At 43.5% G+C, this 272055-nt stretch overlaps 2 protein-coding genes and 1 non-coding gene across 5 annotated transcripts; 1 reads left to right on the forward strand and 2 right to left on the reverse strand.

Annotated features, from left to right (window-relative positions):
- Positions 1-19601: 19601 nt before the first annotated feature.
- Positions 19602-19673, reverse strand: TRNAG-UCC (transfer RNA glycine (anticodon UCC)). The gene has a single exon. It is a non-coding gene; the product is annotated as a tRNA-Gly (tRNA).
- Positions 19674-31492: 11819 nt separating this feature from the next.
- GPC1 (glypican 1) lies at positions 31493-155193 on the forward strand. The gene is made up of 9 exons (XM_077488357.1): positions 31493-32367; positions 123921-124079; positions 130257-130651; positions 138830-138995; positions 140172-140302; positions 140661-140780; positions 145530-145663; positions 146894-147069; positions 151986-155193. The coding sequence occupies exons 1-9, from the start codon at positions 32202-32204 to the stop codon at positions 152195-152197; spliced, it is 1659 nt and encodes a 552-aa protein (XP_077344483.1). The 5' UTR covers positions 31493-32201; the 3' UTR covers positions 152198-155193.
- Positions 155194-161110: 5917 nt separating this feature from the next.
- ANKMY1 (ankyrin repeat and MYND domain containing 1) lies at positions 161111-220574 on the reverse strand. 3 transcript variants are annotated; one of them, XM_077488355.1, is made up of 18 exons: positions 220506-220574; positions 219981-220140; positions 215297-215685; positions 213203-213349; positions 212481-212947; positions 208589-208802; positions 202027-202191; positions 199537-199712; positions 196449-196620; positions 191416-191556; positions 186142-186297; positions 185422-185529; positions 177246-177377; positions 172638-172751; positions 172313-172469; positions 169654-169735; positions 169416-169570; positions 161111-162853 (listed from the first exon to the last, which is right to left on the reverse strand). In XM_077488355.1, exons 3-18 carry the CDS (start codon positions 215663-215665, stop codon positions 162699-162701), a joined length of 2910 nt encoding a protein of 969 aa, XP_077344481.1. In that variant the 5' UTR covers positions 215666-215685; positions 219981-220140; positions 220506-220574; the 3' UTR covers positions 161111-162698. The 3 variants fall into 3 exon arrangements, with proteins under 3 accessions (XP_077344481.1, XP_077344480.1, XP_077344482.1); XM_077488354.1 differs by having other exon boundaries at positions 220487-220548; XM_077488356.1 differs by having other exon boundaries at positions 220388-220506.
- Between the last annotated feature and the right edge of the window lie 51481 nt (positions 220575-272055).

The following is a 272055-nucleotide window of genomic DNA, read 5'->3' on the forward strand; positions in this document are numbered from 1 at the left end:
GTGGACAAGTGCACTCTGTGATCGGTTACAAAGCCTCCAGTAGCACTGAATGTGCGTTCAGAAAGAACACTGGATGCAGGACAGGCCAGTAGCTCAATTGCATATTGTGCAAGCTCTGGCCAGTGATCCATCCTCAAGACCCAGTAACCCAGTAGATTTTCACTTGGAAAGGTCTCCAAGTCTGATCTTGCCCCTAGGTATTCCTGTACCATGTAAATCAGACACTGGCGATGGTTGCTGGAACCGATCACACCTTGGGGCTGCAGACTAAAGAATTGTCTGAACGCATCAGTCAGACGGCCACTTTCTCCACCGCTCCTTCTGTGACTGACTGAAGCCTCAGCAACACGTTGTCCAGGAGGACCAGGAATTTGTAACCTCTCAGGCTCTGGGAACGCATTGCACAAACCTTTCTGCAAAGCCTCCCAAAGATGTTTCATCCTCTGCTCCCTCTGCGAAGGCTGGATAAGTTCAGCAACCTTACCCTTGTAACGTAGATCAAGAAGGGTTCCAGTAATAATCCCTCTCCTTGATATCACAAATCCAAGGGTTCTTTCGCAGCATTGCAGGATCAGGGAGGCCATGCAGTGAAGGTTTGCTGAGGCATTCGATCCAGAGTCCTCTGGGTCACTAAGGGTGACATGATCCACAGCCACCTCCTCCCAGCCACGTATAAGTCCATGGGTTTCTGGGGACTGAAAACAATACCTTGAAGACAGCTGCTGATGCTGAGTGCCAGGCTCCACCTCCATGCTGACACAATCCTCATCCTCCTCCTCTTCCTGTGTGATTGACGGAATACTGTCAGGATAAAGGAGTCCTTGAGAGTTAAGGAAGTCCTCCTTTTCCTCCCTCTGTTCTGCCTCAAGTGCCCTGTCCATTATTCCACGAATCATGTGCTCCAACAGGAGGGACAGTATCACTGATGCATGCACTGTCACTTCTCACCATCCTCTTGGCCTCCTCAAATGGTGACAGGACAGTGCATGCATCCTCGATCAGCAGCCACTGGCGTGGCGAAAAAAAGCCAAGCTCCCCTGAACCTGTCCTGGTGCCACCATACTCACACAGGTACTCATTGATGGCCCTCTGCTGCGTGTGCAGCCTCTGCAGCATTGCCAACGTTGAGTTCCACCTGGTGGACATGTCACAAATGAGGCGGTTCTTGGGCAGGTTGCATTCCTTTTGAAGATCAGCCAGCCGAGCACTGGCATTATATGACCAGCAAGAAATGCCCACAGACTTTCCTGGCCTGCTTCAGGAAATCCTGTAAGCCTGGGTACCTGCACAAGAACCGCTGCACCACCAAATTAAGGACGTGGGCCAAACAGGGAACATGGGTCAAGTGTCCCTGTCGGAGGGCAGAGAGGAGGTTGGTGCCATTATCGCAAACCACCATTCCTGGCTGAGGCTGGCATGGCATCAACCAACTCTGAGTCTTCCCCTGCAGAGCTGACAGAATCTCTGCCCCAGTGTGGCTTCTGTCCCCTAAGCAGACCAACTCAAACATGCAAGGCATCTTTTTGCCTGAGTGCTTGCATAGCCTCTTGAACGCCTACGGAGCACCGCTGGTTCAGAGGAGAAATCTGCAGAGGAAGAGGCCATAAAGGAAGAAGAAGAGGAGGGGGTGGAGGAGAGAGGTGTGGCAGAATCACCACTATTAGCATTTTGGAGGCATAGTGGCGGAACAAGCTCCAACATAACTGTACCCTGTCTTGCATCCTTCCCAGCTGCCAGCAGACTTACCCAGTGCACCGCGAAAGAAAGGTAACGTCCCTGTCCATGCCTGCTGGACCATGGGTCAGCGGTAATATGCACCTTACCCCTGACCGCCCTGTCCAGTGAAGCCACAACATTGCCTTCCACATACCGGTAGAGAGCCGGAATGGCCTTCCGTGAAAAGAAATGGCATTTGGGAACCTGCCACATTCCACAAATTCCCGAAAGGGTGCAGAATCTACCAGCTGAAAAGGCAGCAATTGGAGTGCTAGCAATTTAGCCAAGCTAGCATTCAGCCACTGAGCATGTGGATGGCTGGGACCAAATTTCTTTTGATGGTTTAGAAACTGGGGTAGGGAAATTTGCCTGCTACAATCGGATGTTGGTGTAGTGATAGCAGATTGCTCTCAGAGCAGGTTTCTGAGAGGACTGAAGGTATAGTGAGGTTGGAGATCTCAGCTGATGAGGAGCAAGGAGAGGTCCACCTTGTTCTTTGGTGTGGGTCTTTTAAGTACTGTTGTCAATGGACTGCATTGGAGGTCATCATATGTCTGGTCAAGCATGTGGTGCCCAAGTGACTGTTGTTTTGGCAACGCTTGATACACTTCAGACATATGTTGCAAACAGAAACGGTGCGATCTGCTGCACATGTATCAAAAAAGGCCCACACCAAAGAACTTTTCAAAATATGCGGTGAGTCAGCAGCGCCCTGCACATGTGGAGCTCTGCAGTGTGATGCAGTCAGGTGGCTGCGCTTAAGCTGGCCCCTGGAGGGCATCCTGCCTCGTTGGAGATGTGCCTCCTCCTTATCTCTTCTATCAGGCACCCACATAGAGTCAGTGATCTCATCATCCCCTCCCTCCTCATCACTGGAGCAAATCTTGCAGTATGCTGCAGCTGGGGGAACATGACTGCCAGTTTCTTGTCCTTCTTGGGCACCCCCTCTCTCTGGGCTCACGTTACTGCCTTCCTCAACCTGAGTACCATCATCGGAGCCTTCAAAACGCTGCGGATCCTCCTGCAGCATATACCTAACACTGTGGTCGAACAGTTCGGGGGACTCCTCTGTGCATGATGGTGGGGCTAGGGAAGGAGTGACTGATGACATTGAGCCAATGGAATAGGCTGCTTTGGCAACTGCATTGGCAGGCAAACTGCTCTGAGCCTTGGTGAAAGAGGATGAGGAGGATGAGGACGGCTTTGTTATCCACTCTACCAACTCTTCTGCATGTTGTGGATCAACATGGCCAGCTGCTGGAAAAAAAAGGACAAGCATGCCTCATGGTCACGTGCTGAGGATGCACTGTGCCTACGACCAGCACTATTGGCTGTAGACACAGAGCCTGCTTGCCCTCTTTTAGTGGCCTGTGAGTGTCTGCCTCTCCTTCGTGGCCTTCCAGACATGCTGTAAAATTTTATTAAAACACCGCCTGAAGTTTATTAGAAAAAGTACACCAGGAACTACCTGCAGTCAGATATAGGCTTGGCTAGACTAGAATGCAGTGGATATATATATATATATATATATATATATGTAGGAGACTGTATATATATTTTATGCACTGCAGATCACTGAATCACCTGCCTGCCTGAAAGTGTATTTGGAAATGTACACCAGGAATGACCTGCTGTCAGATATAGGCTTGGCTAGACTAGAATGCAGTGGATATATATATGTAGGAGACTGTATATATATTTTATGCACTGCAGATCACTGAATCACCTGCCTACCTGAAAGTGTATTTGAAAACATACACCCGGAATGACCTGGAGTCAGATATAGGCTTGGCTAGACTAGAAAGCAGTGGATATATATATTGTTATTGTATTGTTACTAGACTGACTGTATATATATATGAAATACACTGCAGCTAACTGAATCTCCAGTTGGGGACCTGGAGCCCGGAGATTCCATAGCGTTATGGGTGGGACAGAATTTCCAATCCTGGGACCGGGTTTTAGGAACAATCAGGAGTCTGGCTGGTTGATTGAGCAGGTGGGTTCTGGGCGTATAGCAGAGTCAGGATTACGGTTCTGGGCTCTACCCAGAGAGACAGGAGGTCTCCAGGAGTCCAGAGGGTGCAGGTGTGCACTAATGAAAGCCAGAGACCCAAGTCTGAGGATCAGAGCAGTGAGGGGCTGCTTTCTAGATAGATGCTGTGTGCATCTAAGGAGACAGATGAGAGCCTGAAGTGGAAGGCCTGAGCAGCAAGGAAGCTGAAAAGAGGTACAGTAGTTGTATGGGAACCCTGTTATATGGCCAAGAGGGCTGAAGTGTAAAGCCTAAGTGGCAGCACAAGAGAGCCATGTGGCTCTGCATTTTTCATTTATTGTTTTTGGGAGAAAACCCCTGTGTGGGTAACCAAGTGCATATATGAACTTTGTTTTGTTCCTCTTAATAAAAGTGGGCTACCATACCCTTAAACTAAAGTTCCTATTCGCTGTGAACATACTGAAAAGGCATCTACACTGAGTTAAACATCCCCAATGTCACAATATATATATAGATATATATACCAGACTGGCTGTATATATATATATATATGAAATACACTGCAGCTAACTGAATCACCTGCCTGCTAGAAGTATAGTAGAAATAGTACACCACCAGGAACAGACGACAGTGATGTCTAGCCAAACTGTATGCAGTGGAGATATATATATATATATTTATATATTAGACTGACTGTATAAATATAGGAAATACACTGCAGCTAACTGAATAATCTGCCTGCCTGCTCAATCTAAATGACACTTTCTCTCCGTTCACGGCAGAAACGACACACTACACGAGGCCGACGTGCAGTCAGCCTTATATAGTGTGGGCGTGGATTAGTCCCCCTGAGCCATGATTGGCAAAAGGCACCCTTTGGCCAATTATGGCTCTCTTAGCTGAGGGCGATGTGACTGGGCAAAGCATACAGGTCATGGTACATGCTCTGGCCAATCATCATACAGCATTGCACTGTTCTCCCGGAGTGCATTATGGCCCATTACGCGCAGCTCAAATTTGGCGCGAACAGTCCATAATGTTTGGTTTTCGTCAAACGGGCGAACAGCCAATGTTCGAGTCGAACTTATGTTCGCCCCAAACAGAAAGATCATCCATAATATATATATATATATATATATATATATATATATATATATATATATATATATATATATATATATTCCCCCTTTTATTTTGACATTTCTAGTATTTCCACCGGCCCCATTGTGCTCCTCCTGCAATCAATTGACGCCACTGGTGTTGGCACCTCTTCTTACATCAGTTTTGGACCCTTTATTAGTGTGCATTAGCTTGATTACATTCTATATACATGGTGAGTTTTATGTTCATGTTGTGTGCCCCTCTGTATAGTAGGGGTGCACATCTTCACTGGCCTCACGATTCGATTCGATTGCGATTATCTAGTCAACGATTCGATTCGATCACGATGCATCGCGATTACCGACGAGCTCCCACTTCTGCTTGGGCCGCCTAGTCTTTTTATTAAAAGTCAGAAGTTACACTTTTTTTGTAGCTGCTGACTTTTAATAAATAAAAAATTGACTGGAACTCCGCTTTGAATTAAAAATAACCTCACTCCCTTAAAGTGCACTACAACGTACAGACATTTACACATGGCTGCTGGGAGGTCAGGAGGGATAACAATCCACAGCTTACAAACAGCCCTGTGAAGTTCCCTGTACTATCTCTGTGCTGACCAGTGGCGGCTGGTGCTCAAAATTTTTGGGAGGGTGCAAACAAACTGAAAAATACTAAACCTCCCCCATCAAACGCAGCCACTTGTGCCCATCAAACGCAACCACTTGTGCCTGTTAAACGCTTGTGCCCATTAAACGCAGCTACCTGTGCCCGTCAAACACAGCCACCTGCGCCCATCAAATGCAGCCACCTGTGCCCTTCAAACGCAGTCACCTGTGCCCATCAAACACAGCCACCTGTTCCCATTAAATGTAGCCACCTTTGCCCATTAAATGCAGCCACCTGTGCCCATTAAATGCAGCCACCTGTGCCCATCAAATGCAGCCAGCGTGAGGTGTAAGTAGAGTACAAACCCATTTGTATTCTACTTACTGTTACTTTCTTTAATAAATACAGCGGGGCTCATCAGTCAATGTATGTGCTTTTTTAAAAATGTGTCACTTCATACCGCATTTCACAGTAAATACATCCCGATCATATGCCGTGCTGTGCCGTGTAGAGCCCGGCCTGTCTCTCGCCTCCCGCCTCTCTCCTCTCACGTCTCTCGAGTCCTGACGTCAGCGGGGAATTCCCTGCTGACATCAGGACTCGAGAGACGTGAGAGGAGAGAGGAGAGAGGCGGGAGGCGGGAGGCGAGAGGCGGGCTGGGCTCGGCACGGCACATGATCGGAATGTATTTACTGTGAAATTCGGTATGAAGTGACACGTTTTTTTTAAAAAGCACATACATCGGGGCACATCATTCAATGTAACTCAGCATTTATTAAAAAAAAGTAATTTTAAAAATATGCTCGGAGTGCTTTCCTAGGAGGGGCGGGGCAAGTTGTTATGACGTCACCCGCAATCGATTTTCCGGTCCGTATGCATTGATGGACACCCGAATCCCGATGCATTGATGCAACGATTAATTTCAGCACCCCTACTGTATAGTGCTCAGACCCTCATGGATATTCATTGAACATATTATTTATGTTGTTATACTTTTTTGATACACATTTACTTTCATAATAATGTTTATTTACAGTCATGCATACTTGCTAATAATTCTTTATGCAAATTTTTGGAATTATTATTATTGTTTGTTTTTTATTTTGATTGTATTTGTCCATTGGATGGTTTGACAGTTTGGTTGCGAGCACAACCAATGTGACAGCATTCGTGGCATACCAGAAATAGAAATATTTTTTGAAACTGTTAACTCAATGGGTTTACTTCTGCTTTAATACCGGTAGAAATCGTTTATTTTTAAATAATAAACAAGCACTAGGTTATGCAGCTTTTTATCTGACAGAGAGGATGATATAAAGATCAGATTGTGGCTTAAAGTGGAGGTCCGCCAAATTTTTTTTAAAGTCAGCAGCTACAAATACTGCAGCTGCTGACTTTTAAAATAGGGACACTTACCTGTCCAGGGCGCCCGCGATGTCAGCACCCGAGGCCGAACCGTCCCCCGGTCCTCAGCTGCTGCTGCCACCATCTTTGGTAAGGGAATCAGGAAGCCTTGCGGCTTCACTTCCTGGTTCCCTACCGAGCATGCACGAGTCACGCTGCGCAATCTGAATGGTCCCTGCTGTCTCTGGGACCCGTTTGTCTCCCAGCAGACAGCAGGGGGTGGGAAGTGGCGGTGATCTATGCCTGGAAGTGGGTGCAAATACCTGAATTATACAGGTATCTGCACCCCTCTGAAAGGTGCCAAATGTGACACTGGAGGGGGGGAGGGTTCTGAAAAGCGGAAGTTCCATTTTCGTGTGGACCTCCACTTTAACAACCACTTTAATATCCCCTTCGGTTCTAAAATTCTTTGAAAACAATAATTTTGGGATGACGGTGCATTGATCCATGAGTGTAGGTGACTTATCCAGAGTACTTTTTGTATTTATCACTACCATAATACATACCAATCTCGGTGTCTGTATCCTGGTGATGTCCATTGGTTTTACAGCTGGAACCGAAACATCCAACAACGGCTCTGAAACAGCCGCGCATAAACACCCAGGTCTTCTTCATTTTGGGGGGCTTTTTGATTGGGGTATCTGCAGACTGGTCAATGATACCTCCTACAATAGCTGCCCTTCCTTTGGTGGGTTTCTCGTCTGTGTTTTTCAGGTAAAGAAGCTGATTATATTTAAATCGGTTCATTATTAAGAATAAAGAAAAACGCTTGAAATGTGCTATAAACAAAAAAAAGCGACAATTTTGAAAAATACGCATTATTTTTTACATTTTGCTATAATAAATATCCCCAAAAATATATTAAAAAAAAAAATTTTCCTCAGTTTAGGCTGATACGTATTCTTCTACATATTTTTGGTAAAAAAATCGCAATAAGCGTTAATTGATTGGTTTGCGCAAAAGTTATAGCGTTTACAAAATAGGGGATAGTTTTATGGCATTTTTATTAATAATTTTTTTTTTTACTAGTAATGGCAGCGATTAGTGATTTTTATCGTGACTGCGACATTATGGCTGACACATCGGACATTTTTGACACATGTTTGGGACCATTATCATTTATACAGCAATCAGTGAACAGGGATCATAGATCAGTGACACTGTCACTAGGCAGAATGGGGAGATGCTTGTTTACATTAGCATCTCCCCGTTCTTCCTCCCAGTGAGACGATGGCGGGTATCTGCGCAGCAATCGAGTCCGCGGGACCTGTGACCCGACTGACGGAGGACCCGGCCGGCGCACGCAATGGCACGGCGGCAAATTTAAAGGGACATACAGGTACGCCCATTTGCCCAGCCATGCCATTCAGCCGATGTACATCGGCGTGCGCCGGTCGGCAACTGGTTAAAGGAGCCACGTCCTTATTTGTGAACTTTGTGAATTCAGTCTAAATGATCGGTATACGGATCTAATAGGGATACAGCTCCTGGAAAAACATGTTATTGTGAATGAGATTTAACCCTTTCACTACCAAATTATATTGTTCGTTTATATTAACCCTTTCACTGCCAAATAATTTTTTCCCCATTTCTCCCCCATATGTTAAATTATACTGCCAAATCATATTTTTTCCCATTTTTAATAAATGTTTTTCCTTTCATTTATGAACCATTTCACTGCCAAATCATATTTTTTGAATTTTTTTAACCTTTCTTTGAAAAACAAAGAGTTTTTTTAAGTTTTTGTTTTTTTAAACACTTTTAGCGCCAAACCAAATTCTTTTCTTTTTTTTAACCCTCCCCCTCCCTGTTTTTAACCCTTTCACTACCAAACCAATCGTTTTTTTCCCCATTTCTCCCCCATATGTTAAAGTATAACTAAAAGAAATCCTGTTAATTTTTAGTGTTGGATGGAGTGGAGAGGGATTAGAACCCCTGTCAGGTTTTTATTGCTGTCTGAACCCCCTTTAGAGACCCTTTACACTGAAAGCGCCCGGGCATCATTTTAGTGGCGCTATTCGGCCACTAGCAGGGCGTTTTAAAAAGGGTTAAATTTGCCTGGAAATTGCTGCTGCAGCGACGCTTTGCAGTGATGCTCAGTGATTTCAATGGGCAGGAGCTGTGTATTCCCCTCTCCTCCACCGCTGCAAAGAAGCTGCTGGCAGGACTTTTTGTGACGCCCTGCCAGCGCACCGCCCCAGTGTGAAAGTTTTTGGGCTTTCACACTGGGTTTGCAGCTGAGGCTTTTTTTCAGGTACTATGCCAGCGCTATTTTTAGCAATGTAGCTCCTGAAAAACGCCTCCAGTGTGAAAGTGGTCTCAGGGAGATTAATTCTCTTCAACTGCCAAATCATTTTTTTTGTTTCCGTTTTTAACCCTTTCACTACCAAACTATTTCACTACCCCTTTCACTACCAATCTATTCATCCATTTCTCCCTCATATGTTAAATTATAAATAAAGGAAAATATTTTTATTGTGTGTGTTGGATAGAGTGGAGAGGGATTAGAACCCCTGTCAGGTTTTTATGGCTGTCTGCGCCCCCTTTAGGGAGATTCATTCTCTCTATTTACCATTACCAACAAAAGTGCAAGAAAATCACAGATTTTGGGTTGTCACGGAACAGGAATTCGAGGGGAAATCTTCCAGTGCGGACACTAGTTCTGGTGACACCCAGGGATGATGTCACTTTGGGAGGATTTCTCTCACTTCTTTTTGTCTATGGAAAAGGAAGTAAAGGGAAATCCCCCAATGGGGACACAGATGGCAAATAAAACCTGACAGGGATTATAGTCCCCCTTTACTCTATTGTAAATGAAAAAAAAAGTTTGTCTTTATTTCTATTTTATCTTTTATCTGGTATGCGGGGGAGGGTGGGGACTCAGTATAAAAGAGGGTGCAGCACATTGCACATGGGGATGGGGGAGAGGTGAGCGCTCAGATAGTCATTATTTGAACCCTTTCAGTGTTGGGGATTTTTGCTGATTTCTGCTCTCCCAGCATTCCATATTTGGTGAAATGATAAAGGTCCCAGTCACACCTCTGACATACACCTGGATGGCAAACACCCAACAAGCATAGCGCCCCCCCCCCCCCCCCCATTGATTTCAGTGTGTTGCCCTAGGCCCCACAAGCATGGCAAAGTAGCTCATGGCGCGTTCCACTTTGTTTTATTTCCCACGCATTTTGCCACACTTGTTGTGGCATTTCCCCTTGATTACCAGGCTATTTTTTGTGATACGGCACTGCGTTACTTTAACTGACAATTGCGCGGTTGTATGATTTTGTACCCAAATAAAACTGGTGTCCTTTTTTTCCCACATATAGAACTTTCTTTTGGTGGTATTTGATCACCTATACACAAAAACAAAAAAAAGTGAAAAATAAATAACTATTTTTCACTTTTTGCTATAAAACATCCAATTAAGAAATTGTAAAAAATAAAATTTCTTCGTCAATTTAGGTTAACCACTACAATACAGGGCACTTTCGTCCCCTTCCTTCCCAGCCCAATTTTCTGCTTTCATCGATCTCGCAATTTCAATGACAATTGCGCGGTCATGCTACACTGTACCCAGATTACATTGTTATCATTTTGTTTGCACAAATAGAGCTTTATTTTGGTGTTATTTATTCACGACTCCGTTTTTTATTTTTTGTGATATAAGCGAAAAAAGCGGAAATTTGGAAAAAAAACAATATTTTCCTCTTTCTATTTTAAAAGAAATCCAATAAAATCGAATTTTGTCATAAATTTAAGCCAAAATGTATTCTGCTACATGTCTTTGGTAAAAAAAAATTGGTTAAGTGTATAATAATTGGTTTGTGTGATCACGGACATATGTACGCAAATGATCATGTACATATGTGTGCAGGTGATCACGGACATATGTGTACAGATAATCATTGGGACATGTGATTTTAGTGGGACATATGTGAGGGACATGTTTTTATTATTAGGGACATGTGTTTTTATTTTTTGGGGACATGTATGTTTTGGGGACATATGTGGGGACATTGTGTTTATACTGTGTGGTGTGTTGTGTGTTTTCACTAGACTGGTGATCAGTGAGTAAAAAGCTGTAAAAACAGCTCATACTCACTGATCATCAGCCGGCTACAGCGATCTGCTCTCCTCAGCGATGACTTCTGTGTGAGGAGAGGAGGAGCCAATTGCCTAGCAACCGGCTGTTTGTTTACATCACATGACGGCTGTGATTGGACACGGCCGTCACGTGATCAGGAGGGCCAATCACAGAGCCATCCTGCCGATCCAAGATGCGCCGTGTCCGGGTGACACGGGCGCATCGGGATCGTGCCGCTGCGCGGGCACGCGCGCGTTCAGGAACGTCCACTCAGAAGTAGAGAGCTCCCACCCGGCCAATGTACATATAAGTAGTTAATATGTATTCTGCTACATATTTTTGGTAAAAAAATCCCAATAAGTGTATATTGATTTTTGTTCACAAAAGTTATAGCGTCTACAAATATGGGATATTTTTATTTATTTATTTAATTTTTTTGCTAGTAATGGTGCTGATCTGCGTGACAGCGACATTGCGGCAGACAAATCAGACACTAATGCGGTGTACACACGACCAAACTTTCCGGCAGACTAGTTCCGACGGTCTTCCCGACTGACTTTTTAGCGGAGTTCTGACGGACTTTCTGAATGAACGGACTTGGCCACACACAAACACAGTCCGATGGATTTGACCAGACTAGAATAAGGAAGTTCATAGCCAGTAGCCAATACCCACCCTAGTGTCGGTTTTCGTCCATCGGACTAGCATACAGACAAAGGGATTTTTCCATCGGACTCGAGTCCTTCGGAAAGATTTGAAACATGTTCTAAATCTAAAGTCCGCCTGATTTTTCAACAGCAAATGTCCGATGAAGCCCACACATGGTTGAATTGTCCGATGGATTCGTTCTGTCGAACCTTTGTTGTCAAAAAGTCCGGCCGTGTGCACATGGCATAAGTGACACTTTTTGGGGACCAGTGACACCAATACAGTGATCAGTACTAAAAATATACACTGTCACTGTACTAATTACACTGGCAGGGAAGGGGTTCACATCAGGGCAATCAAAGGGTTACCTGTGTGCCTAGCTGGTGTTTTCTTACCATGCGGGAGGTGCTACTAGGGGAAGGCATAGATCCATATCATAACATTTTGTTATGTTACAGCCTTATTCCAAAGTGGACTAAATTCATTATTTTCCTCAAAATTCTGCAAAAAATCCCCTATAATGACAACGTGAGAGAAGTTTGCTTGAAATCTTTTCAAATTTATTAACTACATACGGACCAGCCGCAATCGTTTTACATCGTTACTTTGACGTTAAATACCGTTACAGCTAGATGCCATAACCCTGGGTTATGTTTAAAAGTGGCGGACTGTCCTCTTTTAGAAAAATGTGGTCTCAGCAGGATATTCGCCACAAGGTCACTTTTATCGGTGGCGGAAGAAGCCCCCCCCGCCGCGCTCCGGTCGTCTCCGCCGCTAATCTTTGCTGTCAGTGGTGGCGGAATGGATCGGTTCCTGTCCCCTCACTGCCTGGATGCCGAGTGAGGGGAAGATAACTCCCGTTCAGCTCCTTTGTAGCATTGTAGGGCATTGTAGGGTGGTAGGCGATGTCAAGCGTCACTTTTTTTTTCTAATGACATTTCATTTTTTTTTTTATTAAATAAAACTGACCCAAAACATTTTTTTTTTTAAATGACAGTGTCAAATAAAAAAAAAAGTAAAATAAATAAGAAAAATAAAAATGATCAATTTAAAGCACCCCGTCCTGCCGAGTTTGCACGCAGAAGCAAAGGCATACTTGAATCGAGCTGGCATATGAAAACAGTGTTCAAACCACACATGTGAGGTATCACAGTGGTCGTTAGAGCAATAACTCTAGCCCTAGACCTCCTCTGTAACTTAAAACTGGTAACCTATAGACATTTTTAAACATCGCCTATGGAGATTTGTCGCCATTCCATGAGCGGGCGCAATTTTGAAGCGTGACAGGTTGGGTATCAATTTACTCGGCGTAACATTATCTTTCACAATATAAAAAAAAATTGGGCTAACTTTAATGTTGTGTTACTTTTTAGTTCAAAAAAGTGTATTTTTTCCAAGAAAGCGTGCTTGTAAGACCGCTGCGCAAATATGATGTGCCAGAAAGTATTGCAACGATTACAACGTGTTAGAAAAAATATATTTATAATGTTTGGGGATTCTAAGTAATTTTCGAGCAAAAAAAAAAAAATTGTAACTTGTAAATAACTACATATAATAATATAATATATATTATAATAAGTCTGAAAAATAGGCCCGGTCATTAAGTGGTTACAAATAAAAAAGGAAAAAAATCCCATGTACATAAGTATCACAGACTTCTCCGATATACACAAGTATCACAGTATCACAGACTCCTCCCGTGTACATAAGTATCATAGACTCCTCCCATGTAAATAAGTATCACAGCCTTTGCTCAATACATTGGTGAAGCTGCTTTGGCGCTAATTACAGCCTCAAGTCTTTCTGAATATGATGCTACAAGCTTGGCACACCTATTTTTGGACAGTTTCTCCCATTCTTTTTTGCAGGACCTCTCAAGTTCCATCAGGTTGGATGGGGAGCGTCAGTGTACAGCTATTTTCAGATCTCTCCAGAGATGTTTAATCGGGTTCAAGTCTGGGCTCTGGCTGGGCCACTCAAGGACATTCACAGAGTTGTCCCATAGCCACTCCTTTGTTATCTTGGCTGTGTGCTTAGGGTCATTGTCTTGTTGGAAGATGAACCTTCGCCCCCAGTCTGAGGTCCAGAGCGCTCTGGAGCAGGTTTTCATCAAGGATGTCTCTGTACATTGCTGCATTCATCTTTCCCTCCATCCTGACTAGTCTCCCAGTTCCTGCCACTGAAAAACATCACGACAGCATGATGCTGCCATCACCATGCTTCACTGTAGGGATGGTATTGGTCAGGTGATGAGCAGTGCCTGGTTTCCTCCAGACATGACGCTTGCCATTCAGGCCAAAGAGTTCAATCTTTGTTTCATCAGACCAGAGAATTTTGTTTCTCATGGTCTGAAAGTCCTTCAGGTGCCTTTTGGCAAACTCCAGGCGGGTTGTCTTTTACCGGAGGAGCAGCTTCCGTCTGGCCACTGTACCATACAGGACTGCAGTGGCAGCGGGTGCTCAAATTTTTTTTGGGGGGGGCACAAACAAACTGAAAAATTCAAAAAAATACTTTAAAAAAAAAACATCAATTGCAGCCTCACCATGCCTATCAAATTCAGCCACTGTGCCCATCAATTGCAGCCACTGTGCCCTTCAAATACAGCCACTGTGCCCATCAAATACAGCCACTGTGCCTATTAAATGCAGCCACTAGGGATGAGCTTCGTGTTCGAGTCGAACGTACGTTCGACTCGAACATTGGCTGTTCGGCCGTTCGGCGAATTCCGAACGTTTGGGCCGTTTGCGTCAAAATTCGAGTGACGCACGCGCGGACCACAATGCACTGCGTTGGCGCAGTGCATTGCTGCCCCATGATTGGCCAAGCATGCACTGTGACCCCGCATGCTTGGCCAATCGCAGCGCCGGCAGCGGGGAGAGCCATGATTGGCCACAGGCATCCTGCCTGTGGCCAATCATAGCTCAGGCTGTGTAGTGCACACCCCACACTATATAAGGCCGCCTTTGAGGCGGCCTCGTGTAGTGTGTTACTTAGCATCTGAAGCAGTGGGTGTTCTGTGTACCTTCAACACAGTACACACCAATCGTTTTTGGCTGATTTCCTATCTTGCTGCTGTGTAGTGGTTGTTGTCTGTGCCCTGACTGCAGTATACACCACTATATTCACCTCACCTATATAGCTAGTGATCTAGCTTTAACCACTTAACAACTGCCCATTGCCGATTAACGGCTTCAGAGCGGTTGTTTAACTCTGAGAGGCCGTTAATTAACGGCCTCCCAGAATTCTGCTCTCGCGTGCCCCGAGGTGTGCGCACTCGAGAGCATCCGTGACTGCCGGGTCGCATCACGGATCACGGTAAACGGCCGCTCATAGCGGCCGTTTACCACGTGATTGCTCCGTCAAATGACGGAGTGATCACTTGGAAACAAACCGGCGTCATGTTATGACGCCTGTTCCTCCCTCCCCTCTCTGTACCGATCGGTACAGCGGAGGGGAAAGAGATTGGTGTCAGCAACGATGTGGGCTGCATCTGCAGTGCCCACATCGCTGCTCACCGAATTTAACCCCTCAATTCCCTGCCAATACTCTGCAATACCAGTGCATACTCTGCAGTACCCTGCCATTACTCTGCAGTACCCCGCCATTACTCTGCAGTGCAGTACCCTGCCATTACTCTGCAGTGCAGTACCCTGCCATTACTCTGCAGTACCCCCCATTACTCTGCAGTAACCCCCATTACTCTGCAGTACCCCCCAATACTCTGCAGTACCCGCCATTACTCTGCAGTACCCGCCATTACTCTGCAGTACCCCCAATACTCTGCAGTACCCTGCCATTACTCTGCAGTGCAGTACCCTGCCATTACTCTGCAGTACCCCCCATTACTCTGCAGTAACCCCCATTACTCTGCAGTACCCCCCAATACTCTGCAGTACCCGCCATTACTCTGCAGTACCCCCAATACTCTGCAGTACCCTGCCATTACTCTGCAGTGCAGTACCCTGCCATTACTCTGTAGTACCCCCCAATACTCTGCAGTACCCTGCTATTACTCTGTAGTACCCCGCCAATACCCCGCCAATACTCTGTAATACCCTGCCATAAATTGCCATACCCAGCCATACTCAGAGATACCCAGCCATACTCGGTGATACCCTGAAATACCCAGCCATAGACGCCCCCCACCCCTCACCGCCCTCCGGTGCTTCTACCAACTCGCCAGTACGATCAAAGCCAGAATCTTTTTTTTATTTTTTATTTCAGGCTTCCCAGCCTAGAGGTGAGATGTGGGGTCATATTGACCCCCCAGATTTCACTGTAAAGAGGACCTGTCACCCCATATTCCTATTACAAGGGATGTTTACATTTCTTGTAATAGGAATAAAAGTGATCAAAAATATATTTTTGGGGAAAAAAATGTCAAACTAAAATAAATAAAGTAAAATGAACAATAAAAAAATAAAATAAAAATTAAAGCGCCCATGTCCCCATGTGCTCGCATGTGCCACACATGTGAGGTATCGCCGAGAATGTTAGAGCGAGAGCAATAATTCTAGTCCTAGACCTCCTCTGCAACTCAAAACATGTAACCAGTAAAAAAAAATTAAAGTGTCGCCTATGGGGATTTTTTAAGTAGCGACGTTTGGCGCCATTCCACGGGCATGTGCAATTTTGAAGAGTGACATGTTTGATATCTATTTACTCAGCATAACTTCATCTTTCACTTTATGCAAACATTGGGCTAACAAGTGGTTAATAATAGAGCTTGCAGTCAGTAGTGTTAGGAGATAGTGCGTGCTGTCTGCGTGCTCTGTACCCAGTACATACCGCTATAATATAGGGCAGGCCCCTACTTTCAAACATCCAACTTACAAACATCTCCTACTTGCAAACGCAAGGAGACAGCAGCAAGTGAGATGAAAAAAGATGGACGACAAAACAAATTATACAGGGGTGATAACCCTTCCCTATGTTTTCCAAAAAGCTTAAAGATAGTTTTTTTGACTGGAGCTACACTTTAAAAATGTACCGGTTGAAAATGACAAACAGATTCAACTTAACACAACAAACCTACACAGTCTCTGTCTTGTTTGCACCGCCTGTATACTGCTGTTCTGAGTATATAGGGCCTGGGGGCCACACGCATTTCCTTTTTTTAATATGGGTACGGGGTTCCCCTTAATATGCGTACAAGACCCAAATAGGCTGGTAATGGGCAGGGAGGGCTACCCATGCCATTTTTCTCAATGATTTTCAACCATATTGCAGGAACCAGATATAACATTAAAACCGCAAGCAGTTTTAAATGGTGTTATTTCCGTTTAATGTCATATTGTGCAGGGACTGTTCTAAACACGGGAAACACGTAGCACTTCACAGGCATACTACAGACACCCCCCAGGCACCATATTTAAAGGAATATTTCACTTTTTTTTTTTCACTTTAATCGTCATTAAAATCAGTGCTCCCGCCAAAACGGCAGTTTTTAAAACTTTTTTTTGCAGTGACCCATGTCCCCTGAGGCAGGAGGCAGGTCCCCAAACCCTTTTTAGGACACTATCTTGCATATTAGCCGTTAAAATTAGCACTTTCCAATTCGAACGTTCGAGTCCCATAGACTTCAATGGGGTTCTAACGTTCGTAGCGAACGCGGGGGTCGTTCGCAAGTTCTGGTGCGAACCGAACCGGGGGGTGTTCGGCTCATCCCTAGCAGCCACTATGCCCATTAAATACAGCCACTGTGCCCAGCAAATGCAACCACTGTGCCATCAAATACAGCCACTGTGCCCATCAAGTACAGCCACTGTGCCCATCAAATACAGCCACTGTGCCCATTAAATACAGCCACTGTGCCCAGCAAATGCAGCCACTGTGCCATCAAATGCAGCCACTGTGCCCATCATATGGAGCCACTGTGCCCACCAAATACAGTCACCGTGCCCATCATATGCAGCCACTGTGTCCTCCGACCCCCCGCCCCCACTAGCGGGTCCCGCGGCTCTGGCAGCACCCCCAAACCCCCCCCCATGCGTGGCTCTGACAGACCCCCTGGCACTTACCACAGCAACTCCTCTCCAAGTGCACCAGAGGTTGAAGGGATGGGGGCCTGGGGGGTTAGCCTGTCAGTGTTCAGACCATATGCCACACACTGCATCAAATTGGTCTGCGTGGCTGTCGTCCTAGAAGGAAGCATCTTCTAAAAATTATGCACAAAAAAGCCTGCAAACAGTTTGCTGAAGACAAGTAGTTACTGAACCATGTCCTGTGGTCTGATTAGACCAAGATAAACTTATTTGGTTCAGATGGTGTCAAGCGTGTGTGGCGGCAACCAGGTGTGCAGTACAAAGACAAGTGTGTCTTGTCTACAGTCAGGCATGGTGGTGGGAGTGTCATGGTCTGGGGCTGCATGAGTGCTGCTGGTACTGGGGAGCTACAGTTCATTGAGGGAACCATGAATGCCAACATGTTCTGTGAATACTGAAGCAGAGCATGATCCCCTTCCTTTGGAGACCGGGTCACAGGGCAGTATTCAAACATAACTACCCCAAACACACCTCCAAGAAGAACACTGCCTTACTAAAGAAGCTGAGGGTAAAGGTGATGGACTGGCCAAGCATGTGTCCAGACCTAAACCCTATTGAGCATCTGTGGGGCATCTTCAAATGGAAGGTGGAGGAGCGCAAGGTCTCTAACATACACCAGCTCCGTGATGTCGTCATGGAGGAGTGGAAGAGGACTCCAGTGGTAACCTATGAAGCTCTGGTGAACTCTATGGAGTATAATAAAAAGCCCCCTCCCCTCATAGTGTGACATTATAGATACGACCCCCAGACAGGAACAAGTCTAACCTTTTCCTGTCGATGGGGTGACGGGAAAACATGTGAGAGGAGAACATGACACCATTCAACTCGGCAAACCGCAGGCCGCCCTCGAGGGCCCATCCCCCTCGCCCCAAGAGCCTGTCCCCCTCACCCCAAACACCTTGAGGGCCCATCCCCCTCACCCCAAACACCTCTACAACCCTATCCCCTTTCACTGCCTGTAAAAGCAATCATACAACTAAACAGACGCTATGACAGCTTTTACATTGCAAGGAATCACCGGCTGAAAACAAAGATACAGTATGTGGATGATGATTGCAGCTGCACCCGTCACCCCGATATCTGCACTAAAAGTCCAGGGCATCATATTACAGTGACCCAGGGGAAGTGATTAATAATAATAATAATATTTTTAATTATTATTATTTATTTAATTTTTATTTGCAGGAGCCAATCAGAGGCGTTGTGTGCCAATATGATGACAACGAGCATGCTGATAGAAGGAGAAAGCAGAGTGATGCGGGCTATGAAATGTTCCCAGATACATGCAGCAGGATTCCTGTTATCAGCACACATTCGGTTGGTAAAGATCCCCATCAGTGTCAGGATGGTGGGGGGTCGGTGCAATATTCCTGCTGGGGGGAGTATGGGAATAAAATTCTTGCTGGGGGAGTATTGGTGTAATATTCCTGCTGGGGGGACGTCTGTGCAGGAAGTTCTTGTCATACGATGGACACGGCGAGGCTCTGTTCACACCTAGGTGTTCCGGACTCCCAAATCGCTGCAAAACACAGGACGTGCTTACAATCCGTTTACTTTCAACATCACCCCAATTGAGGTGTGATTTTGCCATGATTATTGCCTGACAAATCACAGGACTTCTTTTAAGAAGTTGGCGTCCCACGATTTTGTTTGCGTGATTTGTCAGGTGACAATATTGTCCTGTGATTAGGGTGCCATTGAAAGTAACAGCATCACAAGAGTGTACCGTGTTTTCCGGCAATTCGCGAATTGCAGTAATTCCACCCACGATCTGGAAGGCCTAGGTGTGAACACAACCTAAATGGATCTGGAAGGCCTAAGTGTGAGCACAGCCTAAGCCTCTTCTATCACTTGGTGGGTTCACCGTCTATAGATTCTGGGGGGACATTTTCTTCCTCAAACATACCACACATTGGCTTCATTCTTTATTCCACTGCTAATATATACTCAGCATTGACCTTGTATAGCGCTTTTCTCTCTGAGGACTCCAACTATTGGAGATGGCATTGGCCAGGTATCGAACCTGGGTCAACTGCTGGGAAGGCAGCTATGCTCACCACTGCACCACCAACACAAGGTAGCATGTTTTTGTAGTGTGGGAGGAAACCGGAGTAACCGGAGGAAACCCATGCAAGCACAGGGAGAACATGCAAACTCCATGCAGATAGTGTCCTGGTCAGAATCTGAAACAGGGACCCCAGTGCTGCAAGCTTAACCCCTAAGCCTCTGTGCTGCCCATATGCGGCCTATGTTATCTAAGGCCCAACTCTGAGCGGAGTAAATCAGTTCTGTCCACTTAAAGCTCCTCCAGAAGAAATCCAACCTTATCCTAAATTACAATCTATCTATCTATATATATATATAAAAACACTCCAAACCACTCCCAAAGAATAATGCACACCTCCACAACATATACAAACTTAATCTAATCTACTATAACACTCCTACAATAAAACACACCCAAATAACAATAAAGAGGGGTACAGTAGTCCTCAAATTAGCAACACAATGGAGCTAAATATTCCATTCACCCTTAGGCTTCATTCACATGGGGGGGGGGGGGAGTATGAATCCGTACTCCATGGAAGGGCCATGTTTACCATAATGGGGATGCACAGTTTTTCCCAGCATCCCGTGTAGGCTGTCAACTGGGTTGCAGTTGCTGTACCAAATGTGACATCTGTGTGGGTGGCGGCTCACAGCCCCGAACGCACCCAGGGTGCATCCTTGCAACTGCTCCCGCATAGATCTCCTTTTTGGGATTAACTCTGCCCCCACACAGGGTACGGATTCATACACCCTGTGTGAGTAAGGCCTTGGCCTTCTCCATGAAAGACCTCACTGGTGGGAAGAGTTCTCATTTCTTCAGCAGAGAAAGCCTAAAGAAAGCTAGAAAAACTCCTCCCGCCTTTGAAGACAAAAATAATTCCAACTTCCCCTCATAGCCAGTCCAACACATGCCTCAAAAACATACCAGCCTTCAACCTCCCCTCATAGCCGGTCCAACACTCTCCTCAGAAACATACAAGCCTCTAACCTCCTCTTATAGCCTGTCTAACACACACCTCAAAAGCCTAAAAACTTGACAACATAATCAATTACTTAATGTAGACTGACAATACATCAATCAAACATAATCACCTGTAAAAAAGTGCCTGAGATGTTGGTGGTAAACAGCCTGATAGGCCCCTGGGGAACCGAACCAAGTAGTCCAAAAGCTGCCTCATATCCAAGAGTTGCCACATGTAGACATTAAGCTTTAAGGTTAATCAAAAATATCACATTCTAAAGGGAAAGGTAGTACAAGGGTTAGGGGGGTATGGAAGAGGGAGAGAGGGAGGAAAGGAGAGTGGGAAGGGAGGTTGGAGGAAAGAAGGGTGATGAGGGTTGGGGGGAACCCCCACACGCCTTCCTTTCCCCCAACCCCCCTCTCCCTCTTCCATACTCCCCCTCCCCTTGTTCTACCTTAATTGATTAACCTGAAAGCTTCTACAGGAGCTGCAGAAAGGGAATTAGAGGGCTGATGGGAAGTCCCTCCAGTTACTGGAGTGGCAGCTGCCACCAGTGTAGGAACCTGTGTTGGTGCAGCTGTACCTGGTCCCTGGGAGGGTTCCTCTGACTTTTTTTTGAGTCTTCTTCTAGGAACAGCTCATTTTCCTGCCTGTCCAACTATATTGATAGTTATTCAGAAGCTGCAGAAAGGAAAATCAAGTGCTGATGGGAAGTCCCTCCAGTTACTGGAGTGGCAACCACCACCAGTGTAGGGACCTGTGTTGGTACAGCTGTACCTGGTCCCTGGGAGGGTTCCTCAGACTTTTTTTGAGTCTTCTTCTAGGAACCACCAATTGCCTTGTTTGTCTAACTACATTGATAGTTGGTGATTCAGAAACTCCAAAAGCGAAAATGGAGGGCTCATGGAAGGACCCTTCGGTTACTGGAGTGGCAGCCCCCACCAGTGTAGGAACCTATGTTGGTACAACTGTACCTGGTCCCTGGGAGGGTTCCTCAGACGTTTTGTTGAGTCTTCTAGGAACAGCCAATTGTCTTGTTTGTCCAGCTACATGGATAGTTGGTCATTTTGAAGCTCCAAAAACAAAAATGGAGGGCTGATGGGAGGACCCTCCGGTTACTGGAGTGGCAGCCACCACCAGTGTAGGAAACTATGTTGGTACAGCCGTACCTGGTCCCTGGGAGGTTTCCTCAGACATTTTATCGAGTCTTCTCCTAGGAACAGCCAATTGTCTTGTTTGTCCAGCTACATTGATAGTTGGTGATTTTGAAGCTCCAAAAACAAAAATGGAGGGCTGATGAGAGGACCCTCCGGTTACTGGAGTATTAGCTGCCACCAGTGTAGGAACCTATGTTGGTACAGCCGTACCTGGTCCCTGGGAGTGTTCCTCAGACTTTTTGTTGAGTCTTTTTCTTGGAACAGCCAATTGAAGAGGATCCAGCATGGTGTGTATATTAGACATGGGCGCCGTCAATAAATTTGTTTCGTTCTGTTCCGTTTCGATTCGTAATAAAATTAATTCGTACTTCGTATTTCGTGTCCGAAATTCCGTTCTGTTTCGTACGAAATACGAATTGTCGTTAACGTGTACGAACGTTCTTTACGATGAATTTAAAGGCAAAAACATTGCTCATTATGCTTATTATGACTTGCAGAAGACTTCTGTGATAGAAGTCAATGTAAATTGCCTTAAGACATTAGTGAAGGATTTTCATCCTCTCTGGGCAGGCTGCCAAGAAAAGAACAAAATTATACAATGTTTCTTCTTCAATGGGCTGAACTCCGGGTGTAGAAGTTCTCAGTTTAATCATTTAAAGACTAAATCTTTTCTGACACTTGTTGCTTACAAGTAAAAATTCAGTATTTTCTGCTAGAAAATCACTCAGAAGCCCCAAAAATTATATATATATATATATATTTTTAGCAGAGACCATAGGGAATAAAAAAGCGGTTGTTGCAATATTTTATGTGACGCGGTATTTGCGCAGAGGTCTTTCAAACGCAAGTTAGCCCTTTTTTTTTCGGTGGACCTCTAGGGAGCAGTGACATTAGCAGCGTGACATACAGCAATGACACCTGCACCGTGATAGAGAGCACTGACATAAGCAGCGTGACATACAGCAATGACACCAGCACCGTGATAAAGGGCTAACTTGCGTTTGAAAGACCTCTGCGCAAATACCGCGTCACATACAATATTGCAACAACCGCTATTTTATTCCCTAGGGTCTCTGCTAAAAAAAAAATAATAATTTTTGGGGCTTCTGAGTGATTTTCTAGCAGAAAATACTAGATTTTTACTTGTAAGCAACAAGTGTCAGAAAAGATTTAGTCTTTAACCACTTTCAGACCGGACCATTTTGCTGGTAAATGACCAGAGGTCTTTTTACACTTTGGCACTGCGCTGCTTTAACTGGTAATTGCGCGGTCATGCAATGTTGTACCCAAACAAAATTTGCGTCCTTTTCTTCCCACAAATAGAGCTTTCTTTTGATGGTATTTGATTGCCTCTGCGATTTTTATTTTTTGCGATATAAACGTAAAAAGACCGCAAATTTTGAAAAAAAATGATATTTTCTACTTTTTGTTATTAGAAAAATCCAATAAACTCAATTTTAGTCATACATTTAGGCCAAAATGTATTCAGCCACATGTCTTTGGTAAAAAAAAAGTCAATAATTGTATATTTATTGGTTTGCGCAAAAGTTGTCACATCTACAAACTAAGGTACGTTTTCTGGAATTTACACAGCTTTTAGTTTACGACTGCCTATCTCATTTCTTGAGGTGCTAAATTGGCAGGGCAGTACAAAACCCCCCCAAATGACCCCATTTTGGAAAGTAGACCCCCTAAGGAAATTGATAAGAGGCATGTTGAGCCCATTGAATATTTTATTTTTTTGCCTCAAGCGATTGAATAATGACAAAAAAAAAATTTTTTTTTTTTTTTTACACAAAGTTGTCACTAAATGATATATTGCTCACACATGCTATGGGCATATGTGAAATGACACCCCAAAATAAATTCTGCTGCTTCTCCTGAGTACGGGGATACCACATATGTGGGACTTTTTGGGAGCCTAGCCGCGTACGGGGCCCCGAAAACCAAGCACCGCCTTCAGGCTTTCTAAGGGCGTAAATTTTTGAGTTCACTTCTCACTACCTATTACAGTTTTGAAGGCCATAAAATGCCAAGATGGCACAAAACCCCCACAAATGACCCCATTTTAGAAAGTAGACACCCCAAGCTATTTGCTGAGAGGCATGTTGAGTCCATGGAATATTTTATATTTTGCCACAAGTTGCGGGAAAATTACAAACTTTTTTTTTTTTTTTTTCACAAAGTTGTCACTAAATGATATATTGCTCACGCATGCCATGGGCATATGTGAAATGACACCCCAAAATAAATTCTGCTGCTTCTCCTGAGTACGGGGATACCACATATGTGGGACTTTTTGGGAGCCTAGCCGCGTACGGGGCCCCGAAAACCAAGCACCGCCTTCAGGCTTTCTAAGGGCGTAAATTTTTGAGTTCACTTCTCACTACCTATTACAGTTTTGAAGGCCATAAAATGCCAAGATGGCACAAAACCCCCACAAATGACCCCATTTTAGAAAGTAGACACCCCAAGCTATTTGCTGAGAGGCATGTTGAGTCCATGGAATATTTTATATTTTGCCACAAGTTGCGGGAAAATTACAAACTTTTATTTTTTTATTTTTTTTTCACAAAGTTGTCACTAAATGATATATTGCTCACGCATGCCATGGGCATATGTGAAATGACACCCCAAAATAAATTCTGCTGCTTCTCCTGAGTACGGGGATACCACATATGTGGGACTTTTTGGGAGCCTAGCCGCGTACGGGGCCCCGAAAACCAAGCACCGCCTTCAGGCTTTCTAAGGGCGTTACAGTTTTGAAGGCCATAAAATGCCAAGATGGCACAAACCCCCCCCCAAATGACCCCATTTTGGAAAGTAGACACCCCTAAATTTAGGGGTACACTAGTGAGACTAGGTAATAAATGGCGGGTGCCCTGAAACTATAAAAAAATAACTAACCAACCAGCGTCACCTGTAACAGTTATATGGTGATCACTGGTGAAAGGGTTAACTAGGGGGCAATCAGGGGGCTTTATGCGGTAGTATATGGGAGTCCCTGGCGCTATAAAAAGCTGCGGCGAACCTAAATACCTACCTGCCTAACTAGCGTCACCTGTGACACTAATACAGCGATCAGAAAAACGATCGCTTATTAGGCTGGGTTCACACTGGAGCGATGCGGGAACGCCACTAATGCGCGGCGGGTTCCCGCATCGCATGCCTCCCGGCGGCAGTTCACACTGCCCTATGCGAACTGCTGGGAGTGTCAGTGAAATGTTAATGACACCCCCAGATCAGTTCGCATATCGCAGTGCGATCTGCAAACTTGGATCGCATGGTGTGAACACCCATGCGATCCGATTCTGCTGCGGACCAAAAAAAGGGTCCCGTGCGAGTTTGCGGTGGGTGCGGCGGGTGCGACACGAATTCAGCCATACTATCTGTATAGCTGAACTCGAATCGCACAGAGATCGGATGTGATTTGCACTGCAGTGCGGTGCGAATCACATCCGTTCTCATAAACTGCTGCAATGTGAACCCAGCCTTAGTGACACTGGCGACGGGGGGTGATCACGGGGTTAAACCTTTATTGGGGGGGTTAGGGGGGTACCTTAGAACTAAAGGGGGCTAACCCTAACTGCCCTAACAGTTATTAGTCACAAATGACACCCGCCGGGTGATCAGGGGGTTAAACCTTTATTAGGTAATAAATGGCGGGTGCCCTGAAACTATAAAAAAATAACTAACCAACCAGCGTCACCTGTAACAGTTATATGGTGATCACTGGTGAAAGGGTTAACTAGGGGGCAATCAGGGGGCTTTATGCGGTAGTATATGGGGGTCCCTGGCGCTATAAAAAGCTGCGGCGAACCTAAATACCTACCTGCCTAACTAGCGTCACCTGTGACACTAATACGGCGATCAGAAAAATGATCGCTTATTAGGCTGGGTTCACACTGGAGCGATGCGGAAACGCCGCGAATCCGCGGCGGGTTCCCGCATCGCATGCCTCCCGGCGGCAGTTCACACTGCCCTATGCGGACTGCTGGGAGTGTCAGTGAAATGTTACTGACACCCCCAGATCAGTTCGCATATCGCAGTGCGATCTGCAAACTCGGATCGCATGGTGTGAACACCCATGCGATCCGATTCTGCTGCGGGCCAAAAAAAGGGTCCCGTGCGAATTTGCGGCGGGTGCGGCGGGTGTGGCGGGTGCGGCGAATGGCTGAACTCGAATCGCACAGAGATCGGATGTGATTTGCACTGCAGTGCGGTGCGAATCACATTCGTTCTCATAAACCGCTGCAATGTGAACCCAGCCTTAGTGACACTGGCGACGGGGGGTGATCACGGGGTTAAACCTTTATTGGGGGGGTTAGGGGGGTACATTAGAACTAAAGGGGGCTAACCCTAACTGCCCTAACAGTTATTACAGTCACAAATGACACCAATGCAAAAAAAAAAAAAAATGACATTGGTGTCACTGTGACTGGGGGGCAGGGGTAATTGGGGGGGGTGATCGGGGGGGTGTGAGTGTGCCTGGCATGTTCTACTGTGTGTGTAGAGTTTGGTGCAACTCACCGATCCGCTCTCCTCCGTGTCGGAACGAAAAATACCGACACGGAGCAGAGAATACATCACTTCCTCTCCTGTGTTTACATTACAGGAGAGGAAGTGATGTCACGGGGGATTCCTATTCGTCGGGAGCGATCGCGTGGGGGTGGCCATGAATGAATGGCTGCCCCCTCGTCCCGGATCGCTCCCGGACGAAAACCGACCGCCGCAGGCACCGGGCGGGGGCCCGATCGGGCCCCCGACCCGCGGGAGGCAAGGGACGTACATGTACGCCAATATGCCTGCCCGTGCCATGCTGTCGACGTACATCGTCGTGCGGCGGTCGGCAACTGGTTAAATGGTTAAACTGAGAACTTCTATACCCAGAGTTCAGCCCATTGAAGAAGAAACATTGTATCATTTTGTTCTTTTCTTGGCAGCCTGCCCAGAGAGGATGAAAGTCCTTCACTGATGTCTTCAGGCAATTTACATTGACTTCTATCACAGAAGTCTTCTGCAAGTCATAATAAGCATAATGACTGAGATCCGGAATTCGTAAACAAAAGTTCGTATTCCGTACAGAATTCGGACGCACGGCGATTCGTATTTCGGATCCTCCCGAACGTACGAATTTTGAGAAATTCGTACGAATTTGAGATTCGTACGAAACAAATCGCACATGTCTAGTGTATATATGTAGTAGATCTAGTGTAGCCTGTCAGTGTATATACTGTATAAAGGGATCCAGCATGGTGTGTATATATGTAGTAGATCTAGTGTAGCCTGTCAGTGTATATACTGTATAAAGGCATCCAGCATGGTGTGTATATATGTAGTAAATCTAGTGTAGCCTGTCAGTGTATATACTGTATAAAGGGGAATCAGCATGGTGTGGATATATGTAGTAGATCTAGTGTAGCCTGTCAGTGTATATACTGTATAAAGTGGATTTAGCATGGTGTGTATATATGTAGTAGATCTAGTGTAGCCTGTCAGTGTATATGCTGTTTAAAGGGGATCCAGCATGGTGTGTATATATGTAGTAGATCTAGTGTAGCCTGTCAGTGTATATACTGTATAAATGGGATCCAGCATGGTGTGTATATATGCATTAGATCTAGTGTAGCCTGTCAGTGTACAGTGGTGTGAAAAAGTGTTTGCCCCCTTCCTCATTTCCTGTTCCTTTGCATGTTTGTCACACTTAAGTGTTTCGGAACATCAAACCAATTTAAACAATAGTCAAGGACAACACAAGTAAACACAAAATGCAATTTGTAAATGAAGGTGTTTATTATTAAAGGTGAAAAAAAATCCAAACCATCATGGCCCTGTGTGAAAAAGTGATTGCCCCCCTTGTTAAAACATACTATAACTGTGTTTGTCCACACCTGAGTTCAATTTCTCTAGCCACACCCAGGCCTGATTATTGCCACACCTGTTCACAATCAAGGCATCACTTAAATAGGAGCTGCTTGACACAGTAAGGTCATCCAGAAGATCCTTAAAAGCTACACATCATGCCGAGACCCAAAGAAATTCAGGAACAATTGAGAAAGAAAGTAATTGAGATCTATCAGTCTGGAAAGGGTTATAAAGCCATTTCCAAAGCTTTGGGAATCCAGCGAACCACAGTGAGAGCCATTATCCACAAATGGCGAAAACATGGAACAGTGGTGAACCTTCCCAGGAGTGGCCGGCCGCCCAAAATTACCCCAAGAGCGCAGCGACGACTCATCCAAGAGGTCACAAAAGACCCCACAACAACGTCCAAGGAACTGCAGGCCTCACTTGCCTCAGTTAAGGTCAGCGTTCATGCCTCCACCATCAGGAAAAGACTGGGCAAAAATGGCCTGCATGGCAGAGTTCCAAGGAGAAAACCACTGCTGAGCAAAAAGAACATCAAAGCTCGTCTCAATTTCTCCACAACACATCTTGATGATCCCCAAGACTTTTGGGACAACATTCTGTGGACCGATGAGACAAAAGTGGAACTCTTTGGAAGGTGTGTGTCCAAGTATATCTGGCGTAGAAGGAACACTGCATTTCATAAAAAGAACATTATACCAACAGTAAAATATGGTGGTGGTAGTGTGATGGTCTGGGGCTGTTTTGCTGCTTCAGGACCTGGAAGACTTGCCGTGATAAAAGGAACTATGAATTCTGCTGTCTACCAAGAGATCCTGAAGGAGAATGTCCGGCCATCTGTTTGTGTACTCAAGCTGAAACGAACTTGGGTTCTGCAGCAGGACAATGATCCTAAACACACCAGCAAGTCCACCACCGAATGGCTGAAGAAAAACAAAATGAAGACTTTGGAGTGGCCTAGCCAAAGTCCTGACCTGAATCCTATTGAGATGTTGTGGTATGACCTTAAAAAGGCAGTTCATGCTCGAAAACCCTCAAATGTAACTGAATTAGGACAATTCTGCAAAGATGAGTGGGCCAAAATTCCTCCAGGACGCTGTAAAAGCCTCATTGCACGTTATCGCAAACGCTTGGTTGCAGTTGTTGCTGCTAAGGTTGGCCCAACCAGTTATTAGGTTTAGGGGGCAATCACTTTTTCACACAGGGCCATGATGGTTTGGATTTTTTTTCACCTTTAATAATAAACACCTTCATTTACAAATTGCATTTTGTGTTTACTTGTGTTGTCCTTGACTATTGTTTAAATTGGTTTGATGTTCCAAAACACTTAAGTGTGACAAACATGCAAAGGAACAGGAAATAAGGAAGGGGGCAAACACTTTTTCACACCACTGTATATACTGTATAAAGGGGATTCAGCATTGTGTGTATATATAGTAGATCTAGTGTAGCCTGTCAGTGTATATACTGTATAAAGGGATCCAGCATTGTGGGTATATATGTAGTAGATCTAGTGTAGCCTGTCAGTGTATATACTGTATAAAGGGATCCAGCATGGTGTGTATATATGTAGTAGATCTAGTGTAGCCTGTCAGTGTATATACTGTATAAAGGGATCCAGCATGGTGTGTATATATGTAGTAGATCTAGTGTAGCCTGTCAGTGTATATACTGTATAAAGGGATTCAGCATTGTGGGTATATATGTAGTAGATCTAGTGTAGTCTGTCAGTGTATATACTGTATAAAGGGATCCAGCATGGTGTGTATTTATGTAGTAGATCTAGAGTAGCCTGTCAGTGTATATACTATATAAAGGGATTCAGCATTGTGGGTATATATGTAGTAGATTTAGTGTAGCCTGTCAGTGTATATACTGTATAAAGGGATCCAGCATGGTGTGTATTTATGTAGTAGATCTAGAGTAGCCTGTCAGTGTATATACTGTATAAAGGGGAATCCAGCATGGTGTGTATATATGTAGTAGATCTAGTGTAGCCTGTCAGTGTATATACTGTATAAAGTGACCCAGCATGGTGTGTATATATGTAGTAGATCTAGTGTAGCCTGTCAGTGTATATACTGTATAAAGGGGATCTAGCATGGTGTGTGCATATATGTAGTAGATCTAGTGTAGCCTGTCAGTGTATATACTGTATAAAGGGGATCTAGCATGGTGTGTGTATATATGTATTAGATCTAGTGTAGCCTGTCAGTGTATATACTGTATAAAGGGGATTCAGCATGGGTAGTATATATGCAGTAGATCTAGTGTAGCCTGTCAGTGTATATACTGTATAAAGGGGATTCAGCATTGTGTGTATATATAGTAGATCTAGTGTAGTCTGTCAGTGTATATACTGTATAAAGGGATCCAGCGTGGTGTGTATTTATGTAGTAGATCTAGAGTAGCCTGTCAGTGTATATACTGTATAAAGGGATTCAGCATTGTGGGTATATATGTAGTAGATCTAGTGTAGCCTGTCAGTGTATATACTGTATAAAGGGATCCAGCATGGTGTGTATTTATGTAGTAGATCTAGAGTAGCCTGTCAGTGTATATACTGTATAAAGGGGAATCCAGCATGGTGTGTATATATGTAGTAGATCTAGTGTAGCCTGTCAGTGTATATACTGTATAAAGTGACCCAGCATGGTGTGTATATATGTAGTAGATCTAGTGTAGCCTGTCAGTGTATATACTGTATAAAGGGGATCTAGCATGGTGTGTGCATATATGTAGTAGATCTAGTGTAGCCTGTCAGTGTATATACTGTATAAAGGGGATCTAGCATGGTGTGTGTATATATGTAGTAGATCTAGTGTAGCCTGTCAGTGTATATACTGTATAAAGGGGATTCAGCATGGGTAGTATATATGTAGTAGATCTAGTGTAGCCTGTCAGTGTATATACTGTATAAAGGGGATTCAGCATTGTGTGTATATAGTAGATCTAGTGTAGTCTGTCAGTGTATATACTGTATAAAGGGATCCAGCGTGGTGTGTATTTATGTAGTAGATCTAGAGTAGGCTGTCAGTGTATATACTGTATAAAGGGATTCAGCATTGTGGGTATATATGTAGTAGATCTAGTGTAGCCTGTCAGTGTATATACTGTATAAAGGGATCCAGCATGGTGTGTATTTATGTAGTAGATCTAGAGTAGCCTGTCAGTGTATATACTGTATAAAGGGGAATCCAGCATGGTGTGTATATATGTAGTAGATCTAGTGTAGCCTGTCAGTGTATATACTGTATAAAGTGACCCAGCATGGTGTGTATATATGTAGTAGATCTAGTGTAGCCTGTCAGTGTATATACTGTATAAAGGGGATCCAGCATGGTGTGTATATATGTAGTAGATCTAGTGTAGCCTGTCAGTGTATATACTGTATAAAGGGGATCCAGCATGGTGTGTATATATGTAGTAGATCTAGTGTAGCCTGTCAGTGTATATACTGTATAAAGGGGATCCAGCATGGTGTGTATATATGTAGTAGATCTAGTGTAGCCTGTCAGTGTATATACTGTATAAAGGGGATCCAGCATGGTGTGTATATATGTAGTAGATCTAGTGTAGCTTGTCAGTGTATATACTGTATAAAGGGGATCCAGCATGGTGTGTATATATGTAGTAGATCTAGTGTAGCCTGTCAGTGTAGATGGAGATAGTTGTGTAGTAGACATCAATGCTCTCTCTCTCTCTCGCTTTCTCACACACACCCAGCAGATAGCTCTCCACCTCTTGCCTGCCTGACCCTGACACCCAATCCGGATGCTAATTGTATTCTATTAGAGCGGGGCTGTGCCGGGGGCTGTGATTGGCTGGCGGCTGTCAATGTGCAGTGTGCGGCTGGAGTTGAAGCTTCATTCTACACGGGAGGTGCGGGGACGGCAGGCAGCATCAGTCAGCGAGCGCACAGCAGCAGCCGCATCCCTATCCTCCTCATAGACCGGGGGGAGAAGGGGCATCACATTTTCCTGGATTAGAGGGACCCCCTCCCCATCATACACAGCGGCAGAATGGAGGAGGACACCGCACACTGACCCCCGGAGCAGCAGGCAAGCAGGGAGAATCATGTAGACATACATTGCACAAAGGAGACCAAGTGATTGCAATGAGCGCTGCCACCTCTATAGAGAAATAGGTCATTGGATGTGATTGTTGGAATCCAGTGCTAATTCAAGGACTACACCCCTTCATCACAAGTGTCCCCCCTGCCTGGCTCCAGCTTCATTCCATTGCAGTGTCCCAGCACTCTGCATTTCTGGCCTTCGGCTGTGCCCACTCTGTGCCACATCCTGGACATGCCCTTGTTCACCCATTGTGTCTTCTATGGATCCTGGGGCTGCTGTGTGCCCCTGATATCAGCACTCAGCACCCACAACATTTGCTAGCTGCTGTCAGTGTGATCTCCATATACAAGTCCTGTAGGAGCAGATCTGAGGGCTTCCTGGCATTGCCAGCTGGGCTGTGCATGCTTGCTTCCTTTGCCTCTGTGCTCCAGCTTCCCAACTCTTCCAGTGACATTTCTTGCCTGGTACATATAGCCCACTAGCAGAGGACATGGAGAGGATGTGTGGATACTCATGGTGGCCTCTCGGACTGGTCTTCTTGGTACATTGGGCAGCAGGAGATACAGGGAGCAAAGCCAAGAGCTGTGACTCGGTGAGACAGGTGTACAGTGCCAAGGGCTTTAACCTCAATGGGGTACCCCAGTCAGAGATCTCAGGTGAGTGCTACTCTTATACTCTGATTCTTTAACACAGGCAATGGCGAAAGGTGGATATTAATGAAAGAGATATTCTATATATATATTTTTTAATGTTATTCACATGCTTGGAACTAAATTGCAATCTTTCACTGCATAAAATGTCACAGAATTCTGTTTGAGTTCTCCTAGTAAGTAAGACAGACGGGTCAAGATCTTTTTGTTGTAGTTCTGAAACAGTTCTTATGGCTTCAAGTTGCTGTAACATGCTTTTATTTCCTAGACCAGCCCTTACCAATTGAACCCAATGGTTGTTAGTGGTTCCTTGAGTAGGGAGCAATCGCCACTGACTTTTGTAGATACCTGAAAGTGGATCATTCTTCTCATTGACCACTAATGTAGGAAGCATTCTTCCACTGACATTTGTAGATACCTGAAAGTGGATCATTCTTCTCATTGACCACTAATGTAGGAAGCATTCTTCCACTGACATTTGTAGATACCTGAAAGTGGATCATTCTTCTCATTGACCACTAATGTAGGAAGCATTCTTCCACTGATCTTTGTAGATACCTGAAAGTGGATAATTCGTCTCGTTGACCACTAATGTAGGAAACATTCTTCCACTGATCTTTGTAGATACCTGAAAGTGGATCATTCTTCTCATTGACCACTAATGTAGGAAGCATTCTCCCACTGACCTTTGTAGATACCTGAAAGTGGATCATTCTTCTCATTGACCACTAATGTAGGAAGCATTCTCCCACTGACCTTTGTAGATACCTGAAAGTGGATCATTCTTCTCATTGACCACTAATGTAGGAAGCATTCTTCCACTGATCTTTGTAGATACCTGAAAGTGGATCATTCTTCTCATTGACCACTAATGTAGGAAGCATTCTTCCACTGACATTTGTAGATACCTGAAAGTGGATCATTCTTCTCATTGACCACTATTGTAGGAAGCATTCTTCCACTGACATTTGTAGATACCTGAAAGTGGATCATTCTTCTCATTGACCACTAATGTAGGAAGCATTCTTCCACTGATCTTTGTAGATACCTGAAAGTGGATCATTCTTCTCATTGACCACTAATGTAGGAAGCATTCTTCCACTGATCTTTGTAGATACCTGAAAGTGGATCATTCTTCTCATTGACCACTAATGTAGGAAGCATTCTTCCACTGATCTTTTGTAGATACCTGTAGGTGGTACATTCTTTTTATTGACCACTAATGTAGGAAGCATTCTTCCACTGACTTTTGTAGGTATCTGTAAGTGGGATATTCTTCTCATTGACCACCAGTGTAGGAAACATTCTTCCATTGACCACCACCATCATGTGGAGTTCGTATTTATTTGCAGGGGTTCCCTGAGACCTGAAAGTTATTTTAAAAGGTTCTTCCATGATAATAAGAGAAAGGCCAAACCAGACAGTATCAATACTGTCAGTCCGATCTGTAGACTCAGGATATTTTAGGACTAATTCAAAAATGGGCAATAACCTGCAACCACCAACCAGAAATGAGCTTTTAATTAGTGTACCCCTTTTCTGTTTTGTTGTCAGTAGATGAATGCATCCAGAGCTGGAGAATAAATGTTGGAAGTCTCCTAATTTCAGAATGTCTTAATTAGGCTAGAACTGTCTATCTTCTAGAAGAGCTGGACTCTGAGCTCTGCTAGTCCTACCTTGAGTAGATAGATACCCGATAACACAAATTAAATGTGTTTTTTACTTTAGTGTATTTATGATAATCATTCGTTACACAGGCAATAGTTCTTTGCAATGAATATAACAGAAAACCGTCTGTAAAATTCTTATTCTTTAGAATTAACAAACGTTCATATGTCCATTTAATGTGATCTGTCAGCTTACCTTTGCTAAACAGAGCCTATGATAGTGGTATGTATTGTGGCTTTTCATAGAATGGGGTGCAAATAATTGTGAGTAATGCAAAAAAATCATAAATATTCTTCTACTATTCTAGCTAGTATACTAGCTATACAGCTATAGTATAGTATTCAGCTAGTGGTTAACACTTATGCCTTGCAGCACTAGGGTCTTCAGTTCAAATCCCTTAGAGGACATGGAGCTTGCATGTATTCCCAATGCTTGTATGGCTTTCCTCTAGGTACTCCGGTTTCCTCCCACACTCCATATACATGTTGGGAGGTTAGTTGGCTCCTTTATAAACTGACCCTAGTATGTGTGTATATGCATGTGAGATAGGGACCTTAGGTTTTGTAAGTTGCTTGGGGGCAGGGACTGATGTAAATGTATAATATGTAAAGTACCAGCGCTATATAAATACCTGTAATTAATTAATACTTACACTATGTCTTGACTAACCCATGTTCGATAAGGTGGAAAAAATGTTGACGCTCGGTTCACATATATGCAGGTGGCTGTGGGTGTGGGAATTGCAGCGATTCCTGCAACAGCAAATGCCTCCAGTGAAAATGTGCTGCTGCAAGAAAACGTGCAGCACCCCATGCATGTAAAAACGCAGCACATATGCGGGTGCAGGAACCGCAGGCAAATCACATAGTCAAAATCACCATGCAACTCTCTGCGGGCCACGTTTAAAAAAAAAGAAAGAAAAAAAGGCGCATGCACCTTTCTCTGAGGGACGCGCAGGCATGGTAGCCCATTCGGATGAATGTGCTGCGGTGCCCAAACAAACGCACACACACAGCGAGCCTTAGGACCTGCCTGTTTACAAATAAAAAATAATAAAATCCTTGTTTATATCTACCCTGGCATGGCATCCAATTTTCCAGTACCAGTTCAGTCCTATCCTCAAGTGTAATTGCCTCGTATTAAGATTTCAGCCACACACTGGTAGTGACAGCTTGGTGAGTTCCCAGCCTAAAGGTGTTTACCAGTGAGTGTCTTCTGAGTTGAGACCTGTTGGGACATGCCACCATATAGTTGCTTTAGTCTGGCTTCTTAGGCCAGTGACACATCAGAAAGCATTGCTGTAGTCATGTGAAAATGAGTGTGTTTGTGTGTGTATATATGTATATATATATATATATATATATATATATATATATATATATATATATATATATAAAATCTTTTGGATGACTGGGGGAAAACAGGTAAGACATTCCTCCAATGGCCAGAGTCCCTTAGGCCTCATGCACACCAACAATGACAGACTACAAGTATGCTGGGTGTACAGTTACAGATATTTTCCCATGCCTGCGGAGTCACAGGTGTCACATAAAGCCTGCAGTACACATGAATAGCGGTACGTGGTCATACTCTAGTAAATACTAATGCTGCTTCTTTGCATTGGCGTTTACCCGCGCATGCGTGTGCAAAGTATTTCCTGAATTTGGACTTTTCGAAAATGGCCAAAATTTTATGCCCAACATATTTTCAGCTTCTCACCGTCTGTGGTCAAGAGCTCAGACCGTGGAACAGTTAAACCTAGAGCAAACGGAATCTTCATGAATAAAGCAAAAGTTAGCAATCATTATTGCTTAGCCAGTAATGTGTTTATTATGGTCCATTCTTCCTCCTTTATTTGTGTTAGTAAACACTGCTTAATGACTGCTTCAGCTCGAAAGTCACTGTTATATGGCATGTTTTTGTTTAACTACACTGATTTATGGCAATGCTTGTAAGGTTTGATGCTGGGGACGCAGAAACTATTAGTAAAAATAAATATAAGTGGATAGATTGATAGATACAGTAGGTAGATACAATAGATTGATACAGTAAATTGATAGAGTAGATACAGTAATTCGAAATACAGAGACAGTAGATACAGTAGATTGATATAATTGATAGCTATAGTAGGTAGATACAATTGGTTGATACAGTAAATACAGTTGGTAGATACAATTGAGTAGATAGATACCGATAGATATATAGCTTGATAGAGTAGATAGATACAGTAATATGATAGATACAGTATAGAGTAGATTCATATAGTGAATAGATACAATAGATGGATACAGTATAGAGTATATTCATATAGAGAATAGATACAATAGATGCATACAGTATAGAGTAGATTCATATAGGTACAATAGATGGATACAGTATAGAGTAGATTCATATAGTGAATAGATACAATAGATGGATACAGTATAGAGTAGATTCATATAGTGAATAGATACAATAGATGGATACAGTATAGAGTAGATTCATATAGTGAATAGATACAATAGATGGATACAGTATAGAGTAGATTCATATAGTGAATAGATACAATAGATGGATACAGTATAGAGTATATTCATATAGAGAATAGATACAATAGATGCATACAGTATAGAGTAGATTCATATAGGTACAATAGATGGATACAGTATAGAGCAGATTCATATAGTGAATAGATACAATAGATGGATACAGTATAGAGTAGATTCATATAGTGAATAGATACAATAGATGGATACAGTATAGAGTAGATTCATATAGTGAATAGATACAATAGATGGATACAGTATAGAGTATATTCATATAGAGAATAGATATAATAGATGGATACAGTATAGAGTAGATTCATATAGGTACAATAGATGGATACAGTATAGAGCAGATTCATATAGTGAATAGATACAATAGATGGATACAGTATAGAGTAGATTCATATAGTGAATAGATAAAATAGATGGATACAGTAGATAGATAGAGTAGATACAGTAAATCGATAGAGACAGTAGAGTAGATTGATATAGTAGATAGATATAGTGAATAGATTAATACAATGAATACAGAAGGTAGATACAATAGATACAGTGAATAGATTAATACAATAGCTACAGTAGATACAGCAGATTGATACAGTAGATCGATAGATACAGTAAGTAGATACAATAGAGAGAGATGGATAGATACAATTGATACAGTAGATACAACAGATTGATACGATAGATACAATTGATACAATAGTTTGATACAATAGATACAATTGATACAGTAGATACAATAGACTGGTACAGTATATTAATATAGAATATAGATAGATACAATAGACTGATACAGTATATAGATAGATACAATAGACTGATACAGTATATAGATAGATACAATAGACTGATACAGTAGATTAATACAGTAGATAGATGGATACTCTATTTTGAGCCTCACCAGTAGAATTTAGCCCCATACACACTATCAGATTTTCTGCTTAGTTTTTCCTTCAGGTTTACCAAAACCAAGTAGCAGAAAGACCTGCCTGGTTGCATACACATTGAAACTTCTAAGGTTTGATCTCATATTATATGGTTTTGGTAAATCTGAAGGAAAAACTCAGAAGAAAATCTGATAGTGTGTATGGGGCTTTAGTGTTGATCTCATCATTCCTGCACCAACCTTAGGGTAGCTGCTATTAATACTCCAGTCTAATTGTCCAACCTCCTTTGAATTAACCAAAACATTGTAATATGAAGACTAACCTAAATAAGCCAATTTCTATCCAATCGGCCCAACCCTTTGATTACACAGTTGCTGGTAGAGCTTACACAGTCAGGTTGTATAGTGTATGACACACGTGTTTAGTCTAATTTCACAATCTAGATCTACCAACAAGAATGAAATCAATTACCTTCTGATTGGATACAAATTGAATTGTTTAGGTAGGTTTTCATATTGCATAGTTTGGTAGTTCCAAGGTTGGTTGCACAGAGTTTTTACTGTCAGATTGTAGCATGTATGGTAAAGCTAAGAGAGATAGATCTACAGATACATAGATATTTCTCACCTCGTGTAATTATTGTTGAACTCATCACTTTCAGCCACATAATGGCAACACCATTTATTTGGATAGAAAAGTTAGGGGTTAGAAATTCTGGCAGGCTTTTACTACGTTTTTACCTCCCCTCCACCTACCTACAAGGCAACATTGCGGCTGCTCAGGTTCTGACACATTTTAACCCTTTCATTCTCTATTTAAAAAAAAATTATATTTTTTAGGTATACTTTAATCTCTATTTATCTATAGCATTGTCATTTCTGTTGTAGCTCCATTGCTCTGATAGTCACTAATGACTGCAAGCCATGCTCGGAGGTTCCGAGCTCATTAGACATAACAGTAGAAAATATAAAGGGGCTGAGACTCAGTAGAGCAAATCAAATAGGAGCCATTAACTGTGTCCTTGCAAATGTCAATAGTGGATGAGAACCCCTAGACATAAATTCATGGTTGTCTTTTAGGAAGGTGTGATATGCTGATTTGCTCTTCAAAGACTGAACTACAACCACCAGCAATTAGGCTGCATTCACATTTGCACTGAGCCGTTTGGAACATTTCTACAGCCGTTTACATGTTGTTTTTGTAGATGTCTGAGGCTTTTTGATGGGCTAAAAAACATGGGCATCTTTGTAAATTTTTTGCATGTTTTGTACTTGATTCCCCCATCCACACATTAGAGGTAGATAGGGAAATCCTCCCACTAAGCAGTTGTATTCTGACAATAAGGAGACTTCCCCGCCATCAGAATACACTGATCAGTACTGCCGGCTATGGCACCTTCAGCTGGCACAGCAGGCCATACATGATTCATTTTCTTCAACCAGCGGGTCGAACTAAAGAAAATGAATCAATTCCCCGCCCCATCCACACATTCGAGATGGATGGGGGGGGGGGGGTCCCTCCCATGCAGCTTTTGTATTCTGACAGTGGGGAGGCTTCCTTGATCAGCACTGTCGGCTATAGCTCGTAGCACTGATCGAGTGGAAATTTTCCAACAGGGCAGTTGTATAGAAGTTGGTCGGTAGATTGACCTCTGTATAATCACCCTGCCCATACATTGATTGAAATGTGTCCGGTCCCTGCTGGCTTAAGCCTGCACAGGAAAATAGTGTCTGGCAGTACTGGGACAGGGTTGTCCAACGCCCAGGGCAAGGATCCAGAATTGCACCTCCCTCCCCCACTATTCATAGAATGGGTGTACTACCCTGCATACATTTTTTTGCCTCTTTGCTTTACTGTGCCCAGGGCAACTGTCCCACCTGCCCACTCCTTGTCCCAGACCTGGTGGCTGGTGTCTGCTCTGTGTGTGTGTGTGGGGGGGGGGGGTCTTGTGCGTTCACAACACAACACTGTTTATCTTTATGAAATGACCATTTTTATAAAATGACTGTTTTCATTTCTATGCACCACAGCTCAGCAGACAGACAGAGAGCTTGGGTGTGGAAAAATACTTTGTTGTAGTGTGAACAGGGCACATAGAAAACAGTGGCTTTCTGTGTCCCTTGCAGAGACCTGCGATTTATAAGTGCAGAAAAGTGTGAACGAGCCCAAGGTGTTGAAATAATAAGATCAGCATGACAGGCAGGCAGTCAGCAATGGCAACCTCCGACCCCTTTCACACTGGAGCGCTTTTGCCATGCATTTCCAGGGTGACAAAAGCACATGAAAACTATTCCCCATTAAGCCTCCGTTCACACCAGTGTGACTTTGACATTTTAAAATCACATAAGTCACATCCTATTTGTGCCTATGGAACTGTTCAAATCAGCGCGACTCCAACTTGCACCAATTGAAAAAGGCTTCTGCGCTATTTTTGGTGAATTTCATGTGCGACTTGCATAGACATCTGTGTTTGAAGTCGTACATATGTCAGCAAGCCACACATGAAATCGCACTGACCGGCAGCTTTGAAGTTGCGCTGAAGTAGCCATATTTAATGTGAATACAGTGTAAATCCTATGTAACTGTTCACACTGCAGATGCGCTGTGCTTTGAAAAGTCCCCAAATAAGCGCTTTCCATTGTAAGTCAATGGAACGCATCAAATGCATGTCAGTGTGAGGGGGCATTTCTCAGTCTCATGACAGGTGCCCTTTAACAAAAAAAGCATTTGAAGTCAGATTAATTTCTACAGTTGGTAAATAAAGGGCAGGAGGGCCTCCAGGCTTCATGGCTCAGGAACCGTCAGACTTAGCAGGAAACTATTTTAATGAAAACGTACCACAGATATAGATAGATACCATATAAACAGATGTATACAGTAAATGTTATTTGAGATATTTTTTGGTTAATGTCGTTAAAAATAACCCTTCAATCTGCAGCTGATATTTCCTGATCAGTCAAAGATTCAGATGATGCTGAAATTCAGGGGGGCATTCTTTCCAGTGTGTTTGTATTGTACTGAGCTCCCCAATAAATGTAATTTCCTGATGACATGATTTCCTCTTAATACAAGATGGGACTAGTCATAGGATTAGAGCAGACAGACCCTCCCACACAGCAACAACAACCAAATGACTGGAATGCATGGGTCACTATGTACTGAGCAGTGTCAGTTAAGAGTGGAACTAAACCCATCGACCCATCGACGGATTATATATACCATATATTGTGAAGTGACTGGAAAAAGGTAATACACAAAAATGAAACAGATCCTCCTATATAAGTTGTACCTGTTTATCCACAACACTCTCTTCTCTACAGCCATTCAAAGACCAGAATTTATACAGCTTATCTGAGCTTTCAGAAAGCAGAGGACGGGGAGCTGTAGTTACACACTGCAGAGCTCAGTGGAAGCTGATTGGAGGGAAGGGACACCGCCCCCTCTTCAAACAGCACATAGGAACAGAGCTGAGGCTGGCCGTCATAGGCTGTGTGCTGGAGCTCCCTCCACGTCACCTTTTTCTTTCCTGGGTGTTTGTTAGAAGTGACTCATGCAGATAGTAGAGGATTGAAGCAGCAGACAGAAATTACACTTAGTGCTCTGGATTGAGACAAGCACACGCTATAGAGGGATATTTGTTCATATTTCATGTCTGAGGTTTACAACCATTTTAACTGTTTCACCAAATAAATCTTATATTATAAATGTTCCATAACTGTTTTAAAATCCTTAATCACACGTACAAGTATTGCTTTCTGCATGTTAGCACTTTCACAATGAATTCTACACTCAAGGCATAGCTCTAATAAAATCTGTCACAGTTGCCAGTGTACTTATGTCAGCTCTCTAATGACCATTCAGGGTTTAAGGTGGCTGGAGTCCTGACTGGTCACATGTACATTATATCATGACAACTGCAGATACAAATAGAGGCTGAGATGACTCAGTAGATAGGATAACAATCCCTCTAAAGCAGGCCATACATGGGTCAATTTCTGAAAAAATTTCCCTATGACAATTGTAACTAAGGACGGCCATATATGGGTCGAATTCTGAAAGAATTTTCCTATGAAAATTGAGAAAATTGAGTACTGTCCGTGATACTTTTTTTATTTGCACTAACATACAATTTTTCAGGACAAGCTTTCGGGGTATGTCCCCTTCTTCAAGGTCCAAGCAGTACTGATTTGAAATTGTGAAAATTTTAACTAAGGCTGGCCATACATGGGTCGAATTCTGAACAAATTTCCCTATGAAAATTGTAACTAAGGCCGGTCATACATGGGTCGAATTCTGAACAAATTTCCCTATGAAAATTGTAACTAAGGCCGGTCATACATGGGTCGAATTCTGAACAAATTTCCCTATGAAAATTGTAACTAAGGCCGGTCCTACATGGGTCGAATTCTGAACAAATTTCCCTATGACAATTGTAACTAAGGGCGGCCATATATGGGTCGAATTCTGAAAGAATTTCCCTATGAAAATTGTAACTAAGGCCGGCCATACATGGGTCGAATTCTGAACAAATTTCCCTATGAAAATTGTAACTAAGGCCGGTCATACATGGGTCGAATTCTGAACAAATTTCCCTATGAAAATTGTAACTAAGGCCGGTCATACATGGGTCGAATTCTGAACAAATTTCCCTATGAAAATTGTAACTAAGGCCGGTCATACATGGGTCGAATTCTGAACAAATTTCCCTATGAAAATTGTAACTAAGGCCGGTCCTACATGGGTCGAATTCTGAACAAATTTCCCTATGACAATTGTAACTAAGGGCGGCCATATATGGGTCGAATTCTGAAAGAATTTCCCTATGAAAATTGTAACTAAGGCCGGCCATACATGGGTCGAATTCTGAACAAATTTCCCTATGAAAATTGTAACTAAGGCCGGTCATACATGGGTCGAATTCTGAACAAATTTCCCTATGAAAATTGTAACTAAGGCCGGACATACATGGGTCGAATTCTGAACAAATTACCCTATGAACATTGTAACTAAGGCCGGCCATACATGGGTCAAATTCTGAAAGAATTTCCCTATGACAGTTGTAACTAAGTCCGGCCACATACATGGGTCAAATTCTGAAAGAATTTCCCTATGACAGTTGTAACTAAGTCCGGCCATACATGGGTCGAATTCTGAAAGAATTTCCCTATGACAGTTGTAACTAAGTCCGGCATACATAGGTCAAATTCTGAAAGAATTTCCATATGACATTTGTAACTAAGGCTGGCCATATATGGTTTGAATTCTGAAAGAATTTTCTTTCAAAAATGCTATCTTATGAGGCATACACACAACCGGACTTTCCGGCAGACTAGGTCCAATGGTCTTCCTGACGGACTTTCGGCTGAGTTCCGATGGACTTTCCGAACGAACGGACTTGGCCACATACAAACTGACTAAGTCCGTGCGTATTAAACGTGATGACGTAAGACGGGACTAAACAAGGAAGTTCAATAGCCAGTAGCCAATAGCTTCCCTTGTGTCGTATTTGGTCCGTCGGACCAGCACACAGTTGAACGGTTTACCTGATTTTAGTTCGTCGGAATTGAGTCCGTCAGATAGATTTGAAACATGTTCTATTTCTAGGTCCATCTGATTTTTTTTTTTTTAAACGATCGTACTAGCCCACAGACGATCGGACTGTCCGACGGACTAATCCCTTCGGACCTAGTCTGCCGGAAAGTCCGGTCGTCTGGCTTTCAAATATAAATTGGGCATGTTGGAATTTATTTTTAAAATGTACAATTTTCTAATCAATGATGGGAGAATCATGTGAGAAATGTAATCGAAAAATAAATGTGCATGAGCGCAAGAAAAGAAAATTCCCAGGAAAAAAAGATTCCCGGCCACAAACATTCTTTTCTGTAGCAGCATGAGGTGAAATTGAAGGCCTGGTTGGTCGAACTTCGAAATCAACTTTGAAATCAATGGTGGCACCATCGGATCACAAAATGCACAATACTTCTGAATTTTTTTTTTAAAGAAAATTTGTTCAGAGTTCAACCCATGTATGGCCTGCATTAGAAGTTTTTTTTTCAAATTGAGCACTATTAGTGGACTGCGGCAACTGACAATTTTAGTACGACCATTGAATTTGAGGGATCGAAAATTTTTGTATAAACTAATTTCCAATTAATGATGTGAGAATCATGGCAGAAAAATAATTGAAAAAGAAATGCACATGAGCTGTGACCTGGAAAGAAAAGAGTATTCGCCAATCCGGAAAAAAATTCTGTAGCATCATGAGGAGAAATTGAAGGCTTGGTTGGTTCAAAATTAATGGTAGCACCATTGGATCACAAAATGCACAAATTTTCCGATTTTCAAAACAAAATTTGTCCAGAATTCAACCCGTATATGGCTTGCATAAGCGTATATAAATTACCTTGCGGGACATAATATGTGATTGTATTATTGGTGTGGTATTGGGTTTTAAGTGGCCCATGAGATCTTCATTTATATGTGGGATCTGATGCTGGCAACAGACGTTAGAACCAGTTAGATCTGTGGACACAATCTCTCCATCCCATGACCATTTCTTATAAAGGAGAGGTGTAGGAACAACACAGCACTGTTATATTGCCCATCTCACATGCTCATGAGCTATGCTTAAGCCAGCTATAGACGGATCAAATCAATCTATGGACAGGCTGGATGTATTAAAGTAGATCCATCAATGAACTTCAGTACAACCATCTTGTCGGATTTTTTGCATGCAGTCACTGCGGGATGACAGCCAATAGAACACGATAGTGTTGCGGGAGGGATATCCCCATCAACAGTAACTGCGTTGGTGGGGGAATCGAGCCATTTTCTTTTTTTTTGGGGGGGGGGGATAGCTTGGAGAGGTACAGTGGTGTGAAAAAGTGTTTGCCCCCTTCCTCATTTCCTGTTCCTTTGCATGTTTGTCACACTTAAGTGTTTCGGAACATCAAACCAATTTAAACAATAGTCAAGGACAACACAAGTAAACACAAAATGCAATTTGTAAATGAAGGTGTTTATTATTAAAGGTGAAAAAAAATCCAAACCATCATGGCCCTGTGTGAAAAAGTGATTGCCCCCTAAACCTAATAACTGGTTGGGCCACCCTTAGCAGCAACAACTGCAACCAAGCGTTTGCGATAACGCGCAATGAGGCTTTTACAGCGTCCTGGAGGAATTTTGGCCCACTCATCTTTGCAGAATTGTCCTAATTCAGTTACATTAGAGGGTTTTCGAGCATGAACGGCCTTTTTAAGGTCATACCACAACATCTCAATAGGATTCAGGTCCAAAGTCTTCATTTTGTTTTTCTTCAGCCATTCGGTGGTGGACTTGCTGGTGTGTTTAGGATCATTGTCCTGCTGCAGAACCCAAGTTCGTTTCAGCTTGAGTAAACGAACAGATGGTCGGACATTCTCCTTCAGGATCTCTTGGTAGACAGCAGAATTCATAGTTCCTTTTATCACGGCAAGTCTTCCAGGTCCTGAAGCAGCAAAACAGCCCCAGACCATCACACTACCACCACCATATTTTACTGTTGGTATAATGTTCTTTTTATGAAATGCAGTGTTCCTTCTACGCCAGAAATGCAAAGGAACAGGAAATGAGGAAGGGGGCAAACACTTTTTCACACCACTGTATTAAACATCTGTCAGGTTATTACTGTGGGTGGCCCCATTAGGAGGATTCATCCTCTTTATTTTTCGTGTTTACAGTTACTAGTGAAAGAAAATTTTGGGTTGTACACAGAACAGTAATAAAGGGGAACTGTCCAATGGGGACACTAGTTCTGGTGACATCTGGGATTCCCTCCCTCACAGCGATTTTCTCTCACTTCCTGCTTTGGCTATGGGACAGGAAGTGAAGTCAAGTGAAGTGAAGGGAAATCTCCCCAATGGGACATGAAGGGCAAAAAGAAAAAATCCTTAGCAGGGGTTCTAACCCTCCCTTATTCTATTCAAAATAAAATAAAAATTCTAGTTTAAGCTGGCCATACACGAATCAAAATTCTGCCAAATTTTAATAAGTGGGGTTTATTTACTAAAGCTGGAGAGTGCAAATTCTAGTGCAGCTGTGCATGGTAGCCAATCAGCTTTTAAATCCGGCCATACATTTGTCAAATTCTTTAGAAAATCTGAAATTTTGTATGTTGTGATCCGATGGTGCCACCTTTTGATTTCAAAATTCAACCAATTTTCAAGCCTTCAATTTCATCTTGTTGCTACAGATAATAATTTTCGTGGCTGGGTATTTTCTTTTCTTCCCAGGTCACAGCTCATGCACATTTATTTTTCTATTATATTTCTTGCACGTTTCACCCATCATTGATTAGAAATTAGTTTGTTTTTCCAACATGTCCGATAACTCAAATTTGATAGCCACATGAAAATTGCCCATTGTCGCAGCCCACTAATGGTGCAAAATTTGAAAGAGAATTCTTAGTTACGATTTCCGTAAGAAAAAACTTTCAGGATTCGACCCATGTATCTTTACATTCTTAACTTCCGCTTGTTTAATTAAAGTTATTTGTAAAGTCTTGTTTAAAAAAATAGGATTAAAAATAACAAACATGTTATACTTGCCCGCCCTGTGCAGTGGATTTGCAAAGAACAGCCCCGCGCCCCCTCTTTGCTGCTCCTGGCCCCTCCCTCCTGTCGAGTGCTTGCTATGGGGGCACCCAAGCCGTGTTGCAGCTCCCTGTATCCATGCAGACACGGAGCTGTGGTTCGGCCCCGTCCCTCTCTCTTCTGATTGACTACCAGAATTTGACAGCAGCGGGAGCCAATGGTGCTGCTGCTGTGTCTCAGCCAATCAGGAGGGAGAGTCCCGGATGGCTGAGTCATGGACATCGCTGGATAGAGAGGGAGCTCAGGTAAGTATTGGGGGGGGGGGATCTGCTGCACACAGAAGGCTTTTATCTGCATAGAATGCATTAGGATAAAAAAAAAACTTCTGCCTTTACAACCCCTTTAAGCTTTAACAAAATAACAAAAAGTGGAATCTGATTGGTTTCTATGCAGAGCTGCACCAGATTTTACACACTCCAGTTTTAGTATATAACCCCCCAGAGTGTGGCCTTCCCAACTGAACATAGGTCAATTATTTCATCATCCCATAATCAAGGAACATGTGGAAAATCTTTTGGCTGATCAGCAGCTGCAACCAATCAGCTGCAGCCACTGATCAGTGTATTTTGACAGCAGTGGATTCTGCTGTCAGAATACAATGGCCCAGCATGGGGGGTTCGTGTATGGCCAACCTTACTGAATAAGACAGAATAATTGTTGATAATTTGCTTGAAAGAGAAATGATAACCTTATGTCGTATGCTCCTATTGAATCCTTTGGATTGTCAGCATAAGCAAAGTTGTCTGATAAAAACTGCAATTACTGTATGTATCAAATGAAATAGTAACTGAGTTCAATAAGGCAAAAACCCTTTGCGGTGTCATCCTGGATGAGAGAACCATTGCAAATAGATGGCATGCAATAGTATCACACATAAGTGGTACTCAGGACTGATTTGTGTGCATGGATTAATGAAGAAAAATAGCTTAAGGGGGGAGAACACAGTTGAAACAAGATAAATCTGTAATCAAGGAAGTCATCAATGCTATGAGGTTTCCCCCTGAGGTTATCAGAGGAGTGAGAGAGGGTAGAGGAATGTGTGACTCCCTGATCTGTTCTGTGCCTGGAGGAGAAGAGCTGGATGGTTGGACAATGGAGAATGACGAGTCAAAGTTCACAATGACAGGAGGGTGTCAATGGTCAGATGAAGGTAGAGCTACATAGGTGACTTTTGATTACATGGCTAAAGCTGGCCATAAATAGTATTTTTTTTTTTTCACTTAGCCAGTACGCTAAACAAAAAACAAACAACACAAAACAATAAAAAAATGTTTTCTCCATCCATGTAAGTGAGGTGGATGGAGGAATCCTTCATGTTGGGGCACTGTGTTTTGACCGCTGTCAAAATACACAGATTAGTGGCTACAGCTGCTGATCAACAAAAAGTTTTCCAACATGAAGTGCACTGTGTGTCTAACAATCGACTTCTGAGGAACAGAGGCAGCTATGCACAGCCTGTCCATGCTGAACCGGACAAATTTCAGTCCATCTATTTGGATCTTTAGGAGCCCTTCATGCTATGTTCTGTTTTAAAGGATACGTTCACCTTTCTTGAACAAATAAAAAATGGACACATTTTTGCAGGAAAAAAATGTGGATTTATTATTTTTTCCTACAGGATCCTGCAGACCATTTCCCCCATGATCAGTGGATCGGGGTGCAATTTCAGGTTTCTATAGACTCTTCCTCCTAGCTTTCTTGCCTGTACCTCTGTATGGGCTTTCTGTTTGAAAGCTGGAGGAAGTGTCAGTAGACTACGAGGGCAATCTTTAGCTCCCTTGTAATCTATTGAGTACCACAAACTGTCTGCTGCATTGGAAGACGAGACTTGTAGATTCTTCATTCGTCAACTCCATCATAATAAATTTATAGATTAACTTCTACAAAATCTGATATTTCAATCGGGTGGATCTTCGTAGGTTGAATCACCCACAGTTTTTTTTTTATACTTCCTAAGGCCACTAATATTTGGAATTTTAGTATTTGGAATAGTACCATTAGCCTTTAAGAGGAGACCTTCTCATTGTGGCACAAGTATTTGTCTGGATGGCGATACCAATGTCTGAGTGGGTAGGTCATGGCTTTGGGATCTCACTTTTCTGAGTGCGACGCAGGGTTTTGGTCCATCTCCTTTGCTAGAGATCTTGCTTGTAATCTATTGTTCAAATATTTTAAAGCTTTCTCAGATGACCGTTATGAACCCATCCAAAAACATATACAATAATTTACCAATATGGTTGATTTAGTATTCTCTGAGTACAGCCCTGTATCACTGTACTATATGAATGGTTGAAGTGCAATGATGTGGGTGGAAGTCCCTGAAACAAGAGATTTCTATGGATATGGAGGATGCCCATGGGCAAAAAATTGATACCACATTATATGAAATTATTCTTTTTTTATTCCATATTTAGGTTAAATGCAAGGTGAAAAATACATATAACCGTGAAATTAAAAGATAAAAACATTGGTGTATTTTCCACATAAAGACACAGTTATCACAACAAACGAGTAGGCACATACTGATATTATTCTCTTCACTTCATAAAGCAATGTTCACCGATGTGTTTAGTGAAGCACTATGAATTTCTGTTATGCCAATGGTTCCTTGTCTATATTGGTCAGTCAAAGCCCTTTTTCACATGAGCTGCCAACGGTGGTAAAAATAGGCAGTTGAGTTTCACTGCCCACCTGTACAAACGTGGCGGCTCTGATGCTTTGTAAATTCCGACTGTCAAACTCGCCCCACTGAGATCAATAAGGCTACACCACAAAAGCCTATCTTGTAGTATCTATCTAAATTCCTGTTTGACTGGAAAAAAAAAAAACTTTTAAGTCATTTTGCTTTAATCAATTCTCAGCGTTTCGCAATATAAAAAAATATATACATTTTCAAAAAGTTGTACTTTTTATAGCTAAAAAGTAGTCCCTGAGTAGCAGCCAAGTAACTGCCTAGTCTGGAATGACATCATCAGTCTGCTGCAGGCAGGAGGAAGCATTTCCTCAGTCTTCCTGGTGGCTTGACACGTGTGTTGAATCCTGGGGTATTTGGGCACCTGGGGGGCACATAGTATAGTGTCCAGCCCTGCTGCCAGCAGCCCCGCCAAAATCTATGACATGCTAGAATGCGCAGCGGCTGAAACCTGTAACAAATGGTACTCTCAGTTAGGGCTATGCGTTCTGGGACATACTGTATGCCCACCATGCAGAATTCCATGGTAGATGCCAACCTTGGTTAATGGCTGGACAATGATGGTTCTATCTCACTGGAAAATACAGCAGATAAAGACACTGTCAGGAGGAGTAATGTGACCTCTGTGAAATAGACTTGAGTAATGTAGGTGTATACGTTCACATTTCTCAGCATGTACTTAGCATGAAGAATCATAGCCAATGCTAGGTCCACTTTAAGGGCTCATCCACTATGTGCAGACACTTGTGTTTTTCTGCATTTGATGCAAGCCTCTGAAAGGGCAGATAGAAAACAATTGTTTTCAGTGTGCCCCGTTCACACCATGATGGACTGGAGCGGCACGTAAGAAGTGCTGCATGTCTCTTACCCTTTACACACCACAGCAGAACTGTGGTGCAAAGAAATTAATAAAATGTCACCTAAAGACATTTAAAAAAAAAAAAAAAGTAAACAGTGCATTGCAACACAAGACACTGCCCATACAGAAAGGACATCAGTCCTGTGCACAGATCATTTTGTTGTATTGTAGCAAAAGTGTACAGATGATACATGGTAATAGCAACAACTACAGCTGCCACCGTACATTTTATAGTATTATACGGTATATTACAGATGTATTGTGTGTATGTACTGTATATAAAAAGGAAATAACCATGGTCCAACATTATTTACAAGCTCCTGTCTGTTGTTTTGTGGCACTATGATTACAATCTTTGTTTTATTGGAGGTACAGTAAGGGTTGCAGTTTTGTCTTTCTGCAGACACACAAATATGCTGTATAGGCAGTGCGCTAACAGAGGGCTTGGATGTCTTAAAATAGGTGTTTCTATAATAAGCACATAACTGGAAGCTTTATAATAAATATTAAAGCTGATGATGGAGAGAATAGCAAGGGCTGCTTCCCTGTAATGTGCTGCACAATGTGTTGTTTACCATCCACCCACCTATGTAAACCCAATCACTAAAATCTGGTCATATCATTCCAAAAATCATTTATTCAAATAATACATTGTTATCCTGCTGTAAATGGCCTTGTATGGGGACTTCCTATTACAGGGTGACAACATTCTGTTCCTGTCTCCCAGTTATGTATTGTCACAAGGGCTTCTAAAGGAGACTAAAGCCAGCCATTGATGGATCGAATCTCAGTCGGGTTCAGCAGGGATGGATTGAATCTCAGTCGGGTTCAGCAGGGATGGATTGAATCTCATTTGGGTTCAGCAGGGATGGATCAAATCTCATTTGGGTTCAGCAGGGATGGATCGAATCTCGTTTGGGTTCAGTAGGGATGGATCGAATGTCAATCGGGTTCAGCGGGGATGGATCGAATCTCAGTTGGGTTCAGCAGGGATGGATCGAATCTCATTTGGATCAGCAGGAATGGATTGAATCTCAGTCGGGTTCAGCAGGAATGGATCGAATCTCAGTTGGGTTCAGCAGGGATGGATCGAATCTCAGTCGGATCAGCAGGGATGGATCGAATCTCAGTCGGGTTCAGCAGGGATGGATTGAATCTCAGACGGGTTCAGCAGAGATGGATTGAATCTCAGTCGGGTTCAGCAGGGATGGATCGAATCTCAGTCGGTTCAGCAGGGAAGGATCGAATCTCAGATGGGTTCAGCAGGGATGGATTGAATCTCAGTCGGGTTCAGCAGGGATGGATTGAATCTCAGTCGGTTCAGCAGGGATGGATTGAATCTCAGTCGGGTTCAGCAGGGATGGATTGAATCTCAGACGGGTTCAGCAGGGATGGATTGAATCTCAGTCGGGTTCAGCAGGGATGGATCGAATCTCAGTCGGTTCAGCAGGGAAGGATCGAATCTCAGACGGGTTCAGCAGGGATGGATTGAATCTCAGTCGGGTTCAGCAGGGATGGATTGAATCTCAGTCGGGTTCAGCAGGGATGGATTGAATCTCAGTCGGTTCAGCAGGGATGGATTGAATCTCAGTCGGGTTCAGCAGGGATGGATTGAATCTGTCGGGTTCAGCAGGGATGGATTGAATCTCAGTTGGGTTCAGCAGGGATGGATTGAATCTCAGTCGGGTTCAGCAGGGATGGATCGAATCTCAGTCGGTTCAGCAGGGACTGGTCAAGATTCGATCCATTCATGGGCAGGCAGGTTGCACTGCAGTTGACCCATCAATCGACTCCAGTACAACCAGCCCGTGGGGTCCCCTGCATGAGATTACTGCCAGCGGCTATAGCTGGCAGCAGTAGTCATTGTGTCCTGCCAGCAGAACAGAGTAGCACTACAGGAGGGATTCCCCTATCAACTGACTGTGTTGATGGGGGAATCAAGCAATTTGCAGGAAAGAAAATTGCATCATCTATGGCTTGCTTTTAAGCGGCTGTTTTAACTCGCATTACATTTTAATAAAGTTTAAAATAGATTAAAAAAGCTAAACAGTGCCTTGCATTGTAAAAATGCAAAGCACCCCCCCCCCCCCCCCCCCCACAGCCAGCATAGACCCCTGAAATGGATTTTTTCAGCATAGAGCTACAGCATAGAGCTAGTGTGAATGAGCCTTAAGCCCCGTACACACGAGAGGACTTATGTCCGACAGACCTCCAAAGGAGTTCCGCCGGAATTCCGACGGAGTTCTGGCGGACTTTTCGACCGAACGGACTTGGACACACACCATCACACCAAACTCCGACGGAGTCGAACGTGATGACGTACGACTGGATTCGAATAAGGAAGTTCATAGCCAGTAGCCAATAGCTGCCCTAGCGTCGGTTTTAGTCCGTCGGAGTAGCATACACACGAGCGGATTTTTCGACGGGGACCGGGTCCGGCGGAGTTCCGTCGGGAAAATTTGAAGCATGCTTCATTTCTAAAGTCCGTCAGACTTTGGCGAATCAAAAGTCCGTTGCAGCCCACACACGATCGGATAGTCTGACGGACTCAGTCCGTCGGAGTTTGGATGTCGAAAAGTCCGCTCGTGTGTACGGGGCTTTAGAGGGTTTACAGATCCTGTCTGAGCATCCTATTGAAGACTTTTTTTTTCATTGTAAAGGACAGAAATGAAATATTTAGTGCAGAATTCCTTAGGGCTCTAAAGCTGGGTACACATGAATAGAATCTCGTTAGAACGTTCATAAAGAAATCGTTCGTCAAAACATTCTTTCTTGCCTTCATTGAGTGAACTCATTTTCTCTTGAAAGCCCTTAAAGTTCCATACAGTCCTGTTCTTGGAATGGAATCCCAGACCTATTAGAAGGGTTCTATTCAGTATGTACGATTTTTCCAAACCAAAACCACATTTATAGTTAGAATTTTGTCCATTCGAGAAAACGTTTCCAGCCTGCTCCTTTTGATCGATTTTACCCCACCAACCATTAGAAAATTGAACGAATGTTGTGAAATCAATCATTTTCAAATGAAATTCTACTTGTGTATACTTATCAAGGGTTTTAGTCTGGGTTCACACTGGTGCGATCGCAGACATCGCATGTGGTTCGCACTGCATTGATGTGCACATCACATGCGATGTCTGTGCTGTGCAAATTCAGCCATATGAACTGTATGTCTGAAATCGCATCGCATTCGCACCAGAATGGTGAAGGAACCCTTTTTTTGGTTTGCACTGGAATCGGATCGAATGGGTGTTCACACCTATGTGATCTGATTCCTGTACCATTAGACAGTTTGCACTGAGACCTAGGAACCGATCTGGGAGTGTCATTAACTTTACATTGAAAATCGCAGCGGTTGGCAGATGTCAGTGTTAGTCGCCTGCGATTCAAGTGCGATGCGGGAACCTACACAGGAATCGCAGTGAGCCTGAATGGGTTTTAGATATTCAATTTAAAAATATATTTGTTTATGTTAATAATGTTACCATTAGCCAGGAACCATGTGATCTTTGCCTAGGGTTTAGGTAATGGAAACTCAGCAAAAAGGGTTTTCTAATCATAGCAATAAATAGGTAGATTTTTTTCTGTCAGTCTAAATATAAGCATGACTTGTTAAAAGAGAGGAAAAGTTTTTTTTTTTGGAATCATACTTGCCTCGGTGGATGCTGCATCTGCCCCTAGGTACCTCTGCGCTGAGAACCGATTGAACACCGCCGATCGCTCGGTTTTCAGAGCTCCCTGAGCAGAGAGCTGCAGACTGTCAGTCACATTGGAGCGCTGAGCTGTGGAGGGGTGGGTCACTGAGAGTCTGAGATGGGCATCAGTCCAGGCACCTGGTGGATCCAGACTCCCATTGTCGGGATGACGTGGTGCTTGGACTGATCATGGTGATGTCAGCAGAAAGCGGACTTCAGCCCACTCTCTGCTGAAAACTGGTCACAGGAGTGCAAAACGAACTCCTGCGATCCATAGAAGTACAGCCAAATCAGCACAAATTTATGCAGCACTATAGTCAATAGTATTCAATTTGAATTTACTTTTTAGATGTAAGCAGCTGAATTGGATCTGGTATCAGCCTCTTGCAGCCCCTGTATAGTAGGGCTGAAGTGAAAGAGGAAAAAGCAGCACAAGGAGCCAATCAACGCATGTGCCTGCAAGAAGCATTTTGAGGAGAAAGCAGAGTGACAGAGATCACTGTCCATCACTGTCCATCACTGATCATCACTGTCCATCACTGCCCATCACTGATCATCACTGATCATCACTGTTCATCACTGTTCATCACTGTCCATTACTGTCCATCACTGTCCATCACTGTCCATTACTGATCATCACTGTCCATCACTGATCATCACTGATCATCACTGTCCATCACTGTCCATTACTGATCATCACTGTCCATCACTGATCATCACTGTCCATCACTGATCATCACTGTCCATCACTGATCATCACTGTCCATCACCGTCAATCACTGTCCATTACTGATCATCACTGTCCATCACTGTCCATCACTGATCATCACTCTCCATCACTGATCATCACTCTTCATCACTGATCATCACTCTCCATCACTGATCATCACTCTCCATCACTGATCATCACTGTCCATCACTGATCATCACTGATCATCACTGATCATCACTGTCCATCACTGCCCATTACTGATCACCACTGTCCATCACTGATCATCACTGATCATCACTGTCCATCACTGCCCATCACTGCCCATTACTGATCACCACTGTCCATCACTGATCATCACTGATCATCACTGTCCATCACTGTTCATCACTGTCCATCACTGATCATCACTGATCATCACTGTCCATCACTGTTCATCACTGTCCATCACTGTCCATCACTGATCATCACTGTCCATCACTGTTCATCACTGATCATCACTGTCCATCACTGCCCATTACTGATCATCACTGTCCATCACTGATCATCACTGTCCATCACTGTTCATCACTGTCCATCACTGATCGTCACTGATCATCCCTGTCCATCACTGTCCATTACTGATCATCACTGTCCATCACTGTCCATCACTGATCATCACTGTCCATCACTGATCGTCACTGTCCATCACTGATCGTCACTGTCCATCACTGATCGTCACTGTCCATCACTGATCGTCACTGATCATCACTGTCCATCACTGATCATCACTGTCCATCACTGATCATTACTGTCCATCATTGATCATCACTGTCCATCACTGACCATTACTGTTCATCACTGTCCAGGTCCAGGACAACCTGGGCTCAGAGCACGTGGTATCTAGCGACAGAAAATAGGTAATATGGGGGAGAGCTCTGGATTGAAAAAGAATATTTTAACAAAGGTTGCTTTTTATTGTATCTTTTAATGGGATATTCATTTTATCTTTCTTTAATGCTGTCATTGCCATACTAATTCATGTGCAGTGTGAATTTTAATGAGAGGTCCATTATAAGTTAAAACAAGCACTAAAACAAAAAAATGAAAGGAACGTACATAAACTATAACAAGCGCATTAGTGTTCAAAGCTCTTACCTTTCATGACCCTAATCTCAAACCTTACACTGTACATCCCCCGGGGTAATAGTCTCCTTTGAAATAATTACTGGTGCAGTTTTGGAGGCCCACGCTCACAGGTGTTGTTTTTAGTTACCTTTTGAAAGATGGTCTCCTTCCATGATTTTAGTTTCAATGTTTGAGGCCACCGTCACACTGAAAGTGGGTTTGAAATCCTGCTGAACTCACACGATTTCAAACCCGAGTTCAGGGGCGATTTAAAAACATCTGTGCGGGTTCATGCACAGATGTCCATTGAAATCGCCCTCAAAGTTGCCAAAAGTAGTGCAGAAACTACTTTTGGAAATCGGTGCCGCAAAGTCGGTGGCGCACCGATTGGTACAGTGCCACCGATTGGGACAATGCCATTGCCGGCAATAGGCTGTGATTTGACATGCGATTTGACGTGTCAAATCGCATGCTAAATTGCGCTGATGTGAACGCGGGCTTAATGATGTATGGGAAGACTGTCCCATGCTGGCCTAGTGGTTAAGATTTGACAGCTTGCTCCCAAATCCAAGATGCCAGCATAGGAAAAAAATAAAAGAAGCGCTATGAAGCTGTAGATGTGAAGAAAACAGTGCAGGTAGGTGTGTTTTATAAAAGCCAGCAGCTACAGTACTAGTAGTTAATGACTTTTACTTTTTCAGAGCCAGGTGAAGTTCCTCTTTATCATATGAAGTTGCCAAATTTGTTATTTTTCTTTTAGTATAAATTTTAAGGACGTCATGATTAGGCACCAATAAATTTGTGATATAGTAATAAAAGTGATTTTTTGTGGTTCTCATATATTTGCAACTAACACATAAGCCTGATCAACATGGGCTTTATGTGCAAGGATGCGAGATGAATGTAGCTGTGCCAGTGTTCGGATGTAATTGCAGATGGAGCAATTTCCCACAGTTATGGACAGATAATCACCCTGGACACGCTCCATTAACTGTGCCTGCTGTCAGCCAGGTAACATGGTCTTTTAAACCTCAAAGTATCTACTAAATGGATCCTCGCATTAGCCTAACTCCAGCTTTAAAACAGAATTCCAGCCGAAATCTACGTAGTCTTAAAAATATCCTAACCTGTGTAAAAAAAGATCTATATACTTACCTATTTTCAGCCCACTCCAGTCTATGTCTCCCCTGTGGCAGCCAGCGGCTGCAGGGGAGAGGTGGGAGCCCAGACAGCGGCTCAGTCATGGGAGCCTATGGGTGACTTTACCGCTTCCAGGCATTCCCAGCCATTGTTAAGTGCTCTCTTTTCTCCCCTGCAGCTGCCAGACTATAATGGGCTGAGAATAAGTAAGTATATACAGTAGAACTTTTTTACACAGGTTAGTCAACATCCAGTGGATATAAAAAGTCTACACACCCCTGTTAAAATGTCAGGTTTCTGTGATGTAAAAAAATGAGACAAAGATAAATAATTTCAGAACTTTTTCCACCTTTAAAGCGGAGTTCTGCTGAAAAAAATAATAATGAAATGTCAGCAGCTACAAATACTGCAGCTGCTGACTTTTCATATTAGGACACTTACCTGTCCAGGTCACAATGTCCCCACCTGAAGCCGATCAGTCCCTCGGCACCCAGGTGCAGGCGTTGGCATCTTCATTGAGGGAATCAGGAAGTGAAGTCTTGTGGCTTCACAGCCTGGTTCCCTACTGCGCATGCGTGAGTAGCGCTGCGGGTCTTCACTGGTCTCTGCTGTCTTCTAGGACCTGTATGTCTCCCAGAAGACAGCGGGGGGGGGGGGGGGGGCGGACATGGTATTGATCAGCACAGATTCTGCACAATCTATCAACGGAAGTGGGAGAAAATACCTGTATTAGACAGGTATCTACTCCCCCTGACCCCCCTCCTAAAAGGTGCCAAATGTGACACCGGAGGGGGGGAGGAATCCGATCAGCGGAAATTCAATTTTTGGGTGGAACTCTGCTTTAATGTGACCTATAAACTGTACAACTCAGTTGAACAACAAACTGAAATCTTTTAGAGGGGGGCTAATATAAAAAAAAACTAAAATAATGTGGTTGCATAAGTGTGCACACCCTCTTATAACTGGGGATGTAGCTGTGTTAATAATTAAGCAATCACATTCAAACTCATGTTAAATAGGAGTCAGTAGTACACACCTGCCTCTGAAGTGCCTCTGATTAACCCCAAATGAAGTTCAGCTATTCTAGTGGGTCTTTTCAGTGTTTTAAATATATTGTTTTTTTGATTACCTTGATGACAATTTAAATTATACATATATATATATATATATATATATATATATATATAATGAATGTATATATTGTGTGTGTGTGTGTGTGTGTGTATATGTGTGTATATATATATATATATATATATATATGAATATATATGTGTGTGTGTGTATATATATATATATATATATATATATATATATATATATATATATATATATATATATATATAAAAACCCATGCTAGATTGTGTATAACAGAAGCAAGAACCATTTTCAGTATATAGTCCCTGACAACCTTTTCTCTTCAATGGGAATAAGAAATGTTATGTCTTTTCTAATCAATTCTTAAAGGGGCAGTCTTTTCTGCCATTGGCTGCTCTTTTTCTGTTGCCAATACGTCCTTCTATACATCCTTTTGAGTTTCCACCCTACATTGTGTGCTTGCTTGTCGACACAATGGCTGACAGGCCCCTTTGTTTTCCCGTGGATCCGTGTAATTAATCTTATATTCTGCTTAGGGGTGAATAGACCAGTTAGTCTATGCAATGCTTAAACCAGAGACTAAATGTCTGAGACAGAGTCTGCATATGATATGTGTAATCCACAATAAGATGTCTCCTTGTAGTTCCGTTCTCCTGAGGCAGCACTGACAATGGGCAGCGAATACGCTTAGGTACACAATATTATTTGTAATGATGCCCAGCCAAAGCTTTGCTGCAAGTCAGGGTAAAGTATTCTCCCATATTGATAGTATTTCTGTAATGAGCAGTACAGCTGACACTAGGTCTGTTTATGTCAGTAATGGATCCAAACAGGGATTCGGGCTTAACACAGTGCTTCAATAATATATTATTAAAACCTACAAGCTCTGCACCCTCGTATTTGTGACATAGAAGACATGATGGCAGCACTATAGGAAACCATATTCTGTAAGTGTCCATGCAGCATGCAATAAAGACCATGGTCACATAAGAGTTGCTGAGGGAGGCATTGATGATATGGTCTCTGCTAAAGGGAAGGACTGCTTTTTAAGCAGTGGAGGTGAAGGACCAGCCCCACCCAAAAAAATCCAATGTCCCAAAACTGCAGCGCTGGCATTGGTGATATGACTGGATGCAGGGAAATAATGGATTTCGGTTGTTAAGCATTAGAAGTAGGTAAGTGTTCCAAGACATTTAGGCTTGATCTATGTGTGCTGCGTGGAGGGCAGCCAATTCATTTCACTGGGCTGCCATAACTGCAAGAAATGCGTTGAAAGAAGTCCCTGACCCTTTTGTAAAATTGTGATGCAGCGAACCGCATGGTGCTGATGCATGGGGTTCCATTAAGAATACTTAAGTTTACTAAAGAGAGGCTTCTGTGTGTGTGTTGGGATGATTTTGCAAGTGTTCCTGACATGCACAGATCTAAAACCAAGCCTTAAACTGACCATACATGGATCTAAATTCAGTCGGTCGGCAGGGACCAACCCAAATTTCGATCCATATGTGGCCACTGTGGTTGAACAAAAGTCAATCGACCGGCAATAGACTGCAGTGCTGATCTGTGTATACTGATCCCGCTGTCAGAATACAATGACACCACAAGGAGGATTCCCACATCCACATCAAATGTGTGGATGGGGAATCAGGTCCTTTTTTTTTTTTTTTCAACCTGCGCATGCGCACGGGAGCCGCCACTTGCGGCATCTTCGTCATTGACGATGCCGCTCTCAGTGTGCCTGTGCGCTGCTGTCTACGGTGCATGCGCCGTAGACAGCGGTGCCTGTTTTCGGGCAAATATCTCCTAAACCGTATAGGTTTAGGAGATGTTTCTTGGACCTACAGGTAAGCCTTAATCTAGGCTTACCTGTAGGTCAAAGTGGTTTGTAAGGGTTTACAATCACTTTAACCACTTTCAGACCGGACCATTTTGCTGGTAAATGACCAGAGGTCTTTTTACACTTTGGCACTGCGCTGCTTTAACTGGTAATTGCGCGGTCATGCAATGTTGTACCCAAACAAAATTTGCGTCCTTTTCTTCCCACAAATAGAGCTTTCTTTTGATGGTATTTGATTGCCTCTGCGATTTTTATTTTTTGCGATATAAACGTAAAAAGACCGCAAATTTTGAAAAAAAATGATATTTTCTACTTTTTGTTATTAGAAAAATCCAATAAACTCAATTTTAGTCATACATTTAGGACAAAATGTATTCAGCCACATGTCTTTGGTAAAAAAAAAGTCAATAATTGTATATTTATTGGTTTGCGCAAAAGTTGTCACATCTACAAACTAAGGTACGTTTTCTGGAATTTACGCAGCTTTTAGTTTACGACTGCCTATCTCATTTCTTGAGGTGCTAAAATGACAGGGCAGTACAAAACCCCCCCAAATGACCCCATTTTGGAAAGTAGACCCCCTAAGGAAATTGATAAGAGGCATGTTGAGCCCATTGAATATTTTATTTTTTTGCCTCAAGCGATTGAATAATGACAAAAAAAAAATTTTTTTTTTTTTTTTACACAAAGTTGTCACTAAATGATATATTGCTCACACATGCTATGGGCGTATGTGAAATGACACCCCAAAATAAATTCTGCTGCTTCTCCTGAGTACGGGGATACCACATATGTGGGACTTTTTGGGAGCCTAGCCGCGTACAGGGCCCCGAAAACCAAGCACCGCCTTCAGGCTTTCTAAGGGCGTCAATTTTTGATTTCACGCCTCACTACCTATTACAGTTTTGAAGGCCATAAAATGCCAAGATGGCACAAAACCCCCACAAATGACCCCATTTTAGAAAGTAGACACCCCAAGCTATTTGCTGAGAGGCATGTTGAGTCCATGGAATATTTTATATTTTGCCACAAGTTGCGGGAAAATTACAAACTTTTTTTTTTTTTTTTTTTTTTTCACAAAGTTGTCACTAAATGATATATTGCTCATGCATGCCATGGGCATATGTGAAATGACACCCCAAAATAAATTCTGCTGCTTCTCCTGAGTACGGGGATACCACATATGTGGGACTTTTTGGGAGCCTAGCCGCGTACGGGGCCCCGAAAACCAAGCACCGCCTTCAGGCTTTCTAAGGGCGTAATTTTTTGAGTTCACTTCTCACTACCTATTACAGTTTTGAAGGCCATAAAATGCCAAGATGGCACAAAACCCCCACAAATGACCCCATTTTAGAAAGTAGACACCCCAAGCTATTTGCTGAGAGGCATGTTGAGTCCATGGAATATTTTATATTTTGCCACAAGTTGCGGGAAAATTACAAACTTTTTTTTTTTTTCACAAAGTTGTCACTAAATGATATATTGCTCACGCATGCCATGGGCATATGTGAAATGACACCCCAAAATAAATTCTGCTGCTTCTCCTGAGTACGGGGATACCACATATGTGGGACTTTTTGGGAGCCTAGCCGCGTACGGGGCCCCAAAAACCAAGCACCGCCTTCAGGCTTTCTAAGGGCGTTACAGTTTTGAAGGCCATAAAATGCCAAGATGGCACAAACCCCCCCCCCCCAAATGACCCCATTTTAGAAAGTAGACACCCCTAAATTTAGGGGTACACTAGTGAGACTAGGTAATAAATGGCGGGTGCCCTGAAACTATAAAAAAATAACTAACCAACCAGCGTCACCTGTAACAGTTATATGGTGATCACTGGTGAAAGGGTTAACTAGGGGGCAATCAGGGGGCTTTATGCGGTAGTATATGGGGGTCCCTGGCGCTATAAAAAGCTGCGGCGAACCTAAATACCTACCTGCCTAACTAGCGTCACCTGTGACACTAATACAGCGATCAGAAAAACGATCGCTTATTAGGCTGGGTTCACACTGGAGCGATGCGGGAACGCCACGAATGCGCGGCGGGTTCCCGCATCGCATGCCTCCCGGCGGCAGTTCACACTGCCCTATGCGAACTGCTGGGAGTGTCAGTGAAATGTTAATGACACCCCCAGATCAGTTCGCATATCGCAGTGCGATCTGCAAACTTGGATCGCATGGTGTGAACACCCATGCGATCCGATTCTGCTGCGGGCCAAAAAAAGGGTCCCGTGCGAATTTGCGGCGGGTGCGGCGGGTGTGGCGGGTGCGGCGGGTGCGGCGAATGGCTGAACTCGAATCGCACAGAGATCGGATGTGATTTGCACTGCAGTGCGGTGCGAATCACATTCGTTCTCATAAACCGCTGCAATGTGAACCCAGCCTTAGTGACACTGGCGACGGGGGGTGATCACGGGGTTAAACCTTTATTGGGGGGGTTAGGGGGGTACATTAGAACTAAAGGGGGCTAACCCTAACTGCCCTAACAGTTATTACAGTCACAAATGACACCAATGCAAAAAAAAAAAAAAAAAAAAAAAAAATGACATTGGTGTCACTGTGACTGGGGGGCAGGGGTAATTGGGGGGGTGATCGGGGGGTAAAGGGGGGGTGTGAGTGTGCCTGGCATGTTCTACTGTGTGTGGGATGTGTTGGTGCAACTCACTGATCCGCTCTCCTCCGTGTCGGAACGAAAAATACCGACACGGAGGAGAGAATACATCACTTCCTCTCCTGTGTTTACATTACAGGAGAGGAAGTGATGTCACCGGGGATTTCCATTCGTCGGGAGCGATCGCGAGGGGGTGGCCATGAATGAATGGCCGTCCCCTCGTCCGGGATCGCTCCCGAACGAAAACCGACCGCCGCAGGCACCGGGCGGGGGCCCGATCGGGCCCCCGACCCGCGGGAGGCAAAGGACGTACATATATGTGCTTATGCCTGCCCGTGCCATTCTGATGACGTAGATCGGCGTGAGGCGGTCGGCAAGTGGTTAATAGTCAACCTATAGATAAGTCAAACAAGAAACCACAAACTTGTAATGCACTAGATAGATAAGTGATTGTTTTACTTGAGATTTATTCTGTAGTCTATTTTTCTATATTATTCTCTATTATGCTAAATAAACACATAAACACACACGCAAAGCCAACGGCATGGTATTGAAGAGAGAAGTATATTCGAAAATTAGGGTTGCACCGATACCACTTTTTTAAGACCGAGTACAAGTACCGATACTTTTTTCAAGTACTCACCGATACCGATACCTTTTTTTTAATGTCATGTGACAGTAGCACTGATGGGCACTCATAGGTGGCACTGATATGCTGGCACTGATGGCTGGCACTGACTGATGGGCACTGATATGCTGGCTCTGATGGGTGGCATTTATGGACACTGATAGCTGGCACTTATGGGCAATGGCAGTGGCAATGAAATGATGAGAGAGACAATCAATAACAGTCAAAGTTCAAACTTCTCGAGTATACAAGTGCTGTGATGCCCATCTTGGTACGCCCAAGGCAGCAGCGGACATCTTGTTACACCCAGCCCATATAGTTAGTGAAGTATATGAGCTGGGTGCAACAAGCTGTCCGCTGCCACCTTGTGACTGCTGGCTTACTGAGTAGGGTTGCCACCTCATCCCTTTAAACCCAAACACATATTAATTACACAGGTTCTGTGGCTGATTAAGGTTCTAATTAAACTTACTTGGTGCTTTATCTGCATTAAATTAGCTTTAGAATCATATATGTTCAGGTTTAAAGGGAAGAGGTGGCAACTCTATTACTGAGGCCGAGTGCAGGGTATACCAAAATGGGCGTTGCTTCCGTTAACAAATGTGACGGCCCGAGTCACCGATTCTGATGACTGCGAGTGTGACCCACACACCTGCCCCCAGACAGCTTACCTTCTGGTGCTGCCAGCCCAGGACTCATTCTCCGCTCCACCCACTGACTTCCGGGAGCCGCCTCTTCATACAAAAAGTATCGGGTCAGGTATCAGGAGAATTTGTCCGAGTACACATACTCGGGCAAATACTCGGTATCGGTGCAGCCCTACCGAAAATGGAGATCTATGGCCTCTATGTCTGTATTGACAACCTTGCAGGAGGGTATGGGTAGTCTCTTAATTAGCTCTTCAGATCAGCACCCCAACCTACTGCATATAGGGCTCTATAGGAACATGCTTTACTGTGGAAAAGAGCCAAGCACAATCATAGTTGAGGGCCATTGCTCATATTGTTGGTTAAACTTTATAAGCAATAGGTGCCGGAGCTCCTCTAGCTAGAAATATGAAATGGCCTGAAGAACCTCACTTATTCAGACAACATACTCAAAGGAAAGTCAGTCAATGTTCTAATGGTTAATAGGGTAAAATTGATGTTCGTTTTCGATCTTAGTGACAAGAAAATTCAAGGGAAAGCAAAGTAATTGTTGAAGTACTTCCGAACGATATCAAATGTATGCTAACATTGGTTTGTGGCTAGCTTTAGCTATACCATGTTATATGTTTTTCAATTCACCGTAGTCAGATCAGGAGTACATTTATGATTATTGTGGATTTGGGCACTCTATAAATGATCAATGCTCTTTGCACTGCCCTATTGAACAAACTGATCTGTGTATTTTCTCATCTTTTTCTTCACAGCCATTGTAGCATTTCTTTGACATTATAATTGCTGCTCATGTTGTGGTGAACAAGTCAAATCTTGCTGTGCAGATGTGCCAAATATCTGTCAGATTCCTGGGCACACAGCACTGAAGGTCTTAGGTGTGGCCTCAGTCTGTTGAAATGAGTTTAAACTATCCGTCAACCCAGTCTGATGCACTGTGACAGGAACAATAATTTACTTTATATTATGTGAGGGTCTTATACGTTCTGTAAAACCGCAATATCCTTGTTGAAATGTCCAGCCTAATGTGGTGTTTAGGATTTAAAAATATACATAGTCTTTAATTGTCAACCTTGTCTGTAAAGTGTAACATTAGGTTTATGTTGTGTAAGGTGGAGAGGCTCAACTAGTAGGGGTAATGGTAAACCATTCATGTGCCATGGACACCCAGGAGCAGTCCATCTGCTAGTCTGGGCCACCAGCTAAAATGTTGTCTGTTTCTGACTGAAGTTAGCCATACACATTTAGATTTTTTTCATTAAGCCTTAAGATTAAGATTCATCCTTCCAAACTAAACAGTGTGGATTGACAAATCTCTTACTGCAGCATCTAATCGGATACAGGCACTGTTCAGGTAACAATTTCTATTTGACCTCATTGATTGTTCAATTGAAGGCTGTCAGGCGGAGAATTTAGGCCCGTTTATTAGGAAGTGGCCGAAATTCGCTTAGTCTATGGCTAGCTTAAAATGGAGTTCCACCCAAAAGTGTAACTTCTGCTTTAAGGCCTCCTCACCGACTCCTGTTTGTGAATCTGAGCTTTTGAGGGGAGCAGGTACCCGATTTTGACTGGTACCTGCCCCCGCTTTCTTTCTGGTCACCTGGTCAAGCTGTCACAGCTGGGTGCCCATAGTAGAGATGCCCCAGCGCCGCTGAGGGAGGACATGGGGAGAACACAGCTGCGGTGAGTGCACCGCTGGATCTTGGGACAAGTGAGTGTGTGTTTATTAAAAGTCAGCAGCTACAGTTTTTGTAGCTGCTGACTTTTAATAAATATATGACTGGAACTCCGCTTTAAAGGAGAAGTATAGCCAAAGCTATTTTGGATATACTTCTCCTGGGGATCACAGGAGTGTAGCTCGTTCTGCATTTCTGTGACCCGTTTTCAGCCGACAGTCTGCTGTTGGCTGATTTCGCCCAGCCGAGCAAAGATCCCCACTTTACAGTCAGGATCCACCCACATGCCTGGACGGGCAGTTTGCTCAGGCCTTCAGCGAGCTGCTGAGAGCCTGAACCAGCCGCTCCCGCCTCCACCACAGCTCAGCGTTCCAGTGAGCACTGCAGAGACAGAGCAGAGAGCTGATGACTTGTAGTCACAGGCTGTCCGCCCACTGAAGACTAAGAACTGAGCGGTCTTTGATTTTAGTTTTTCTTTTCACAAGCCCATACTTCTCTTTTAACAATGTGCTTGCTAATTGGTTCCCAAAGAAACATACAGTTTATGTACCTTTTTAGTCTCCTGTCAGCATTCGGCCTTTTCTCCCAGGAGCAGGCTCCTATAGTAGTGAAAGTGAGAGAATGAGCCTCTTTGAAAGTCACTTCAGATATAAAATGGTCTGTGCACAGTTGAGACTAATAATCAGATCTGGCTACTAGGTAAGACCTAGGGATAGAGGCTTTAACCCACCCAAAGCTTTACATAGTCTCCTTGCTCCAGGGCCCAGATCGGAACCTCTTAACTTCTAAGAAAACACAAAATTAGTTTTCTCCATAACTGATACACATCGTGGAGCCCCTCACCATGTGTAGATGAGAAACTTAGGTAACACATATACAACACCCCCCAACCCTGCCACCAGTTCCTCACAGGTGCTTGATGCTTTCTATACTATATATAATGCATTTCCTGTTAAAGTGGAATTCCTGGCTATTGCTAACTATGCTTAAACCTACTCCCACCCCCTTCTGACACCTATACAAAACTACCATGTGAAAGGAAGAAGCTTATACTTACCTATTCTCAAGGAGCTCCGGTTGGTCACATGATCCTCTCCCAGCAGTGGCTTCAGGGGAGAGGAGGGATGGCCAATGACAGATGACCCATAGTTAGCCTGTAGGTGATGTGACCACCCAGCCATTTCAGCCATTGTCCGCAATCTCTCTGCTTTCCTGAAGCCAGCCGCTGGAGAGATCATGTGTTCATACCGGAGCTCCCTCAGAAAAGGCGCATATAAGCATTGTCCTTTCACAGGGTAGTTAAAGTGATATTAAAGTCTTACGTTTATTATTGTTTTTTTGTATATAACAAGCATGTCATAATTACCTGCTCTGTGCAGTGGTTGTGCACAGAGCAGCCCGATCCCCCTCTTCTTCCCCCCCCCCCCTTGCTTAGTGACCTCATAGCAAGCTGCTTGCTATGGGGGCACTCGTGCGTGCATGCTTAGTCCCGAGCCACCTCTGTCCATAAGACACACAGAGCATTGCTCAGCCCCGCCCCCTGCTCCCTCCTCATTGGCTGTGATTGCCAATGAGGAAAGAGGGACCTGGGACAGTTGCTGCTGTCGTGCACATCATTGGATTGAGATGGGGCTCAGGTAAGTGAACCGAAATCAGAAGGTTTTTAGCTTCATGCGTAGAATGCGAATTCCACTTTGAGTGAACAATCGGGGGCACTATGGCAGGAGAAAGCATCCTCATTTCCTTTTTGACTGGGTGGGGACTTGTTAGAATAACTGAGACAATAATCAGCAAGTCATAACTCAATGTAATGTTGTGCTATCAGATCCTCCTCTCAATAATATGCATACCTCTGAGACATGTGTTTGGACAGACACCTAGATTTTATCTAGGGAATGTCGACAGGCATTGCCCAACACATGTATAGATAACATATAATCACCTCAAGCTACTTTGTGGGTTAATGGTGAGATGTTCAGGTGTGCAGCATGGCTTTGTAAGCGTGATGTAACTTGGAACAAACAATGCATCACTGTACCACAGAAGAGGTGGATAAAAATACTACCTACCAAAGGAATAAGTGCCTTCAAAATAGGTCATGTTTATTTAATTAGAAAAGTGTGTGCGACATACAACACGTCCATGTACAAATACACACATCTGTAATCTGCATTTCTTTATTTTAGAAGCAACCTGATCCATGCTTTGCATTATTTATTGTTGTCACTGAATGCAATATTTCCCCTTAGGGACATCTGCTCTTCAGAACAATAACTCTCAAATTTAAAGACAACATACCTATTTTTGTTGTGTATTGTGTAGCATATGTACCCAGTCACTCAAACCCGAGAGTCAATGTATGGCACATCTGAGATATTTAGCATAATGCTGGAATAAAGACGGGAATCACTTGGCCGGTCTTTGCTAAGCCCTTTGCTGTTATAAGGTTTATGTGCTGTTTATGAACTAACATGGTCGAGTTCTTTATTGAGGGCTAAATGCACAATGGGAGAGTTTTATTAATTCTGTCTCACAGCAAGGCAGTGCAAAACAGCAGCAGTGATATGGATTCTGAGACAATTACTATACATTTGCAGCTTAATGAGGAACTTCAACCCCCGTTATTTTCTTAACCCTGGTTCCATAGGTTATTCTCAAGACACATCCAGTGTATCAAGCATAGTCCTTCTGCAATCCGCCAAATGGCATCATACACCTGGTCTTTTTTTCACCATCTTCCTTGCTTTTGTCCTCGGGGGCTGGCTCCAAGCAATCGAAAGAGAAAAATAGCCCCTAACAATGTAAGCAGAAAAGAGCACCAGACCAGACATGCAGCGGCCTTCAGCAGATTACAGTAGTAAAGCACCGATAACAAAGCTCATACGTGCTGTCCGTATCCTGGTAGTCAGCGAAAAGGTGGAGGAGACATTGCTCTCACCTAGCCTAGGTTCCTGTTTTTTTTTCTTTTTAAATAACAAACATGTCATACCTACCTGCTCTGTGTAATGATATTGTACAGAGCAGCTCCGATCCTCTTCTTCTCGGGTCCCCAGCCAGTGCTCCTGGCTCCTCCCCCTTGACCAGTGCCCCTAATAGCAATCTGCTTGCTATAGGGGTACTGGTATGTACCTGCTTCTAAGCATCTCAGACCTTCATCCCTCCTCAATGACTCACTGGCTGAGAGAAATCCGGGACAGCACATGGCTGGATCGAGAGGGGGCTCAGATGAGTAAAAGGGAGGGGCTGTGGAGAGACTGCAACCTCCAGTGAGCCTGACCTCAAGCAAAAAGATGTTGTCACTAGAGTCTCTGAGAAATACAAGAAGCTGAAGTATGAGTCAGCATGGCAACATCCATCAAAAACCCAAGATATTTATTTGAGGTGTAGAACCCTTTAATGAGACTCTGCCGCTAGATTACAGCGTTTTTAACATGGATTGCTGTAATGAAAACACTTGTCCCACCAATTTTGTTATATGACGCTATAATATAAGCAAGTACCTGCACAATCATGGGTAGGTGGACAACTCCTGATTCAGATATTTGCATCCAAAGTTGTAAGCTGTATACACAGGTGTCTTTACGCAAGTACACATGCGTATAGCCCTGTACAACCATTGACTTCAGTAGGCGGCTGTAAGCCCCTGTGGACTCCCTGGTGGAGAAATATGTTTGAATTTACACAATACGACCATGTGCATGAGCCCTATAACAAGCTTCAAGTAGTATGAGCAGGATGCCAGCACTTACAGAGCACCTGTAGTCCATCAGGAACTAGGAGTGCACCGAATGTTTTTTTTTGGTGCCGAAACCGATACCAAAAATGAAAAATACACTAGGCCGAAAACTGAAAACTATAACGAAAATGACCGACACCGAAAATGACTGTTTTTAAAAAATATTTTCATACAGGAGATGGTCAGAGACTGCAGACATAGTACAGGAGATGATCAGAGACTGCAGACATAATACAAGAGATCAGTGGCGTAACTAGAACCTTCAGGGCCCCGATGCAAGAAACCATGGAGGGCCCCCCCCACCTCCGTACAGGGCTCTTTTCTCCGAGCCCGATGGTGGAACACCAGGGCCCGGTCCCAAGTGGGTGGCTGCCCTATAAAGGAACCGATTTCTCCATTTCCCCCTGCTTCTCCTCCTCTCCTACCCACAGGCATTCAGCGGCTGCAGGAGGAAAATTCACATATGCACACACATATAAACCAGTGGCAGCTGGTGCTCAAAATTTTTAGGGGGGCGCAAGCAAACTGAAAAATTCAGAAAAAAACATAAATTACAGCCACTGTACCATCAAACGCCACCACTGTGGCATCAAATGTCATCACTGTGCCCATCAAACTCTGCCGCTGTGCCATCAAATGCCACCAGTGTGCCAATCAAATGCCACCAGTGTGCCCATCAAATGCTGCCACTGTGCCCATCAAGCTCTGCCACTGTGCCTATCAAGCTCTGCCACTGTGGCCATAAAATGGCGCCACTGAGCACATCAAATGCTGTTGGTTTGTCCATCAAATTCTGCCACTGTGAATCCCCACCGCCCGCTCGCTGTCTGCCTGCCTGCCACTTACCCTGTCTTGGTGGGGCAGCGGGTAACGGCCATGAGCGGGGTCCTCCATGCATCTCCTGCCATCCTCATCTCCCGTCCTCTCCTCCTGATTGGCTGAAATGATAGGCGTAGCTATTGGACGCCTATCAGGTGACAGGTAACAGACCCGCACACCTGATTGGTGGAGAGGCAGTTCAGTGTTAGGAAAGTGAATATTAATTCACTTTTCTAACACACCTGGGTGGACTGTGAGCATCAAGCATGGCGCTCGCAGTTCACCTATTTTGAAGCCTATATTAGAGCCTATGGCTCTAATCAGGTGCTGCAAAAACACCCCCCGCTGCTGTAATTCAGGCGTCCGGCACCCCAAAAGGGACCAGACACCTAAATATGGGGGTGGCAGTGGTGGCCATGGATAGATTCATGCTATGCTATGCATGAATTTATCCATTGGTCATGGAGGGGGTGGCTGGAGAGAGGGGGCGGTACCTGTGCGCCCTTTTGAATGCTCCGCCACTGATAAACACATGCACATTCACATACATACATACATGCACACATACATATATGAACACACATACACACACACACACACACACATACATACAAGCATGCTCACACACACACACATACAAGCATGCACACACACGCACACATACATGCATGCACACACACGCACACATACATGCATGCTCACACACACACATACATGCATGCTCACACACACACACACACACACACACACATATAAGCATACACACATACAAGCATGCACACACACACATACATACAAGCATGCTCACACACACACATACAAGCATGCACACACACGCACACATACATGCATGCTCACTGCTCACACACACAAATACAAGCATGCTCACACACACACACACACATACATGCATGCTCACACATACATGCATGCTCACACACATACAAGCATGCTCACACACATACAAGCATGCTCACACACACACACATACAAGCATGCTCACACACACACACATACAAGCATGCACACACACACACACACATACATGCATGCTCACACGCACACATACATGCATGCTCACACACATACAAGCATGCTCACACACACACACACATACAAGCATGCTCACAGATACAAGCATGCTCACACACACACACACGCATGCTCACACACACATACATGCATGCTCACACACACACACATACAAGCATGCTCACACACACACACATACAAGCATGCTCACACACACACATACAAGCATGCTCACACGCACACATACATGCATGCTCACACACACACATACATGCATGCTCACGCACACACACACATACATGCATGCTCACAAACACACACACACATACAAGCATGCTCACACACACACATACAAGCATGCTCACACACACACACACACACACGCACACACACACATGCATGCTCACACACACACATACATGCATGCTCACACGCACACATACATGCATGCTCACACGCACACATACAAGCATGCTCACACACACACACACAGATACAAGCATGCTCACACACACACACATATAAAGACAAATACAGTAGATAGAATTATAAAAAAAAAAAAAAAAAAGGCCAACATTTACCTTTGCTTTTCCGGCCGGGTACTGCACTCTAGGGGGAGACAAAGAGCACACACTGTGCTTTTACTTAGGCTAATGTGAGGACGGAGCTCCCTGCACAGTGCCGATTTCAGTTCGGCTGATGATTAGGGAGCTCCTGTCAGCCTCCCCTCCTATCGAAGAGTACAGGGGGCCCTCAAAGGCCCCCTGCAGCAAGGGGCCCGGTCGCCATGGCGATCTTGGCGACCCCTATAATTCCGCCACTGCAAGAGATGTTCAGAGACTGCAGACATAGTACAGGGGATGGTCAGAGACTGCAGACATAGTACAGGAGATGATCAGAGACTGCAGACATAATACAAGAGATGTTCAGAGACTGCAGACTTAATACAAGAGATGTTCAGAGACTGCAGACATAGTACAGGAGATGGTCAGAGACTGCAGACATAGTACAGGAGATGATCAGAGACTGCAGACATAGTACAGGAGATGATCAGAGACTGCAGACATAATACAAGAGATGTTCAGAGACTGCAGACATAGTACAGGAGATGGTCAGAGACTGCAGACATAGTACAGGAGATGGTCAGAGACTGCAGACATAGTACAGGAGATGGTCAGAGACTGCAGACATAGTACAGGAGATGATCAGAGACTGCAGACATAGTACAGGAGATGATCAGAGACTGCAGACATAATACAAGAGCTGTTCAGAGACTGCAGACATAGTACAGGAGATGGTCAGAGACTGCAGACATAGTACAGGGGATGATCAGAGACTGCAGACATAGTACAGGAGATGATCAGAGACTGCAGACATAATACAAGAAATGTTCAGAGACTGCAGACATAGTACAGGAGATGATCAGAGACTGCAGACATAGCACAAGAGATGATCAGAGACTGCAGACATAATACAGGAGATGTTCAGAGACTGCAGACATAGTACAGGAGATGGTCAGAGACTGCAGACATAATACAGGAGATGATCAGAGACTGCAGACATAATACAAGAGCTGTTCAGAGACTGCAGACATAGTACAGGAGATGGTCAGAGACTGCAGACATAGTACAGGGGATGATCAGAGACTGCAGACATAGTACAGGAGATGATCAGAGACTGCAGACATAATACAAGAAATGTTCAGAGACTGCAGACATAGTACAGGAGATGATCAGCGACTGCAGACATAGCACAAGAGATGATCAGAGACTGCAGACATAATACAGGAGATGTTCAGAGACTGCAGACATAGTACAGGAGATGGTCAGAGACTGCAGACATAATACAGGAGATGATCAGAGACTGCAGACATAATACAAGAGCTGTTCAGAGACTGCAGACATAGTACAGGAGATGGTCAGAGACTGCAGACATAGTACAGGAGATGATCAGAGACTGCAGACATAGTACAGGAGATGATCAGAGACTGCAGACATAGTACAGGAGATGATCAGAGACTGCAGACATAATACAAGAAATGTTCAGAGACTGCAGACATAGTACAGGAGATGATCAGAGACTGCAGACATAGCACAAGAGATGATCAGAGACTGCAGACATAATACAGGAGATGTTCAGAGACTGCAGACATAGTACAGGAGATGGTCAGAGACTGCAGACATAATACAGGAGATGATTAGAGACTGCAGACATAGTACAGGAGATGATCAGAGACTGCAGACATAGTACAGGAGATGATCAGAGACTGCAGACATAGTACAGGAGATGGTCAGAGACTGCAGACATAATACAGGAGATGTTCAGAGACTGCAGACATAATATAGGAGATGATCAGAGACTGCAGACATAATACAGGAGATGGTCAGAGACTGCAGACATAATACAGGAGATGGTCAGAGACTGCAGACATAATACAGGAGATGATCAGAGACTGCAGACATAGTACAGGAGATGGTCAGAGACTGCAGACATAATACAGGAGATGTTCAGAGACTGCAGACATAATATAGGAGATGATCAGAGACTGCAGACATAGTACAGGAGATGGTCAGAGACTGCAGACATAATACAGGAGATGGTCAGAGACTGCAGACATAATACAGGAGATGATCAGAGACTGCAGACATAGTACAGGAGATGATCAGAGACTGCAGACATAGTACAGGAGAGGGTCAGAGACTGCAGACATAGTGCAGGAGATGGTCAGAGACTGCAGACATGGTACAGGAGATGGTCAGAGACTGCAAACATGGTACAGAAGATCAATGTTCCCATCAGATGCAGCCTGCCTGATAAAAAAAAATACATGCACAGTGTTTTCCATGTATTCCAATGGCTCTAGTCCAGCTCTTTCCAGTGCGGAAACTGACTGCATGGTGTGAACTAGAGCCATTGGAATACATGGAAAACACTGTGCATGTATTTTTTTTTATCAGGCATCATTTTGTGCAAAAAAAAAAAAAAAAAAAGCACACGGAACTGCATCTGGTGTGAACTGGCCCCAAGCAAGCTACCTGGTTCAGTTTGAACAGACTTCTATTGGGAATGATCATATGGTTACCTCTACAATGGGCAGCACCAGGGGGCGGAGGCCCGCCCAGGCCCCGCCCTCATTTTCGGCCCGCTCTCATTTTAGGCCCCATTATCGGCAAGATTTTCCTTTCGGCAGTGTGCCGATAACACAATTTTCGGCCGATATGTTTCGCCGGCCGAAATTTCGGTGCATCCCTATCAGGAACCCTTGACCATTGTGATATTATCAAAATCAAGGTATAAACTGTGAGTGAAGTTGTGTGAACTCCTTCTCATAACTCTGAATAAGACTCTCTGCCAAGCAGGTTGGAAAATAAAAGGTAACATCTGAATAGTTGTTGCTAGCATGAACACCCCCAATATTTATCATCGAGAACGGATATTGATATTTTAGCAGGTATTATCAGCTTGGGAAGTCATGTATTACACTGAGGACTCTTTATGCACAATCTGTCCGCAGTCAGCTGGGTTAGATGACTGAGGAGTGGACATATTGTACATCTCCTCTCACATACATAAATGACTGAGGAGTGGACATATTGTACATCTCCTCTCACATACATAGATGACTGAGGAGTGGACATATTGTACATCTCCTCTCACATACATAGATGACTGAGGAGTGGACATATTGTACATCTCCTCTCACATACATAAATCACTGAGGAGTGGACATATTGTACATCTCCTCTCACATACATAGATGACTGAGGAGTGGACATATTGTACATCTCCTCTCACATACATAGATGACTGAGGAGTGGATATATTGTACATCTCCTCTCACATACATAAATGACTGAGGAGTGGACATATTGTACATCTCCTCTCACATACATAGATGACTGAGGAGTGGATATATTGTACATCTCCTCTCACATACATAAATGACTGAGGAGTGGACATATTGTACATCTCCTCTCACATACATAGATGACTGAGGAGTGGACATATTGTACATCTCCTCTCACATACATAGATGACTGAGGAGTGGACATATTGTACATCTCCTCTCACATACATAGATGACTGAGGAGTGGCCATATTGTACATCTCCTCTCACATACATAAATGACTGAGGAGTGGACATATTGTACATCTCCTCTCACATACATAGATGACTGAGGAGTGGACATATTGTACATCTCCTCTCACATACATAGATGACTGAGGAGTGGACATATTGTACATCTCCTCTCACATACATAGATGACTGAGGAGTGGCCATATTGTACATCTCCTCTCACATACATAAATGACTGAGGAGTGGACATATTGTACATCTCCTCTCACATACATAGATGACTGAGGAGTGGACATATTGTACATCTCCTCTCACATACATAAATGACTGAGGAGTGGACATATTGTACATCTCCTCTCACATACATAAATGACTGAGGAGTGGACATATTGTACATCTCCTCTCACATACATAAATGACTGAGGAGTGGACATATTGTACATCTCCTCTCACATACATAAATGACTGAGGAGTGGATATATTGTACATCTCCTCTCACATACATAGATGACTGAGGAGTGGCCATATTGTACATCTCCTCTCACATACATAGATGACTGAGGAGTGGCCATATTGTACATCTCCTCTCACATACATAAATGACTGAGGAGTGGACATATTGTACATCTCCTCTCACATACATAGATGACTGAGGAGTGGCCATATTGTACATCTCCTCTCACATACATAAATGACTGAGGAGTGGACATATTGTACATCTCCTCTCACATACATAAATGACTGAGGAGTGGACATATTGTACATCTCCTCTCACATACACCTGGGTGTGTTGCTCTAGCTAGTCTTGACACTTTCATGTCACTGGTGGTTCATGTGTAAGTTGCCTGCAGGCTACGGAGCTTCCTTCCTTTCACTCCGATTTCAAACACTTTTATGACAATTATTCTGTATTTTGAGAACCAGCTGGGAGGTTTTCCTTAAAGAATGAAGCGATGAAAAGCTAGCAGAATGGCTTTTGAAGTCTTCCAATGTGAGCTAATGGTGTCTGCATGGCAGGGAGCTGCAGACTGCTGGATGAGGTCATGGAAATCAATTTGAAATGCAATTTGTGATATAATAGAAGAGCCGAGGGCTGAGTTATGGGTCATATTTATGGATCTCAGGAGCAGCTAATTATTAGTGGTTCTAGAATTCCAAGGTGCTCTGTGTAATGAAATGGAAGACTAAGTGTTCGATCCAGAACTATGAGGGACAAGAGAGCAGAAAGTTGGCACACCAAGGAGGGCACAGCAAGGAATTCCCTGATGGGGAGCTCTTTACATTTAGCGGCCTGTCATCCCGGGTCAAGCTGCAGAGAAACCTTCAGGTTCAAAGTCTTCAATACGGCACTTAAAAATTCTATAAGATCTTTACTTTACAATGCATTTGATCATTTCAACAGCCCTCTTATGCCCGGGCAAATCACTGCTGTTCAGATGAGAATGAGCTAGTGTATGGAAGTATTTAAAATGACTGTCAGTAGAATAAAAACATAGAAAAAAAATGTCTGCCTGTTAAGAGTTGATATTTGTTCTTCTGTTCACGATTCTAATCTTTTCTCTCTTGAAGACGTACAGTGTCTGGAGTGCTTAGCATCCGATACATTTCTGGGAGGGTTGGATGCCTGGTGTCCTCCTAAGTGCTGTGGGTACATCTGCCATGTCACTTCTGTATCCTGTAGTGATATAGGGACAAGCTGATACAACCAGAGAGCACAAGGGGACCAGGCTCTCCCTAAACTATGTTGGATACTGAGGACTCTTTAGCCACAGTTAATTCTTTGGTAGAGTGAAAATTTGGGGCACAAGTTGGTGTTAACTTTTCTTTACAGCGATCCTAATTTAACCACTTGCCTACCAGGCACTTATACCCCCTTCCTGCCCAGGCCATTTTTCAGCTTTTAGCGCTGTCGCACTTTGAATGACAATTGTGCGGTCGTGCTACACTGTGCCCACACAATTTTTTTTTCATAATTTTCTTCACACAAATAGAGCTTTCTTTTGGTGGTATTTAATCACTGCTGTGTTTTTTTATAATAATAAGACCAAACATTTTGAAAAAAAAAAAACATTTTTCTTTTTTTTCTGTCAGTAAATTTTGTAACTAAGTAATTTTTCGCCTTCACTAATCTGCGCTGATGAAGCAACACTGATGGGCACTGATAGGCTGAACTGGTGGGCATTGATGAGGTGGCACTTATGGGCACTGATAGTTGGCACTGATGAGCACTGATAGGTGGCATTGGTGGGCACTGATAAGCGGCACGGATAGGCGGTACTGATGGGCACTGATAAGCGGCATGGATAGGCGGTACTGATGGGCATTGATGAGTGGCACTGATGGGACGACACTGGGCATTGATTGACAGCAGTGATAGGCATTGATGGGCAGCACTGATAGGTGGCACTGATTGCCAGCACTGACTGGCATCGCTAATAGGCACTAATTGGTGGCACTTGTGGGCAGTGGTGGTCACTGATTGTTGCCACTGGTGGGCACTGATAGCTGACATTGGTGGGCAATGTTGGGTACTGATTGGTGACAGTGTATTGCACTATTGTAATCAGGGCACTGATCATCAGAAATACGCTGTCATAAATATTATATTCCTACATGTCCCCCTGTGAGGAGATGCCGCTGATCAACTCTCCTCTCCTCGCACTCTGTCATTGTGAGGCGGGGAGAGACGATTACCAGCACTTCCTTGTTTACATGTGGCTGGCTGTGATTGGACAAAGCTGATAACATGGTTAAAGAGCTGCAGACGCGGCTCTTTACAGAGATCGGGGTCGCACCGTGTCCTACCAACAGAGCGGCCCTCAGGATTATGCTGGGACGCCGTCATATGATGGCGTTCCAGAACGAGAGCTGCACATGGGCGAGCAGCAAGCAGTTAAAACAGAACCTTACTCATGACAACTTAATAAAAAATAATATTCTTTAGCAAGAATACATTCCACATAATAATTATGCTACGAAAATTCGTGTATGCTGTAAATTGCCTCCGGCATTGCTTTTGTTTCTTCTTGCCGGAGGCTGCCATTTTGCTGAAGCCTAGAACCCCAGCAGTAAATCATAAAGTTGAACTAAACCCGTCAATTTAACAATTTCAAAAACAGTTACATTCCTGGAATGCAGGGATTGCCAACTGTCACATTTGCTTGTGTCCTCAACTAAACTGTCAAACCATCAAATGGCTGATGTCATAACTGATCACATGTGCAGCACCATGGCAGTTGCAGATCAAACAGAAGCATTTTCCTTGGCTATAGGTTGGGAGGGTTTAATTCATATCGGCCTCTACAAACTCAGCAGTACCTAAAATGGAAAGCAACTGAGCATGTGTAGAGCAGGATGAAACAATGTATTACTGGATATTAAACAGTATAGACACTTATTTTTTTTTGTTTTACATCGATATATCTACAAAAGGGGCCAGCCTGAAGCAAGAGTTGTACCAGCTTCATAAAGAGGAGCATAAAGTATATGTTTCTGTGCTGGGTATATGTGTAAATGATTTATCTGTTGCATAGCGTGCTGGGATAACTGAAGAACAAAATAGAATCTCTTGTTAGGATTATGCTTATGTCCCTGTTGGTCCAATCCAATATTCTGTATGGAACAGGTTGACGCAGGGATTTATCTGACCGCTGTTAGGGATCAGGAAGGAATTTTTCCTGAAAATACAAATTGGAGGAAACCTTAGAAGGATTATTGGCTTTCCTTTATATCAACAGGGGTTTTTAAGATGTAAAGTTGTTTTAAAGATTGAAGTGAATAAACAGGTCCAATTATCACTGTGTGTGTGTGTGTGTGTGTGTGTGTGTGTGTGTGTGTGTCTGTGTAATCATACACCTTCTTAAAAGCCGTAGTGTGGCAATATGTACTAAGCTAACATGTTTGAAGGATAGAAAGCCCCAGAAGATCGTATCTTTGTTTTTCTTTTTTACAGTCAGTGCTTTTATGGCTCCTCCTGCAATTCCTAAGGAAATGCCTACTTTTATGCAGCGTACACACGACCAGACTTTTGGATGGACTAGGTCTGACAGAACAAATCCGCCGGACAATTAGATCGTGTGTGGGCTTCATCGGACCTTTGCTGTCCAAAAATCAGATGGACTTTAGATTTAAAATATGTTTCAAATCTTTCTGACTCGAGTCCGTTCGAAAAATCAGTTAGTCTGTATGCTAGTCCGACAGACAAAAACCCACGCTAGGGCAGCTATTGGCTACTGGCTATGAACTTCCTTATTCTAGTCCGGTCATACGTCATCACGTTCGAATCTGTGGGACTTTGGTGTGCTTGTGTGTGGCCAAGTCCGTTCATTCGGAAAGTCCGTCGGACGTCCGCCGAAAGTCTGTCGGACCTAGTCCATTAAAGTCCGATCGTGTACACAGCATTAGAAGTTAAACTGTAACTCCACTTTTGTTGAGAAAAAAAATCCCCCTGGGTGATCTATGTACATTACAGGGATTTTAATAAACTTTGCTGCAGATTCCTACCTTTAGTTATTCTGAAGGGGGGGTTTTTACTAAAGGAAAATCCACTTTGCACTGCAAGTGCACTTGGAAGTGCGGTTGTTGTAGATCCGAGGGGGAGATGCAAGGAAAATAAAAAAAAACAGCATTTTAGCTTGCACATGATTGGATGATAAAATCAGCAGAGCTTCCCCTCATTTCAGATCTACCCCTTAGATTTAGAGCGACTGCACTTCCAAGTGCACTTGCAGTGCAAAGTGGATTTTCCTTTCGTAAATAACCCCCATTGTGTGTTTGTCTGTCTGTGTCGACGGGCACAGTGAATCGAATGGGAGTGGTTTCAAAACTATCAACCAGCTGCTGCACCTGTAGGGCTGTAATGAGGAAAATTGCAGGATCTGCATGCCTTTTAGACACAATTTCCTATTGGAGGTATCTCACCAAAAACTTAATTTTGTTCCTGGGGATGCCTAAAATCTGACTTGTATCTTAGTGCAGACTTCTGGTAAAATCAGTGAGCCAATCACACAAGCAGGAAATTCTGTTTCTTTGGGGGGTTCTGTACACATTCTTTGTACAGAACACCTCCAGGTAGCCATTTTGCATTGGACAGAAAATTGCAGAGCTGCAGTTTGAAAAGGAAAGGTAATTTTTTAATAACATTCAATCATATTAGGACTTGTGTCGCAATTGTATACGCTATTTAATTATCATTATTTATTTTTTTTGCAATTTTTTTCCTACGAAAGTGGAATTACCCTTTATGCTTAACCCTAACATCAGCAGTGCCCAAGCCTGGCCATTGAGAGCGCAGGTCAATCTTTGTGGAAAGGACAGACATGAACCTCTCTGCCCACCTTGGGGGTATCAGGGTAGATGGGGCCACTGTCAGTGATGTACACCATTCCAGGCTGCCCTCCGAAGGTCAGCTATGAACACTCACAGCGAGCCAAGCTGGCCCATGTAAAAAATATTCCTGGAGTTTGGCTTTATTGCCTCAGTACTGGAGATGTTGCGTTCTTTTTACAGAGTATCCCTTTTATTTCCTTTTTTTTCTTGTCGTTTTGTTCTGAAATACACTTCTTATCTCTGACTTGTGTGTAAATTTCCAATTGGCATTGTGTTGTGTTGTAGCATCCATCGGTCCTGGTAAGTAAGCCGTGTACAATTAAATGTGGCATTTCTTTGTGTGCTGGATGGGAAGCTTTCTCTTTTCCCTGACGTGGATCTGAGAGGAGCGGGGAGGACATTCCATCTGTGCAAAACACGTTGCTGCTCGTTCTAACACAAATAGCTTGAAATAAAAGAGCATTACCCAGATTTCTCAAAGCTGTCAGGATGGATAGCAGTTCCCTTTACATTCACATCAATCTTTCCCATACACGGCTTAACCCTTCAGCTTCTCACAACACTGGAGCAGTATCAGGATTCTATACATGTACAAGCATTTGTTATTGCCCCAAGAAGTGACAATATCTGCGCTTAACAGTGCATCAAAAGTTGCTTTGAAGTGCTCTTTGTTCTTAGCGTTACATTGAATTTAACGGGAAGCCACATACTTTTCATGTATAGCATATATGAGAAGGTATGTAAATCCACAATCTATTTTCAGTGTGTTTGACATCACACCTACTTGTATACAGCTTTCTTAACCACTTGAGTACCAATCTCTACATACAGTACCCTTTCTATACCAGAACAATTTTCAGTGCTATAATAGTTTGACTGACATTTACTTTGTCCTGTAACATTGTATTCAAAATATTTTTTTATATCAGATATAACTTTCTTTTGGTGGTTTATATTAATCACAGCTTTTAGCAGGAAAGTAATTAAAGTGGTTGTAACCCTAAAAAAAACATTGATCCCGTACTGTGCATGAATAACAGCACAGTGCTTGTGCTGTGTAATTTGGCCCTTTCTATCACCTAAAATACCTGGCTGGTCCTGCCTGGTGCTGCCCTCTCCTCTGTAAGCTGACCACGTTTATCATGGCTGTGAGCCTCTGATACCATGGTCAGTTTATGTGCCTCTGTCATCCTCTGTCTCTTCTTGCTCTTTCTCTTCCCCTCCCTCCCTGCCTGTCAGCTCCGATCTGCTCCTCCATCCTCCCCTTCTTCTGCTATAAGTAATATTGCTACAATCCACTGTCTTACATTAAATGATGTGCTCGGTGTATGTGTTTTTGTAACCAATATGCCCCTGTATAGCTTATTTCAGAACGCTGCTCGGCACTCACATGACCGCCTAGCCCCTCCCACTGTAGTTGTCAGACTGGGAGAGGAGAGTAGCTAGCAGTCACTTGAGCACAGAGCGCTGCTCTGAAATAAATTATACAGCGGCATATTTTTTAAAAAAATGCATACAATGGGCACATCATTTAATGTAAGACAGTGGACTGTAGCAATATCACACAGTGACTTTACAACCACTTTAAAGTGATTGTAAAGGCTGAAATATTTTACCTATTTAAAAGTGATTGTTAACCCACTGATATAAAATGCTCCCATCCCCTCTGTATTATTAAAATAAGTTCCCCTGTGCCTGTGTTAAATAATAAATATGCTTATCTGTACCGATAACACATTGGCTCCCAGCACTCAGGTGCCTCCTCTCTCCTTTCCTTTGTCCGGCTGACAGTTCCAGTGGGTGGGACCGAGCACTGCCTCTGACGTCGGGGAGGAGAGAGACAACCAGGGAGCCATGTGATGGCCCGGAGTCAATGTGTTAGCGGTACAGATAAGCATATTTATTATTTAATACAGACACAGGGGCACTTATTGAAATATTACAGCGGGGATATGAGCATGTTATACTTAATATGACAGCATTAGGAGATGGGGGGCGGGCACTGACACAAGCAGACAGGCAGGGAGGGGAGGGAGGAGGAGGACACAGGAGTAGAGAGGAGACAGGGCAGGGCTGCAGATGATGGAGGCACGTAAACAGTTACAATTTGGTACAAGAAGAATAAGAGGGCCCTGCTTACATTTTTGTACATTACTAGTTTTTAGATCAGTATGCAGAGCTTCATGCACCTGGGCCTTTAGGTCCGGGGGTAAAGGTCCTCTTTAAAACCTCCAAATAAACAATCCCACAATCAGTGGTGATAGTGGACAGACTAGAGAATAGTCAGGTTAATTCAGCTCAGCAGCCAAACAAGCGATTAGAAGTATATTACATATATAGTATATTATAGTTCTTTTACACAAAGCAGGGTATCTGTTAAGAAGTTGCAGCCACTCCCGGGGCTGATGCTTAAAGTGTTTGTAACCCTAAAAAATAATAATCTAAGATACTATTCCATTAAGGCATGGATAACAGCACAGTGCTTGTGCTGTGCAATTCTTCTCTTCCTAACTTGTAATAAACCTGGTTGATCCTGCCTGAGTCCCCCTGCCTCTGCTGACCACGACAATCATGGCTGCTGTGCCCTGATTACCATGGTTAGGTTACGTGCCTCGTCATCCGCAACTCTCCTCTCTCCTCTGACAGTCTCTTCTCCCTCACTCCCTGTCAGTATGAGAGTGTTTCCTCCCCACCCCTCCAGCCCCTATTCGACTGCACAATTCAGCATATATAAGTGTATCCAAAGCAGATAAGCAGCCATTAACCATAGTGTAAGTGTTTGTTAGAAATGAAAAAGCGAAATACAGTTTCTGACACCGCAGCTGTGCGGTCATTTGATCCCTCTGTGCTGGGGGCCACAATCTATGGAGAGAAGCAGGGGGAGCAGAGATTCCCCTTTGACGTTAGCCGGCCAGCAGAGGGGAATCTCGGCCTCTCCTGCTTCTCTCCATAGATCAAGGCTGGCCAGCACAAGGGGATCACGTGACTGCGCAGCTGCATTGTCAGAAATGATATTTAGTCTTTTCATTGCTAACAAACACTTACACTATTGTTAATGGCTGCATATCTGCAAGGCATACATGTAAAGTATAATGATACGTACACACAACCAGACTTTTTGACAGCAAAGGTCCGACGGAACGAGTCCGTTGGACAATTTGATCGTGTGTGGGCTCCATCGGACCTTTGCTTGCCAAAAATCCGGCGGACTTTAGAAATAGAACATGTTTCCGGACCGAGAAATCCGTGTGTTTGCTAGTCCAACGGACAAAAACCGACGCTAGGGCAGCTATTGGCTACTGGCTATGAACTTCCTTATTCTAGTCCAGTCATAGGTCATCACGTTCAAATCCATTAGACTTTGGTGTGATTGTGTGTGGCCAAGTCCGTTCATTCGGAAACTCCGCCGAAAGTCCGTCGGAAAGACCGTCGTACCTAGTCCCTCGAAGTCCGGTCGTGTGTATGCGGCAACATAGTGACTTTACAAACACGTCAAATAACCCACTTGGTCCTAGAACATGCCCATTGTCATTTCAGGGAGCTCTGGAAGTCCTGGAAAGGATTCTTTGAGAACCATCGGAAGTACTGGCAAAGATTCTGCAAATACCATTGGAAGTACTGACAGGGGATCTGGAAACCTTGGCCGGGATTCTGTGAGCAGTTTTGGAAGGCATGGCAGGGGTTCCAAAATAAGTTCTGGAAATCTTGGTGGACCTGGAGGTGCCTTAACATTTATTGTCAGCATTGAGAAGGTTGGAGGAGGAAAGGTAACAGACAGGAGTCTGTAAGGGTCAGAATTGATGGGTTTTTGGCAGCAATTGCGGTGTGCTTTCGATATCAGTTTGAAATACTACTGAGATTAATAATATATTGCAGGGGCATTTTACCTGCAATTTCTACTTGCAACTTATATTCAACCTGCTTCACGCTGCTTTTTCATTTCCATTGACTTGTATTGGTAGAAAAGAAGTTCTGATGTGAACAGAAGCCCGCTGACACTGGCCCTAAAGCCTCTTCAGAGTGGTCATCTGCCTGGCCTTCAGCATGGCAGAATTGTGTCATTTACAAGAGTGGCTGAACAGCATTATAAATCCTTCAGCAGTTAAACCGTTCATATATGTGTAATCCAACTTTGTATTTAGCTGTTAGCCTTAGGTGTTTGCTTTGAGTATCTGTACATAGTTCTTTCTTCTGTCAAAACTCAATTATCTGAAATTCATTTTCTCGAGATATTCTCCATTGTGAGATAGATCTTTAAGTGCAGTGAGTCATAAATAAATACCTATCAACTCTGGTGAAGAAATTACTTTGTGGCTCATACTGAGAGGTTTGTCGGGCACCTCTGACCTAATATTATACAATACAATTGTGGCCGAGTCCTGTGAAGAGACTGAAAATTATACAGTCTCCTAGATCCCATGAGGATCATCACAATGAGAGTCTTGAATACTATATTTTCCAGGTAATTGCTGAATATTTATACTTTTCCTTTCCACTGGACATGTCGCCATCAAGCCTACTAGAAAGGGAAATGTGTTTGGCTTATTCATTGAATTAGATGAGTGAAATATACTTAAGAGGAGATTAGTGACAAAGGGAGGTCAACATGCAAGTTCACACTGAATGCCAGTGAAAACGGATAGAAATTACAATAATCACATATTTTAGCAGGAAATTCCTTAAAGTGATTTGTAAAGGCTGAAATATTTGTTATTCAAAAAAAAGGGAGACTCAAAGAGCCCCCCACAAGGGAGTATGAAAAAACCAACAGTGGCAAAAAGTAGGAAAATTGAAAAAATCTTTATTGATTATACATAAAATCTGCTAATAATACAGTTGCCAGCGCTTGGCAGGCCAACCTCCAGACCACCACAGTTAAAATTCAAGACAACTTTGTCACGCCTCTAAAACCTATGTACTCAGTTGAGCTCCAGTCCAAGCGTACACACCGACCACACTCCAAACACACAGCTCTCTCAAAAGGCACTTCAGGCACTTCCAATCAAACTGTGAATCACAGCAAGGCCCCAGGACATCAGTCCATTAACTTCTCAAGGGTAAATCCCAAGATGCTGTATAGGCACCGTACTGCTATTTTGAGAGACAATGTCCCTATTGGTACCATAGAACAATCAAAAAAAGAACCGTATTGGAAGGTGATATTACTAATTGAGGTGTGTATTGGATTGAGTAGAGCAGGAAGGGTCTTTGGCACACTTCCAGTGTCACCAGATAGAAGCCACTGCAGTACATCGACCTCCTAAGGACCCTTCAGTAATAACTTTGATACTGTCCAATTTAATATTGGATACCGAAACAGGGTAGTCAAAGCGCAATCACTGTGCTGATTAGACTACTTTTCCATGTATGTGTAAGGCCGCGTACACACGAGAGGATTGTCCGCCCAACTTAGTCCGCTGAACCGTGTTTCAGCGGACAATCCGCTCGTGTGTGGGCTTCAGCGGACTTTTTCAGCGGACTGTCTGACGAACAAAGTCTTATGGAATTTCCGTAATTTTGTCCGTCCAAACTTGGTTTTGTCCGTCCAAACTTGGTTTCAGCGGACAGTCCGCTCGTGTGTAGGCAAGTTGGACGGACTAAGTATGGCGCATGCTCAGAAAGGATTTACACGGCCGAAGGTTGCATTGCAGTGTATAGGACGTCGTTTTTCTAGTCCCGTCGTACGTGCTGTACACGTCATCGCGCAAGCTTTCAGCGGACTGTCTGTTCATCGTGTGTGGTCAAGTCCGTTCATTCAAATGTTGGACGGACTGTCTGTCGGATTGTCTGACGAACTTAGTTGGGCAGACAATCCGCCCGTGTGTACGCGGCCTTATGAACAAGGCTTATCGACGAAACTAGTCTGCTGCTGACTGTACTCTTGGTGTTATGGAGTTGCCGGCTGCTTCTTTTATTTGATGACTGTTCCGTGTATGGTCTATCACAGCCCTTGGATGGCTGCGGTAGCGGAGCAGCTAGTGTCCTTTAGGAGGCAGATATGGTTTCCCTTTCCAAGGTCCCCCTGACATCTGCATATGCTCAACAATTGATTGAAACATGGACACCTGGATAACAGTTCTCTGTCAGTGTTGAGGCACTGGAGCACATTCATAGGAGCGGGATGGGGAGATGTTCCCGCAGTGCTTTCAGCCACCAGATATAGATGTTCTCCCAGTGCTATGGGGATGTCTTTCGTTTAGCGTGTACCCAAAGTCACATAAAGCTGCTCGTAGGCTCTCACCCTTCCTGTGTGCTTTCGTCTGCCTCCAACTAATTTACCAATGGTGTTTCAAGTGATGTTGCAGTTTAGTTTGGAGATCCTGGGACTGTTAGTAGTCTTCTCCTACGTGCCTCATACAGGGGTCATGATGAGACCTGCTCCGCCTCCATACTGCTGATAGTGCTGTGTGTAGTCTTTTATGTCCTACGTGGACTTTAACAAGACTTCGTGTGTCACCACTCTTTTGGGCTGTGTCGCCAGACTAGTCCAGACTCAGTGGTGCAATATTTTTTACCTTAATGCTTTCTAGTAAGAATGCACCGATACCAATCCCGGTATCCATGCCGATACATAGTATTTTCACAAGTACGACTACTCATGAAAATGTTCCTGATACCAAATGCCAGTGAAAACAGATAGAAATCACAATTACTTCTGGATAGTCATGCTGTTCACGCCAAATGTTGGTGTAACTGTAGTTTTTATTGATACTTGTTCAGCTAAACTATTTTCAGGTCTTACAGCCCATACTTTCATCATACAGAGCCAAGGACATGTCACCCTGTGCAAAACTGTATATTGGTCATGCCACCAACACCACTCCCTTGGTTGCTTTTGGTGTACAGAGTAGAACAAATGCATCTCAAATGAAATCTATTTTTTTCCTGAAAGCATGCCACAGTTAATGTGCGCCTGTATTCGAAGGTCGTCTTTACTCTATAACTGCATGCATTAAAGGGAAATTTCTAAAAATGGGGGCTGATCTTGGCTTCTCTAACTAGCCAGTCACTCAGTCGCTACAAGCATGAAACATCCTGAATATGTTTGACATCCAGGATTAGCATGATGCACATGCAGACTACACCTTTAGAAGGAACCACAGCATGTGGCAGGGGACCAGGCATGCAACACTCCTGGAAAAGTTGAGTTGGGAAGATTCTGCTAGATGTTGCAGTTCTTCTTGAGAGAAGAACCAAGGCCTTATCTACCAGAGGTAATTTTTTTAAGAATCTTCCTTTGCATAAGCACTAGCATCCTAGTTGCATTAAAGTTAGTGTTTCATTAGGCCGCGTACACACGCGGGGACTGTTCGCCCAACTTTGTCCGTCAAACAGTTTCAGTGGACAGTCCGCTCAAAATTAGCATGGACGGACTTGCCCACACACGACGAACGAACAGTCCGCTGAAACCGTGCGCGATGACGTGAACGGAACGTACGACGGGACTAGAAAACGACGTCCTATACACTGCAATGCAAACTTCGGCGTGTAAATCCTTTCTGAGCATGCGCGGAACTTAGTTTGACGAACAAGCCTACACACGAGGGGACTGTTCGCTGAAACAAAGTTTCAGCGGACAGTTTTTCGGAATTTCCGAAAAACTTTGTTCAGCAGACTGTCCGCTGAAACTGTCCGCTGAAAGCCCACACACGAGCAGACTGTCCGCCGAAACACTGTTCAGCGGACAAAGTTGAGCGAACAGTCCCCGCGTGTGTACGCGGCCTTACAGTCCCATGTATAAAATGAATTTATACCCTTAAGACATCTTATAGCGTAGACCACTGTCTCCATAGATGTCATCATTTCCTGTTTGTGTCATGGAGCTGCCATATTGAACTGATGTAATGCCATGTTTCGTGTCCTCTTTAAAACTGCAATGATCTAATCTGGCTCTGGCTCTAACTGACAGAAAGACATACAGACACAGACATCCCACGTTTTGTGGGGAGTTTTTTTATGTTGCGTTAATTTGTTACGATCTGTTCATATTATTGTTGTTTTTTTGCTCCTTGCAAAATAAATGCAAATCAGCTGCTCCAGAAAAAAAAAAGAGAAAAGACTTCTGGGTATTATCTGTTATTGACAAAACTCTTCTCACGGATGAGACATGTAGTTATAGAGCAAGTCTAAAGGGAAAACTCAATTTGAAAGCACCACATCCCTCTTAAAGTAGAAAAACACAGAAAAGAATTTTTGGGACTTTTTAAGCGCATACAAAAGGAGAAATATATATAGAAAAATAAAAATGTTATTCAATTAAAAATTCCATAAACAAGGATAAATTGATGAGTAACAGATACCACTGTGTAAATTGTTATCTCTACATCAGGGGTGGTCACCCAGTGGCCCGCGGAGCCCTCTGATGTGGCCCGCGGAGCCCTCTGATGTGGCCCGCGACCTCCTGCTCTGAAATGGCGGGTTAGCAAGCCCAGATCAAAGGTTACCGACCCGTCATACCACAGCATCAGTGTTGTGAATGAAGCTGGTGGTAGAGGAAGAAAGCGGCTGCAGAGCAGAGCCACATGAGCCGATGATTCCTGTACAGTGCCGGCTTTTGCCACAGGCAGAGTCTATGGCAGAGTTCAGTTAACCCACAGGATAGACACAGGTGCACTACGCTGCACCTGCAGTGTGGGTAAACCGCAGCACATCAGTGTGAAAGCAGTTTAGGCCCTTTTCACATGATCAACCCTACTCAATCGGACCCTCAATTCACCTCTACAGAGCGGCAGATGTAAACAGACTTTTGTCCATTTACTCCCGCCTGCCTCCAATCCAATCCTGAAAATCCGATAAAAAAAATAGAAGGGAATTTGTCCCCTTCCATCTGGGTGGATCCGATTGGAGGACCTATAGAGGAGCCGTGATCTGTCATCCACCCGCTCTGCTGATTGTGGCCTGCGACTTGTTACCAAGTTGCTTAAGTGGCCCTCGCTCTTAAAAAGGTTGGGCACCCCTGCTCTATATGTTTTGCCTTTTAAGGCTTCCTCAGGAGATTCTTTTGCAATGAACACTGTAGGTGTGGACTGATCACTACAATAAAAAAGATGTATATCAAAACAAACAATTATACAAAGTAAATACATGTAAAAAACAACAAAAAAACGAATTGAATACATAATTTAATATAGGACTGTGTGCTAACAAACAAAATGCATGCTCTGATCTGGTACCAACCTTAAAAAGATCAATGATCATTCATGTTCAATAAGATCAAAAAACAAAAAATCTCAACTATTTTCTTATTGAAAATTCTTTAAAGTGGAGGGCCAGCCTGAAAAACAAAAATACATAAAAATTTTGCAAAAAATCAGAAAAAAAAAAATGAAAACATTTTTTTTTTAAACTTACCAGAAATGTCTGTTGCTAGGCATATCGTCCTAATCTGCCTTTTCCTCCTCCGCGGTGATCTTCGGTCTTCTCTCCTCCGTGTGGCGTCTTCTGGGTAATGGGGCACTGTGTGTTCTGGGAACTGTGTGTCCCAGAACACAGCACGCCCCATTCACAAAGCGCTACGTGACTCGCGCATGCGCAGTAGGAAACGGGCCGTGAAGACGCAAGGCTCCACTGCCTGTTTCCCTTAGTTGAAATGGCGGCGCCGGGACCCGAGAGCCGAGGGACGGGTCAGCCTTGGGCGGCCGACAGAGCGTGCGCCCTGGACAGGTAAGTCTGCTTATTAGAAGTCAGCAGCTACAGTGTTTGCAGCTGCTGACTTTTAAAAACTATTTTTTAAAGCTGGCTCTCCTCTTTAAGGTCGGCTTCTTTATAGTTGAGATTTTTTGTTTTTTGATCTTATTGAACATTTATTGATTTTATATACATATACCTTCTGACCTAGATGGATTATTAGATCTTCCCAAACATGCTATCCCTTTCTGTGATGCTGTCAAATGGTCCTGCCTTTCTTTTCCACAGTTTTGACTGATCATTGATCTTTTTAAGGTTGGTACCAGATGAGAGCATGCGTTTTCTTTTCTGTGTTTTTCTGCTCACTGATATTTGCAAGCTGGCATTGTTGATTTAAAATATTAGTTGTCCCTGGCTTCAATATTTTATGAAGCACTGACCTAGAACAAGCATGCAGCAAGTGAAGTCAGAACTTTTGATCTGCATACAGTGAAGACCCTGGATCAGCATGATAAGAAACCAGTAATTTCTGAAAGCCAATAATAGTAGCCTACCAATTTCTTGTATCAAGTAGGGAACTTGTCAATCCGCTTGTGAAAGCAATAAAGGAAAACTAAAAATTAACATTTAATACAATAAATAAAAACTTTTAAAATATTTTAAAAGCCTCCTGTCCCCACATACATGCAAATGCAAGGGTGAGTTGTGCATATGTACGTAAATGATGATAGCACAACACATATTAAGCATCCGTGCATAAAATAAGCCATTATTTTCAACTCCCCCCCCCCCCCACAAATAATGAGCTGTAAAAATTGGAACTGTTTCGAACTCGCTGACTAAATCCCGCCAGGATGTAATGCGTACGGGGGAGGAGTCACATATGACATCACCCGTGGCCATCTCTTCGGTTGCGCTGCACTGTCTTTGTTATATTTTTTTAGGCTTTTTTGGATTATCCTTGCAGTGTTCAACTGGCAATCATTGTTCCCGTTCTATCTTTACCTGCGCTAAATATTTGTTATTTATAACTGTTTCAATACGTTTCTACGACAAATTCAGGTGGTTCCCAAGTGCACTACTTTAAGAATGTGTTGCTATGGCTATGATAGATTAAAACAAAATTACCATCAGTCGCAGATTAGGAAACTGGGGGTAATTAAGACCAATTAAGAGACTCCAGTGCTCAGAGTGGGGCATGTATGTACTGGGAAGCCTTCATGAATGTGTCAGTTTTCCGCTCGTGGGTTGTTAGGATGCCAGCGGGCCTTGTTTCTCCATGCATGTTCAGCCCCAGGCCGACAGTATCCTAGCAACAAGGCAAATTCACCTGCCAGCTGTGAGATTCCCTGGCCACCAGCTGAATGTAAACAAAGAGGCTGGGCATGCTGACTGACGTCATTACTCAAATATGCCAATAGTCATGTATGGTCAATGACAAGAATCTCCTAACCAGAAGTTGAATGTGGGCCGGGGATGCATTATTGGTTGTTATAGCATTGTAGGAAGCACAGCTGACAGTATCATAGCAGTCAATGATGCCGTGCACCTGACAGCATCAAAGCAACCAAGGACACTGCATCTCAAGGGCTGAACATGCACTGATTATGGAGTATAGAGTACGGGCCATCTGGCCTCAGTGCTGCCCCCCTAACTTGCCTCTATGCGATAAGTTCATATACCTGTTTCTGATAGGTACATTCATTTGTTAAAGGCATCAACACTGCTCCAGGGGTTATGTTTTGAGGTTTTAAGTGCATTTTTATGTAAAAAAAAATAGCATTTTAGCATGTGTAATGCCGCGTACACACGAGCGGACTTTTCAACATCCAAAGTCCGACGGACTGAGTCCGTCAGACTATTCGATCGTGTGTGGGCTGCAACGGACTTTTGACTCGCCAAAGTCCGAAGGACTTTAGAATATGGAACATGCTTCAAATTTTTCCAAAGGAACTCCGCCGGACCCGGTCCCTTCGAAAAATTCGCTCGTCTGTATGCTACTCCGACGGACTAAAACCGACGCTAGGGCAGCTATTGGCTACTGGCTATGAACTTCCTTATTCGAATCCAGTCGTACGTCATCACGTTCGAATCCGTCGGAGTTTAGTGTGATCGTGTGTGGCCAAGTCCGCTCAGCCGAAAAGTCTGTCAGAACTCCGTCGGAATTCCAGCAGAACTCCGACGGAACTCCTTCGGAAGTCTGTCGGACATAAGTCCTCTCGTGTGTACGGGGCTTAAGAAAAAGGCAGTGAAAAGATGCTAATATTTTGGCCCAGTGGGGTTCATCAGCATTTACCCAGGAGTCCTTGTGGACCTCTTTGACATATTGGTGAGTAAGCAGCTTGAGTGCAGTGCTCCAGTATCTAGGTGTCCTTAATTTAAAACATCACTGACAGTTGTGAGACAGACAGATATGCAGACAGATCACTTTCCATGACACGTGCAGAAGTAGTTACACAGCCTGGTGTGTTTTGCCAGGGACAGTATTTCAGGGTGTCAGTAAAAAAAGAAAAAAAAACGTATTTTCTTTGAATTCCTCCATGGTTAACAACTGTTTCATTAATTAGAGTATAAAATAAAACATTATTGGAGAAAGTGGTACAGTGGTCTGCACCACCCTGTTCCCATGTCAATCAGCCTCACTTATGGCTGATCCAATTTGTTACTCCTTCTCCAAATGAGCAATAAACACAGTCCAATTTAGGGATTTCATACGTGTCATGCACACTCCCAAGAACGGATACTATACCAAGCATGGCATGAAGCCCAGTCATAGGATTGTCCTTGTGTAGAGGTCTTGCTGCTTTTTCCAAGACAAATTTAATTAGCCTGTTGCTCTCCAGATGTTGACAGACTGCAGCTTCTGGAGAACGGACAAGAGCACCATTGCGGAGTGGCAGATCTGAACTCAGCAGTGCAAAGAACAGTAATGATGTATACATTGTAATAAACCATAGTTATCTGGTCATTTAATTGATGGCTGCAATAAGATAAGTTCTAAGTGTTATGGGTTACTGCACCAACACACCATCATTACTGAGGAAAGCAAAGGGATGGGACTTTACATGAAGTACGTGATTGCAAAAGAGGTATAATTGGTGAGCAAATGGGAAAATTTATTGGTTCATACATGGTATAAGCATACATAAAACCATGATATCAATTACAAACAATGAGAAGATAGTAACAATAAACAAGGTAATAACAAGAATATTTGATAATATGAACACAAGTCCCACCCCTTTTGCTCTCCTGCATGCATCCATCAAAGGACAATCTCCCTGTAAGTGAATTTGGCCTTTAAATGTTTCATGTCCCCCAATGAGTGGCCCCCTAAATATCGACTTTCGGCCCCACTCCTGAATCCTTCATATTTCTGGCCTGCGCAGCACCCAATAGTCATTGATCAAAGAAATCCTGGCCATGTCCAGCTTCTACTGGACTGGACTAAACTTGGCCTATTCATTCTTTTGGCTACTGCTCCAAATGGCTGGGAGCCGCCATAAATACAGATGAGGAATAATTGATCCAAGCAGTAGGATGGGTGGAGAGTGGAGAACTCAGACACAGGGTTAAAGGTAAGTATTTTAGTAGGTGGGTGGCATGTTTCGGGGTGGGAGGAACTTTTTAAGGACAACTTCCCTAAAAGTTTGTTTTTTAGGGCAAAGGTCTAATTTTCCCAGGATGTTGTGCGAATTATGTGTATGTAGAAATCATATGAGCAGTCTGAATTACCAGACCATGAGAAGGTGATGGTGGCGGGGGGGTTATTTAGTTTTGTTTTAGTTTGGCTATGGCTAATATATAGCTGTATTTGGGCAATTTGGGATAAGGATTAGGTAGTCTGGGGAAAAACCACAAACCACATCACCCTCATTTAGATGAAGACATATATGGGTTGATGTACTAAAACTGGAAAATGCTAAATCTGATGCAGCGCTGTATAGAAACCAATCAGCTTCCAGGTTTTTTTCTTCAAAGCTTAATTGAACAATTTTAAGTTAGAAGCCAATTGGCTACCATCCAGATTTTGCACTCTCCAGTTTTAGTAAATCAACCCCATATTGTATATTAAGTGAGACTACCCATGTGACTCTCCAGGTACCCACACTCGCACATGAAATGCTGTTCAATATGGATAATCCCAAGTTTTCAGCAAACATCTCATGTATGTGTGTGCAAAGCTAAAATTAGAACATGATAAATAGGCAATTGTTAAAGTAGGCTGGGTGAACGAGAGAGGAGAACTGAAGTCATTTGTTAACATATTGCTGTCAGTATGTGTGACTGACAGCAAAAACGTTTTTTAATATGGAAATAAATCATCAAAGTCTAACCACCATCTGATTATAATTCAAAAAATCATCGCTCTCATGTATTGATGCAAATACAGACATTCGTGCATTGTGTGTACCTAGCAGGAGTTGTATGCATAACTATAACTTGGTAGCCTGCAGCCATTTCCTGGGACTTGAGGTACGGTAGATGAGGCAACCCTAGTAAAGCAGTGAAGTGTTCTTATATTGACATCATGTTGCATACCAGGATGAGGTCATTGGACAGAAACATACATATCATATTTGAATGGTATATCTTAGCATGGTGTAAGAGGAGCCTAAGCTGATGGACGTGAAAAGCATTGACCTTACTCCTATGCCACTAAAGGATTAATATCTCCTCTTTAGGAATACCCATTGAAACTGTATTTGTTTCAGGCTGGGTTAACACCTCTGAATGCGACTCGCAGCAGAGGTCTGGCGTGGCCCTGTTCTCTGTTTCAGAGGTGAATCAGGGTAGAATTTTTGCCTGAATTTGGCCCTGAAACTGAGCCAAAGACACACAGCGTTCCTGTGCAAGCCTCTCCACAGCCGCAATGGAGATATGTAAACCGGCTACATAGAGAGCCGGTGTCCTGCCGAAAAAGGTCCCCCGGCGGATAAATCCCCCCTGCACTGCGCAGGTGCAGCGCTTGCGCAGTACGAACCACAATGGAGCTGCTGAAAATAGCCGAACATAAACAGCTGTGAGTCAGCTGTACACATTGTGCTGTGCACATTGAACACGACATTGTTCTAGGCCAGTGATGGCGAACCTTGGCACCCCAGATGTTTTGGAACTACATTTCCCATGATGCTCAACTACACTGCAGAGTGCATGAGCATTGTGGGAAATGTAGTTCCAAAACATCTGGGGTGCCAGGGTTCGCCATCACTGTTCTAGGCGATACCACACGCTCCCGATGCTCATGCTACTCTGCAAGGGGTGGGTGTATTACTGTTATCTGCAACAAATCATCAAAATCCACACCGATACTGTGATAAATTCATTGTGATAGTTACTTAAATAGATCGTGCAAACCCACCCATCAACATTGCAACACCCGCCCTTCATTTCTATAAACACACAAACAGCTCTGCCCATTCATTTAAAATTCACCCTCTTCTGTAGCCAGCCGCCCCTTACACGATATAACACTAATACACCCGCCCCTTGCAGAGTAGCATGAGCATCGGGAGCATGCAGCAGCATCTGGCACAATGTGGTCATTGCCCAAGCGCCATGTACAATTCACTCACAGCTGATCAGCTTTGGCTATTTTCGGCAGCTCCGTTGTGGTTCGTACTGTGCAAGCGCTGCGTCTGTGCAGTACAGGAGGGTCATTATCCGTCAGGGAGACCTTTCTCAGCAGAACACCGGTCACAATCTCCTGTCATGTAAATTGGATGCAGGGAATCCCACATCCAATTCATATAGGTGTGAACCCAGCCTTAGCTTTGCCATAGAAAAAATGTTTACTTCATCGCTTAAACTTAAACTTAGCTCAAATTTGTTTATTTTTTTATTTTTTTTTATAGATTAGGGAGGGGACAGAGTATCTGTCAAGTTTTATTGCCATCTATGTTTTTTTGAAGAGATTTCGTTCAAGACAGGAAGTGAAAGAAAATCTAACCAATTGGGGAACAGTGTCCTCTATTCTAAGGATCACGATTCTCGACATAACATCATCTTTTACATTATACAAAAAAATTGGGCTAACTTTACTGTTTAGTTTTTTTTTTTAAATTCATTGGTGTATTTTTCTTCCCAACAAAATGCACAAAATGCACTGCTGCGCAAATACAGTGTGACATAAAATATTGCAACAACCACAATTATATTCTCTGGGGTCTCTGCTAAAAAAATGTATATATATATATATATATATATATATATATATATAATGTTTAGGAGTTCTAAGTAATTTTCTAGCTAAAAATACTGATTTTAACTTGTAAGCAACAAGTGTCAGAAAAAGGCTTGGTCTTTAAGCGGAGTTCCACCCAAAAGTGGAACTTCCGCTGATTTGCCTCCTCTCACCCTTCCGGTGCCACATTTAACACCTTTTGTAGGGGAAGGGGAAGCAGATACCTGTCTTTGACAGGTATCCTGTCCCTACTTCCAGGAGTCTGGGCCATGGCGCATTACATCAGCAGCTTAGCTCCCTCTTCCTCCTTCCCCCGCCGCCAGGCCAGTAGGAGAGCGCAGCGGTATCTCACGTGTGCGCAGTTGGCACCCGGTGTGAAGCTGTAATGATACACTTCCGGGTTCCCTTACCCGCAACGGCGGCGGCAGCACCCAACAGCTGGACTCCAGGACAGGTAAGTGGTAATGAGACTACAGGACCCCTGACCCTCTGTCTGGACAGTGCCGATCACATGCACCCTCCCAAGAAAAAAAAAAAATATTGTTCTATAAGGAGATGGGTTGGGGATAGTAGGGGCGGATCAGAGAAGACAGGATCAAATAGATTTTTTTACACATCGAGTATACCAAGCATGCTTTACTGCATATACACACAGATTTTACTGTTGTACTAAACACACACTGTTTAATTTACATTGTCTCTTCTATTTCTGTATGTGGATGATGGCACTGTAATTATTTGAACCGCTTCAGCCCCGGAAGATTTTACCCTCAGCACTTTTTACAATTTGGCACTGCGTCGCTTTAACTGACAATTGCATGTAATGCAATACTGTACACAAACGACATTTGTGTCTTTTTATTCCCATAAATAGAGCTTCCTTTTGGTGGTATTTGATCACCTCTGCCGTCTTTTATTTTTTGCGCTATAAACAAAAAAAGAGCGGCAATTAAAAAAAAAAAAAAATAGTTTTTACCTTTTGCTTTAATATCCCCAAAAATGTTTTTAAAAAACACATTTCTTCATTAGTTTAAGCCAATATATATTCTTCTGGTAAAACAATTGCAATAAGCATACATTGATTGGTTTGAGCAAAAGTTATAGCGTCTGCAAACTATGGGAAAAATGTATGGCATTTTTATTTATTTTTTACTAGTAATGGCGGTGAGCTGTGTTTTTTAGTGGTACTGCGACATTACGGCAGACAGATCGGACACTTTTGACACATTTTTGGCACCATTGACACTTGTACAGCAATCAGTGTTATAAAAATGCACTGATTACTGTGTAAATGTCACTGGCAGGGAAGTGGTTAACACTCTGGGACAATCAAGGGGTTAACTGTATTCCCTAGTTAGTTTTTCTAACTGTATGGGGATAGGACTGACTGGGGGAGGAGACATATTGTTGTTCCTACTTAGTAGGAACAAACAATATGTCTCCTCTCTTCTGACAGAACAGGGATTTGTGCGTTTACACACACAAATCCCCGTGCTGGCGCTTGTGCCCTCAATTGCTGGCAACCAGCAGTGATTGCGCCCGCCGGCCACAAGCATTGGGTCTCCCTAACGGCTCTTAAGGGGTACACCCAGCAGAGCCATTCTGCTGACCTATATTTGCGTGAGCCGGTTGCAATTGGTTAATATAAAAAGATACCCTTTTCCTAATCAATATCCAGCTGCCACTTGACCCAGCTTTCTCCTAGCCTGTCTGCAGGGAAACATAAGCAAGAGAGACTTCTAGTCCTCTGCTGGCTACATGTTCAAATAAAAAAATAAAACAGCCTTTGGAATACAGAGTAAAAATAAATAAATAATATTAATGAACTGTTTTCAATTGGCATATATATATATATATATATATATATATATATATATATATATATATATATATATATATATATGCTGTGTAGAATGTTGGCGCTATATAAATCCTGTATAATGTATTTGATATGAAACCTTTATTATTTTGTGGACATAACATGAAGTGGGGCTGATTTCTGGCAGTCAAAGCTGTGTCATGCCCCTCCAGCCTGTTACTGAGAATAAGGGGGAGGTGAAGCCACCATCAATCTACATGTAATATTCTGCCCCCATTGTGTATAGCTGGTTAGTGAGCATGGAGGAGGAGGGAGGGAGTGGGCTGTCATTTACCACTGTGTATACACCCACATGTGTGACTCTATAGTCACATGGGCTGCTCAGATGTGATAGGCAGGACAGTACTTAGCATAAAAACTCTGAAAGCTGAGCATGTGCAGAGTTGCCACCACAGCTTCAAAATCCCTAGCTGAATTGGGGACTTGAACAGAAGGTGGAGCAACAGGATCAACCAGTTTTTTATACAGAATACTGAGTGAGTATGATCAGGATGTAATACACCATTTATTGATAGTTTTTTACCATGTGGGTTTAGTGACATTTTAAATCTTGATGTCCTTCATGTTTATTTTCATGTGAGGCAATCTAGTATGAAACAGCCCCTAAACTTTGCTTTTCTGTTGGATTTTCTTATATTTAATACTGGTCACTGCAGCTCTGCCTGCTTTTGCAGGGTGACCGGTCTTGTACCCGCCCCTATCATTTTCTTCATGTAGCCTGTAGTGAGTGGAGCTGTTGGGTCCCACCCACAGTCATGATGTCACTGCTACTAATAGGTAGCTAGATCTAGGTTTGCATAGACAATTGGTGCCCTCCAAGTGGATTTATATCCTTTGCAATTGTTGAATATATTTGATTGAATAGTTATGTGCTCAAAATTCTGCTTTCTTCCCCGCTCTAAAACGAAAAACTGAAATCGGGCTTTAATATTCATACACGGTTAGTTACGTTAGTTATAAGTGGATATAACAATGCAGTGTTTTATTGCTCTTGCATTTTGTAAATAGACATTTTATCCTGGTGTATAAATATTCACTTGTAATGGATCTGTTTCTGTGATTGCACTTGGCTCAGTTAATTACAGATACCAGGGTGTTCTTAATTGATTGATGAGCTATTAAAAGCGCTTCTGTTTTCTGTTTATGTTGATAGACTCAAAACAATTGTCTCTGCTCTGTTCGCTGCCCCTTAGGGATTCTGCCTTATTAACGGTTTGTGCAGCACCTTTGGAAACATGCCCAGCCAGGTAACTGTCACGCGGTTTTGCGTTTTGTGTATTATGTACAGAATTAATTATATATGAATGTGTAGATCTTGTGCCAAGGTGAAAAAAGTGAGCTTGTTGTCCTAGAAAGCCAGGTTAAAGAGTCAGCTCTTCCGTGTAGACTAGAAGATCAGGGAATGGATGCAGTTGTCTATGTCAGAAGCTACACACTACTTTCTCCCCCAAGTTCGAAGACTTTAAGATGTTTCCTCAATGCTGGCTAATATATGTAAAAAAAAAAAAAAAAAAAAAATGGGATGTAAGTCGCTGTTTCGATTCAAAACAGGGTAAAACGGTTTGACTATGTAAAAATCTCAAAAAGTGCTATTAGACTTTAGATAACAACCTTCTGGTTAGAGCTGCACAATTAATCGTTAAAAAATCGTGATCTCGATTCAACCCCTCTGATGATCTCTATTCCAAAGTTTGTGGATTCTTTCAGAGAGATAAGGAGAGCCAAGGTTTAAAAATGAAACATTGTAACTAACTTCCTTCTTAGATCAAAGGGAAACTTCTGTGTGTAAAGAAAAAAAAAGGCAGTCTGCCAAGTTTTTAAACAATGTGTAAATGCAGGAAGTTTAACCACTTAAAGTCTAAACCTTTTTCTGGCACTTGTTTCTTAAGTTAAAATGAATATTTTTTGCTAGAAAATGACTTGGAACCCCCAAACATTATATATATTTTAGCAGAGACCCTAGGGAATAAAATGTAAATTGTTGCAATATTTAATGTCACACGGTATTTGCCCAGCGGTCTTTCAAACACAATTTTTCTGGGAAAAAAATACACTTCAATTAATAAAAATAAAAAAAATAAAAACAGTAAAGTTAGCCCAATTTTTTTTGTTCTAATGTGAAAGATGTTATACCACGAGAATCGTGATCTATCTTCTAAGCAAAAAAATTGTGATTCTCATTTTAGCCAGAATCGTGCAGCTCTACTTCTGGTTTGGCTTTTTTAGTTGCATTGGGCAGTGTACAACAGCGTCAAACAAATGTTCTCGAGGAACAAAGTGATTGGGTAGGCTGAAAAACCTTATATGATTACTGATTGCTTGGTGCCAGAACTTATTTTGTGTTTGGCTCACCCGTCCTCTTCTATTGTCCTGACAGGAGGACCCATGTGACTAGATTGGTTTTATTTAAGAGGCTAACAGGCCCAAGAGACATCATGAAATGAGGTCAATCACGTTTGCTAATCTTGAAGGCTGGTTAAAATGGACCTAGACTTGGGCAGCCTCGTCTTTGACATAATGTGAGTCAATTATGAATGATACAGAACTCATCATAGGCATTCTTCAACTGCCCAGATCCCATTTTGTATCCATCACCCAGTTTCTAAGTAGAACCATTTGGCCATTTCCTAGACCTTGTCCCCCAATGACACCATCAATATAATGCTTTATAGTAGAGAAAGGAGCGGGCAGATCATGCCTCTCAAACTCCTAAGCATCATTTATACTCTAAAGGTACATTTTATTAATAATTGCTGTGTTAAATTAAACTTTGCTAATGAATCCCTATTGGTAAAGTTTTACATTTTGAGTATATATTAAAAGTTATTCTCTGACGTCTTTCTACAATCATATGGTTCTCCTATATTGTTGGTTGGACCTCACCGTGACCTTACTGAAAATCTTTTATTTTTTTCCATGCATAGTTTTTATAAACAATATTGTAGAATCCACCTTGTGCATCTTTTGCCATCTTTAGATGTTCTTCCTCATGTTCATTCCAATGGCATATTAGAAATATTACACTTAGACTATGTCCTCATAGAATCCACATTGTCCTTTTTTTGCCATCTTCAGATGTTCTACCTATTGTTCATTCTAGTGAGATAATAGAAATGTTACACAGATCATGTCCTCGTAACATCTACCTTGTCCATATTTTGTCATCTTTAGATATTCTACCTCTTGTTTTTTCTAGTGAGATATTAGAAATATTACACTTAGACCATATCATTGAGACTGAGTTTGAAATTATTTGGGTGTTTTCTGCCACCCGGGTAAGGGAAATCCCTACATCTTTTTTAACTGAACATATTAGATAACATACTGGCTTATCTAAATTCATTTTACTTTCCTTAGCTTTTAAGGGTTTTTAATAATGTATTATACAACAACTGTTATAAAAGACTACTAATTTTAGGCTCTCTCTCTCTTAAAAACTTTAAAAAAAACACCCCTCAGGACTGCACATTCTCTCCTTCATTATTTAAAATCACGTTTGAAACATCATTTATCACCCTGAAAACACGCAAACCATTTAAAGTGGATTGTTCATGAAAATTACAATTTTTTTTTAAAATCAGATTTTTTTTTAAATCAGATTTTTTTTTTAAATCAGATTTTTTTTAAATCAGATTTTATTTATGAAAGTTTTTTTTTTATATAAACAAGTACCAACCATAGAAAGAAAAAGAACATATTGCCTCCCAAGGCACCAGGTATATATAATAACTCCAGCCAGTACATTCCAGAACCAGCATGAGTTACACAGAACACACATGATTCAGGTAAATTGCACCCCAACAATGTCACACTACTATTTTAATTTAAAAAGTATCTTTCTTTAAAGTACATTTGATCTAAAGGCTCTTATAGGACAATCTAGACATGTACCAAGTTCAGTTACTATGTGATGCACAAGACTTTTAAAGTTTCCTTTATCTTCCATGAATAAACCAACTCTTCCTTTATTTATCATCTCAACTCCCCGCCTCCCAGACACTGCAGATCACCGTGGAAGGGTTTTAGCAACAGTTGGCAGGACTAGGTGTGGCCAGGTACGGATTGGCCAGCCACAGGCTTGCGAATCAGCAGTGTTGATGCTGATAGCCACACCCCATGCATCCTTTTTTCATATCACTATAGGGCAAGCAGGCATGGTCTACACGAGAGGGGCAACTCTGCTCTGAATTCAGGGGCACTACAGCATCATCGAACAAGTGTTGCAGCACATCTTCATCTTTTTTTTTTTTTTTTTTTTTTTTTTAATGAGAGTCCATAGTTCTAATTTACTAAGATTAAGAATTGGCCTTATTTTACTTTAAATATTGCAACACTATCTGCAGTAAGAAATAGATGGCACTGGCAATAGAGGGCTACCAAAGCCTGAAGTTGGCAATGTTCATGTGAAGCCTGATTGCTTTCATTTTTATCAGTGTAGTCTCAGCCTATGTATGATCACTATGTCAGAGCTAAAATGGGGATCACAATTGTGAACCTTGCTGATTGGTTCCTTATCAGTGGGAACTTAACACTTGTCATGTGGCCTTCACACCCAGTTTTGTAGCCAGAACATTGAACAATTCTATTCCGGCACCCTTGGCTCTGGCCCTCCCACTGCCCGCTGTCACTTGTAAACACAGAAGCCTTCTCTGTTTACAAGGAACAGCTTTGCTCTCAGCACCTTCCAGATAAAGATGTCTGCATGCACTCATGGTGGGGCACAGCCGGGACAGCTCTTCAGAGGAACAGAGAATGGTCTCCCTGCAAGAAGAGGCAAAGTCGCCTAGCCAGATAGGAGAGCGTAGAGATGCGAGGAAGCATGGGGAAGGGGGATGGAGTTGTGGTAGCATACTGTGCACTGTAAATAGCACACTCCTGAACCCTGCACTCTGTACATAGCACACCCCTAAACTCTGCACTCTGTACATCCCAGATTCAACCTTTAACCACTTGAGATCCGCGCTATAGCCAAATGACAGCTACAGCGCGGATCTCCTTTTCCGGGACTACGTCTATTGACGTAGTCCCGTGTATGAGCGGCCTGCGCGCCCCCTGAGGGGAGCGCTCTGTGATCGGCGAGTCCATGAGACTCGCCTGATCACCGATCCGTGCAAGGGGTCGATCCCGACCCTTATCACGTGATCAGCTGTCAGCCAATGACAGCTGATCAGGTGATATAACGGAGCCGGTAATCGGCTAGTATTGAAAAAAAAAAAAGCCGATCACCGGCGGCCGTGATCGGGACATCAGTCCCGATCACGGCCAGCAATGCAAGCACCCACCTGCCCCCTGCCAGTGCCCACCTGCCCCCTGCAGTGCCACCCTAATAAAAAGTAAGTGCCCCCTTCAGTGCCACCCAGCAGTGCCCATAGTGCCACCCAACGGTGCCCACAGTGCCACCCAGCAGTGCCCACAGTGCCACCCAGCAGTGCCACCCACAGTGCCACCCACAGTGCCCACAATCTGCCTCAAAGGTGCTGCACCCCAGTGCCGCCCATCAGTGCCCAGCAGTGCCGCCCATCAGTGCCCAGCAGTGCCGCCCATCAGTGCCCAGCAGTGCCACCTATCAGAGCCACCTATCAGTGCCCATCAGTCCCATCTATCAGTGGTACCTATCAGTGCCCATCCGTGCCACCCATCCGTGCCACCCATCCGTGCCATCTTATCTGTGCCCATCTTTGCCCATCAGTGCCGCCTTATCTGTGCCCATCGGTGCCGCCTTATCTGTGCCTATTAGTGCCGACTTAACTATGCCTATCAGTGCCCACCAGTGCAGCCTATCAGTGCCCACCAATGCAGCCTATAAGTGCCCACCAATGCAGCCCATCAGTGCCCACCAATGCAGCCTATCAGTGCCGTCTAATCAGCGCACTTCAATGAAGGAGAAAAATGACCCGTTTGCAAAATTTTATAACAAACTATTAAAACATGATTTTTTTTTTTTTTTTGCATCTTTTTTTGTTTGTTTAGCAAAAAATAAAACTCCGAGCTGTAACTAAATACCACCAAAAGAAAGCTCTATTTGTGGGAAAAAAATGATAAAAATTTCATTTGGGTACAGTGTTGTATGCCCGCGCAATTGTCATTCAAAGTGCATCAGTGCTGAAAGCTGAAAATTGGTCTGGGCAGGAGGGGGGTTTAAGAGCCCAGTAAGCAAGTGGTTAAGGGCAACCATATTGCTGATGCAGTCTGCAATGAAATTGCTTTTGATGCCTCTGTTGTACATTATCTTGCCTAAAAATATAGTACTGCAAGGTTTACAAACCGAACCTTCAGTGATCTCTGGTATTCTGTACCTTTACTTTGTACCTTATCGCACCCTATGATATTAGAATATATTGCATTTAAAACATACCAGCAAGAAAAGGTACACATCATTTGAAAAAAAAACACTTATTTAGCATCCTAAAATATAAAGTAGTTCAGATTATTTTTCCAATTTAAACCTCTATAGGTCCCGTCTATTCTAAAGGAATGACCACTATTAATACTAAATCTAAAAGCTTTCAAAGGCAAAACTGCTATCCTTGTGTTAAACCTGTGCATTTAAAGCTGCCTCCAAGAGATGGGGCAAACTATCATTTGGTTAAGATGTCTACTCTGACTAGTTCACTTGTATGTATAAATTTCAGCTTGAGCTTATAAATTCTGTAGACAGATATTTTTTTCAGTTGGCTTTATAGACTCTTCAACATGTCAAAAGGAGCCTAGAGCGCTACCTACTGACTAAACAAAATAAAGTGATCAAATAGAAGAAAATATGAAATACATCATTATTTACATAATCGATTAGTTGGCCTATTTATTGTTTCGATTAATTGGATAAAATTGTTAAAAAAAAAGTAATATGCAATTTTTTCGTTTATTTAAGTAATAATGAAAATGATGGAGCACTATTCCTCCTGGGAACACTAATGATAGGGTACTATTCCACACAGGAGCAATAATGATGGGGCACTAATTCCCCTCCTCCCCCTCCCAGGAACACCAATGGGACACTATTCCCCCCCAGGAAAACCAATGGGGCATTACCCCCCCAGGAACACCAATGGGGCACTACCCCCCCCGAACACCAAATAGGCACTATTCCCCCCTCCCTCTCCCAGGAACACCAATGGGGCACTATTCCCCCCACCCCCTCCCAGGAAAACCAATATGGGCACTATCCCCCCCCCCCAGGAACACCAATGGGGCACTATTCCCCCCCCCCCCCCCAAGAACACCAAATGGGCACTATTCCCCCCCCCCCCCATGAAAACCAATGATGCGACACTCGCTGCCTTTGCTGCACTCTTATAAGTTACGTTGTTGTGATGACTACAAGACCCCACCCCTCTATGTCTTACTGGCAGAATCACTGGGTGAAAATAAAGGAAAAAGTCCAAAAAAAAAAGAAAGAAAATAAATGCAGCCACCACCTTGCAGTATTGGTAAGCTGCAGTATGTTACATTTTTGTTTTTTGAGTTTGAATGCCCTTTAATTCTATTGCAGCTGCAATGTGTGTACAGGAGAAGGTGCATTTCTTGAATGAATGATGTGGGATCTCCTATTCTTGCACAATTCTAACAGGCTTTGGGAAAAAAATCCTTGGCCTTACTTAATACAAACTACTTTTTGATAATCACTTTAAATTGCTCTCTGTTCCTTTGGAGTTATGGATTTTCTGTTTATGGTGGGAAAATCTATATTAAAAATTCAATGATCCGCTTGCTTGAAAATAACTTCTAGAAGAAAGGATTTACAGACACAAGATTCCCTAAGCTAAGAATATATTTTTTTGCAACGGCTATAGTCATTTACAGCAATAAAAAGCAAGTAGTAGTTGAAAACAATAGTTGCTTATGGTATATATAAAAAAAACAAAAAAAAAAACAGGACTGGTCACAGTATTTTGTGAAACAGAAAATCTTTGTAACATACGTTGTTGTTTTTTTTTTTTTTTCTTTTTTGTGTGAAGGTATCTGTCCCCATTAGGGAGATTTACCCTTACTTCCTGTTAAATTAAGGCTAGGCTCACATTTTTGCATTGTGGTAATGTGGGCAAAACCATGTAAAAAAAAAAAGCTGCTTCTGCAAGCCTGTGGTGGTGTCATTAATTCCTAATGGTACCCCAATGCACAATGCTGAACACACGCACTTCCGTGAGCCCCAGAATGCTTGGTAACAAAGTACAATGTGTTTTGCTGCAGCACAATAAAAAAAAATGGCATGTACTTGTTTGTGTGTTTTTTGTACTAAGGGCAGCCCATTAAAATGAATGGGCTGCACTAAACGCAACACAAAAGATCACGCAAAAACACACACTCTGTTGCCCCTGCATAGGTGTATATGGTGCCTGATGAATGTTGGAGCACAAGGTATACACCCGCCACAATTACAAACAATGGGACTGTGCATGTTGAGCATAGTCAGGTGCAGGGAAACTGACTACAAAATGCTTAGGTGTGAAAGCGGGCTTAGCCAAATCGGAGCCTATTGCCGGCAAAGGCACCATCCGAATCGGCGCGATGCTGACTTTGCGGCGCTGCACCGATTCCCAAAAGTAGTTCCTACACTACTTTTGGCAGCCTTTAGGGGCAATTTCAATAGACATCTGTGCATGAACCCGCACAGATGTCTTTCAAATCGCCCCTGAACTCGCACTGAAATGCGGATTTGAAATTGTGCGCGTTAAGCTGAATTTGCACGATTTCAAACATGCCCTCAGTGTGAACGAGGGCTAAATCCCAGGCAGAATAAAACCTCAGTCGGACAAAAAGAGTATTTTAAACCCAAAAGAGGTTCTAACCTAGAAGGTATTTGGGTAGATTTGATCTTCATCCTGTAAAGAAAAATTTCAAAAACACGCATTTACCTGTACCAGGATCCAGCATGTCCTCACCCGACCCTACCTGTTGCCAGGATGTTAACTGTTGGCAGACGGCTGTGACTTTTTGCAGGTTCACAACCAGCTGTCGACTGTGCATGCGCACCCCTGTGAATGGTCCCGCAGTCTCTTAGGAACATTCATATGTCCCAAGAAGGCTGCGGGGCGAACTTTCACTCTGATCACTTAGGTGGTCAGAGCAGAAGTGGGGACAGGTGCCTGTTAGAATCAGGTGCCTTCTCCCCCCCAAAAAAGACATTCCAAATATGGGGGAGCGAAACTTCCACTTTTGGGTGAAGTTACGCTTGAAATCCACTCTGTGGCGATTTTATTTAAAAAAGAAAAAAATGCTTTACCTGTTTGGCACCCTGTAAGGCCCCTTTCACACTGGGATGGGAGCGGTGTCAGACATTAAAACCAGTGTAATGGTGCAGTAAAGGAAGTAACTTTTTTTTATTTTTTTCTGTAGAGCTCTTGTTCTAGATTATTATTATTGATTATATATATTGTTTATGCAGCGCTTTACAACATTAGGGCAGACATTACAATACAATACAATTCAAGACAGGGGGAATCAGAGAACCCTGCTCATTAGAGCTTACAATCTAGGAAGGAGGGTCAAGTTATACAAAAGGGTAGTAGCTGTGGGAGATGAGCTCATGGAGAAAATAGTGCAGTTGTTAGATGGAGGCAGGATAGGCTTCTCTGAAGAGGAAATTTTTCAGGGATTGCCTAAAAGTGAATAAATTTGGAGACATTCTGACAGATTGGGGTTCCAGAGGATGGGCGAGGCTCAGAAGTCCTGGAGGCGGATATGGGAGGAGGTGATGAGGGAGCTAGAGAGGTCTTGGGAGGAACGAAGTGGGCGATTAGGTTGGTATTTTGAGACTAGGCTAGTGATGTAGCTGGGGGCAGAGTTGTGGATGGCTTTGTAAGTGTTAGTATTTTGAATTTAATTAATTCAGAGTCCAGGATAACACCTAGCACCCTGACATGTGAGGATGGGTTGATGGTTGTGCCATTGCTCTTGACAGATAAGTCAGGGGAAGAGGCACATGGGGGAGGAAATATTATAAGTTCGGTTTTGGACAAGTTGAGTTTAAGGAAGTGTTGTGACATCCATACAGATATGTCTGTTAGTAAGTTGGTGATGTGTGAGGAGACTGATGGAGTGAGTTGAGGGGTGGAGAGATAGATTTGTGTGTCGTCAGCGTAGAAATGATATTGAAAGCCGTGAGTGGCTGACCCAGGGAAGAGGTGTAGATTGAAAATAAGAGTTCCAAGAACAGAACCTTGGGGGACTCCGACGGAGAAGGGAAAAGGAGTGGAGGAAGTAGAATTGTTAGTGACACCGAAGGTGCGTTGGGATAGGTAGAATAAGAGTCACTGAAGAGCACAGTCACGGAGACCAAGGGAGTAAAGTTTTTTGAGGAGGAGAGGGTGATCAGCCGTGTCAAAGGCAGCTGAAAGGTCCAGAATTGGGAGTACAGAATAGTGTCCGTTGGTTTTTTGCAGTTAGTAGGTCATTTGTGAGTTTTAAAAGAGCAGTTTCTGTTGAGTGTTGAGGGCGAAATCCAGATTGAAGGGGATAAAGAAGGTCAATTTTAATGAGGTAGTCACTCAGTTGGTTGTAAACCAGGCGTTCAAGGAGTTTAGAGGAAAAGGGGAGCAAGGAGATAGGGCGTAGGTTGTTAGGATTGGTAGGGTCCAAGGATGGCTTTTTAAGTATGGGGGTGACCAGTGCATGTTTTAGAGCATTGGGGAAGATGCCAGAGGTGAGGGAGAGATTGAAGATGTGAGTTAGAGTGTGTAGGATAGAGTCAGATGGCGACCGTAGTGTTTGAGAGGGAATAGGATCCAAAGGGCAGGTGGTTAGGTGGGCGTTAGAAAGGAGTTCAGCAACTTCGTCTGTAGTAGCAGTTTTGAATAAGCGGAGTGCTAGAACCAAAACAACACAGTATATTCCATCTTCAACTTATTCAGTTAAGCTTACTTTAGGTACTAAACCGCATTAAAAAAATAAATAAAAAATCCGGCCCAGGTCAGGTTAATGCATTGCATACTAGCAAATTATGACAGACTTACCTCAAAACAAAGCCCTTCAGTGGGGTGCTGGAAAGATAAAAGGAAAAATTTAATATTTCCTGAAAAGGAACGCTAGAACCTGAATGGTTGCCATGCGTATCTTCTCCAGTCGTGGTAAATCCTCCTCATTGTTTAGAGACTGAAAAGGTCTGGGTCACTGTGGCCATAAATAAATGATACCGTTGCCATAAGAAATAACCTCATTGACATTGTGAAAAATAATAAAACCATTTGTGTAAAAAAGATATAACATTTTGTTTTTGTGTGTAGCCTCTCCACTTGACACGGCTGAGCAGACCTGAATCAAGAAAAGGAGTTCCCATTAAGCAACACATTCTCTGTCAGATTTGGTGCTGAGCATGCTGCAATTAGAGGGGGGGGGGGGGTGGATGTAAACATAGACTTCTTGTGGCTGGAAGAAATGTGGACTAAACTTTTACTGCTCTCACATTTTAAGGGAGGGGGGTAAATGTTAATTTGTTATATTTTCTGATTTCAACTGTTTCCCATATAGAAAAATGATCAATGTTTTGCTTATATGGCTGTTCTTTATTCGCTTGCCGACCAGCCACCGTCATTATACAGGTTGGCATGGCATGGCTGTGCAAATCACCGCAGGTGTACGTTGGGCCTCAGAGAGCCAGGACTGGTATTAGCCAATGTAAAGACAGATCCCCATGCTGACAGGGAAGTAGAGAGAAATTTGCTGTTCTTAGTGATTAGGAACAGCAATCGCTCCCCTCCTTCAGTCAGTACACTCCCCCTACAGTTAGAAACCCCTACCTAGGGAACACTTAACCCCTTATCTCCCGCTAGTGTTAACCCCAATCCCTACCAGTGACATTTATACAGTAATCAGTGGCTATTTTTAGCTCTGATCGCTGTATAAATGTCACCGTTCCCAAAAAAGTGACAAAAGTGTCCAATCTGTCCACCACAATGTCACAGTCCTGCTAAAAATCTCAGATCTAAAATAAATAAAATAAATCTATCCCCTATTTTATAGATGCTATAACTTTTGCCCAAACCAATAAACGTTTATTGCAATTTTTTATTTTTTTTACCTAAAATATGGAGAATACATATAGGCCTAAACGGATGAAGAAATTCATTTTTTTTTTACATTTTTGGGGGATATTTTTTATAGTAAATTTTTTTTTTCTAAATTGTCGTTTCTTTTTTTGTTTATAGTACAAAAAATAAAAACCGCAGAGGTGGTCAAAATCCACCAAAAGAATGCTCTATTTGTTGGAAAAAAAGGGCATACATTTTGTTTGGGTACAACGTCACATGCCTGGGCAATTGTCAGTTAAAGTGACGCAGTATTGCATCACAAAAAATGGCCTGCTCGTTAAGGGGGCAAATCCTTCCGGTTCTTAAGTGGTTAACTAAAAACAACACTTGCCTTACCTTTACCCCCTTTAAGAAGAACTGCAGTCTGCTCACATAATTTGTAAAAAAAAAACATCTTTGCCATTCTGAAGCTTCTGTCCAACCACTTTGCATATTATTTTATATATACTGAGATTCTGTACTTGCCAAATTTGCTGCAGAAATCTCGCTCTACTAAGTCTGCATCCATTTTAACTGTGGGCAGCTGAAGCTGCTGCCTGTTCACTTTCTGGATTTACACGGAGGCACGTCTCCAGCTCTGCAGCCTCGCAGCACTCATTGGCTCTCTTATTACTCACCCCCCCACCCCCACCCCCCCCCCTTCCTGGCATACTCTCATGAGAGTGAGAGAGAGAGAGATCTGTCCATGATGTCATAAGCCATAGATGGAAAGTTGAAAAAAAATTATGAAGGTCCGCTTTAACATGTTCAGGAATTTCAATTAAAGTGCATCTTTGCTCTCTCAATCAACATTGTTTATTTTAAATCCCATGTTGCTAGCATTAGTAAATGTGTTGGAAATTATATCATATTTACTTTCTTTTAAATTATTAATTAATTTACACTTCTTCAGTTGCTTCCTGGTTTCGTGCCTAGGCAAATGATGTCATACATCCCAGGAGTCTTTAGGAGAGTCAACAACTGGGTTACTTTTTAGGTATCCCAGGAGTCTTCAGAAGGAGAGGAGAGGAGGGGTTTTCTCTGCTAAGCACAGTCTCCTGCATGTATGCTTGAGCTAAGAGCAGAGAGATTACAGGTAGTAAATGCTACATCAATCATTTGCCAAGATGGCCACAGCCAGAAATGCTAGGGGGTTGTTTTTCAAATCGATTTCTCAAACAAACATGGAGACATGGATGGGGGAGTTTGCTTTAAATATTAAAAATGTAGTGTTTTTGGTGTGTGGTGTTCAGATGCAGGGAAGATCTGGTAAGTTTAAAATGATAATCTTTCATCTGCTCCTTTCTTCTGATCTAATGTGATTTTGTATATTTCAGTACGTTAAAATCACATGTCCCTTTCTGATAGTCAGAATAACAGTTAAAGTAAATATAGCATCCATTTAGATGTGTATGGTCCATGACCATGCATATCTAAAGGGATCCTGATAATGCCTTGCTGATGTTTTACTGAAAACATGTTGTATCGAAAAGACCCAGACTGCTGGTTTGATCAATCATGTATATAGAACAACGTATTTACTCCTTATTAATATTCATGAAACTTTTCTCAAGGGGCAAGTATTTGATAGATTGCACGGGCTTTGAGGACAAGCTTTAACCTCATTTTCCCATCACCTCACTGGGGAGTTTTATGTTGATGCTACAAATGATAAGTAGATTTGCATTCTAAAATAGATTTTGTAGTCATACTTTGAAAGCATTTATCATTTATAAGCAGTAATGAGACTAATTGCAGGTACAATGGAGATGATATGAGATGATAGACTACAATGCTCCTCAAACATCTTAATTTGCAGTGCATTAATGATTGCTCATGTAATTTAGGTTAAAACTCTAAGCACAGGTCACATGAGATACTTAATAGCACCAAAGTTGCTTGTTATTACAGGTAAAGTTGTTCATCAAGAGTATCTTTAAGTAGCTTCTTCTAAGTTTGTATTAATGATTACAAGCTCAGTCTTAGACCCCTTTCACTCTGCCGCTCCCATAGCATTGGTGGTAAAACGCCTACCAATACCTTCGGATTCGCAGCACATTTTGGCCGCTATCAGGGTGCTTTTACCCCCCCGCTAGTGGCCAAGAAAGGGTTAAAACCGCCCGCAATAGTGGCGTTTTTCCAGCGGTAATACAGCGCTGCCCCATTGATTTCAATGGGGAGCAGCGGTGGAGGAGCGGTAAACACACTTTCCAAAGAAGCTGCTGGCAGGACTTTTCCTGACGTTCTGCCAGTGCACCGCTCTGGTGTGAAAGCCTTCGGGCTTTCACACTGGAGACAAAGGAGCAGCAGTTTGAGGGCGGATTGCAGACGCTATTTCTAATGCTATTGCGCCTGCAAAACACCCTCGGTGTGAAAGGGGTCTAAAAGCGGAAGCAAACCCTTCGATTTAACAGTTTGAAAAAAAAGTTACATTCCCGAAACATGTCTGGAATATAACTGTCACATTGGCTATGCTCTCAGTCAAACCATCAAATGGCTGGTGTCATAACTGATCACATGAGCAGCATCATAGCAGGTGAAGAACAAACAGAGGCCAAGATGGCAGCTTTCTTGACTGAAAAATATAGGAGGGTTTAATTCCCCCTTAATGTCTTTGAAGTTCTGTTGCTTCACATCTGATATGCTGTAGCTTTTTGGATCAGTTGAGTTATTCTCTGACTTAGTAGATAGCACCTTCCTTTTACCTTCATTCTGGCATTGCTTTAAAGCAAATCATTTATTATGAACTGGCTTAAAGGCTAAGTTCACCTTTTCCAAAAATAGTCTATGCAGTCAACATGCCCCAAGTAGTTACCGTATATACTCGAGTATAGGCCGACCCGAATATAAGCCGAGGCCCCCAATTTACCCCCAAAAAAACTGGCAAACTTATTGACTCGTGTATAAGCCGAGGGTGAGACATGCCTGTCCATCCCTGTGTGTGTGTCCGTCCATCCCTGTGTGTCCGTCCATCCCTGTGTGTCCGTCCATCCCTGTGTGTCCGTCCATCCCTGTGTGTCCGTCCATCCATCCCTGTGTGTGTGTGTGTCCATCCATCCATCCATCCCTGTGTGTGTGTGTCTCCATCCATCCATCCATCCATCCCTGTGTGTGTGTGTCTCCATCCATCCATCCATCCATCCCTGTGTGTGTGTGTCTCCATCCATCCATCCATCCATCCCTGTGTGTGTCTCCATCCATGTGTGTGTGTGTGTGTGTGTGTGTGTGTGTGTGTGTGTGTGTCCAGCCTACCTTTGTCCCGAGCCTCCGTCCCGTGCCTTGCCTCCTTGCCTCCGTCCCGTGCCGTGCCTTGCCTCCTTGCATCCGTCCCGTGTCGTGCCTTGCCTTGCCCCCGTCCCGTCCCGTCCCGTGCCGTGCCGTCCCGTGCCCTCTTCGTCGGCGGCCATTGTAAAGTTCAAAAGCTGCGCCGCCGCCTTCGCCTGTGATAGGCGGAACACTGAATTTCCCAGCAGCCTGTGTTCCGCCTATCACAGACGTCGTATCATCCTCGTCCGTAGTACGAGGATGATACGATGTCCGTGATAGGCGGAACACAGGCTGCTGGGAAATTCAGTGTTCCGCCTATCACAGGCGAAGGCGGAGCCGGAGGCGCGGCTTTTGAATAGAATGGCCGCTGTCTGTCTGCTCGACACGCTGATCGAGCGGGCAGACAGCGATGACTCGAGTATAAGCCGAGGGGGGCACTTTCAGCCTCAAAAAAGAGGCTGAAAATCTCGGCTTATACTCGAGTATATACGGTATTAAAAATCTTTGCAGCTTTGTAAAATGATCATTCATTTTATTGTTTTTCCTGTAGGCCATTTTGGTCAGAAACATGGCCTAAAAAATTCTAGTTAGCAATCCTCATGTCCTGTCTTGTTGCTAGGATGTGAAAACGAATGGTTTTATGTTGGCAATTCTGGGAGTGAGCATCCAACGCTTTTCACATCCTAACTAGGAATTATTTTACCCAGGCTTCTGATGGGACCCACATGGTTGGGATAAAAAAAAACAAATCGTGATCATCTTCTTTTTGCTTGGGTTAGATGGGTGGATGGGATGATCTTCAGGCCTCTTGCACACTAGACTTTTTTTTTTCTGCCTTCAAACTCCCCTACATGATAGCCTACTGTATGTGCCCATGCACACATAGACTTTTAGCAGTGTTAAGTGGCATGGGCTTTTGGAGGCAGAAAAAAAAATACTGATGCTTGTTCACACCTGTTAATGCGCGTTATCGCGTGTTAAAGCTAGGCACGTTTAGCGCTTTAGCGTTAAGTTATTTCAATGGCCAGAATAAATCCCAAACACGTGACACCTATATACGCGCCTTTGCACGTTACAAACTTTTACAAGCGTCAATCGCTTTTCCTGCCAAAGGCTGCTGTCAGTAGGAAAGGCGTTTAGGAGAGTTTCCAAAACAACCCATGTATATGAGGCCTTATATTCCTGATTGACTGTTTATCAAGGGGCAGTGAAATGTCTTTCCCATAGGACAATATAGGCTAATCAAATATTTACAGATACCTCCTTACAGGGCCGGGACAAGGGGTGGGCAGGAAGGACGGCTGCCCTGAGCACTGTGGTTTTAGATGAGGTGGGCAGGGTTTGCAAGGAGATTGAGGGCAAGGGTATTTGTGTTGGGAGGGGCAATTTGGGGGACAGCAGGGGGTAAGAAATGCTAGGAGTGGTATTTAAGGGGATGGGGTGTTATCATACTAGATATGGTGAAGAGGGTGGGGAATTGTGCTGGGAGGGGAACTTGGAGTGGGAAGGGGGTAGAAGATGTGTGCTCAGAGGGGAAATTTGAGGGGTAGAGGATTTGACCCTGACTTTTTTGGGGGGAGGGGCATTTGTATTGAAGAGATTGGGGGGTAAAATTTGTGCTGGGAGGGGAGATTTGTACTGTTTTTGGGGGGGATTTTTTGATGACACATAATGCTCATACATCTTGGGGGGGGGGGGGCAGAGTATCGCATGTCCATCCTGGGCTCTAGATGACCTTGTCCGAGCATTGTCTCCTTGAGAATTAGTATGGTAAATGTTTGCCTGTTCCGGAACGACTCTCGTCAGTACTGGGACTCATCATAATCCATGGCCAACGTTGATGATATTATTATAATTATACAGGATTTGTATAGTGCTGACAGTTTGTGCAGTGCTTTGCAACAGTAGGGCAGACAGTACAATTACAATACAGGAAGAATCAGAGGGCCCTGCTAGTTAGAGCTTACAATCTGGGAGGGAGGGTCAAGTGATACAAAAGGGTAATAACTGTAGGGGATGAGCTGATGAAGAAAATAAAAGAACAGTTGTTAGGTGGAGGCAGGGTAGGCTTCTCCGAAGAGAAAAGTTTTCAGGGATCACCTAAAAGTAGATAGATTCGGAGATAGTCTGACAGATTGGGGTAGAATATTCAAGAGGATGGGAGAGGCTAGGGAGAAGTCCTGGAGGCAAAAATGGGAGGAGGTGATGAGGGAGCAGAAGAGCAGGAGGTCTTGGGATGAACGAAGTGGAAGATTATGTTGGTATTTTGAGACTAGGCTTGTGATGTAGCTGGGGGCAGAGTTGTGGATGGCTTTGTAATTTATTATTAGTATTTTGAATTTAATTTGTTGGCTGAGTGGTAGCCAATGGAGGGATTGGCAGAAAGGGGTAGCAGATGCTGAGCGGTTTATAAGGTGGATGAGTCTGGCAGCAGTATTCATGAAGGACTTTAAAGGTAAGCCAATGAGGAGGAAGTTGCAGTAGTCTAGGCGAGAGATAACCAGGGAGTGAATCAGGAGCTTTGTAGTTTCATTGGTTAGGAAGGGACATAGTTTTGAGATGTTGCGGAGGCTGAGGCGGTAAGCTTTGGAAAGGGATTGGATGTGGGGCTGAAAGAGTTCAGGATAACACCTAGCACCCTGGCATGTGGGGATGGGTGGATGGTTGTGCCATTGCTCTTGACAGAGAAGTTGAGGGGGGGGAGGCATGTGGGGGAGGAAATGTTATGTGCTTGGTTTTGGACAAGTTGATTTTGAGGAAGTGATGAGACATTCAGACAGATATGTCTGTTAGTAAGTTAGAGACGTGTGAGGAGACTTATGGAGTGAGTTGAGGGCTGGAGAGATAGATTTGGGTGTTGTCAGGGTAGAAATTATATTGAAAGCTGTGTGAGGTAATCAGCTGACCAGGGAGGAGGTGTAGATTGAAAATTAGAGAGGTCCAAGAACAAAACCTTGGGGGACCCCAACAGAGAAGGGAAGAGGAGAGGAGGAAGTAGAATTGTTAGTGACACTGAAGGTGCGTAGGGATAGGTAGGATGAGAGCCACCAAAGAGCGCAGTCACGGAGACCAAGGGAGTTACGTTTTCTGAGGAGGAGAGGGTGATCAGCCTTGTCAAAGGCAGCTGAAAAGGTCCAGAAGTAGGAGTACAGAATAGGGTCCGTTGGTTTTTGCGTTTTAGTAAGTAATTTGTGAGTTTTTGAAGAGCAGTTTCTGTGGAGTGTTGAGGGAGAAATCCAGACTTATATGCAGTACCTTTATGTAGGATTGCTCCTACATACCACCAGGTTAGAAAATCTCATTGGGTGGTAGCAAAAGCCTTCACTGCATTATCAGAATTAACTGCCTATGTCATAAACAGAACTAACCGTAAACTGTAGAGTCTCACAGTAAATCACAAAGAATCTGCATAGTACAAAGTGATGGTTTACTTCACTTAAAGAGTCTTGTGAGTCAACTCTACAAACCTCATCTCTCTCCACCTTCAATTTGGCTGTTTGATTTACCTGTTGTTAAGTAGACAGGATACAAATAAAGCCAAATTAAGCCAAAAGCCAAATTGTCAATTTTGTGCTTTGATTCTGCCCCTCTTATGCTATGCCCCTATGGCCCATGAGTCGTAATTTAGAAACGTTGAGCTATTCCTTCCAAGAGAAACTGTGATCATCATAGATAAAAAGGAATCAGAACTTCCACAGACAGTGATACGCATACATATCTGTAAAGCTAGGGCAAGAATCAAAGAGGCTTTCAGATTTAATCGTAGGTACGTAAATGTCAAACAAGTGGGTCATCCAGCTCTTGTCTAGAGAAAGGTTCTGCACTTCAAGAAACCAGTTTCCTTGAAACTCTGACCTCACATTTCATTAGGATTTAATAAACTTCTAGTGTAATAATATTGTGCTGAGTTACCGTACAGCAGCTGACGGAAGACATGATATTCTGTTAGATCAAAGAGCACAATGAACTGTCTCAAAGATAATTGTCCTTGATAAATTTTTAGAGGCTGCAGTAAATCTGATTCTATTAATGGACAAAGAAATATTGTAATGTCAGAGAAAAACACAGTGTCTGGTGATGAAAAACTGTCTAAAGGGAAATTAAAATCAACACATCTCTGTGGGTGGATTTAATTAAACAGAGAGCGAGTGTGTGTTCTTCTAATAACCAGCATGTTAACACTTACCTGCCAGGGAATCCTTGTTCCAGATGACAGGGGATGGCAATCTTTTAGCCAATAGAACAAATAATGCAATTCTTCTCAACTTACGAGTTGGGCTTAACTGTAAGCCCTTGTACACTGTCGGATTTTGTCCGAAACTGGTGTTGCATACACACGGTTGGACAAAGTTGTCAGAAAATCCGATCGTTCGTAACGTGATGACGTTATTTCGTTACGACGGTGATAAGATATGCAAAGAAGTAGCCAATAGGTTTGGTCTAGGAATTTGATCTGAGCATGCGTGGCACTTTGTCCAATTGGAATTCTCTACAAATGATAGGACAAAGTCCGATCGGATCATGTTGTCGGAAAGTTTTATAGCCCAGCTCTAAAACGTTGTCGGTCGGATATTCCGATGGAGCCCACACACCGCCGGATTATCCGACAACACGGTCCGATCAGACATTTTCTGTCGGAATGTCCGACCGTGTGTATAAAGGCTAAGGTCTTCTGTCCAAGCTAATGTGGATTCTGAAGCCATCGGGTGATTTTGTTTTTACCAATTCAGATTGTAGTTGTGTGCCGTGTTTTAAAGTTTGGTGTAAAACCACCCGATCATTTATTGCAGGTAGAATATGACATTTCTTGCACATTCTGTACTGACTTTTATAAAGGTTTCCTGCCTCGAGCCAGTGAATCTTTGCATTTGAATATACAATAAATATGTAAAGTACTGCGTAAATTCACAACGTTATATACCGTAAGTGCCTGCAATAAATAAAAAATCTATTTTGTAGTGAACATTTAGTAATTGCCAGTGGGGGTACAGAAAAATCACAATTTTAGCACTTCATATTTTTGATAATTGTTACAAATTTTTAAAAATAAACATTAAAAAAGCCTTGCTTCCCTCCCAATGATGAGGAGGCAGTGAGCGAGTGACCTTCCTCTATACCAGTCTGCCTGCTTCTCAGTATTGAGATGTACTGGCTAAGGGGTACACAAAAAGGGAGATACCGCTCCAAATCACTGGACTCATTGGAGACATTGTGGGGTCTTCAGCACCTCCAGTGCACCAAGAGAGGGTAGGACAGCTTAGGGCTTATATATTCGCTATCTGCAGCCCATGAAGGTAAAGTAGCTGACCACCTACACGCTGGTGATTTGGTGATAAGGGTCCTTTAATCCCTTAACCAGTTCATCATGTATGTATTTAGGAAAAGAGTTTAAAAACACATTTACTTTTGCTAAAAAAAAAGATTCTCCTCTTCCACTTCCTCTTAACAGGAATCCAAAAACACCCTCTTTTGCCCTGTACACATGATAGGATTTTCCGATGGAAAATGTGTGATAGGACCTTGTTGGAAATTCTGACCGTGTGTAGGCTCCATCACACATTTTCCATAGGAATTTCTGTCACACAAAATTGCATATCTGGTTCTCAAATTTTCCGACAACAAAATCCGTTGTCGGAAATTCCGATCAAGTGTACACAATTCCGACGCACAAAGTGGCACGCATGCTCGGAATCAAGCAGAAGAGCAGCACTGGCTATTGAACTTCATTTTCTCGGCTCCTCGTATGTGTTGTACGTCACCGCGTTCTTGACGTTCGGAATTTCCGACCAACTTTGTGTGACCGTGTGTTTGCAAGACAAGTTTGAGCCAACATCCGTCGGAAAAAATCCCATGGAATTTGTTGTTGGAAATTTCTATCTCTATCGTGTTTACAGGGCATTTCACTTGTTTAGCAAGTGAAGGTGATAACCATTAGGTGAGATGTGTTAAATACTTGAGGAATGCTAGGAAGGCATCTACCCTTAAGCTGGGTACGCACTGTCAATTTTATTTTAATTCAGCCAGCGGGGACATTGTATTCTGACAGCAGGGACTCTCTACTGTCAGAATACACTGAGCAGTGCTGCATCCGATTGGCTGCAAGTCGCTGATCGAACAAGGTTTTCCAGCAGTCCCATTCAACAGATGCTAATTTTACGATCGGCTTCTGTTGAACCAGAAAGTCTACACAGATCAAAATTTGTCCGGTCCCTACTGAATCAACTGTGTGTACCCAACCTTATTCCAAATAATGTGATAATGAAGAACTCCAGGAAGATACCTCCTCATAGTTTCCTATGTTTAAAACCATTGGGCCATTGGGGGCTAAGCAAAGGGATCCCAGTGAGGGGAAGTAAAAAAAAAAGAGACCTGATAAAAAACAAAAACAAAAAAACATCTGAGATACCACTTGGCAGCTTAACATGAAAGGGATATTCACATTCTTGATACCTACAGAAATTAATTGGAGGCATCAAAGAACTAGGGTCCATCAGCATTGGGTTTAGTGCTACGGAAGAGGTACCTCTTTTGTGAAAACTCTCCTCAAAGCTCTTCTCAGCAAATTGCTGATAGGCAATATCATTATAGCGGGGGGGGGGGGGGGTACATGCCTACTCTCCCTTTGCTATAGTGATACCAGCTTGGCTTATGTGCAGTGAGGGAATGGGAATTCATCTTTATTTTAAAAACATATTTTAACAAAAACAAGTTTAAAGTAGACTTTTGGGATCAGCTTAACTAAGCTTAAAACTGCCCCCCCTCTTTTCTAAAACCTACAGTATACGAACTACACTGCAGATTAAAGATGCATATACTTCCCTATTCTCAGGCCACTCTATAGTCACATGATCTCCCCAGCACTGGCTACAGGGGAGAGGAGAAAGCACTCAGTAACAACTAGAATGCCTGCGGTGACATCACCCCTAGGCTTACTATGGGGCATCCATTTTCTATGCGTTTTCCTCTCCTCTGAAGCTGCAGCTAGCAGACAGACCGCCTCACGTACATTTACTGCAGCAGGGTGGCCCTTATGTGTAAAATCATGTACCTGTACATTTTTGTTGTTGTCAGCTCTGTGGCGCCTCCGGAGCTGTGCAGTGATTGGACACAGTGGGAGCCAATCAACTGGTCCGGCAGCCATGATGGCCACTGGGTGCCACCGATTGTTCAGAGGAGAAAAAGAACAGCAGTCTGCCTATGTAAACAAGGCAGACCGCTGTTCTGTGAGGGAGGAAAATGGAGATCTTGTGTACACGGCTCTCTGTTTTCCTCCGGTGTCAGCACTCCCCCCCCCTCCACAGCTAACAATCACTCCCTAGGAGCACACTTAAACCCTTGATTGCCCCTAGATATTAATCCCTTCTCTGCCAGTGTCATTAGTACAGTGACAGTGTTTTTTTTTATTTTTTTTAGCAGTGATTACTGTATTGGTGTCACCGGTCCCCAAAAAAGTGTCATTTAGTGTCAGATTTGTCCACTGCGATGTTGCAGTCCCGCTTAAAATTGCTGATCGCCACTATTACTAGTAAAAACAATAAAAAAATAAAAAGTTCATAAATCTATTCTATAGTTTGTAGAAGCGATAACTTTTGCGCAAACCAATGTGCACTTATTGGGATTTTTTCACCAACAATATGTAGCAGAATAAATATTGGCCTAAATTGATGAATAGATTTGATTTTTTTACATTTTTTTTTATTGGATATGTTTTATAGCAGAAAGTAAAAAATAGTGGGTGGGGGTTTCAAAATTGTTGCTCTTTTTTTGTTTCTAGCTTAAAAGATAAAAAACTGTAAAGATCATGAAATACCACCAAAAGAAAGCTCTATTTGTGGGAAAAAAGGACATCAATTTTATTTGAGTACAGCACCACATGACCGCGCAATTGTAAGTTAAAGCAACGCAGTGCCGTATCGCAAAAAAATGGCCTGGTCATTAAGGGGGTAAAACCTTCCGGGGCTGAAGTGGTAAAAGCTTATCAATGATCAAAATGTAAAATCATATATCTATTTCTACATTATATTTCAATTATTTCTACCTTCTATTAATCTGAATAATTTGAAGTTTTTAACTTACTTTGTAAAGATCCCCACACATTTACGTTACTCTTGAATTTTGTGACATGTAATTACTATGCAGTGATATTAGACATTGTGTCACACATTTCACAGAGCCTGCCTTCTGAACTACAGAGGTGCTGAGAGGAGGGGTTTCAGAAGGCAATACAGGAATCACAGCTTCCAAGCAGCAAGGTACCATGGGATGTGTAGTCGTTAGGAATTGAAAGTAAACAGCAGAGGTAGTTACTAAAAAACCATACAGGGAATGAAGGAAGTTGTGGAAATAGATCACCAGCAGAGAGGCAGCAATCACAACATGAAAGGACATTTTTGAACTAGGCTTATATTGGATTGTCAAAAAATAGCTATTGTTTGTATTATTACCATTCTGATTTTATGAAATAAAAAAGTGTATAAGAAAAAAAAAAGTTTTAAAATGTAACCCTTCAAATGCTGAGAGTTATCTCCATATTGGCGTATTCATAAAATCTATAGCATTTAACAGTGCCAATAATGTGAACTCAAACCTGCAAACACAATGGTTTGGAATATCTTTTAGAATGATTGCTCTTTTTTTTTTTTTTTTTTTTTTTTTTTTTTTACTATTATGTAAAATCCTATGATGTTTGTCATCAATGTTTTAGTAACCTCAGTAGAACTAAATGCTTGACATACAGGACACGGAACTTGTACTGTACAGTATATAAACTGATTGGTTGAGCATCCACTGGAATATTATAGCAATCCACGTATACTCTCAGACACACCTTTTAGTGAAAAATACCAGTCCAGACTTCAAAGATAAAACTGGAAATCATGTAGAGAAGCACACAATTATTATGTCAAATATATCAAATAAAGACTTGTACCATCCTTATCACTGTAAAGAGAACCTGTCCTCATTTCTTTGGCTCAGGTCCATGGCCAACAGTCTTGAGCTCCTCTTCTCCCTACAGCACAATATGCTGGCTCCAGAGACTGCCTGGCAGCTTCTTTGTAAAAGTTGATTTCAGCGTAAACTTTGTAAATTCAATTCATTGCCAGGATTTTACAGATTCTTTTCAAAAGAAAACTAGGATTATAATAGGATTGATGTGTAACCAGTTTGGCACACTGACAAAGTAATTGCAATGCTAGGGCCCAGTTAAGATCATTACTGTTTTGTTACTGTATATGAATTATTTTGCTGCCAACATCCTACTAGTTTTTCTAGTTAAACAAAATGAACGTGTGGATGGCAGTTTTAACATTCAATTAAGGCAAACCTTAGGTGAACTTGGGTCATTTACTGCAGATTCTTTAGAACTGTGGAAGAAGCATTTAAAGTATTGCTAAACCCTGAAAATAAAAAATGCTGCTAAGTAGGAGTTCAGCACTTACTTACCAAGCTTGCTGTCCATGATTTACTTGCAAAGTGCTTTGCATTCCATCTGATAAAAAGGACTCTCTAAAAGTTTCTGCTTTAGGCTAGGTTCAAACTGATGTGGTGCGAATTCCATCTGTTTCTTGATGCAAGTGTCATGTGAATTCGCAGTGTGATTTTCTGTTTGACAGGTGCAATTTGAATATGAATTTTAAGAAATCACAGCTGTGCCCAATTCCCTGAAATCACAATAACAACCAGTGAATACCTACTTGTTGGGGAACAGGGGCCTCCACGTCCTTAACGATTGATAACTCATCAGCTGTCAGCAGGATTCTCCACTGACAGCTGCATGTAAACAAAAAAAAAATGTAGGCATTAAAAAAGAATGGATGGATTTTGGGGAATCCCATGCTAAAATTAACAAACCAATGTGGGGTCCCCCCAAAATCCATACGGGATGTCCTGTATGGACTTTAAGGGGAACCCTATGCTAAAAAAAAAAAACAGCGTGGCCCCCCAAATTTCTAATCTGAGCATGCAGCCCAGCAGGCCAGAAAAGCACTGCCCCCCCCCCCCATGTTGAGGGCATGTGGTCTGGTATGGTTCGGAGGGTGCTTGCTTAACCCCCCCTTTTCTGGCCTGCCGGGCTGCATGCTCGGATAGGGGGCTGGTATGGATTTTGGGGGGGGGGGCCTCACACCATTTTCTTTTTTTAATACTTTGGCACGGGGTTCCTCTCAAAGTCCTTACTGGTGGAGCAGGAAATATGTAAAATCTAGAGAACAAAGACAGCTGGATTTGCACTGCCTTTCGTCAGAGAAAGATTTTTAAGTTTCTGTGCAAATCTCAGCCAAAGAAGTTGAAATTTGGGAAGTCAGGTACTAATGTTGGACAAGAACTGGCTTGTATTGATAACTTTGAATTCATTCAAGTGAAATAGAAGTTCACTCAAGTTCCTCCACACAAAACTCATACATCCATAAAGCAGAACCTAACTCTCAATAAGGAATAAGTTACATTTTACTCCCCCTCACTTCCCAAGCAGAATGGCTGGAAATGTAAAAAAAAAAAAAAAAAAATTTCTATTCTATTCTTTTATTTTTGGCCCTGCCCCCTCCACCCTTCCATCCTAGAACAGAATGATGTGCACCCAATTCTGCAGCCTCTTGGGGTACTTACATCACCTCTCCCAGGAGGCTACAGGATCAGCAGAGCTGCTGGAAGACAGGCACATCATCAGAGCTTGCTGCTTGCACCCAGAAAGAGCCAACCATATGAAGATGACCAAGATGGTGGATCGCAGCAAGACATCGCTGGATTCATTGTGTGGGTGAGCATGTGTTTTGAAGGGCTGGAGGGAGTTGAGTACTGCTTTAATATACTTGGGTTTGTGCATCCAAACGTAATACTTTGGAGGGGTGTTCACATATTTTTGCAATATAATGTATTGAACTACATGCTGGCTAATTGAAATAGTTTACATATTATGTGTGATGATGACATTACAGGAATCAATATACGATCAAAAAAAAAAAAAAAGTGGATGTGCAGTTGTACATAGGCTCAAGTAAAGTAGAACATTCTGACAAATCTATTAGAACATCTACTAATGAATTTCAGGTTTAATGGGGAGAATGACAATGTGGGTCTTTGTAGATGGGTGCGGTATGTGGAAACTGCGCTGTGCTCTAGGGCTTCTCTGCTAATTGATAGATTTATCATGCTTTGGTAGACATGTTGTCATGTTCATGTCATGTCTTGCAGGTGAGCATCTGAGGATCTGTCCACAAGGCTACACCTGCTGCACCTCGGAGATGGAGGAAAACTTTGCCAATATCAGCAAATTAGAGTTCGACAACTCACTGCGAGACTCCAGCCTGTCAGTGCAAAGCCTGCTTATCTCACAGAACAAGAACTTTGACAGTAAGAGCTTTCACCTTCTATCAGAATGTATACATGTATATAATACTGTAAATGATGTGGTCAAATCCAGGTTTAACTAATATTCAACATAGGGCACCAACATCCCCTAAATATAGATAAAAAAAAAAAGAGTTGGGAGATGTGGGACTTTATAGGTGCATTTGATACAAATCCATATAACATGGATTATATAAAGAATATTCATCTTTATTCAATCACACAGAAAAAGATAAAAACATTTTATACAATATATCCGCATCCATTAAGAGCCCGTTCACACTGAGGCAGCACGACTTGCAGCGCGACTGCCTCAGGCGACCGGGATCCGACTTTAGCGGCGGCTTGTGAAATGACTTCTGTATAGAAGTCAATGCAAGTCGCCCCAAAAGTCGTACAGGAACCTTTTTCTAAGTCGGAGCAACTTGAGTCGCTCGGATTAGAACGGTTCCATTGCATAGAGCAGGACGCGACTTGTCAGGCGGCTAAGTCGCCGGACGGGTCGCCCCTGTGTGAACCGAGCTATATGAAGAAAGGACACAACTTTAAATGTTATATTGCTGTTTCCACGCTTTTACTTCAACACGTTTCACCGTGAGGCTTCTAAATAAATGAACAAACATATCCAAAAAATATCATAAACATAATTGCAGTACACTTATACAAACCCTATGTATATTCTAGATGAACAAAATATATAAATGCATCCTCTAAGCCGGGCAAGGGTCCCCAAAATGTTGTTTCCTACCTCAAAGTGTTGAGGAATTGAAGCCAGTATATGTCAGTCAATTCTGATGGCCTTGTACGTCAAACCAACGTTGATTGTCCACATATGCCGGATCTCCCACAGGACAGGGTATAGTCTCATAAGATCTATACGGAAAATAGAAGGATAAAACCTATAATTCAATGGAACACAACGTACTCATCCAGGCATGCACCTTCACATTTATTAATGAACAAATGTTTGTAATTTTATTTATTTTTTATATGTTCTTTATGGAAACCTTTTCCATTTTTAAACATACATTTATAAAACAATCCACTCTACCATCCCACCCTCCCCCCCAAAAAAATATAGTTCTATGGATAGACTTTTACTCAACCCTCATATCTCATTCATTCACAGAAGCAGCAGCATAACATTGAAAGTCGTGTCCTTTCCTCATAAATGGATGCGGATGTATTGTATGAAATGTTTTTATCTTTTTCTATGTAATTGAATAAAAGTATATATACTTTTTATATCATCCGTGTTATATGGAATCGTATAAAGTCCCACGCCTCCCAATTTTTTTTTTTATGTACATAATATTGTATACACCGGCTGGCACAATAAAATAAATAATGTATATTGAGGAATAGATCCACAGTAATAGTTCACATGCTCATGGGATTGTTCTTGTGCTTTAAATGATTAATAACTTATGGTAACTGGACACCAGTGGTGTGTAAAATAGCAGAGATCAGATGAAGGTCCTACATACATATGGGCACATGACAAATACTCCACGCTCAATGGTATTCAGTGGAGAGAAAGCGTATTTAGCCAAATACAAAAACGCTTTCAACAATGTGTCTACATCTTATTGCTTCACTATGTCCAGTTCATTTTATGTCATCTTTTGTCTGTCATAGCCCACCATGGTTATTAGTTGACTAATGTTCATCTAACTGAATCATTATAACAATAAGCCCCCTATTCTTCATATTGCTGGTGCCTAGGTTTAATGGGTGACATTTATTTCAGGGCATTTTTATTCTTCATATTGCTGGTGCCTAGGTTAAATGGGTGACATTTATTTCAGGGCATTTTTTATGGCTTATTAGCAGGCAGTATCACAACGATGGTGCCCACAATCTCAAATCGTGAGATGTAAACTGGCCTTAAAAGATTGCACATTGATACATTTATGCCGCGTACTTTCCGGCAGACTAGGTCCGACGGTCATCCCGACGGACTTTCGGCAGAGTTCCAACAGACTTTCCAAACGAACGGACATGGCCACACACGAATAGACTAAGTCTGTTCGAAAGTCCATTTGTTTTGAACGTGATGACGTAAGTCGGGACTAAAAAAAGGAAGTTCAATAGCCAGTAGCCAATAGTTGCCCTTGCATCGTATTTGGTGCGTTGGACCAGCATACAGATGCATACATTACTAATTCCGATAGGGATTGAGTCAGACAGATTTGAAACATGTTCTGTTTGTAGGTCCATCGAAAAACAATCGGATTAGCCCATACACGATTGGATTGTCTGACGGACTGATTCCGTTTGACCTAGTCTGCCGCAAAGTCCAGTCGTGTGTACGCGGCATTACCGTTTACCCAAGGAATTAGTAGCAGCAGAGGGTTGCGCCATGCTGATCATGAATGAAAAAAAAAATGTAATGTTTAAATGCACTAAAAAAACTTTTCCTTGCTTTCTTTCTCTCCTGAACTTGTGAATATATATTATATAGACTGCAGACAATGATATCCCCTCGCAGAGATCTCTATATGGCCAGTGCTTACATTGGCAATTGACCCATCTACCAGCATTTTCACCCATGCATGTGTCAGCCATTACGGCTTTGAATTAGGAACAGACATTGTTTTCTATTGCTGCAATATGCATGTGCACAAGTAGTTGGCATATGGATACTGAAAATGTGTTTTAATATGTAATAATATCAGTTAAAATAAAGTTGTGTATTTCAGCATAACCAAATTATGCTATTATTTTGAGTAAATTGAACCTCCATCTTGCCATGAAAAAAATAAAATAAACTATACCCAAACTTTTACTCATGTAACCTAAAACCTAGGCAAAGATCACCTGGTATATGTATATCAGGAGAATTGTGAGTCATTTATAATATGAGAACAGAGAATGTAGAAATTCTTGTTTTCAATCAGATAGATCCTGTCTGGAGGACAAGGCACAAGCATTTTGCAGCATTGGGGAAAAAAGGCATGTAGATCTACTGAGAAAAGATGGCAGCCCATGTTACAATTATTTACACCATATACATAGAAACCAGGGTTTTAATTTATTGCAGGTACTTATATATCACAGTATGCAACACTTTACACATGTATATTAGACATTCACATCAATCCCTGCCCTCAAGGAGCTTACAATCCATAACTTTCACAAATACTAGGGCTACTTTAGACAGGAGCTAATTAAATTACTAACTTGTATTTGGCATATGGGAGGAAATTGGAGTTTCCAGAGGAAACTCACACAGTTAGAACATGCAAACTCCAGGCAAGTAGTACTGTGGTTGGGATTTGAACCAACGTCCCTGGTGCTGCTAGGTGGAAGGGATAACCACTTAGCCATGTTTAATCTTTACTGACAACTGATAAGACTATTTCACTAGGCTGAACTCTTTCACAAGTAGAGCTATAAAACATTATAAACGTTTCATAGTTCCTCTGATAATATAATTACACCGAAATCAACATTCACTGTACCCAGATCATGAAATAAAAAAATCTGACAGTGGCATTTTAATATACATATATCACTTCTTTTGTCTTCATGGAGTTAGCTGACACCGCCTTCCTATGTGAATTAGGCTAGCATTGAACATTTCATTACAGAAAATGGTGGCAGATGCTTAAACAGGTTCAAACTAGATAGGGAGGTACACACTGGGTAATCCTTGAAGTTTTAAATGCAAAATTCTCCAGTGCTCATCCCCATTATCCTGCAAAGGGTATCTATTATAGAGTTTTATCATATGCAGTAAAAACATTAACATAAAAATATAAATTTTTCAACATACAAAAACTTAAAGGAAAAGTGCAGTATATTTTTAGTGGGTACATATATTGAGCTATTATTGGATTGTAACTAATAGTAATTGATTTCCTTTAATTGTAAGCTCTCACAAGAAAGACCCTCTTAAAGAGGAAGTAAACCCAGGTGGGTTTTCCTTCCTTCCTTTCCTGCAAAGTAAATTGAGTAAAATGTGGCACTTGCCTGCAAACAAAGCCCACACCGCCCCCGTTGCAGGCCGCATCCATCTTCACTTGTTTTCCTTACGGGGCCACGGACTCTGGCCCGTGACTGCCGGAGCCACGTAATGTCATTCCTGCGCAGGCACCCGGGAGCCACTGGTGACGGGCAGCCATTCCTTAAGAATGCATGTGCCGATGACATCATTGACACAGTAAATATCTCCTATATGTTTAGGAGATATTTACAGTACCTATAGGTAAGCCTTATTATAGGCTTACCTATAGGTACAATTTGCAGAGGGAGGTTTAGGACCCCTTTAACCCTCCTGAATTGAATTGTATAGTGTTTGTAGCGTCTCCCCTGTTTTGTAAAGTGCTGCACAAACTGTTGGAGCTATTTAAATAATGTAAATAATTTATTAAGATTTTGCAAGTATTTCTGTTAATGTTGTCGTAAAATAATTTCTAGTAGTGTGGAAGTTTGGCGATTGTCAAAGTAGCATTGCACATTGTCTCAATCTGCAATCCTTAAAGTTCTTCCATGTTGGACAGGCAGAAGTAGACTCTGGTGCTGAAATACAGCTGCTTCTAGTGTAACAGTAAAGGTGGCTGTTTTCATCTGGTGTCCAAATTCTTAAAGAAGGATCTCTGCAACTCTAAGCAAGTGTGAGCCCCTGCTTAGTGAAAAAAACAGGGATTTAGAGAATGGACATGCTGGAGAAATCTGTGGCGGGTAGGATGCAGTTATAAATAGTTTGGATAAGTGGTACACTAGTAGTTAGGGCCTAGGATGACCTGTTTGCCCAACCCACACGCAGACTACCACCAGGGCCCCTTACTTGCTCTCAAGCATCACATGTAGTTTACTATAGTATATTTGTTACTTGACATTTCTAATGAAGTACAGTAAATCTATTGTTAGAGGTCATTTAGGATTTTTTCAGACTATAATAACAATGGTTGATTTTATAAATTGTACTTACCGTATATACTCGAGTATAGGCCGACCCGAATATAAGCCGAGGCCCCCAATTTACCACAAAAAAACTGGGAAACGTATTGACTTGTGTATAAGCCGAGGGTGAGACATCCCTGTGTCCATCCCTGTGTCCATTTCTGTGTCCCGTCCGTCCCTGTGTCCATCCCTGTGTCCCGTCCGTCCCTGTGTCCCGTCCGTCCCTGTGTCCCGTCCGTCCCTGTGTCCCGTCCGTCCCTGTGTCCCGTCCGTCGCTGTGTCCCGTCCATCCCTGCCTACCTGTGCCAATCTGCAGCCTCTGTGTGCCATGCTCTCCTCGTCTGACAGACGGCGGCCATTCCTCTGTTCAAAAGCCGCGCCATCCTGTCTGTGATAGGCGGAACACTCAATTTCCCAGCAGTCAGTGTTCCGCCTATCACGGACATCCTCTCATCCTCGTCCGTAGTATGAGAATGAGCGGATGTCCGTGATAGGCGGAACACTGACTGCTGGGAAATTGAGTGTTCCGCCTATCACAGACAGGGAGGCGCGGCTTTTGAATAGTAGAATGGCCGCCGCCTGTCTGCTCGACGCGCTGATCGGGCAGGCAGACGGCGATGACTCGAGTATAAGCCGAGGGGGGCACTTTCAGCCTCAAAAAAGAGGCTGAAAATCTCGGCTTATACTCGAGTATATACGGTAGTAAGACATAAGTAACTGTATACACATCATTAATTCCTAGGTCACAGGAAGTACTTGTAAAATAGAATGGAGTGATACATATATTAAAGGGTATTTTTCTGTAGGATCTGAGACATCTGTTAGTGAGAATGCCTCTTCCTGACTATCTGTCTTAAGGACTTGCACACACTATTACTCAAAAGCAGGGCAATGTAAAGTGCTTCCAATGGCCCATGTTTCTGTCTTCCTGCTACGGGGGTAGTCAGGGGAACCTATTGGATAGGACAGATGCTACCTCCTTGGCATGCTACTATACCAAGCGAGAACTTGTCCGTTGCCTAGGCATCAGACAGCACTCAGGTGCCAGGGTTGTGTACTAAGCACCCCATTTTAATATCGATATGTTGTATACCTAAGTGTTATAACTGAAGGGAAACCATAGCTTGATGGGTTATCACTGTAAGCAATAAATGGCTATTTTCTTCAGCAGGCCCCAGAATAGTAAGTTTTAATTGGACAATATTGTAATCTCATAAACAATTTAGGTAATTTCTTATAATATATTGTAAAACCCCTTATGTCTCATTTCAGGATACTTCCAGGACTTGTTGAATAAGTCGGAGCAGACGCTCCTGGAGACTTTCCCTAATCGTTATGGGGAGCTGTACAGCCAGAACGATGGGAAGATTTTCAAAGACTTGTATTCCGAGCTGCGTCAGTATTACCGTGGCTCTGGAGTTAACTTAGAGGAGGCATTAACAGAGTTCTGGAGCCACCTGCTGGAGCGTGTCTTCAAGTCACAGAATCCCCAGGTCACTTTTTCCTACGAGTATTTGGACTGTTTAGCGAAGCAGTATGACCAGCTTAAGCCATTTGGGGACATTCCACGGGAAATGAAACTAAAAGCCACCAGGGCATTTATTGCTGCCCGTTCATTTGTCCAAGGACTAGCAGCTGCTGCAGACATAGTCAAGAAAGTCACCCAGGTATGTAACCACAATCTCTTGCAATCCCATCACATCTTATGTTGATTCACAAACCAATTGAACATCTACTTCATACAATCAAACATGTTTTTAAGTTTTCCAGTTAACACCTACTGTAATAGAAACAAAAGCTGCCTGGAAAAGAAGTCTTTTATACGTGTCCTGCTGCACACACCACTGTTCTCTGTAATAATGATATACAGTGCATCCGGAGAGTATTCACAGTGCTTCACTTTTTCCACATTTTGTTATGTTGCAGCCTTTTTCCAAAATGGATTAAATTCATTATTCTCCTCAAAATTCTACAAACAATCCCCCATGATGACACAGTGAAAGAAGTTTGTTTGAAATCTTTGCAAATTTATTAAAAATAAAAAACAAAGAAAATCACATGTACATAAGTATTCACAGTCTTTGCTCAATACTTTGTTGAAGCACCTTTGGCACCAATTACAGCCTCAAGACTTTTTGAACATGATGCTACAAGCTTGGCACACCTATTTTTGGGCAGTTTGTCCCTTTCTTTTTTGGAGGACCACTCAAGCTCCATCAGGTTGGACGGGGAGCGTCGGTACACAGCCATTTTCAGATCTCTCCAGAGATGTTCAAGTCTGGGCTGTGGCTAGGTCACTCAAGGACAATCACAGAGTTGTCCCGTAGCCACTCCTTTGTTATCTTGGCTATGTTCTTAGGATCGTTGTCCTGTTGGAAGATGAACCTTCATCCCAGTCTGAGGTCCAGAGCTCTCTGGAGCAGGTTTTCATCAAGGATGTCCCTGCACACTGCTGCATTGATCTTTCCCTCGATCCTGACTAGTCTCCCAGTTCCCGTAGCTGAAAAACATCCCCACAGCATGATGCTGCCACCACCATGCTTCACTGTAGGGATGTATTGGCCAGGTGATGAGAGGTGCCTGGTTTCCTCCAGACATGACGCTTGCCATTTAGACCAAAGAGTTCAATCTTTGTCTCATCAGATCAGATAATTTTGTCTCTCATGGTCAGAGTTCTTCGGGTGCCTTTTGGCAAACTCCAAGCTGGCTGTCATGTGCCTTTTACCGAGGAGTGGCTTCCGTCTGCCCACTCTACCATACAGGTCTGAATGGTGGAGTGCTGCAGAGATGATTGTTCTGGAAGGTTCTCCTCTCTTCACAGAGAAATGCTGGAGCTCTGCCAGAGTGACCATCAGGTTCTTGGTCACCACCTTGACTAAGGTCCTTCTCCCCCGATCTCTCAGTTTGGCCAGGCAACCCGCTCTAGGAAGAGTCCTGGTGGTTCCAAACCTGTTCTATTTATGTATGATGGAGGCCACTGTGCTCATTGGGACCTTCAATGCTAAAGAAATGTTTCTGTACCCTTCCTCAGATCTGTGCCTCAAAACAATCTTGTCTCAGAGGTCTACAGACAATTCCTTGGACTTCATGGCTTGGTTTGTGCTCTGATAAGCACTGTTAACTGTGGAACCTATAGATAGGTGTGTGCCTTTCCCAATCATGTCCAATCAACTGAATTTACCACAGGTGGACTCCAATCAAGTTGTAGAAACATCTTAAGGACGATCAGTGGAAACAGGATGCACCTGAGCTCAATTTTGAGTGTCGTGGCAAAGGCTGTGAATACTTATGTACATGTGATTTTGTTTTCATTTTTTATTTTTAATACATTTGCAAAGATTTCAAACCAACTTCTTTCATGTTGTTATTATGGGGTATTGTTTGTAAAACTTTGAGGAAAATAATTAAATCCATTTTGGAATAAGGCTGCAACATAACAAAATGTGGAAAAAGTGAAGCGGTGTGAATACTTTCCGGAACCACTGTACCTTTGCCTGAAGAATCTTCAGCGTGAGGTACACTTGTGCCCAATGCTTGGTTCACCTCTGCATTTTTGTGGTTTCTTCTGGCTGCCCCTATGTTATAGATTGGTCAAATTAAATAACAGTGTCTAGTCAGTTCAGGGGTGGAGCGCTAAAGTCCTGATATTTTAACCACTTTAAGACTGGGGCTCTTTTTTAGATGTGGTGTTTACAAGTTAAAAACATTTTTTTTTTTTTTTGCTAGAAATTTACTTAGAACCCCCAAACATTATAAATTTTTTTCTAACACCCTAGAGAATAAAATGGCGGTCGTTGGAATACTTTCTGTCACACCGTATTTGCGCAGCAGTCTTACAGGCGCACTTTTTTTTTAAAAAATACACTTTTTTGAATTGAAAAATAAGACATCAGTAAAGTTAGCCCAATTTTTTTTTATATTGTGAAAGATAATGTTACGCTGAGTAAAATTGATATCCAACATGTCACGCTTCAATATTGCGCCCACTCATGGAATGGCGACAAACCTCTACCCTTAAAAATTTCCATAGGCGACATTCAGCCCAGGGGACATTCAGCCCAGGGGACAGATGCGATTGCCTCCACCGCTGCCGACGGCTCTGGTAAGTGGCGGAGGGCACCGGATCGCGGCAGGAGGGGGGGGCCTCTCCCGCCATAGATAAAAGTGATCTTGTGGCTAATCCGCCACAGAGACCACATTTATCTTGTACCGGTCCACTGGCAGACCATGGGGATACCGGGGTTATGGCAGCTAGCTACTGCCATAACAATGATATCTGTCCTCAAAGTAGGGACGTACATCTGCGTGCGGTGGTCTGAAAGTGGTTAATATAAACAGTGGAAAAGTATATATAACATTATTTTTAGTTTTGCCAAGAAAATGGGTTACATAGATGTTAAAATCTCTTACAAATCGTAGTGCTATTAAACTCAAAACACCCACAAAAAAAATAACACACGATCCATTTTTTAGGTTTTTTTTCCCTTTATTTTCACTGGGTGATCTGGCCAGCAACACACTTCCTGTCTTTGGGTCCCTCCATTCTATAGGGGAGCAACAGAATCACCTTTGGACAGCAGCATTGTCAATATTTTTCCTTTTGGGATAAAGTTTCAAACAAATGAATAAAAACTGACCATTGTAATGGTTTGTTTGAACACTTTAACAGCCATTTTTGCCAGACATCTTGGTCTGTTAGGCCTCATTTACATATGCAGTTCCTTCTGAAGAGCAATTTCCGAGGCTATTGAGAGGCAGTGTTAAATCACCATCTGTTTTAACCCTTTAAACCCCTATCAGACCACCGCAACCATGTGCATTGTGCGTGATTGCGGGACTGCTGCAGGGTGTCCCAATTCATAAATACCTAGTAATATGTACTTTGTAGAGATACTGCCTTTAAAGTAGTAGTAAACATTGCTTGGACACTTGTACCTACAGGTAAGCCTATAATAAGGCTTACCTGTAGGTACAGGGAATATCTCCTAAACTTGTCAGAGATGACAACCCAATCTCCTGATTGCCTCATAGACGTCTATAGGGATCTACTGTGTAGGCACAGTCAGGGAAAGGGTGATTTTGGTCTGGAGGCAGTAACAGATTAGCCTAGCCAATACTAGAGCGGTTGAATTGCTCAGTCTTCCTTTTCCTCTTGAGGAGTCGTGGAAAGATTCTTGGGTCCCTATACTTGCTACAATCGTTACTATAGGATATTATTTTCCTTGCTTTATTTTCCATTTAGAATACAGAGATGCAGCAGGGACAATGAGAATCATACAGGTACAGAATTAAAAATGCGACTAGTTATTGTGAGCCAGGTTCCCCTGGCAGGGAAATTTTAGTGCTGGAGTCCCCTAGAATTATGACTGGCTGGAGATGTGTTTGAATTCACAATCATCTACAAAAAAACGAGATCTGTTTTGGTTGGATGTTTAGAATATCCATGTTCCCTCTTTGCACTTTCATCTATCTATCTATCTATCTATCTATCTATCTATCTATCTATCTATCTATCTATCTATCTATCTATCTATCTATCTAGCTATATATCTCTCTATCTATCTCTCTATCTATCTCTCTATCTATTATACAGGTTTTATATAGCGCCAGTTACTCATCTTAGACATAATTTACTGAGCTTCATTATTAGTAATGACATTGAATCAGTGGGGTTTATTAGGAGATATAAGGAATAACTAGCTCAGGGAACACAGCTGAAAATGGAACTTTGCATAGTTATGCCTTGAGGGTAATGACTTTATATTTTTTTTTTATCTGGGTGGGAATACATGTTAAATCAGTAATTCATTAGTCATACTGGTTATTTTAGTGATCAGACACAGTGAAGATACATAGAGTGCTGCCCACTGTTTGGATACTGGTTAGGGCACGCAATATTACATTGATGTTGTAGAATTAAGGCTATAAATAAAATCTAATCAGAATATTAAAGCCTGGTATATTGCTCATATTCCCAGTAATGACACCATTGTAATGGCATCACCAGCCCTGGCTGTGGATCAGTTCCAGGATATTTGTCAGGTCGTCACCAAATTATATGTTATTTGAGCCTTGTGTGTTATGATGTTCTGACAGTGTGACAGGTAACGAGAACCACTCCGAGGAGTTAACAAGGCTTCTTGACAAAATGCAGCATCTTCTGCACTGCAAGGCAGTCTAATCTAATATGGCACTTCTGGCTTGTATTAGGTTAGACCAAGTCGATAGTAATCTGCTTTTTGTCCATTAAAAAAACAGCTTTTTGCAGCCACCTGCAGGCTTAAAAATTGCATTTCTTTTAATTGGTAAATGTGTGTTAGTGATGGAAGCTAAATAGGGGAATATAATGCCTTGGTCTCCCCCACCTCTCCTCTTATTCTTCCAATCTCTTGCTTGTCCCTTTATTTGCTGCCAACTGGATATATAATACATTTCAAGTGTAGCACTACCCCCTAAGGATCTGCTGGTTAGATTTGGGCATACCGTTACCTTCTGTTCTCCTCGTTTCACGTTTAGGGGTGTCCCGTGGTAGATGGCCCAGTAACTCGAGAGACTGACAACAGATCCACTTGAATGGATTTTATTTGCAAAACATAGACAATGAACAGTCTCTTAAATTGGGATCAGAGGGTTGGAAAGGAAATTCAGGTACTCTTAGTGTCAAAGTCAAAATTTTGAAGAACTTGCTTACTTTGACTGCATCCAGAGAATAGCCATTCGCAACTGGATGTTCACTCAAGTTGGACAGTCCTTCTCTCACAAGGCCTAGCAGCCAACAAGGTGCTTACTCAGGAACAAGTCTCTGCCACAGACGTTGTTGTAGAACGTACAAGATAATGTCTCTGCCACAGACGTTGTTGTAGAACACGTAGGAAAACTAAACTTGAAGAACACTCGTAGGATACCTGGATCTTTCAGCCAGCTTGGCGATATCCACGAGACCAGATTCTCTTGGGTACTTCAGCCCTTCCAGGCTCTTACTAAGAAACCAACCCGTACGTGGTCTTCTTCTGAAGAGTCCTCTGGATTGCTTGAAGTCACAGGGTCTCTCCCAAACCGGAGACTGCACCCAACCACCTGAGAATACTCCTTTAGTTTCCTTGCCTCATGCTAGCCAGCCCCGAGACATCAAAATCGGGTGGATCCGCACCCCAGGCCATAGCCTTCCTGGGGGCTGGTCAGGAGGACCAGGACTATGAAGTCAGTACATCATTCTGAAGAGTCCTCCACTGGAATGATTGAAGTCACTGGGTCTCTCCCAAACCGGAGACGGCACCCAACCACCTCAGAATCCTCCTTTAGTTTCCTTGCCTAGGGCTAGCCAGCCACGAGACATCAAAATCAGGTGGATCCGTACCCCAGGCCATAGCCTTCCTGAGGGCTGGTCAGGAGGACTAGGACCATGAAGTTAGTACATCATTCTGGACCGGAACCCCGAACAACGTGATGTCCGCATCTGAAATACCCTCTCCCAGAAAGCACAGTGAGAGCGCCACTCCCACTGGGCAGGCTCCGAGAGAGAGTAACTTAAGCACCTAACCAGACCATAGCTCCATGCCTGCCAGAAGAGACAGTGCCCCCTGTGGCCAGGCTGAACATCTCACAGTCCAGTCAAACTGATGCCAAAGTCTAATTTAGACAATTGTACCCAAACCAAACCAGTTCAGGCATAACTTTAACTTTGAAAAACGCATAGCGCGTGCTCTTCAGGAGCCGCCGCTACACAACTTTATAATGTCAGCCTACAAAGCTCTGTCAAACCTTGCCCCTCCAGTCCTAGTCTCACCCATTTCAAGACATTTCCCCACTTTCTAATCACACTTTGGTCTTCGAGACTTCTCGTGTGCTTCTGTCATTACGGGATCTTATTTCTGCTTTCCATTTGTCGCTTTCCGAGCCAAAAATCCACCCATAAAGTGTAAGTTTAGGAAAAACTTTTTTTGTTTAGTTTTTGATGGGGGGGGGGGGTTCTGTTGGGGCCTTGCTTATTCTAATGGCGAAAACTGTTTCTCTAGACAGGAAGTGAGGGGAAAACCTCCAACAGCAGCACAGACAAAATACAAATATTTTCTTTTAGTAGAGTACAGAAAGGCTACAACCCTGCTAGCTTATCATTGTTGCAGATTTTCCTTACTCATTGTCTATTAAAACCACCGCAATTGTGACAGAAAGTTAGTTAAATCTTAAGGAGCCCAGATAGCAGTAAAAACTCAACAAAGGTTCTGACCATTCCCCACGCTATCCATTATGGTTAAGGAGATTTAAAACTGCATTGTTGCGCTCGCAAAAACACACGTGATACTTTTTTTATTTACACTATGTTAGATTTTTGAGACATGCTTTTAGGGCGTTTACCCTTTTTTCTAAGGCACTGTACTGCTTAGACCTTAAAAAAAGAGGGTAGACACTCCAAAAGTTTTACATTAAAAATGTACCTTTCTGAATTGTAAAGAAGAGTCAATTCTTAGACCTTGGGGTTACACTCTACCTCAAGGTAATTGGAAACTGGCAAATAGCAAAGTTTGACTCTTACCTGCATAACCGCTTCCATTCCCAGCATTGAACAATATATCAAGTATTATGTGTAAATAATAAAAACTTTGTGATAAAAATCAATCTCAAATATAATGAATATAAAACAGAACATGTATATAATGAGTAGACACACAGGTGAGAAAGTCCCAAAGGTGAAACAATCCTATGGTAAACATATATGGAGTCCACCATGAAAGGTTGTTGCTCAGAACTGGGGTACAAAGGCCTCAGTGGGCATGTAGAGCATCAGGGATAGCGTGCCCTCCACCTGAGATAAGGGGTATACACTCTTACTGGAAATAGTGAACTCGAATGTCAGCGACAATGAGTCAATCAAGCGAGGATAGTCCAATCAGCAGATTTCCAAAATGATCCAGGGAATCCAAAGAGCTCCAAGAACGAATCTAGGGAATCACGCAGGTAACCGTGAGGCTGGAACTCAGATGTTAAGCACCCATACTGGAAAGACAAAAACGGATTACAAGATCGCATTGTTGAGTCATCAAAAAGTTTACATTCTTCACTTCTCTCAAAAGTGGTAGCGCCTAGTTTCTACCCAGTAGAAGGACCCTGGTGATGTCAGCAGAGACTGTTTTCTACTTTAAAACACAATATAAAGGTTTAAAACTGTGTTTGACTGCTAAGACTCAGTGCTCCAGAGCAGCTGCAGTTATCCTCCTCAAGGGCAAGCTTGTCCTCAGAACTCCCTTCTCCCTAAGGTGGTCTCAGCATTTCATTTAAACCAGAACATATTGTTGCCTTCCTTTTGTCCAGCTCCTAAACATGTAAGTAGGGCTGTATGAGTCTATTCACAGCCTCAATTTGTCATTCTGATGCTCTGTTTGTGTTACCTGAGGGTTCCCAAAAGGGACAGACTGCCTCTAGACCCACAATTGCTGTCTGAATTTGCTAAATCATTACTCAGGCAGACAACCTGAAGGGGAAGTTTCTCCCTTTCCTGTGAAGGCTCACTCAACCCGAAGTTTTGGTGCTCTGTGGGCTTTTCAGCTTCCAGTCTCTGCTTCCCAGGTCTGTAAGGCTGCTACTTGGTCTTAGGCATATACATTTGCCAAATTTTACGATGTGAATGCTCAGTCCTTGGCAGACAATGACCCTGGTAGGAAGGTCCTCCAAGCAGGATTGTGAGAGCTTTCTCTGTTTGCTCCTCTTTTTCTATTGGTAAGAAGTTGGTTGTTGGTGGGCCTGTTAACCTCTGTTTGCTGATTTAAATCAATAGTACTATTATTAATAATAATCCAACAAAATTCATGTGGATTGAAAATGTTTGTTAAAATGTCTCCTACCTACAGGTTCCTATGAGCAGAGAATGCACACGCGAAGTCATGAAACTGTTGTACTGTCCATTGTGCCGGGGTCATGCTAATACAAAGCTGTGCGATAACTACTGCTGGAATGTCATGCAGGGATGTCTGGCTAATCAGGCAGATTTGGACTCTGAATGGAGAAATCTGATTGGTGAGTAGAGGAAAAGATTTTTCATTCACAAATGGAGTTAAGCTCTTACCATTGGGCATCAATGCTTTCTGACTCTCGGACCCAAAGTGTAATGAGGAATCCTGACATTTCTCTGACTTTTGTTTGCTCTAGTTATGTGACTCAAAAAGTGTTGAAGCCGGATACATCCAGGCAATTAGTATGTTCAGTAGGCGCAAAATGGCAGCACTTTATACTGTATATTTCTCATGGTAGGAATACTCTAATAAAACACTCCAAGGCAAATACAACCATTTTATTTTGGGTGGTAGGGTGTCCAGAATTTTGGAAAGACTCTTATAAAGTACAGGGATGCCAATTATGTTGCTAAACATATCGATAGGTGTGCCTTCTAGTGGCTACATATCTGTATATGGAATATTAGTAATGAAAATGTTTCCAGAAGGAATGTCAAGATTCAACATTAGGCCGTTGTGGACATTTGGCATGCCACATTTGTAAAAAAAAAAAAAATACTGTGTCCTTCTGCCATACTTCCACTACTATTGCATATGATGTCTGGTAAAAAAAAAATTATATATAATCCCTAATTAACACCTTATTTTACTTATCCTTTTAGCTTTTTTTGTCCTGCTGATTTGTTCTTGTCTATTTCTTCTTTTTTTTTCTTGTTTTCTTGTTTTCTTGTCTTGTTTTTCTGATTGTTTAAACATTTGTTTTTGTTTTTTGTATCACTAATTAGAAAAAAGCATTTAGTTAATCTGTAATGAAAATAAAATGTTATTACAAACTTTGCAATGTTTTGTACCGGTAACATCATTTTAGTATAACAAGACACATTTTAGAATAACATGTATACTTTTTATCTACAGTAACACTGATCAAAGTACAAAAGGGATTTAATTTGGTTTTATGTTTTTATCTATGGATTGCATAAAAAAAATAGAAAAATGTTTGCAAGACAATATTACCAAAAAGTCTTGTTTTTTCTTAAAACCTGATATATGTATTACTTTATTATAACGGTAAAGTAATTGCCAAAAAACTGCAGGGGTGAGAGCACAACTCCAACCAAAACCAGAGCTTTGGACAACAAAATTTAGATCTGATGACATTAACATTAGCCTCAGCTCATATGACATGTATTGTATACATACAAGCCATAAAATGATTGTTATCTCTTCTTGTGGTTTTCAGAGTCTTTATTGCTAGTTGCGGGCAAGTTTAATGGAGCTGCTGGAGTGGAGTACATTGTAGGAACCATCCATATAAAGATTTCTGATGCTATAACCTACATGCAGGAGAACAAGGATTTAATAACCAACAAGGTATTTCCAGGCAATATATTGAGATTGCATTAGACATCATATTTAAAAAAAAAATCGCTGGAGATACAGTACAAGATATGCAAGTTTAGTGGCCAGGAAAATGAAAACCCTTGAAACGCATGATATCATGAGCAGTGCCTCACCACTATCCATCTAGCTGATCATTCTACTCATTGGTAGATTATCCGGTGACGTCAGCTGTTACATTTTTAATCTATTCCATAGCGCAGAATTGATTCTCACATTATAAAACCATAGAATCCATCAGCCATGTTAATACATGTATATTGCTTTAGTGGATAAAACGTTTGCTACATACTCTGTGACTTAACAGTAAGAGTCTCTTTCATTTCCGCAGTTGTTTAAAAGTTGTGGAAACCCCAAAAAGGGTGGCAAGGCTCCCAAAACAGAGGAGAGACGGAGAAAGGGAAAGGCTGCCCAGGAAGATAAATCTACAGTGCCCAGCATGGAGAACCTGGTGAGTGATGAAGGCAGGAATGCCAGACATATTCACAATACATTCTTATGTCTTAACCACTTTCAGACCGGACCATTTTGCTGGTAAATGACCAGAGGTCTTTTTACACTTTGGCACTGCGCTGCTTTAACTGGTAATTGCGCGGTCATGCAATGTTGTACCCAAACAAAATTTGCGTCCTTTTCTTCCCACAAATAGAGCTTTCTTTTGATGGTATTTGATTGCCTCTGCGATTTTTATTTTTTGCGATATAAACGTAAAAAGACCGCAAATTTTGAAAAAAAATGATATTTTCTACTTTTTGTTATTAGAAAAATCCAATAAACTCAATTTTAGTCATACATTTAGGCCAAAATGTATTCAGCCACATGTCTTTGGTAAAAAAAAAGTCAATAATTGTATATTTATTGGTTTGCGCAAAAGTTGTCACATCTACAAACTAAGGTACGTTTTCTGGAATTTACGCAGCTTTTAGTTTACGACTGCCTATCTCATTTCTTGAGGTGCTAAAATGGCAGGGCAGTACAAAACCCCCCCAAATGACCCCATTTTGGAAAGTAGACCCCCTAAGGAAATTGATAAGAGGCATGTTGAGCCCATTGAATATTTTATTTTTTTGCCTCAAGCGATTGAATAATGACAAAAAAAAAATTTTTTTTTTTTTTTTACACAAAGTTGTCACTAAATGATATATTGCTCACACATGCTATGGGCGTATGTGAAATGACACCCCAAAATAAATTCTGCTGCTTCTCCTGAGTACGGGGATACCACATATGTGGGACTTTTTGGGAGCCTAGCCGCGTACGGGGCCCCGAAAACCAAGCACCGCCTTCAGGCTTTCTAAGGGCGTACATTTTTGAGTTCACTTCTCACTACCTATTACAGTTTTGAAGGCCATAAAATGCCAAGATGGCACAAAACCCCCACAAATGACCCCATTTTAGAAAGTAGACACCCCAAGCTATTTGCTGAGAGGCATGTTGAGTTCATGGAATATTTTATATTTTGCCACAAGTTGCGGGAAAATTACAAACTTTTTTTTTTTTTTTTTTTTTTTCACAAAGTTGTCACTAAATGATATATTGCTCACACATGCCATGGGCATATGTGAAATGACACCCCAAAATAAATTCTGCTGCTTCTCCTGAGTACGGGGATACCACATATGTGGGACTTTTTGGGAGCCTAGCCGCGTACGGGGCCCCGAAAACCAAGCACCGCCTTCAGGCTTTCTAAGGGCGTAAATTTTTGAGTTCACTTCTCACTACCTATTACAGTTTTGAAGGCCATAAAATGCCAAGATGGCACAAAACCCCCACAAATGACCCCATTTTAGAAAGTAGACACCCCAAGCTATTTGCTGAGAGGCATGTTGAGTCCATGGAATATTTTATATTTTGCCACAAGTTGCGGGAAAATTACAAACTTTTTTTTTTTTTTTTTTTTTTTCACAAAGTTGTCACTAAATGATATATTGCTCACGCATGCCATGGGCATATGTGAAATGACACCCCAAAATAAATTCTGCTGCTTCTCCTGAGTACGGGGATACCACATATGTGGGACTTTTTGGGAGCCTAGCCGCGTACGGGGCCCCGAAAACCAAGCACCGCCTTCAGGCTTTCTAAGGGCAATACAGTTTTGAAGGCCATAAAATGCCAAGATGGCACAAACCCCCCCCAAATGACCCCATTTTGGAAAGTAGACACCCCTAAATTTAGGGGTACACTAGTGAGACTAGGTAATAAATGGCGGGTGCCCTGAAACTATAAAAAAAATAACTAACCAATCAGCGTCACCTGTAACAGTTATATGGTGATCACTGGTGAAAGGGTTAACTAGGGGGCAATCAGGGGGCTTTATGCGGTAGTATATGGGGGTCCCTGGCGCTATAAAAAGCTGCGGCGAACCTAAATACCTACCTGCCTAACTAGCGTCACCTGTGACACTAATACAGCGATCAGAAAAACGATCGCTTATTAGGCTGGGTTCACACTGGAGCGATGCGGGAACGCCACGAATGCGCGGCGGGTTCCCGCATCGCATGCCTCCCGGCGGCAGTTCACACTGCCCTATGCGAACTGCTGGGAGTGTCAGTGAAATGTTACTGACACCCCCAGATCAGTTCGCATATCGCAGTGCGATCTGCAAACTCGGATCGCATGGTGTGAACACCCATGCGATCCGATTCTGCTGCGGGCCAAAAAAAGGGTCCCGTGCGAATTTGCGGCGGGTGCGGCGGGTGTGGCGGGTGCGGCGAATGGCTGAACTCGAATCGCACAGAGATCGGATGTGATTTGCACTGCAGTGCGGTGCGAATCACATCCGTTCTCAAACCGCTGCAATGTGAACCCAGCCTTAGTGACACTGGCGACGGGGGGTGATCACGGGGTTAAACCTTTATTGGGGGGGTTAGGGGGGTACCTTAGAACTAAAGGGGGCTAACCCTAACTGCCCTAACAGTTATTAGTCACAAATGACACCCGCCGGGTGATCAGGGGGTTAAACCTTTATTAGGTAATAAATGGCGGGTGCCCTGAAACTATAAAAAAATAACTAACCAACCAGCGTCACCTGTAACAGTTATATGGTGATCACAGGTGAAAGGGTTAACTAGGGGGCAATCAGGGGGCTTTATGCGGTAGTATATGGGGGTCCCTGGCGCTATAAAAAGCTGCGGCGAACCTAAATACCTACCTGCCTAACTAGCGTCACCTGTGACACTAATACGGCGATCAGAAAAATGATCGCTTATTAGGCTGGGTTCACACTGGAGCGATGCGGAAACGCCACGAATGCGCGGCGGGTTCCCGCATCGCATGCCTCCCGGCGGCAGTTCACACTGCCCTATGCGAACTGCTGGGAGTGTCAGTGAAATGTTACTGACACCCCCAGATCAGTTCGCATATCGCAGTGCGATCTGCAAACTCGGATCGCATGGTGTGAACACCCATGCGATCCGATTCTGCTGCGGGCCAAAAAAAGGGTCCCGTGCGAATTTGCGGCGGGTGCGGCGGGTGTGGCGAGTGCGGCGGGTGCGGCGAATGGCTGAACTCGAATCGCACAGAGATCGGATGTGATTTGCACTGCAGTGCGGTGCGAATCACATTCGTTCTCATAAACCGCTGCAATGTGAACCCAGCCTTAGTGACACTGGCGACGGGGGGTGATCACGGGGTTAAACCTTTATTGGGGGGGTTAGGGGGGTACATTAGAACTAAAGGGGGCTAACTCTAACTGCCCTAACAGTTATTACAGTCACAAATGACACCAATGCAAAAAAAAAAAAAAAAAATGACATTGGTGTCACTGTGACTGGGGGGCAGGGGTAATTGGGGGGGTGATCGGGGGGTAAAGGGGGGGTGTGAGTGTGCCTGGCATGTTCTACTGTGTGTGTAGAGTGTTGGTGCAACTTACTGATCCGCTCTCCTCCGTGTCGGAACGAAAAATACCGACACGGAGGAGAGAATACATCACTTCCTCTCCTGTGTTTACATTACAGGAGAGGAAGTGATGTCACCGGGGATTTCTATTCGTCGGGAGCGATCGCGAGGGGGTGGCCATGAATGAATGGCCGTCCCCTCGTCCGGGATCGCTCCCGTACGAATACCGACCGCCGCAGGCACCGGGCGGGGGCCCGATCGGGCCCCCGACCCGCGGGAGGCAAGGGACGTACATGTATGTCCTTATGCCTGCCCGTGCCATTGTACCGACGTACATCGGCGTGCGGCGGTCGGCAACTGGTTAAAATGACCCAGGGTCAGGCCTGGACTGGCCATAGGGCACACTGGGAATTTCGCCTGGTGTGCTGGGGCTGCAGATCTGACTAATGCAGGGGTCCCCAACCCCCTGGCTAAGAACTGGTACAGGTCCATGGCCTGTTGATGAACGGGCTGCACAGTCTTCACTCCTGGCTCTCTACCCCCCACCCCCCGCCACTCCTCTGGCAGAGCTTTATTGGAATTCTTTTGGTAGACTGTATCCTAGTGGGTTTATGGTCATTTTAAAGAGGACCTGAACTGTTAAGACTTTGCTCGGAAAAGGCAAGCAATGTACAAAGAGCTGATAACCAGTCTTGCCCATAGGCTCCTTGCAGCTGATCATCTCCCCAATGTTGACTTGCAAAGCATTGTTCCACTCTATGTCATATGTCGGGATGGCCATTTTGGAAAAGGAGTAGGGCTTTGCTTCTTCATGTCAGAGCTGATGCCTTGGTGACTGGTGCTCTGATGACTGTTGAGGCTATTGATCAGGAACAACAGAAAGCACAGATCCACAGAATGAATGACTCCAATACAGCTTCCTCTCCAGCAGCCCCCAAAAGAACAGTGAGCAGTGCAGTAGTGACTTCACTAAATATCACCCCAAGAGTCAGTTGACCAGTAGTCAGAGTCAGCAGTGACTAAGATGATCTCAAATTGCAGATTCACACTTATGAGGCTGTAGGCACAGTGGTGCCCAGGCTCCCTCACATACCAGGAAATAAAATGCTATTTTTTAGAAGAAATTCCAGACAAAGATAAATTATTCAGGGTAATGCTTGGACACAGTCAACATTGGTAGGTGTTTCCTATCCCCATTTTTTTGTTCAGGTCTGGTTAAAGTGGGATTAGATGTTCAAATTACTTTCCATATGGAACATGTTAAATCTTCTATTTATATACTGTACTGTCATTAGATCAATGATTTTGTATTATTCTACCATGCTCCTTTACCCTATAAATCTAATCCTATTTATTTTTGTAGGTATTAGATGTAAAAGCGACACTCAGTGACATTCAGGATTACTGGATATCATTACCAAATTTATTCTGCAATGAAAAGACTATTGCTGGTCAAGGCAATGAAGACAAGTGCTGGAATGGAATGGCCCGAGCTAGGTAATTCATTCTGTCTAGCAGCTCTAAAACATCATCTTGGCATGACATGTTCAGGAAACCTAAATAACGTGACTGAGGGTCCATCCACATAGAGCAATATACATTTATAGCATTATGCAGTGTTCCACCACAACCAAATGTTTCAATGCTTCAGCTGTGGGGCTGTAAAGTCATTGGTGGCCCACATACACACCAATTATTAAATTATATCTAAACTGAAAGGGTTAAAGTATAACCGAAGGCTCCTGTACGACAGCCTAAAATGTGATGTACAAGCCTCCTAAAGTCAACAAAACCAGACTGAGCCAAATTCTCCTTTATTTGTATCTCACATGCCTCCCCACCCAGATGATGCAGCTAACAGTGAAATGATTTTAGCAACAGATGCAGTGCTGTCATTCAAGAACAGTGGTTGCCAACCTTTCAGACCACTAACATAAATTTTACATGCCTTATACACACAATGCTTTGGGTTTCTGCCCCTCTTCCTCACCCCTGCACTCTTCACCACACTGCTGCCTTGCACAGACTCAGCATTGGAGCTCACCTCCGTATCCATCCATGTGCTCAAGCCCTTGCTTCCTCCCACAGTCTATGATCAGCGCTGCCATTGGAAGTCCACTCTATCTTCACCACCCCCTCTCTGCACTACTCCCAGCGACTCCCTCTGAGTTCACAGGAGCTGGAACTACAGAGGAGGTATCCGGGTATCAATGCGCACTGGCAGTATTGACTGTCAGTGCGCAATGAGAACAACACTGCAAACATTGGTTGGTATGCATCAGCCACATTGTTGACTTGCGGCAGAACCCCTGAGGACCACCAAAATTTTCTCATGGTCCATGGACCACTGGTTGGCGACCGCTGCTCTGTAAAAGTGGGCAGAACTAGGTATGGCTAGGTGCTGAATGACAGGTTGTGCATCAGCAATATTTTTTCATCCCACTGTAGTGCAAGCAGGCACATGAGAATGACAACATTGCTCTTAATTCAGGAGCAGTGCAACAGTGTTGTCACTCCATCACAGGGAGCTGCATGAGGAGGAATTCATTGGCAGGTTCAATAAGTATTTGTGATACTTTGCAGGGTGGCTAAGAGAAAACTGGAAGTGCAGAAGCACGTACACTTAAGTCTGTAGCAATTAATGGATCAAACATCAAAAATGCTGTGTATTGGTTAGATTGTTTGGTATTACTGACATTTATAGTGATAAGTTGTGTTTTGCTTTAGGTACATGCCAGAACGGATGGGCAGTGGCCTTGCCAACCAAATAAATAACCCTGAGATTGACGTAGATATTACCAAGCCTGATATGACCATCCGTCAGCAGATCATGCAGCTGAAAATCATGACAAATCGTCTCCGCAATGCCTACAATGGAAATGATGTGGACTTTCAGGACACAAGTAAGTAGAAATTCTCAAATGACGGTCCATATTTGTAGGTGGTAGTTAGTATTTCTAGTTTAAAATGTGCTTTAGATTTCTCAGTACTGACGGTTAAACCTAAACATCAGTTACTGTTAGCTGTTCAGTGTCTGCAATTGTCTGTGCCTGGTGCTTGCACTAAGAAGCTGATGTTGGTTTGAGGCTTTTAGAGTAGTTGTAGGTTGTAAGTGAACCTAATTTGGCCTAAACTGTCAGTAACTACAGTGCTGAATTGCAGATACCTTTTGGTCCTTGCAAGTATCTGTGTTTGTCTTTTAAATCAATCACCGGGTTTATTTACTAAAACCAAATAGACTGTGCACTCTGCAAGTTCAGTTGCACTCATATTTACACAACTTGGTGAATGTAGAGAAGCTCTGCTGATTTCTATCATCCAATCATGTGCATGGAAAATGTCACCCAGACATTTAACAAATCTTAGTGGCAGCATCTCAGAGCTGCAGAAAATTAAGGAGCAGACGACAATTTTACTTTGACTGCCAGAACTTCGGTGGGCAATAGAGGCTTTGGTCTCCAATGAATGAATATCAGGGTCTGGCATTGAGTGAAACATACTCATAGGAGAAGAGAGCAGAATGAACAGAGGGATAAACTTATCCAGGGCTGGGACAAGGAAAGAAGGGGCGCTGTGTTGAGGGCAGGTGCACTCTGGTGATCTGGCTGCTTATCCCACTTCTTAGTGACAGGAGTGACTGCAGCGTCACTCCTGTCAGAAGGAGCAGTGGTAGATAGCTGCTGCTGCTGCTGCTGCTGCTGCTGCTGCTGGAGAGAGGTTTTGATTTCTCCTCCCTCCACCCTAATCACCCTGTGTAGTGCAGATTCCCCATGTATAGACCCCTGATATATCACCAAAGCCCCCTAACAGGGCTCCTAAAAAAAACTATACAAAAATAATAAAAATAAAAATGATACTGTATATACACATGCACACGCTCGCAAATATTTTTGAGCTTTGGGGTGAACGCCCTAATGCAATAGGCTGTGCACACCTATGATGCACCCCTCAGAGTTCACCTGCCCTTCTCTCCTTCATCTCAATGACAATCCTCCTCAGACTGATGCCAGTGATGCCACAGCTTTCCCCACTGACACAGCATTTTTTCCTTCCAGTAACACCACCCATACAGGAGCATTTTTTCCTTCCAGTGACACCATCGACACAGGGACAATTTTTGTTTTCTTCCCCACTGTTATCCCCATATTTGTGCATTGATTTTAACTCTTCCGTTTTTTTTTCTGCTGCAGTGTATCATAACTATTGATATTATTTCAGCACATATATGGAAACGCTACTTATTATGAAAAAAATGATGTACCTTCGTCCTATTACTAATTAGAAATTTGAACATTTGTGGAGGCAACATGGACTCTCGTGGTATGGTATAAACTTACATCAACTTACAAAAATATATACATTATACACAATTACACACATCATAAAAAGCCTTAAATGGTAGACAAATAACATTAGATGCTGCTAATCATGGAGCATCCACTTGTCTGACACCAATTGGAAGAACTTAGATAATGTAATAACAAACCCACACTATTACACACAGAGATTTGTTCTTCCAGTTACACGCTCTACATGTTTCGGGGGTTACCCCCTTCAGGAGTATATTAAGTCAGAAAATGATCTACAAGAAAGCATATAAATCAAATATACAGTATTAGAATCAAAAACACATAACTAATAACCAACTTTCATGGTATACTGTCATGCATCTTAAATCAATAAACATAGAGTCTAATATGCCCCTCAGTATATCCCTCAATATTTGTGAAATGGTTGATTTTGGAGCAAAAAATAAATTTTGGGCATCACAAAGCGTCCCAAGGGCAAAAATTGGCAATCTCCTGGGCGAGTGTGGGAATCAGGAAAAGTGAAGTCACATAGAGAGACTGTTGCATAAAAAAGAAAATACTTTAAAAATAAAAGACTGATCTTTTATATATTTTTTTTCCATAGGGTAGAGAAATCTATCTTACAACCATCATAATTCAGATAATTAAATAAAAAAATGCAATCAAAGCATCAATTTCAATTGGTGATACACACCTATGAAGTCTTCACTAAACAGTGCATGTAATTTGGGCGGGGAGAGAGTGTGTTATCCAAATGGATATTAAAGTCAGTTGTAGATGGAAATAGTCAAAGGAACCATCCAAAGCCACATACAGGTTCTATGCAGTATATAAAAAGCATTAAAAAGGCTTGTTGTTAAAATGGTTGAAACATCTTAGTACAGATCAAATCCTAATGAGAGTAATCAAAAGAAACACCAACCTATCAGAGTTCTCAAGGTCTAATGTCAGGATCACATCAAGCGCATTGGATATACTCAATATTGATCCAAGCTTCAAGGAATGTTCACAATGAGATATTAAACTGGATCTCGGACAAACACCAGATCCACCAGAATCTGTGGACAACTATAGTCATTAGAAGTGGTTCATACAGAGACACAACATAAGGATCATACCAGCACATATAACAAGACACATACCAGTCCATCAACTCCACAGACTGTCTCTCCATCGCCATGTAAACTGCCACAAGGAACATCTGAAAAATCAGTTCCCCTTAAATACCGTAAGATACACCTGATTCCCATCCATTAAGACGTCATTAGCGTGCGCCGAGGTGCCGCAATATGACATCAACGGATACAACTCTAGACTGTGCAGTACTGCACAACGATTTGTAACTGTGACACACAAAAAACAAAAACGTTGGCCCATCCACAAGTCTGATGTCTGTGTGCACTATCTAGTGGATCCACTAGATGGTGCACACAGATATCAGACTTGTGGATGGGCTGACATTTTTGTTTTTTGTGCATCACAGTTACAAATCGTTGTGCAGTACTGCGCATGTCCACATGCATAGGCTGGTGTCGGATCCGTTCATGCCATATTGTGGCGCCTTGGCACACACTAATGACGTCTTAACGGATAGGAATCAGGTGTATCTTATGGTATTTAAGGGGAACTGATTTTTCAGATGTTCCTTGTGGCAGTTTGCATGGCGATGGAGAGACAGTCTGTGGAGTTGATGGACTGGTATGATCCTTATTGTTTGTGTCCCTGTATGAACCACTTCTAATGAATTGGTTGTCCACAGATTCTGGTGGATCTGATGTTTGTCTGAGATACTGTTTAATATCTCATTGTTAACATTCCTTGATCCCTATTGAGTATATCCAATCCGCTTAATGTGATCCTGACATTAGACCTTGAGATCTCTGATAGGTTGGTGTTTCTTATAACTCTCATTAGGATTTGATCTGTACTAAGATGTTTCAACCATTTTAACAAGCCTTTTTAATGCTTTTTATATATTGCATAGAACTTATATGTGGCTTTGGATGGTTCCTTTGACTATTTCCATCTACACCTGACTTTAATATCCATTTGGATAACACACTCTCTCCCCGCCCAAATTACATGCACTGTTTAGTGAAGACTTCATAGGTGTGTATCACCAATTGAAATGCTATGATTGTATCTTTTGAATTTAATTATCTGAATTATGATGGTTGTGAGATAGATTTCTCCACCCTATGGAAAAAAAATATATTTTTTAAATATCAGTCTTTTATTTTTAAAGTATTTTCTTTTTTTATGCATCAGTCTCTCTCTATGTGACTTCACCTTTCCTGGGTCCCGCACTCACCCGGGAGATTGCTAATCTTTGGCTTTGTGATGCCCAAATTTATGGTGTCAATGTGGGTGAGCTTCTTTTTTTTTTTCTCCAAAATCAACCACTTCACATGGGCTTAATCGATAATATTGAGGGATACACTGAGGGGCATAGTAGACTCTATGTTTATTGATTTTAGATGCATGACAGTACAGGCATACCCCACTTTTCAGTACACAATGGGATTTATTTACTAAAGCTGGAAAGTGCAAAATCAGGCTCACTTCTGCATAGAAACCAATGAGCTTCTAAGCGTTTGTAATAAAACCTGGAAGCTCATTGGTTTCTATGCAGAAGTCAGCCTGATGTTGCACTTTCCAACTTTAGTAAATAAACCCCATGTGTACTTAAAAGTGGGGTATGCCTGTATACCATGAAGGTTGGTTATTAGTTATGTGTTTTTGATTCTAATACTGTATATGTGATTTATATGCTTTCTTGTAGATCATTTTCTGACCTAATATACTCCTGAAAAAGGGGGTAACCCCGAAACAACATGTAGAGTGTGTAACTGGAACAACAAATCTCTGTGTGTAACAGCGCGGGATCTTTATTATATTATTTACGTTCTTCCAATTGGTGTCAGACAAGTGGATGCTCCATGATTAGCAGCATCTAATGTTATTTGTCTACTATTGAAGGCTTTTTATGATGTGTGCAATTGTGTATAATAAATGTATATATTTTTGTATTTTTGTAAATTGACTGTTGTAAGTTTATACCGTACCACGAGAGTCCATGTTGCCTCCACAAATGTCCAAATTTCTATTTCAGCACATGCCACAAACATTGCATACATTTTGCTTCACATGCTTATATTAGCCCGGGGGGCGGCAGTTTGCCATCTTTGCCCTAGATGCCAGATGACCTTCTCATGGCACTGATCTTATCAGTCTGCTGCTGTTTTTTTGCGGGGTTTTTTGTGTCTAATCAGCAGGCTTGGGTAGTAAAGAGGACATTGCATTTCTTAACCGTGCGTGGAGAGATCCACCTGCTGTGTAGTGTAAAAGAGCTGTGTAAATCTCTGGAATGGATGGACAGAATTACAAATCCATTGGCTGGTAAAACGGCTCTCATACTGTGTATGTTTCATCCATGTATTTGCCTGTAATTGTATTGGTCCAAGTTGTATTGTATGTCTGTATCCGCTAACAATCACTGTTGTATTTAGGTGATGACATCAGCGGATCAGGAAGTGGAGACGGCTGCACTGACGGCGTCTGCGTCAAAACATCAGGAGATGCTTCCGTAGTGCACACACAGACACATATCACTCACAATTCCAAATCATCAGAAGGGACAGGGAACAGTGCTTACCTTCACTCATGGAGTCGCCTTCTGCTTGCCGTGGCTTTGCTTGTGGCATTTTCTGCCCGATGGTAACATCTGTGAATTTTCGTATAAAAGGGAATGCTGTTTACTTCACCCTGTCCAAATAAACTCGACCTTCTCAGTTTGGATGTAGATGACAATGGAAAGGGAGCGAGTGCTGGAGATTAGGCCTCTATAACACTGTGTTCTTCTACAGGCTCACAATGTCTCCATACCTGTACATTTTTTGTAATTGTGTGTATTTTATTTTCAGATGCAGATAAACATTATTGGGCTGTTTTTTTTATTCTTTGATTGATAGCACAATATTGTTATAAGTGGCATAAAGCCTCACTAATACCGTGTCTCTTTTCTAAGATTACAAAATAAAATACGTGGAAAAATGTAAAATATTTATTAGTGCAACTACACACATTTCGCTGCCTATAGAACTGACAGATTCAGAGAAGCATTGTATGCAGTTTTCTTTATGTTTCTATATAAAGAAGGTTTCTCTTTATTTCTGTCACCAGGCATGATTTTGTGGAGAGGCATCTTGTCACCACAGATTTTGTTTAGTCTATTTAAGCAGTTGTCCTAGTACAAGAGGTTAATAGACTGTACATAGGAACTTTGAGGAAACGGAAAAGAGTGCTTGCTTACTTATTCAGTATTGAAGTCATCTGCATCACAAAACTGTAAACACAGACTGAGAGCTGGTTCCTTGGGAAGAGAGCTCTGCCCTGCTTCTCACTTGCAATTGACTAGTGCTTAATAGGCCTCAGCCAATGATCTGCTGACTGCTCCCCCCCCTCCCTACGCTGCAGCCAATCATCTTCAGACTCAACCCCTCCCTCCACTACAACGAGTGACCTGAAGACTCCTCCCCTCCCTCTGCTGCAGCCAGTGATTTGCAAACTTCTCCATTCCCTATACTGCAGAGAGTGACCTGAAGACTCCTCCCCTCCCTCCACTGCAGCCAATGATCTGTAGACTTCTTCCCTCCTGCTGCAGCCAATGATTTGCACACTTCTCCTCACTCTCTGCTGTAGCTAATAATCGTCAGACTCCTCTCCTCCCTCTGCTGCAGCCAATGATCTGCTCATTTCTCCCCTCTCTCTGCTGTAGCCAGTAATCTGCAGACTCATTTTTCCCCCTAATGTAGCCAATGATCTTCAGACTCCTCCCCTTCCGATGCTACAGCCAACAATCTGTAGGCTTATCACCTTGCTCTGCTGCAGCCAATCCTCTTCAGACTCATGCCCTCCCTCTGCTGCAGCCAACAGTTTACAGACTTCCTTATTTCCTCCACTGCAGCCAATGATCTGCAGAGTTCTCCTCTCCCTCTGCTGTAGCCAATGATTTGCTGACTTCTCCTCTCCTCCTGCTGCAACCAATGATCTGCAGACTTTTCCCCTCCCTCTACTGTAGCCAATAAACTACAGACTCTTCCCCTCCCTTCGCTACAGAAAATTATTTGCAGACTTACTCTCTCTCCGCTGCAGCTAATTATCTGCAGAACCCTCCCCTCCTTCATCTGCTGTGTTAGTTTGTATCATTCTTAGAGACAGGACTGAGAAGAGATTGACAAGGGCAACTCAGGGGAGGCAATGTAAAACTTATTTTGCTACTACTACTGAGAAATCACACAGCTTTACTTACAATATTAACTAATTCATAGAGTGACTGTACAAACCTTTATTCATTTTATGGTTCAAGTAGAACTATGGGCAAAAAATAAAAATAAAATAAAAAATACATATACTTTGTCAATAGCATTATCACAGCAGTTTTTGGTTTTTCTGAGTCCCCCTGAAGAGCGATCCTTGTGTGGGTCCCTCTTAAGAGGGCATTTGGCAGTGAGGAGGCGTTATATGGTTTCCTCTCCGCCTGATTTAACCCTGTAATGCTGCTATTGCATGCATTGCATGTGGTCGCAGCGCAGCCCCAATGAACTCAATGGGTGAGTGTGTCATGGCATGTGTACAGCTCTGCCTGGCTGTACAGGGCAGCTCAGCCATCCATTTTTTACTGCCCTGCAGTGGCTGTCTGAAGGAGCCCAAACATAGATTAATTCCCTGTCGAACTTGCCAGAAGATCCAATATTTTTCTACTTTCTGTAACAGGCCAAGTTGTCCAGTGGCAGTTACAGTGTTGGGGGAAATCATATTACACTGGCAGGGGTGTTTACAACAGTCAGCTTTTATTCTTATGGTTTAAACCTTTTTTCCAAAAGTAGAATCCCCCTGAGGAAGCCATGTGCCCTGTGATGAAACATGTAGCAGGAAGGACTTAGATGATGTCACAGTGCTCGATTTTACATGGCAACTGTTGCTGTAACTGCTTAAAAAGTTTTATCTAGAATTTCTTTTATTTGTCTTTTACTTTAAGTCCATTGAAAACAACACGTACTAACGCCCCATACACACTATCAGTTTTTCTGCTGAGTTTTTCCTTCAGGATTACCAAAAAAACGTAGTGCAAAGGCCTGCCTGATTGCATACAAATTGAAACTCCTAAGGTTTGACCTCATATTATACGGTTTTGGTAAATCTGAAAGAAAAACTGATAGTGTGTATGGGGCTTAAGACCATCCCGTCCATAAGGTGACAACACTGCTGTGTAATTTTACTGCAGTGCAAACAGTGTTGTCAACCCATGTCAGGAAGTGGAACAAAAATTGACTGAACCAACACGTAGAAAAACAGGGGAGACTGCTTCATTTTGCCCATAGTTCTGCTTGAAGTACATTAGTAAAATTGACTTTTCTGGGTACAAGACATAAGCAGCTAACAATATGCACACTTTTTGCTATTTGGTGACATGGGGGTTGCCAATATTTGCTGCATTCTGTTGCTAAACTGGGTTCATTTGGAAAGTTTTGTATTAACAGATCTGGAGAAATGTAGGGATTTCTCTGGTCTAGGACCAACGTGTAAATTTGCTTGTTGACATAAATTTATTTTGTGATTTGTTTCTAATTTAACCAAACATATCACTGAGTCAAACTATCGAAATAAAAATGTAATATAATCTTAATAAACAGGCATTTTTATGCTTTACAAATAGCTAGTATACCTGTCTTCACGTTTGTCATTGACCTTTCTTTGGGAAAAGCAGCTTGCAGGCAGAAGTTTTGACACATTCTACTGGAATTTGCTGGCCAACTATTGTACCCACACTTCTAGTGGGACCCCAGACAAAACATAGGGGGCCAAAAAAACAAAACTGCAAGCCGTACTTCATTAATGCGACAGATTAACAGTGGTTCATAAGGCATGTACTTGTGGAATGTGACATGTGCTGCAGAACAATGAAATCCCTATTTTTAACATTTTGCAGAAATATCGCAATGTGTACGACGTACATTTGGGGCACATAGAATAAGCACTTTAGTAGGTGATGCAGGATTCCTTATAAACTATGGTGCTAGCAACAATATATAATTTGTCAACTTGTTTTTGCAGCAGTTTCACGCATCATTTTATGATCGCAGTTTCCCACTCTGCACCGCAAATAGTTTATGAGGCATAGGTTCTACGGTTTGGATAAAACAATTGTTTCACTGTACATGCGTATATAGAAGTATGATTTCTTGGTTATTTGTATGAAATAATGCCTGACAAAATGAGTCAAAATCTTGAATCCCCAAAATAGATTCAGCTAGCCAGCAAAAGGTATTGCCTACATTTTTACTTTCCCAATTAACACTTAGGGGTGTTCTAGAGAGTCTGGTGCAGCTGTGCTTAGTGACCAATCGGCTTCTAACTTCAGCTTGTTCCATTAAAGGATAAGTTCACCTTTTAATAAAAATAAATAAATGCACATCTTTTTGCAGGTAAAAAAAATGTGCATTTATTTATTTTTTATAAGAAGCCTGCAAAGCATTGCATCCGTGATCTAAAATCTGAGGCTCCTGCTGACCTCGTACGGACAGGCAGTTACTAAAAGACAGGAAGGATCAATAAACTACCAAGAGCTCTCATCCACGCCCTGGTAGTTCACTGAGAACTAAAGCCGTCAGCCACAATGGCTGACAACAGTTGTAGTTCTTCCATTAACAGAACTCTGTAAAATAATGTGGGTGGAGCAACGCACGGCTGTGTTTTTTCAAAATTGTGACAACAGGCAAAGGGAGACGATCCCCAGCCCACTGTCGCAACAGGGATTCGCCGAGGGTAGGGGCCAATCACAGCAGCCCTTTAACATGTGATCAGCTGTATCCAATCACAGCTGATCACATGTAAACAAACTTGCCGTTTATCAGCAGTCATTTCCTCATGTGTTGTTGCAGCGTGAGGAGAGGAGAGCTGGTAACCGGCAATTCTAACAGGGCACATTTACACCGATAATCAGGCCACTGATCATCAATGTCCTGAAGATCAGTGCAGCCCCATCAATGCTGCCTATCAGTGGTAGTCTATCAAGTGCAGATTAAGATTTTTTCATAATAGTTGTGTATTTGACTTCACAGTTTTTTTGTTTTATATTTATATTTGTTAGGCCACATTCACATTTAGTGGCCAAGTGCTGCACTTTATTTCTTTTGTTTTTTTAGTCTATCAAGTGCAGGCTTTCAGTGCCCATCAGTGCAGCCTCATCAACGCACATCAGTGAAGGAGAAAAATTAGACCGCTTTTCATATCATTTGGCGCTCCATTGACTACACAGGTTACCGCACTCGTATAGATACTGCAGAGCTAACACTTTAGGAATGACTTGTAAACACTGAGAGGTGTGGATAACATGATCATCTTTCCGTTTTAAATGGTCTCCTTAGTGCTGGATAAAACAAATAATGTTCTACAAAATGTTGGACTTGTTGCTAGAAATGTATCTGATCATGTCCTGCTTATCTGCATTCTAGACAACATAGTATCTATTACACACAGTGCAGCGAGTCAGTTACCTATGCTTTTCCTATGATTGGACTGGAGGGATGTGTAACACTCAATGTGGAACTGTAGCAGCTCACACGAAAAGAAGAAGTAATAAATGTGTATATCTTGGCTTTATGTAGGTTTACTGGTGATTTATATATGATGGATTACGCCTTTAAATGGTGATTATGGTAGCTTGCATCCAGTTAGGTCATTGTACAGTATTGGTGTAAACGGGTGTGTTTGTAAAGGGTTGGGGATCATGTGTTAGTCCCCCACTGCCTGATTGACATTTGCTATATGTTATATTATTTTAGTAGACCAGTTTGTATTTCCCTTTGGTCCCCTTGCCATGCTTACTGGTTCCCAAGCCTTGCTGTTAAAACCCATGTTTTACTATTTTTTTTTCTCTAATCAGAGCTAGCAATCCTCATACAGCCTCATGTCAGCTGAAATAAATGTCTGCATAATGTTAGCCTGTGTTAGTGCTATAAAGCAGCATTTCTAATTGCAACTTTGCCCACCACACCTTAAAGTGATACTAAACATTCAGGGGACGATTTACTAAAACTGGAGTGCAAATTCTGGTGCAGCTGAGCATGGTAGCCAATCAGCTTCTAACTTCAACTTGTTCAGTTAAGCCTTGACAAAAGAAAAAAAAACTGAACGCTAATTGGTTTCTATGCAGAGCTTCTCTTTAGTAAATCAACTTATTATATTATAAATCAAATTGTCATCATCCCAGCAGCAGGGACACAGCAGGATTTCTGCAGTCTACAGAAAACAAATGCTCTGCTTGAATGAGTGAGTATGAACACAAGGGGTTGATTTACTAAAACTGGAAAGTGCAAAATCTGGTGCAGCTGTGCATGGTAGCCAATCAGCTTCTAACTTCAGCATGTTCAGTTAGGCCCCTTTCACACATGCGGACAGTATGTCCGTATTTCATCCATCCGTTTGCGGATGAAATACGGACATACATGCATTCCTATGGGATAGCGGGTGTCTGCGGATGAACATCAGACACCCGATATCATCCGCCTCCGCAATTGTCTGATTCTGTAGACGGAGGAAAATCCTATTTTTCAATCCATCTGCAGAGCGGATCGGATGAACATGGACAGACGGTCCGTGCTCATCCGATCCCCCATAGAGGAGAGCGGAGAGCTGACAGGGCGGTCCCGGCACAATGTGCCGGGACCGCCCTGTTATCCGCCGGCTCAGCAGGGACAACGGAGCGATCCCCGCTGAGCAAGCGGATCATCACAGGGCGGATCATTACTGATCCGTCCCGTGTGAAAGGGGCCTTAAGCTTTGACAGAAAAAAAATAAAAATAAATGGAAGCTGATTGGTTTCTATGCACAGCTGCACTGGATTTTGCACTTTCCAGTTTTAGAAAATGAACCTCAATGGGGCTTATTTACTAAAAATGTAGCGTGCAAAATCTGGTGCAACTCTACATAGAAACCAATTAGCTTCCAGGTTGTATTTCCAAAGCTTGACTGAACAAGCTGAAGTTAGAAGCTGATTGGCTATCGTGCACAGCTGCACCAGATTTAGTAAATATTGCCCAATGTAATATAGTATGTATCAACAGTTTTTGATGATATGGGTTTAATGACACTTTAGTAAAGGCATAATCCTTTTGTTTGGATTTGTGATGGCCTATAAATAGCTTTTGCTTCAAGAACACAATGTTGTAAATGTAACCTAATGTATACACTCAGTTTATGGAACATATGCAGATAAGATTTGATAAAATGTGAAGGGCTTGTTTATTGCAGGGGCTACCACAGGTAACCCATTAAATGGGAAAGCGATTGGTGCAAAGGCGTGTGATTGTATTTTGCATTTACCACCGTATTCTTGTAGGTGTCCTGAAGGCTCAGGGTGCAAAAACGATCAGCCTCATCTGAACGGAATGTTTTCTTCAGAAGATCATTGGCGAATTATAACGAATGAGCTTGTCACACCTGGCTGGTGATCTGGAAAATAAGCTTTACTGCTTAATTCTGCTACTCAGCATTTCAAGTGTAGAAACAAACAAACGTCTCAGAGGGATCAATAGCTCTATTTCTGCTGTGTATGCTCATGCTCTCTCCCTCCCCAGGAAGCAATGGTGTGCACAAACTGCAAGACACAGGAGCATGGCTCTTTGCACAGAAGAGATCAGGTTATAGTTATTTGAGAATACCTGATCACTGGGAAACTGGTATATGGTAGAATGGGTTATCTCTGACTTGGCTGGCTCTGCTGTCCTCTGGTACACCTGTATTTAGGTATAGGAGACCACTAAATTACAGTACCAGAAGCCATGGATGTAACTAACTTTACCTCCCCCCCCCAACATCTCCATCTCTATAAACTTCTAGTGCTATGGAAGCCACAAGGCCCTGCTGCGAAATGCAAACATTGGCTCCTTATGTATTTTACAAGTAGTTTAAACTGCTGTGAGACTATCTTGAGGGTATTAAAGTATAACTAAAAGGTACATTTTTTTTTGTTTTGGATAGAGAAGAGGTATTAGAACTCCTGTGAGAACTATGCAATAGAACAGGTCTCCTCAAACTATGGCCCTCCAGTTGCAAAACTACACATCCCATGAGGCATTGTAAAACTCTGACATGACTAGGCATGATGGGAATTGTAGTTCCTGAACAACTGGAGGGCTATAGTTTGAAGACCCATGCAATAGAAGGACCCATACACCTATCAATCCATTCATACTGTATCCAATCAGGCATTCTCTTGCACTACATCGGGGTGTCCAACCACACACATGGTTCCAGGCAGTATACCATGCAAACATAGCAACTGTGGCAGTCTACGTTGACAAGCCAGGCAAATGCATGTCTGGAGGGATGCTGGGAATGTCATGCCAACATAGTTGATGGATGAAGGGAGTGTGCACTAATGAGGTCAGCTGGTAAACTCCTTCCTGTGTCTTACTGGTTTCTCTATCCCAAGTCTACATACCAGAAAGTGATGAAGCTTTCTAAAGAAATAAAACAAGGGCTTAGGTAAGGTCTTGTTCTAAAAATCAAAGAAAGTTTTCCTTTTTCTGCAACCGAGATACAGTAATGGTATATTGGTAAATACGGGAGCTGGAATTTGGAAGAAAATAAAAAGGTGAATGTATTCTTTAAGCCTCCCAAAGGTTTAAGCATAGATGGTAGATCAGAAGAAAAAAATGGGAAAGGCAAGGGTTCCTCTACAAAATGACATAATTAGGAGAAGCACATGTAAATGGTTAGGCATCCTTACATCATGGAACAAAGAGCAGTTTATACCATAATTTGGGTAATAAAAGTGCTGCAAACCTTGACATTCTGGTTCTGCTCAGTTATAATATATATACAGTGCCTTGAAAAAGTATTCATATCCTGTGAAATTTTCAACATTTTGTCATGTTACAACCAAAAATGTAAATGCATTTTATTGGGACTTTGTGTGATAGACCAACACAAAGTGGCACATAATTGTGAAGTGAAACAACGTCAGGCATCTAAAATTCCTTTGTAAGCCCCATGTGCATGAACGCTCAGAATTTTCCGCATGAACGCTTATGCCACGTACACAGGATCGCACATTCCGACAACAAAATCCGTGGCATATTTTCCGATGGATGTTGGCTCAAACTTGTCTTGCATACACACAGTCACACAATGTTGTGAACGTGAATGTTGTGAAATTGTGAACGTCAAGAACGCAGTGACGTACACACGTACAACGAGCCGAGACAATTTTATTTCAATAGTCAGTCACTCTTCTACTTGATTCCGAGCATGCGTGGAACTTTGTGCATTGGAATTGTGTACACACGATCGGAATGTCCGACAATGGATTTTGTTGTTGGAAAATTTGAGATCCAGATCTCAAATTTTGTGTCTCAGAAATTCCGATGGAAAATGTCCGATGAAGTCTACACACGGTCGTAATTTCCGACAACAAGCTCCCACCGAACATTTTCCGTCTGAAAATCGGGCCGTGTGTGCACAGCATAAGAGTGTTTCAGTAACAAATGCACATAAAATGTTGCATTATATATGCCATGGTTTTGTAAAAGAGGTTGAAACAATTAACGTATGTATGAAAACATGCAAATCATGATTGTAATGGTTTTCTTTATTAACACTGACATATTCATGAGGTCAAAATGAACTGAAAAGCAGGAACATTTGTGTAATAAAACGGCCAATTCTAAAATAAAATCTACTGCCTGGAGGAATTAGAGAGGAACTGCATCTGCTCACATAGTTTGTAATAAAAACATCTTTGCCGTTCTGAAGCTTTCCTCCAACCACTTTGCATATTATTTTATATATACTGTGATTCTGTACTTTGCCAAATATGTTGCAGAAATCTCCCTCTACTAAGTCTGCATCCATTTTAACTGTGGGCAGCTGAAGCTGCTGCCTGTTCACTTCCTGGATTTACAAAGAGGCACACCTCCAGCTCTCATTAGCCCTCTTATGACTCATCCCCCCTCTCTTCCTGGCAAACTTTCACAAGAGCGAGAGCGGGCTGTGCATGATGTCATAAGCCTAGGCTTTTTTACCAGACAAGAAGTGGGCTGTATAAGATATTTACTGGCAGAAAAGTAAAAAATGTTTTACTATCCAAAGTTAAAAACAAGGGCAGAAGATTTAATAGATGGAAAGATGAAAAAATGACTGAAGGTCCACTTTAAAGGATTATGCCAGTTTGGCAAGATCATTGACAATAAAAACAGAAAAAAATATTTATTAATTGGTGGAATTCACTGAATTATTTACATTTTTAATATATGGAAAAAGTGAGCAGAGAAATCACCCAGAGCAGCTTTCCAAAGAGACAAGGCTGCACAGAGAAGCTAGAAATCAGGACATAAGCTTTAGTGCATAGCAGACCTGCAGATATACTGTACATGCACAAAATAAGATCAGGATCTCAGCTATTTTATGAATAACATTACTGATTAAAAAAAAATTAGGGAAAAAAAGAAAAGAAAAATGTATTAGTAAACCTGACATGAAAGCAATATTCAGGCCTCTTCTAATAATTCTGTTTGCCTGGCTGTCGTAGTAATCCTCGATAGTCAATCATTTTTATCCTAATCGCATTACTTTATTCTGAGCAGTGATTCAGAAAGTATTGATGCCAGAGGTCAGTATAACAACCAGGTAACTACATTTTTCAGCAGAAAATGATCAATGGGAGCCCCTATATCTCTCACAGCAGGTTTACTTTAAAGCCCACTTGAACTTTCAGTTTAAATAAATTGCAAGTGTATCAAAAGAAGAGGTGTGCATAGACTTACAGTTTAGAAAATAGCCACACAGTAGAAAAGCCGGTCACCTGCCGGCATGCTGTAAATAGGGACTCTTTCTCTCCATGTGGAAGCAGTGGTCTCTCTGCAGAGGTCTGACATGCCCCCCGTTGTGTCTGACCTATAGCTCTACAATCACCAAAGCACATGGTTCTAGCTTCGACGTGGCAGGGGGCATGTTGAATCGCTACATCACACTGGCAGGGGCAGGCTTTTCTACTTAGGATGTGGCTGCTAAAGAAAACCAAGCGTGTCTTTTGTTTTGATACACCCAGAGTATTTCTTATGGATTTAAATTGAACATGGTATTTGGGTTTAATGAAGAGAAATCTCTACACAAGAAAGTAAGCCAATGCTGTTACAATATTGTTCACTTCATTTCTGTTAGTTAAAGCTATAATTCTCAGTGGTGGCAGCTACACTGTGCCCACCAGTATGAGGCCTTGGACCATGACTCGAGGATTCCCTGTCAGCGTGCGGGCTCTTTGTAGGACTGATCCAATCACCCCTGGCTGGAGTCATCTTACTGCTGAGCTTTCCTAAAAAAAAAATAAAAAAAAAGGAGAGAAATAAGAGTTAATTTTCTATTGTAGGAATACGGCTCATCTTGTCAGTTTCCCACCCATATGCCATATCTCCGGCCCACCATCCTGATTTGATGCTTTCCAATATTAAAGAATATGTGGTAATCCCCCTTCTGTTTCATAATGCAGTGCTCAGGACCTCAAGAAGTCAATTGCCAGGCCCAATGCTGCTGCATGGTACCAACATTACTGGCTATTGTCCTTATTTCCTAGCGGTGGGGATCAGGGCAGCAATAATCAGGTAAGGTATTGGAGGGCGCCTAGCACAGAGTATGGGAATTTGGGTTCATTTAATTACTGGCTTACTTTGAAGAGCAAAGCTGCTGGCTGTAATGATGGTATCTAATCCTCTCATTACCATTTTAAAACCCTTACTGGTGAAGCCTCTAAAAATAGAAATCCATGAGCCAAAGTTTATATTTTACCAGTGGGCAACCACTGCTTCTATACTGAAGCAATAAAACAAATCAGCTCCCGTGATGCTATGCAGGCTTTCAGTGCTTCCCTAAGTGTAAGCTGTGCTGTCAATTAGCATGATATAGTGCAGGGGAAGGAACAAACTCCATTTTCCAGGATGTCAGCTACTGAACTACATTATAAGGTGCCCTGCCATTTTAAGGAATGTAGGTGAAAGTGTTAGTTTGTGGTATTTTAAGATTTCAGCAGCTTTACATTTTATACCAATATTCAGCTTGAGCCCGGGTTCCTTGTGCGAACACAGACATCGTATGTGATTCGCACCCGCACTGCGTTGCCAATCGTATGTGATGTCTGTGCAATGCGAGTTTAGTCATACAGTTGTATGGCTGAACTCGCACTGGATTGAGAGGAAAATAGTGCAGGGACCTTTTTCCCTGCACTGGAATCGAATTGCATGGGTGTTCTCACCCATGCGATCTGATTCCTGTGCAAGTTGACAGTCCGCACTACGATCTGTAAACCGATCTGGGGGTGTCATTCAGGGATGTGCGGTAAGGTCAGTAGCTGGTGAGGCACTGGCTAGTATCAGAGCCAGATACACACAGGTTACATACGCCACGATCGTTATAGTGAGAACAATAATTCTAGCACTAGACCTCCTCTGTAACTCTAAACATGTAATCTGTAAAAAAAAAAAAATTAAAGCGTCGCCTATTTTCATAAAGTATACTCAAGCAGGTGGCTTAACGGACAAATTACTGAAGTTTGAAGTTATAACGTCAAACCAGTCATTTTACAGTAGATAGATAAATAATACATTGTTATGTTATAGCACATTATGTTATAGCACAAACGTTTTTTTTTTTTAAGTCAGCAGCTACAAATACTGCAGCTGCTGACTTTTAAAATACGGACACTTACCTGTCCCAGGGTCCAGCGATGTCGGCACCTGAGGCCGAACTGTCCCTCGGTCCTCGGATGCTGCCGCCACCATCTTCAGTAAGGGAATCAGGGAATCAGGGATTGAAGCCTTGCGGCTTCACTTCCCGGTTCCCTACTGCGCATGAGCATGTCGTGCAGCGCAATCTGAATGGTCCCCGCTGTCTCTGGGACCCGTGTGTGTTCCAGCAGAGAGCACGGTGGGACAGGAAGAGGCATAGACTCCCATGGGAGTCTATACCTGAAAGTGGGTGCAAATACCTGTCTTACACAGGTATCTGCACCCCCCTCCCCCCTGAAAGGTGCCAAATGTGATACCAGAGGCGGGGGAGGGTTCAGAAAAGCAGAGGTTCAATTTCTGTGTGAACCTCCGCTTTAAGGTGTCCATTTCAAGCCAGGAAGATAATAGTCCAAAATTGGCAGTCAGTGAGGCCCCCGATACTTGAAGATTGGGTTAAGGGGCTGGACGCAACAGAAAGGGGTTGTATATATGGAGGAATAGTTGATAGTTTATTTCCATGGCTTATGGATCAATGGGAAAAAAAAATAAAAAATGGTGCTAAGATATGTCAAGGTGCTATTCACTTGGGTTGTCAATAATGTATGATATTGTAAATTTGTTTATATCACAGCTATTAGCCTTTTTTTTAATGTGCATGTAAAGTTAAATTTGAGTTTAAAGAAAAAAAACAAAACAAAACACGAACTGCCCTGACTGCACGTCCCCGGTGTCATTAACATTGTATTGACACCCGCAGTGGTTTGCAGAGGGCAGTGTGAACTGCCTGTGGGAGAGATGTGATGTGGCATCCAGCACTGGAATCACGCTGGTTTCTGAATCACATATGTGTGAACTTAGGCTTACAGTGGTGTTTTTATATGGAATGTAACATGCTTTTAACAGGAACATCATCATTGGTTTCAGCACAATAAAATATATATCTTTAAGATTTTTCATAAAAGAATATGCAAGAAAACTGCAATCAACTCCTCTTCCAAAATTGACTATTTTGACTCCTTTCTATATCATCAATGAGTTTATAATCAGTACTTTACACATAGCTCACAACTGATTTTGAGGGACTGTGCCTGATTTGGAACAAAGTCCCCCATCCCTCTTTCCTCCTCATTTGTCCCTCTTTTTGATCTGATATATATAGTTGTATATAAATATTTTTTTTGTTTAATTCTCCTTTAAGGGGGTGTGACAGGGGGTGTGTCCTAGGCCTACATACTTTTGCTAAAAGGTGTCCGATGTTCCCATCTCAAAAAGTTGGGAGGTATGTTTACAGACTACATAGAACTATTCAAATCAATCCCTGAACCCAACGGAATTTACAGTTTACATCAACTTGACTTTGTCTAGATACTTTACAGTATACTTTATTCATGGAAACATGAACATATTACACTGTTGTTACTTGACTTCTTGTTTATTTCCTTAACGACAATAATGGTCATTAAGCTCCCATTGGAGCACTCCTATACAGTATCTCACAAAAGTGAGTACATCCCTTACATTTTTGTAAATATTTTATTATATCTTTTCATGTGACAACACTGAAGAAATGACACTTTGCTACAATGTAAATTAGTGAGTGTACAGCTTGTATAACAGTGTAAACTTGCTGTCCCCTCAAAATAGCTATACGCAAAGCCACTAATGTCTAAAACCGTTGGAAACAAAAGTGAGTACACTCCTAAGTGAAAATGGCTAATTAGGCCCAATTTGGACATTTTCCCTCCCCAATGCCATGTGAATCGTTAGTGTTACAAGATCTCAGGTGTGAATGGGGATCAGGTGTGTTAAATTTTGTATTATCGCTCTCACTCTCTCATACTGGTCACTGAAAGTTCAACATGGAACCTCATGGCAAAGAACCCTCTGAGGATCTGAAAAAAAATAATTGTTGCTCTACATAAAAATGGCCTAGGCCAGTGATGGCGAACCTTGGCACCCCAGATGTTTTGAAACTACATTTCCCATGATGCTCAACTACACTGCAGAGTACATGAGCATCATGGGAAATGTAGTTCCAAAACATCTGGGGTGCCAAGGTTCACCATCACTGGCCTAGGCTATAAGAAGATTGCCAAGACCCTGAAACTGAGCTGCAGCATGGTGGCCAAGACCATACAGTGGTTTAACAGGCTGGGTTCCACTCAGAACAGACCTCGCCAAGGTCGACTAAAGAATATGAGTGCACGTGCTCAGTGTTATATTCAGAGGTTGTCCTTAGGAAATAGATGTACGAGTGCTGCCAGCATTGCTGTAGAGGTTGGAGGGGTGGGGGTTCAGCCTGTCAGTGCTCAGACTGAACGCCGCACACTGCATCAAATTGGTCTGCATGGCTCTCTTCCCAGAAGGAAACCTCTTCTAAAGATGATGCACAAGAAAGCCTGCAAACAGTTTTCTGAAGACAAGCAGACTAAGGACATGGATTACTGAAACCATGTCCTGTGGTCTGATGAGACCAAGATAAACTTATTTGGTTCAGATGGTGTCAGGCATGTGTGGCGGCAATCAGATGAGGAGTACAAAGACAAGTGTGTCTTGCCTACAGTCAAGCATGATGATGGGAGTGTCATAGTCTGGGGCTGCATGAGTGCTGCCAGCATTGGGGAGCTACAGTTCACTGAGGGAACCATAAATGCCAACATGTACTGTGAAATACTGAAGCAGAGCATGATCCCCTCCCTTCAGAGACTGGGCTGCAGGGCAGTATTCCAACATGATAACGACCCCAAACACACCTCCGCTGCCTTACTAAAAAATCTGAGGGTAAAGGCGATGGACTGGCCAAGCATGTCTCCAGACCTAAACCCTATTGAGCATCTGTGGGGCATCCTCAAATGGAAGATGGAGGAGTGCAAGGTCTCTAACACCCACCAGCTCCGTCATGGAGGAGTGGAAGAGGACTCCAGTGGCAACCTGTGAAGCTCTGGTACCCAAGTTCACCAGAGGCAGTTCTGGAAAATAATGGTGGCCACACAAAATATTGACAATTTGGACATTTTCACTTAGGGGTGTACTCACTTTTGTTGCCAGCGGTTTAGACATTAATGGCTGTGTTGAATTATTTTGATGGACAGCAAATGTACACTGTTATACAAGCTGTACACTCACTACTTTACATTGTAGCAAAGTGTCATTTCTTCAGTGTTGTCACATGAAAAGATATAATAAAATATATACAAAAAATAATAACAACCTATTTGATTTGCCATGTTATTGTTCGCCTTGTTTTGTAACCTATGGGGGACCCCACACCTCCTTCTGTTCATTGTCCTGCTACCACTGTTATGAATCTGCTTTGGCTCTTCACACATGTGAAATCCCAATAAAATACTTGAAAGAGAAAGAAATTTACAGTTTAATGTGAAATTCTGGCTATACATCTAACTAGCCTTAAAACCTTCTCCCCACTTCTAACACCTATGCTAACTAACCTGTGTAAGAAAGATTTATATACTTGACTATCTTTAGGCTGCTCCAGTCTGGTTACATGACCCCCCGTGTCAGCCAGTGGTGGCTGCAGGGGGAAGAGCGTACTGGAAAAATGGATTGGCAATCGAAGCCTATGGGTGAAGTCACAGCTCCAGGCTTTACTAGCAATTGTTGGAGAGATCTTTCCTCTGCCTACTGGCCAATGAGGAGATCAATCATGTGACTGGAACAGAGTGGCCTTAATATATATAAGTATATACACCTTCCTCACACAGGTTAGTTAGCAAAGGTGTTAGGAGGGCAGAGGGGACAGTTTTAAGGCTAGTTAGGTGTATAACCTGAATTCCACTTTAAAGTATATGTAAATCCAATAATTTTTTTAACCGCTTCCCGACCGCCCTCACACAGATATACTGAGGCAGAAGGGCACGTACAGGCAGATTAACATACCTGTACATTGCCCTTTAAGAGGAGGCTTGCGGGCACTCACGTGCCGGTGGGGGCACGTGCGCGTGCCCACCGGGAGCTCCGTGATTGTGATCCCGGGTCCCGTGGACTCGATGTCCACAGGCATACCCGCGATCATCTCACAGTGAGGAAGGTCGGGGAGATGCTACTGTAAACAAGCATCTCCCCGTTCTGCCTAGTGACACTGTAATCGGGAGTGGTGATAAGTGACATGTCATACACACAGCCCCTCCCCCCCACAGTTAGAATCACTCCCTAGGACACACGTAATCCCTACAGCGCCACCTAGTGGTTAACCCCTTCACTACCAGTGCCATTTTTACAGTAATCAATGCAATTTTGTAGCATTGATCACCGTATTGATGCCAATGGTCCCAAAAATATGTCAAAATTGTCTGATGTGTCCGCCACAATGTCGCAGTCACGATAAAAATCGCTGATCTCCGCCATTACTAGTAAAAAAAAAAATGTATCAATAAAAATGCCATAAAAGTATCCCCTATTTTGTAGACACTACAACTTTTGTGCAAATCAATCAATAAGCGCTTGTTGCGATTTTTATTTTTTTTTACCAAAAATATGTAGAAGAATACGTATCCGCCTAAACTGAGGGGAAAAAATTACTTTTTATATATTTTTGGGGGATATTTATTATAACAAAAAGTAAAAAATAATGCGTTTTTTTTTTTTCAAAACTGTTGCTATTTTTTTGTTTATAGCACAAAAAAATAAAAAGCGCAGCGGTAATCAAATACCACCAAAAGAAAGCTCTATTTGTGGGGAAAAAAGGACATCATTTTTGTTTGGGAGCCACGTCGCACGACCGCGCAATTGTCAGTTAAAGCGATGCAGTGCCAAATCGCAAAAAGTGTTCTGGTCAGGAAGGGGTTAAACTCTTCCGGGGCTGAAGTGGTTAATAGTATCCCCATTGATCCACTGCTTCTAATATGCTTATTAACAATGGGAAACTAGAGATACTTAAACATCCCTCCACCCAAAAAACTCTCATTCATTTACAGTAGCAAACAGCCAAGGGGTCCGCTGAACTAAATTAACATCAATACAACCAGGAACTTGAAGCACCCCCTACTGTCGGATTTCAGTATTTAGGAGTAGAGAATCGGGGAGTGAAATGGGTCACATCTGCACTTTTGTCCTAAAATGGGACATATGCCTAGAAATAAAGCAAAGTTTATATTGTTTTTTTTTTGTTTTTTTAGCACATCAACGTTGCCTGTTTACCTGAAAGCTGGAGACATTCATCTTTATGACGTTCAGTCCATGATTTGTGCTTGCATTGTTTGCTGCATGTGTATACTGAGTAACAGCGCAAACATGGGGTCAGCTTGACTCCAACAGAACGGCCACACTGATAACAGTGTTTGAAAAATGTTTTTCTGAAAAAAAATATATAAAAAGTGTCAAAACCTCAGAAGTAATGGTGTACCCAAGAAAAATAACAGAAAAACAGATTACTCACTTGGGTCCATACATGTGCTCTTCTCCTAATGCTTCATGTGTGGTCACTTTTCTCTCTGGATCTCTGTGTGTAGAAGAGCTACCTGCAATAAATGTCATCAATAAACACAATACCAATATCACCTCCAACAAGACCTGTTCACTGCACATTATATCAACACAACCATTGCAAATGAGTACACCGTCAATGCAGGCTGACCACTACATATATCCATAACACAGTTCTGTCACATGTAAAATAGAACTATAGGCAAAACTTTTTATTTTATTTTAGAGTAAGGGAGGGTTATAACCCGTCTTTTTTTTTTTTTGCCATTTGTGTCCCATTGCAGAGATTTATCTTCACATCTTGTCCCATAGCCAAACAGGAAGCGAGAGGAAATCCATGCAAATTACGGAAGTCCATTGGGGTCAGCAGAATTAGTGTCCCCATTGGAAGATTTCCCCTCTATTAGTTTTCTGAGAACCCAAAATTTGGGATTTTATTTTCAGTGACAAATGGAGAGTGTGAATCTCCTTAACCACTTAAGGACCGCCTCACGCCGATGTACGTCAGCAGAATGGCACGGCTGGGCACAAGCACGTACCTTTACCTTGCTCTTTAAGTGCCCAGCCGTGGGTAGGGAGCGTTCCGGTCCTGAGCTCCGTGACCGTGGCCGCGGGACGTCACATGCCAGGCCATGCCCCTCCTACAATAAAAAAAAAACACACAACGCCATACATAACCCCTACACTGACCCCTAGTGGTTAACTCCTTCACTGCCAGTGTCATTTACACAGGAATCAGTGCATTTAAATAGCATGGATTGCTGTATAAATGACAATGGTGCCAAAAAATGTGTCAAAAATATCCGATGTGTCCGTCATAATGTCACATTCACAATAAAAATCGCTGATCGCCACCATTACTAGTAAAAAAAAAAATATTAATAAAAATGCTATAAAACTATCCCCTATTTTGTAAACGCTATATCTTTTGCGCAAAACAATCAATCGCTAATTGAGATTTTTTTTTACCAAAAATATGTAGAAGAATACGTATCGGCCTAAACTGAGGAAATTTTTTTTTTATATATATATTTTTGGGGGATATTTATTATAGCAAAAAGTAAAAAATATTGCATTTTTTTCAAAATTGTCGCTCTATTTTTGTTTATAGTGCAAAAAATAAAACACGCAGAGGTGATCAAATACCACAAAAAGAAAGCTCTATTTGTGGGAAAAAAAGGACGCCAATTTTGTTTGGGAGCCACGTCGCGTGACTGCGCAATTGTCAGCTAAAGCGACGCAGTGCCGAATCACAAAAGGGGCGTGGTCCTTTGGCTGCAAATTGGTCCGGTCTTAAGTGGTTAAAGGGGGCATGGACAGCAATAAAAACTGACAAGCGCTCAAATCCCTCTCCACTCTACTCAAAATTAAACAAAAAGCTTTTCCTTTCGTTATATTTTAACACATACCCAACAGTACACAACTGTGTTGGTTAGTTTTGATAGAAGGGGGAAGTCTCAGAACTTTTACCATGTTTTTCTTGCCATCACAATTTGGGACATTTTGCCTTAATTGCTGTCGGATGACCGATGCTCTGAGCCATTGGCTTTCCAGCATGCTCCTCCGACCAGGGGCAGATCCAGAGTTTAGTCATGGGAGGGGCACTGCCAGAAAATAAGGTGTTGCTTACAGAATTGTATTTAACGTATCATAAAGTCCTAACCTTCTTTAAATTTCAAAACAATGAGAATATGCAAAAAATATGCTAATAATACATATGTTTTATTTCATCCGTGATCCGCCTCGCCCTCACATCACTCAGGCAGGTGCAGTGAGCAGGTTGACAGGAAGCTCTTCAGACATGCTCAGCTCTAATCCTGGCAGGCTCACTGGCACAGTTCCCTTCCCCCACGCTCCGCTGGAGAAGATGGAGGGAGGAGGTGGGTGGAGCCAACATTCACTAGGCACAGAAGAGGAAAAAGTAAAATCTTCCTCCACCCTGAATGCTGGGGCCTCGCTCTCCACCTTGAACGTGATGTCATGGACGGCGAGGCGGCAGGCGATAGTAACCAGTGTGGCGGGCAGTAGAGGCCACGCCAGCGGCGGTGCAACAAGAGGGTCCCAGCGCCGCTGCTGCTGATTCTGAATGTGAAACTCAGAGTCTGTAATATTTTCTTGTGGAGGGGGGGGCCCCACTTCCTGGATCCGCCCCTGTGTCCGCCAGAAGCCAAGCAGCTGACATACGCACAGGCGGAATGTCGGAGAGGTTTTATTGTACCAGCCAATGTCTCTTGACATTCAGCCCGTGTGTACTAGGCATAACACCCCATTGCCAATTCCACACAATTTCATAGACAGTTTGCCAGAATCAAAGGGATTCAGCCAGTGGAAATCAAGGTCATGCTCTACTGGAGACGGTGTAGATAAGACATCAACATCTATTCAACTACTTGTAGAGCTTAGGGCAATTTCAAGGATGTGTGTATCAGTTGCATTATACTGCAAATTGGCCAAAAACTGAAGTGGACCTGTTATCCTGGAGTCCATTCTATCCACTATCTTTTAGAAAGAATACCAGGACTAGTATTTTTAGTAAGAAATCTTCAGAATCTGGGACTGTCTTTGAAAGCAAAATAATTGAAGAATTGATTTGCACACAGTTATGTACTTACGGATTATACGATCATTTGCCCACTCCTTTTTTTCTTTTGTTTTAACAGCCTCTCGAGTAAGTTCTCCCAAGTGCTCCAAGAGTTGTTTTCGCGCATTAAAAATGTCCCTTTCCTCTGGGGACAAGGCATGGTATGGTGTGTGTGCTATCTTCTTATCCTGTAATATACAACCGATCTTGTAGAATATATACTACTCAATCACAAGAAGTTTATATTCAGGCATAAATACTATCATAAGACTATACCTACTTTACTGCTTGTACACAATTGATGTTTTCTCATCCTGCAGTATGATCACCACCTTAGAAATTCAGATATACTCTACCTGGAAGTATTTGTAGTAGGCATAGTCTGTAGCTGTACCGAGTGCAGTCCTCTTTCCTTCTCCTATAAGGATCGGCATTAATATATTGGCTCCAGATTTTATAAGTCTGTCCACCTATGAAGGACAACTAAGTGTCATAAAGGAAAAGCAGAGGAAGCCCTTCATGTTGGATCACTTAAAGAATATGGTACTCCAACAGTACATATTCCTGATATGTGCATGTTCTACCATGTACTTGTGTTAAAAGGTATCCTATTTTCTTTGTATTGTTTACTTTGTGTAAAAATAATTGTTGTACCTGCCAGTAGTCCCCCTGCTTTCTTTGCACATCCTTCCTAGCCTATTCAGTTTTCTGGCTGTGCTGGGAGAACAGCCTGCCTGTCCTCCAATGGCCAAGACTTGTGCTGACACCCCCCCCCCCCCCCCGCACAGCACAGCCAGTCACTGGGAAGATCAGTGTACTGCTGATTATGTAATCACTTAAAACATTATTATTTTTTGTGAAATTCTATACACACGCACATTTACAAATGTTTTGCATTTCATTTCTATTTTAAACTGAATAGGTTGTTTTACAATGTAAGGGTTCACATGTACTTCAAGAAAATGATTAGGGCCTTTATCTCTAACCAACAAAGCATGGAATTGTAAAGCAAGGTAATGAGAGAAGTGGGCAACATTATGGTGTGGAAAGTGGCTCTTGTCTATGTGGAAAAGATAGGGAACCTTTTTGACTCAGCAGAGAAGGACACGCAGACAGGCCCTTTATTTAGCTGAATAATTGGAAATTTGCTAATGATTTGCATGTAATTAGACTTTAGATTCCCTTTGGTATACAAACATGCTGTGATAATCTAGGTGTGTCTTTGAGAAGCCTATGTGAAAAATTTGTCAGATTACCTATCTAGACCCAAGCTGAAAACCCTGCAGGCTGATACCCCAGATGTGGGACTGCAATACATTTCTGGGGGTTCCCAGGTTGTAAGAAAACTGGATTTTTGAGTTACCTGTAAGATCTTTTTTTGGATACGGGACACAGAAGAGATCATTTTGAGATCATTGGGTTATACTCCACCTTCAAGTAATAGGCAACAATACTATTGACTGAGAAACTACTTTAGCATGACTTATGCCGCGTACACACGATCAAACAAGCAGGTGGAAAAGTCCGGAAAACTGAAGTCTGCCAAACAATCCCCCCGTGTGGAGCCTCCGGCATACTTTTTTGACCCGAAAGTACGGCGGACTTAGAAAGTAGTTTTACACTCCAATCTTCCCGCCGGACTCGCACTTCGGCGGACAATCCGGCCGTGTGTATGCCAGTCCGCCGTACTTTTGAAATGAGCGGACTTTTCCCGCCCGGAGAAAAGTCCGCTCATTTTGAACGGGTCTCCAGGTAGGCGGGGCCCGTGAAGGAGACGTCGCTGGCCCCGCCGCCTGGTATGGACTTAAAGGGGAACCCCAACGCCGAAAAAAAAATCGGCGTGGGGGTCCCCCCAGGTCCACATCAGACCCTTGTCCGAGCACGCTACCCGGCCGGCCAGGAAAGGGGGGACGAGCGAGCGCCCTTCCCTCCTGAGCCGTACCAGGCCACATGCCCTCAACATGGGGGGTGCCTTGGGGAAGGGGGGGCCGCGCGGCCCCCCCACCCCAAAGCACCTTGTCCCCATGTTGATGAGGACAAGGGCCTCTTCCCGACAACCCTGGCCGTTGGTTGTCGGGGTCTGCGGACGGGGGGCTTATCGGAATCCGGGAGCCCCCTTTAATAAGGGGCTCCGGATACCGGCCCCCCACCCTATGTGAATGAGTATGGGGTACAATGTACAAACACAACACACAAGATAAAATAGTTTATTGCACAGCTCCGGGGGTCTTCCGTCTTCGGGGGTCTTCTCGCCGGACTCCTCCGCTATCTTCTTGTAGCTCTTTTACTAGTGGAGGAGCCCGGCTTTCTTCCTCGCCGCCGGCCTCTTCTTCCGACCTCGGGGGTCTTGTCCCCCTCTTCGGTTCTTCTGCCGGGCTACCGCGCCTTCTTCTAGCTCGGCGAGGCAACATCTGAAGGAGAAGAAGAGAAGAACGGAAGGCGGCGGGCCACCGCCTGCAAAAGAGCTAGAAGAAGGCGCGGTGGCCCGGCAGAAGAACCAAAGAGGGGGACAAGACCCCCGAAGTCGGAAGAAGAGGCCGGCGGCGAGGAAGAAAGCCGGGCTCCTCCGCTAGTAAAAGAGCTACAAGAAGATAGCGGAGGAGTCCGGCGAGAAGACCCCCGAAGACGGAAGACCCCCGGAGCTGTGCAATAAACTATTTTATCTTGTGTGTTGTGTTTTTTTTGTACTTTATTTTACAGGTGAATGGGTAGGGGTACATTGTACCCCATACTCATTCACATAGGGTGGGGGGCTGGTATCCGGGGCCCCCTTATTAAAGGAGGCTCCCGGATTCCGATAAGCCCCCCGCCCGCAGACCCCGACAACCAACGGCCAGAGTTGTCGGGAAGAGGCCCTTGTCCTCATCAACATGGGGACAAGGTTCTTTGGGGTGGGGGGGCCGTGTGGCCCCCCCTTCCCCAAGGCACCCCCCATGTTGAGGGCACACAGCCTGGTACGGCTCAGGAGGGGGGGCCGCTCGCTCGTCCCCCCTTTCCTGGCCGGCCGGGTAGCGTGCTCAGACAAGGGTCTGATGTGGACCTGGGGGGACCCCCACGCCGATTTTTTTTCGGCGTTGGGGTTCCCCTTTAAGTCCATACGAGGCGGCGGGGCCAGCGACGTCTCCTTCGCGGGCCCCGCCTACCTGGAGACACGCTCGAAATGAGCGGACTTTCCTCCGCGTGTGTGGGCGAGTCCATTCATTTCAAAAGTAGGGCGGATAGTACGGCGGACTTAGTACGCCGTATTAGTCCGCTGAAAAAGTGCCGTGTGTGGGCAAGTAGCCCGTTCGGAAAGTCCGACGTACAGTCTGGCGGGAAGTCCGCCAGACTAAGTACGTCGGACAGACGGCTACGTGTGTACGCGGCATTAAGCACATTTTAGCATGCAGTTTGATGAATCATGGTAAATTACCTATATGTGAAGCTCTAGAGAGCAAATGTCTTTTGTTTGGGTTTATATTTGATAAATATGTTGGCACTGTTATGCACACACTGATAAGTGATCCACTGACTTGTTTGCATACTTTCCTTTGCCTTAGGCCTCATTCAGATGAATGAATGAATGAAATACTTGTATAGCGCACAATGCGAACTGAATGGCCTCTAGGTGCTGTGGCGAGCTTTCTGCTAAAAGAGGAAGGTCTTGAGTTTTTTCCTAAAAGACAGGTGATTTTCTTCCAGGCGGATGTTGATTTGTAGAGCATTCCATAGCCGAGGACCTTGGACAGCGAATCTCCGATCCCCCTTGGATTTATACCAGGCTTTGGGCACGAGGAGGAGGTTTTTGTTTGCTGATCGAAGACTGCGGTTTAGTGTGTCAGATGGGGTGGATCCACTTGCACAGAGTCCGCCAGCTCAGCGGGAGATCTCTCCGTTGATGTCCGCTGAGCCGACAGTTGACAGGTCCCTCTCTGCTCACTGAGTGGGGAGGGGCTTGTCGAGTGCCGCTGGATTCTATGGAGAGATCGGATGAAAACGGACAGCATGTCCGTTTTCATCAGATCTCACCCGATCCGATCCGCCAGTGACGGATCCGGACGTAGGGCCATCTGTCTGCTTTTGGCAGATCGGGCCGGGTCGGATGTCAGCACACATGTCACCACTGACATCCGTCGCTCCATAGACTAGCATCGAGTGCCCGTTCAGGTCAGCCCTCAAAACTGACAGGCGGACCTGAACGGTCCGACAGTGTGAAAGGGGCCTTATGTTACTGGTGCTGTGGAATCATTTACATTCATAGGCAATTCTAATATATTATAATAATAATATTTTAAAAGATCTAACCAACGAGGAAGTATATTATACAGCTACAAGGTCAGAAAATGTTTGTTATCATGTCTGCAAGTATGCCATTTTCAGAAAAGGAGATCATTTTCCTTTTTATTTAGTATGTCAGCATTTACCAGTCAATTTATGATTAAGATCTCCTACAGATGCGATATAATTCCAGTGATTGAGCATATGCATAGTACCTTTTAATTGTCTCACACAGAATGTATTAAATACATTCCTGTCTCAGCACTAGTGAACTAATTACTGACTAGCTCAATTACATTAACTGACCTTGGGAATATTCTTTAATGAAAACTATAAATCAAGACATGCGCTAGACATTCAGAAACAAGGAAACTGGAAGGCTGACAAATCAAGGTAAATGGAGGAACATGGAAAAAAATGTATATGTGAAAAACTACTGAATTGTGGATGGGGTTAGTAATGATGCTAACAGTCTATACCTATACAGCATTTCATGTATTTAGACTATAATAATACTCATAAGTAAATGATGTTGAGTTATGCTAAATGCATAAAAAATGGTGATCATAAAAAGAAAAAATTGAGGGTTGTTAGCTGAAATTTGTCAGATGGAAACGCCATTACTATCCTTTCTGTTTTAAGTTAGAGTGGATATTTTATAACAAAAAGTCATGAAATAATTTTGCAAAGTAAAATTCTTGTCGTACCAGAGCAATTCTTGCAGCCAGAGTCCTGTGTTTTTCATATGCAGTATTCACAGCTGCACACAGAGCACTGCCCACTCCTCTGCTCAGAGGCAGGTTGGGATCTGCACCATTTGCCAATAGCTCTTTCACAGCCTAGGAAAAAAAATCACACGCCACATAGTCAACAATCTACAGTAAGCATCTTTCTTAGACTGATAAAGTTACATCAAAGAAAGGTTAATGTGCTAGAGGACTGCACAAGGAAGCCACAGAGCAGTGACAAATGCCAAAATGTGTAAGATGACCTCAAGTGGATGTGATATACTTAGCACAAACGGAACATGGATATAAGAAATATTTCGAATGCGATGTACTAAAGTGAAACTTTAATCATGAAAAACAGTAATCATAAAAAATTTATTTTCATAACAATCAAAAGAGCACCTCAGCCTGACTAATTGACACCAATTTGTTTTCCTTTTCTTAGAAATCTCTTTCTTGCTGTGAATGAAAGGACTTATGCCACATGCACACGACCGAATAAACTCTGACGGTTTTTCTGATGGAATTCCAACAGAGTTCCACTGAAACAGACTTGCCTACACACGATCACACCAAAGTCCACACCAAAGTCCGATCGTTTCGAACGCGGTGACGTACAACCCGTATGACGGGACTTGAAACAGGAAGTTCAATAGCCAGTAGCCAATAGCTGCCCTTGTGTAGTTTTTGGTCTGTTGGAATAGCATACAGACGAACGGTTTTCCCAATAGAAATTGATTCCGTCAGAAAGATTTAAAACATGTTCTATTTCTAGGTCCGTCAGAATTTTCGATAAACAGTCCGCTGAAGCCCACACACAATCAGAATATACAATGAAATGATTCCGTCTGACTTTTTCTGCCAGAAGGTCCTATCGTGTGTACACAGAACATTGTCTCTAGCCTTAAAGTATAACTAAAGGCAAAACTTTTTTTTTTAGTTATGGATAGAATGGAGAGGGTTTAGAAATCCAGTTAGGTTTTTGTTGCTCTCTGTGCCTCCATTACAGATATTCCCCCTTATTATTTGTTTTGTTTACCGTAGAAGAAAATCTCAAAATGTTGGGTCTACCTAAGAACAGTAATAGAGGGGAAATCTTCCAATGGGGACTTTAGTACCAAGTGACAACCAGGGATTCTTTCACTTTGGAGGGTCTTCCTCTATCTTCCTGTTTTTGCTATGGAATGGTGAAGGCAGGTCTCCCCAATAGGACACATATAGCAAAAAAAAAAAAAACAGGGTTATAACCCCCCTTACTCTATTTAAAATGTAAAAAGTACCAGTTACTTACCGGTAACTGTCTTTCTGGGAAATCTTCCAGGACGGCACACCTGAGATGAGAGGCTCCTCCCTACAGGAAACACAATCAATCGACAGCTGTTTTAAGTCCCCACCCTTCCCCTTGATCCTCAGTTTGTAGAGAAGTAACTCCTGAACCAGGTTCACAAGGGAAATCATTCCTCATAGGTACTCACCTTCTAGTGTTCTAGAATTTTCCCTCCTCCAACGGGCGGGAAGTAGGCCTGCCGTCCTGGAAGATTTCCCAGAAAGACAGTTACCGGTAAGTAACTGGTACTTTTCTCAAGTCATCTTCCAGGACGGCACACCTGAGAGGATAAACAAGTACCTCAGGCCTACCTTAGGGTGGGGCCACTGCAAAACCCTCTTGGCGAACCTTGGCTCTGCAGTGAGCTTTACCTCCACTCCATACGCTCATATGCTTGATGAAGGCATGTTAGCTGGATCATGCGGCTGATCTGCAGGTCTGCTCCACAGATGTTCCTGCCTTTTCCGCTTCAGATGCAGTATCTAGGTGAAATGGGCTCTTAAAAATTGAATCAGAAAACATGTTAAACTTGTAGGTTAGCAATGTTGCCTATCTCACACATCTAACAACCATGGCCTATTATGCCTGTAGGTGCTACTTAGAACCACTAAAAAGATAAATAAGAGACCTGTGTAAGACAAGGACACTACATTAATCAATAAGAGGGCCTGTCTTAACACTATCCTGTTGAGGGAAATAAAACTGCTTCCTTTTTATCTTTATGTCAGCAAGAGACTAAAGGGAAGCCTACTTAAGGGAAATAGATTAACAGAAGCTTGAACCCTGGGTTTAAGGCACGCCCAATCTATGTCCTTACTTACGCCTGAGAGCCTTCTTCAGGAGATTAAAGTCCCTAGCAGGAGTAGACTACCCATATTGCTATGTCTAGTTTTGCTAAAAGGGCAAAATGAAGGCCATGCACCGAGCCGAAACCTATTCGATCGGGTATACATCTTTATACTTCATCCTCAGGCCCTAATACTCCTCTGAACAGAACTCTCCAAGTTCTTACTAAACAGGGCGATTCATTATCCCCTTCCTCCAGTGTCCCATAACCTTACAGGGCTTCAACCCTAGGAAATGGTTCTGGCATCCCTGAATGCAAGTGGTCAAGGTTTTCTGACATGTGGCAGCTGCAGCCCGAACTCCTGGCCCCTCCATGGAAAAGAAGGCTGAAATACAAAAAGGTGATACATGCATTAATAATATCACAAATAAAATGATCATAGATTGTGGGCACGGCACAATAGATTTAGACAGAAAGGACACAAGCATAGACAACAATGTTGTGTGCCTGAGTGTGACTAGCTAAACCAATATATCAAATATGGGAAGAGACCCAAATCTGAACCTCAACGTAGACAAACAGTCCTCATAGTCTGGTTTTCTGATGTGCTGCCAAGACGTAAAAACATTAAGACTCAAGCAAACCCTAAATGCTGCGTATTTCTTTAGTGCAGCTAGCTAGGTCATAACTGATATATAAATACGGAAAGGACAGGAACCCCCTTTACTGTTGTGCTTTACCTATGTACAGCAAAACAAGGCTATAAAGACAGAAAGACCCAAACTTCTATGTTGTGTATTTCTGACAAACCACCACAGTTATAAGATTAATATGAACACCAACTCCCGTGTTGTGCATTTCTGCTATGCCACAGGGAAAAATATGGAACACAAGACAATCCTTTCTGTCATGCACTTCTGTAGTGTAGTTCAGATAGAACCAACACTGAGAAAGGACACAAGCAACCTGCAGCATTGTGTTTTTCTGAAACAGAAAGCACCAACAAGCTTCAATCTTGAGTATTTCTGCTGTGCAACAACATAAAAGCAGACACTGAGGAAAAAGACAGACAGCCTTTACAGCTGCAATCTTTCTGGTCTGCTGCAAAATAAAACAATAACGCCATGATGAGTATTCCTGCTGTGTAGCAAAACCTCAATCAGAAGGGACAGATAAGTTTAGGGTTCCCACACCCGTGCGACCCAACCTGCGACTTGGGACTGCAAGACGCATGAGAAGTCATATACTATGGCTTCCAATGGGTACCATTTGTGTCTGTGCGACACCAGCAGTCCCTGATTCCTGGATCCACAGACCTCAAGATTACACAGGTCGCAGGGAAAAAAACAAATAGCAATTTTCAGGTCGAACAAGTAAGGGGTCCCCAATGCTGTGACTCCCTGGAGGATTGCAGCCAACAAACCCCTGCTGTGTATCCCTAAGATGCAGAAAGGTAGATCCATGAGAAACACTGCTTAGCCTGATATACAAACGATAAGGCAGTAAATATAGGACATACAGGACACAAACATTCAATCTTTGTGTATGTCTGATGTGTAGTAATATACCAATACTGAGCAGAGAGGCCACCATCCTCAATGTGTCTCTCAGCTGAGCAGCAAAAACAAAATCAGAAAAAGACAAGCAACCTTCACTGCTGTGTCCTTTCTGATATGCAGCCAATAAGGCAGTATATGCAAGACATAAAAGGACAGACAACCTTCAATCTTGTATATGTCTGATGTGCAACAATATAACAATTCTGAATAGAGATAGCACATCCATATTGAAGCAATTTGGCCTTGCGACTCAACATGTCAAATCGCATGGCTAAAATCAGCACAACACCACTTTGTGGTGCTACATGGATTACCAAAGGCAGTATATGTACTACACCTGGCAGGGGTTCAATTTGTATTTCTACTATGTAGCCCAACAAATTCGAACCATCAATTTTCACTGCTGCCTTTCTGATAAGGCAGTAATACAGGACACAAAACCTCACAGACCTTAATGCTGTACAAATCTGACGTGCAACAATAAAACACTATGAATAGAGATAGCACATCCATATTGAAATGATTTGTCATGCGACTCAACATATCAAATCGCATGTTTAAACTCGGCAGCCATTGCTGTTAATAGCACTGTCTGAATCAGCACAGCGCCACGCAGATCAGGACCATCAGACTTCACTGCTGCCTTTCTAAAAAGTAACCAACAAGGCAGTAAAACAGGACACAAAGCCCCACAGACAGACCTCAATCTTGTGTATGTCTGATGTGCAGCAATATAACCATTATGAGCAGAGATGTCACCAGACACAATGATGTGCATTTCTGCTGTGCAACACAAAACCAGAAAGTACAGACCACCTTCACTGTTGTATTTTTCTGATCTGTAGCCAAACAAAGCAGTACCTTTAGTATATAAAGGACAGCAAACAAGCTTCAGTGCAGTGCATTTCTGATGTACAGCAATATAGCCCTTATAAGCAGAGATGTCACAAATCTCAATGTGTATTTCTGCTGTGCCACAAAATCATCCCAGCAAGGACAAACCTTCACTACTGAGGTCTACTGGTGTGCAGCCAATGAGGAGTCATGGTCTATCCCTTTATGAAATAACCAACAGGCAATTTATTTCATAGGCATAGCCTGGGCTGTAGATACTAAACCTTCACCACCAGAGAAGGAACAGATCCTAAAATGGTTGGACACCCTACTATTAGTAGTAGTTGTTGTCCTACCTTACCTCCATAGACTGAGCAAATGCTAGCCAGCACATATCCAGGTGGTGCTGATTAGCAACTAAAGTCTCAATGAGCCCAGCCCTAGAGACCAATTTAAGACCTCTCTAGAAGAGGTGGTTACCAGTTTACCCTGGGAGGTAAATAGCTATTTGCAGGCTTCAAACAATTAATTATGTAGCTCTTGCATAGGTTTGCACAGAAAATCCTCAATTAAAAGGATGTAGGGAGCGATCTATGGTGAATCGCCTTTAGATCTGCCACTGCGTGGATTGTAGCCCAAACCAATAAAAAAAGTTTCTTCTTACCTCCTACACTATAATATAAACACAGTGTAAAGGTGGAGTGGGAGGTTGGAGCTTATGAAAGTTAACTATAGCAGGCAATCCCTAAAAGGAGGATCTGTGTCGTCTTCCTCTTTTTGCCACAGCCAGCGGGCTTGCTTTTCCATCCTTATGGTCCACACGCAAGGAGGATAGCCGCCAAAGTGCTCCCCCCCCCCCCCAACTGCTGTCCCCATAGGGAGGTGCCAGGTTAGGCTGTGTCCTGCACTGTACCAGTCAGTCTATATACATGGGGGGGGGGGGGGGGGGCAATGCCTTCCATTCCTCATTCCCATCTTCATATCTGAGGTGGTTAAGGCAGACATCCACCGTAGTAAACTGGTGCCTCCTCGCTCTAGAGAAAGGAGGATGTGGGCGCCTGCTCCTACTGACTCTCAGCCTTCCCTCCTGGGTAAGAACGCCGCTGCCATTTTCCCGAAGTTTGAAAATGACGCGGGTGCTTGTTGCCACGCCCTCTCCGGCAGCCCACGCGAGCTACCGGGGACCCAGGAGTCGGGGACAAGCCCCCTGGAAAGAACCGATGGCCAGCACCCCCGTCTGAACAGCCACCTGTACAGATAAGGAGGGGGAGACAGGATAATGGCCCCTGAAGTTCTGGGTACACCACTGTACCCAGGGTCCTTCAGCTCTCAGGGGGGCTCTTCCAATTTCTGCTGCCCGCCCTGAGGAAAAGATAGGGGAACCCCCCAGGAAGGACAAGAATATCCTACCAGACCCAGAGGCTTCCCAGGCTTGTGGTCCGGCTCCCAGGGGGAGACCACCAGCCCCAGGCTTCGGGTCATTTGGAAAAAAACAAACAGTTTCGCTGTGTAGGGAGAAACACAATCAAAAACTGAGGATCAAGGGGAAGGGTGGGGACTTAAAACAGCTGTCGATTGATTGTGTTTCCTGTAGGGAGGAGCCTCTCATCTCAGGTGTGCCGTCCTGGAAGATGACTTGAGAAAAAAAAGGTTTTGCCTATAGTTCGGCTTTAAGGAGCATTATGTCATTAAGAACCACTGAAAGCCAGCAAGTGGAGTTCTTGGCTTCTTTTCTCATTTTCTAGGATTTTCTTAGTTTACCTGTTGTAAAAGGGCCTGTTATTTTCAGTAGCTCAAGCTTAAACACAAAAGAAAATTAGTCGGAGCTGTGACCTATCCCCCTCTTATCCCAATGTTGTCTACAGACGGCTCTGTGCAAAGATTCAGTTCGAGAAAGACTCTGAAATAGCAAAGCTTCTGTTGTGCCCTCTTTCATAAACCCATAATTATTTGTCTATTTTATTATATAAAAAAGTTTAAAATACAACTGACTCACAACGGAAAATGTCTCATCAAATACTTACCTTAATTTTACTTTCCTGATGAACTCCATGGTAGGCATACATATGGGTTAACACCGCCTCCACTCCTCCCCTATAGGAACCAACTCCCATAAGTCTTTGCTCTGAGCCAGAGGCCACATTCCTTAACTAGCCTACTCAAGACACTGAGGGGGGGGGGGGGATGTTTGGGGAACGACTCTTGCTGCCATGGAGTCAGGAAAAGCAAAATCACACTAAGAATTTTGATAGGAAATTTTCAGTTTTCCTCATCGACTCCATGGAAGCATATGTATGGGAACTAACTCGCCATACACCCAATAGGTGGGCAATGCTAACCCAAAGGCTTTATATTGTACCATCAACAGACAGGACCTTCAACCCAAAATAAACAGAGGATAGGAAAGCAGACTACACAATAATGGGCCATAAACGTATTGATTGAGCACCACAAGGTGGTCCTACATACTACTTTGAGAACCACATGCTGCGAAGCTGCCCAAGGTGTAGACCCACTCCTGGTCGAGTGAGCAAACACTACCTCCAAAAGGAGCCACGTCCTTGGCTCTGTAAGCCTGTTGGATGGCCTAGGAAATCGATGCCAAAATTATCCTAGAAAAGGCACGTCCCTTTGTCTTTTCTGGCAAAAGAATGAACAGCCGTTCTGAAGCCTGAAGGAAGTTGTAGCTTTGTAGATATAACTTTACAACATCTGAGGGATTCCTAGAACTGAAGGAAGGCACTGCTAGGAGCCAACTCAAGACTCCTTGTTTACTAGACATGTGCTTTAACCAACTAAGCCACAGTGTGTCCTCTCCCACATCTGAAGGATGCAAGTTAGAACCCTAAGGTTGGCAGAACAATTTATTGGCTCCTGTGAAAGACTCATGCACCCTTGGGAATTGAGTCACGCATAGGTAACAGCACTGCTCGAACTAGAAAGAATGTAAGAAAAGTTCTCCATGACCAGTGAATCAATCTCTGAGGCTTTTAATACCGACATGATAGCCAGGAAAAAGGCGAACTTGAAAGAGAGGCCTTTAACAGAGACACCCCTAGAACACTCCGCTCCAATTCCTGAGAAGCATAGACTGGAAGACACTAGAGCCAGGGAAGAAACAGAAAAAACACACAAACTGCTGCAATGGAATATGTAATATAAAAGTATACATCATCGCACACGGCATGAACACAGATCTGCAATTCAATCCTGCTTTCACGATCAAACCAGGCCAGGTAGGCTGATCACGCCGGACTTGGGGCAGATAGGGTCACCCGCTAATAGCTGGGCTATCTGGCCATTGCGCCACTTGCCTGCCAATGGCCAGGCTTAATTTCTTCCAGAAACTGTTCTGTTTACCCACTCCATACCCTGCTAATAGCTAAGGTTTATCAGAGTATCGTGACCTGTCTTCCCAGTGGTTGCCATTGGCTGGTCTTGATCGCAAAGAGGAAAAATTTCAGGTAGTCGAATAACCAAACCGGTCCTTAGGAGAACAAAAAGGAATGTGGCCTCTGGCTTAGAGCAAAGATTTATGGGAGAGGGTCCTATAGGGGAGGAGTGGAGGCGGGGTTAACCCCTTTTAAAAGGCTGTAAATTCTCTTTAAGTACTTGACACTGATATACCCAAATATAAAGCCATCTCACCATATCATTTCCACTGGCGATGGCCAAGGACAGAGGAGAGTGCCCACTCCACAGGGTATTGACCTTGGCATTGTGAGCCAGAAGTAAAGAAATTGTATCCTTGGCAAGCTGCATGAAAAATAAAGACAGTTCAATGACTAAATAAAGGCTGATTTACTGTAATTAGAGCTAGATTTTGATCTTATTTTGTTGCTGTTTACATCTCCTGAATCAGTTCCACATGTATTGTGACGGTTGCAGATCCACCAATAATAAGCATGCAAAACGGTTCTAACCCATGATGACTAATTTGTAGAAAGCAGGATCTGATGCTTTTTGGGCACCTTTACAGCAAGCATATATTTTCCATGGATCCCTGATCTATCAGCCCCATTGACCAGGCAAATCGATCAGCTTATTAACTGAACTGGGAAAGGGGTCCCATCATATTATGGACTTAATTACATCATTATAAGACTTGTTAAATCAAATGAAGCTGCAATTACCAGCCTTTAAACCACACTGTCACTCTGAATTTGCTTCATCCTCAGTGTGCTGGCTATCTCTCTGATTGTTAGATAATACAGTAGGGTTCCAGATGACTAGCTTGAAGCACAGTTATGATCAATACATCTACCATTAATAGCTTACTTCCCTTGTCTGACTGCAATATTTAAAATCATATGTTTAATTGGAGAACTGGTTTCACCTATTATACTGCCTTTAGTAGTTGATATTTACCTTGTAGTTGTCTTCTCTCTCACACGCTACATGCAAAGGTGTGCGGCCACCCTCTTCTGGGACATGGGGGCTTTTCTCATAATAGTTGTACAGAGGCAGACCAGAGTCATGGCAGCCTTTCATAGGAAATCCCAGAACTGTCCCAGGGCTATCTCCCTGTGGATACACATACATGTTATGTCCATGAAGAACTCCTAGAAACCCTAGGTTTGTTTGAAGAAGCATTCAATTTGCAAATACATATGCAGATTGTATTTAGTCAGGGATGGGTCTTCTACCACTTTGTTTAACATGAAAACAAACAAGTCACACCTATGCTGTCCTCTCCCTAAATCCATTCACGTTGTACAGATTTAATTGTGTATTTAATTGTTTTGTGCTTTAAAAGCTACATCATTTTAGCAGCCCTGGATTCTATTTTAAAAATGCAACCCAGCAAGCATTGCTTAAAAGACTTAACACACTTTGCAGTGATATCTAACCAAAGCTCTGTATGTAGTGATGTCTAACCAAAGCTCTGTATGTAGTGACATCTAACCAGCACTCTATACACAGTGATTTGTAATCCAAGCTCTGTATGCATTGATGTCTAACCAAAGATCTGTATGTATACAGTGATGTCTTCTCAAAAATCTGTATGCTGTGATGTCTAACCAATGCTCCGTATGCAATGATGTCTAACCAAAGCACTTTACACAGTCATATCTAATCAAAGCTCTGTACACAATGTTGTCTAAGCAAAGCTGTGTATGCAGTGATAGCTAATTAAAATGTTGTATGTAGTGATGGCTATGCAAAGCTCTATATACTGTATAGCGATGTCTAACAAAACTCTGTATGCAGAGATGTCTAATTTAAAGCTTTGTATGCAGTGATGTTTAACCAAAACTCTGAATGCAGCGATGTCTATTCAAAGTTCTGTATGCACTTGTAGCACCCTCTAGTGTGCTACTAGTGTCAGAGTAGGTAAAAGCATATTCTAAGTTCACTTTTTTTTTTCTAAATTCCAGCTCCCCTATGTACCATTATAGCATTAATGTACTTCTTTTGCAAAAATAAAACAGCTTTCCATTTATTCTACCCACGTTTACCTCACTCGGATGTTTAAAAACCCTGCTCCATTACTTCTGCCTTACTTCCTGAAAAGGCTTTAGGTCATGACACAGGAAGGAGTTGACCAGCCAAGGGTAGATGATGCAGGGTGTGTGCTAATGAGAGCAGCTGGTCAACTCCTTCCTTTGTCATAACCTAAAAAAGTAAGTAAGGCAGAAGTAACTGACCAGGGTTTTTAAACATCAATGAAGAGAGTGAGGTAAACGTGGGTAGAATGGAAAGCTGTTTTATTTTTGCAAAAAAAGTAAATTAGTGCTATATTAGTACATAGAAGAGCTGGATTTTAGACACAAAAAAAAGGTGAACTTAGCCTTCAAGCCCTGTGAGTCTGTAACTGGGTTGGGGTTACTAGAGTTCAGGGCAGCATGACTTATACAGGCAGCTCTCTGTTCCCCCCCCCCCCCCGGTTCTGGAGAGTTGGAGAATGCTGTGGAAGCTAGCGGGCTGAGGCTAGGACAGTTGTCCTGTATATTTAGGGGCTCTTAGCCAAACCCCAGGAGATGGGCCGGGCAGGGAACTATGTGAGCCCTTAAATAGACATGGGTTATGCTGGACAGGGAGCCAGGGAGAAGATGGAGATGCAGGGCTGAGGAGGCAGTTGGTGGCCCTTGAGGTAAACCCCCTAGTCTGGGGGGGGGTGCCCTCAGGCTGGGGTTCAGGTGGCTGGCCTGGAAGGATCCTACCACAGGAGAAGTTGGAAGGAGGCTTTCCTGAGAGGCAGCGGGAGCAAGGAAAGGACAGTACAAGTACTACAGCATGATGCAAGGATTTACATTTGCCACATGTAGAAGATCTCTCTTGAAGACAGCGGTGTGCTTAGGTCTTCTTCTATAGCTTTGCCCTGGGAGATCTGGTAAACTGGTGAAAAGAAGCAGCCAAGTGGGCTGGTGAAGAGGCAGCCAGGTGGGCTAGCATTTTCCTGTCGTGGTAGAGCTGGTACCAGTGTCTACATGGGAGTTGGCGGCACTCCTGGATGAAGTTCACAACACATTGTGCTACTTTCTAGAGGGACTGAGAGTTCCTAGTCTGTAAGGGGCTGTTGCTAATCTAACAGAGACTGTTAGCCTGCATGGCAGAATCAATTGGAGCTAAACAGAGTAATCAATTGGATTAATCAGAGTTGTATATGAGGAGGAAGTTGTCCCTGGTTTTGTCACTTTCAAGCTGAGCATCCCATAATTCCTATTCCCATCCAAGTTATTGCCCCCCCCCCCCCTTAATAAAAACACAAAAACAAAGTTTAAGGACTGTTCACTGTGTCTGGGTGAAAGTGGAAAATGTGTGCCTGGCTGTGCAGCAGTGATGAACCTGGTCACCTGCAATCCCTACAGGGGTAGTGCTACACACTGATGGCTATTCTAAGCTCTGTACACAGTGATGTCTAACCAAAGCTGTGCACGCAGTAATGTTTATTCAAACATCTGTACGCAGTGATGTCTAACCAAAGCACTGTATGCAGTGATGTGCAATCAACACTCTGCATGCAGGGATGTCTGATCAAAGCTCTGTATGCAGAGATATCTATTCAAATATCTGTGAGCAGTGATGTTTAACAAAAGCTCTGTATGTAGTGATGTTTCTTTGAAGATCTGTACGCAATGAGGTCTAATCAATGCTTTGTATTCAGGAATGTCTAATCAGAGCTCTGTAGGTAGTGATGTCTAACCAAATCTCTGTAGGCAGTGATGTAGTGATTTTTTTTCAAAGCTCTGTATGTAATGATGCGTAATTAATGCTTTCTATGCAGTGATGTTTTACCAAAGAGGGGACCAGGTCCCTGAACCAACATCTTACAACCCCTATTAAAGCTAAAGGCTAAGCCATAGCTATTGAGCCTATCTGACCCCTTATTTGCGAGTTTATTATCTGCCACAAGCGTGAATTAACTGTTCCTGATGGGGTACTTACAACCTATGCAATAGTGGTGCAGTGGATTATGCCTCGGTGCAAGCACCTGTACACTGCTGTAACCCAGTATCAGTGAATTAAACTGCTATTAATGCTGCCACAAGATTGAGAACCAAGGAATCTTGCATGGCCACCATCCTAGTAAGCTCCCTCCAAACAAGGTGGCACATGCAACAAACGTGCTTCAAACCACCTCAGTACAGCGCCACAGAGAAGCAGTGCAACAGTACTAACACTAGGCACTCTCTTGCAGGACATTTAAAATTGATGCCAAAGCCATCCTGGAATGTCTGACCATGCAATTATAAGGGTAGACAACCCCCTCGACACAATCCAAGTGAGTAATCAGATTGGCAACCCAAATGTTTAAAGGGCTTTCATCCTATACTTGTCAACTTTAGTGGCAGGAATAAGCTGGTTAGGGTCCTGGCTTTGCCCTCCATGGGGAGCATACCCCACAGAGATCTTTAGAGACTGGTCAATGCACCAGGCAGACCACGACTCTGGACATGTAAAGCCCTCTGTGGCTAATTCCACATGAAGCAGTACATTCCACAGGAAGTGCAAAACAGCATTACAGACTGTCCTTGTATCTTCCATCAGGGGGGGCCCAGGTATGGCCCCCCAAGGCTCTGTCGAGGAGGCCACCAATCTAGAAGCTGCATAAAAAGCCTCAGTAGCTATGATATAGCCAAGCGATGAAGAAATCGTCTTTAATGGAAGTAAGCGTCTTGAAAAAAAACATCCAGTAGGGAAAGAAAACCTCCTTGTTAGAAGATAGGTTTCACTCAATAGGGAGAAGAGATCTATCATCTAACAACACTAGCAAAGAACTGAAGCTAGCTGGGAGTGGGATGGGTTATAGAGGGATGTCCTAGCATTTCTTTTTTGCTAGTGTTCAATCACTTGAAGGTAGCTGCATACAGTCAGGTTAAATGATTTAAAGAATCCTGGGTCCTGTATTGTACAATCAGGAAATTTAGTTTTTTATTTTTCATCCTGCACAGCTAAACTTTGATTGGTTGTTATAGACAACACAAACAATTCCTTCTGGTGTTTAAAAATAACTCATAATATTCCTTTAAACATTTTTTTCTAACATTTTGGGTCAGGTGTATGCCCCCAAGATAATCACTGTATGTCTGAGTGCCTGCTGTGATCGTGACATATACAGTTAATAATCATTACATATGCGGTACTATTTGTCTATATACCATACTGGTTGGCTATGTTCCATCTGTTCCTGCACTTGCTGCTACTTAAATCTATAGCTTCCTTTGTGCAGACTTCATATCAGGAACCATCCCACTGCAAGAAATCTCTTTTTCTCTTGACTTTCTTTTCCTTTCCTCAATCCTCTGTTTATAGTTAAAATTGAGGCAACTTCTAATGCGCACTGGACTCGCTCTGGGCATACTCCCTTGCTGGTGACCCATCGATGGGACCCCTGTCTGGGACCTCCTTCTAATAGGCCAGACTGGCGCAAGACTGCTTATGTTTCCATTACCCCTTTAGGGGCTAGGGAGGTATTATGGTAGGCCATGTATACATTTCTTTTGAACCTCTTCTGTTCCTTGGCAGGACAACTTGGCCTTCACATTATATCTTTCTGACATAAGCTACTGCAATGGAATTTGGATTTTATCAGTTCTGTTTTGTAATTATATTATTTTGTGTGTGGATATCTGTATGACTTGGAAGTTGCCGTTTTCCTTTAAAATAAAAATGAAAAGAAAAAAAAACATAGGGCAGTAGTGTATCTTCTATGGGCCCCTTCCAATTATCATTTCAGGAGTCAGGCCTTGCCATGTACCTCCCAAAGTGAAAAGTCTTACAACCAGTGGGGGATATATTTTACACTTCGGGAGAGAGTACCTTAGCAAAACGGATAAAAGAAGACGGCAGAAAAATATTTAATTGCCAAGTTGACCTACTCTGGGAAAATCTGCTAGTGGGATGATTTCTACAGATGCGCACTAGAACATATAAATAAAACGAAGAAGAATAAAAACTGCCTGCCTTACAAACAGCTTCTCTTATCTGCTGTCAAGTAACGGTGCCTATGTGACATTTATCGGTGTTCACTGCTGCAAAAGAACTTCCAAGAACAAAGACACTAAAAATTCCTAGGGAGCGATTCAGCTGCGCTCTGTCATCTTTATGACAGACATGTGTCTATGCTGTATTCTATTTTTATTTCCTGCACACTAATTAGACGTCCCTCTGAGAATAAGTGCTGCCGACATACTGTACCCTGTCAGGATCATACACATAGTCCCCATCCTCAGCGCTGGCATTGGGATCTGAAGCAGCAAATAGCAGAATCTCTGTGATCCGAGTTCCTTCAGCTACTGGCAAAGCTGCTGCTATGTGGAGAGGAGTCAGGGAACCGTTCTGGGCAATAAAACATACACTCATAAAACCACTTGGGAAATAGCACAACAGGACTCCTGAAAACATGCTAATCAATCATCAATCAAAATCATTAATGAGCAGGCAATCGTAAATTACTACAGTGTTGAGACTTTTACTTGTTTAAAAAAAATATATATATATATATATCTATATATATATATATACATACATACATACATACATATATATACACACACACACACACATATATTATATACACACATATTATATAAATATATATATATATATATATATATATATATATATATATACACACATATACACACACACAGACATTGCCTTGCAGCAAAACTATTCCCCCCTTGGCTTTTTACCTATTTTGTTACATTACAGCCTTTAGTTAATTGTTTTTTTTTTATCTGAATTATATGTGATGGATCAGAACACAATCGTCTAAGTTGGTGAAGTAAAATTAGAAAAATATATACATAAAACTATTTTTCAGAAATAAAAAACTGATAATTGGCATGTCTGTGTGTATTAGTAGGTGGTAAATGTGTTATACACTATATACAATCACCCGACACTAGTTCGTTTGCCCAATCCATGACTTAACTTCACAGTTCACACAAATACGGTTTAAATTCAAACAGAAGCACTGACGTAAGTCTTTTTTTTTTATTAAACTTTAAGAAAAACTTAGAAAGTTAGTTTAACTTTAATTATAAAACTTATCTAGTAGTATATTGACTGTCAGTCACTTTATAGTAGGCAAGTAGGCATCACTTTAGCCAGTCATGCAGACATACCAGAGTGTTTTAAATTTTTTTTTTTTTACAACAATGTTAAAAACAGAGGTTATCAAATTTGCCTACACTTACCTTGGGGAATGATCCCAGTTAACCACATCCATATTTACCATCACTGTTCAGGCTGTTCAGTGATGTCATGGACATTGACGTCACCGGACTCCTCCAACCTTCCCTTTGTTAGCAGATGGAGGCACTTGGGGAAGGGGGGAGGAGTCTGGTGACATCGATTTCCGTGATGTCATCGGATCTCTGACGGAACTCCCTGAAGACCCGGAAGCCGGCGGAGAGGTGAGTACCGATCAAAAGAATTTTAATTGATCAAAAAAATTAATCATTAACCGAGGAATTAATCTTTAATATTCCCAGCCCTAATTCTGATACATATTTTTGGTAAATAAAATCCCCAATAAACATATATTGATTAGTTTGGGCTAAAGTTATAGCATATACAAACTATGGGATAGTTTTATTATTTAATTATTTTTTTTACTAGTAATGGCGGCGATCAGCAACTTATAGTGAGACTGCAATATTGCAGGGGACATTATGACCCTGACACTTGAAATTTTTTGGGAACCAGTGAAACTAATACAGTAAGCAGTGCTAAAAATACGCGCTGTCACTGTACTAATGACACTGGCTGGGAATGGGTTAACATCAGGGGCTATCAAAGGGTTAATTGTGTGTCTGTTAGTTCTGTGTCTCTGCCTGATGATTGGCGGGTGCCTGCGGACATTGAGTCCCCTGCACCTGCCGATGGGCTTCCACTGTGTGTATTCACAGCGGGAGCAAGCCCCTGGAGGCGTGCATGGGTGCCCCCTACCCGCAAGTGCGGGATCATGTCATAAGTTTACATACCCTGGCAGAATTTATGATTTCTTGGCCATTTTACATAGAATATGAATGATAACACAAAAACGTTATTTTCACTCATGGTTAGTGTTTAGCTGAAGCCATTTATTATCAATCAACTGTGTTTACTCTTTTTAAATCATAATCACAACAGAAACTACCCAAATGACCCTGATCAAAAGTTTACATACCCTGGTGATTTTGGCCTGATAACATGCACACAAGTTGACACAAAGGGGTTTGAATGGCTATTAAAGGTAACCATCCTCACCTGTGATTTATTTGCTTGTAATTAGTGAGTGTGTATAAAAGGTAAACGAGTTTCTGGACTCCTGACAGACCCCTCCATCTTTCATCCAGTGCTGCACTAACATTTCTGGATTCTGAGTCATGGGGAAAGCAAAATAATTGTCAAAGGATTTGCAGGAAAAAGCAGTTGAACTGTATAAAACAGGAAAGGGATATAAAAAGATATCCAAAGAATTGAGAACGCCGATCAGCAGTGTTCAAACTCCAATCAAGAAGTGGAAAATGAGGGGTTCTGTAGAAACCAAACCACGGTCAGGTAGACCAACTAGGGTTTAAACCACAAGGAAAATTGTTCAGGATGCAAAGAAAAATCCACAAATAACTTAAGGTGAAATACAGAGAAAATTTATATAGAACTTCAATTTTATGCATTTTTTAGTGCCACATCCAGTATTTGAAATTAAAAGACAAAAACCCCCAGTGGTGGAAATACTCTTCTACCTCATACGTGCCTTAAATGTGAAATACATGACTCTCTGAAAACATGTGGTGTGGCTGTTTGAACATGCACAATAAGGAGGCACTTGAAGAAAGATGGCTGCATGGTTAAAGCGGGATTCCACCCTAAAGTGGAACCTCCGCTGATCGGATCCCCCCCCCCCTCCCCTCCGGTGTCACAATTGACACCTTTCAGGGGGGAGGGGGGTGGAGATACCTGTGAAAGACAGGTAGTTACACCCACTTCCGGCCATAGACTCCCGTGGGAGTCTACGCCATTTCCTGCCCTGCTGCGCTGTCTGCTGGGACACACATGGGTCCCAGTGACAGCGCGGAGATTTCCTATTGCGCGGCGCGACTCGCGAATGCGCAGTAGGGAACCGGGAAGTGAAGCCGATTCGCTTCACTTCCTGATTCCCTCACCTAGAATGGTGGTGGCAGCAGCCGAGGGCCGAGCGATCGATCGGCCTCGGCTGCCGGCATCGCTGGAACCCGGGACAGGTGAGTGTCCATTTATTAAAAGTCAGCAGCTGTAGTACTTATAGTTGCTGGCTTTTAATATTTTTTTTTTGGTGGAATCCCTCTTTAAGTCAAAAATAAAAGAAGGAGGGCGCACCGACCTAGTGCATTACCACTAGTAAAGCTTTATTTAAATATAAAACAGCAAAGTATATACTCACAAACCAAATCCACTGTTCTGAATTGCTCTATCGTTTATGCCTTCTATCGATACTTGTTTGTGAGTATATACTTTGCTGTTTTATATTTGAATAAAGCTTTACTAGTGGTAATGCACTAGGTCGGTGCACCCTCCTTCTTTTCCCTCGAACCTTCTGGCACAAAGTCATTCTGAGTGATGAGACCAAAATTTTGCTTTTTGGACACAACCATAAACACTACATTTGGAGTCAACAAGGCCTATGATGAAAGGTATACCATTCCTAATGTGAAACACGGAGGGGGGTCACTGATGTTTTGGGGATGTGTGAGCTACAAAGGCACAGGAAATTTGGTCAAAATTGATGGCAAGATGAATGCAGGATGTTATCGAAAAATACTGGAGGAACATTTGCATTCATCAGCCAGGAAGCTGTGCATGGGACATACTTGGACATTCCAACATGATAATGATCCAAAACACAAGGCCAAGTGGACCTGTCATTCTACAGCAGAATAAAGTGAAGATTGTGGAGTGGCCATTTCAGTCTCCTGACCTCAATATCATTGAGCCCCTCTGAGGAGATCTCAAATGTGCAGTTCATGCAAGACAGCCCAAGATATTACAGGAACTGGAGGCTTTTTGCCAAGAAGAATGGGCAGCTTTACCATCAGAGAAGATAAAGACCCTCATCCACAAATAGTACAAAAGACTTCAAGCTGTCATTGATGTTAAAGGGGGCAATACACGGTATTAAGAACCGGGGTATGTAAAGTTTTGATCAGAGTCATTTGGGTAGTTTCTGTTGATTGATAATAAATGGCTTCAGCCAAACACTAACCATGAGTGAAAGAAAAGTTTTTGTGTTATCATTCATATTCTCTGAAAAATGGCCAAGAAATCATAAATTCTGCCAGGATATGTAAACTTATGAGCACAACTGTATATATGTGATCCGATGCACAGCTGCTGCCCTGTAGCAGTACAACTGCTATACAGTGGACGGCAAGTGGTGAAAATGTAAAACACAGACAATTATACTCACAAAGCCAAATGTGTATAAGGCACATAACGTGAACCAGAAGGCAACTCCAACTATAACCTCAATTTGTAGTTCCAGGTAGGCACAAACAACACCCAATTTTGAAAGGAAAAATCTTCCTTAGAACCTTATAGGCCCAAAAACTATCAACTTCGAAAACAGCAGTGAGCCCCTATGCCCAGTTTTGGGCACACATGACACGTTTGAGGAAATTATAGAGGACATGGACACTGCTCCAACCCTTAGCAGTGAGAACTTGGTGTGTCTGCATCTGAGGTCTCTACAACTATAGACAAATCTGAGAAAGGTAGAGTGTTTTTTTTAATGCATTTTCACTTTTTGCTAGATGCTGGCAAATTCATAAAAAAATAAAAATAAAAAATTCTTAATATGTGAACTGCTGCGTGTTCAAACACTCTTTGATGGTAAAAGACTGCCTTTAAAAACAGGGCTAAATGATAAAACATTTCATCCCATAATCAAATTATAAAAATCAATTTTTATGATGGCGTTATGAGTTATATTCCATGGCTAAAGAAGACAAAGTCATTTTTCGATCTGCTGTGACATGCATTGATCTAGGATTCATGCAGCTGGCAGCTAAATCCAACAGTGTAATTAGAAAAGGAAATTACAGAGCATGCCTACATGTGATTAGGTGGAAGCCTGATCACCGCCATCATTCTGTTTAACATTGTACAAATATGATTACCAAGCTAATCATTTTAGTTATACAGAAAGTACGGTAAATGTTTTATAGGAAGTTTGTTCTGGAGCAATATTAAGCTATGTAAGTTACCGTTGTCGACAGACGGACATCAGTGCTTGCTCCACATTCCAGCAGTAACTGTACAGTGTCGGCATCTGCAGCTCTGACTGCAAAGAATAAAGGATGCATGGGGATGGAGCACATATCCGGGTCAGCACCTCGCAGGAGAAGCAGGTTGATGGTAGATCTTAGGTTTTTATCCCTAGATCAACGAATATCATTGTTATTAGAACACCCTTGAGAAAAAAGTAAATATACCTGAAACTATGTGTTAAATGTACCGAACCTGAAACTACTGAGCTCAGAAAATGTCTGTATCTTTAACATGCTTGGGAATAAAAGTTCTTATTGGGGACATTTTGGTAACAAGGTTCCCTGTGACATCGTTCCCAGCTTTCCAGAATAATGTATATCTACTTCCATGTGACCAAACAAATACAATATTGACCAATTATGTGTATGGCTAATCTCTCAGTAGAGTGAATCAGAAACCAGAGCTCTATTCCTAAAACTAAAATGTACTTGTAGCAAAGTTCCAAGGCCCCTGAGGCCTAATGGTGACCTCCAGAGTCAGGGACAGCTGACATCCTTCTATGCAGAGTGGGTTGCAAGGCATGGTGGGTGTAATTCAAAGTGAAATGGTGTACGCCAGACACTTTTAGAATGCAAAAAGATTTATTGTCTCTTGAACAGAACTGGAGGAGAGAGGGTTAGGGCAAGGACACCCTTAAGCAGATGCAATGATAATTAGCAGACTCCGAGACTTCTATAGAAAGACAGCTATACAGGTGAAGGCCTCCAGCTGTGCACCACTTCTGTATAGGTAGGTCCATGTCTCCGATGGCAACAATCTTGTAGTAGTTACTAACGGTAGCAAATTCAACTATTAACAACACAAACAGTTCTCTGTTTACTCCACAATCACTCACTGTGGATCTTTACTCAATGAACTCCCAGTCTTTCACTAGACTTCAGATCCAATAGCCACTAGATCCCCTGGGCTCTTCCACTATTAGCACTCAGTATCTTCCTCAAGCATCAAAGCCGCTTCCCTGCTGGGTCCCTGGCTTGGCACTCACAGAGACTCTTCAAGTCACTGATGCTTTCTCACTTCTTCACTGTCCCTGTCTGATGAGAAGACTGCTCATGTACTGACTTCAGATTACTCACAGTGGTCTCCGGTAACAAGGTGGTTGGTCCCTTAGTGGCAACAGCTTCCCCCTCTACCTCCAACCACAGCTGGTTCCCCGTCCGGTTGAACTGCTACTTCTGGTTGGACTGCAGGTCAGCAGTCCCAACTCTACGCTGCTCTCCTGCTTCTGGATAGGCCTCCTGCTTCTGGATAGGCCTCCTGCTTCTGGATAGGCCTCCTGCTTCTGGACAGGCTAGCAGCCAGATGCCTCTGGGATAGGCCTCAGGCTTCCAGCCTAGCAGCCCGGGGCAGTACAACACATGTCCACCCAGACAGCTATCCAGGTGGCACAGAACCCCAATCACCTGACTCCACCCAAATAAATAGGCTCTTCCAGCAGGCCAAGGGACCAAAGAAAATCCCTGCTCATTGGCTGAAACACCCCATCTATTCATATCTGAGCTTGCAAAACCCCTGTCTTATCTAATGCCACTAGCATAGTACCACCTAGTGACAGAAGAGAAAGGGTGCAAAAAGTCCAGATTTAGGGGGAAATCCATTGATCTAACAATTGGCCAAGGCAACTATCGCCTAGCAACTAAATTTGATAGCAACCCTGCTTAAACTTTAGGGTGCTACATACTATAATCACTATCCCCAGTATAATCAAATTGTCTTATAGCCCGTGTAAATGAAGAATCAGAGCACATTATAGTCTCCACCAAATGTGAATCCTTCATATCTTCCCTTTGTTTCCATGCCCCCCGTGTAAATAAACTCTCAGCAGATATTTTGACCCTTAGGCTTCACCCTGCTCCTCCTAGGAGTATTTTTTATCCCCTGCCTATAAATGTCCATGCATGTTAGCCTATGTGTCCATTAACACATAGGCTTTTAGAGGAGTTTAGAGGTAGGGGCATTTAGAGGCAGAAAAAAAACCCACTGCCAGTGCATTTAGAAGCAGCGGCATTTTGGCAGAAAAACGCATGATGCGTGTAAACAACTCTAAATAATACATTATTATTCTGGCCAATTAAATGAACTAATGTCCAAGAGCTTGGTGTGACTAAACGCGTTACACACATTTTCAAGCATCAAATGTTTTTTCTGCCAAAATGCCGCTGCCAGGAGGAAAGGCATCTAGGAGAGATAGAGAAATGTTCAGTGTGTATGAGGCCTTATGTATGAATAGATCCAATCAGGCTTGATGCAAATATCTTTCTTGCCTCCAGTTGTCTCCCTCCTTCTTGCCAAAAATTCCAAGTTATTTCACTGTCCTTATGGCAGTCACAGCATCCAATGCAAAACCCAAAATACCACATCCATTGTATTAACCATGGTAACACAAAAAAAGAAGTTAAAATATGCTTACATTATTTATAAACACAGTGCTCCGAAACTAATGCTACACGTACTACATGCTTGTGCAAATCTAGTCCACAACCACCACCGCGCTGGAACCCCATGCAGATGGATTCTCACCATAATCTGCGACACATGGTTCTTATATGGTCCAAGAAGGCTCAATATATAAGGATACAGTCATCACTTACTCACCTATTGTGCACCAAGCTTGCAATGGAGGCACAAAAACAATGAGAAGATATGAGAAGGATTCACATGTTGTGGGGACCATAATGTTTTTAGATTTTTCACATTTACGCAAACTATAAGACTATTTGATTATACTGGGGAAAGTGGTTATAGTACATTTTAGCTTTTAGGAACAGAGCATTGGTTTCTGATTTACTCTATTATACTAATCCAGGGGGATAATATACTTTCAAACTGCAGGAGAGATTACAATTTGGATTTGGGGGTGATATCTGGAGCCATGGATAATTGATAACTAAAAATTTCTCAGTAGTCTACCTATGCAATAACAGCATACAGCCAAAGAATTTACAACGTATTGACAGAATAAAGGTTGGGCGTGTGCTGGATACAAACAAAACAATAAAGTGGCTAGGCAATTGGCAGTCATACTTGTGAGGATCAGAGGTGGAATCCAATGCTTCCTGTCCAGGGCTAGTCTCACTATAAGGTACGTCAGGACATGACTCCAAAACTGTAGGCATTTGGTCATAGTGCTTCACATCCTTCTCATGGGCAGCATTCCCTTCACTTCCACGGATACCCAACGTGAAGTCACTTGATTCTTCCTATACTTGTACATAATATATTAGTATGCTTTTATTGTTACAGTAAACCCAAAATGTATCAATTCAATAACATGGAATGTGCAGTCAGCGCCTGGCTGTCTATATGTCTTTTATACTACATCAGTGAGATTTCCCAACCATCATTTCTGCCTCCGTTCCTCTTCACTAGGGTTGAGATCCGGCATGTTTGGATCTCAGTCCGAACTCCACCTGAGCAATCCTGCCAGGAAGCTACCGGTATCATTGTACATTCCCTGCCTTGCAGTTGCACGTATACAAGGGGCGGGTGTAAGTGTGGCTGCAAGACAGGGAATGCCTCGTCTGCTTACAATTGGTCAAGTACAGTGACAGTTTCCAGGCAAAATTGTGTAGGTGGGTCTAAGCATGCCTAAGCTCTTCCATACGCTTCACCTCGGAGCTTTGGACATTGCATATCCTAGCAAATCCTTTCCTTTTATTTTCTTAGGTAAGGTGAATATCAGAGGTTCCCTTTTTAAGGCCTGGTTCACATTTATACATTTTATGGAAAGGACCAGGGACTTTTTTCTGGTTTTTGGTTCCATAGACTTCAATGGATCAAAAGAGTGTATTGAAAAACATAAAATGCACCTGCAATATGCAAACTGCACCCTGCATAGGTGTGAATCAGGCCTTATACACTGTCAAACTTGCATGCCTCTTCTTTAAAAAAAAAATCTTCCCCTTCCACAAATCAATTTTTCACTATGTGCACACTGACAGTGGGCATGCACAATGCAGATGCCAAGAATGGAGCCAGGTGGTGGTATGGATTTACACCAGCAGCGGCCACCCAATGACCAAAGATTAAAGCGGTATTAAACCCAAAAGCAAACATTATTTTGCAGCTTACTAATTGTTAGATGTGATGGCTGCATTAATTTGACATCTAAAACTGCTAGTACGAGCAGATAGTCACATGGGATAATGATAAATCAGAGATCAGAGGCCTACAAGATCATATGGTCCATATAGAATCATTTCAGACATTCTTCTGACTTTGCATCATACTTCTGTTAATGTTATCTGTATCGGACAGCAAACCATGATCCTTGCTCTCCATCACGATGTGGAGAACTTGGAAGGCGGTGAGCTGTTACGTCTCCTTTTCCCCTTTCCCCTCTCAAATACCTCTCCCCCCCCCCCCCTTTTTTTTCCCTCTCTTTCTTTTCTTCTTCTCGGCTCCCTTTTCTGGTTCTTCTTTTTCTATCTTCTCTAATAGGTCCTCAAATACTTGACAATTCAGTGCAGGATTGTGCGCTCGGCCCCTTAGAGTACTGGGTTGAGCGAAAGTCATTGCAACACGGCCTTGCATTATTTTTGAGGACCTCACACTTATATTTATATGTTGGGTTTTATTGATCTGTGCTTTCCCTATATACTGCAGTTTAATTCTACTGTTAGTTACAGTTGTTGAGGGTACATTTTTTCACCTTAGGTACCTATGTTTTTTGACATCCCTCTTACAGACAAATAAAAAAAGAAAAAAACATGAATCTGCTAGTACATCCAACACTACCCTCCCTAAGGCCTCTTTTACACTTGTGCGACTTTTCCTGCAACTTGTACCCTATGATTTCCAATGAGTGCCATTCGTATCTGTGCGACTTCAAGTTACACCAACTTCAAAGTAGTCCCTGAACTACTTTGGTCCGACTTTGATGCGAGTTGAGGTGCATAGACCTCAAGTTTACACAGGCATTCCCTGAAATCACAGTAACATTGCGTCAAAATCGTAGCAAAGCCCCGACTTTAAATTTGCAGCAGTGTGAAAGGGGCCTAAGACTGATGATGCTGCTGTCTAAAGGTGCCCCTATGCTCCTCCATCCAGTGTAGAAGCATTCTAATTCAGGAGGTGTGTTACTGGACAGATCACTAGGAGAAAAGAGGAAACAAAGCCTAAAATAAAATGAATGCAGCCACCACATTGAACGAATTGATAAGCTGCAATATGTAGCATTTTTGGTTTTGGTTTGAGTACCGCTTTAAGTGACACAGGACCCTAGAAAAAGAGGCAAAGAAGATGATGACATGGGCCACTAAACAATGGTGGGCATAGACCCACCAGTGCTGGAGGACACCAGGCTAATAGTCTGCCATAATATGAAATGATGCTTTGTATAGTTGCACATTATGGCAACAGGTCCCTACCCAGCTTGCGGTAATGTTTTGCTTTAATATTTTTTAATCTTCTTTCCTGATCTAATTGCAGTTGTGCGCCAGGGCTGATAGTCACATAGGCCCCTAGTTAAAGTATAAATGGTGTATGGGTAAGAATATATGGATTAATACCAACCTTGCTGAAAGGGAGGTTCCGCTCTGCCACATTCGGCCAGAATGATTTGGAGCTGTAAAAAAGCATCAAGCACAAGGACAAAGCTGATAATCCTTCATCATTGCTCTTATTAACATCCGCTCCATTGTCAAGCAGAAGGTTAATGATGTTATTATGGCCATTTACCTGAAACAGAATTTGTTATTATAATATATCACACTGTATCACCATATATTACTTGTCAGACATGAGTTATAGCCCCTCTGTGTGAACGAAAGGGACATTTATAATCTGAATCTATATGTATGATGATTCCATTGCTTCCAAGATAGACAGCAAGAAAAACCCATACAGTGATGGAATATTATGACAAAAGAAGATTGATCTTCAGATTTCCTTACAGCGATAGAAATAAGGGTGCTGTAATTACCTAACCCTTTTAGAAGGTGCTACTTCCCTGCCTGTCAACCTCATCATATGCTTTCTCTACTCTGCAGCCTATTTTCAATGGAGAGCAGATACCGTTATCTGCAGGATACCACAGTAAATGCTCCACATACTGCACCAGCATATTACATTTCATTCATAGAGCGCAGAGCCCGCGGTGTCTTTTAGAGTGATTTCTGAATTATACCAAAAAAGAACATTCTCTGATAAAAGGAGAACCCAGTCGCAGGACTTCTAAAAGTTCTCCTCATAGTACCTTTTCCCCATTCAGTAAAATGAATGGGATTCCCTTGCTCAATGAGAAGCGGAAGAAATGCCCCGTACACAAGAGTGGATTTTCCGTCAGAAAAAACTTGGATGGTTTCTCCAACGGAATTCTGCTCAAGCTTGTCTTGCATACACACAGTCACACAAAAGTTCTCTGAAACTTTCGACCGTCAAGAATGTGGTGACGTACAACACTACGACGAGCCGAGAAAATGAAGTTCAATGCTTCTGAGCATACGTTGAATTGTTTCTGAGCATGCGTAGGAATTTTACACGTCAGAATTTGTACAGACGATCAGAATTTTCGATCAGAACTTTTTCCGGCCCGAAAAATAGAGAACCTGCTCTCAATATTTTGCTGGCGGGAATTCCGCCAGCAAAAGTCCGATGGAGCATACACACGGTCGGAATTTCCAACCAAAAGCTCACATTGGACTTTTGCTGTGGGAATTTCTGATCGTGTGTACGGGGCATCAGGTTGTGGAAAGGTTGACATCTTAGCAAAGCTGGCCATACACGGCTCAAATTTGGCCATTTCCTCCTAAATTGAGCAACATTCAAGTCATGGACTGCCACCACTCAACTTGGCAACCTTGAAAAATCTGATTGTCGATGAAACGGGTATTCAAACAGCAACAGGTGTAGTGGCTGTCTGAGTACAATAGCCACCAGGGGAGATTCATGTTTAGTGTGGATGGAGAAATCTATAGGATTTCTTTCATTCGTCCGGCAGACTGAACGAGAGAAAACAATATATTTGGCTAGCAGAATGCATGCCACAAACACTCGTACAACCAGTAAAGTTATAAATCTTATAGAGGAGGTTTCTTTTTCTAAATGTAAACTGCAATGTTGGCTGCACTGAATGTTGTAAATCACATTTTAGAAAACGTCTCTAGTATTGGATCAATTTGCGATGTAATAAATTAATCTAATACTTTACCGGTCACCCTGCAGCACATTTTTCCAACATTGCTACAGGAAACCAGCTCTAAGCAAAAATGTTTAGCTACCACTTGAGTGAATGCTTGTAAACAGGAAGTAGTTACAAAGAGGACAGAGGAGATCAGTAGCACTGAGAAACAAATAAAGGATGAAGAATTTGTGAAAGCAGTATTTTAGCAAAGAAATTAGGCAGTCAGGTTACACAGGGGTTTATTTACTAAAAATGGAGAGTACAAAATCTGGTGCAGTTGTGCATGGTTGACAATTAGCTTCTAACTTCAGCTTGTTCAATGAAAGCGTTTATTAACCCAAAAAAAAAGCTGTGCAGCGGCCGCAAGTCATGTCTGAAGACAGCGCTAAAACAGTATTTACATTGCTCGTTTTTCTAAAAGACAGGTACAGTGTGCTATGCCATGATATAATAGAGGGGCTGGCATTCTTTGTATTATATGTGTTAACAAACCCTTTGAGCTTTGACAATAAGCCTAGGTTCACATTGATGCAATTTGGCATGTGATTTGACATGTGAAACGGCATAACAAATTGGCGCCTATTTCCGGCAATGGCTCCGCCCCAATTGGTGCAACGCCAACTTTGCAGCGCCGCATCAATTCCCAAAAGTAGTTTCTGTAGTATTTAATACATCAAATATAAAAGTGTGAATGTATACATGTAAACAAGATAAAGTTCAGGAGGATGGACGGCCTCCATCCTCCTGAACTTTAGGGTGTGGGTTCACACCGCTTCTCCATGTGGTATATCACATTAGCAAACTATTTGATTATAAACTAGGCATAATGTTGATTACATATTGTGATTGATCTTTCAATCACCAGGGCCATCGAAGTCCCATTAAGGGACTATGTTATTGGGATGTGGGCCTGCCCCCTAGTTTGACCCTACCTCAACTTTTCTGTCTATTCCTATTAAAAACTGTCCACACTAAGCAGGAGAGCACAATGTGGTAATTTCTCTAGCTATGCTGGGAACTCTGTGTGCTCTCCTTCAATGATCAGACTTGTCCTGATATGCTGATCTACACATTCTGTCCTGATCTACACATTCGATGTGGATGTGGAAATCCCTGCTGTGTCATTGTATTCGGACAGTGGGTAGACTCCCTCACCATCAGAATACACAGATCACCACAGCAGCCTATTGCCTGCAGCGATGATTGAGAAAAAATATACAGACAGGGTAGTTGAACAAAAGTCAGTCGGTAGATTACATAATTACAGTAGTAATAGTAGGTGAGGTTGAAAAAAGACACAAGTCCATCAAGTCCGACCTATGTGTGTGATTATATATCAGTATTACATTGTATATCCCTGTATGCTGCGGTTGTTCAAGTGCTTACCTAATAGTTTCTTGAAACTATCAATGCTCCCCCGAGACCACCGCCTGCGGAAGGGAATTCCACATCTTTGCCGCTTTTACAGTAAAGAACTATGTAGTTTAAGGTTAAACCTCTTTTCTTCTAATTTTAATGAGCGGCCACGAGTCTTGTTAAACTCCCTTTTGTTAAAAAGTTTTATTCCTACTGTGGGGTCACCAGTACGGTATTTGTAAATTTAAATCATATCCCCTCTCAAGTGTCTCTTCTTCAGAGAGAATAAGTTCAGTGCTCGCAACCTTTCCTCATAACTAATATCCTCCAGACCCTTTATTAGATTTGTTGCCCTTCTTTGTACTCACTCCATTTCCAGTACATCCGTCCTGAGGACTGGTGCCCAGAACTGGACAGCATACTCCAGGTGCGGCCGGACCAGAGTCTTGTAGAGCGGGAGAATTATCGTTTTATCTCTGGAGATGATCCCCTTTTTAATGCATGCCAATATTCTGTTTGCTTTGTTAGCAGCAGCTTGGCATTGCATGCCATTGCTGAGCCTATCTACTACGTCCTTTTCCATCCTACATTCCGCCAGAGGTTCTTCCCCCCAGTGTATAGATTGCATTCATATTTTTGCCACCCAGATTGACTTCTGTTCAACCACAGAGGTGACATATGGATCAAAATTTGGATGGTAAAGAACTGGCTGAATTTTAATCCATGTATGGCCAGCTTAAGTAAGTGAAAATAATTAAGGTTTATGATTAAGTACTCAAGTATGAAACATGTCAAGGCTCTAGATTAAACTTGTTGTGCCTTAAATCTCTCTAAAATCAAATTTTAGGACCTTTCTTCATTCAATTCACAAATAGCAGCAAACAATCCCTGAAAAGTATTTTTAAATGTTGGCAGCTAATGGCTGAAGGATCACAGATTACTGATAGCAGATCTACACAATGCTTTCTGTTTTCTTCCCGCTGGGATAATATGCCATGGCTCTGTCACACAATCGTGTCTCATCAACACAGAAGACAGAATCACTGAACCCCTTAGACATTTTGCCAAAGGAGTCACTCTGGGTGATGTCAGCAGAAGGGTTCTGGATTTTTGATGGACAGATCTATAAGTGAAATCACTCACACAGTTGGAGGATTTGAGCTATGTTGTCTTTTCAAAAATAGTCAGGTATTTGGCCAGTACTGTAAAATAACATGCACAACCGGCAAACACGTTCAGCATACAGTCAGGTTCAAACTGTATTTTTCTTATGCAGGTGAGAAAATATGTCTCACTGGTTGCTAAGGGGAGCAATAATTTTATGTTATAGAATGACTCTCAGCAATGTACAAGAAAAATAACATCTGTAGACTGATTGGTTTCTAGGTTTATGAGTGCTTTCCTTTGTTTTGCGCCAGCCTACATATGAAAGGAATTGGTCTAGATTTATACAACGGCATCTAAAGCAGCCCATAGATAATTCCAAAAATGCCTATAGTAGCACTATTGTGTTCTTCCAGCCTTAGGAGATGGCAGAACACAGTGATTACTGTTAGTGGCTATAGCCAACAGCAGTAATTGAATGTACAAAATCTGACAGGCTAGTTGTACCCAAGCTGATCGATGGACGGATTTGGGTAAATCAACCTGCCCATACATGGATCAAATCTTGGCAGGGAATTTATTTCCATGTATGGCTGGCTTAAAAGGAAAGTGTGACAAATGAGTTCATCAACTAATCAGATTAGTATGATAATTAATGTATGTAAACCCAAGAAGATGTAATACATTGCATCTTACCAGTTCATGGCCATACACAGTTTAAAAGATTCCTCCATCCACACAAATGAGGTGTCAAACATTTCTGTCAACCGGGACAACCACACAATGAAAGAAATTCAGCCAGTCCTTCAGTGTATGGCCATCTTTAGACTTGCAGGCTGAATTATGCCGACCATAGACGGTTTGAATCAAGTATGGGCCAGCTGAATGTACCAAGTTGATCGATCAACCTGGGTACAACCAGCCTACTAGATTTTACTTGTAATTATCGCTAGTGGCTGGTATAGCCGCTAGCAATAATCACTGTCTACTCCTAGTGGGGAGGGGTTCCCCCCCATCCCCACCGGGCAATGGCGGCTGGTGCTCAAAATTATTATTTATTTTTTTGGGGGGGGGGGGCGCAAACAAACTGCAAAATTCTGAAAAAAAACATCAATTGCAGCCTCACTGTGCCCATCAAACGCTGCCACTGTGTCCATCAAATGCTCCCACTGTGCCCATCAAAACGCAGCCACTGTGCCCATCAAATGCTGCCACTGTGCCATCAAATGTTCCCACTGTGCCATCAAATGCTCCCACTGTGCCCATCGAATGCTGCCACGGGACCCCCCCTGCCTGGCACTTACCCTGTCTTGGTGGGGCAGCAGGTGACAGCGGAGGGCGTTGTCCTCCATGCTTCTCCATGTCCTCAATGTCTTATCCTGTACTCTCCTATGATTGGACGCCTGCTAGGCATCCAATCACAGCGCCTGTCATTTCAGCCAATCAGGTGATGGGTAACAGACCCAAGCACCTGACTGGCAGAGAGGCTGTTCAGTGTAAGGAAAGCAAATATTCATTTTCTTTTCTAACACAGCTGGGTGAACTGCAAGCACCAAGCATAGCGCTTGCTGTTTTTACATTTTTTGAAGCCTATTAGAGCCTATGACTCTAATCAGGTGCTTCAAAAACACCCCCACCCCCCCCCCCGCCGATGTAATTCAGGCGCCCGAATATGGGGTGGCAGTGGCAGACATGGATTGATTCATGCAATGCGTGAATCTTCCTATTGATGATAGAGGGGGTGGCTGGAGAGAGGAGGTGGCGCCCGTGCGCCCTTATGGACACACCGTCACTGCCACCGGGAGAAGACAATGGTTTGGCAGGAAGAATTTCTGTATTGGCACTGTCTGTGTTAATGGGGGAATCAAGCAAATTTCTTTCCTGCCATCCATGGTTGCAGGAAATAAATTTGCACTGTGTATGGCCTGCCTTAGTCTTTATTCTTATCTGGTGATTCTGACAGTAATGCACTCCTTGCCCTAGGCCGAGGGTGATAACGGTCACCCACTGTACTGTATCTATGAATGACCAGTGCTGTCACCCTATGACAGAAAGTGTGTTGGGACTACAGTGTCATAATATAGTGGGGAGGGGGGCATTTGGCAGTCCTAACAATTTTTAATAACGTTGACTGAGATAAGATAAGATTGCAGTGTGAACAGGGACATAGGACAGCACTGTTTTTTGGATGGGTCAACAGATATTTTTCCACACTTATCGAACAGATATAACCAAGTTCTTTCAATGGCATATTTAACAGACAAAAAAAAGGAGCAAACAACAAGATATTTCTCAATTCTGTACTGGAAAAATAATTGTTGAAATCTATATGGTACTATGAGCAACACAGGTATTTTAATATACACAGATATGCATCCTTGCTGTATGTGAATTTATCATGAAATTCAGAGTCAATGAGAAAAAGAACCCATCCTCTTTCTGTAAGGATGATATGCAATCAGGGATCATAAGTGAATGCAGTCCATTACATACCGCTGCAGCCTGCAGAGCTGTCAGCCCAAACTTGTCAGACACATCCACATGGGCCAGATCATGTCTCAGGATTGTGCAAATGGCATCATAATCTCCCAGTCCAGCCGCCACTATCAGCTGCTCTGCCACCCGCTCACGTGGACCTATTGGACCAAACTTATATCTGTCTCCGTTCATGATAGAAATACCCCATTTCAAGTGCTGTGGACTGTGTCTGTAAAATAAAAAATAAAATGGACCAATGAAAAGTGATAATTTTCAAGACTGGGTCATAGTATTTAAAGAAATGTCTATAATCACAGACTTTACTCCACCACCAGTGTTTAATAAAAAAAAAAATTATATACATCTTATACATCAATAAACAGAGTTAAAAACATTTTAATGATCCATATGAATAAATAACAATACAAATATTTTTGTGAGCCCTTAATGTATCTCATGTGATTAAAAGGGTCAGTTCACCAAAACTGTAGATGCTGGAGAGCTACACCACCAGACAATTTATTTTGGAATACTACTGGAAATCTCTGAGATTAAGTTCCTGAGTCCTGCACCATTATAAGGGGCTCCAACTCTTCTTGTTGATTTTTTTTTATCTGTGCATAATATGGACAATGTGAAAGAAAATGCTGGAATGTTGAAAGGTGGGAGGGAACACCAAAAACTTTGACAAGAACAGAGCCAGGAATTATGACAAGGAGATTTTGCTGCAACAGTATCTAAGATATATAAGATACCAGGGATTGAGGCTGGTTAATAGTCAATGCATTGTTATCTACAATATTGTTCTAATGTTTCTTAAAATCATAAAAACAAAATTTCCTGCAGAAAAGGATTTTCCAGCAAGCTGCACAATCATATTACCACATTTTATATTGGTTGTACTTACAAACTTGTGTTGTTCTTGTTGTGCTTATATTTTGCCTTCCCTAATTAATTTGATAAATCTATTTTTTCCACTTTCATTCCTCAAATAAGCAGACCAGGAACTTCTTAGACAAGGGTTTTCGCAGTCCAGCATACCTACAGGCAGGAGGTCCATGCTTGAGATGGGACAGGAAAACTTCATTAACCCATCACAATTGTAGCTTAAAGCTACAACCACGTGCTTCAAATATTCTATGACCAAAAGATCAAGTGCAGCAGTGGCAAAATCTCTTTTAAGGGATTTTGACCAGTCAGAGAAAACAGACTTCTAGAGGGGTGTCTGGTCATTTATTGGTTAGGTCCTTAAAGAATGGTGTATTCTCAATCGTTATGGTGGTGGCTTTGTAAAGGTGGGACACCAGATCCACAGTGCAGGCAGAACACTTCTTTACAAGTCCTCTTCAAATGGATACAAGGTCAATAAGCACTTTGGGGGAACAATCATCTTCTCAAGGTGTTTCCAATCTCAGTAGAGGAAGACTGAACAGTGAGTGCACCAAACACGTCTTGTAGACTTAGGAGCTCTATAAGACCCAAGACTGGGAACAACACTAGTAAAAGCAATACGCTAAGCCTCTAATTTCAGAATGGTACAGACCACATCAATAGTCGCTTTCAATTTGGGAGAAATGACAGAGAACTGCGGTTCCTCAAAGACAAGCTCAGTATTGAGTATAGCGACTCAAAGTCAGACGGAATCTCAGAGGCTCATAGCTCAGACACTACCAAGAAAGTGGGTGCATCAGATACAGAATCTGGGGGAAAAGGTACAGGAACACACTTGTGGCCTGAGTGGTCAGTGTCAGCAAAAAACTGCATGATTTGGTCATGAAGTCTTGCTTGGGGTAGTAAAAATCTCAGCCAAGAGGGCAGAGGAACCTGCCACACTGGGCAGGATAATGGGAGAATCTAAAGGACAGAATCCAGAAGAGAAGACAACAGGATTCCAGGCTACAGACATTGGACACATTTGAGATAAGGCCACCCCGCACAGTGGGACTGTCACCCCCATGTCTAGAATCAGAACGTGCGGCAGTAGGGCGATATAAGCCTCAGAGAACAAGGAAAGGGCTCAGAGGCTCACAAAATGCAGACAGTTTTGGCAGGTGAAGTAGCATTTTAGGTTGGAGGCAGGTTGGTCACATTACATCTCCAAGGTGAAATAGGCATTTGATAGTCATTTTATTTTTATTCATTCAAACAGTAACATCATGAGGGACAACAACAGTTATATACAAGTTACCAGAGTGTAACCTGTAGGAATTCCAAGATATTAATACATGTATAAAACTGTATCTGAGGAAGTGACAGCTACATGTTCATAAACACTGTCATAGGCCACTCCACAGACCTCTCGATTAATTCGTTAATTTCTTTCAACACCCTCTTCGGGGACCAGAAAAGAGAGACTGCATAAGCAGTATGGAGCTCTCCTTTTACCATCAGAGAACATTAGGCAAGATTTATATGAGGAGAAGCCACACTGATCCATCTTGCTCATTGACTGGACTTTCCTGAACTCAGAGAACTGGACTTTAAGTATTTTCACTTTTAAACCCTCTTTTTCTGTTGCATTATTGTCTCTTGTACTTTTTGATAACCTTTTACTGTAAATATTTTATTTGCACCATTTTACCTTAACTGTGTAGTTAACTAAACCCAGTGATAATCGCTCTTAGTCTGCTACAACTTAGATTGTGGTCCCATGAGCTGTAAAATCTTTGTGCAGGGTGAGGCTGAGAGTGTCCTTGTCACATATCCGTGACAATACGGTGTGAGTTTGACTAGACATTCGTCACAAGTTGATGAAGGTGGCTGGGTTCTGACACCATGTTGGTCACACCTACCACTGTGAGCTGCAGTGTCTGGGAGGCAGTGTTGCCATCAGTATTTTTACTGGCAGCCAGTAAGATGCTCACTTTTCTGCTGCCAGTGACAGGACAAGGTTGCCAGTCAAAAACATGGCTGTGACTCCTGGCCGAGACCATCCAGGTGTCTGCTACAGTATGTTTGGGCGGCGCAAACACACGCTGGCAGAGGTAGCGCCTGAGGGTGTCATGTGATGTCATGGTTCACGGCCTACCAGAGCGATCGGAGCCCTGTGTGTGGGTCTGCGGGATGGAAGCAAGGCAAGCCGGGAGTGGGACTGTAAGTGCCGCTTGGACGTAAGGGACCACCTGGCATGGACAGAGACTGTCACTGTGACTCAGGAGGGGACGTGCCATGCTGGTGATCTATGTTGCTGCACACTGCTGTCAGTGTCACTGTGAGAGTCAATTTTATGTGTGTGTGCCTGTCCATTCTCATTTCTTGATCTCCTGAGTCCTCTCCCTGAGCTACTTACTTACTATATTGAAAATAAAATAAGAAACATGTTTTTTGCCTATCTACCTTAAATCACATTGATAATTGCATATTGTACTTGTTTGTAGCCTAAATACTGAAATTCACACTTAAAAATTAAATTTTGTAACTATTGGAAATGGCTGTGCCAGTAAATTTTGGGTGTCATGTCAGTAAATTTCAATTGTGTAAGTTGGCAACACTGATGGGAGGGGGAGCATGTAGGCATAAATAAAAAGGGAATTGGCTCAGTTAGGGAAGTAAAGGAAATTTCTTTTTTGTGCTACACATAGTATCTGCTTTTGGTACTTTTTTAGACTGTCATACAAAAGTCTTTAGTTGCAGTTTAAAAGAAAGCTCCAGCAATTATCTTTAAATAGGACTCTGTAAGGTAAGTGCACTGTGTTAATTAATCTTACCTACATGCTGTCCTTTCTGAGATACAGCTTTATTAATACGCTGATTGGAGTGAATAGAGTTAGTTTTTGCAATGGTGGCCATGCTAATGACTAATGACATTCAAATAATAACATCACTGCTTTTTAGGACAGTTTTATTTGGCTGTGCAAAATAGTCTTCCCCATCTTTCTTCCAGATATACACTGCATTTTCTACTAACCTGTGTTCATTAACGTGCAGATAAATCTTCTTCATTCCACTGTTAGGTTGTACATTATCAAAGGTAACATGACTGCAAACCTCTTGCTGGTCTTTGTCCCTGTAAAAGTGCTGATTAAACTCTAGATACTCAGTAGGAGTGATAGGGAGGTGGTCAGTGTCAGAGGAGTAAGAATAGATCTTCTCAGGAAGGGTGAATCTGTCCTCCAGTAATAGCAACTTATATCTGAACAAAAAGGGATCCTCAGTCTTTCCCTTCTCTGTAACAGAATCATGATTTTCACTAACACATCTTTTATTTGTCTTCTGAGGCTGACTAAATTGTGGATAAGAAAGGGTGGAGATAGAGCCAGGTACCACATTGCACAATCTGAACAACTGCTGTCCCTTCCAGATGCCAACATCCTGGCACCCATCACTGTAAGTTTCAAAGCCAGGTCCATAACGCACATCCGACTTGTAGAGCCCCTGAGGACAGGAAGAAATCAAGAGGTTACAGAGATGGTTTGAATGCTGACATAAGAAGAACGCACTTCATAGAAACACTGGGACAGTGAAAGGCAAATCAAAGTTTTTTTTACTGTTCATCTGTATGCTTCATTAGAGGGAATTGGTGTGTCAGCCTGGCACATTGTCTGTCTATCTCTGTAAATGAATATACACACAGCTGTGTGTTCAGCAGTGTAATGCCTACAGTATTCTAAAGAATAATGACACATTTACCTGGTAACCTTTGCCATCGGGAAATGTCATGGTCCCATAGCCTTCCTTACGGCTGAGGTAAAAAAAGCCAGTGAATTTGCAGCCATCAGGCCAGTAGTAAATCCCCTTGCCATGGTGATGATCCTTGTAAAATTCACCAATATAACTCTAAAATAAAGAAAATACATACATTATGTGATGTTAATTCTTGTAGTAGTAGACAAGTAGCAAGCAACAACTCATGCTTCATTACTCTGTTCTAAATGTTTGAAATCTAGCTTTCCACCATCTGTCATGGTTACTCACACTGAAATAACCCTACAGATAAATTACTACATGTCACATCCACCCAAAACTCATATTTCAGTTCTGCGCAAGTGGCCAAAATCACAGCTGACTTCTATTATTTCACTGAGACTTCCATAACAAGATTCACCAATTGGAATAAGCGTGAGGAAGCTGTAACTAAAATATGGAATGGAAACTGTAATAAGAAACAATATATAAATTGTAAGAAAGGATGTATGCAGACCTAAAAGGGGAATTGCAGCAGGTAACCCTGTAGTGGATGAAATACAAAGGCTGCCACTGCTGACCTCCTAAGAATACTAGTTACTTGGCTCTCCCTGGCTTTAGTACTACCCAAGTCACTTACCTGGAACAATAAACTTTAAACTTAGAGATGTAGATTTCAAAGTCAGAGTAACACTAGAACTCCTACATTTCCAAACTATGCCCTAGAGCAGTGGTCTTCAAACTGTGGCCCGTGGGTCAAATGCGGCCCTTTGCTTGCCTTTATCCAGCCCTTGGATTACTATTCCTCCCACTGATACAAGGCACTCGTTTTCCCAACTGACACCATAGATGGGGTGCTATGTCTTCCAGTGGCACCAACAATAGGGCACTATTCTTTCCACTGACAGCAGCAAAGTGGCACCATTCCTCCCACTGGCACCAACAATGGGGCACAATTCCCCTCACTGACACTAATGATGGAGCGCTATTCTTTCTATTGACGGGGTTCCATTCTTCCAATTGACACAAATGATGGGGTGCCATTATTCCTATTGACACCAACGATGGGGCCCATTTTTCCTATTGACACCAGTGATGGGACACCATTTTGCCTACTAATAACATTGATGGGGCACGATTCCTCTTACTAACCACAGGCGCTATGCAATTGTTTTTCTCCCACTGGCCACCAAGCTTGAGGCATTGTTTAGTCGCTACAGCCTGGCCCTCCTAATGTCTGAAGTACAATAATCTGATCCTTTTTTAGATGCTTTGGAGACCCTTGCTAATGCTATAGAGTGTAATAAGGCCATTCAAGCAGCCAGGATACATGAAACCAGCATGTAATTTAGGCTGATATCAATCACAAAACGATTACCAGTCAGCTTTGAGTATAGTAGACCTTTAATAACACTTATGCCGCTTACACACGACCGGACTTTTCGAGGGATTAAGTCCGACAGACTTTCGAAGGAGTTCTGACGGAGTTCTGGCAGAATTCTGACGGACTTTCCGAATGAGCGGACTTGGCCACACACAATCACACCAAACTCCGACGGATTCGAACGTGATGACGTACGACTGGACTCGAATAAGGAAGTTCATAGCCAATAGCCAATAGCTGCCCTAGCGTCGGTTTTAGTCCGTCGGAATAGCATACACACGAGCAAATTTTTCGGTAGGAACTGGGTCCGGCAGAGTTCTGGCGGAAAAATTTGAAGCATGTTCCATTTCTAAAGTCTGTCAGACTTTTGTGAATCAAAAGTCCGTTGCAGCCCACACACGATCGAATAGTCTGCCGGAATCATTCCGTCAGACTTTGGATGTTGAAAAGTCCGCTCGTGTGTACGGGGCTTTAGGATGACCATACACATTGCAGTCTGATTGTACAATCTCCATTAGTTCTAAAAACTATTATGTAATTAAACGGTCTCTCTGAATGAATTGTTCAGGTAGGCACTCATATTACAAAGTTTTTGGTAAATCAAAAGGATTTGCATCAACAGACTGTAATATGTATGGACAGCTTTACAGACTAAATTTTCTGAGGACTCAGGATTTTTTATCATCCCAAGTGTTTATGTAACAGCAGTCACACACCTCTCCATTGGCCCATCTGAATTCCCCAACTCCCAGCTTCATGTTCATAGTAATATTTCCTCTGTAGATGGAGCCATCAGACCATTGCTGAAGTTCCATGTCCTCCTTTGCACGCCATTGCAGTGCTAGTTCTTCCTGGCCTGCCAGAGGATCCAGGCTTATTACGTCTTTTCCATCTAGAACTTGTGGTAAGTTCTTTTTTTCTGATTCATCCTCATTTATCTCTTGGTGTAACTTATTTGGAAAACAGTGCCTGCATATTTTTTCCTGTTCACTGTCCACATCTGATGCTTCAAATCCTTCTGATACTTCAAGTCTTTTATGTGGATTTGACTCATCTGCTGATAGCAGAATGTTGGGATCAGACATGTCTCTTCCTTTTCACAGACCTGTGGGTGACACAATTTGGCCAAATTAAAAGGCTGCTGAGGAAAGAAAGCATTTTATTATTGCAAATTAAATCCATCAAATTCAAACTGCTGACAGAGTGTATAAGTAGACTGTTACTGTATTAACAGTAATTCAGTTGGTTCAATGTTCCATGGTGAATTGGTAGTTTAATAATGGTTCTATATATACAGTATCTCACAAAAATGAGTACAGCCCTGACATTTTTGTAAATATTTTATTATATCTTTTCATGTGACAACACTGAAGAAATGACACTTTGCTACAATGTAAAGTAGTGAGTGTACAGCTTTTATAAAAGTGTAAATTTGCCGTCCCCTTAAAATAACTCAACACACAGCCATTAAATGTCTAAACCACTGGCAACAGAAGTGAGTACACCTCTAAGTGAAAATGTCCAAATTGGGCCCAAAGTGTCAATATTTTGTGTGGCCACCATTATTTTCCAGCACTGCCTTAACTCTCTTGGGCATGGAGTTCACCAGAGCTTCACAGGTTGCCACTGGAGTCCTCTTCCCCTCCTCCATGATGACATCACTGAGCTGGTGGAAGTTAGAGACCTTGCACTCCTCCACCTTTCATTTCAGGATGCCCCAAAGATGCTCAATAGGGTTTAGGTCTGGAGACATGCTTGGCCAGTCCATCGCCTTTACCCTCAGCTTCATTAGCAAGGCAGTGGTCTTCTTTGAGGCGTGTTTGCGGTCGTTATAATGTTGGAATCTTGCTCTGCGACCCAGTCTCTGAAGGGAGGGGATCATGCTTGGCATTAGTATGTCACAGTACAGGTTGGCATTCATGTTTCCCTCAATGAACTGTAACTCCCCAGTTCCAGCAGCACTGATGTAGCCCCAGACCATGACACTCCAACAACCATGCTTGACTATAGGCAAGACACACTTGTTTATGTACTCCTCACCTGGTTGCCACCACACACGCTTGACACCATCTGAACCAAATACGTTTATCTTTGTCTCATCAGGCCACAGGACATGGTTCCAGTAACCCAAGTCCTTAGTCTACTTGTCTTCAGCAAACTGTTTGCGGTTTTTCTTGTGCATCATCTTTAGAAGATATTTCCTTCTGGGATGACAACCATGCAGACCAATTTGATGCAGTGTGCGGTATGTGCTGACCCCCCAGTCCTTCAATCTCTGCAGCAATGCTGGCAGCACTCATATGTCTATTTACCAAAGACAACCTCTGGATGTGACACTGAGCACATGTATTAAACTTCTTTGGTCGACCATGGTGAGGCATGTTCTGAGTGGAACCCGTCCTGTTAAACCGCTGTATGGTCTTGGCCACCATGCTGCAACTCAGTTTCAGGATCTTGGCAAACTTCTTATAGCCTAGGCCATCTTTATGTAAAGCAACAATTATTTTTTTTAAGATCCAGAGAGTTCTTTGCCATGAGGTGCCATGTTGAACTTCCAGTGACCAGTATGAAAGAGTGAGAGTTATAACACCAAATTTAACACACCTGCTCCCCATTCATACCTGGGACCTTGTAACACTAACAAGTCACATGACACCGGGGAGGGAAAATGGCTAATTGGGTCCAATTTGGACGTTTCCACTTAGGGGTGTACTCACTTTTGTTGCCAGCAATTTGGACATTAATGGCTGTGTGTTGAGTTATTTTGAGGGGACAGCAAATTGACACTGTTATACAAGCTGTACACTCACTACTTTACATTGTAGTAAAGTGTCATTTCTTCAGCGTTGTCACATGAAAAGATAAAATAAAATATTTACAAAAGCGTGAGGGGTGTACTCACTTTTGTGAGATACTGTATGAGATAAATGTAGAGCAACAAGCACATTATAACCATCCTCTCTGATATGTTTCAGCTGACTTCTGCTTTAAAGTAAACCCATACCTTGCCCATTCAGAACAAAGTAGTAAGTTTGCTGCATAACAGGCATGGTAAGGACTTTGTTTCCTCCCACATTCCTCCCTTCCACCACAAACAAGATTGGCTACCTGCTGATCTTTCTTATCTTATGGATAAGATCTGTTCAAGTAAACATTGTAGATTCTATGCAGTTTCCAATCATGGCAAATACCCACAGTAATCATGGGAGCACTGTCTAGCTCCATCTTTGTGGGCTGGCGTGTGAGAAAAAGAAGCAGAACAAGTAGCCAATCAGACCATGTGCTGACAGGAAGCATGCTGATAGGAGGAGAGACTTCCTAAATGTGCTACTTCTCCTTTCACTGTCCAGTCACAGGCTGGGATGAGACCAGGACGAGAGGAAGTAGGTTGAATGATGCTGAAAATCAGATTGGCGACATCTTACAGTAGAAAAAAGTACTGTGTGGAAAAATCTCTGGATTCAAGGTAAATATTACAGCAAAAGTTGATTCTGATATTTTATGTATTAAGAGGCTATCCATTTCATCCTTTTATTTTGGCTGGAGTTCTGCTTTAAATAGAAAACCCCCTATGGAGACATTAGTTCTGGTGACAACCAGTAAATCCCTCACCTTGGATGGCTTTCCTCTCACTTCCTTTTTTTGGCTATGGGGAAAGGAAGTGAAGGGAAATCTACTCAATGGTACATAGAGTAGATAGCAAAAAATAAAAACCCTTAGCCCTTGTACACACGGTCGGACATTCCGACAGAAAATGTCTGATCGGACCGTGTTGTCGGATAATCCGACCATGTGTGGTGTACATCGGACTGTTTCCGTCGGAATATCCGACCGACAAAGTTTTAGAGCTGGGCTATAAAATTTTCCGACAACATGATCCGATCAGACTTTGTCCTATCGTTTGTAGAGAATTCCGATTAGACAAAGTGCCAAGCATGCTCAGATCAAATTCCTAGACCAAAGCTATTGGCTACTAGCCTGAACGTAACAAAATAACGTCATCACGATACGAACGATCGGATTTTTCGACAACTTTGTCCGACCGTGTGTATGCAACACCAGTTTCGGACAAAATCCGTCGGACAAAATCTGACGGATTTTGTTGTCGGAATGTCTGACCGTGTGTACAAGGGCTTACAGAGGTTCTAACCATCCCTTACTCTAAAAGGAAACAAATAGGCCATTGAATGGAAATAATACAGCAGCCAGTTTGTCTGCATTCAAAACTTAGCAGAAACGCGAGCTTGGACACAAAGATGATTGTTCTCAGGTCTGCTCTGAGCACATAGCAGTGACTGTCAGCCACTGCTTTGTGCTCTACCCATCCAGCGCTCACTGGAGCTCCAGGCGTGAGAGGGGGCAAGAGGTAGCTGGCTCAGGCTCTCAGCAGCACACTAAGAGGCTGTGCAAGCTGCTGGTCAGTCGCCTGGGTGGATCTGAACATTTCTGTCTGGACCGGCTCTGTGATATCAGCCGACAGCAGGCTTTAGCCCGCTTTCAGCTCAATGTGGATCACAGGAGCGCAGAACTTAGTACACTCCTGTAAACCACAAGAGAAGTACAGCCAAAAAAAAACATTGAACATACTTCTCTTTTAGGCTGGATTCACATCTATGCATTTTTAGTGCTTTTTGCATTTTGTATATTTGCACTACAGAATGTGTTCCATAGGAAACCATGTTAACTGGACTGTAGTGAAAATCTGCAAAATGCAAAAAGCACTAAAAATGCATAGGTGTGAACCAGGCCTTAAGGGTGCATTCAACCTGCGAATACACACACACACACACACACACTACCATTATATGTGAGAACCCCGGTGGGCAGGGATGAGCTCAGGCGTGTTCGCATGGAACACGTGCAGAGCCCGCCAGGAAGTTGGTGCAGCGCTGCGCTAATCACAGGCAGTGAGAGTTTGCCCCGATGCGCGGCTGCAGAGATCGGGCAATGTCTCATTGCCTGTGATTAGCGCAGCGCTGCACCAACTTCCTGGCGGGCTCTGCACTTGTTCCATGCGAACACGCCTGAGCTCATCCCTACCGGTGGGGGTTCCTGGGATTAGCTGCAGGAGGAAAACCCATTGAAAGCAATGGGAGCCTGCCAATTCCTGCAGCTAATCACGGCCACTCGTATTTAATCTCTCATGCAGTGATCACATGTAAGTGATGGGCCCTGGAAGCTGGCAGTCTATGACCAGGGCAAATCACACGTATGCGATGACTGCTTGAGAGATTACATGTAAGTCGGCAACCTCTCATTGCTTTCAGCGGTGCTGACTCCCACATTTATTAACAGGAACTGTCCCTGGAGTTTTCACATCTAATCAAAGTGTGGGTGCATTCCCAAGTGTGAAAAGCTTGGTTCTGTCTGGAGCACCATTAAAAAATCACTTTTACCCACCTTGTTCCCCAGTCCCTCGGCAGTCGGCGCTCTCCTCTTCCCTCTGACGCTCTGGCTGGTGGGTGGGCACTCAGCGTCCTGATGATGTCAGAGTGTGACCCATGGATGGAGTGCTGAAGAGAAGCAGCTTTGGGGTAACGATGGTATGGCGTGGTGGAACCTGCAGGAGTGAGGGGACAAGGTAAGTCAGGGCACTTTGTAATGGTACTGCAGACAAAGGCAAGCATTTAACCCATACAGGGCAGGGTAAGGACCCACTTCAAAGGTTGTTTTGGATTTTCTCCAGAGTTATGCTTTATAACTTATTGGCATTGGAATTTATTATATAATGTCAGCAGCAACGTTCTAATAAAATAAAACACAGCCAAGCAGCATCCTTCCTATGACAACACATAGTCATTCCATACGTGGTAATAGAGGGCTCACATCCGGGATAATCGTGTAGTTGTGTTACAGCCCACCCCGGTATAATGCACACACTGTGCCCGCAACATACGCACACACACCGGTGGGCACACGGGTTACCTCATGAGCTGGGACCTATTAGTTGTACCAACCGTTCCCATAGAGACAGACGACAATCTTATGCGATAGGCTCCTGGCAGAGCACGTGACCCGGTGCTAGCCACGCCTCCATACATCTGGGACGGAGAATGACGCCATGTACACCTGGCGTCCATCTTTGATTGGGGAAGTGCCAGGCTGTGCTCTCTTTATTCTGATTAGTGGTGTAGGCGATGTATGTTCTTATTTCACCCACACTGTCTGTAAAAGAGTGATTGTATTTTCAGAAACTCTCATTGTTGTAGAAAATTGCATGAGATGCATGTTTTATGTGAGCCATACCTCCCAACTTTATGAGATGGGAATAAGGGACACCTATCAGCAAAAGTATTCAAGCATAGGGTAAAACCCCTTGCCACGCCTCCTTAAAGGAGAATTGTACAAAAAACAAGATTGGTTAAACTCACAAGCATGACTGGCGGAAGGATTTTTGACACCCTAGGCGAAACCTAATTTTGCTGCCCCATTGGCTCCACCCCCTTTGCCCTGCCCATGTGAGAGAAGGCACCACTATACAGGAAGCATGGGCTCTACTTCCTTTAGCGTTGGCTCCAGTGTTACGCTGCACCTTTAATTACACTACAGGTCGGACTGAGTTATTTACATGCTGCAGCCTGCAGACAGTGCAGAGCATGCAGACGTGGAGGGAAAGCATCGGCCGGGCACCCCTAGGCAGCAGTGTGCCCTAGGCAACTGCCTAGATTGCCTAGTGGTAGCACCGGCCCTGCTCACAAGTGCTTTTTTCACCAATACTCTTCCTTTATATTGGCTTTTGGAATTTACAAATGCAGTAATTTAGAAATCAGATGAAAGGTTTAGAGCTTGGAAACACTTTTTGATAGTTAAAAAGTGCATTTTATATACATCTATATGGATCAGATGTGTCAGCACCTTCTTGATGACATCAATCCCGCCCATTTGGAGGAGTCTTCGCTGTTGAATGCAGTTCAGTGTACGGTGCCGACAGGCAAGTAAGGCCTCACACCTATGTCCTATACAGGTTGTGGTTTGCATATTCCAGGCGCATTTTGCGTTTTTCAATACACATTTCTGATCCACTGAAGTCTATGGAACCAAAAACCAGAAAAAAATCCTGACCCTTTCCATAAAATGCACAGATATGAACTTAATCCATAGGAAACCATATTAAATGGACTGTAGTGTGTTTCTGCAAAACTGAAAATGCACTAAAAAATTCAAAGGTGTGAACCAGACCTTAGGCTCGATTCACATCTATGCATGTTGCTTTGGAGCGTTTCTGCAGTGCTTTTTGCAGTGCTTGTCGCATTTTTGGACACGCGTTTTTTTTTTTTTCTTTTCAGTGTGCTATATACGGTGTAAAAAAATGAAAAAAAAACCCCCCCTCAAAAACCGTGGTAAAAACGCAGTAAAGATGTGGTACTTTTTGATGTGGGGCCATTGACGTCTATTACATGCAAAACGCTGCATTTTGCATGAAAAAAGTCCCCGACCAAAACGCAAATGCACAAAAATGCATTGATGTGAACATGTTCCATAGGAACCCATGTTAAAACATTTCCCTGCATTTCTGCAAAATGCATCAAAAAATGCATTAGTGTGAATCAAGCCTAAGACAGCATGTCTCTTGTGCATTAAAAAATCTGCCTGTTTTTTCACAATTTATGTTTTATATTAAAATTTCACTTTAAATCCGTTAGTTTACTTAACCACTTGCTTACTGGGCACTTAAACCCCCCTCAGTCCCAGACCAATTTTCAGCTTTCAGCGCTGATGCACTTTGAATGACAATTGCGCGGGCATACAACACTGTACCCAAATGAAATTTTTATCATTTTTTTCCCACAAATAGAGCTTTCTTTTGGTGGTATTTAATCACAGCTGGGAGTTTTATTTTTTGCTAAACAAACAAAAAAATAATGCAAAAAAAATCATGTTTAATAGTTTGTTATAAAATTTTGCAAACAGGTCATTTTTCTCCTTCATTGAAGTGCGCTGATGAGACGGCACTGATAGGCTGCATTGGTGGGCACTGATAGGCTGCATTGGTGGGCACTGATAGGCTGCACTGGTGGGCACTGATAGGCATAGTTAAGGCGGCACTAATAGGCACAGATAAGGCGGCACCGATGGGCACAGATAAGGCGGCACTGATGGGCAAAGACGGGCACAGATAAGATGGCACAGATGGGTGGCACGGATGGGTGGCACTAAGGGGCATTGATAGGTACCACTGATAGATGGGACTGATGGGCACTGATAGGTGGCACTGATAGGTGGCTCTGATAGGTGGCACTGCTGGGCACTGATGGGCGGCACTGCTGGGCACTGATGGGCCGCACTGCTGGGCACAGATATGTGGCACTGGGGTGCAGCACCTTTCTTGAGGCAGATTGTGGGCACTGCTGGGTGGCACTGTGGGCACTGCTGGGTGGCACTGTGGGCACTGCTGGGTGGCACTGACAGGGGGGACACATTTTTTATTAATGTGGCAAAGCAGGGGGCAGGTGGGCACTGGCAGGGGGCAGGTGGGCACTGGCAGGGCCGCTGCCGGTGATCGGCTTATTTTTTTTTCTCCTCGCGCTGCAGTGCGAGGAGGAATAATAGCCGATTACCGGCTCCGTTATATCACATGATCAGCTGTCATTGGCTGACAGCTGATCACGTGATAAGGGGTCGGGATCGACCCCTTGCACGGATCGGTGATCAGGCGAGTCTCGTAGACTCGCCGATCACAGAGCGCGCCGCGCGCGCCCACAGGACTACGTCAATAGACATAGTCCCGGCAAAGGAGATCCGCGCTGTAGCCGTCATTCGGCTATAGCGCGGGTCTCAAGTGGTTAAAGCACATTCTCTGTGTTCAATGGCTTGTCAAAATCACAGGGATAAAATGTGTCCCTGGAAATATTTGTGAAATGTTTTGATATGTGGACTACCAATCATAAGTGACTGAGACATTCTCTGCCCCTGCAGTTTTACAGACAATCACTGGCCGCTTTATTAGGTACACCTTGCTATTACTGGGTTGGAACTCCTTTGTCTTCAGAACTGCCTTAATTCTTGGTGGCATGGATTCAACAAGGTGTTGGAAACATTCCTCAGAGATTTTGGTGCAAATTGACATGATAGCATCACGCAGTTGCTGCAGATTTGTTGGCTGCACATCCATGATGCAAATCTCCCACCACATCCCAAAGGTGCTCTATTGGATTGAGATCTGGTGACTGTGGAGGCCATTGGAGTACAGTGAACTCATTGTCATGTTCAAGAAACCAGTGGTGAGATGATTTGAGCTTTCTGACATGGTGCATTATACTGCTGAAAGTAGCCATCAGAAGATGGGTACAGTGTAGTCATAAAGGGATGGACATGGTCAGCAACAATACTCAGGTAGGCTGTGGTGTTTAAACAATGCTCAATTGGTACTAAGGGGCCCAAAGTGTGCCAAGAAAATATCCCCCACACCATTACACCCCCACCACCACCAGCTTGAACCGTTGATACAAGGTAGGATGGATCCATGCTTTCATGTTGTTTACGGCAAATTCTGACCCTACCATCTGAATGTCACAGCTGAAATTGGGACCCATCAGACCAGGAAAAAGTTTTCCAATCTTCATTTGTCCAATTTTGGTGAGCCTGATCAAATTGTAGCCTCCGTTTCCTGTTCTTTGCTGATAGGTGTGACCCCTGGTGTGGTCTTCTGCTGCTGTAGTCCATCTGCTTCAAGTTTTGATGTGTTGTGCATTCAGAAATGGTATTTTGCATACCTTGGTTGTAATGGGTTGTTTTTTTAGTTACTGTTGCCTTTCTATCATATTGAACGAGTCTGCCCATTCTCCTCTGACCTCAGAGGACATCAACAAAGCATTTTTGTGCACACAACTGCCGCTCGCTAGATATATTCTCTCTTTTTCAGGCCATTCTCTGTAAACCTTAGAGATGGTTGTGAGTGAAAATCCAAGTAGATCGGCAGTTTTTGAAATACTCAGACCAGCCAGTCTGGCACCAAAAACCATGCCACGTTCAAAATTGCTAAATAACCTTTATTCCCCATTCTGATGCTCAATTTGAACTTCAGTAAGTCGTCTTCGCCACATCTAGATACCTAAACGCATTGAGTTGCTGCTATGTGATTGGCTGATTAGCAATTTTTGTTACCAAGCAATTGAACAGGTGTACCTAATAAAGTGGCCAGTGTATACACCCCTTGTATCTGTACGGCTGCAGTAGGGAATGCCTTAGCCACTTGTGATTGGCCATCCATATTTCAAAACATGTTTCCAGGGACACATTTTTTCCCCTGTGCTTTGGACAAGCCATTGAACTCAGAGAATGTACTTTACCACTTCAGCCCCAGAAGGATTTACTCCCTTAATGACCAGGCAATTTTTTGCGTTACAGCACTGCGTCACTTTAACTGACAATTGCACGGTCGTGCGACATTGTACCCAAACAAAATTTATGTACTTTTTTCCCACAAATAGAGCTTTCTTTTGCTGGTATTTGATCACCTCTGTGATTTTATTTTTTTATTTTTTGCACTGTAAACAAAAAAAGATGAACAATTTTGAAAAAAATAAATAAATATTTTGGAACAGATACTTGGTTGTCTTGTACTATAATGCAAACAGGGTAAGTAATCCTGTGGCTTATTTATCAGCATGCTTTCTAGGATTTAGACAGGTATGATTTTAATCTTTGATCCTCAAAATGTTTGACACTTCATAAAAACCCTTCTGCTAAAGGGATTTTATTACATTGTCCTTTCCCCGCTTCTGTTTCAAAGCAGAACTTACTATACGACATGTTACAGTAAAAACCCTGCATTTACAATTACAGAGCTTTACTAGTAAGTCGCTGGCTTGCACCTTCAAAAAGACTGCAGTGGCATATTGTTGACTTGACTAGCTCCTACAGATATAAGACAAAAGCTGGTCATCCATGCAAGGTCTCCATAGAAGGTATCTTTCTAACCAAAGATCTTTCTACAGAAATTCATGTTTGCATCAGACACACATACAGGTTTGTGCCTATGGAGTATGGTGGGGGAATGTTGCAGGTGCTGAGTGCCTGAGAGAAAATGTTGATTGGTCCGGAACATCTATCCCAGCTATATAGGAATTTCAGAGCAGGTTCAACCATGGTCATGGAGTAGCCTTCAAATGTATAGAACAGGCATATGCAATTAGCGGACCTCCAGCTGTTTCAAAACTACAAGTCCCATCATGCCTCTGCATCTGGGTGTCATGCTTGTGGCTGTCAGAGCCTTGCTATGCCTCATGGGAGTTGTAGTTCTGCAACAACTGGAGGTCTGCTAATTGCATATCCCTGGTATAGAACATAAGCAGAAGGATTTGGTAAACGTTCTTTGTCTATCAACACCACTACTAAGATGAGGCAAGTCCAGCTAGACTAATGCCGCGTACATGACCGGACTTTTTGTCAGGAAAGGTCCAACGGAACTAATCCATTGGACAATTCGATCGTGTGTGGGCTCCTTCAGACTTTTGCTGTCCAAAAATCTGACGTACTTTAGAAATAGAACATGTTTCAAATTTTTTGGCCGGAACTCCACCGGACCCAGTTCCTATCGAGAAATCCGTTCGTGAGTATGCTAGTCCGACGGAAAAAAAACGACACTAGGGCAGCTACTGGCTATGAACTTCCTTATTCTAGTCCAGTCGTACGTCATTACGTTCGAATCCATCAGACTTTGGTGTGATTGTGTGTGGCCAAGTCCGTTCATTTGAAAAGTCAGTCGGAACGCTGCCAAAAGTCCATCAGGAAGACCGTCGGACCTAGTCCGTCGAAACGTCCAGTCGTGTGTACATGGCATAAGAGCTCTGTTTGTCAAGGCAAAGTAGAGTAACTCTAGGGTGGGAGCTTTGTTCTTTTAGCCAAAGTATCCCTTTACAGGAGTGTCCAAACCTTTTTCAAAGAGGGCCAGATTTGATGAAGTGAACATGCGTTAGGGCCGACCATTTTGCCTGACATTCTTTGAACCATTAAAATTCGGTCTAAGTGTGTTCGTTCGAGCACCAATACACTGCCAAACAAGAACTATCTTGCCTTTGTGGGCTGTGTGTGAGTAAAGAGATGAGCTTGGGCGTGTTATTTGGATATACCGTATTTATTTATCTATAACATGCACCTTCACTTTAAGGGGGAAGTTTCAGGAAAAAACTTAAATTTTAAATACAGAACTGTGAAGCAAAATAAGGGTCAGTGCCCATCTGCAGCCTCACAAGTGCCATGAATGCAGAACCCACCATTGCCAGGAGTGCAGCACCCACCATTGCCATCAGTGCAGCTTGATTGATGCCCATCCATCTGCAGCCTTGGAGGGGATGGGACGAGTGCCAAAAGAATAAATACAGGAAAAACTCCTATTTTTCTCGACGGCCTCTTTAATACAAAGTCCCGCCTCCTTTGATGAACTGAACAGTCGTCCAATGGCAGTGCAGGAGACTGACTTCCTATTACAGAGGCTGCTGTGTAAACAGGAAATTCCCCTGTGTGCACGGCACTCGTCCCACCTCCTCCCTGTCCCCTCCAAGGCAGCCAGCATATATCTTTTGTGGCCCCTGTGCTAGGAGATTGTTGAAGGCCACAAAAGATATATATGTCCAAATAACCTGGTGGGCTGTTCAAAACCGGAACGCAGGCTGTGTTCCTTCTCATCAGAGGGGGAAAGTACTACTCTGTACCTGTTTTGGCTCTGTATCTACATATGTATGCTGCAACTGGAAGTCCTTAATCTTCTGTGTGTAAAACGCTTGTAAATTCCGTCATCTCTGTACCCCCCCCCCCTTCCTTTAGTAGAGTTGGCATTCAAGTCAACCTTTGCAACTTTTTTTTTTTTGCAAGTTTTTCAACCAAGTCTGAGAGAGAGACTTTGCAAAGCTAGAATCACAATGGCTGCTAGATCCAAGGTCAAGGATTTATCCAACAGTTAAAGAATTCTGTTGTGAGTGGCTAGTCCCTGGATTATATACAGAGACTTTTATTGAAGTTAGCAGTTCCAAGCACCTGAGCTAAACTTTACCCTTATACCCTCTATTCCCAACAAAGAGACTGAGTTTGTTCAACCGTTTTACGCAAATAAAAATCCTAAAAAGAAATTCAAGTGTCGGTCTCTGCGGTTACTGGGTCATCAACCCTGGGAACCCCTAGATAAGAATAACAAGTGACGAGCTGGTGGAGGTAATCGGTAAGCCCAGAAAAATTCAGCCGCTCCTTCGGGGGTCAGTGCTACATCTGGTTTGGAAAAATTAATAACTCAATTGGAATTAAAAAATAAATAAAGTGACAAACTCTGCATGAAAACAGTAGAGGCTTAGTCCATAATTAGGTGTGATCTTATTGGACTCCTTATTCTGGTGTTTGTGGATTGAGCTTTAAGCTTTTTTTTTTATTTTATTTTTTTTAAGCTCCCTCTGCAAAAAGCAGAATTTCCAGTCTGGAGGCTGCTACTTAGACCTCTCTATGAACCATGCCTCGACAATCCACCCTGTCCCCTTCTCATGGCAAAGCTTGTGCTCTCTGCTGATTGTGCTACTGTGACTCTGTTTTCATGCAGCCTGAATTTATTTGTCACTTTTTTTTACTTTCATGGTCAGGTGTAAAGAAAGTACGTTTTCCTGGCAATACAGAACATTATTGGACCCTGTTAGTGATCTAATTGAAGGCATTGATATGTTGATTCTTCAGAGTAGTAGTATCTTTGAAGACAATGAAATAACTCCTCAAAGGTCTGCTAGGTTTTCATTCACTAAAATGCAATGTATTTGTGTCATTGTAATTAAAACTTTTCCACAGTAAGTGTGTTTTATGTTTTTTTTTTTTTATTCTGTCTGTAAGACCGCAAAATGGACAAACAAATACAAGGAGCCAGAGGCGTATGTTTTACTTATGTATTATGTTCAATTTAGTTTCCCATAGGTTGTCTATTGGCGCAATGGATGCAGACCAAGCACATGTCTACTATCCATTAGGGGCCTTACTACATATTATCTGCTAAAGGTGTTCATTAACCCCTTGTCTACCAAGGTACATTTATAAATAGTGCAGTATACAAAGGGTATAAGAAAGCAGCAGCTGTGAGCTTAGTATTGATTTTTACAGCCAGTGAAGGCCTACCAAATAAAAGTAATTCAGGCAACTCTAATGCCGCGTACACACGACCGGACTTTTAGAGGGACTAGGTCCGCCGGTCTTTCCGACGGACTTTCCGAATGAACGGACTTGGCCACACACAATCCCACCAAAGTCCGACGGATTCGAATGCGATGACGTACGACTGGACTAGAATAAGGAAGTTCATAGCCAGTAGCCAATAGCTGCCCTAGCGTCGGTTTTTGTCCGTCAGACTAGCATACACACGAACGAATTTCTCGGTCCGGTGGAAAAATGTAAAACATGTTCTATTTCTAAAGTCCGCCAGATTTTTGGCAAGCAAAGGTCCGATGGAGCCCACACATGATCGAATTGTCAGACGGACTCGTTCCGTCGAACCTTTGCTGTCCAAAAGTCTGGTCGTGTGTACGCGGCATTAGGGGGCTCCGATGATGTTACCTCCCACCCTGACACTATTTTTGTATGTCCCTAAAAAAAAAGTAGCTCACATTCTCCCCTTAGCAGTCCCTGCAGTACATCTTCTCCACCACAAGATGTCTTCAGTCTTCCAGGATGAATGACACCCAGGGGTTTATTTACTAAAGCCAGAGAGTGCAAAATCAGGCTCATGTCTACATAGAAACGAATCGGCTTCTAACTGGCACTTGTTCAATTAAGCTTTGGCAACAAAACCTGGACACTGATTGGATTCTATGCAGAAGTGAGCCTGATTTTGCACTCTCCGGCTTTAAAGCGGGAGTCCGCCGGGACTCTGCGTTTTTTTTTTTTTTTTTTTAAACCAGCAGCTACAAATACTGCAGCTGCTGACTTTTAAAATGGTGACACTTACCTGTCCAGCGCGCCCACGATGTCGGCACCCGAAGCCGATCTCTAGATCGTCTCTCGGGTCCTGCCGCCGCCATCTTGGGTATGGGAATCAGGAAATGGAGCCTTTCGGCTTCATTTCCCGGTTCCCTACTGCGCATGCGCGAGTTGCGCTGCGCAATAAGGACGGTCCCCGCTGCCTCTGGGATCTGTGTGTTTCCCAGCAGGCAGCGGGGCACTTGCGGAAAGGGGCGGGCACTTGCGGAAAGGGGCGTAATCTACGCCCCTTTCCGCAGAGAGCTATCCCGGAAGTGGGTGCAGATACCTGTACTGTAGAGGTATCTGCACCCCCCTCCCCCCTGAAAGGTGCCAATTGTGGCGCCGGAGGGGGGGAGGGTTCCGATGAGCGGAAGGTCCACTTTAGGGTGAACCTCCGCTTTAAATATACCCCCAGTTTCATTTAGCCTGGAAAACTGAAGCCTAGCTATGTGTGCAGGCCTTCATAATTGTCATTTGAGAGGATGTCCTCAAGAAACCCTTCACTCTATTTAATGATACAGAGGGTGGTGTTGGCATCACCATGACCTCTCGGCTATCTGCATCATTGAACTCAAATGATTGGATTTTTGCCCCGCTAGCGGCCAAATAAAGGGTTAAAAACGCTGCTGCCGTGGCATGTTGAAGGCACATCAGTGGCACTGCCCATTAATTTCAATGGGCAGGGACACTTTAGGAGCGGTGTATACACCGCAAAGCATGACAGGACCTCTTGAATATGAGATCTGGGGTCAAAAAGACCCCAGATCTCATATTTACACTAAAATGCAATGATATGGAGTTGGGTGAGGGCCATCTTCCCCTCACTTGTCTCCATGTCAGGATAGGGAGAGGATCTGATTGCCTCTGCCACTACCAATGGCTACGGTAAGGGGCGGAGGTCATGAAGCACTGTGGGAGGGGGGGGCCCTCTCCTGCCGCCGATAAAAGTGATCTCCCGGAAAATCCGCCACAGAGAGCACTTTTATCTTGAAGTGGACTGCCTGCTGAAGAAGAAGATACCGGGGTTATGGCAGCTAGCTGTTGGCAGTCCAGAAGTGGTTAACCTTGTGCTTGGGTGCACCTTCCCACTTTTGTTTTTAGCAAATCAAAATTCGCCACATGTCACTTCTGGTTTCTTGTCTCAGCCAATCAGGAGGCTGAAGATGTGGAACACGGAAGCCGCCGGGTATCGGGGGAGCCGTGACAGCGGATGGAGGCTCCGTTTGCAGGTAAGGACCTGGAGGAGTTTGTTTTTATCACCAGCCGTCACTGGTTATAAACCTCCATTGTGGTGGTCATACACAGTTTGATAAGACTAAACAAACCCTGTTCATGCCAACGAAGCAGTCAGTAGAATCAGACATCATTTGAGATAAAAAAAAAAAAAATTGGCATGAATGAGCAACAGTGAGAATGGGCAGGAAATAAAAAAAGCAATCATGCAGGGAAGATCAATGGAGCTATTCCCATCTTTACATGGCAAATGATTATAAGTGACTTGCAAGGGCATGAAAATGGCATTGATACTTTATTTCTTTATCCTGCCACAGCTGGTTGACTTGGATCTAATGAAACCGTTGATTATCACTCGCCCATGCCCTTTTTGTCTTTCTTGATTGTGGAATTGGACATCGATCATTCATTCAGTTTTATCACCCCGTGTATGGCTGCCGTAATTTCATCCTAAATGAAAAAGGAAAACATTTCTGCCTTTGGTTCTACTTTAAAGTATGACGAAACTCAAATCTTTTTATCTTTTTCATTTTGGATAGATTTGGAGAGGTATTAGAATCCTTGGCAGGTATGTATTGCTGCCTGTGTCCCCATTGGGGCGAATCTCCCTCTGTTTGTCTCACAGGGAGGGAGAACGGGGAGATGCCGATGTAAACAGTATCTCCCCGTTCTGCCTAACAACAAGTGAAACTGATCTCTGCTCCCTGTGATTGGAGCAGAGATAAGTGATCTGTAAATCACAGCCGCACCCCCCACAGTTAGAAACAAGCCCCTAGGACACACTTAACCCCTACACTGCCACCCCCGGTTAACCCCTTCACTGCCAGTGTCATTTACACAGGAATCAGTGCATTTGTATAGCACTGATTTCTGTAAAAATGACAATGGTCCCAAAAATGTCTGATGTGTCCACCATAATGTCGCAGTCACAATAAAAATCGCTGATTGCTGTCATTACTAGTAAAAAAAAAAATTATTAATAAAAATGCCATAAAACTATCCCCTATTTTGTAAACGCTATAACTTTTGTGCCAACCAATAAATAATCGCTTATTGCGATTTTTTTTTACCAATACGTAGAAGAATATGTATCGGCCTAAACTAAGGAAAAAAATAGTTTTTATATATTTTCTGGGGATATTTATTATAGCAAAAAGTAAAAAATAATGCGTTTTTTTCAAAATTGTCGATTTTTTTTGTTTATAGTGCAAAAAATAAAAACCGCAGGGGTGATAAAATACCACCAAAAGAAAGCTCTATTCGTGGGAAAAAAAGGACGTCAATTTTGTTTGGGAGCCACGTTGCATGTCTGTGCAATGGTCAGTTAAAGCGTCGCAGTGCCGAATCGCAAAAAGTGCTCTGGTCTTAAGCCAGCAAAATGGTCCGGGGCTTAAGTGGTTAATAAACGAACATCCCAAGTGTTACAGACAGTTTAAATGGTAGACATGTTTCACACACTAACAGGTGCGCTTATTCATTACAAAGATAAGTCAGTATTATTCTCCTTAGTGTCGGTTCACACAGGGACGACTTGTTAGGCGACTTAGCCGCCTGACAAGTCACGTCCCATTCTGTACAATGGAATCATTCTAATTGGAGTGACCGAGTCGCTCCGACTTAGAAAAAGGTTCCTGTACGACTTTGGGGACGACTTGAGGCGACTTGCATTGACTTCTATAGAGAAGACGTTTTGCAAGTTGCCGCAGCTGTCGTGTGCAGGTCGCCTGAGTCAGTCGTGCTGCAAGTTGTGCTGCCTCAGTGTGAACCGACACTTGTATAAACCTATTCAATATAGCAACAGGTGATACAGATCATTAAATTGCAGACTTCTTTCTAGCCACATGTGATTCACATAAACATTAATGGGAAAGAAAAAACAGATATATACACTTGGATAAATATATTAAAGGGGGCTCCCGGATTCCGATAACCAACGGCCAGGGTTGTCGGAAAGAGGCCCTTGTCCTCATCAACATGGGGACAAGGTGCTTTGGCACCCCCCCATGTTGAGGGCATGCGGCCTGGTACGGCTCAGGAGGGGGGGGGGCGCTCGCTCGTCCCCACCCCCTTTCCTGGCCGGCCGGGTAGCGTGCTCAGATAAGGGTCTGATATGGATCTGGGGGGGACCCCCACGCCGTTTTTTCGGCGTAGGGGGTTCCCCTTAGAATCCATACCAGACCTAAGGGCCTGGTATGCTCTCGGAGGGGGAACCCACGCCAATTTTTTTTCATAAATTTGGCGTGGAGTTCCCTCTTGAGAGCTGATAATTCTGTCAGAGTCGCCTCCGTATAGACGGAGATCCGACCTCCATGGAAATCAATGGGTACCAGTTGCCTACAAGTCGGATTGAAGTAGTACAGGAACCTCTTCTGAAGTCGGAGCGACTTCAGTAGCGTGCATTAAGACGGCTCTCATTCACTTACATTGATTTTTAAATGTTGTCTGACCTGAGGCAACTAGGGGCGACCTGAAGTCGGATCTGAGTCGCCCCTGTGTGAACCGGCTCTTAGGGGGATCCCACCAAGCAGTATAGATCAGTTCTAGCAGGAATTGTTAATAGGGGTACTAGAGTGGGCATTTTTAATTAAAAAGAAGCCAGTAAAATAATAGCAGAGAGCCCAGTAGTCCCCACGTTTTACCACCTAGCTATCGGGTATCAATTCCCTTAATGAGAGGCTGGGACAGTGGCTGGACAGGCAATTGCAGCCTCTAGTCCAGCAACTTCCCAAATATCTCAAAGATACAAATCACTTTCTAAAAATGGTAGAGAGTTTTGAATGGAGAAGCAATTATTCATGGGTTGCATGCGATGTTGCGGGGGTTATACTCGTCCATCCCACACAATCTAGCTATTGTATCAGTAGCCTTCTTCCTTGAAACACTCACAGATCTAAACAGAGAGAGTTTATTGTGGAAATTTTAGATTATCAGTTATTTCACAATTATTTTTCATTTGATGGGGAGTTCTACCTCCAGAGATGCGGGGCCGCGATGGGGGCCAAATTTTCGCCCTCATTAGCCAACCTCCTATATGGGTTGGTGGGAGCGGTCCTTCATCTTTGGAGGGGAGAACCCCTTTAGATCCTCCATTAGACTTTATTTGAGAGTTATAGATGACCTCCTGTTCATCATGGGGGATGATATATCTAGATTAGGTTCATTTTTGGAGTACCTTAATTGTAACAATAAAAACCTCACCTTCACTGGTGAGTCTGAAAATGGTGAGATACATTACTTGGATATACTCCTTAACCACGACCCGACCGGCGCACGCCGATGTACGTCGGCAGAATGGCACGGACAGGCAAATGGGCGTACAGGTACGTCCCTTTAAATTTGCCGCTGTGCCATCGGGTGCACATGCACACTGGTGCCGCGGACTCAATCGCTGTGGGGATACCCGCGATCGCCTTACTGGCAGGAAGAACGGGGAGATACTAATGTAAAGAAGCATCTCCCCGTTCTGCCTAGTGACAGTGTCACTGATCTCTGCTCCCTGTGATCGGAGCAGAGATCAGTGATGTGTCACACCCAGCCATGCCCCCCCACAGTTAGAGACACTCCCCAGGACACACTTAACAATTACCCTGCCACCTAGTGGCTAACCCCTTCACTGCCAGTGTCAGTTACACAGGAATCAGTGCATTTGTATAGCACTGATTGCTGTATTAATGCCAATGGTCCCAAAAATGTGTCAAAAATGTCAGATGTGTCTGCCATAATGTTGCAGTCACTATAAAAATTGATGATCGACGACATTACTAGTAAAAAAAAGATTAATAAAAATGCCATAAAACTATCCCCTGTTTTGTAAACGCTATAACTTTTGAGCAAACCAATCAATAAACGCTTATTGCGTTTTGTTTTTTTGTTTTTTTACCAAAATGTGTAGAAGAATACGTATCGGCCTAAACTGAGGAAAAAAATATATTTTTTATATATTTTTGGGAGATATTTATTATAGCAAAATGTAAAAAAAAATGTGTTTTTTTTTTCAAAATTTACGCTCTTTTTTGTTTATAGCGCAAAAAATAAAAACTGCAGGGGTGATCAAATACCACCAAAAGAAAGCTCTATTTGTGGGGAAAAAAGCATGTCAATCTTGTTTGGGAGCCACGACGCATGACTGCACAATTGTCAGTTAAAGCAACGCAGTGCCGAATCACAAAAAGTGGCCTATGGCCAGCAAAATGGTCCGGGGCTGAAGTGGTTAAGGGAGTGAACAATGAGGTTATCACTACTCTCTGTAGGAAACCTTTGTCAGGAAATTCCCTCCTTTTAGCTCAATCAGGACTAGGGATGAGCTTCGTGTTCGAGTCGAATGTACGTTCGACTCGAACATTGGCTGTTCGTCCGTTCGGCGAAATCCGAACATTTTGGTCCGTTCGTGTCAAATTTGTGTGCGATGGCGCAGTGCATTGCTGGCTCATGATTGGCCAAGCATGCACTGTGACCCCGCATGCTTGGCCAATCGCAGCGCCAGCAGCGAGGAGAGCCATGATTGGCCACAGGCAGGATGCCTGTGGCCAATCATAGCTCAGGCTGTGTAGTGCACGCCCCACACTATATAAGGCCGCCATCGAGGCGGCCTCGTGTAGAGTGTTGGCGTCTGAAGCAGTGGGTGTTCTGTGTACCTTCAACACAGTACACACTGATCGTTTTTGGCCGATTTTCTATCTTGCTGTTGTGTAGTGGTTATTGTCTGTGTGCCCTGACCGCAGTATACACCGCTATATTCACCTCACCTATATAGCTAGTGATCTATCTTTTATAATAGAGCTTGCAGTCAGTAGTGTTAGGAGATAGTGCGTGCTGAGTTAGAGTAGGATTTTGCAATATCAATCAATTGGATCGCTCTGCAAATGCTGTCTCATGTACCCCTTAAATGGACAAAGCCTACTTGATCTTTATGCGCAGCCACTGCGCCCATCAAGCACAGCCACTGTGCCTATCAAGCGCAGCCACTGTGCCCATCAAACGCAAGTACTGTGCTCATTAAACGCAGCTACTGGTGCCACTAGCGGCTGGTGCTCAAAATTTTTGGGGAGGCGCAAACAAACTGAAAAAAGAAAATCAATTGCGGCCATTGTGCCATCAAACTAAGCCACTGTGCCGATCAAGCCCAACCACTGTGTCTATCAAACGCAGCCACTGTGCCCATCAAGCGTAGCCCCTGTGCCCAGCAAGTTCAGCCACTGTGCCCATCAAATGCAACCACTGTGCCCATCAACCACAGCCACTGTGCCCATCAATTGCCACCACCGTGCCCATCAAATGCAACCACTGTGTCTATCAAACGCAGCCACTGTGCTCATCAAGCGCAGCCACTGTGCCCATCAAATGCAACCACTGTGCCCATCAAACGCCGCCACTGTGCCCATCAAATGCAGCCACTGTGCCATCAAACGCAAGCCACTGTGCCCATCAAATGCTGCCATTATGCCCATGAAACGCAGCCACTGTGCCCATCAAAGGCAGCTACTGTGCCCATCAAGAGCAGCCATTGTGCCAACTACCATACCTATCAATTGCTGCCAGTATGCCCATCAATTTCTGCCAGTGTACCCATCAATTGCCGCTCCTGTGCCCCATCAAATGCTGCCAGTGTGCCCATCATTTGCCGCTGCAACTGTGCCCCATCAAATGCTGGCAGTGTGTATCACCCCGGCACTTGCCTGTCTCGCAGCGGGTCAGTGGCGGTGTCCTGCGTGCTCCTTGATGTCTTCTTCCGTCCTCTCTATCAGGCGTCCAATCACAGTGTCTGATGTTTCAGCCAATCGGGTGACAGATAACAGACCCGAGCACCTGATTGGCTGAGAAGTGGTTCAGTGTTAGCAAAGTGAATTCCTTCGCTTTGCTAACAAACAATTGAGTGAGCAGCAAACGCACAGCATTGCACCCGCTGTTCACCTTTTTGGGTGCCTATTAGAGTCTACGGCTCTAATCAGGTGCTTCCAAAAAAAAAAAAAAACATCACTATAATTCAGGTGCCCAGCGCCAGAAAAGGGGCCAGACACCTGAATAGGGGGTGTCAGCGGGGACTATAAATAGATTCATGCAAGGCATGAATCTATCTATGGTGATAGAGCGGTGACAGAAGAGAGGGGGCAGCGCTCCTGCGCCCTTTACGGACGCACTGCCACTGTATGTTATACTTTTCATTTAAAGCCCCTCTCAGAGATAAAATCCACACCCCTGCCTGTTGTAGCCACTTCCTATTGGATGGGCTATGGTAAAAAAAAGGTGGACGTCAGCAGAGAGGATTGAAGGAGACTGGTGGTCCCCTGGGTCGGTGGTACTCCTAACAGTGGGGATGTGGGATCTAGTTTGGGGATTTACGTGGGTATATCTGGCTTCACACAGTAAGGGGGAAAAGGCCTAATAGAAAAAGATAGTGGGTATTTAAGTCAAATAATGAAGAGGTAGAGAAAACATTTTGGGAGCCCAATGGATCCAGCAAATTATGCATTCTAATTATTTTCCTATTGCATTCTTCTTTCTTTTCTCCAGTACCACTACATTAAACTCCCACTTAAATTAATATTTTATTGCTTCATAGTCAGAACAAATGTTATTTGTAATTATATGGCAGAGGTTGCAGTGTGGTGGCACCAGCACCAGTGCCTAAGGCCCAATTTTTCTGCCCCTGTTTAACAGGGACATGTAATTACAATTCTTGATATAATATTTCACAGGAGGGCCCCTTCCTGTGCCCACCCAGAGTAACGGTGAGGACTTATAGTGTTGTGGCACCAGCACCACAACCACCAAAGGTCAATTTTTCTACCACTGTTCAACAATGGCATGTAATTACAATTCTTGATATAATCGTTCACAGCAGGGCGCTCCAGCGCCCACCAAGAGTCACTTTGAGGGCTTACAATGTTGTGGCAAAACCAACACCTTGTTCCGCCATTTCTGCAGAGCATATAGGGCAGGCCCCTACTTTCAAACATCCAACTTACAAACATCTCCTACTTGCAAATGCAAGGAGACAACAGCAAGTGAGATGAAAAAATACGGACGACAAAACAAATTATACAGGGGTGATAACCCTTCCCTATGTTTTCCAAAAAGCTTAAAAATAGTTTTTTTAACTGGAGCTACACTTTAAAAATGTACCAGTTGAAAATTACAAACAGATTCAACTTAACACAACAAACCTACACAGTCCCTGTCTTGTTTGCACCGCCTGTATACTGCTGTTCTGAGTATATAGGGCCTGGGGGCCACACGCATTTCCTTTTTTTAATATGGGTACAGGGTTCCCCTTAATATGCGTACAAGACCCAAATAGGCTGGTAATGGGCAGGGAGGGCTACCCATGCCATTTTTCTAAATGATTTTCAACCATATTGCAGGAACCAGATATAACATTAAAACCGCAAGCAGTTTTAAATGGTGTTATTTCCGTTTAATGTCATTTTGTGCAGGGACTGTTCTAAACACGGGAAACACGTGGCACTTCACAGGCATACTACAGACACCCCCCAGGCACCATATTTAAAGGAATATTTCACTTTTTTTTTCACTTTAATCGTCATTAAAATCAGTGCTCCCGCCAAAACGGCCATTTTTAAAAACATTTTAGGCATTGACCCATGTCCCCTGGGGCAGGAGCCAGGTCCCCAAACCCTTTTTAGGACAGTATCTTGCATATTAGCCGTTAAAATTAGCACTTTTCATTTCGAACGTTCGAGTCCCATAGACTTCAATGGGGTTCTAACGTTCGTAACGAACGTGGGGTCCGTTCGAAAGTTCTGGTGCGAACCGAACCGGGGGGGTGTTCGGCTCATCCCTAATCAGGACACCCCAGACACACCATTAAAGGGATCCCTGTGGGACAGTTTGTACGAATCAGGAGAATCTGCAGGGATGACGTTGATTTTGAGCGTGAGGCAGCGTCTGTATCCTAACGGTTCTTGGAAAGGAGATATCCAAGATGGATGATTAATAGGACCTGGATGATTGCCAAGAATAAAAATAGATTGGACCTTATCAGTAGAAAAAGGACGCACATTCAAAATCAACACCAAAACAGAATGACTTTATCCACCCCTTACAGTATGGAATGTAAAGAGATAAGAGAGATTGTGAATAGACATCTTCCCGTTCTGTATGTAGATGAGACTTGTTCGAGTATTCTACAGGGAGGAATCAATGTAGTACCACGCAGAGCTCCCACTCTCGGTCAATCGTTGTCCCCTAGTTTCTAGAACTAGAAACTAGAACTATTAAATCTCTAACATGGCTGCATTTCAAGGGAAGTGCGGCAGTGGAAATCAGTTTTGTTCAACAGTCACACAAAAGAAATATGAAGTAACTCATTTCTACAACTGCAACACTAATTATGTCATATACCTATTGACATGCGACACTTGTCGCATTCAATATGTGGGTAGAACAACCAGGTGTCTTTGTGATTGTTTCAATGAACATCTATATAGTGTGGCAAAAAATGTGAATACTAATGTAGCCAAGCACTTTAATTCATTCCATAATGGCAATACTTCAGCCATGTACACAAGTGATTGACAAGATCAGGTCACCCAGTGAGGGGGGTGATGTGTTCCGAGGTCACCAGTGAAGGGAGTGATGTGCTCCGAGGTCACCAGTGAGGGGGGTGATGTGCTCCGAGGTCACCAGTGAGGGGGGGTGATGTGTTCCGAGGTTACCAGTGAGGGGGGTGATGTGTTCTGAGGTCACCAAGGAGGGGAGTGATGTGCTGCGAGGTCACCAGTGAGGGGGGTGATGTGTTCCGAGGTCACCAGTGAGGGGGGTGATGTGTTCTGTGGTCACCAGTGAGGGAGAGCGATGTGTTCCAAAGGTCCCCAGTGGTTCTGAGGTCACCAGTAAGGGGGGGTGATGTGTTCCGAGGTCACCAGTGAGGGGGGGTGATGTGTTCCAAGGCCACCAGTGAGGGGGGTGATGTGTTCCGAGGTCACCAGTGAGGGAGAGTGATGTGTTCCGAGGTCCCCAGTGGTTCTGAGGTCACCAGTGAGGGGGGTGATGTGTTCCTAGGTCACCAGTGAGGGGGGGGGTGATGTGTTCCGAGGTCACCAGTGAGGGGGAGTGATGTGCTCCGAGGTCACCAGTGAGGGGGTGATGTGTTCCGAGGTCACCAGTGAGGGAGAGTGATGTGTTCCGAAGGTCCCCAGTGGTTCTGAGCTCACCAGTAAGGGGGGGATGTGTTCCGAGGTCACCAGTGAGGGGGGGTGATGTGTTCCAAGGTCACCAGTGAGGGAGAGTAATGTGTTCTGAGGTCCCCAGTGGTTCCGAGGTCACCAGTAAGGGGGATGATGTGTTCCGAGGTCACCAGTGAGGGGGGGTGATGTTTTCCGAGGTCACCAGTGAGGGGGGTGATGTGTTCTGAGGTCACCAGTGAGGGAGAGTGATGTGTTCGGAGGTCCCCAGTGGTTCCGAGGTCACCAGTGAGGGGGGTAATGTGTTCAGAGGTCACCAGTGAGGTGGGGTGATGTGTTCCGAGGTCACCAGTGAGGGGGAGTGATGTGCTCCGAGGTCACCAGTGAGGGGGGTGATGCGTTCCGAGGTCACCAGTGAGGGAGAGTGATGTGTTCCGAAGGTCCCCAGTGGTTCTGAGGTCACCAGTAAGAGGGGTGATGTGTTCCAAGGTCACCAGTGAGGGGGGGTGATGTGTTCCAAGGTCACCAGTGAGGGAGAGTAATGTGTTCCGAGGTCCCCAGTGGTTCCGAGGTCACCAGTATGGGGGATGATGTGTTCCGAGGTCACCAGTGAGGGAGAGTGATGTGTTCCGAGGTCACCAGTGAGGGGGGTGATGTGTTCCGAGGTCACCAGTGAGAGAGAGTGATGTGTTCCGAGGTCACCAGTGAGGGGGGTGATGTGTTCCGAGGTCACCAGTGAGGGGGGGGTGATGTGTTCCGAGGTCACCAGTGAGGGGGAGTGATGTGTTCCGAGGTCACCAGTGAGGGAGAGTGATGTGTTTCGAGGTCACCAGTGAGGGAGAGTGATGTGTTCCGAGGTCACCAGTGAGGGGGGTGATGTGTTCCGAGGTCACCAGTGAGGGGGGTGATGTGTTCCGAGGTCACCAGTGAGGGGGAGTGATGTGTTCCGAGGTCACCAGTGAGGGAGAGTGATGTGTTCCGAGGTTACCAGTGAGGGGGGTGATGTGTTCCAATGTCACCAGTGAGGGGAGTGATGTGCTCCGAGGTCACCAGTGAGGGGGGTGATGTGTTCCAAGGTCACCAGTGAGGGGGGTTATGTGTTCCGAGGTCACCAGTGAGGGAGAGTGATGTGTTCCGAGGTCCCCAGTGAGGGAGAGTGATGTGTTCCGAGGTCACCAGTGAGGGGGGTGATGTGTTCCGAGGTCACCAGTGAGGGGAGTGATGTGCTCCGAGGTCACCAGTGAGGGGGGTGATGTGTTCCGAGGTCACCAGTGATGGAGAGTGATGTGTTCCGAGGTCACCAGTGAGGGGGGTGATGTGTTCCGAGGTCACCAGTGAGGGGGGGTGATGTGTTCCGAGGTCACCAGTGAGGGAGAGCGATGTGTTCCGAAGGTCCCCAGTGGTTCTGAGGTCACCAGTAAGGGGGGTGATGTGTTCCGAGGTCACCAGTGTGGGGGGGTGATGTGTTCCAAGGTCACCAGTGAGGGAGAGTAATGTGTTCCGAGGTCCCCAGTGGTTCCGAGGTCACCAGTAAGGGGGATGATGTGTTCCGAGGTCACCAGTGAGGGGGGGGTGATGTTTTCCGAGTTCACCAGTGAGGGGGGTGATGTGTTCCGAGGTCACCAGTGAGGGAGAGTGATGTGTTCCGAGGTCCCCAGTGGTTCCGAGGTCACCAGTGAGGGGGGTGATGTGTTCCAAGGTCACCAGTGAGGGGGGATGTGTTCCGAGGTCACCAGTGAGGGGGGGTGATGTGTTCCGAGGTCACCAGTGAGGGGGGTGATGTGTTCCAAGGTCACCAGTGAGGGGGGATGTGTTCCGAGGTCACCAGTGAGGGGGGGTGATGTGTTCCGAGGTCACCAGTGAGGGGGGGTGATGTGTTCCAAGGTCACCAGTGAGGGGGGTGATGTGTTCCGAGGTCACCAGTGAGGGAGAGTGATGTGTTCCGAGGTCCCCAGTGGTTCCGAGGTCACCAGTGAGGGGGGTGATGTGTTCCTAGGTCACCAGTGAGGGGGGGGTGATGTGTTCCGAGGTCACCAGTGAGGGGGAGTGATGTGCTCCGAGGTCACCAGTGAGGGGGTGATGTGTTCCGAGGTCACCAGTGAGGGAGAGTGATGTGTTCCGAAGGTCCCCAGTGGTTCTGAGCTCACCAGTAAGGGGGGGATGTGTTCCGAGGTCACCAGTGAGGGGGGGTGATGTGTTCCAAGGTCACCAGTGAGGGAGAGTAATGTGTTCTGAGGTCCCCAGTGGTTCCGAGGTCACCAGTAAGGGGGATGATGTGTTCCGAGGTCACCAGTGAGGGGGGGTGATGTTTTCCGAGGTCACCAGTGAGGGGGGTGATGTGTTCTGAGGTCACCAGTGAGGGAGAGTGATGTGTTCGGAGGTCCCCAGTGGTTCCGAGGTCACCAGTGAGGGGGGTAATGTGTTCAGAGGTCACCAGTGAGGTGGGGTGATGTGTTCCGAGGTCACCAGTGAGGATGAGTGATGTGCTCCGAGGTCACCAGTGAGGGGGGTGATGCGTTCCGAGGTCACCAGTGAGGGAGAGTGATGTGTTCCGAAGGTCCCCAGTGGTTCTGAGGTCACCAGTAAGAGGGGTGATGTATTCCGAGGTCACCAGTGAGGGGGGGTGATGTGTTCCAAGGTCACCAGTGAGGGAGAGTAATGTGTTCCGAGGTCCCCAGTGGTTCCGAGGTCACCAGTATGGGGGATGATGTGTTCCGAGGTCACCAGTGAGGGAGAGTGATGTGTTCCGAGGTCACCAGTGAGGGGGGTGATGTGTTCCGAGGTCACCAGTGAGAGAGAGTGATGTGTTCCGAGGTCACCAGTGAGGGGGGTGATGTGTTCCGAGGTCACCAGTGAGGGGGGGTGATGTGTTCCGAGGTCACCAGTGAGGGGGAGTGATGTGTTCCGAGGTCACCAGTGAGGGAGAGTGATGTGTTTCGAGGTCACCAGTGAGGGAGAGTGATGTGTTCCGAGGTCACCAGTGAGGGGGGTGATGTGTTCCGAGGTCACCAGTGAGGGGGGTGATGTGTTCCGAGGTCACCAGTGAGGGGGAGTGATGTGTTCCGAGGTCACCAGTGAGGGAGAGTGATGTGTTACGAGGTTACCAGTGAGGGGGGTGATGTGTTCCAATGTCACCAGTGAGGGGAGTGATGTGCTCCGAGGTCACCAGTGAGGGGGGTGATGTGTTCCAAGGTCACCAGTGAGGGGGGTTATGTGTTCCGAGGTCACCAGTGAGGGAGAGTGATGTGTTCCGAGGTCCCCAGTGAGGGAGAGTGATGTGTTCCGAGGTCACCAGTGAGGGGGGTGATGTGTTCCGAGGTCACCAGTGAGGGGAGTGATGTGCTCCGAGGTCACCAGTGAGGGGGGTGATGTGTTCCGAGGTCACCAGTGATGGAGAGTGATGTGTTCCGAGGTCACCAGTGAGGGGGGTGATGTGTTCCGAGGTCACCAGTGAGGGGGGGTGATGTGTTCCGAGGTCACCAGTGAGGGAGAGCGATGTGTTCCGAAGGTCCCCAGTGGTTCTGAGGTCACCAGTAAGGGGGGTGATGTGTTCCGAGGTCACCAGTGTGGGGGGGTGATGTGTTCCAAGGTCACCAGTGAGGGAGAGTAATGTGTTCCGAGGTCCCCAGTGGTTCCGAGGTCACCAGTAAGGGGGATGATGTGTTCCGAGGTCACCAGTGAGGGGGGGGTGATGTTTTCCGAGTTCACCAGTGAGGGGGGTGATGTGTTCCGAGGTCACCAGTGAGGGAGAGTGATGTGTTCCGAGGTCCCCAGTGGTTCCGAGGTCACCAGTGAGGGGGGTGATGTGTTCCAAGGTCACCAGTGAGGGGGGATGTGTTCCGAGGTCACCAGTGAGGGGGGGTGATGTGTTCCGAGGTCACCAGTGAGGGGGGTGATGTGTTCCAAGGTCACCAGTGAGGGGGGATGTGTTCCGAGGTCACCAGTGAGGGGGGGTGATGTGTTCCGAGGTCACCAGTGAGGGGGGGTGATGTGTTCCAAGGTCACCAGTGAGGGGGGTGATGTGTTCCGAGGTCACCAGTGAGGGAGAGTGATGTGTTCCGAGGTCCCCAGTGGTTCCGAGGTCACCAGTGAGGGGGGTGATGTGTTCCTAGGTCACCAGTGAGGGGGGGGGTGATGTGTTCCGAGGTCACCAGTGAGGGGGAGTGATGTGCTCCGAGGTCACCAGTGAGGGGGTGATGTGTTCCGAGGTCACCAGTGAGGGAGAGTGATGTGTTCCGAAGGTCCCCAGTGGTTCTGAGCTCACCAGTAAGGGGGGGATGTGTTCCGAGGTCACCAGTGAGGGGGGGTGATGTGTTCCAAGGTCACCAGTGAGGGAGAGTAATGTGTTCTGAGGTCCCCAGTGGTTCCGAGGTCACCAGTAAGGGGGATGATGTGTTCCGAGGTCACCAGTGAGGGGGGGTGATGTTTTCCGAGGTCACCAGTGAGGGGGGTGATGTGTTCTGAGGTCACCAGTGAGGGAGAGTGATGTGTTCGGAGGTCCCCAGTGGTTCCGAGGTCACCAGTGAGGGGGGTAATGTGTTCAGAGGTCACCAGTGAGGTGGGGTGATGTGTTCCGAGGTCACCAGTGAGGATGAGTGATGTGCTCCGAGGTCACCAGTGAGGGGGGTGATGCGTTCCGAGGTCACCAGTGAGGGAGAGTGATGTGTTCCGAAGGTCCCCAGTGGTTCTGAGGTCACCAGTAAGAGGGGTGATGTGTTCCGAGGTCACCAGTGAGGGAGAGTAATGTGTTCCGAGGTCCCCAGTGGTTCCGAGGTCACCAGTATGGGGGATGATGTGTTCCGAGGTCACCAGTGAGGGAGAGTGATGTGTTCCGAGGTCACCAGTGAGGGGGGTGATGTGTTCCGAGGTCACCAGTGAGGGGGGGTGATGTGTTCCGAGGTCACCAGTGAGGGGGAGTGATGTGTTCCGAGGTCACCAGTGAGGGAGAGTGATGTGTTTCGAGGTCACCAGTGAGGGAGAGTGATGTGTTCCGAGGTCACCAGTGAGGGGGGTGATGTGTTCCGAGGTCACCAGTGAGGGGGGTGATGTGTTCCGAGGTCACCAGTGAGGGGGAGTGATGTGTTCCGAGGTCACCAGTGAGGGAGAGTGATGTGTTCCGAGGTTACCAGTGAGGGGGGTGATGTGTTCCAATGTCACCAGTGAGGGGAGTGATGTGCTCCGAGGTCACCAGTGAGGGGGGTGATGTGTTCCAAGGTCACCAGTGAGGGGGGTTATGTGTTCCGAGGTCACCAGTGAGGGAGAGTGATGTGTTCCGAGGTCCCCAGTGAGGGAGAGTGATGTGTTCCGAGGTCACCAGTGAGGGGGGTGATGTGTTCCGAGGTCACCAGTGAGGGGAGTGATGTGCTCCGAGGTCACCAGTGAGGGGGGTGATGTGTTCCGAGGTCACCAGTGAGGGAGAGTGATGTGTTCCGAGGTCACCAGTGAGGGGGGTGATGTGTTCCGAGGTCACCAGTGAGAGAGAGTGATGTGTTCCGAGGTCACCAGTGAGGGGGGTGATGTGTTCCGAGGTCACCAGTGAGGGGGGGTGATGTGTTCCGATGTCACCAGTGAGGGGGAGTGATGTGTTTCGAGGTCACCAGTGAGGGAGAGTGATGTGTTTCGAGGTCACCAGTGAGGGAGAGTGATGTGTTCCGAGGTCCCCAGTGGTTCCGAGGTCACCAGTATGGGGGATGATGTGTTCCGAGGTCACCAGTGAGGGAGAGTGATGTGTTCCGATGTCACCAGTGAGGGGGGTGATGTGTTCCGAGGTCACCAGTGAGAGAGAGTGATGTGTTCCGAGGTCACCAGTGAGGGGGGTGATGTGTTCCGAGGTCACCAGTGAGGGGGGGTGATGTGTTCCGAGGTCACCAGTGAGGGGGAGTGATGTGTTCCGAGGTCACCAGTGAGGGAGAGTGATGTGCTTCGAGGTCACCAGTGAGGGAGAGTGATGTGTTCCGAGGTCACCAGTGAGGGGGGTGATGTGTTCCGAGGTCACCAGTGAGGGGGGTGATGTGTTCCGAGGTCACCAGTGAGGGGGAGTGATGTGTTCCGAGGTCACCAGTGAGGGAGAGTGATGTGTTCCGAGGTTACCAGTGAGGGGGGTGATGTGTTCCAATGTCACCAGTGAGGGGAGTGATGTGCTCCGAGGTTACCAGTGAGGGGGGTGATGTGTTCCAAGGTCACCAGTGAGGGGGGTTATGTGTTCCGAGGTCACCAGTGAGGGAGAGTGATGTGTTCCGAGGTCCCCAGTGAGGGAGAGTGATGTGTTCCGAGGTCACCAGTGAGGGGGGTGATGTGTTCCGAGGTCACCAGTGAGGGGAGTGATGTGCTCCGAGGTCACCAGTGAGGGGGGTGATGTGTTCCGAGGTCACCAGTGATGGAGAGTGATGTGTTCCGAGGTCACCAGTGAGGGGGGTGATGTGTTCCGAGGTCACCAGTGAGGGGAGTGATGTGTTCCGAGGTCACCAGTGAGGGAGAGCGATGTGTTCCGAAGGTCCCCAGTGGTTCTGAGGTCACCAGTAAGGGGGGTGATGTGTTCTGAGGTCACCAGTGTGGGGGGGTGATGTGTTCCAAGGTCACCAGTGAGGGAGAGTAATGTGTTCCGAGGTCCCCAGTGGTTCCGAGGTCACCAGTAAGGGGGATGATGTGTTCCGAGGTCACCAGTGAGGGGGGGTGATGTTTTCCGAGTTCACCAGTGAGGGGGGTGATGTGTTCCGAGGTCACCAGTGAGGGAGAGTGATGTTTTCCGAGGTCCCCAGTGGTTCCGAGGTCACCAGTGAGGGGGGTGATGTGTTCCAAGGTCACCAGTGAGGGGGGATGTGTTCCGAGGTCACCAGTGAGGGGGGGTGATGTGTTCCGAGGTCACCAGTGAGGGGGGTGATGTGTTCTGAGGTCACCAGTGAGGGGGGGATGTGTTCCGAGGTCACCAGTGAGGGGGGTGATGTGTTCCGAGGTCACCAGTGAGGGGGGTGATGTGTTCTGAGGTCGCCAGTGAGGGGAGTGATGTGTTCTGAGGTCGCCAGTGAGGGGAGTGATGTGTTCCGAGGTCACCAGTGAGGGAAGTGATGTGTTCCGAGGTCACCAGTGGGGGGAGTGAAGTGCTCCGAGGTCACCAGTGGGGGGAGTGATGTGTTCCGAGGTCGCCAGTGAGGGGAGTGATGTTTTCCGAGGTCGCCAGTGAGGGGGGTGATGTGTTCCGAGGTCACCAGTGAGGGGAGTGATGTGCTCCGAGGTCACCAGTGAGGGGGGTGATGTGTTCCGAGGTCGCCAGTGAGGAGGGGGTGATGTGTTCTGAGGTCACCAGTGAGGGGAGTGATGTGTTCCCAGGTCACCAGTGAGGGGAGTGATGTGTTCCGAGGTCACCAGTGAGGGAAGTGATGTGTTCCGAGTTCGCCAGTGAGGGGCAGGGTGATGTGTTCCGAGGGCACCAGTGGGGGGGGGGGGTGATGTGTTCTGAGGTCGCCAGTGAGGGGGGGTGACGTGTTCCAAGGTCGCCAGTGAGGGGAATGATGTGTTCCGAGGTCGCCAGTGAGGGGGGGGGGTGATGTGTTCCGAGGTCGCCAGTGAGGGGAGGGGGGTGATGTGTTCCGAGGTCGCCAGTGAGGGGAATGATGCGTTCCGAGTTCGCCAGTGAGGTGGGGGTGATGTGTTCCGAGGTCGCCAGTGAGGGGGGTAATGTGTTCCGAGGTCGCCAGTGAGAGGGGGAGGTGATGCGTTCTGAGGTCGCCAGTGGGGGGGGTGATGTGTTCCAAGGTCGACAGTGAGGGGAATGATGTGTTCCGAGGTCGCCAGTGAGGGGAATGATGTGTTCCGAGGTCGCCAGTGAGGGGGGGGGGGTGATGTGTTCCGAGGTCGCCAGTGAGGGGAGGGGGGTGATGTATTCCGAGGTCGCCAGTGAGGGGAATGATGTGTTCCGAGGTCGCCAGTGAGGGGGGGTTGATGTGTTTCAAGGTCGCCAGTGAGGGGGGGAGGTGATGTGTTCCGAGGTCGCCAGTGAGGAGGGGGTGATGTGTTTCGAGGTCACCAGTGCGGGGAGTGATGTGTTCCCAGGTCACCAGTGAGGGGAGTGATGTGTTCCGAGGTCACCAGTGAGGGGAGTGATGTGTTCCGAGTTCGCCAGTGGGGGGGGGTGATGTGTTCCGAGGTCACCAGTGAGGGGGGGGGGGTGATGTGTTCTGAGGTCGCCAGTGAGGGGGGTGACGTGTTCCAAGGTCACCAGTGAGGGGAATGATGTGTTCCGAGGTCGCCAGTGAGGGGGGGGGTGATGTGTTCCGAGGTCACCAGTGAGGGGAGGGGGGTGATGTGTTCCGAGGTCGCCAGTGAGAGGAATGATGTGTTCCGGGTTCACCAGTGAGGTGGGGGTGATGTGTTCCGAGGTCGCCAGTGAGGGGGGTGATGTGTTTCAAGGTCGCCAGTGAGGGGGGGAGGTGATGTGTTCCGAGGTAGCCAGTGAGAGGAGGGGGTGATGTGTTACGAGGTCGCCAGTGAGGGGAATGATGTATTCCGAGGTCGCCAGTGAGGGGGGGTTGATGTGTTCCAAGGTCGCCAGTGAGGGGGGGATGTGTTCCGAGGTCGCCAGTGAGGGGGGTGATGTGTTCCGAGGTCACCAGTGAGGGGGGGTTGATGTGTTCCAAGGTCGCCAGTGAGGGGGGTGATGTGTTCCGAGGTCGCCAGTGAGGGGGGTGATGTGTTCCGAGGTCGCCAGTGAGGGGGGTGATGTGTTCCGAGGTCGCCAGTGAGGGGAGTGATGTGTTCCGAGGTCGCCATTGAGGGAGGTGATGTGTTCTGAGGTCGCCAGTGAGGGGGGGGTGATGTGTTCTGAGGTAGCCAGTGAGGGGAGTGATGTGCTCCGAGGTCACCAGTGAGGGGAGTGATGTGTTCTGAGGTCACCAGTGAGGAGAGTGATATGTTCTGGGGTCACCAGTGAGGGGGGTGATGTGTTCCAAGGTCACCAGTGAGGGGGGGGGGGGGTGATGTGTTCTGAGGTAGCCAGTGAGGGGAGTGATGTGTTCCGAGGTCACCAGTGAGGGGAGTGATGTGTTCTGAGGTCACCAGTGAGGGGGGTGATGTGTTCCAAGGTCACCAGTGAGGGGGGTGATGTGTTCCAAGGTCACCAGTGAGGGGGGTGATGTGTTCCAAGGTCACCAGTGAGGGGGGGAGGTGATGTGTTCTGAGGTAGCCAGTGAGGGGAGTGATGTGTTCTGAGGTCACCAGTGAGGGGGGGAGGTGATGTGTTCCGAGGTCGCCAGTGAGGGGGGTGATGTGTTCCAAGGTCACCAGTGAGGGAGGGAGGTGATGTGTTCTGAGGTCTCCAGTGAGGGAGGTAATGTGTTCCAAGGTCACCAGTGAGGGGGGGAGGTGATGTGTTCCGAGGTCACCAGTGAGGTGGGGTGATGTGTTCTGGCTGCCGGAAAGAAGTTTTCTGGATATTTCACCTCTAGACTCGCTCCACACAAGGGTTAAACTTTGAGTGAGATGTCACCCATTTTTATGACTAACTCAATATACATCCTTTTTCTATCTGTTGTCTTTTTAACCCCTTCCCGCCGAGCGTACACAGATATGCGTACTCGGCTTTCGGGGGTTATACTGGGATGATGCCCACAGCTGCAGGCATCATCCCAGTACCATTGCTTAGAGCAGGCGATCGGCTTTCCGAGGATAACAACTGATCCGGCTAAAAGCCGCTCGGTTGTTATCCCGGAGGAGCGGGAGGGGATGTCCCCCCCTCCCGCCACTCTTCCCGGGCCTTCCTGGTGGCACCAGAGAGCTGATCGACGATCCGCCTCTTCCGGCGGCTAGTGACAGACTGGAACAAAGCCGGAAACGTCATGACATCACTTCCTGTTAATTCGGCTACAGTATTCAGATACACCGTTTTCGGTGATCTGAATACTTTGAAGTGCAAGGGAGGGATTTTGGGTCTTTTAGACCCCCGATCCCTCCATAAAGAGTACCTTTTATCACCTATTACTGTCACAAGGGATGTTTACATTCCTTGTGACAGCAATAAAAGTGTCAATTTTTTTTTTTAAACACAATTTAATCATATATAAATAAATAAAATTAATAAGAAAAAAAAAATTCAAACTGCCCCATCATACTGTTTTTTTTTTTTTTAAATCCATGAAAGTGTCCCTTTTCCCCAAAAATTGCGTTTAAAACACCGCTGCACAAATACTGTGTGGCATAAAATATTGCAACAATCGCCATTTAATTTTCTACATTCTCTGCTAATATATATATATATATATATATATATATATATATATAAAATGTTTTGGGGTTCTAAGTAATTTTCTAGCAAAAAATAGGGACTTGTAAATTAACTTGTAAACACCAAATGTCAGAAATAGGCTTAGTCATGAAAGGGTTAAATTTCAGTGCAAATATGACAGTCCTATTATGATAACTTTGTTCATGGTACTATGCACACCCAACATAGCTGGTAACTCAATCTATTTATTGAATACAAGTCCCTCCTATAGATTACAATAGGCAAGGGGACAATTTAAAATTTGGGCAGTGTTTTTAACACCCACATTGTCCCATTTGGTATTGCGCACACCCAGGATAGTTGGTTGTTCAAATAATATATTGAACGCGAGTCCCCCCTATAGATAGCAGAAGGCATAGGTTTAATTTAAAATTTGGGCTGTGGTTTTACCGCCCATACTGCTCCATATGTATACAAATTTATATACCGAACATGAATTCATATATGCAGTAAGGATCGACCATGGTGCGTGACTCATACAGAACAGGTAATCAATGGATGTCTTTGTTCTATATGAACCATGTACTGTTGATCGATTTTGGTCAATTTTATCTTGTTCTATACGCCTCCTTTTTCCATATCTATACCTTGACAGCTTCCCCATGCTTTTGATTAATGTTTTTATTATGGGGCTCAGCTAAAAGTATATGTGTTTACGTATACATTTATTCAGGTCTAATAGAGTATAACAAACATACATTCATCTATAATCATTGGGCTATAAATAGGCTGTAATGTTTTTAAATTTGGATGTTTTTTCTCTTCTATATACACATCTATATATATATATATATATTTTACACATATTTTATATGTACACAAAATGTTTTCCTGTTTCTTCACAGCACATGGAATGTCTATATTGGTATATCCTCACTACTACCATTTATTTATGAATGGATATCCAAATATGTGCAAATTTATATGTCTGTTTTTTTCCCATTAATGTTTATGTGAATCACATGTGGCTAGAAAGAAGTCTGCAATTTAATGATCTGTATCACCTGTTGCTATATTGAATAGGTTTATATAAGGAGAATAAGGCCTCTTTCACGCGGAACGCATACGTGATGATCCACCCCCCGTGAACATCCACTTGCTCAGCAGGGATTGCTGCGTTGATCCCCGCTGATCAGGCAGATGACGGGCCTGTGCACACTGTGCAGGGACGGACCTGTCAGAGCACCGTTCTCTCCTATGGGAGATCAGATGACGATGGACCGTAGAGTCTGTCACCCGACCAGATCTGCAGAGAGATGGAAAAGTAAGTATTTCCTCCGTCACACTTTTTTGGATCGGAGCGGGTCAGATTACAGAGCCCAGGGGAGAGCACAGACACACCATGTACTGATTTATAATAGAGGAATATGATGGGGCAGTTTTGATGGGGCAATTCTGATGGGGCAGTTTTGATGCTATGCAGCATTCCCACGCATTTTCTCCAGGAAATGCATTTTCTAGTTAAATAAGAATTTTGATGGATCTTGGAGTGCAGTCATTTCTTCAGTGTTCACAGTCTGAATAGCTCTGCAAATTCTTAGAGAAAACACCTCTAAGTGTGTGGGAAAAACACTACTCCTTTTATAATGTAGTTTTCATGTCTCTATTTCTGTCATGGCTCTGTATATCATAAATAATGAACTGTGAATACTGAAAAATAATATTTGCACCTTCTGATTAGTTCATTTTTTACTTGACAGATCCGTTTATCGCCTGAAGTGAACCGGATATTGTACATCAGGAATTTGCCCTATAAAATCACTGGGGAGGAAATGTATGATATCTTTGGAAAGTACGGACCTATTCGCCAGATCAGAGTGTACGTTTTTATTTATTTATTTATTTTTGTCTTTCTTGTAGCCCTTTTGGCAAATTGAATAGTAAAAAATGTGTACCAAGCCGATCCGAGGGGCTGGGTAATGTTATCACAACGATCACATGGTACTATTTACTGATCCCTCACAACAAGGGAGGAGAGAGATTGTGTAATTGTGAATGGGGACAGAATGAATGGATCAGCAGCTGCTATCTATTCATTCTGTTGCAGCGATACAAGGCTCTTTTTTTTTTTATTAACCACTTTCAGACCGGACCATTTTGCTGGCTTAAGACCAGACCACTTTTTTTTCGCCACAGCGTCGCTTTAACTGACAATTGTGCAGACGTGCGACGTGGCTCCCAAACAAAATTGACGTCCTTTTTTTCCCACAAATCGAGCTTACTTTTGGTGGTATTTGATCACCCCTGTGGTTTTTATTTTTTGTGCTATAAACAAAAATAGAGCGACAATTTTGAAAAAAAACGCATTATTTTTTACTTTTTGCTATAATAAATATCCCCCAAAAATATATAAGGCCTAATGCTGACTTATCTTTGTAATGAATAAGCGCACCTGTTATGCCCTGTACACACGGTCGGACGTTCCGACCACAAAATCTGTCTGATTTTTTCAGATGGATTTTGGCTGAAACTTGTCTTGCATACACACGTTTGTACAAAGTTGTTGGAAAATCCGATCGTTCAGAATGCGGTGACATATAACACGTACGACGGGGCTATAAATAGCCCTTTTGGCAAATTGAATAGTAAAAAATGTGTACCAAGCCGATCCGAGGGGCTGGGTAATGTTATCACAACGATCACATGGTACTATTTACTGATCCCTCACAACAGGGGAGGAGAGAGATTGTGTAATTGTGAATGGGGACAGAATGAATGGATCAGCAGCTGCTATCTATTCATTCTGTTGCAGCGATACAAGGCTCTTTTTTTTTTTATTAACCACTTTCAGACCGGACCATTTTGCTGGCTTAAGACCAGACCACTTTTTTTTCGCCACAGCGTCGCTTTAACTGACAATTGAGCAGACGTGCGACGTGGCTCCCAAACAAAATTGATGTCCTTTTTTTCCCACAAATCGAGTTTACTTTTGGTGGTATTTGATCACCCCTGTGGTTTTTATTTTTTGTGCTATAAACAAAAATAGAGCGACAATTTTGAAAAAAAAACGCATTATTTTTTACTTTTTGCTATAATAAATATCCCCCAAAAATATATATAAAAAAGTTTTTTTTCCTCAGTTTAGGCCGATACATATTCTTCTACATATTTTTGGTAAAAAAAACGCAATAAGCGATTATTGATTGGTTTGTGCAAAATTTATAGCGTTTACAAAATAGGGGATAGTTTTATGGCATTTTTATTAATAATTTTTTTTTACTAGTAATGGCGGCGATCAGCAATTTTTATTGTGACTGTGACATTATGGCAGACACATCAGACATTTTTGACACGTTTTTGGGACCATTGTCATTTATACAGCAATCAGTGCTATACAAATGCACTGATTCCTGTGTAAATTACACTGGCAGTGAAGGGGTTAACCAGGGGGTGGCAGTATAGGGGTTAAGTGTGTCCTAGGGGCGTGTTACTAACTGTGGGGGGCTGGGCTGTGTGTTAGTGAACACTGATCTCTGCTCCAATCACATGGAGCAGAGATCAGTGTCACTTGTTGCTAGGCAGAACGGGGAGATCCTGTTTACATTGGCATCTTCCCGTTCAGCCTCCCCTCGAGATGATTGCGGGTATCCCTGCGGCGATTGAGTCCGCGGAACCCGCGACCAGACTCACAGGGGTCCCGACCAGCATGCGCGTGCACCGCCGGTGGCGAGCACGCAATGGCAGGGCTTTAAATACAAATGGATGCTAAAGGAGGAATCCCCTAAGGGTTAATTTTGAAGGCACGTACAACTTTACTTAGAAAACAGTACAAAAAATATTTTATTTTCATAAAACAAACAAAAAAATTGTATACAGTATACATGAATTGTAAAATTGTACGTGCCTTCAAAATCCACCTTTAGGGGATTCCTCCTTTAGCAACTATTTTCTTTGGATGTGTCACAACTGATTCACGCAGCCCTGCCGTACCATCTGTCTGTCTAAATACAAATGGACGTACCTGTACGCCTATTTGCCTGCCCGTGCCATTCTGCCGACGTACATCGTCGTGCGCCGGTCAGGAAGCGGTTAAACCCAGTCATGTCCCCTTCTCTCCACCACCAACTACATTTCTTTTCTTACATCAGGGGACACAGAGTCATAGTAATTACTATGTGGGTTATATCGGACCGACAGGTGCTGGACACTGGCACGCCCCTAAAGGTGTGTACTCCCCTATATAACCCCTCCTATTACTGGGAGTCCTCCGTTTTTTTGCCAGTGTCTAAGGTGTTGGTCACAAGTAAAGATGTGCTGTGCAGAGCTCCACGGGCAGTAATCCTTGATGAGGGCTAGCCATGCTGACCGGATCCATTCTGATGTCTTTTCATGGGCTAAATGAATGGTACCTGGGCCTCGTATCCGAAGAAACATAGTTTTGCTTGCAAACGCTTCTCTTTAGAGAGCTGGGCCCTGGGATCCAGTACTTTTTGGTAGTGAGGCCATAAAGTTTTACTGGCAGGGTGCTGTCGCAGGTCCAGCATTGTGGGATAACCTGAAGTTCCCCGGTTCCTGAAGGTTTCCTATAAGGTCTCAGAGCCTACCGTGAAGGGTGAAGATTGGGTCTTTATCTCTGATAAAACCCTGCTGCGAGGATAAGGTAAGGGAGATTTTCTCAGGAATTTCTCCTTCTATGTATAGTGTTATCAGGTCTATCTGTCACCACTTGGGGCTGTATTGAGCACTCACAGTCCTGACGCTGGAAACAGCAGAAGTCTTCACTCTCCTCTTCTCCAGCCGGAACAGACCCTCTGGTAAGAAAAGGGGGGTCTGGTCTCTTCCTGTGCCCCCAGATTGGCTTTATTCCCTTTCGAGGGCATGCCAAGACAGTTGCCTCTATTTTGAAAAAAAAAAAAAGAGAAAAATATAATGGGCAGACCGCGGCCGCATCAGCGGAGGATTTACCCCCACCATGCTTACAGGTCCACAGGATGCCACTAGCATGGGAAAACACCTTCCTTGAAAGAAAAGGAAAGGGGGGGGCGTAATTTGCGGGGGCCGTGGCTAATGGCTTCAGACACCGGCCACACATGGAGGAAGCTGGTCTCAGTGCTGTATGTGTGAAAGCTGCTGCTGGCTGTGGAGGGACAGAGCAGGTGGATGGCTTGGTCAGGTTAGTGTACACAGGCTTACTCCTTTGACACATTATGCTTTGCTGTAGCTAGGGTTAATAGCAGCTAATGGTGCTGAACTATAGCCTAGCAATGTACATTCTTCTGCATAGTGCCTCTACTTGCTATGCTTCAGGCTATGAATGGTAATGGGACCAGGAACTTCTCCAAAAGGTCATTTGTTTTGCACTGTAAACTAAATGCATTTCCAAAGAATGTCATCCTCCTCTGAGAGTGATAAGGCTAGTCATATTGAGCTGTCAGGGGTAGAACACTTCAGTCCCTGTATATATCATACAAACGTTTTTTTTTTCTTCTACCATTTAAAAATTTGAAAGAACATTAATGCTATGATGTCTCTCCATAGTAGAACTAAACATAGCAGATTCCCATCTAGTCTTCTGGGCCCTTTTGTTGAGGTGCAGGAGGCTGGGGATCAGGTAGATCTTCCCAAATATTGGAAGATACTTATTTTTCCTCTTTGGAGGATCCTAATATGGAGGGAGTAGCCTCACAAGTCGGGTGCTTGTCTACTCCCTTACTTAACCCTTTTGTTGCCTGCAGCACAGGCTCTTGAGGTATCTACCTCTAATTAGGTTCATTGGAACCTCCCCCACCTGGGGATGTTTTTTCCTATTCATGCATAGCTTATGTATTCTGAATGTGAACATTTCTATGAAGAAAGTGGGGGGTTCCAGCAATTGATGCTGCAATCACCACAGTGAGAAGAGTCTCACATGTCCAGTGGATAAAGTACTGATGTTAAAGGATCCAGCAAATTAAAGTTGGAACTTCCTTTTAAAGACAAGATGTCTTTTGTAGTTCTTGCTGCAATTGGTGTATCTCAGTCCATTAACCCTTTAATGTCTTCTCCACAATTTTGGTGGAGCACATTTTGAGTCACGCTAACTCATTGAAAAATGTGGACTTCAAAGGGTTAAGGAAACGTTTGTGGAGATACCTGAGATTCTGCCTGATCAGCAGGCCCAGCAATGGGCTGGTGTATCTGAAGCACTATGTCTCACGGTAAATGCTATGAAAGACTCTATAAGCACCATGTGAAAGCTCTTAGCCAGTTTGTTTCCCTTCCTGGGGTATGGCTATTTAGAGTGGATAAGTACATCCAAAAGGGTAAATCTCTCTTTACCAGTAAAAAGAGGTTCAAACATTTCTCCTTATATCATGCTGCCTCTTCTATGCCTGGGGCATCTGCCTCTAGGCAGTCTCGACTGGCTCAATCGTCTGGTTCAAGGGAAAGTCCCCAAGGGCAGTACCAGGATCTTGGGGGCAGAAAGCCCACAAAGCAGAATGCTAAAGCCTTCTCATGAAGGAGCACCCCTTCTAGTTTGGGTGAGGGGAAAGGTCCTGCGATTCTCAAGATCTGGCAGGAACAATGTCAAGAGCAGAGGGATTTCTGCAATTTTTTCTCTAGGTTACGACTAGAGTTCCGAGAGCCCAGATGGCTCAGTCGACTTTTGATCTGAGGGTCCGGAGTTCGGGTGCTGCCTGTGGAGTCCTTGGGCTGCTGATGGGGCAGTCTTTATGCAAGAGTTTCCGTCTCCTCTGAGAATGTTCCTAAGGATCCAGAGAAAAAAGAAGTCTCTCTTTCTGGCCTCTGGATCAGCTGTTATCCCAGTCGTGATATCAGAGGTTACCTTAGTGGAACAGGTTTTTTTTGGCTCAAACCTTTTAAGGTTCCAGAACCAAACAGAGAGGTAAGGCCCATTCTAGATCTCGAAGATCTGAATCGGCACTTAAACATCCGATCCTTACATAATTCGATCGGCTGTGTCCATCCTGCAAGGAGGGGAGTTGCATATCTTCATGTGCCAAAGTTTCCCCCTTACCAGAAATTTCTGCGGTTTGAAATATAAAATTATTTTTTTCAGTTGTGGCCCTGCCATTCAGCTTAGCCACAGCACCACGAGTGTTCTGAAAAATTCCTGCACCTCCTTTAGCCAGGTTAAGGGCTCAAGGCATAGCGGTCCTAACCTATTAGAAGATCTACTTTTAATAGATCATTCAGTCTCAGGTCTAAAACCAGAGTCTGATCTCAGCCGTAAATATCTGAAATCTCTAGGTTGGATTCTCAACCTAGGAAGATTCTCCTTAAAACCATCAAGGAGATTACGGTACTTGGAGGCTGGTTATAGATACCACACAGAAGAAGGTATTCTTACCCCAGACAAGAATCAGAATTTAACATTGTAGGACTAATTCAACTTATCAAAACAAAGGAAAATTCCTTAATTCGGCTGTGCAGGAGATTTTTTAGGGGAAATAGTGGCCTCCTTCAAGGCCGACCCTTACGTGCAGTTTTACTGAAAAATTGCTTCAAAACACCATCCTGTTGGTCTGGAATAGAAAAAGATTCAGGCCTTATTTGTTTCCAATACGCTTGGCTCCTGACATAAGTCAGAGCCTAAATGAATGGTTATCCAGCAAAAGTGAAAATCTTTTTCCTGGAGGGTGCTAACAACAGATGCCAGCCTTCTAGGCTGGGAAACAGCCCTGGAAGAGGATTCTGTCCAGGGGAGATGGTCCAGGTTGGAGGACCTTGCCTATCAACTTTTGTGGAAGTTTTTGGGCAGTACATCTGGCCCTAGAATCTTGGACAGTCAGACTATGGGACTGTCCTGTCAGGATTCAGTATGACAGAAGCCACTGCGGTGGCTTACATCCATCACCAGGGGAGCACGAGAGGTCGTGCAGCCCAAAGAGAGGTGAATAATGTTCTAGCTTGGGCAGAACACAACATTCCTTGCCTATCAGCAATTTTCATTTTCAGGAATAGGGAATTGGCAGGTGTACTACTTGAGTCGCCAACAATTATTTCCAGGAGAGTGATCTCTTCACCTCAAAATCTTCCTAGCGAGATGTCAGAGATGGGGGTATCCTGGACATGGACCTATTAGTGTCCAGATTCATCAACAAGGTTGACAACTTTATGTCAAGAACAAGGGGTCCGCTAGCAGGTGGAAAAGACGCATTAGTCTTCCCATGGGATCAGTTTTCACTGATCTATGCGTTTCCTCCAGTTCTGCTACTTCCGTGCCTTCTCCGCAGGATTAAGCAGGAACAAAAGGAGGTGAGTCCTTCGGACTCTGCCATTATAGCCAGACCTTCTTGCACAAGGTCCAGTATTTCATCCTACCTTATGGATGAAAAACTTAACAGGTTTGACTGTTGAATCCCACTCTATAAAAGATCGTGGGTGATCTCCTTCGGTAGTGTCTACTTTGACTAATGCCAGGGAGCTGGCTTCCAGAATCACTTACTTTAGTGTCTGGAAGGCATATGTTTCTTGGTGTGGATCCAGGGGTTGGCACCCCAGAAAGTATGTCATAAGCAGGATTCCTGATTTCCTGCATATGGGATCTGAAATTAAGCTGGCCTTGACTTCTATCATGATCCAGATCTCGGCCTTGTCTGTGTTTTTCCTATGGCCTCTTGCTTCACACTCTTGGTGCGTAGCTTATTCAGGGAGTAACACTGTTTATTCCCCCTATCAAGGCACCTCTAAATCCTTGGGATTTAAAATTGGTCTTAACGGCTTGCTGAATCAGCCGTTTTGAACCTTTACAAGAATTTTCCTTGGTTCTCTGACAAGAAAGATAATCTCTTCTGGTTACCATTTCTTCTGCTAGTAGAATATCGGAACCAGCGGCTCTGTTTGGTAATAGCCATATTTCATTATGCTTAAGGATGAGGTGGTTTTATGTCCTCATACTGAATTCCTACCAAAGTGGTAACAGGTTTTCATTTAAACCAAGATATTATTCTTCCTCCTTTTCCCCAGAGCCTTAATCTAGGTGAGAAGAAGGCACTACAGTCTCTTGATGTAGTAAGAGTGATCAGAGTCTATTTAAAGGTGACCGCTCAGGTTCGCAAAACACGGGTTTTGTTTGTACTGCCAGAGGGTCCAAGATGTGGACAGGCAGCGTTAAGATCCACTATTTTCCAAATGGATTTGTCAAGTGATTGTTCAAGCTTCAGCTTAAAGAATAAAATACTTCCTTCTCATGTTAGAGCACACTCATCCAGGGCGATTAGTGCCTCTTGGTTGGTGCATCATAAGGCCTCTATGGCTCAGATGTGTAAAGCCGCGACTTGGTCTTCGGTTCATACGTTTATCAGATTTTATCAAATCGATATTAAAGGTCATGAGGATATTGCCTTTGGGCGCAGTAGACTGCAGGATGCAGGATGAATCCTCTGGCCTCCTGTTTGTTGTTCTGTCACCCTGCCTTCAGTTGCCATTGCTATGGGACATCCCACATAGTAATTACTATGGCTCTGTGTCCCCTGATGTAAGAAAATCCTTTTCTTTGATGTCCCTCCCTTCTTTGGGATACACCTGTATTGCTTGGCTACAAAACTGAGAACTCCCAGTAATGGGAGGGGTTATATAGGGGAGTACACTCCTTTAGGGGTGTGCCAGTGTCCAGCACCTGCTGGTCCGATATAACCCACATAGTAATTACTATGACTCTGTGTCCCCTGATGTACATCAAAGAAAAGGATTTTACAGGTAAGCTGTTATAAAAAAATTCTATTTTCTGTCCCCAGTGACCTGTAAATTGCCCCCCTCACCTTCTTTATCCTTCTTCTTCATCTCCATGATGCCATTGTATGTGATAAGTAAAGTAACCCCTACACTTTCCTCTATATCACCTGTACATTAATGTATCTAGTGCACCATTTCCAAGCTCCTCTGTGTATTCCTGTATTCCTAAAAAAAAAATGTGTCAGAAACCGAGATCACTTTTCCAAAAAAGGGTCATTTGAAGGTTTTGTTTACTATTCTGGAATTTTTATTTTAACCACTTCAGCCCAAGATTTTACCCCCATACTGACAAGAGCACTTTTTGCGATTCGGCACTGTGTCGCTTTAGCTGACAATTGTGCGATGTGGCTCCCAAACAAAATCGACGTCCTTTTTTTCCCATAAATAGAGCTTTCTGTTGGTGGTATTTGATCACCCCTGTGGCTTTTATTTTTTGTGTGCTATAAACAAAAAAGAGCGACAATTTTTAAAAAAACACATTATTTTTTTACATTTTGCTATAAAAAATATCCCCCAAAAATATATATATATAAAAAAAAAAAATTGCCCTCAGTTTAGGCCGAAATGTATTCCACATATTTTTGGTAAAAAATTGCAATAATCGATTATGCGCAGTTGGTGCCCGGCTGTGAAGCTACATCTGGGTGCCCACAGTTGCAATGCCGGTGCCGCCGAGCCGAGGGGGAGACGAGTGGGGCTTTATTCCCCCGCATCACTGGAGCCTGGGACAGGTAAGTGTCCGATTATTAAAAGTCAGTAGCTGCAGTATTTGTAGCTGCTGACTTTTATTTTTTTATTTTTTTTTAAGGGGAACTCCTCTATAAGACTGACTAATTTTTAGGTTTATATCTGTGCTGTTTATTTTCTGAGCATTCAAACATAATTTTCACCGTTGCAGAAACACTTTTTAATGCGGTTCACCCTGTAGCGTTTCTTGGAATCATTACCCTTTGGAAGCAACAAAGATGGACTCAGTCATCACATCTGTCAGACTGCTTCCAAACTTTCTAGAAACAAAGGCTTGTAATGGATGATTCCCTGCAGACATGCCGAGATTACTGTAATGTCCTTCACACTAACAGGAGGGACTTCACTACCATCAAGCAAAGTCTCTATGTCAATGCCAGTAACCTACCACTAATGCTCATTAGCTGGAGTAAAAAAACACAAAACATGGCCAATTACCTCTGCCAGTCACATACTATTCCAATAATATGTATTTTCTTTTATTATAATTTAACCCAGTAAGCACTAGGAATGCATGTTGTGTGGTAAGCCGCACTGTAATAGAGTAGAAGAGAATAGTCATATGTTTTAAAGTAGTAGTAAACCTTTCTTTTGAATGTACCGCAGGTGTTTTTGCCACCTAAATTAGAATAGTGTGATGTTTATAAGTTACAGAATGGCTCCCTCTAGGGTTTTCTTTGCATTATTGTTGTCAGGACCTTTGTTTAGCTTTTACAATAGCCAGCTCCAGTGCATTGTGGGGTATATAGTATATGAGGAAGTGACTCATATAGGAACTACCTACCCACAATGCTCACTTGCCTACCTGCAAGGCAAAGTGAAAGAACTGCATGCTGGGTAGGGAAATAAAAGGACAGCGCGGTCATGCTTTGATCTCTTTTTCCCGGGATGTGAGACCTGCCTGCAGGGACCTGTGTGGGTGTGATCGGAGGAGCCGCGGCCTGCTTGGTGTGGAGCGGACTTGAAGCCTCCGGAGAGGTATTGTACACAGTGAGCTGGAGCAGCACGTGATCGGATCGGAGGATCCAGGATACTGGAAAGAGTTCAGCAACACAGTCATCAATCATCCGATGAAGAGGTTCGGCGTACGGAGCCAACTTGGAGCAGGACTGAGATCACAGAAGGGAGCAGAACAATTGTCCTGGCCCAGTGTGGTGAGAGGGCTGTTGCCCAAGATTTATACATTACTGTGCCACTTTGCAGACTAGTTCAGAGGATTTCTGAGACCTGTAGTTCTACAGAGCGCTCTCACTGGTACAGGTTGTGTCCATCAAGGTCTCAAAGTTTGCCTTCATAGAACACAGAGTGTACAGTTGCACCCTTCATAGAGGAAGAAGTTTGCAAGTGTTTCACATAATCAAGTTCACGGTTTATCTACCACCACCCCTGTGGCTTTTATTTTTTGCGCTATAAACAAAAAAGAGCGACAATTTTAAAAAAAAACGCATTATTTTTTACATTTTGCTATAATAAATATCCCCCAAAAATATATGTATGAAAAAAAATTCCCTCAGTTTAGGCCGATATGTATTCCACATATTTTTGGTAAAAAATTGCAATAATCCTCCTGCACTGGCATTCACTAACGCTGACGTGGTTTGGCCGGTGCAGTGCACTTAAGATGACTCTGTTGCCAAAAATGTTGTACCTGTTACAGGCGTTGCCCATTTACCTCCCTCCCAGCTTTTTCAAGCAGATAGATTCCCTGTTCCGTGCTTTTATCTGGTCGCACCGGAGACCACGTCTTAGATTACAGCTTTTGCACCTGCCTAAGCACAGGGGTGGAGTTGGTCTTCCAGACGTGAGGGCATACTACAGGGCAGTTCACCTGACCAGGTTGGTGGAGGAATCTGTCACCGGGGGGAACCGGTGCGGCACTGCCTCTCGCTCCTTTACTCTGCCCTGATTCGTCCGGCTGAGGGGTATGTCCCCCCATTTGTGGCCAAGTGGGAGGCGGAGCTCTGCACCCACTTTACTCCAGATCAACAGAAGAAAATTCTTCATTTTGCGCAGAAATCCTCTATGGCTACACGGGTTCAGGAGACGTGCTACAAAATCACATCTAGGTGGTATAGGGTCCCATCCGTTCTCCACCGCATCTTCCCTCAGGTGCCTGCCTGTTGCTGGCGTTGTGGGGAGGTGGAGGGAACCATGTTGCATGTCTTTTGGGCCTGTCCCAAGCTGGTCCCCTTCTGGCGCGGGGTGACCGACACGATCGGTCATCTGACAGGTGTCTCCCTGGAGGGGAACCCTGCGGCCTGCCTGCTGCACCTGTTGGAGCGATCCATTAAAAAGTATAGGAACTCTTTGACTATTCAATTGCTGAATGCGGCGAAGGCCTGTATCCCTTTGTGCTGGAGATCGGAGAACCCACCGGCTATGGCTCTATGGTTCTCTAAAGTGAATGAATTAAGAGATATGGCAGACCTCACAGCGACGCTTCACAATAAGGAGGAGGCCTTTTCGTGAGACCATGGCAACATTTCACCTACACTGAGGCTTACCTCCGGGTGGTAGCTTTAGATGCCCGTTGAGAGAGGGTCTCTGTTCTCTGGCTTCTGGCCCCCCCCTGCCCCTGCGTCTTGGTGGCGCCCACGGTCACTATTCTGCTCTTTTGTGTGAGGTTCTTTTGCTTCAGCCTGCCTGGAGTCTCTTTTTTGCTTCTTCTACTTGGTCTGTCTCTCTGTTCTGACCTCTCTTCCTTTCTCTCTGGCCCCTCTTCCCCCCTGTCTCCCCCTGTAGTCCCTTTCTTCCATAACCCCTTCCCCTTTATTGTTTCACCTCCTCAGTCCTTTTTCTTTCACAGTTAGATTTTGCCGGCTAGTCCATGTAGGATGTGGTGGGTTGTGGGCTCCCCCGGGAATGACCAGTTCTCAATAGTGTATGCTCTGCCCGCCTGGTGCCCGGCCCATCGCCCATCTCCCTCCTCTTCCCTTTCTTTATAAAATAACAAAATTTGTGCATCTCACTGTAATGCATGGCCATGTGATGATTACCGCTCACCTGGGTGGGATCAGATTGCCTAATTGGTGTCGGAGGTCTTGTCTTAGAGGGGAATCTAGCCCCCTGTCCGGGAATGCTTCCATGTTTTGTTTAAGCCTAAGTTGGAGATGGTCTCTATATCTCCCACCCGGGTGTTACCGAGATGTTTATGTTTTGCAATTCTGTATGTTTTATTACTGTTGTCCATGCGCCTGTCATTTTTTCTGGAATTCAATAAAGGAATTACAAAAAAAAAAAAAATGTATGACGACATTAACTAATTAAGGAATGATAGGGGGAAAATTATATGTTTTAATAAATACCTTAAATTGAAAAAAAAAATAAAAGTTACAGTGTTTACAAAATAGGGGATAGATTTATAGCATTTTTATGAAATTTTTTTTTTTAATGGCGGCGATCAGCGATTTTTATTGTGACTGCGACATTATGTTGGACACATCGGACATTTTTGACACATTTATGGGACCATTGTTATTTATACAGCAATCAGTACTATACAAATGCACTGATTCCTGTGTAAATGACACTGGCAGTGAAGGGGTTAACCACTAGGTAGCAGTGTAGGGGTTAAGTGAGCCCTGGGGAGAGTTTCTAACTGGGGGGGCATTGCTGTGTATGACACGTCATTGATCTCTCCCCCGATCACAGGGAGCAGAGATCAGTGACACTATCACTAGGCAGAACGGGGAGATGCTTGTTTATATTAGCATCTCCCCGTTCTTCCTCCCCGTGAGGCAACCGTGACCCGACTCACGGAGCTTGCCGTGGGCACGCGCCCACTGGCCCCCTCATTAAGGGCCACGTACAGGTACGTGATTCTGCCTGTATGAGCCCTTCTGCTGACGTATATTGGCGTGAGGCGGTCGGCAAGCAGTTAAAGAAAGTAATTAAATGTTATTTTTTACATTTTAGTCCTTTTTATTTTTTTCCTATTTAAAGTAAGAAATAAACTTTGTGGTTATTACATACTAACAAAAGAAAGCTCTGTCTGTCTCAGTGTTGCATAAAGGAGTAATTGTCACAGCACCGAAAAGTGAAAATTTGCCTGGAAATTAAGGGGTATTACAGGCTGGTACACAAGTGGTTAAATAGTTTTTATAAGTCTGATCTTCCCTAATTTTTTATGGTTGCTTATGGAGGTAACTAAAGGAAAAACTTTTTTTTTTTAACTTTGGATAGAGTGCAGCGGGATTAGAACATCTGTCTGTTTTTATTGCGGTCTGTGTCAGCATTAGGGAGATTCATCCTCTCTATTTATCCTGTTTCCCCTTATCATTGAAAGTGAAAACAAAAGAAAATCCCAAATTGGGTTGTCTCCAGAAAAGTAATAGAGGTTAAATCTTCCAATGGGGACACTAGTTCTGGGGACCTGGGGGGCCCAAAGAATTCCCTTAATTTTCAAGAATTTCCTCTCACTTCCTGTGTTGGCTATGGGACAGGAAGTGAACGAAAATCTCCTCAATGGGAAATTGAGAGGGTGAAAAAAAAAATCTGCCAGGGGTTATAACTCTCCCTTTAATCAATCCAAAATGGGGGAAAAAAAGTTTTGCCTATAGTTCTACTGTAAAAAGGGAACTAATGCAACCACCACATCTGGTAATCTGCAATATGTTACATTTTTTACCAGATTTTAGCCCACGTTATGTTCATCCTCGTAGCACTCCCCTACCACTTGTTCTGTAGCAGCCACTACAGAATACCTTATGCTTTGTAGTATAAGGTTGTATAATACCTCCTTCCCTGATTCCGTATTGTTCAAAGGTGAGTATAATGCCGTGTACACACGACTGGACTTTTCAACGGACTAGATCCGACGGTCTTTCCGACGGACTTCCAACTTGGCCACACACAATCACACCAAAGTCCGACGGATTTGAACGTGATGACGTATGATCGGACTAGAATAAGGAAGTTCATAGCCAGTAGTCAATAGCTGCCCTAGCGTCGGTTTTTGTCCGTCGGACTAGCATACAGACGAGCGGATTTCTCGATAGGAACTGGGTCCGGCGGAGTTCTGGTTAAATTTTTTTAACATGTTCTATTTCTAAAGTCCGTCAGATTTTTGGACAGCAAAGGTCCGATGGAGCCCACACATGATCGAATTGTCCGACGGATTTGTTCTGTCGGACCTTTGCTGTCGAAAAGTTCGGTCATGTGTACGTGGCATAAGGTGGTCAGGGAGGGGATTTAAAAAGACCCTGGATAGGCATTGCAACAGGATCTCTTAGCCACACTTCTCTTCTTTAGTTAAAGTGTTTGTTACCCCACCATTTTATATTCCTGATATGTGCCTGCTGTACCAAGTACTTGTATGAAAAAGTTTCCTGTTCTCTTCAGATTGCTTCCTTTGTATGAAATCCCTGGTGTTCTTGCCAGTCCCTCTGCTCTCCTATTAGAAACTGACCACACTAAGCAGGAGAACACAGTTTGGTTAGTTCTCTAGCTATGCTGGGAATTCAGCCAAATTCTGAACTAATTGGGTTGTTTTACAGGGTGATTGTTTACAATCACTTTAATGCGCCTTGGGTAAGGGCTCACCCCAGCTCGATGATTGGATAATAAAGGAAAAGCAACGCATCGATGAGCTCATCCATGTGACCTCCCATTCTGTAAACCGTGTTATGCCCTGTACACACGGTCAGACTTTCCGACGGAAAATGTGCGCTCGGATCTTGTTGTCGGAAAATCCGATCGTGTGTGGGCTCCATCTGACTTTTTCCGTAGGAATTTCCGACACACAAAGTTTGAGAACTGGATCTAAAATTTTCCGACAACAAAATCCGATCATTTCAATTCCGATTGTGTGTATACAATTCTGACGCACAAAGTGCCACGCATGCTCAGAATAAATTACAGACAAAAGCTATTGGCTATTGCCCTCTTTATAGTCCCGTCGTATGTGTTCTACGTCACCGCGTTCTGAACGATCGGATTTTCCGACAACTTTGTGCGACCGTGTGTATGTAAGACAAGTTTGGGCCAAAATCCGTTGGTGTGTACAGGGCAGTATAATGGTGGTGCTTTGCAATCAACAGAGCTGATTGTCTCTCAGTACTGACCCTGTCTCTCTCCTTGTCTCAGTGCAGATTTGTAGAGGACTACAGGAAGGTGATCTAAAGACAGATTCAGATACTTATTCTAGTCATATTTATTATATTTGTTTTTCATAGAACACATTACTGGGGCTAAACAGTGTGTTTTTCTTTTATATCCGCCCCGGTGTTTGGCTTTATGTGGAAACTTACATGAATCAACACATAAGGCTCTTATTAATCCTTCTATTGCTAAAGTGGTGTTCCACAAAAAAAAGAAATGTTTAAAATTCCTCAAAAAATAAAATAAAAAAACATACATTTTTTTATTTTTTTTTAACTCTAAATGCCTGTTGCTAGGGGGTCCCTCATAGTCTGCCACCTTTAGTGCCTGGGCTGGTGATATCACTTCCCCTCGGCACAGGAAGGGCTCAGCTCTGCCCCCTCCCTCTTGTCAATCATCTGGGACACGTGACAGGTCCCAGATGACTGCTCGGCCAATCACGGCGCGCGGCGCTGCTCGCGCATGCACAGTTGGTGCCCGACTGTGAAGCTACATCTGGGTGCCCACAGTTGCAATGCCGGCGCCGCCGAGCCGAGGGGGAGACGAGTGGGGCTTTGTTCCCCCGCATCACTGGAGCCTGGGACAAGTAAGTGTCCGATTATTAAAAGTCAGTAGCAGTATTTGTAGCTGCTGACTTTTATTTTTTAATTTTTTTTAAGGGGAACTCCTCTATAAGACTGACTAATTTTTAGGTTTATATCTGTGCTGTTTATTTTCCGAGCATTCAAACATAATTTTCACCGTTGCAGAAACACTTTTTAATGCGGTTCACCCTGTAGCGTTTCTTGGAATCATTACCCTTTGGAAGCAACAAAGATGGACTCAGTCATCACATCTGTCAGACTGCTTCCAAACTTTCTAGAAACAAAGGCTTGTAATGGATGATTCCCTGCAGACATGCCGAGATTACTGTAATGTCCTTCACACTAACAGGAGGGACCTAACTACCATCAAGCAAAGTCTCTATGTCAATGCCAGTAACCTACCACTAATGCTCATTAGCTGGAGCAAAAAAACACAAAACATGGCCAATTACCTCTGCCAGTCACATATTATTCCAATAATATGTATTTTCTTATATTATAATTTAACCCAGTAAGCACTAGGAATGCATGTTGTGTGGTAAGTCGCACTGTAATAGAGTAGAAGAGAATAGTCATATGTTTTAAAGTAGTAGTAAACCTTTCTTTTGAATGTAGCGCAGGTGTTTTTGCCACCTAAATTACCATATGAATAGTGTGATGTTTACAAGTTACAGAATGGCTCCCTCTAGGGTTTTCTTTGCATTATTGTTGTCAGGACCTTTGTTTAGCTTTTACAATAGCCAGCTCCAGTGCATTGTGGGGTATATAGTATATGAGGAAGTGACTCATATAGGAACTACCTACCCACAATGCTCACTTGACTACCTGCAAGGCAAAGTGAAAGAACTGCATGCTGGGTAGGGAAATAAAAGGACAGCGTGGTCATGCTTTGATCTATTTTTCCCAGGATGTGAGACCTGCCTGCAGGGACCTGTGTGGGTGTGATCGGAGGAGCCGCGGCCTGCTTGGTGTGGAGCGGACTTGAAGCCTCCGGAGAGGTATTGTACACAGTGAGCTGGAGCAGCATGTGATCAGATCGGAGGATCCAGGATACTGGAAAGAGTTCAGCAACACAGTCATCAATCATCCGATGAAGAGGTTCAGCGTACGGAGCCAACTTGGAGCAGGACTGAGATCACAGAAGGGAGCAGAACAACTGTCCTGGCCCAGTGTGGTGAGAGGGCTGTTGCCCAAGATTTATACATTACTGTGCCACTTTGCAGACTAGTTCAGGGGATTTCTGAGACCTGTAGTTCTACAGAGCGGTCTCACTGGTACAGATTGTGTCCATCCAGGTCTCAAAGTTTGCCTTCATAGAACACAGAGTGTACGGTTGCACCCTTCATAGAGGAAGAAGTTTGCAAGTGTTTCACATAATCAAGTTCACGGTTTATCTACCACTTTCATCTTATCCTAACATTTGCTTATTCACTGGCGTACAAATACTGCAGTATAATAAGGCTAGCTGAAGAAAGAAGAACAAAGACTTTGCCATTCACTATAAAGTGCTTATTACTTTTCCTACACACACATGCTGAGGACTGCAGTACAACTTAGGGGGAGCCCTTGAGCATATATACTGTATTGTATTGTTACTTAGTGTTGTATTGTATACAGCAGGTTAGGAGTGTGTTTGCACGGCTGCATTGGAAGTGGGAAAGTGCCCAGTGTCACGGTTTTACCACCCTGAGCATCAGTCCCACTTTGAGAAACACCCGCATGCATGTGACCTTTGAATCTGAATATTTACATGCACTTTGATTATTATTGTTTTAACCCGTGTACCAAAATCATTGTTGTATTTACTACCCTAAACCAGTTTTCAGTAAACTTACTGTGTGGTTAAAGTACAAATGGTGTGAGACGTTGTCTATTTCTATAGCAGTTGGAGTGACGGATACCCAGGTAACAGTAAAGGTACAATATATAATAATATTGTTGGGTTGTTCCTTGCTATTGTGTTTCACACCAACACTATTACACAGCTGTGCCAAGTGGGTTGAGCCAATTCTTTGGGGGTGGAGAAGCAGAGTACAGGCCCAATTAATTACCAGCAGCTCCTTCAGGGGTAAGTGCTACATAAAAATCCCCTCTCAAATTAAATGCTGTAAATAAATCCATTATTTGGCAAGTAATTCATTAGTAAATATTTAACTTACTCCGATGTACACAGCTTCATCTTTCCAGGTGCAGTCTCCCATTTGGAGTATGCTCAATTTTTCCCACGGGCAGAACCACATATTCCTTGACGTTTATTCTTAAACTTTATTGTCTATGAGCAGCCTGTGCGTTTTGACACAGAATGGTTAATTTACCAAAACGAGTGCACTTCTAATATCCGCTTGTTCAATCAAGCTCTGTCAAAAAAATCCTGGAAGCTGATTGGTTTCTATGCAGAGCTGCACCAGATTTTGCACTCTCCAGTTTTATTGTCTAAATGCATTAACGTGGTTGTAAAGGCACAAGGTAAACAACCTTCTGTGTGCAGCAGCCCCCTCCCTTTTCAATCCAGTGATGTCCAAGAGAGCCTTGCTTCTCTGGGGACTCATACTCCTTATTGGCTTTTGGCAGTAGCGGGAGCCATTTCCACCTGCTACTGTCAATCAGCCAGTGAGCCAATCAGGAGATGGAGGGGGTGGGGCCAGGCCTGCGGCTCCATGTGTGAATAGACACACAGAGCCATGCTCGGGAGCACTCCTGCTTTGGTGCCTCCAGAGCAAGCTAATTTCTGTGGGGGCTACCGGCAGGAGCAAGGAGCCAAGAGCACTGGCATGGGATCCGGGCTGCTCTGTGCAAAACCATTGCACAGAGCAGGTAGATATAACGTGTGTTTTTTTTTTTTTTTTTTAATCTATCTATCTATCTATCTATCTATCTATCTATCTATCTATCTATCTATCTATCTATCTATCTATCTATCTATCTATCTCAGGATAGAAGTGCATGGTGTGGTTTCTCCATAGAGACTTGGCTTGAAAAAGAAGCCATTGCTGCAAAGGAACTCTGGGTGTGAAGAAAAAGAAATCCTTGGCTGGAAGGAAAAGCAGTCTGTAAAACAAATGTAGACATGAAAAACCAATGGACCAGTGTAACTGCAATTAAGATTATACTTGAAGTTTGGCTTTAAGGGCTCATTTACTGTAGCGGTACCATGCGTTTGGAGCCACCAAACAGGACCCATTCAAGTGAATGGGCAGTGTGCAATGTACATGGTTTCAGAGTGGTAGTCCCACATTTAGAGGTTTAAAATGGGCAGTAAAGAATAGCCATATTGCCTCCTCCCTGTCCATCAAGCACCTCTGAGAAGCAATCCAAACACTAATTGCTTTTCAAAGCAGCAGCAGGCCTTGCTGCTTTTGTAAACAAGCCCTAAATGCTTAAAGTGGAAGTAATCTTCCATCTGTGGCTTTTACCTATAGGTAAGCCTATAATAAGTTTTGCCTATAGGTGCACTGTTTAGGAGATATTTACTATAAATGCAGCCAGTGACCTCACTGCGCATGCACTCTGAAGGAACGGCCACCTGTGCCGTTCCTTCGGAGCCCCATGCCATAAACGGCGGCTCCCACAGGGAAGTGACGTCATGCCAGTCACAGAGCCAGAGTCCGCAAACCCAGAAGCAAGGCGCTGGAATGCATCCTTTTTAAGGTAAGTTAAACATAATGTGCTAGTATGCGATGCATACTAGCACATTATAACATTACCTTGCAGTGTCCAAAAAGGAAAAGAAAAAGGTCCAGCTATTTACAACCACTTTAAACTGCTTGGGATGTTCAATTTAATGATGAGAAGTTGCAGAAAAAATGGTTGTTTATTGTATTGGCATGTATCTTGCTTTTATTGACCAGAAAAAAAAAATGAAGCCAAGTTTTTAATTTAAGCTTTCATAAGCCGTATTTACCAGACCTCTAGTAGTACAGAATTTGCTGACACTGACACAGGTAGGGTAACTGGTGATGGCAGGTCTCAGCAGGGTGATGGCAATTGTGCGTATATTCATTAAACATGAGCTGAAAGTGGCATTTGAGAACAGATGTGGAATATGCTGCTATATACCTTATTGGTTCCTCGATGTTCCTCAATGTTCTGTCTTCTTGTGTCTGTTTTTTTTCAGGAGAAACACGCCGGAGACCAGAGGCACTGTATATGTGGTCTATGAAGACATCTTTGATGCCAAAAATGCCTGCGATCATCTGTCTGATTTTAACATCTGGAACAGATACTTGGTTATCTTGTACTATAATGCAAACAGGGTAAGTAATCCTGTGGCTTATTTATCAGCATGCTTTCTAGGATTTAGACAGGAATGATTTTCATCTTTGAATGAGGTCCTCGAAAATGTTTGACCCTTCATAAAAACCCTTCTGCTAAATAGATTTTATTACATTGTCCTTTCCCCGCTTCTATTTCAAAGCAGATCTTACTATACGACATGTTACAGTAAACACCCAGCATTTACAATTACAGAGCTGATCTTGGCCACATGACTGAATTGTGGCTCTGTCGTCAACACACACACACACACACACACACAAAGTTTTATGGATATCTAATGAGGAAACTGCCAGTGGTTTACTTTTTGAAATACATGCTATGGAGCTGTCATCCCTCCATATTTACTAGTAAGTCGCTGGCTTGCGCCTTCAAAAAGTCTGCAGTGGCATATTTTTGACCTGTCTAGCTCCTACAGATATAAGACAAAAGTTGGTCATCCATGCAGGGTCTCCATAGAAGGTATCTTTCTAACCAAAGATCTTTCTACAGAAATTCATGTTTGCATCAGACAAATA

The sequence above is a fragment of the Lithobates pipiens genome, unplaced genomic scaffold (assembly GCF_037356315.1).
Source record: "Lithobates pipiens isolate NorthernLeopardFrog02 unplaced genomic scaffold, aLitPip1_a1.2 Scaffold_18, whole genome shotgun sequence".
Classification (NCBI taxonomy): Eukaryota; Metazoa; Chordata; class Amphibia; order Anura; family Ranidae; genus Lithobates; species Lithobates pipiens.

Coding starts and splice junctions, on each gene's coding strand:
- GPC1 (XM_077488357.1), top strand. CDS start 32,202: ATGGAGAGGATGTGTGGATACTCATGGTGGCCTCTCGGACTGGTCTTC. Junction 130,652..138,829: donor TAGTCAAGAAAGTCACCCAG/GTATGTAACCAC, acceptor TCCTACCTACAG/GTTCCTATGAGCAGAGAATG. Junction 147,070..151,985: donor TGTGGACTTTCAGGACACAA/GTAAGTAGAAAT, acceptor TGTTGTATTTAG/GTGATGACATCAGCGGATCA.
- ANKMY1 (XM_077488355.1), bottom strand. CDS start 215,665: ATGTCTGATCCCAACATTCTGCTATCAGCAGATGAGTCAAATCCACAT. Junction 199,713..202,026: donor GGAACCTCCCTTTCAGCAAG/GTTGGTATTAAT, acceptor GTACAAGTATAG/GAAGAATCAAGTGACTTCAC. Junction 196,621..199,536: donor TCCACCTCTGATCCTCACAA/GTATGACTGCCA, acceptor TCGTTGATCTAG/GGATAAAAACCTAAGATCTA.